Source organism: Oryctolagus cuniculus, chromosome 15, assembly GCF_964237555.1.
Source record: "Oryctolagus cuniculus chromosome 15, mOryCun1.1, whole genome shotgun sequence".
Taxonomy (NCBI): domain Eukaryota; kingdom Metazoa; phylum Chordata; class Mammalia; order Lagomorpha; family Leporidae; genus Oryctolagus; species Oryctolagus cuniculus.
This window is the reverse complement of record NC_091446.1, coordinates 39127676-39416033: the sequence shown is the minus strand read 5'-3', so window position 1 is coordinate 39416033 and position 288358 is coordinate 39127676. Positions and strand designations below refer to the sequence as shown.

At 44.5% G+C, this 288358-nt stretch overlaps 2 protein-coding genes, 1 long non-coding RNA gene and 1 pseudogene across 6 annotated transcripts; 2 read left to right on the top strand and 2 right to left on the bottom strand.

The window, feature by feature from the left end:
* Positions 1–69174: 69174 nt before the first annotated feature.
* LOC103351367 (uncharacterized) lies at positions 69175–80579 on the bottom strand. Of its 2 annotated transcripts, none has more exons than XR_007910919.2 (3): positions 80372–80579; positions 74234–74397; positions 69175–69853 (listed from the first exon to the last, which is right to left on the bottom strand). It is a non-coding gene; the product is annotated as an uncharacterized lncRNA (long non-coding RNA). The 2 variants fall into 2 exon arrangements; XR_007910918.2 differs by lacking the exon at positions 80372–80579 and adding an exon at positions 75847–75973.
* Positions 80580–150493: 69914 nt separating this feature from the next.
* On the bottom strand, positions 150494–151753 carry LOC108178399 (ADP-ribose pyrophosphatase, mitochondrial pseudogene; annotated as a pseudogene).
* A 10742-nt stretch (positions 151754–162495) lies between these two features.
* On the top strand, positions 162496–219261 carry LOC138845286 (tRNA (guanine-N(7)-)-methyltransferase-like). The gene is made up of 4 exons (XM_070057143.1): positions 162496–162594; positions 162857–163398; positions 165089–165205; positions 219059–219261. Exons 1-3 carry the CDS (start codon positions 162496–162498, stop codon positions 165174–165176), a joined length of 729 nt encoding a protein of 242 aa, XP_069913244.1. The 3' UTR covers positions 165177–165205; positions 219059–219261.
* PCGF5 (polycomb group ring finger 5) lies at positions 219169–285877 on the top strand. Of its 3 annotated transcripts, none has more exons than XM_070057630.1 (9): positions 219169–219355; positions 237945–238041; positions 243733–243788; positions 243898–243957; positions 247045–247193; positions 259867–259965; positions 263505–263594; positions 272752–272811; positions 280292–285877. In XM_070057630.1, the coding sequence occupies exons 1-9, from the start codon at positions 219244–219246 to the stop codon at positions 280337–280339; spliced, it is 771 nt and encodes a 256-aa protein (XP_069913731.1). In that variant the 5' UTR covers positions 219169–219243; the 3' UTR covers positions 280340–285877. The 3 variants fall into 3 exon arrangements, with proteins under 3 accessions (XP_069913731.1, XP_069913732.1, XP_051679367.1); XM_070057631.1 differs by lacking the exon at positions 280292–285877 and adding an exon at positions 276189–277185; XM_051823407.2 differs by lacking the exon at positions 272752–272811.
* The last annotated feature ends 2481 nt before the right edge of the window (positions 285878–288358 follow it).

Genomic DNA, 288358 nt, shown 5'->3' with positions numbered 1-288358 from the left:
GTCAAAATGGTCAACTGTTCAAAAATCCATATTGTTAAACACAGTTTCCCTAGCCGACCTGGCTTTCTTTCATTTTCCTGATGGTCTATCAACTGATACTAGGTCTCTTTCTTTCCTACACATTTTAGCATTTTTGGCATTTGGATGTATCTCACAATCATGTGTCTTTGATATAGTTGCAATTCTTTCCCTTTTTCCTTCTGAGCACCCAGGTTCTCGTAACCCCACTGTCCCCCTTTTGTCCCAGCATCCTCAGGGTAAGTTAGATTACCTCAACCTGGAGGGTAACAACGTCTTCCCACAAGTGTTCATAGGTAGTTTGCCTCCACTTCCAGCCTTACAACGTATGTGAGATAATCCCCTGTATTAAATCTCTTCTGTGTGAAATACCTCGCATGGTTTCTATTTTCCTGACTATGATGCCTGTTGCACACAACAATTTTATTTGTTCATCTGTTTTTAATGATATAATGGCCAGGACTAGACCAGGCAGAGGCCAGTAGTTTCACGCAGGTCTCCCAAATGAGTGTTGGGGCCCAAGCACTTGGATCATCCTCCACTGCTTTTCCCAGGCCATTAGCAGGGAGATGGGTTGGAAGTGGAGCAGCCAGGACACAAACAGGCACCCATATGGGATGCCAGTGTCTTAGGCAGTGGTTTTACCCACTATGCCACAATACTAGCCACTGCACACATTAATTTTAAAAGGATCTCTTCAAATACAAATCAGAAGGTTAAGCATTCACATAGTCCTGTGAATTGTTTCTATCTGATTGCTTCCCCTTTATTGTGATAATTTTACTTATCTGACATTTATTGAGTTCCTGTATGCATCAGAGCCTGTATGCCTACCAGGTTCAAAAGATGAATAAGAAATTGCTGGGGCTGGCGCTGTGGTGCAGCAGGTTAAAGCCCCAGCCTGGAGAGCCTGCATCCCATATGGGCACTGGTTTGGGTCCTGGCTGCTTCATTTCTGGTCCAGCTCCCTGCTAATGAGCCTGGAAAAGCAGCTGAGAATGACCCAAGTCCTTGGACCCCATCTCCCTTGTGGGAGACCCAGAGGAAGCTACTGGCTTCTGGCTTTGGATCGGCTCAGCTCCAACCATTGTGGCCATTTGGGGAGTGAACCAGAGGATGGAAGACCTCTCTCTCTCTCTCTCTGTCTCTACCTCTCTCTGTAACTCTATCTTTCAAATAAATAAAATAAATCTTTTTTAAAAAAAAGAAATTGGAAAGGCATCAAATAAATTATCTAACAGTACATCTCAAGGACCTAGAAAAATAGGAACAAACCAAATTCAAAGTTAGTAGTAGGAAAGAAATAATAAAAAAAATTAGAGAAGAAATAAGCAAAACTAAAATAGGGGAAAAAATTCCTTATGCTAGAGGAGCTTAGAGTCTAAGTAGGAATTGAAAAGAGGGACCTGATCAACCTTATAGTTAGGAAGATTGTGCTGGCTGAAAAGAAAGACAACTGATTTTCTAGAACGTACTAGATTACTGACTGACTAGTAACATGAGTTAAGGTATTGATTGATTCCCGCTGTAATTCATTAACCACTTAGTGGACACCCACTTTATATCAGACCCTGTGATTCGTTCTGGAGATGTACAAGTAAATGAGTTTCACAACATCAAAGGGCTCCCAGTCTGATGGAGGAGAAAGACTCCTCGATAAGAGCTGTAAATATTATAGAAATACAAGGGCTCTTAAAAAACTTCATGATAAATGTATTATGAAATAAAAAAACCCTTGGATTTATTTTATTTTTTGGACAAAAGTAAACATATTTTGATTCGCTTTTCCCACGAGCATTTTGAAGTACCCTCCTGCAGAAGAGGGAGCGACCAAGTAGAAGAAAATGGAAGATCACACGGAGGTCTATTGCCTTAGACCTTGAATGATGAGTATGAGTGTGCTAGGTAAAACAGCAAGAACACAACATCTCAACTAAGAGAAGCATCAGGCCCAGCGTTGGGACCAATAGTTAGGATACTGGTTGGGATGCCTGCAGGCCTATCAGCACCTGGCTCAAGTTCTGGGGCTGCTTCTCATTCCATTTTCCTGCTAATGGGTGCTCTGAAAGGCAGTAGGGAGTGGCTTACGTAGTTGAGTCCTTTCTACACATATGGGAGACCTGGATTGGGTTTCTAGCTCCCAACTTCAGTGTTGGAGCTTGATCCCTCCCCTCCCCTCCCCTCCCCTCCCCTCCCCTCCCCTCTCTTCCTCTTTCCTTCCCCCTCCTCTCTTCCTCTTTCCTTCCCCCTCCTCTCTTCTCTCTCTCTCTCCTCTATCGCTTTCTCTGCCTCTCAAATAAATAAAATGTTTTAAAAGGAGCATCATTTGCAGCAACAGAGGGAAAAAACAGGAGTAACTTAGATGCTGATGTACCTGGGTCATAAAGTATAGGGAATGATGGGAAATGAAACCAGGAGGCTCAGTTGTCAGGGAAAAACCGAAGGTTTTTAAGAGGGGGAGAGAGTTGATGAAATAAAATTCATACTTTAGAAAATTATGTCTGGGGCCAGCATTGCAGCATGCTGGGTTATGCTGGTGTTGTGTATTAGAGTGCTGGTTCAAGTCCCAAGTCTAGCTCCCTGCTAATGTTCCTGGGGAGGCAGTGGAAGATGGCTCAAGTACTTGGGTCCCTGCCAACCATATGCAAGACCCAGATGGAGTTCCTGGCTCCTGGCTTCAGCCTTGTCCAGCCATGGCTCTTGTGGTTATTTGGGGAATGAACGAAAGGATAGGAGATTCATTCTCTCTCTCTCTCTCTCTCTCTCTCTCTCTCTTTTTCTCTACCCCTCTCTGTTTCTCTGCCATTCAAATAAATAAACCTTTTATTTTTTAAAAAAAGTTTATTTATTTATTTGAAAGGTGGAGTTACAGAGAGGGAGTGAGGCAGAGGGAGAGAAGTCTCCATCTGCTGATTCACTCCCCAAATAACCTCAATGGCAAGGCTGGGCCAGGCCAAAGCCAGGAGCCAGGAGCTTCTTCTGGGTCTCCCACATGGTTGGCAGAGGCCCAAGGACTTGCGCCATCTTCTGCTGCTTTCCCAGGTGCATTTAGCAGGGAGCTGGTTCGGAATTGAAGCAGCCAGGACATGAACTGGAGCACACATGGGGTGCCAGTGCTGCAGGTAGCAGCTTAACCCACTATGCCACAGCACCAGGCTTAATAAACCTTTTTAAAAAAAAGAAAATTACATCTGGAAGACAAGTGTTGTACAAGCGAGCCCAGCAGCATGGCAAATAGTTACGTGAGCAAAGTGATGGCTCAGGTGGAAGCTGACATGGATTTGGACTGAGAGAGAGAAGCGGTAGGAGAGAGACGAGAAAGCAAACCCTGGCTACTTCTTCTGTGTCCTCAAAGTCATGTTCATGCTAAAGCATGCATCAGGTCCTGAGGGAAGCTTGCAGAAGGCGAGTTGATTGGTTTCCCCCTGAATGTCCTTCAGGTCTGCCTAGCCGTGTTCTCGCCTCTACACCCTGTGGAGCAGACTCGTCTCATTCCATGCTCCTTTGGAAGGCAGCCTAAGGAGCAGGCTGCATGGCTAAGGGGAAAGCCGAAAGGAGAAACCAAAGGACATGATGCAACCCCCGAGTAGACACCCTGTGGGATGCAGGAAGGAGTTTTCAAAGAGAAAAGGCAGGCAGGCTGGAGTGGAGACGTGGAAATGACGGAGTCAGCCCTTGAGGAGGACGTGGAGGGAACCTGGAAGCCAAGGGCAGGGGTTCCAATAGCGAACGCCTCCAGGAGCCAGGCAGGTGACAGGAACAAGAAGCAGGCTGGAGCTAAGAACGCGGAAATCTGTGGTTTCTGAAAGGGGCAGATACGCACAAGTTCCAGCCAACTATTGTCATGTGGAAATGCAGCATCGCCAGACCTTGTGATTCTTCCAGGGAAGCCAGAAAGCTAGATATTCCTGTAAAATCGCCCACTGCCTTTCATGTGGTCAGTGAATGCAGTTTTTTTTTTTTTTCCACACACCATGCTGGCCAAATCAAACACATTGCAGCTGCATTTGGCCCTTGGGTGGCAATCCGTAACTTCTGATCTGGTGGGAATGGTAGTGCTGCTCACTGAATTAATCCCACTGATGGGCTGGTGCTGTGGCGCAGTAGGTTAATCCTCCACCTGCGGTTCCAGCATCCCATATGGGCACTGGTTCAAATCACGGCTGCTCCTCTTCTGATCCGGCTCTCTGCTATGGCCTGGGAAAGCAGTGGAGGGTGGTTCAAGTCCTTGGAGACCCAGAAGAAGCTCCTGGCTTCTAGGCCAGGAGGGAACGATTGTGGCCATTTGGGGAGTGAACCAGCAGATGGAAGACCTTTCTCTCCATCTCTCTGTCTCTGTCTGTAACTCTGCTTCTCAAATTAAAAAAAAAAAAAATCCCACCATCCATGGCAAATATGCGACATACTTCTGCAAGAACATAAGCAAGTCACAGGAGTACACTATTTCAAATGACTGAATCCACCAACTGAGTTTGGACAGATGACACAGAACATACTGATGTGGAAGTCTGGTCTTGCTTTGGTGGAAAAATTTTTATAAAGTCGAGATGAAAGGAAAGTGCTCTTATCTGAAGTAGTCTCTGTGTCTATAAAGATTGAGAAGAATGACACTTTGGAAAGCATCATGATCTAAAGTCTTTTTCAGGAGCTAGCTCTGGCAATCAAAGTCAATTATGTCAGCATACAAATAGTACTCATATGTAAAGAGTTCCCAAGAATCAATAATATGGACAAAGAACATGCAGTTGGCAGAAAAGGAGATTTTATAAGCATTTTACCTATAAAAATGTTTGCTTTCATTTACCATGTACAAAATCCAAATTAAAAATAGTTTTTACCTCTAATATTGGAAAAAGTGAAGAAATTTAGATAGCATACTGTGTAGATAAAAGTATAAATTGGCCAGCGCTGCAGCACCCTAGGCTAATCCTCTACCTGTGGTGTCGGCACCCCGGGTTCCACCTGGTGGTGGAACTTTTTAATTGATGTGATTGACAAGATCAGCACATTGGCAAGACCCATCCAAATAAAAATTATGCATATGTTTTTCCCCTGACCCAGAAATTTCTTAATCTAAAAATTAATTACATTGAGGCTGGCACTGTGCATAGTAGGTTAATCCTCCACCTGTGGTGATGGCATCCCATATGGGCACTGGTTCTAGTCCCAGCTGCCCCTCTTCCAATGCAGCTTCCTGCTATGGCTAGAGAAAGAGTAGAAGATGGCCCAAGTCCTTGGGCCCCTGCACCCTCATGGGAGACTGTGAGGAAACTCCTGCCTCCTGGCTTCGGATTGGCACAGCTTTGGCTGTTGTGGCCATCTGGGGAGTGAACCAATGGAAGGAAGACCTTTCTCTCTGTCTCCCCTCTCACTGTCAGTAACTCTACCTCTCAAATAAATAAATAAAATCTTTTAAAAAATTAATTACATGGCTTTACTCACATGTTTATAGATATATATGTGTGTGTGAATATTCATTATAGCATCACTTTTTTTTTTTTACACATGAAATGCAGTCTACTGTATTTTTACTTAATATAAAAGTACATTTCCTCGGTCAACAATTTCTTTAGAACAGTTTTGACTGTATGGTATTCCACTTTATAAATGAATATAATTTGTACAATACAGCTTTGCAGCACAGCTTTGTACATAAATACATAAAAATACATATACGTAAATATTTTTCTGAATTTTCTTCAGGGAAAACCGCTAGGAATGGAACTACTATTTAGCAGATGAACATTTTTTTCACATCAAATTGTTCTCCAGGAAGATGGCCTATAGCACTCTTCTACCAGCAGTACATGGAATCCATTCCAGAAGCAATGGTAATTTCAGCAGGATTTTAAATGTAAAATATTAAGCAGAAATCTTTGATCTGGAAAACTTCAAATTATTTAGAAATGTTAGAAATACAAATTGTTTCAGAAATGTGAAGACATAAATACATCTAAGAATCATCACAAAAATGTTACTTCAAATGAATATATAGATTTAGGAAAACTGCATATTTGGAAAGAATTTTTTTTTAACTTTTATTTAATGAATATAAATTTCCAAAGTACGACTTATGTGTTACAATGGCTTCCCCCCCCATACAGTTCCTCCCACCCACAACCCTCCCCTTTCCCACTCCCTCTCCCCTTCCATTCACATCAAGATTCATTTTCAATTATCTTAATATACAGAAGATCAGCTTAGTATACATTAAGTAAGGATTTCAACAGTTTGCTCCCACACAGAAACATAAAGTGAAAAATAATAGATGATTTTTTTAAATGATGATGAAATCAGATCAGACCTATTGTCATGTTTAATCCCAGTGAGAGTCAAGTTGGGAATTGATAATTTCTTTCTTTTTCTTTCTTTTTTTTTTTTTTTTTTTTTACAGAAGATCAGTTTAGTATGCATTAAGTAAAGATTTCAACAGTTTGCACCCCCATAGAAACACAAAGTGAAATATATTGTTTGAGTACTCATTATAGCATTAAATCTCAATGTACAGCACATTAAGGACAGAGATCCTACATGAGGAGTAAGTGCACAGTGACTCCTGTTGTTGACTTTACAAATTGACACTCCTGTCTATGGCATCAGTAATCTCCCTGTGCTCCAGTCATGAGTTTCCAAGGCTATGGAAGCCCTCTGAGTTCTCCGACTCTTATCTTGTTTAGACAAGGTCATAGTCAAAGTGGAGGTTCTCTCCTCCCTTCAGAGAAAGGTACCTCCTTCTTTGAAGACCTGTTCTTTCCACTGGGATCTCACTCACAGAGATCTTTTTGCCAGAGTGTCTTGGCTTTCCATGCCTGAAATACTCTCATGGGCTTTTCAGCCAGATCTGAATGGCTTTAGGGCTGATTCTGAGGCCAGAGTGCTATTTAGGACATCTGCCATTCTATGAGTCTGCTGAGTATCTCACTTCCCATGTTGGATCACTCTCCCCTTTATTTATTCTATCGGTTAGTGTTAGCAGGTACTAGACTTGTTTATGTTATAGCATCACTTCTAATAACAAATTATTTGAAATAAACTATCTATATAGAAATATAGTACAAACAATGAAGTACACTGAAGCTGTTAGAAAAAAGCAGCTCTACATGTACTTAAATGGATACATTTCTCTATCTACTAAATGAAGAAGCCAGATTAAGAAGCAGAAATTGTATAAGTTGGCACCATGGCTACTTGGCTAATCCTCTGCCTGTGGCGCTGGAACCCCGAGTTCTAGTCCCAGTTGGGGCACCGGATTCTGTCATGGTTGCTCCTCTTCCAGTCCAGCTCTCTGCTGTGGCCCGGGAAGGCAGTGGAGGATGGCCCAAGTGCTTGGACCCTGCAGCCGCATAGGAGACCAGGAGGAAGCACCTGGCTCCTGGTTTTGGATTGGCGCAGCACATCGGCCATAGCAGCCATTTGGGGAGTGAACCAGCAGAAGGGAGACCTTTCTCCCTCTCTCTCTCTCTCTCTCTCTCTCACTGTCTATAACTCTCTCTCAGTCTCTCTCTCACTGTCTAACTCTGCCTGTCAAAAAAAAAGAAAAGAAATTATATAACAACATTTGCAATTATACAAATATATCCTTCATATATATAGTATATCTCTAGAAGGCTTAAAAGGCGTCTTTTGAAAATGGGCTGTTGGGCAGGCATTTGGCTTAGTGGTTGGACCGCTGGTTAGGATGCCTGTGTCCCACATTGGAACATGTGGGTTCAGTCCCTGGCTTCAGCTCCTGGCTCTAGTGTCCGACTACTGTGTACCCTGGGGAGCAGCAGTTATGTCCTGGGTGACTGAGTCCCTGCAGCCCAAATGGAGGACCTGGCCTGACTTCCCAGCTCCCAGTCCCGATAGGCTGCTGCGTGAGCATCTGAGGAGTGCACTGGTGGGTAGAGTGCGGTTTCTCTCCCCCCCCCCTCTTTCTCTCTCTCTTTCATAAATAATAATAATAATTTTTAAAAAAGGATCCCCTGGGGGACTGCTTTCTGGGAGAAAGAGATGGGAAGGAAGTAACTTTTTGCTTCATACCTTTTGTTTAAGTTGGATTTTATATATACTTTTATTTTTATTTTTATTTATTTGACAGGTAGAGTTACAGACAATGAGAGAGACAGAGAGAAAGTCTTCCTTCTGTTGGCTCACCCTGCAAATGGCCACAACAGCCAGAGCTGCGCCGATATGAAGCCAGGAGCCAGGAGCTTCTTCTGGGTCTCCTACACGGGTGCAGGATCCCAAGTACTTGGGCCATCTTCTACTGCTTTCCCAGGCTATTGCAGAGAACTGGACTGGAAGAGGAACAACTGGGACTAGAACCGGCACCCATAAGGGATGCCGGCGCTGCAGGTTCGGGATTAACCTAGTGTGCCACGGCACCGGCCCCTTATATATAATTTTAAATGCAATTTATATAATTCTATGTAAACAGAACATTATATACTGCATAATAAATATAATACAATGATACAATATATCATTTATATGTGTATTATCCATGAAAACAATTCAGGAAGAAGTCCCATTAGCTAAAAAAGAAAAAAGAAAAGAAAAGAAAATCATTCACTCACTGTCAGCCCTCTCCAAGAATTTCCTTTTACTTTTGAATGTCAAGGTCAAACTTTGGCTTCAAATGGCTAGCATCTCCACCACAATGTTGGCTATTGGACTAATTACAGTTATTTTTCTTTTGCTATCTCAGACTCAGAGACAAACCATTAGCTTTTGTTTCCAACATGCTGGTAAAAGTACATCCAAACCCACAGATGTCAAGGGAAAAATTAGCCCTAGAAGTTCCATTCATCTGCCTGAAAGTTCTGAGTCAGTTCCTTTTCAGGGAGTCCAGACGGGTCCTGAGCTGTCCTCTGACTAATTTTTCTGAGTAAAACAGAATGATAAGACAGACATTTCAATGACAGCAAGCAAATCCTGGGTCTGGCATCCTAGATGTGAAGAATTCTGTGAACTTCTTCTGTTCTCATTGTGCACATGTATAGACTATCTTGCTCAGACAGACACGGAAGCACACAGAAGACTTGGAAATTCCATTAGTTTCAGAGTCTACACTCAATAAGAACAGGAAGTAAGGTTATTTATTTGTTTTACTGCCTTCTAAAGACCATAGAGAGAAACTCTTTGAAGCATTTGGATCAGTAAGTGACTAAAACATTCATGATGACTTAGCAAATCCCCAAATATTTTCTGAGTACCTACTAAGTACCAGAGTATCAAGTGAGACACCAAAGTAGGCTGTTTTTATAAATGATGGGTCAGGTATTTAGAGCCGAATTTTGTGCTTCCCAGAGTCTCCTTTGAGGAGCACTAAATTCTGGGAAATATTACTATTGTTACATGACAAAAAAAAGTCTTAGTGATTAGCGATCAGAAAATAACTCAGCAAGGTTGTATTAGTACAGGACTTTTCAGTTATTTTAATACAATGCTGTGCAATGCAAATCCTCTAGAGAGAGGTGTGTTATGTCCCCTTTCCCCAAATTATTTGAACACAATTCAATTTTTGGTTTGAGCAGCTGGAGGCATCTAATGTCTATACTGCATATGTTAGGGGAGCAATAGCCTTAATGGAGAGAGTAACACAAAAACTTATGTGAGAAGTCGAATAGCAAAGCAAAATTGTCATAAAGCCAGCTGGGGTTCACTGCCAAATGTTTGGCGTGCATGCAATAAACAGCTTGCTTTCGGAAAGGGGAAAGGTAGTACTGGCCTGGAGCCAGGCCAGCTGGGCAGAGCAGAAAGGTCTGGTGCTAAGCCTGGAGAGGAAGGAGGTGTCTGGCATGGAGGAGAAGCCACCAACATGGGACAGAACTGTTCAGAAGATGAAGGAGGCTGGATAATCGAGGTGGGAGGTTCATGATGTTGGAAGGGAAGGTGTGGAGTCTCATTTGATCTGGTAGGAGCAGAATGCCAAGGGCTGTGCTTAGTAGGGTCAGAAGTCTGAACGTTTCCTTTCAAAGCTCTAAGCAAGACACTGAAAAGCTGTAAGGGCTCTGCTCAGAAAAGTACCCTGCAGCTCATTTGCAGCAAAGTCTGAGGGTGTGCTGGGGGAGTTTGGGAAAGAAAGGAGTCGTAGGCCAGAAGCCAACTATGAGATAATGTTCTGGAGTAGTTGTAAGTGCCCAGACTAGGAGAGGCATTTGAATGAAGAACTGACCACACGAAGACTGAATGTGAGAACTGCATGAACAGGTATCAGTGAATGCCCTGGGGACTGGGATCTGGATGATGGGGAAATGGTACCATTTGCATGGGGAGGATAGTTACAGAGATGGCAATTTGCATTTTGCTCTGAGTGGTTCCTAACTACCTTCCCCACCTCCGACCCCACCTAATTCCACAAAACAGGCCTTTCTTCTTTCTTTGCTTGAAAGATATTCACCTGAAGAGCTGACAGCTCTCCTTGCCCTTTTTAAAGCCAAAATTCATAAAAGGATGACGTTAGATATCCCAGGATGATGAACAAGCACAGCAGAGCGAGGAGTTCTTCCCAGGCCGGGGGGAGAAAGGACAGTTGAGGGGAGTTCCAAGACACAGGAAAAGTTCTTGTGGCACCTGGCTCAGCTGCTGGCCGCCCTCCAGGATGATCTCTGGCTCCAGAGAGGACTCTGCATGGAGCACCTGCAGAAACCGGAGGTGAGACGCTCCCAAGGAGAGCTGAGGATTCCTGTACCTCACCCTTGAAACTACAGCAGAACCAAGTGTGGGTAAAGATAGGAGCATCAGGAAAGCTAATTTCTGTGTGCGTATAACCCACTTTGGAGAGCAATGGGGCAATAGCTCCCAGGATATACTCTAGAAATGTCCCCACATATAAGCCCAGGAAACAGGACAAGAACTATGAAGGTGAAGGGAAACATTGTTGGTGAGAGTGAAAAATTGGAAACAGTTTACAACCCAAGAGCAGTTTAAATACACAGCATATACTCACAAAGTGGACCACCAAGTGAATGAAATGCAGCAACTTGGATAGGTCTCAAGAAACACCACGTCAAACATACAAAAGAGGTTCCAAGAGGAAATTGTCATTTATATAAACATTTCCAATATGGAAACCATGCAGACAGAAGTTTACTATGGATTATTTGTGGGGAACAACTCACAAAGCTACACGGTAAAGCCAAAAAGAGATCCACAATCATTGAAGTCAGGATAATGGTTGCATCTGGGGCAAGAGCAGAAGGAAACTGGATTAGGAAGGGGCCGTAGAAACTTCAGCTGTCTTTAATGACTTTGGTTTTTAAAAATGAAGGAATTGGCCGGCGCCGCAGCTCACTAGGCTAGTCCTCCACCTGCGGCACCGGCATTCTAGGTTCTAGTGCCAGTCGGGGCGCCAGACTCTGTCCTGGTTGCTCCTCTTCCAGGCCATCTCTCTGCTGTGGCCCGGGAAGGCAGTGGAGGATGGCCCAAGTGCTTGGGCCCTGCACCCACACGGGAGACCAGGAGAAGCACCTGGCTCCTGGCTTCGGATCGGCGCAGCGTGCCTGCTGTAGCGGCCATTTGGAGGGTGAAGCAACGGAAGGATGACCTTTTTCTCTGTCTCTCTCTCACTGTCTAACTCTCCCGGTCAAAAATAAAATAAAATAAAGGAATTATAGAAAAATATTAAACTCTGTCAAAATGTGGGTGATTACACAGATGTTTGTTATATTGTCTTTCATTTGTATGAAGTTTTGAAATATTTCGTGAAAGTTATTTTCAAATTATTTGACTCTATTGTGATATAATTGGCTGCATGTTTGAATTGAATGATTTGATGAATTTTCACACATTCACACACACACACACACACACACACACATCCGTAAAGCTATCATGGTAATAAAGATAATGAACATATCTGGCATTCCCCACATTTCCCTCACGCTCTTTGTTACCCTCCTCCTCCCAGCCCCACTCTGAGTTAACCAGTCATCTGCTTTTTGTCCCTATAAATGCATTTGCACTTTATAGAAGTGTGTATAAATAGAATCATATAGCACCAATTCTTTTCTGATCACATAATTATATTCACATACATTGATGCATTGATGGCTCATTCATTTTTATTACTGTGTAATACTCTATTGTATGGATGTTTCACAATTTGTTTATGTATTTACCTGTTGGTGGACTTTTGGATTGAGACTTGAAAATTCTTTATAAATTCTGAACAGAAATCTTTATCATATACATGATTCTTGCCTTAATCTGTGGTTTCTATTCTCAGTTCTTAACATCTTTCATAAAGAGCAGTTCTTAATTCTGATGAGTCCAATTTATCAATTTTTTCTTTTGAGGAATGTGTTTTTAGTTTTGTAACTCAGAAATCATAGCCTAACTTGAGCTCAAAGATTTTCTTTTTTTTGGGGGGGGGGGGTTTGTTTTCTTTAGTTTTAGGTTTTATATTTGGATCTATGATCATTTTTGAGTCAATTTTTTATTTGATGTATAAGCTATAGATTGAACAGTTTGCTTTTTTATTTGTTTTGGTTTGGCATATAAATATTCAATTGTCCTAGCATTTATTACACATTTGTTGAATATCAATTATCACTTTTGTGTACATTTATTTCTGGGTTTTTCTATTATGTCTCATTTTTTAAAATTTGTCTACCATTGTGTTGCTATCACACTATCTTGATTCCTGTAGCTTTAAAATAAGTCTTGAGGCCAGGTAGCGTAAGTCATCCAAAATTATTACTCTTCTTCTCCTCAAGGTTATGGAAATTCTAGGTATTTGTCATTTTTCTATGAATTTTGGAATCAACTTGTCAGTTTCTACACAGGAAAAGCCAACTGTGATAGCAGCTACCTTGATGTTGTGGATGACTTTGGGGAGAACTGACATCTTAGTAACATCACCTTCTGATCCAGGATCTGACCCACGATCCCATCACTTAGCCCCTCTGCAGATTTTTTTTCAGCCAGGCTTTGTAGTTGTCAGTGTAGATGTCTTGAATGTCTTTTGTCAAATTTACCCTTAAATATTTCACAATTGTGATGCTGTTTGAAATGACTTTTTTTGGAATTTCAAGTTCCAATCGCTCATGCAACCTTACTAGGCTCACTTAGTATTTCTGGCAGCCTTTTAGTAGGAGTCTCCACATAGACCCTCTTAAGTCATCTGTGAATATTTACTTCTTCCTTCCTTCTGGCTGAATTCCCCAGTACAGTGTTTACTAGAAATAGTGAGAATAGATGGCCCTTTCCTTAGTCCTAATCTGATGGGAGAAGAATTTAGTCTTTTACCTCCAAGTCTAAAATCATCTGTAGCTTTTGGTTGCTTCCCTTTTGACACTTCAGGCTTCCATCCCCTTCTGTTGCTAGTTTACTGGGAAGCCTTGATTAGTTTTAGGGCAGATTGGTATTTCACAGCCAAGATCTAAGCACCATAGTTGCTCACTGCTGTTGGGATGTGTCTGCCTCCTGACCCTGCCCATGAACAGAGTGGAAATCTTTGTCCACGCATATAAAATCACGAGGTCATCCTGATGCCCTGATTGCAACCCAATACTTCCGAGGCACTGTAGTTTTTGGCTCCTAATCCTGTTCGGACTCTGACGCCTTGGGTCTCCCTGTCATGTGACTACCTTAAGCCTCTTGCACTCTGACTTTGGGCTTCATCCTCTGTAGGTGCCCTTGTCCTCCTCCTTCACCTCTGATACCTTTCCCTGGGCTACGATGGCCCCCGTCTCCATCCCACTGAGCATGGACACCAATCTTGGTCTGCCCTATATAAATGCCTTTAGGATAGAATTACTCAGAAATGGAAGTGGAGGAAGATTAAGAGGAAGAGCTAAAAATATATTTTTAATAATAATAATAAAATCCTGGACCTCAAATGTGACACGGAAGTGAGAAAGTGGTTAGATCTTAAGCTGCCAGCAAGCATCTTAGTGGTAGCCTGGAGCTGCCTTAATGCTTTGGCACTGCTTAAGGAACTGAGGGATATCCTGGCGTAACCTTCAAAGAATAAGGCTTAGCCCATATAATGAGTGAGATTGAACTTCCTGCCAGAGAGGGGACGCCACAGTCTGATTCATATTAACTGAAAGAAAAATAAGAAATATAATATTCTGTGAACACTGTGAGTTCATGATTAAAAATTTTTATTTGCCACAAACAGAAATAGAGAAAATGGGTGCAAGGAAAAGTCTGGAAGTAACAGTGGCAGAAGGGAGCAGGAAAGAGAACACGGAGGCTAAGGCTACAAAGAGGTCAACACTGGACATGGCGAATTTGCTGAACAAGTTGCCTGTGCAAACAGTTAGAGCCATGTGGATGGATGAGCTCCCCAGGAGACCCGGCATAGTCAGATAACAGCCCTGGCTGGCAAAGTCCCTGCCTTGGAGTGAGCAGTTGAGGTGAGTGTAGGGAAAAAAGGCCAGCAAAGATGTAGACAGGATAAAATGGGGACAAATCAACACACCCCAACCATCAGGAAGCCATGGGAGGAGAGCGTGAGGCTGGCAGTGTTGCACGCTTCAGAGAAGGAAAGCAAAACAAGGCTCTGCAACCATTAGACCCAGCATCAGACACCTTGCAGATAACCTTAAACGCAATCTCAGTAAAACCGAGAAAACCTAGTTCTGCTCTGGACACTCTAGAAGATGGGGAGTGAGATGTCTCTGTCTGAATAGCGATAGATCGTTCTAAGAATTTGGCTGTAAAAAGTCGAGACAGGAGCAGTGGTTTCAGGGGTGAACATAAATAGAAGGGTTTACTGAGAGGAAAGACAAGGGAGTATGTTTAGGATAACCATTTTCTCAACCTCAGAGACTTCTATTGTAAAACATTTGTTACAATTCCAAAACTCTATTTTTAGAGAGCTAATTCACCCACCTAGTATAAAAATATAGAAATTTGCATTTAAAATGTAAATGGTATAAGCAATAAAGGTTGTTTTCAAATCCTTTATGCAAGTAGAAAAATTATGATTTTTTTTTCCAATTCAGGGGTTCTTGGTTCCTTGGTACCTAGCCGTTGCTAACGGAAGGCAGGAGGACGGTCAGGGCATTAGGCAGGAGAGCTTTGCAGGAGTAAGTATGTGAGCTCAGCACAGCCAGTGGCATGGTGCCTGGGAATGGGACCTCTCTGCTGCTAACCTCCGGGGACTTCAGCTGCCAGCTCTGCCGCCACCATGCTAGGAGCTAGCAGACTGCTTGTTATCAATCGTGTGCAGTTCACCGTTCTCTGTGTAATGCAACATACCTTGTGCACAGGATATTTTCAATATCATCCTAAGAAAACGATAGAAAGAAAATGGTGGCAACCGGTGCCTGGGCTTGCCACAACCCCCTTGCAGATCTTCACCAATCTTGAAACTGATTTGGAGAAACCAAATTGGCTGGAGGCAGGAAGATAGGCTGTTTTTCTGCTCCTGTGTTTAAAGGAAAATGAGACTATCAGAGCCGGAGAGGGTGCAGTTGGACATAGAAGAGAGTTATGATGTATTCTTGCATAAAACCCTGCTACTCAGAGTGTGGCCCATGAACCAGCAGCTCCAGCGTCACCTGAGAGCTTGACAGGAAAGTGGAATCTCTGATTATACGCTGCACTCACCAGCTGGGAATGGGCTTTCCCAGGCAATTTGCACGTCGAAGTTTGAGAGCGTCTGTTCAGGAACTCTGAGATGATCACTGTGTTAAGAAGTTCTCGGGGCCGGCACCGTGGCTCACGTGGTTAATCCTCCGCCTGCGGCGCCGGCATCCCATATGGGCACCGGATTCTAGTCCCGGTTGCTGATCTTCCAGTCCAGCTCTCTGCTGTGGCCCGGGAGTGCAGTGTAGGATGGCCCAGGTGCTTGGGCCCTGCACCCCATGGGAGACCAGGATAAGTACCTGGCTCCTGGCTTCAGATAGGTGCAGTGCGCCAGCCATAGCAGCCATTTGGGGGATGAACCAACGGAAGGAAGACCTTCCTCTCTGTCTCTCTCTCTTTCTCACTGTCTAACTCTGCCTGTCAAATAAAAAAAGAAGGAGGAGGAGGAGAAGTTCTCCAGGAATCAGGCAGCTGAGAAACAAAACTTGGAAGGAGTCATCAGTGTGTTATTACTGAAATATCAATCAGGGATTAATTGGCAAGGGTTTGAGAGTGGATCTAAGTGAAAACAGGAAGCCAGCTGCTAGGGAAACTGAGTTAAAGGCTGACTCTAAGAACCAGGCATAGTCTTGATTTTTTCACACTAGTAGAATCGGGGGTGGGTAAGGAAAGATCAAGTTTATCCATGACTGAAAGACTGGACCCAGAGCAATAAAGAATTTAGCTTAAGCCAAGCCCTGGAAATGCCATGAGGACCTAAATGAAGACAGTGTGATCAAGGAACAGAGGTAGAGAGGACAGCAGTGCCCAGAGGATGTGCTTGACTTGAGAAGTGAGCCATAGTCCCATATCCTGTAGCCTTCCCTTTCATACTGAGGACCTCTCCTTAGGGTTGGAGTTGTTTGCTCCCTTGTTAAACTGGCTGCTTCTAAACAAAATCAGGACAGACCAGACTATAGCTTTCGAGGGCACGGTCTTCACCAGAAACCCTCTGTCCTCATTGGTGATTGCAGGAGACACCCAGCCAGGTTAAAGGGTGCTGGGAACTTGGTTGGCACCCTCTGGGGACCTTACTGGCAGGAACCTCTGCTGGTGACAGTTTGCATTGAGTCGTCTCAGGTTGGCCGGCATCCACATTAGGGGCCCTGGGTTACTCACGCCCACAACCTCTCCCCACTTTACTTTTTTCCTTCTTAGGTTTTATTTACTTGCACTTGGCCCATCATAATTGTACACATTTATGGGATGCAATGTGGTGTTTTCATACATGTAGACATTGTGTGATGACCACGGCAGGGTAATTGGCACACACCCCCACCTCAAACATGTATCATTTCTTCCCGAAGAAACGTGTGAACTCCTTTCTTCCAGCTATTTTGACATTTATGATGCAGTGTGATATGGACAGTGGCCACCCTACTGTGCAGTGCAACACCATAACTCATCATTGCATGACTGCACCATATGCTGCAGCTTCTAGAACCTGCCCTAACTGCCCCCACCCCCACCCCCAGCCATAACCCTCCATCCTCCTGGTGTTCAAATGTTTCATACCATCAGGAGTACCTGGGAACTCTGGTTTGAAATGCTGACCCCCGACGTCCCACCCCCAGGGCCCTGAGGGATCCTCGTGAAGGAGGCCTGGGGTGGGATCCAGAAGGTACATGTGTCATAAGCACCATGAAGCAATTTGGCTGCAGAGGTTCCCAGGATGCATTGCTTCACCCCCTCCTTCTGTGTCATGCCTTCACTGCTAACAGTCATACCAATCGGAGAGGCGGCAGCGGTGAGGAGGCGGGCACTGTCAGAGGAGGGCTGGGTCCTCACCGATGTCTGTTTCCTCTTCCACTCTTCCCGTTGCAGCCTCTGTGTTGTTGTCCTCTGCTACACCCTCACTCCTCCCCATCATTCCTTCTCTCTGCCCTTGCTACCTTCTAATATCCTTCAAACAGGTTTGGGCCACCCACTTATAAATCTTCAGGCCTCAGCAACTCTCACCCAACTCTAAATTCCCTCCAGCATGTTCACTTTCTGGCTATCTCCAGTTCCCCTTTCAGAATTCTCTCAACTCCAGCCAGCTCTTATCTTCTTTAGCTTTTCTGCATCTCCAGTTACCTCTTCAAGTACACATTCGAAAGTCATTTTATACCCTTCCTCCTTGGCTTGCATCTGCCCCTGCCAATCACCCTGTTCTCTGGGCCCTCTGGCACTGCGGGGTGGCCATGCTCCAGGCTACATCACACTTTGCCTCTCCGTGGCCTCGACAAGCTGAGCTCCTCCAGTGTAGACAGATCTCAGGACTTAGCGGTGATCCTACTTGTCACTGTGTCACATGCCTTCTGTCATCCCTTGAGAATCAGGATTACCCTAGAGGGAGCCTAAATGATGGACTGCCTTTCACAGTCGGTTGTCTTAGTTGGGAATGCCCAAAGCTCTGCTCCTGTAGTTGGGCCCGGCTGCATGATTTTCAGGGTCCAGTGCAAACCAAAAATGAGGGTCCCTTGTTTAAAATAGATCAAGAAATTTCCCAAGAACCTGACTCTCAGAAGCGTGGAACCTGTGCAGCTGTGTAGGTTGCGTGCTCAGCGAGCTGGTCTTGGGTACATTTGCCCCAGCCTGTTAGCTTCGTGACTATGAGGACCAGATAGCTCAGTGGGAACGTGGTGAGAATTCTGATCAAACCAGAGCCCCCAGTCCCTCGTTCTCAGCTGGCTTTCCCAGGGAAACACCCTGGTTATGGTCTCAGTCATAGTGATTGTCTTCACATCTCCCCTCTGCCCGCTCTAACCCGGGCCTTGTGGCCGCAAGGGAGGGGCAGCGTGTGACTGACACAGCACAGCCCTCATCAAGCTGACCGGGAGAAGACAGCACGATGGGACAGGGCCGAAGCCGCCGCCTCCTCACCGCTTTACTCATTGGAGTGGGATCGCCTGGGTCTAATCGGGGCTGCTGAGCTCTCCCCCATTTTGAGCCCGGAAGCCCCAGGAGACGCCCCAGGAGACGAGGCTAAAGATAGAAACTGGGATCAGAGCAGCAGGCCTCCCTGCTTACTTTGGGGCAGAGCCAAAAAGAGATAAAGAAAGTGTTGTATTAGGCAGCAGTAAACAGGCCAGGGACAAGCAGGCCTTGAATAAAACAGACCTTTATTGGGGCTAACGTGGCCCTGGGGTGACCCCACCCTAAATCCTGGCAGTGTCCAATGACAGGGATTCAGAGGAACAAAAACCCAGCCCTTGCCTGCTGCATCCGATGCATACATAACACAGAGCGTGGCAGAAACCCACAAGCGAGGAATACATAAATACCATTATCCGGCATTTCAGCCCAAACTGATTTTTCAGTCTGGAAGACTGTGCTGTGCTGCCTTCCCCGCCCCAAATCTCTGCCCTGCGATTCGGGGGTGAGGGGGGGGTGGGGGGGGTGGAGCCCTTGGGGCCAATGAAGCGTCCCAAAGCCCTCAAGTGGGCTCTTCTCCCTCCCTCCAGCATCATGGTGGGCTTCCAGGGCATTCGTCTCTCCCTGCTCTCACCAGGCGTGAATGATAATACCGCCCGGGCTGAAGAACTCAGCTCTGTCACTGGTAAATATAAATAAGGTTCGTCGGGAGAGGAGCGGGCCAGAATTTCATTGATTAACGTCCCGTGCTGCAGCCTCCCTTGGAAATTAAAAACACTTTCAATGACACTGAACAGGAAAGACATTGCAGGCAAAATATTTCTAAGACGAGGTTGTCATTTAAGACTGCCCAAAATAGAACTGTTTTTATTTAACAGTCTTCACTGCTCCCTCCTCCCCCACCCCACCCCCCAGCAGCCTCCGCAGGCGGTGAGCCTGAATGCAGTTAAATCAGAGGAATTACACAAAGTCCTTCCATCCATTTGAATGTTAGAAGCTTCAAGAGCAGTTCCATGGATAATGCTTCATGCGTCCCCCCATCCCCCCACCCCCAGCAAGTGATAATTAAGGAAGTGAGGCTGCCAGACTTAAACTCCAGCTGTTTAGGAATCCATGGGAGACTTCACCAGTTTCTGAATGAGACATCATATTCTGCCCCACTGTCCATCTGTCTCACCATCCCCCCTCCCCTGTCTCCTCCTGGTTCTCCTCACCTCCAGCTTTGTGCCCCTGCTTCATGGGGGTGCCACTGCCTGGCAGGATTTGAAAACTGCTCCTTGGGAGCAAGACTCAGTGGCAGACTTCTTTGACTTTGCAAGCACAGGGGTTTGTTTGGTTTGGTTTCATTCTGGGGGTGTGAATGCCCTTGAATGAGGTCTGTATGCTTGCTGCACCGCATCCTCTGTGGGCTCTCTCCGTCTTAACTCAAGATCTGCCACCGTGTGACCCCATCCCACTCCCATTTCTGTGTCTCACCGTTCTCTTAGCCTCTCCTGCTCTCTGGGCTCTCCTGCCAGACTCGTGGCCCCTCAGCACTGGGCCAGGGCTGCTCTTCACCTCCCCAAGCCTCCAGTCCCCTGCTCTGCCTGACAACCTGCCTCATCTTGCAAGGTCGGGCTGAAATCCCAACTTCTCCAGGAAGTGTTTGCTATTCTCTGCAGTCCATCTAGAAAGAAAGGGGGCTGATGTCCGCCAGACCTGAGTTCAAATCCTGGCTCTTGCTTACCAGATTTGCAAATGTAGCAATTGTCCCAATGTCTTTGAGGCTCCATTTGCTGATTTGCAAAACGAGAATGATTTATGCTGCTATGCTATATATCGCTTGTTTTGAATATCAGAAAAAAAAAGAATGCCTGTTAAAGCACGTATATAATTTGTGGCACAAGTACCTGTTATTATGACTGTGATATTCTGCTTTCATAAACCACATTGCAGGGCTTTCTACTTTTGTCTGTTAATGAAGATATTTCTGCATTTGTCTTTCACCCCTACTGAATAATCACAGAGCAGGAGCCTCATCTGTTACAAGACCACATTCTCCACAGCACTTTGCGTGAGCGAACCTCAGCATCCAGTAGACATTTATTAAATGTGCACTTCTTCAAACTGTCTGCTTTGCTTTAACGAATCGGACAATCACTCCTATGGCTAATATCCCTTGGGAGAAACGGGGCTAAAATCCTGGTCAGCTCACACAGTGTTTAGATTGCTTTCCTCATTTTTAGGTTTTTGCCCCTGATTTATTTAGATTTTATTTTCTCAAGTGGTAGCACAGTGATAATAACTCATTACTTGCACATGTGTTTGTGTAGCTGTTTATTATAGTTATATAGGGCTTCCTAGGTGCCAGGAACAAGTCTTAAGGGTGTCGCATACACTCCTTAGGTCTCCTCACAATGAACCTAGAAGGTTGGTAACAATTTAATCCCCGTTTTACAGATGAAGAAACTGAGACCAAGTAGCTCACCAGGGTCTTACAGCTACTATGTGGTGCACCTGGACCCAGGCTCAGGGAAGTTGGCAGCAGCGACAAGGTCTTCACCAGCAGCAGTCCAGCCTGTACCACCGGACAAATCACAAAGCAAAAATGGGATTGTTCCAGGCGGTTCCTGTTTCCACAAACAATGTGGCCTGATGCAACGGATGTTTTGATTGGCTCGACTTGCTGTCCATGTGTGGGTTTATGTGTGATTGAAAGTGACTGACAGATGTTTGGTCTACCCAGCTGTTCCTCCAGCCGGTGGCAGACAGCATTGAGTCTCCTGGAGTTCCCTTCTCACCTCGTTGGTAGGTCCAGGTGTAACTTGCCAAGAAAAGCAGTGCTAGGATGCAGGGGTGCCCAGCAGCAGGGAGACCCAGGTCTCTAAGCAGCAGGGAGGAGGGTCTGTCTGCTGCCGGCTCTCGGCTCCATCCATGACACCTGAGAAGGCCTGGCCTTGAAAAGGACTCAGAGCTTAGAGCTAAAATTAGTGGAGGGGTCACGGAGGTGATAAGCAGTAGCCCCGTTGCTGTGGGGCAACCCCATCCTTGCTCCTGTGCTCCGGGGCCTCCAGGCAAGGCTCACAGACAGTGTATTGCTGTGTGTTCCGAGACACCATTTCTACCATGCGTCCCAAACTACTGTGCAGACGAATCCCCTGGAGGTCTTGTTCACACGCAGATTCTGACTCGGCAGGTCCTGGCATTTCTAACAAGCTGCTGGGTGACGATGCTTACCCTCGTCCACAGACAATGCTCTGAGGGTCTTTGGAATTCTTGCCTCAGGAGAGCAGTCCCTTAAAGATGTCAGGCTTCTTTCTAGAGGACCTTTTAGGTAATGTGTAATGTGTGATGGTGCATCAGGAGTCTTTAAGGGTTTTTAATATACAGAGTTTCTAGGATTAATTTGCCCAAGTAACACCATGAGTAGAGCAACTATTAACATCTCCATTAATTAAGACTGTGGTTCTATTTTGAGAAGCAAAACATCCAGACTAACAGTGAAAGTTTTCTTTTCCCTGTAACAGAAATCGTAGTAGTCTAGGCTTGGCACAGTTCCTAACAGCCCCAAGGACCTAGGCTCCTGCTACTGTGTTGTTCTATCTTCCTCAGCGTGCAGCTTCCACATCAATGACCAAGATGCAGCCACCACACACACACACACACACACACACATACATACCTAAAACCAGAGGCAAGAAGGTAGAGTGGTAGGATGTACACACTCTGCTTTAGGATGGTTCTTCCAAGAAGCAGCACATCCTAGCCATGCTCTGATGCCATTGGTCAGAACCTCATCACGTGGCAAAGGTCCAAGAAAGACTGTACAACCTGATCTTTATTTTTAGCAGTCAAAGTCACAATCAAAACTCAAGGGTGCCAAGAAGGAGAGAGTGGATGGTGGTGAACGACAGGCTCTTTCCATCACAGCCCCTTACGGAACTTTGGGAGACGATGCTCTGGTCTGATCTCTTCTTTCTGTTTGGATTGCTGGGTAAGCTAGGGCAAGTGTCTGCATCTCTTGGCTCTCATGCCAGGTCTTGCTCAGTCACTCTGTGGTTCCTCTTCCAATGGCATCCTTCCTATCCCTGGTGGCAGAGGCCCCAGAGAGTCCTTATCTTGGTTGATGGAATTGTGGCCCCGTTAGGAGCACCTGGTGTGTGGACTCCTCTGCCCAGCTCCCACTTGTCGCTCCCCCTCTTCGTGGAGGAACGACATTAAACCCTGCGTTGTTCTTTTGTCTGCTCGGCCCTTCCCGGGTTTGCTGCTGGTCCTTCCCGGGTTGGCTGCCGATCCTTTCACCTCCGTGGAAGGGCGGCTCCCCCTGCCACTTTCCCCACTTCCGCGGGGGAGCGGCACACCGCCCGCCGGCTCTCTTGGGGGCTGCTCAGATGTTATCCGGATGTTCCCTTTAGATGTTCCTGGTGCATGTTGTCTCTCTCCTCCTTTATAGTCCTATTCCACCAATCCCAACTCTACTACCCACACGCCGAGCACGCTGCTCTCCTCCAATCAGGAGCAGGATCAGCTCCTGCAGCTCATCAAATTGGCGAGAGGCAGCTGCGTAGAAGTTGTTTGGTCTCTTTCTCTCAGCACCATATTGTGGGAGAGCAGATGCATAGAATAAGTCTTAATTCCAGTAACTTAGTCTTGTCCAAGTTGCTCCCCATACCACTGGGCTCGGAAAATGCATTAGAGTCAGGGAACAGAGGCAGGCACACTGGAGAACGAGACCAAGGATCATTTTTTGGCCACTGGACACATCTGCACTAGCAGGCAGAGAGCAGCCTCCAAAGTTCTATTACGCATGCATATTTTAGAGTGAACCCAGTCTGCGTGAAGGCGTCTATGTGGGGTTCTCAACACTTCATCCTTACTGGGCTGTTTTTAACTCTTGATCATCAGCTGTGGGAGGCAACAAGGCTCATTCTCTACCACTGGGCCATCGAGCAAAGTCAGTTACCTGTGAAAGCTGAGATTCCTGTACTGAAAAAGCAAGGAACAGAATGGGAGCTGGGGAGAGGCAAGTGGAACATTTGTTGACTGCCTACTGTGTGTTTCTAAACCAGGCTAGATGCTTCTGTACTCGTTCATGCTCTTCATAGCTTATGGCACAGAGCAGCCATGGCTACAGGAGCTGAGTGAGATAGCTATGCCTCCAAGCCCCGTCTCCTCTATCAGCACAGGGAGCAAAGTCTTGGGAGCGGCTCACTTTCTTTGTCGGCCTCATCACCACTTACCCTCCTACAGTCCTTCACACCTTGACTTTCTGTCCATCTTTCCCCAGTAATTAGTAAATTATAACCCTCACACCTCAAATTCGTGACATTCACTCGCTGGTTCTCAGTAATCCTTTCCATTTGAATTTGCCTGGAGAATGCAGCCCAGCGCTCACTCCTGTGGCCGCGCTCCCTCGCCCGGCCGGGGCTCTTCCCCTCATCTATCACATGGCATGGCTGGTCCTCAGGTCTGACAGGCAATTCAGGCTTTCTGAATGCAATTCAGACGTGATTTCATCTATAAAGCTTTAGCGTCCTGGGCCCTGCTACCATGGAAATGAAATCACTTCTTGGATACTTTTCTGCATGCTACTGCTAACTGTTCTGCAATGAAGCCTTTCCCTATGGCTGATGTGACAAAGACCCAGTGTGAACAGCTCTCACCATCATGGTTAAGCTGGAAGAGAAATCCCAAACAAGGACAGCTACGCCGAGCCTACTCCCATCCATAGCCCTCACACGGAACTCAAGGATAGTACCTGGTTAAAAAAAAATCCATTTTAAGATACAGACAAGATGAGCAAGGCACTTTGTTTTGCAAACCAGAAATCTTGAATCCTGAATGGGACACTGGGGGCCAGGAAGTCGATGGAGAAGCGTGAGGTTTAGGCTTTGATGCATCATCTGATTTTCTCCTGCGTGGGGCAAGTTGGCAGCAGGCAAATGTTTCTAAGATCTATGCTTTGTCAGGGTAGAGACAGGGAGAGTGAAAGCTTGGTGCCTACACTAAGTGTGCAGTGGCAAGAAATGAGCCACCAAGCCCCGAACAGACGTGGAAGACTCTCGGATGCAGAGTCCTAAGTGGAAGAAACCAATCTGAAAAGGCTATGTATTGTGTGATTCCAGTAATACAAAACTGACATTCTGGAGAGTGCCAAGCTAGGGAGAGAGTCAGATCAGTGGTTTGCAGGGGGTGAATGGGAGGGGGCACTGAACAGGCACAGAGCATTTTTAGGGCAGTGAAACTACTCGACATGCTATTCCGCTGGTAGACACCGGTTAGTGTATATTTGTCCAACTCAGAATGCACCACCACACTGGGAGAGAACCCTAATGTAAATTGTGCACTGGGAGTGAGAACCTTGTGTCGGCATGGGTTCATCAGTTGTGATAAGTAGAACAGTCTGATGTAGGATGTTGATAACAGGCGAGGCTGTGTGGATGTAGGAATAAGGTGGAGGGTAGGTGGAAAGAAATCGCTGTACCTTCCACTCACTTTTGCTGTGAACCTAAAACTATTCTACAAACTACAATCTTTTGTAAAGAGGCTGGAGAAGCAGTGTTGTGGCGGGCAGCATGCCCAGGGAATATGACACCAGCTTTGTTCCAACCGGCCACGGAGGCTGGGAAAGCGGGGAGGAAGACGGATCTGTAAAGGGGATTTAAATGCTCTCCACCACAGTTCTGCCTCCATTCTCTTCACCAGAAGGTTCTGGCTGTCTGCCCTTACTGCTCACGTGGCATTCATTCCAAAATGCAATTCCTTGTTTCAGCGTTTTACATTCCAATGACATTGGCATGGGCGAAAGAATGTGACAAAGCAGTTGACATGTTGACATCTATCCCTAAAAGGATAGAGCTTTAAGTTTTTAAAAAATAAGAATGTGTCCAAAAGGAAGAAATGGGTAAAAGCAGAAATAGAAAAAGATGAACTTGAGGCATTTTCAGGTAGGAAATGACAGTTGGGTCAACTCACATAACTTTCTTTTTCTGTTAAAGAAGCCTTTTAGACCATGACTCATTATGTAGAGAGCTGGATGCAACATGGCTTTAATTGGGTCTTGAAATGTATAAAACGTTCAGTAGCACATGTAACTCAGCAGGCAGGGGCCAGTCCCAATTCCTGTGAGCTGTGAAGGATGTAACCTCAGCAATGGTTTTTCAGGAGCCTCTACCTGCTCTTTTCCATTTCTCCAGGTCTGTTTAGGAGGCGAAAATTCTACAAGCACTGAGAACTACAAGTTTAACATCCTCCGTGTTCTCATCAGGGCTTGGTTCCAGCCAAGTCAGATCAGGCTGGAAGATGTTAACTGACATCGGATGGCATCAGTTCAGGTAAATACATGCCTTTTTCCAAACTACAAATTGTGGCTCAGCGTGTATCATATCAAAACCACCGTGCAGTTAAGCCGATTCCATTAAGAATCCCTCATGGCCGTTCTTAGAACATAAATACAGACTGCCTTTTTTTTTAAAGATTTATTTATTTATTTATTTATTTGAAAGGCAGAGTTACAGAGAGGCAGAGGCAGAGAGAGAAAGAGAGAAAGAAAGATCTTCCATCCGCTGGTTCACTCACCAAATGGCCACATGGCCAGAGTTAGGACAATCCAAAGCCAGGAGCCTGGAGCTTCTTCCAGGTCTTCTATGTGAGTGCAGGGACCCAAGGACTTGGGCCATCTTCCCCTGCTTTCTCCAGCCATAGCAGAGAGCTGTATCAGAAGTGGAGCAGCCAGGACTTGAACTGGCACCCATATAGGATGCCAGCACTGCAGGCAGCTGCTTTACCTGCTACGCCACAGCACTAGCCCCCAGACTGCTTTTTTTAACTTTCTACATGTGAATTGTGTGGCCTTCAATCTTATCTAGGAGCAAACAGTAAGCAGGAAAGGTGAACTTCACTTATGAACTTGATTTATATTTGGCCAATTCCAAGCCAGCTTCTTGTAACAACCAAGCTGCGGGGACAAGGAGGGGAAGTGAAGAATTGGAAAAAATCAGATGAGCATGGAATGAAGATCTGACCACGCATGAGCACCACCACTATGATTTCTTGCTTATAGGGGGCATTGGTGCCTGTCACCTCTACCCCAGGTTCTCTCCTGTTGGAAAGCAAGCACAGGAGACCCTTGTCTGTGCTCAGAGGGTAGATGGGCAGTTTGCATGCACTGTATTGGGTGCACTAGTAACCAGATGCCACCAACCCCATCATGGAGAGGCGAAGACAGGAACTCCTTGGGGATTTTAATCATTGGGACCCATTGTCCCTTCTCTGTTTGACTGGTACTTATGTGAGGTCCCTCTTATCCCTCCATTCAATTCTCATTTTTCCCCCTTAGCTAATTAGCATTAGGTTCCTATCGCTTGCAGCCGATTTGACACAGTGGCGAATTTTCTCATCCTGACAGCTGGCTTGTGACATAATTAGATGACCCTTCCTGTATTTTTTATTTTGACATAATTAGATGACAAAGCATCCATTTGTCCCCTTTCCTCCAGGATGTCTGTGAGTCACCACCTGCTGCATCGGCCACCAGGTGCTTACGGTTTCTCTGGTTGCTCCTGTGAACAGCGGTGTTCCTCTCTTGCTGCAGGCTGTGTCGCTGCGTTCTCTCCATGGGATCCTGTGACTCTTGGCTCGGGTCCTTCCCACCCTTCTATTACCTCCCCTTTTTGGCTGCAGGGGATTCCTGGCAGATGATAGTGCAAGACTGGGCCAGAAGGCCCCTTCTGCATTCAGAGCTGTAGACTTTCCCATCCCGGGAATTTTCGCCAGTGTCCTTTCTTGCTCCTTTGTCTTTCCTCTTTGAACCTTGGGCTCAAACCCATGGACAATTAAAAATTATCTCCTCTATTTAAAAAAATCTCAGAGGTCTGATTTAAGGCTTTATTTTGGAACATTTGACCTTGATTTCAATACACATTTAGAGATCTGATTTCTAAAGACTATATATAGAGGCCCTTGGCATTCTCAAATTTAATACTCACCACCTCCCCATGTAGCAGATTTTTTAGGCTGCAGAGCATTTGAATTTCCTCCCTATGTGAAATTGGTGGGAGCCAGAACTTGATTTCTGTAAGCAAAGAGCTAATACTTACTCTTCTAACCTTGTTTGCCTCCAGGGCCTAAGCACCTAAAAGGCACTTGGCCCATCAGATGCACACATGGGAACTGAGAATCACAAGCTAATTAGGCAAAGAAGTTCGTGGGTAACCCATCTGTCAGTGGCAGCAAAAGCAGCAGCCACATCCAGTCTGTAGGTCCGTCATGGCTGTCGATCCGATGCCCACTAGCGGGAGCTGCAGTGTCTGAATTGAGCAGGTTCTGTAGCATTGATCTTGGTTGGGGTCTGGCTGCCCAGTGCCACTTTGTGCCTTATCATCTCCTACAGCTGGTTCTGTTCAGCCTTCTCCAAGGATTCTGTAACATTCTCCAGGGGCCATTTCATTTAAGTTGCTCATAGCAAGAAACCTTGAATTACACACCCTCCTAGGGTTCACTAAGGGTAGTCACTTATTTTTTTTTTTTTCTGACAGCCCAGATTCCAAATTGGCTGACACATAAGAGCTTGCACCATCACTAGTGGGTAAGCCTAGCAGAACCTCAGTTCTACCACTGGATGAAAGACAACTTGTTTCTTTTTGGTAAGTGGGTGGGAAGCCACCCAACTTGTTGCTCAGTTGGAGCCATGATAGAAGTGCAAAGGAAGAGATGGTGCTTATCCAGAAAATAGCTGGGTAAATGACCCGAATCCTACGTGTAAAATATCATCAAAGGTGTAATGGGATCATTTCAGGTGTGCATCTCTCACTTTATGGGGCAAATTGTATTCCTTGGTGGTCATGTGACAATTTGCTCTGTCCACTAAACCACAGTGATATTGAAAGGGGATGCTACTAATGGGAACCTGGAGATAACAGGCACGACCATAATGGTCAACCAAGGCCGTGGAGTGCAGATGTGGAGATTCTAGAAGTCGTAGTGTTCTTCAGGCATTGAGATATCTGTGCTGGAGCCTGTTCCACGGCACTGCTTCCATGTTCCTCAACCACATTCCAGTTCTTTCTCTTCAGGACTAAAGCCAGGGGCAGACAAGTGTCCACATGCCTGCCTCTGACCCACACCCCCCTGTCCATGCAACTGGCAACCCAGTCTACATGTGCGCACGTTCCTACAGAGGCGATTTCCATAGCAACAGTAGGACTGCATTAAAAAGGCACCTGAGTGATGCTTTAAAGATAAATCACCCTGTTTATGAAGTCCTCCATTCTAGGGAATTACAGGCTATCACCACTCCGAATTCTCCAGCTGCTGCTCACATATTTAGATATGTCCATTTCTAACCCCAGCGCACAGTCTTTCAGTTTAATTGCATTTGTTAACTTTCCTTTGTAGCTGTGCTTACAGAACAGCCATGTTGTAAATGCATTATAATAGACTAGGAAGGAAGGAAGGAGGAAACAAAGTTGCATGTCTTGAGTGCCTACCCTACATCAAACGCTTTTATCTAATAGATCAGGTTTTCATAAAAACCCAGGCAGAACACGGGCACCTATCCATAACAGACTGTCTTGTGCAAAACTGATAATTTTTGTGCACAACATCCTACTCCTGTGTCTGGTCACCAAGAAAGCCAGATGGACAGAGAAAAAGGGCTTGGAAGGAGGGGGTTCCTGGAGGGGAAGAGAGTGGGAGCTAGAGGGGTAGGAGGTATGAGCACCAGGTGGGGGAGTGGAAAACCCAGGGTGTGGGGAGCAACTCGGACTAGACTAAGTTACTGGAATTAAGACTTATTCTATGCATCTGCTCTCCCACAATATGGCGCTGAGAAGGGAGTAACAGCTTCTACTCAGCTGCCTCCAGTTCAACCAATAAACTGTAGGACCTGCTCCTGATTGGAGGAGAGCAGCGTACTCGGCGTGTGGGTAGCAGAGTTGGGATTGGTGGAATAGGACTATAAAGGAGGAGAGAGACAACATGCACAAGGAACATCTATCTGAAGGAACACCTGTGCAGCCCCCGAGAGAGCCGGCCGGCGGTGTGCTGCTCCCCCGCGGAAGTGGGGAAAGTGGCCAGGGGGAACCGCCCTTCCACGGAGGTGGAAGGGTCGGTAGCCAACCCGGGAAGAACCAGCAGCAAACCCGGGGAGGGCGGAGCAGATAAAAGAACAGCGCAGGGTCCTATGTTGTTCCTCCACGAAGAGGGGGAGCGACATAATGGTGCCGTGACTCGGATATGAAGCCTAGGCAGGGTTTAGTGTCGTTCCTCCATGAAGAGGGGGAGCGACACCAGGGCTCAGGCCAGCCCTTCTGTTTCTCCACGATTCCTCTCCTCAGAGCAGAGGGGAAGGAAGGAAGAAAGAACGGTATTGATTCAGGTTCTTATCTGAGGACAGTGATGCCTTCAAACAAAGAGGATGAAGTGATGGGGGCTTGCTTCCTCACTGAGCTCCCTTTCAGGTCCAATGACGCCTCCTGCTATCACTTACAGAAATCTGTACACAGTGCTGCATTTTACAATAACACCTTGGTAATGTTTCGGCTCCCTACAAGAATCTTTCCATTTTCCTGGGACTATTTCACCTTTTTAGCTTTGGTTTTTGTGTTTTGGAGAAGACAGGAAAAATGTTTGTCTCACCCATACTTGAAAATTCAATTCATTCATTTATTCACATAAGAAGTGTTATGATCTCCTCCTGCATGCCGATTATGGTGGTTTAGGCTGAAAAAATGCAACTGGGCATGGGCCTTACTCTCTTAGAGCTTGTCATCTAATTGAAAGAAAGACATCAGTCAGCTCACGATGCAACTATAATTATAAGCTGTGATAAGGACAATAAAAATGAAGGTGTGTGATTATGTTTGAAATACTAAGGAGTAGCCCTTGTTCCAGCAATGTCACACTGTTAAGATCTATCCATTAGGGGCCTGTATTGAGGTGCAGGCGGTTAAGCCACCACCTGCATCACCTGCGTCTCATATAAATGCTGGTTCAAGTCCTGGCTACTCCACTTCTGACTCAGCTCCCTCTTAATGCTGGGAAGCACTGGAGGACAGCCCAGGTACTTGGGTCCCTGCCACCCATGTGGGAGACCCAGATGGAATTCCTGGCTCCTGGGTTTAGCCTGGCCCAGCAATGGCTGTTGTGGACATTTGGGCAGAGTGAACCAGCAGATGGAAGATCTCTCTCTCTCTCTCTCTCTATCTCTATCTCTATCTCTCTGTCTCCCTCTCTCCCTCTCTCCCTCCCTCTTTGTGACTCTGCTTTTTTTAAATTTTTTTTGACAGGCAGAGTTAGACAGTAAGAGAGAGAGAGACAGAGAGAAAGGTCTTCCTTTTTCCGTTGGTTCACCCCTCAAGTAGTGCATTGCGGCTGGCGCGCTGCGCCGATCTGAAGCCAGGAGCCAAGTGCTTCCTCCTGGTCTCCCATGCGGGTGCAGGGCCCAAGCATGTGGGCCATCCTCCACTGCCTTCCCAGGCCACAGCAGAGAGCTGGACTGGAAGAGGAGCAACCGGGACAAAATCTGGCGCTCCAACCGGGACTAGAACCCAGGGTGCTGGCGCCACAGGCGGAGGATTAGCCTAGTGAGCTGCGGCGCCGGCCTGTGACTCTGCTTTTCAAATAAAAAGAAAAGCCCTATCAATAGGAAGGATGGACATGATAATCTATAAGGCATTCAACCAATAGCATGAATAAGCTTCAATCCCAAGAAGACTCATGGGATCATTGCTCTGGGCAAATGGAAGGATTTATGGAAATGATGGAGAGTAAAGGAGCAGTTGGGGAACACTGGACATTGTTTGAAAAAAAGACCTGGGCAGGGGGCTGTGTGAACTCTGTTTGCAGCAAGAAAGCACCGGGTGCCAGAGAGAGACATGCACAAGGACAGAGAACAAGGGGCTGAGGGCACAGGAAACAGACGTGTCCTAAGGAGGATCTCACTCAACACTGCACCCAGAGAAAGGATGACTACAAGGTTAGGATGTGATCTTAAATGCACTTGTTGTTAGTAGCCCAAGGATTCAAAGCCAATTTTCAATAGCTTCATGATTGATGCAGACACAGGAGGTTGGCATTCTCACTGGAATGGAGAGGCATCTTTCTTAGTAGAGGTGTTCCAGATGGCTGTGTCCAGCGCTGCCAGCTGCACCAGCTGGCCAGGGTCACCTCACCTGGACCAGAGCTGCACTTCCTTGCAGTTGTTCCCTGTCTGGCTTGGCCTCCTGAATGAGATAACACGGGAAATGGTTGAGTGCAATGAACACTCTTTATTCCTGGTTGTGGGTTAGATCTGTTTACATCCTTAATCTCTCTCTGCCCCCTGAGTGAACTAGATCAAACAGCACACTGAGTCTATGTCTCTCCCTCACCTTCCTCTATTTTAGGCTGAAGCTTAAGCCAGAGCTTGGTGTAAGAAGCCAGCCTTTGATTTGCTTTTCTGTGGGCTCCCACGTGGGCCCGCCTTTGCTGTGGATAAGAGCAGGTCCTCAAATGAAGGCTCAGCCAGTGCCCTTTGGCGCTCCTAGAGGCAGAAGTGAATGAAAGAGTTCCCCGTGGCCATTTGTGCTCCACTCACTCTTGGTGTGTGAGTCTCTGTCAGTAAGTCCTGAATGAGGGGATGTGGACCTTCAGAGTTTAGAGTTGAGGGAAGAGAGTGTGCACAGGCCACTTGACTTGAGACAAGAGGGGTCAGTCCCTGCAAGTTTCCTCCATAAACACATGAAGCAGGCTTCCTCTAGTATTCCCCTTCTCTGAAACAAGATTCTGAATGTTCTCTTCATGTCTGAGCCACACTGCGATTTAGCTTTATGTTGATTGTAATTCAATTTCACTTTAATTAAACAAGTGTCAAGGAGCTCCCTCGATGTTCCTGGGTTGAGTCATCCTGGGACTGGGGGATGTGTTGCTGACAGTCTTAGCCTAGAAGTTAATCAGTCCTTCAATAAAAGGCAACTTCTCTGCCTGCTGGGAGTTTATAATCTGGTGAGGCAGAGAGAGAGAGAGATGAGGCCGTGTGGTGCAATGGGGAATGAAGAGACCATGAGCCAGGGGCGTTCCTGCTATCTACAGATGTTGACTCAACCTCCCTTCACTTCTCTGAACCCCAGTTTCCTCCACTGTAATGTGAGGGTGTCGGACCATGAAACTTAAGAAGACTTGCTGGAGACTCTACCTACAGACCATCTTTAAAATCTATTCTTTCACCTCCATCTTACCACTGCTCTCATTCAGACCACCACCATCCTCTCCTCTACAGTTGTGAAGACTCCTGGCATCACTGCTTCCAGGCTGGCCATCTCAGAATTTATTATGATAGCCAAAATGCTCTTCTAAAAACCCAAGTCACAGTTTCTCACAAGCCCCGCCCCTGTACCAATAATCCTCTAAGGGCTCCCAGCTCCCTTGAGACTAAAACATAAGCTTCCCAGCAGACCTTCTGTGCCCCTGGAGCCTGACCCCTGATTATCTCTCTGACTTTACCTTCCTTTGCTCTTCCCCTCACGGGCAGTGTTCTTACCACCTTCTTTGCACAAACCATGCTCAAACTAATTCTGCCTGCTCTTGACAATTGCCTTCTCAATGGACATAGTTCTGGGCTTTGGCTCCAGGCACACATCATTTTCTCAGTATCCCTCAAAGCAGGACAATGGGACCAGTGAGATAAGCAGCAGATGTCAAGATTAGGTTTTGGATGGATCCAGAAATTAAGTGGAAAGTAAACATTAAGGTTTCTAATTTTTTTTTCCATTGGTGGGGAGAGCCCTCCTCTGCTGGTTTACTCCTCAAATGCCTACATAATCCAGGCTGAAGAATGGAGCTCAGAGTTCAATCTGGGTCTGCCATGCAGGAACCCAACTACTTGAGGTATGGCTTGTTGCCTCTCCAGGTGCACATTGACAGGAAACTGGAATTGGTGACAGAGCTGGGACTCATACCTAGGCTCTGTGATGTGGAGTGCAGGCATACCAAGTGGTATCTTAACTGCTGTGCCCTGGTTTCTAATTTGGGACACTAATAAAGGCAGGAACATAGAAGAAGAGCAGGTGTGAGAAGTGGCAAAGGAGTACCTAGTGGACAGTTCACTACTTCTTTGTCCTTTGGGTAGCTTCCCTTGCCCTGGGATACACAGGCTTCGGTTTTTCATGAGGGTGGTAGGTGTAGCTCTGCCTAATCCAGTTGCTGTACTCGCTGTCCGGTCTGACTGCTGTGTGGGAGGCTGATGCAAGTGTTCACATCTCTGAAAGCCTGGCTGCTAGAGTTCTTTCAAGTGCTGTGTCCCTCTTTGAGCCCTCCCCTAATCTAGGCTACAATGTTGTCCTCAAGCATTTGGGGGGCTCCTTGGGGTTCCTAGGGACTCCTAGAGGCAGAAATCCCTGGATTTGAGGGTATGGGGCCATCTAAGAAATTGATCAAACATATTTGAAGACTCTTTAAGTCTTATAGTTCACCAAAGTTTGCGTCATTCTGCCTCCTAAGAAATCTGTATTTGTTTTAATATAAAAACAATGTTTTAAAGCGCCATCAAGTTTGCATTTGGAGAATGGGCCTTGACATGAGAAAGAAGGAATTGGGCCTGCAGTTCTGCCAATCACCAGTTGTACGACCCAGAGCCAGTGCCTGGATGGACATACCACTTCCCGTGTGTCCTGTGCGTGGTGGTTGAGCAAATATTCTGTGGATTTAGCACCCTGAGGCCCAGAGTTTGTTTTGCCCGTCTTTGTGTGTTCTTCACAGAGACTAGTAGGTGGCCTGTCCACTGAAGCCGCTTGGTGTGTGTTCATTCCTCTACATTAGACATAAATGTACCTACGGAGATCCCATTTTTACCACTAGATGGAGAGCACGGATCTCAAAGTTTTAATCCATTAGCGAGTGAGAGAGCAAACGTTTGTCTCTTCGTGTCTTAACCAGTTCAAATTATTTATTTTGACACCATTCAAACTAGCTGTCAACAAAGACAACTGTAAGACAACTTTGAGAATTATTTATTGTTAAAATAACAAAGGCAAGGAAGAAACACTAACTTCAAGATAGTGCTTACCTCTGGGGTGGGGATAAATTGGAACTGGGTGGGAAAAGCAGATCTAAATGTATTTAACAGCTTCTTTCTTTTTTTAAAGCCTACTTATTTGAAAGGCAGAGGGACACACAGGGAGAGGGAGAAACAAAGGGACAGATAGAGAAAAAGAAAGAAAGACAGAGTTCTTCCAGCTTCTGGTTTACCCCACAAATGACCTTGACAGCCAGGGCTGAGCCAGGCTGAAGCCTGGAGCCAGGAACTCCATCCAGGTCTTCCACGTGGGTGGCAGAGGCCCAAGGACTTGTGCCATCCTCTGCCGCCTTCCCAGATACATTAACTGAAAACTGGATCAGAAGCAGAGCAGCAGGGACTTAAACACGTACTCCAATGGGGGACACAGGCATCGAAGAAAGTGGCTTAATCCACTGTTCCACAGTACCCGCACCCGTGACAGCTTATTTCTCAAGTAAAAAGAAATATGAATCAAAAAATGTCAACTTTGGGTGAGTTCTGGATGGTAGGGACAGATATTTAGATGTCTCCTTATTTTCTGTATTTTTCTGTTTCAGTGTTTTCATAGCTGAAATTTTTTAATGGCGAGGAAAAAGTCAAAGGTGAAATTTATGCTTATTGTTTCTACCTCTATACACATGGCCTTCCAAGATCTCTAATGTTGCCCTCAAAGATGCACAGTTTGAAACAGAAAACTACAGTAGAGCAAAAATGGTGTGGTTGCTTTCTCATCCGGAGCTTAAATTTTTCAATGGCCATAGCTTAAACTCACTTGGCTAATCAATTCCTTTTTTTAAAAACAAATTATTTATTTATTTATTTATTTGAGATGCAGAGTTACAGAGGGAGAGACAGAGAGAGGTCTTCCATCTGCTGGTTCACTCCCCAAATGGCTGAAACGACCAGAGCTGGGCTGTTCCAAAGCCAGGAGCCAGGAGCTTCTTCCATGTCTCCCACACAGGTGCAGGGAGCCAAGCAGTTGGGCCATCTTCTATTGCTTTCCCAGGCCATCAGCAGAGGAGCAGCCAGGACATGAACCAGCACCCATATGGGATGTCAGTGCTGCAGTTGGAGGCTTAGCCCACTACGCCACAGCACTGGCTCGGCTAATTAATTCTTGTGTCTGAATTAGGCAGCTGACTAGATGGTTAACTGAATTAGAGGGGTGACTTGAGGGTTGGGGCAAAAAATGTTGGGAAGATCTTCACTCACATGTCTGGTGTTTGGCTCAGGCTATCAACCAGTACCTTGGCTGTGGTTGTCTACTGAATCTTCTACTGGGTACATGAAAATCACTGCTGTTGCCCCAGATCCCAGGGGGCGGGCTGAGACTCCCAGATCAGGATGGGAGGGGTGTCCACCAACTTGCAGGGTTATTTTTAGACCCACAATGAGGGTGGGTCTATTACAACAGAGGCAGGATTGATATATCTGGATCCCACTTGCTCTTGGTTCACTCAAGTAAATGCTTATGAGAGGAGTATTCACTTGTATCCATGAAATTATCTGGGAATGTGTCTGGCCAAGTTAGGGCTGCTCAAGTATAAACTACTATGGTTATTTGTAATATCAGCCCCACTTCTCATGTGACTCTAAAAGCATAAAGGTATGCATAATAAATAATACGCAGTAGCCTTTTCACCACCAATGGATGTTCTCCACCAAGGATACTGTTACCTGTTGCTGCATAATAAATTAGTCTACAACTTAGTAGCCTAAAACAACAACCACTTACTATCTGAGCCTCTGTGGGGCAGGAACTTGTGCACAGCTAGGCTCAGCAGCTAGGCTCAGGGACTCTTTAGGGGGTTGCAGTAGCCCAGGACTGTGCCATCTGATGACCTGGATCCTGCATGGCTCACTTGGTTCACTCATATAGTTGTTGGCTAGAGGTTCCAGCTCCTGACATGGGGGCATCTCTATGGGACCCCTTGGGTGTTCTCATGACGTGACAGCTGGCATCTCCCAGAGTGAGGCAAAGAAGCCTCAGGTACCTTCAATGTGCTAGTCTTTACAAATGACACATTGTCACCTCTGCCTTCTTCATTGCAAGTGAATTACTAAGTCCAACTCACACTGCAGAGGAACCGAATCCAGGTCCACCTGGACGGGAAGCATAGCAAAGTCTTTGTAATTGTATTTTAAGACTACCACAGGGACTTGGAAGAAAGGGTTCTTTTATTCGCTCCTAAAGGGATTTGCTTTTTGGACACCTGTCTTTATTCAAGCAATGAATATAGGGAAACGAATCATTTCCATATGGAAAATTGGGACTCAATTTCCACTGTGCCATTGAGATAGGAAATATACCAGGGGTACTCTCCTCGTTCTGCTCCTCCCTTTATAGGCTAGAGCTCTAATGCTTGCTGATAAAAGGGCTGGGAATGCGGTGGGTGTTTTGTCTTTACACACAATGCTGGTGATGTCATGTATGTGGGTGTTCCTGGTGCCTATTCTTATCACCTCATTGACACCAGGAGAGTGGATTTGGGTCACCCAAGTTGCCTAGACAGGTATAATCTTCCCTAGCCTCTGTTCTATCAAAATTCCTAACTTGAGCAATCAGGATGATGGATGAAGCTGTGCTTCAGGCCTAGGTAGCTACAAGATGCAGAAAAATTGCCATCTTCAAAACGCAAAACCCAATGAGATAAAATGCAATCGTGAGTAACTGTTTCACATCTTTGGTGACGCACAGCAGGCAAGATGCAATCACCCATTTGCCTGGGAAAGGCAAACTTCAGCAGCCCGGGATTCAGGTATATGCAAGGAAGATGAGCGGCCCGTTCCCCTTCTGGAGAAGTGGGGGTCCTTAGGATGGGGGAGCTAGGCCAGGAAGGAAGGTGGGAGTTACTACCTTCAAAGAAAAAGGGTTGAATTGTATCTTGGTTTCTGGATCTAATTCAACTTGACTACTTAGCAGTAAAGATAAATTGAACCCACAGAGAAAATTGAAAATCGCATTTTCCTGGCAAGCCCTTCAATGGGCTCAGTGTGTTTAGATTTATGAGGGGATGAATGACCTTCTCTGCCTCGGTTTTTTCACATTTTCGTTTTTACAGGACCGAGTTTCCATCTGGCCTAACCAGAGCTCAAAGTTGCTGCAGCCAACAGAGCCAACAGGTCTGACTGGAGCTGGCTGAAGCATGCACAGAGCTGAGAATGACAAATTGGCTCCCTTCTGAAAGGCGTAGGGAGCAGGAGTCTGCTCCTCCCTTCTCCCCAGCCACCCCAGATCACGGTCCCGACAGAGAAAACATGCCTTCTTCCAACTCCAGAAACGCCACTGTGATGGAGCCGGGGCAGGCTGGGGGCGTTGCCCTCTGCAGAAGCTGGCTGTGCCAAGAGGCAGGATGGCAGAATTAAGTGCAGGGATGGTATCAGACGTGGAGCGCAGGGTTAGAGGAAGCTGGGGTGGTCGGCTCAACTCAAGCAGCCCCAGAGAAAAGGAAAGTCAGTGCAAAGTTTCCCACACTTGAGGGGAGCTTTAGGGCAGCAGTGTTCGGAGAGACCCAGGCATCTGAGAGTCAGAGCGGGGCTACAGCTCAGGAGAGGCGGCTCTTACTGAAATGCCGTCGTGCAGTCTGCCCCTGGGAAGAGCTACCAGGGGAGATGGAAGATGACAGAGGAGATCCAGAATTAACTGAAATTTAAGATGAGAAGACAGAGAACATGGAGGCTTTCTAGAAATGACCAAGACTGCATGTCATGCCACTATGTACATTAAGTTACACTAGAAAAATGATAGGTATGGGGGCCGGCACTGTGGCACAGTAGGCTAAGATTGTACCTGTGGCACTAGCATCCCATATGGGTACCAGTTCGTGTCCTGGCTGCTCCTCTTACGATCCAGCTCTCTGCTATGGCCTGGGAAATCAGTAGAAAATGACTCACGTCCTTGGGTCCCTGCACCCACATGGGAGACCTGGAGGAACATCCTGGCTCCTGGCTTTGACCTGGCCCAACCCCAGCCATTGTGGCCATTTGGGGAGTAAACCAGCAGATAGAAGACCTCTCCCTCTCTCTCTATCTCCCTCCCCCCCCCCCCATAGCTCTACCTCTCAAATAAATAGAATCTTTTTAAAAAGCTAGATATGAATGTTCAAGTCAGTGGCATAAGAATGTTTGAACCTGCTTTCAGATGAACCATCTGCTATTGTTCTTACGCCTTTTCCTATACTTCATGTCAGGTAGAGAGAAGTGGCTGTTTGGGATTAGTGCACATCTCTGCAATTCAGGAGATGGCTACAACCACACAGTGCAGAGTATCAGAACAAGAGAATCTTCTGGAACAGAAATCAGAAAATATTTTCTTTACAGGATTATATTGTAAGTATTTCAACTCTGCCATTGTAGCACAAAAGCAACCAGAGATAACACATAAGTGAACAGGCCAGGCTATGTTCCAATAGCATTTTATTTATGGGAACTAAAATCTGAATTTCATATAATTTTCCTGTTTCACAAAATATTATTCTTCTTTTGTTTTTTTTTTTTTCAGACATTTAAAAATATAACTTGTAGGCCATGCAAGCATAGGCAATAGACTGGATTTGGCGATGGGCATTAGTTTTCCAACTCTTATCTTAATGAATTTATTTATTGGAGAGGCAGAGAAACAGAGAAAGAGAGAGAGGGCATTCGAATGCACTGGATCACTCCCCAGATGCGCACAAGAGCTCCTGGAGCTGGGGCTGAAGCTGGGAGCTAGGAACTCAACCCAGGTCTCCCAGGTGGGTGTCAGGGACTCAATTACTCCAGTCGATTTGCCACTGCTTCCCAGGGACAACATTAGCATAAAGCTGGAATCAGGAGCCAGAACTGGGGATGAAACCCGGGCAATCCAATGTGAGACAGGTGTCTTAATCACCAGGCTAAACACCAGGCCAGTGATCACCGCACCATGGAATGGACTAGTTGATTCAAGTTCACAGCCCAGAGTTAAAAGGTACAAGTACTTATGAAAGTGCCCAGGAGATAATAGGTCTTTGGAAAGTGCTGAATCTTTTCTCATTTCTACATTTTTCCTCCTCTGTTTTTCTGTGACTTTTCACATGGCTTCAGGGCATGTGATCAGCTTGATACCTGATTGGAAAAGCCAAAACTCACATTCAAACGATAATATGTAGCAGAGTTTCCCTTGCACTATATAAGAGAATTTCCAAAAGTTCATGAAAAAATGAATTTGTAGCTACATTTATTTTTGGTTCAAAATGTTTTAAAATATGTGCATTGTTTTTCCATAATACACATTTAACAATATTTACATATTTTTATTTATTTGAAAGGCAGAGTGACAGAGAGGGAGTGGGGTGGGGGGAGGAATTTTCCATCTGCTGCTTCACTCTCCAAATGCTTGCAGGAGCCAGGAACTCCATCGGGGTCTTTCAGGTAGGTGTCAGGGGCACAATCACTGAGCCATCATCTGCTGCCTCCCAGGGAGTGCATGAGCAGGAAACTGGATAGGAAGTGGAGGCAGAACTTGAACCCAGGCACTCCAACATGGGATACGGGCAATTCAAGCAGCAGTTTAACCTGCTGTATCCAATACTTGCCCCCAGTAATAGGCATTATTTTTTTTAGAAAAAGTTATTTATTTTATTTGAAAGGCAGAGTTACAGACAGGCAGAAGCAGAGAGAGAGACAGAGAGAGAGAGAGAGAGAGGTCTTCTATCTGCTGGTTCACTCCCCAAACGGCCATAATGGTTAGAGCTGCACCACTCCGAAGCCAGGAGCCAGGAGCTTCCTCTGGGTCTCCCACGTGGGTTCAGGGGCCCAAGGACTTGGGCTATCTTTTACTGCTTTCCCAGGCCACAGCAGAGAGCCGGGTTGAAAGTGGAGCAGCCGGGAGTTGAACCGGTGCCCTTATGGGATTCCGGCACTGCAGGCGGCGGCTTCACCCACTACGCCACAGTACCAGCCCCTTTCATGAACATTTTGAAGGACCCCCCCCCCCTTCCATGCATGAGTTTCAGATATCAGAGATTATTCTTGGTGAAGAAGGAGGCGCCTATGTTTTCCTCCTGACATCGATTTCGAGACTTCAGCCTGGTATAAGGAAGCTGTTGCTGCAATTTGTCCCTGACATGAAAAAGTTACCTGAGTAACAAAAGTCTTGGAAACTCACCCCAGACCCACCCACGGCATGGGAGGGCTCAGTGCTGCCAGTCCTTCTGCCATCCTCCAAACCGGCAGCTTCTCCCCCTCACTGAGCCACACAGTGTCCAGGCAGAACAGAGCAAACTCCGAACCACACAGCTCTGGGCTGCCTTCACTTAGCGTTTTATCTGAATAAGCATCCTAACGTTCCTTTTAAAGTTTTCTTTTCCTTTCTAAAACAAGTGCATTTGCAAAGGGAGGCATAAGAGTGCGGAGGAATCTGGGATGATGACTAGTGTGCGGTACCAAGAGGAGGCAAAAGGAAAAGATCAAAGATTAGTTTCTCTAAGCTGGGTGGCACCTTGGCACCAAACCCTGGGAACAGATGCTGGCTGATTTGAATTAAAAAAGAGCAGAAGTAACCAAAGATAAGAAATAATTGGCCGAAAGCGACAGAACCATACTCCTGGCTGGGGACAACAAAGTTTTCTGAGCAGATGTTAGGATAACTGACTTTTGAAAACCCACCTCGAGAGAAACTGGGAAAAGAGATGCATTGCTAAATATTTTCCCCTCGGTTGGGAATTAAGACATGGTTAGAGGAGAAGAAACCCTTTCCAAAGCCTCAGCAGGATAAATCAATCTTGTGGAGGGCTTTGTGTTCCTGGAGAATGATGTCAGAACCCATCCCAGGAAGAAGAAAGAAGTGTTTGCACTAAAGGTCAGTTGAGAACTTTAAAGAGAAGTGCTATTTGTGATGACTTAGAAAGGCTCCCTGGATGGAGAGGGGTCAACTCACTGTTTTGGGATCAATGGGAAAAAAAAAGTTCTCTTGGTTAAAAACATCCAGAGAGTCATTTAGACATTTCAGAAAGTCCATGGAACTTTGAAGTGAAAGAATCCAAAATCAGGATTATGGAAAAATGATAATATGTTGCTTGACAGTTAAAAGCATGTTGTCCATTTTGCTCATTTATGGATGCGATGGTCGTAAAAATTATCAAAAAGGCTTCTGACAGTGAGAAGAGAGCAGGCACTAATGGTCCCTCTACCCTGCTTACTACTAGACCCCGGAAATGCTTAGGCTAATCAGATATTTGTGGCTCAGGGATGGAAATAAGGATGTGGAAGGAAAACCATTGGCCTGTGGGGCAGAACACTTGAGGGCAGGAGGTCGGGCTTCGGTTCCATCACTGCCAACACCGAGAACTGCTACACATCATTTCCTCTCACAGCACCTTAGTCTCCTGCTCAGTGAAGCAAAGACGATCGACTGGTGTGCCTTGTGGGACTGTTGTGACGTGAAGTCCCTATGTAGGGGGAATCCATGGCAGGTGCTCAACAGAAATAGATTTGAATCTGCTGCACTTAAATTAACCTAGTAGTTAATCACATTGTGCTTTTTGCACACTCCTTTTGGACTTCCGAACAGTCTGATGACCGTGAGTACTGTCCCCTTTAGACAAAGAAACCAAGGCACAGAGAGCTTAGGAGTCTTCCTCCTGGTATACATGGTGAGTGGTTAAGCAAAGCTGCCAGGTTCCAAGTCCTTGCTCTCACCTGACCAAATGTGAGGAGAAAGGGGGAGTGACTGGGCTTATCTGATCCTCTTCCTCTTATTTCTGTTATGACACAGGGGAAAAGGTGAGATTTTTCTCTGTCCCTAGCCTAAACAGTCCAATAATGACCTTAATTACAAAAGATACAGTAGTAACTAATACCTTCTGGTCCAGGAATGTTGTAGGTGTTCTATTATGTGGCTTTATAACTGTCTCAACAACCTTGATGCCACCACCATCCTCTCCATCTTCAGGAGCCTCTATGTTAACAGGTGGAGCCATTGTGGGTCTCAAGACCTCTGACCACCATTGAACTACACAACAGTCCCTTGGGATCCACAGGGGACTGGCCCAAGACTCCCTGCCCAATGAAAGTCCTTGAATGCTTGAGGACATTATATAAAATGGCATGTTTGCATCCTCCCATATACTCGTGCTCTAAATCATTTCTAGATCACTTACAATACCTAACATAAGGCACACACTACATGAAGAGTTATGCTGCACGGTTTAGGGAACAGTGATAAGAAATGTCTTTCTTTCAGTGAAGATGCATATTTCTGTCAGGTATTTTCTGTCTGTGATGGGTTGAATCTGCGCACATGCAACCCCTTGGCTGTGGAGGGCCAACTGCACAGTCTCATGGCTTCCCGCTGTCAGAGGTCAGTGGACAAGCAATTGTTGGTGCTGCCCGGGTGAGGGTCTGAGGGTGTGAGGAGAATGGCCAGCCGTGTGGCTTCAGGGAAAACTGTAAATTAAAGATGGAAGAAAAGTAACATTTATTGATTATGTATACTTTAAACAGTAGATACTAAGATATTAAGTTAATAATATCCTAACTGGGATTCTGAATCCTTGGACTTTGGCAAAGATAATAGTGTCCGTGAACTATTTTTAATATTTCAAAATGCCTATTGGTATGCCACTAATCATATAAAACTAGTCTTTGGATATAGTGACAAAGCCTTAAAGAAGACAACTTTTAGGGAATAATTTCATTCCTAAACTTGAGCAAGGTTTCAAGGACTCCTAATTCTGAAAACAAGGGCATTTTTGTCCTGCTAGAATTGAAATACTCCTTATCGATGCCAAATTTCCCCTAATAGAGAAGATAGCCCATTATCAAAGAGAGCTCTACAGGACTCAAAGACTTCAGGAAAGAAGTTGTCGGCAGACATGAAAGCCAGTGTGAGCCATTTACTGGGAACTGCCAGTCACCGTAGGAGCAGCAGAGGCATTTTGCTGCCAACTGGTTGAAGCCTGTGCCAGAAGGATCCTGCTGTTTCTTAATTGTCCTAAAAGCCTGTAGCCAGTAATTTCCCTGCCAAGCCTGACCTCACTTTCATGTTTTTTATAATATGCAGATCACGAAGTGTCCCATTCAGAACGGGAAAAATGAGAAATTACTTCCTTGCCCTTACTCTCTTTGGAAACTCACCACAAAAATCTGTGTCATATTTCCCTGTAAATAATATAGCAGTGGCTAGCTCAAAACTTTCAGTGCTATTTTTTCTTACTACAATTATCATTGAGTACCTTTCAACATATGATTAGTCCCTGTGCAAACATGGAAAACCAGGAACAGCAGTTTTGCTCTCATGGATGACAGAATTGTGAGTGATGGATGTGGTGTATTAAGTCGCAAGTCACAGAGTGAAATACAGAGTTTGCTCTTGCTTTTGTCATGTAACTGTGCATGTGCGTGCACACTTGTGCACACATGTATGAAGGTGGAGTGCCAAAACATGGCAGAAGACACTTGCAGGCTACAATCTTGTGTCACTAATGGTTATCCCAAGAGTGGGAGTGAATAAAAGTGCTGTCGCATTTTTATGGCTGTGTACCTTGGTATTGTTTCAATGTTAATAATAAACACATATCATTTTAATAACTCTAAAAGAGAATTTCAAAAAAATAATTGTTTAAAGGAGATGATAAATGTCCCCAAACGATGGACAGCCTTGCCTGGTTTATTCCATTGGATTCAGAATTTTAGGGCAATTTTAAAGAAACGGGAAAGGCAGGCAGTGAGGCTCACTTGGCTAATCCTCCACCTGCAGCGCCAGCACCCCAGGTTCTAGTCCCAGTCGGGGCGCCGGATTCTGTCCCGGTTGCCCCTCTTCCAGGCCAGCTCTCTGCTGTGGCCCGGGAGTGCAGTGGAGGATGGCCCAGGTGCTTGGGCCCTGCACCCGCATGGGAGACCAGGAGAAGCACCTGGCTCCTGCCATCGGATCAGCGCAGCGCACCCGCCGTAGCGGACATTTGAGGGGTGAACCAACAGAGGGAAGGCCTTTCTCTCTGTCTCTCTCACTGTCTAACTCTGCCTGTCGCAAAAAAAAAAAAAAAAGAAAAGAAAAGAAAAAGAAAAAAAGAAAAAAAAAAGAAATGGGAAAAATCCTTTTTCAACACTGGAAGAAGATAGTTGTTTGACACCGGAGTCCTGTGAAAAAGCAACCTTCTTCCCAGCCTGTCTTGGAGGCCATTGCTCCGGAACAGAATGGAGGCTGAGCCGAGGTGGCCACAGATTCCCACCGCATCTCTTTGACTTCACAAAAATAAAGATGTCAAAGAGGGGAATATAATGCTCATAACTTCTTTAAAATTTTTAAAAGATTTATTTATTTATTTGAAAGAGTTCCACAGAGAGAGAAGGAGAGGCAGAAAGAGAGAGAGACAGAGACAGAGACAGAGAGACAGAGAGAGGTCTTTCATCCACTGGTTCACTCCTCAGTTGGCTGCAACAGCCAGAGCTGAGATGATCCAAAGCCAGGGGCCAGAAACTTCTTCCGGGTCTCCCACGTGGGTGCAGGGGCCCAAGGGCCTGGGCCATCCTCTGCTGCTTTCCCAGGCCACAGCAGAGAGTTGGATCAGAAGTGGAGCTGCCAGGACTCGCACTGGCGCCCATATGGGATGCTGGAACTGCATGTGGTGGCTTTACCTGCTATGCCACAGTGCGGGTCCCTTCTTTCAAATTTTGTGTAAGCCAGCAATAGGCTTCCATAATAAAGATAATTTGAGAATGACATAGCAAAGTCCATCTAACCCACTAGGAATGTTCCTAGGGGACTGTGGTACAGTAGAAAAAGCAAAAAATATGAACTTTGACAGACTTGAATTCAAATCCTAACTGCTTTTTGAGAGTTGTTTGGGCTCAGAGAATCTGCTTCATCTCTCTGAAACTTGATTTCCTCCACCATAAAATGGAGCAGTAGGGTGCTGAGATGACGTGGAATGGGCCTCTCAGAATACCTGCCTCACAGCAGGTGGGCAAGAATCCTTCAACTAATACAAATAAAAGTAGAAGTGAGTTTTAATCTAAGTACTGATACTTCTAGAGGATGAAAAAGCAATCTTAGAAATGTGGATGATTGACAGGGAATGGTGATGCTTCTGTCCTTGTTCTAGTCACCCCATTTTGTTTCCTATCTGTCTGGATCATTCCATCACACACATAACAACTGCTTAGAATATGTGTCTTACTAAGGAGCAGCAAGGAGTGTCAACCTTGCATATGAAACAACCAACATGCAAAAACTAGAAAGTGAGCCATTTGTAGACTTACTTGCAACTGTATGTGCTTGCAATTGGAGATGTTTACTCTGCCATTCTCTCAAATATTCAGATCAAACACAGGACATAATCTGTTAAATTTCTCACAGACGTTTCTCTGATGACTAGACCTGGCCTTGGAGGGTGACAGCCAGCCAAAGGAAAACCTCCTGATAAATAGTGGATGAGAGGCAAACTGGTAACTGAGGAGTTCCAATGTGGCAAATCCAAAGAAAGTATTGGGAAAAATTCAACTGTATTTGTAGGATGACAGGTTTTTCGTTCTCCAACATAATATAGAAATATATCTGGGTATCTTTCATTCACGTCATGTTTGTGAGCAAGATGAAACATAAGGTGCATGGAAGAATCCAGGATGGACTTACAGGAATCCTACTCTCTTGAGAGTTGTGGCATAATGAGTTAAGCTGCCATTGGCAATGCCACCATCACATATGGACACCAGTTCCTGTCCTGGCTGCTCCACTTCCAATCCAGCTCCCTGATAATTCACTTGGGAAGGCAGTGGAAGATGGCCTTAGTGCTTGGGTCCCTGCCACCCACGTGGGAGACCTAGAAGAAGCTCCTGGCTCCTGAATTCTTCCTGGCCTAGCCCTGGCTGTTGCCGTCATTTGGGGAGCGAACCAGTGGATGGAAGATTCTGTGTGTGTGTGTGTGGGTGTGTGTGTGTCTGTCTCTGTCTCTCTCTCTCTCACTCTGTAACTCTGCCTTTCAAATGAGTAAATAAATAAATCTTCTAAAAAATTGCAGATGATGACTCGCTGGGTATCTAAGAGTCAAATGCACTGATTCTTATCATCATTAAATAGCTCCCCTACAGGATGTTGCCTGTGATGCTGCTTCCATTGATTATTGATTGCTATGGAGTGCCTTCACGTGGACGAGAGCCCCGTCTTGTGACAAGAAGATCCAGAAGAGGCTCAGGAAGACCCTCTGTGGGAACGAGAGCCTGGGCTGCAGCTCTGGCTTCATTTTATTTTTTGCATTTTTTTATTTAGTAAATATAAATTTCCAAAGTACAGTTTATGGATTACAATGGCTTCCCCCCCATAATTTCCCTCCCACTCACACCCCTCCCATTTCCCGCTCCCTCTCCCCTTCCATTCACATCAAGATTCATTTTCAATTATCTTTATATACAGAAGATCAATTTAGTATATATTAAGTAAAATTTTATCAGTTTGCACCCACACAGACCATAAAGTGTAAAATACTGTTTCAGTACTAGTTATAGCATTACTTCACATTGAACAACACATTAAGGACAGATCCCACATGAGAAGTAAGTACACAGTGACTCCTGTTGTTGACTGAACAATTTGACACTCTTGTTTATGGTGTCAGTAATCTCCCTAGGCTCTAGTCATGAGTTGCCAAGGCTATGGAAGCCTTTTGAGTTCGCCGGCTTCGATCTTATTCTGACAGGGTCATAGTCAAAGTGGAAGTTCTCTCCTCCCTACAGAGAAAGGTACCTCCTTCTTTGATGGCCCCGTTCTTTCCACTGGGATCTCACTCACAGAGATCTTTCATTTAGGTCTTCTTCTTCTTCTTCTTCTTCTTCTTTTTTTTTTTTTTTTTTTTCCCCAGAGTGTCTTGGCTTTCCATGCCTAAAATACTCTCATTCCATTGTCCTTCCTACAAATCACCAAGGTGACCACTAGAGGCACCATACCCAGGTTATTGATTTGGAGAAGGCTGGACTTTGACAAGAGCGTAAGAAGTCTTGGAACACATTTCACGGAGGCCTGTTTTCAGATGAAGGTAAGTTTTGGAGTCTAACTACTTTCTAGCCTAGACCATCTTCCTTCTGACTTCCAGCCTGAATTCTTCTTCCCCAAACCACTTACTGCCATATCTCCAAATGCTGAGACTCTCCCTCTGCTGTCTCTCTGCCCTAGGGCAGGAAGACCTTCTAATCTGTCCTACCAAGAATCCTCCCCAAAGATCCCAGGTCCTATGGTGACTTGCTAGTTGGATGTTGGTACCTCCTTGACAACATACCCCAAATTTCCTTCTGAAGTGGCTCCTGGCCAGTGTCATCTTCCGTACTTACTGTAGCTTTTCATAATTCTTTCTCCTTCAGTGGCTGCTAGCACCTAAAGCCTCATTCCATTTCAAAGCCTTTGCTTGGCCAGCTTGAGACTCCAATACAAGCTACAGTTCATTTATATAGATTGTTCATCATGTAGGTTACATTTTTGTGCTGTCTCTGTGGTCATAGGTGAACCACTTCACCTCTCCAGGCAATAAGTGACTGGGTGGGGAAACTCGCTGGGCACTCATAGAAACACACACATCCACATGTATTTTCACAATGGCTTATGAAGGAGTTGGGATTTTCAGCTTCATCTTTGACTAACATGTACAATATTGGGCAGGTGCATTCCTTGAGCCTCAGTTACCTCATCTGAGAAGTGGAGAAAATGTTCAATGAGGAGTGAATGAAGTCATCATACAGGCAAACAATTTGAGATTAATACCAGGCTTGGAGAAAAGATAATTCACAGATATTAATTGTGAATAAACATATAAAATAGTTGTCATTGTTCATAGTCAAAGTGGAAGAAAGAAAAAGGATGTGGGGTGGAAAAATAATAATCACAAGTAGCCCAAATGGATCAGAACAGGCAATTGGCTAAATTCGGGTACACCAGAACATCTTGCAAATTTTTGTTTGGAAACCACGAAAGGAGGATTTACTAAATGCTAGTGCCTTTATTTCATTCATTGCTAAGATCTTCCAAATGCCACACACTCTCCTAAGTTCCTTCCTTCCTTCCTTTCCTTCCTTCTTTTCTATCTTCTTAACTAAATGTTTCTTTAAATTTTGCTTCTTTTTCTCTATTTGCACCCAAAGTGGCAGAGGACTGAAAAGAGAGTGGATTTTTGTCCTTTAAATGAGCCAACTCACGCTAAGGAATTACAGTGGCTGCACCTGGGCAGAAAAGACAATATGATTAAACTCTAGAACTGATCCTGAGATTAACCAAGGCTGGCCTAACAATTTAAATCATAACTTCATGAGCATTTTATTGCTGTCACATAATATTCTTGAAAGAAAAAGCCAATAGCATTATTAGGTGACTTCCTAAGAATATTTTCTCAAACTTTTTTCTTTTGAGAAAATTATACTACAGGAAATGTACATAATTTTAATATCCCTTTTATTTATTTTGTCTCAAAATGTTATTTCACTTTCTTTTTTTAAAACTTTTATTTAACAAATATACATTTCCAAAGTACAGCTTATGGATTACAGTGGCTTTTAATTTCACTTTCCTGATGATATATATATTTGAGAAAATTGGAAATTATAGGAAAATACTTAGTGAAAATGAAAATCATCCATAATTTGCCACCAAAAAATAAATATGGTTACTTTTGGGGTATTTTATCCTTTTAAAAATGCCCTTATTTTATAAACTTAAGAACATATTTGCATGTATAGTTTTGTGTACTCATTTCCTGATGTGAACATTTTATGATGCCAACAATTTTTTTTTACAAACAGAAAATTTCAAGGTATTCCACTGTATCAAGAGATTGAACCAATTGCCTATGGTAAGCCATTTTAATTATCTAACATTCTGTTGATTTTTGTCTATCCTGAATCGCTTCTTCCTCTTTGATTATTAGTGATGCTAAATATTATTTAGTTTATGCAAATTAATGTTTGTGAATTATCTGTCATATTGTTTTGTGATTGCAGTGGTCATGGTCACTGTCTTCATCATGGTACTTGGGACCAAGAAGAGTCAAGGCCGGTTAGTACAGAGATTTGTGTAGAGTGGAAAACTGCAGATTAGAGCAAAATTTATCATATTCCCAGCATTTATCTTCAGGCTAGCATTCCATAGGGCCAGGAGTGTTGAGAAGAATTAGTCTTTTAAAAAAGTTTTATTTATTTGAAAGGCAGAGTTACAGAAGAGAGAGAGAGAGGAAGAGAGAGCCAAATCTTCCATCCACTGGTCACTCCCCTAAATTTCCCATGACAGCTGGGGCTGGACCAAGCTGAAGTCAAGAGCCTGGAACTCCATCAAGGTCTCCCTCCCAGGTGGCAGGGGCCCAAGGACTTCAGCCATCTTCAGTTGCTTTTCCAGGCATTAGCTGGATGGGAAGTGGAGCAGCCACAACTCGAACTGGCATTCCAATGGGATATTGGCATCACAGGTGGCAGCCTGTTATACCACAATGCTGGTCCCAAAAGAATTATTCCTGATGCTTCAAAATCTATTTGAAAGTGGATTTCCAAGCACATCCAGACCTAATGCATGGCCTGCAGCTGAACAGAAAGCTACTAAGTCATGAGCTTTCTCAAGATAGCTTTAGACTCAATGGAAAAATTAATTTTCTCCTAAATAATTTCCTTTTGTCTGAAGGGCTCAGTTCAACTCTCTGCATGGAAATCTCCAGAAGACATGAATAGGAAATAAATGCCATCCTCCAAATTTGAGATTTTACACCAACTAGGACATTTCCACGGCCCTCTTCCTACCACACTCCACTGATACACAGATTGGCCAAGTCAGGGAATGCAATTATAACTTGGAGGGCAAATCAAAATGTAGGTTCTTTTTCCAAGTATATAAACCAGCTGTTTTACCTGGCACACTAGAAAGACTTCGACATATTTCCTAGACTTGATGCTTGATGAAATCCACAACATTTGCACCCAGAAATCCACTTAGTGTCGTCCATGAGGATGGAGCACTCTTGAAGTCAAAGGGGCAATCTTCAGCTTCTTTGGAACTTGCACTGCACAAAAACTGCCCAAAGTTGTCACCTGGGCAGTCACTAGAAGGTGCATTGCTTTGCTGGCTGTCAGGCACCTGAAGGCTAGTTGTCCTGGACTGAAGAGGAAGAGGTGGGCTGTGGCAGTCAGTAGCTGTGGATGCCATTCAGCATAAATAAGCTCACTTTGCCTACTCAACACCTTCTTTTACTTCAGCCCCTTTGAGCAGAAACCAGTGTTCTCACCATGGCCTTCAAGGCCCTCCCTGATCTGGGCCACAAATCCCCCCTTACCGCTCTATTCTCCCATTTCTCCTCCTACTTGCTCTACCCTAGGCACAACTACTTAGAGGGAGGACAATGCTACTCCCCTGTGTAGAAGTGCGTGGCCTTAACCTGAAAGCTGAGACCAATCCAAAGAGCCAGACAAGTAGATGTCATCATGCAACCATACTTCTTGTAGCTGAATGACAAATTCTTTCTTGAAGGAAAATATAGGCAATTTACTTTCAATTCTGCCACTTCCCTAACAGTAACTTTTCCCTAGAGACTTTCCCTATCAACCCCCTCCCCGAACCTGCCAATACTGTCTTGGCTGCACCACCCAACTAAGTCTCTTATAGCATCCTCTTCTACCCCATTACTGCACACTCATGTTAATATCCATTGTTCATTTGCTTGCCTCTGCCTCCACTAAACTGAGAACAGGAACTGCATAATCTTATTCTCCACCGTGTCCCCAAGACTAACCAGGACCTAGCACATAGATGACATTCAGCAGATGGCTATGGAATGGAAATCTAAATAAATGAATGAATCCCAGCTGCCCCCATTGCCTGACCTCATTGCAGAACTGATAAACTGATCTTGAACCTAGTGTATATGTAAAAATAAAAGTGTCATCAAGGGCCATCAACCAGCTCCTCTGTACTGGTTGCTACATTCTGCTTGCCGATTTATGCTAATATTTACCATCACTTTTATCTTAGATTTGGATGTAAAAGTAGAGTGCTACATGCGGGAAGGGTTCCAGATTTCTTTTATTAAAATGTTTGTTTTCTTCTTCATCTACTTGAAAGGCAGAGCAAGAAAAGGAAAGAGGGGAGAACTTTCACTCACTCATTCAACTCCTAAATGCCCAAAACAGCCAGGGCTGGGTCCGGCCAAATCTAGGAGCACATCTGTGTCTCCTGAGTGGGCAGCAGGGGCCCAATCACTCAAATCATCCTCTGCTTCCTTCCAGGACACATTAGCAGGAAGCTGGATCAGAAGTGGACTAGCAGGGACTCAAACCTGGCACTCCAATATGGGATGCTGGTGTCCAAAGGGGCAGCTCAACCCACTGTGTCACAGCACCCATGCTGAGCCTCCTAAATTTGTAAATGTAGGGAGCCCTGCTAAGTACATGGGACTTCCAAGGGCTCATAAGAAATTTGTCACACACACACACACACACACACACACCCCTACCTCATACAGCACTTGGTAACGTCTAGCAGACCACACCTAGCACAAAGATCCCCAAAAGAAAATTTTATCTAAAACAATCAACTTCAGACTTTCCATTCCATGAATGAGCCAAAGGCATGCTGTGAGGAAGAGAGGGAGGGGCAGGAATTTGGCCTATTGGTAAAGCTTCTGGTTTGTCCTCTGAGTGCCTGGGTTCAAGTCGCAGCTCCCCTCCTGGGTCTGGCTTTCTGCTAATGTACACTCTGGGAGGCAGCAGATGAGGCTCTCGTGGTTGGATCCCTGGGACCCATGTGGGAGACCTGGGTTGGATTTCAGGCCCCCTGATAGAGCCCCAGCCATTGCAGGTATCAGGGGAGTGAACCGATGGATGGAAGCTCTGTCTTTCAAATAAATAAAATAAATAATAAATTTTTGGAGCCAGGAGCTTCATCAAAATCTCCCACATGGGGGCAAGGTCCCAAACACTTTGGTCATCCTCCGCTGCCTTCCAAGGTCATTAGCAGGAAGCTGGATTGGAAGTGGAGCAACTGGGACATGAACCTGCACCCGTAAGTACTGTTGGCACTGCAGGTGGCAGCTTAACCTGCTATGCCACAACGCCAGCCCCTATAATAAATAACTTTTTATAAAGATGTATTTATTTATTTGAAAGTCAGAGTTACACAGAGAGAGAAGGAAAGGCAGAGAGAGAGGTCTTCCATCCACTGATTCACTCTCCAGTTGGCTGCAATGGCTGGAGCTGCACCAATCCGAAGCCAGAAGCCAGGATCCAGGAGCTCCTTCCAGATCTACCACATGGGTGCAGGGGCCGAAGCACTTGGGCCATCATCTACTGCTTTCCCAGGCCAAAGCAGAGAGTGGGAGTGGATGTGGAGCAGCCGGGACTCGAACCGGTGCCCACATGGAATGCCATCTCTGCAGGCAGCAGCTTTACCTGCTACGCCACAGTGCCAGCTCCAATAAATAAATTTTTAAAACCTGAAGGAAAATATTATAGAAGGACTCATGGTTTCCCTCTAGACCTGAGTGTTTCTAAACCTCATCTATGCAACAGAATCACCTGGTGGGCTTTTAAAAATGCCAATGTTCAGACCACACCAGAGACCAGCCACATCTGAATTTCTGGGGCAGAAATCCAGAGAGCAACATTTTTTCCAGTGCCCTGGGTGCCTCCAGTGTGCAGCCAGGGCTGAGAACTGCTCCGAGTTCCTTCCTTGAACTCTCTCACTGACCCACTGTGTGCCAGGCATTGAATGAGGCGCTGTATTTCCTTTAATTTATTAATATACAATTCCATCTCATCCATTTTACATGAACTGGCCTGCACCCTGGAAGGAGACCAATTTGATAAGCCCTCATTATTTACTCTCTGTGGTTGGGGCACTGGGAAAACAAGAAAAATGTTTTTGCATGCACTTGCTTAAGCCAGCCCCTTAATACCTTCAGAAAATCCTTTACCTTGGTTCTTTATAAGAACATTGGCAATCAGGCTAATTGGGAACTGAAGCCACTCCATAGATGCATTCTATAGAGTTTAATTTATACACTTCAGTTTATACATGATGCAATAGAAGCTATTTACTTTGGGGGGTTCACAGCATTCTCACACCACTTTTGCCTATTAAGTTTCTTATTCTTCCCTCATTTTTTATGAAACAAAGGGGGAAATTTCACTCTTGTGAGAAAGGCAATCAATATAGAGTACAACCCTTAATCTTCAGGCTGCTTTGTGGAGCTGGGGATGTGACTCATTCGGAATCTGTGTAGACTTCTGCACGGCATGGAGAGGAGAAGGGGCCAAGAGGCCATGGTGGCAGAGACAAGGAAGAATAAGCAGAAGCCCAAGAAACTTAGGGATGCTATAGAGGAAGAGGACAAGAGATCTGAATGAGTTTCTGGGGACTAAATTTTTGAATCCGCATAAATGTTGGCGACAGTCAAGTGTAAAGACTACAACCTCTATTTGGGCTGTGCTGTGACGTCCCCCTTGGACAGGACTGCAAGGACCATACCTTTTTGTGACTTAACATGAATATGCTGGAGTGAGGAGAGGCTGGTAAGGCTCACAACTTCAGCACTTGTGGCTAGTGCAACTGGGATATTGAGGGTTTTTGTTGTTGTTGTTTATTTTCTTTCATTTAAAGAAGGAAATATGTCCAGTGGGTACTCATATTGGACAGTGCAGCCCTACAGGATATGTATATACCTATTCATTTGCTTGGAAGTAAATGAACACTTATAAATAAGTGATTATATACCCTAATACCTCAAGAACATACGTATAAATGCAACTAGACACAATTGCATGAATTCCTAGTCTGGTGGAAGAATGTTCCATAAAAATTGAAATAGGAAATAGTATATGGGTCAGTTGGAAGAAGGATATGGGTGGGTTAGACAACAAAATGACTTTAAGGAAATACTTTTTATCTTAAAAAATAAAATAAAAGGAAAGAAAATCCAATGAGACCACCAGTGGTTTGGGAAACTAAGTATTATTTTCCTTGATCTTTTAATCTTTCAGGAAAAGACTTTTATAAATGATACACATTCTTCCAAAGTAGACTCGAACTGTTAGGGAATCTAACAATTGGGGAGAACTCCAAGGGGCATACATAGGAAAAGCAATTCCTAATGAGGATGGCTGAATTCTTTAATTGATATTCATTCACCAAGGACATTTTAGGCATTGTGGTTTGCAGGAGAAGAATTTATCTCAAAGTCACGAAAATTGTATGAAATGGAATAGATGAAGTCGCAGCCATCAGCATTATTAGTTTGTCTATAAGCTTCCCCACCCCGTGGGCCAGAGTGTTAACTTTCCCCTCACTGAACTCAGTTCCACTCTGTGAACTATACAGTGACTCCACCATCCAGAAAGCAGTGTCCTTGTGTATGGCTAGAGTTGCTTTCTGTGCTCATCTTATCCATCTCAGTCTCTTGATGTACACCCTTGACCGATGTTAGCCTTGCCGTTCTTGAAGTGAGCTACACTGCTGCCTGCCTCTGAGCCTTTGCAAATGCTGTTCCCTTGTCATGAAACACTCTTCTCAAACTCTTTCCAATTATCTTGTGCGCTTCCTTGTGCGTGTGGTTTCCAAAATACCCCACCTATCCTAGATTACATCGTTCTTTCTGTTTGATGTTTTCATAGTACCCTGTACTCTTTCATGCCACTTTCCAGTTATAATTACTGTATTTTTGTGTAACTATTGTTTAAGTTGATCACATACTCTGGATTGGTAGCTTCATGGGACAGATATCACAATTTGCCTTGTTCATCAGTGCACTGTATCCCCAGAGTTTAGTACAATACCCAGCAGAGAGTAGATGCTCATCAAATATTAATCAAATGTTCAATAAATGAATGCATGCATTAAAAATTTCCACTTTAACCTTATTTGTCTTATCCCTTCCTTCCATTTTGGTACATCATATACAGCACTATTTTTAAAGAGATTTTTAAAAATTAATTAATTTAATTTATTTATTTGTGAGGCAGAGATTGACAGAGCAGGAGTAAGCCCTCATATGTTGGCCCCTCCCAGGAACTCAATCCAGCCCTCCCATGTGGGTAGCAGAGACCCAAAAACTTGAGCCATCACCTGCTGCCTCTCAGTTTGCCCAATAGTTGGACGCTGAAATCAGGAGCAGAGCCCATCCTGAACCCAGACATTTCAATATGGGATGGAGGCATCAGAAAAAGGGTCTTCAATGCTGTGCCAAATGCTTACCCCTACACTCTATTACTATCTAGTTTTGTACAATGGCAAAGCAACTCAAAAGAAGCTCTAAGTTCTGCACATAGTTGATCAAGTATAATATTTCTTGTTCAGTTCCCACTAAGATCTAAAAGAGCATCCAGTGGTGAATCATTAAACCATAGCAGCTATAAACCACAGCAGTGTGAACCTGGTCTGACATCTAACCAGGCTTCTGACTGTCACAGAAACGCCTCCATTCATTTCAGAAATGTGCTTACCACAGAAAGTTGATGCTCAGCTTGCCGTATTTATGAGACAGTGAATTTTCCAGATGCCTTCAATCAATAGAAAAATAGCCATTATATTCTTGCCTGAAGGCAACACTGATAGGACTAGTCGTGAACTTGTGAGTAAGGGAAATGCGATGGCTCTTGGAGATTTATTTTAATACAGAAATGTGCTAACTCACTAGGGGGAGAATGGCGCACTGAACAATTCGACTTGGTTACAATGAGAACTATGGAACGTCTTAAAGTATGAGTTGGTCACAAGGGGTACTGATCAGCAAGGGAGACCCAGAAAGGAAGAAGTAAACTCCAGCGAGAAGGTCACAGACAATAGAACTTAGGAACCATGGTGACACTGGCTAGACATTTGCTCCCTGGTTAGAGAGCTGATCAAGCTACCCATACCCTTCTAATTCTTTGTTCTATCTCCATGTTCACCAAGCTGCCATTGGATATAATCTGGTTTCTCACCCAAGTCACAGAAGATTGTCTACAAGGAGAGAGTGTGTTAATCATCTCACATGCTTCGGGTGTAACGGCTCTGTTTCTCATTGGAGACACCGGCTTTGGGCACATCAGTGCTGGACACCTGGTTAACCTGATTCCAACCCTGAGAGTGTCCTCCCCTAGGCAGGCAGTGAGAAGCAGGTGTCAGAGCCTGTGTGGCTGAGGTCAACCAGAAGCCTGATGCAGCCACGACAGAAGGCCTGCCCTGGCAAGCTCTCAAGGGAATCACTTGCCCTCCAGCAAATCCCAACTTTGCTCTATGCTTTCCTTCCAAATTTAACACGAAGACTAAGGAACGGAAAATCTCCATTAGAACCAGCCACGCCCTCCTGGAGATCCTTTGGAAGATTTCAGGGGAGACTTGCTATCCAAGTCACACTTCTGGGATGAAAACTGACAACTCTGAAAGACAATGAGACTTGGGAGGGGGCATGAAGGAGGAAGGCAGGAGGAAGGGGTCCTGGCCAGACATCCTCATCTCAGAAGCTGGGGTACAGTAGACACCGGGTCACAATCAGGCAAACGCAGCTGGCCGAACAGAACTAAGTTGTAAATGTAATGGATCTTTACCAGTCTAAAAATATTCACTACATGGGGAAGATGAAGAAAGTGTGAATGAATCAAAGCCAGCTCCATCGCAGCAAGGCAGAGATAATGCTAACAGTCAGTCAATGGCGAAATGTCGGTAGACACGTGTTCTTCAGAGACATGGTGGGGCACTGCTGAAGTTCTGAGTGCTTGCCTCCAGAAATGCGACTGAGTAAGAAGCCTTAGGACAAAGGAGGTGTTTATGTTTCTAATATAAATTCTTGATTATTATTCTTCTGCCATTTGATTTACATATTAACATATCTGTATTAAGGACCAACTGTGGGCAAGACAGAAGCTAGGCACTGGAAATATAGCACGAAACATAAGTTAAAAATGTAGTAGAGGAAACAGAAAATATCCAAGTAAAACATACGCTGGGTCAGACAGCATTGGACTTTTTTATGTTGAACTGGGGGGAGGAGTGTTTCCCGCAGAGGTGACAAGCTGGTGCAGACAGAGGTCCACCCGGGGAGGAAGGGCCTGGGGAGGCAAAGGAGAACAAGGGGCTGACGTGGCTGAAAGAAGTGAGTGAGAAGACACTCTGGGAGAGGAGGAGGTGGCAGGCAGGACATGCATAGGGTGCAGGGCAGGGCACGCGACATAAGGCTTTGCCGCCATAGCTGGATTTGGACCTTTCAACTGAGGCAGGAAGGCCAAAGAAATACCATCTGACGTGTGTGTTGAACTTTCTGACTTTTTTTCAGAACAGATCTTTCTGAGAGAGACATGGGAGGGAACACAGGGACCAATAAGGATAAATACTAGAAGATAGGAATTTTTAAAATTAGAAATCAAGCTTTAAAAATGCATCTCCTCATAATTTATCACTAAATAAAAGGACATGTTTTCTTGTTTCAGTGTATACATATCTAGGTGTTAACCGTTGTCTTAATGCAATAGGATGGCTCTCTCCATCCTTGGAGATTCTTTAAACGTCATCATTCTCAGTGACAATCCATCCTCCATGTGCAGCTAAGGGTGGGGCTTGAGAATCAGGAGACTTGAGCAGCTCCTTGGAGGTCCCAGGCTCCTTCCTTGATTTTGAGTCTTGGGTATTTCTGTCCTGGTTCCCTTGTCAGTGGTTCCCAAGCTGGCCAGTTGCCCATCAGAATCCCATGGAAGAATATTTTACACGAATAGACCTCTGAGCCCCACTTTGGCTCAAGATGGGATCTAAGCAACAGTGTGCCAGGGCAGAGTGGTGGGCGCAGTGTGTCAGGTATAGGCCATGAGTGTGCACATTGTCTTTGAGAACCTGAACAGCAATATTAGAACCAACTGAAAGTCTGCATGTCTTGTTACCTCCATGTGCTGACGGTCTATACAATGTCAATGAGAAAGCACTTCTCCCCCCTGAAATTTTTGGTTTTTTGGTCTAACTTCTAAGCAGTTATCATTGAGTTTAAATAAATACATGTGGGGCCAGCACAGTGGCTTAGTGGGTAAAAGCCTCCACCTACAGTGTCAGCATTCCATCTGGGCACTAGTTCGAGTCCCAGCTGCTCTACTTCTGATTCAGCTCCCTGCTAACGCATCTGGGAAAGTAATGGAGGATGGCCCCTGCACCCATGTGGGAGACCCAGAGGAAGCTCTGGGCTCTGGGCTTCCTCCTGGCCTAGCCCTGGGTGTTGTAGTCATTTGGAGAGTGAATTAGCAGATGGAAGACCCCGCCTCTCTTTCTCTTCCCCCCTCTCTCTGTAACTCTGCCTTTCAAGTAAATAAAAAAAATCTTATAAAAAATCTTATAAAAATAAATAAATAAATAACGTACATGCAAGCTGCACATTCCACAATGTTATTATCCTTTAACAAACACTGTACTCTACATGAAAGTAGAATCTGGACAGTGCTCAGACAGCCAGCCTGCAACACACGGTCTCACCTAATGGTCATTTGAAGAGAAAATTTTTACTAGTTGGGGGTTTTTAGTTTACTTTGTGCTTAATTAGTGTCCTCAACACCCATGGTGCTACATTTCCCTACATTTAAAGAGTTGATTCTTTTTTTTTAAGATTTATTTATTTATTTGAAAGAATTACACAGAGAGAGGAGAAGCAGAGAGAGATTGTGCAAGTGTTTAGCACCCTGGGTTGAGTTCTGGACTCGTGGCCTTGGTCTTGCCCAGCCCAGGGTGTTGGAGACATTTGGGGAGTGAACCAGTACTTTCTTTCTCTTTCTATGTCTCTGTTTCTGCCTTTCAAATAAACATATATATTTTTTAAAGCTTTAAAGAGCTATACTTTTCTTTAGCTGTTATTTATTCGTTAAAATGAGTCTATAAAATAATGTTAGTGATATATAAAACTGTTACATAATATATACACTACTATATTTATAGACATTATACATTATATAATTTATATTTGTATTAGAAAATGCACATATCCTATAATCCTATTTTCCATGAGAATTTTAAGACCCTCACATTTTTACATAATATAATCAGTTATTGTTCATTGTTGCATAATCACTCTTAAATAATTTTGTGTCATAGAAGAGGAAGCTATCTATCTGTTCCAAGTGTTGAATGTCCTAAGCACCCCACTGGATCTAAAATCTTCATCTTTTCAAAAGTTCTGCAGGTAATTCTCCCACAGAGCCAGATGTGGGAGGCACAGTGGGAAGCCTCTCTCTCTCTACCCCCATCTTCCTCCTGGACCCCCACTCTATCCAGCTTTCATCATATTCAAGGTCCCTGGGGTAGGTGAAGGGGTGCTAATTAAAACCCTCGTTACCTCCAGGCAGTGGAGTGCTTGGAAATGCTTAACAACTGGCTCTCTGGGAGACTTAAAGCAGTTGCTGATTTCCAATGTAAATACTTCCAACGTGCTAATTTCAAATCACCAGTGTAAGCCAACCTGTTTGGGAAATTCCTGACAATTTAACAATTAGCTCTCCCAAGCTGGCACGCGTCAGCTGAGCACCCCACTGCTCCCAGGGGTTCCCAAGAAATTCTGCTAGGAGGCTAATGGATTCCCAAGGAAGATTTTTGCTCATTTTTTAGAAACAAAAATTCAGTTTTCTAGATTATTTCTTTAATTTTCCGTTCATCTTTAAAACTGAGATCACTCCAAGATGGCTGTTTGGTACTGGGATTAACGTGCCACTTGGGATGCCTGCATCCATACCCCAGTGTCTGGACTCCAATTCTGTCTCCACTTCCATGTCCAGCTTTCTGCCCATGTGTACCCAGCAGCAGGTGATGGCTCAAGCACTGAGCCCCTGCCACCCATGTAGGTGAGTTCCTGGCTCCTAGTTTCACCCTGGCCTAGCCCAGGCTCTTACAGATGTTTGAATGAGCCAGCAGATGGAAGATCTTGTCTTCTTTATCTCTGACTGCCTTTCAGATCAAAAAACAAAAAAATGCAAAAAAAAACTAGATCACTTTGACATACATTTTCCCAACTAGTGTCATGAATAACGGCCCTCCTCTGCATTTCTTTATCTACTTTGTATAACACACCCCAGCCCTGTGTCCAGGAATGGTTTTGAATGGAAGTTGACTTTCTGGCAATTGTGTGTAATACACGCTTGCAAAGTCTTCCTTCTCCCCTTAAGTGTGTAGATGGAATGTATCTAAGAGAATGGATGCTGCTTCCTGTCCCCAGCTAACCTGTTCCCCTTACAAACCCACTTGTCTTTATTCATCCTTTCGTCTAAGAAGGAGCTGCTAAGGAGTAGGGATGTCTCCATCCCGACTTTGGTACCAGGCCTGCTGGTTAGAAGAATGAGCTGAAACCAGACAGACCTGGGGTCAAGTTCCAGTTCTACCCACTTACAGGATGCCAGCTCATCTACTCCCTCTGAGCCAGCAGTAGATGCTACTTCAGAGGGCTGATGAGAGGTTTAAGTGAGCTAATACTTGCAAATTGTACTGCCTGTACCCAAAACAGGGTGAGCCTCATTGGTGTATGTTGTTATCGTTCTAATTACTCTGATAAGTATTAATGTTATAACTCCCCTAGAATTTCCAGTTACCATGGAAATGAATAGCCAAGGTGCTGATAGTCAGCGAGATGCGTCCACCACTGAGCTGAAAACCATTGAAGGCCCTTTTCCTACCACTCACTCCTCGCTGTGCTGATAATGACTTGCAAAGCATTGTTGAGAAGCAAGTCGACTGTAAAATTTCTCTGTATTCCTTTGTATAAACAAAGTCTCAATTCTTAATTCCATCTTACTATTGAACTGTTTACTCAGCCTGCTTTGTTTTCTTAATTGTTTTGGGAAAACACAGGACCCACGTCTTATTCATCAGTGAGCTCCTCAACAGTGCTTAGCAGAGTTCCTGCAATGAAGTGAGTTTTCCATAAACATTTGATTGACTCCGTTGCTGTTTGCACTTCCGCGTGCTGCCTTCATGCTGGACATCCGTAATACCTCCCATATTCTTGATCCAAGGACTAAGGACTGTGGAAAAGCAAAGCACCTCCTGCCCCCACAAGCAGACACGTCCACTATTTACATTCATACAAAGCGTATGTGGACGAGGCCGGTGTTGTGATATAGCGGGCAAGGCCACAGCTGTGACACAGGCATCCCATGTGGGCACCAGTTCCTGTCCTGGCAGCTCTACTTCCAATCCAGCTTCCTGCTAGCAGCCTGGGAAAGCAGCAGAAGATGGCCCAAGTGTTTGGGCACCCACATGAGAAACCTGGAAGAAATTCCTGGCTCCTTGCTTTGGCCCTGCCCATTGTGGCCATCTTGGGAATGAACCAGTGGATGGAAAATCTCTCTCTCTTTCTCTCTAACTTTCAAATAAATAAATCTTAAAGTCTACGTGGATATATCCAGTTGAACAAAGGTGATTGATGACAATTCCTAGGCCATGCTCTGGGATAAAATGCTAATAATAGCATGTTCAGGGTCCTCAGACCTGTTGCATTCTCTTTGTTAGAAAGTGCCCTCAAGGGACACTTTGGGGGCTGATCTGGGTGACTGTTCAACACCTGTTTGCCTCCAGAAAGATCCTCCCAAGTTGTTCTTGCAACAGAACCAGGGAGCAGGCAGTCTACAGAAACGCTCAGCCTTTGTATAGCACTTGCTGCCAGCTGTAAAGGGTGGGAAATGCTGGAGGGAGCAGGTGTCTGGGGCGGATGCCGTCCACCGAGCTGGAAAACAGGCCTAGCAAAGGCCTCAGAGGGAAGCCAATTGTCTGCTTTTGGAGATGTCAAATTCGGGGTGCCCAGAAATACTCCCACACGGGCGGCTGTCAAGGAGGAAACTGGATCTTGGACATAAGACACTGGAACCCTGAAGAGTGTTCTGGGTTGGATGTATAAATTGGCAGGGGCATCAGCTTGAGAACATGGGAGTGGATGAATTCACCCGGGAAGAGAAGTGAGAACCCCCTAGTTAGAGAGAGGATTGAGCCCGCAAAGACACGGAAGCAGGCCAGGCAGAGAAGTGAGCTAGGGACCAAGGGAAAGTGGAGTCACAGCAGGCAAAAGAGGAGCATTTCAAGAGGAAGCTACCTGAAGCTGGTTTCTAAGGTTCCTCCTAAGGGTTCTCCTTGGGTTCAACACGAGCGGGGAGGAAGGGAGGAGGCAGGAATGAGTAGAAAGTGAGGTTGAGCTGCAACGCAGGACCAAAGGCATCTTGTCCCCCTGCCCCCCCCCCCCCCAACTGCTCAGGAGCTAGGACTGCTGCCGGAGCTCCCTCGAGGTGGCCAGGCCCTTCCCCTGCCCCACCATAATCGTGTTGGATGAAGGCCATCTGAGCCGAAGGGCAATTTTAGCTGGCCGGCTGCAGCTGGGGTCAGCCCTGAGCCGGCTTGCAGCGGAAGGCCCCGCCACTCCCCCGGCAGCTGGGACAACAAGCCCGGCGTGGAAGGGGTCTGGGCAGTGCGTCAGAGCTTCCATCCAGAGGGCCAGTGTGAAGCTTCCGGCGAGGCGACAGTGTGAAAACGCATGTTGCCGTCGGTGCTGATTCCGGCTGGTGTGTGTTATGAGTTGGAACCGGGTTTTCGGAGGGTCAGAGAATGACTAGAAGCAGGGAGAGTATGCTGACAAGGCTTGCATTTGAAGGGGAGTGCAAAAATGGGGCAGAGGCTTCAGAATGGGATATGGATAGAAGCTTCTGCATTTTTGATGATTTTAATAAGGAAGACCTTCTCTCTCCCTGGGCCCCAACTGCGTTCCCGTGCTTGGCTTCCATGAGACACACTCGCCGCCTTAAAACACCAGTGAATTACTCTTTATCGGCTCAGGCTTTGTGAGGGTGGCTTCTTATTGCAACCAGAGCATCTCCGTCAGTCAGGATTCGAGCAGAGAAGCAGAGCCCCTGAGCCCTGGAGGCTGAGGGGTTTATCCTAGGATTTAGATCTTATGCACCGATGTGCTCTTGCCTCTGCTTCTGATGTTGGCCCTGCACTGCTACTGATCAGCCGGCCTGGCAGGCGAGAGAGAAAGCTGGGGGAGAGTAAGGGAAAGCGAGCGCCCTGTGCAACAGGTGGAGTTCATGAGGACAAACACCATCCACAAGAGCGAACGACCTGCAATCTTGACAACGCAATTGGCCTGCGGGAGAAGCCAGCGTCTTCATCACGCAGCTCCCCGCACACCTGGCCCAGGCCCCAGAGAAACTGAAGGAGAGTTTGCAGTAGGAGGAGGAGCAGCTGGGAGCCTTGATGCTGCCCCATGCCAATAAGGAAGCCAGCTGCCACTGTGCTGGCATAGGAATGTAGGCTGCTTTGCTGCTGTCTTCCAAATGTCACCCAGATTTCTCTCGTGGCCAGCTCTAATCCCAGATTCTACAGAGAAGTAATCTTTCTTCCCCAAATGTACACAGTAAGAGTCGCCATCGTGCTCCAAATAGCACAAGGCCTTTCATTCCCTGGCAGAATGATCGGAAAGAGCTATGCTAATGCATGCAAATCCCACAGAATGACAGACACATACCTGGCCCTCAACAATGATGGGGAGTGAAAAGGGGGTAATTTTTTTAAAAATGTTAACTTAGTTTCTTTTCTACAGTCCCAACTGTCCTCTGATATCATCTCTTACTTCTAAGTGCAAGATTTCCCTCTAGTGCTCCCTCTCCTTAGAGCCAAGTGTGTGGCCCTGTGAATTAGTGCATCCATGGTTTGGAAAGTGACACAGTGCTTTCAGGGCATCCCCTTACTGACCCTGGGCTGCTTCTCTCTGTCCTTTGTGTGGGCCACAGACATGGAGGCGTCACAGCTGTGGCCACACGGGTGAGGACAACACCCTGGACTGGTGGAAGGAGGAGATGGCAGAAGCTATATTTTAAGTCCTCTTACTTCTAGATCGCTTGATAAAGCAACTTAGCCCAAAGCCTAATTCACACGCTGCTCCCTTATATCTCAGTGTCTCTTCTAAAAGCCTGTGGTTGAGATTTCTTGAAATCTTTCCTAGATTTAAACACCTAAATTTATTGACTAGATGTCCCTGGGAGAAAAGAGAGGCAGAGAGAGAAATGAATTTTGAACAAGAAAAAGGATTGAAGTCTTCAGAATCCGTGAACAGCAGGGACCCTTGCCCCACTCTCGGGCAGAGTTCTAGGAGATGGCAAGTCTTGGAGGGAAGCACTGTGTGGTGTCCCAGGGAAGCTGGGTCCTGGTACACTGGCTCCAAGTCTCATCGTAGAATACCACGGTGGAAGAAGCAGAGAGGCCAGATGTGAAGGGACCACTCAGGCCGGCATAGAGAAGGACGTGGCAGCAGCCAGCCATCAATTGGCCGAGGGCTTGCGCTAATACCATAGGAAGATGCAAGGCCATTTTACCCAATAGCCACCAAAGTGGAGCCTCAGAAATCACCAAGACAGATTTCCACATTAGCCTAGCAGGATGGAGACCAAGACAGATCTAAGAGTTTTTTTTTAAATAGAGAAATGTGACATTTCTGACGCTCCAAAATTTGTGGGTTCAAATTCAGTCCAAGGCTGAGCTGAGCTGCAAGGGGGAAGGTGTTTGGGTCTGCAGGGAGCGGCGAGGGGAAGAAACACCCTCATGCCCAGGAAGAACCACAGCTCCAAGGAGGGGTAGTTTTTCCTTAGTTCTTGTGCCTGTGAATATAAAAGAGAATGTCAACGCCCAAGGAAGCTGAAGGCGGACTTCCAGAGGACTCCTAGGGGAGCTGTCTGCCAGCATTTCCCATTCTCTCTCTCTTTCTCTTTCCCCTCTCTCCCATACACACACACCCACCTTGTCCCCAGCTAGGGAAGGGGTTCAGAGGGGCTGGGGATAACAGAGATTAGAAGCCCATTCCCGGGCATGGAGATCCCCTCCAAGGCTAAATTGCCACGTTTTCCTCATGGCCAGTGCCACCTGGAAACCTTTGAGATGCTTTGTAAATTACAAAGGCCTAATAAATTAGACATGCACCATAAAGGCCTGAGATTTTTATGGCCCCAAAGCAGGTGTAACAAACAGCTGGAGAAGGCAAACAAAGCTGCTTCCCAGCAGGCAGGTGCACTGACCCAGAGAAGTAGGGTGGCCAGCCCAGCTGTCTCAAGCGCTCCCTCCCTCCCTCCACACCCCCTTCTCTCTTTCTCTTCCTTTTTTCCCTTCCTCTTTTCCTTTCCTAACTCAATCCAAAAACATGGGTTGTGGTTCAGGAACCTTGTTTAGATGTTATGGTTACAAAGGCAGCCTTTAGTCCCTGCACTAAAGGATGTTGTACCATTTTTATCCATTACTCATGCATCTATTTTCTCATTCAACACATATTTATGACTTGCTGGGTTAGGGAAAACACAGCCATCTGGGCTTAGTGCTGACACTAATACCTACCCTATTGCAGCTTCCTTCTACCGGGCGTTCAGAGAAATACATGATCCTGCAGACTGGTTACAGAAATCTGCCTTAGCTTTTCCCTATCTCTTTCTCCATTCCTAAACTCCTCTATGACCGTATTCACTAATTTTTCTTCCTAAAAAGGGAAGTTGTTTGCGCCTGAAATTCTAAACTCCTTGATTTCAGACAAGGCCCAGGGTGGTATAAATAAGCACATGAATATTTAGCAAAAATGACTGCTATGCGAAGCTTGAAGCACTGTTGTCATAATGCAGAGCCCACTTTAATCGCAGCCACAGGGAAAGCATTTGTCGCTGCCTTATCACACGGAATGATTTTCCCACTAGCTGTGGCTGCCAGCCAGTTGGCTGTGGAGCCAGCGCCCACTTGGTCCTTCGGGTCACAATACCAGTCGGCACGCTCCACCTCCACCAGGCCTTGACATTTCTATTTGTGCAGGAGGTACCGGGTCAGGAACAGAACGGCAGAATCACGGGCTCAGTCTTATTTACGCTGAACGTGAATCTCATTTTGGCGCAGAAGCCAAACCTGAGTACATCAGGGTGACTTGGAAGCTTGCTGATGGAAGCCGGCTGCTGGCATCTGGAGCTTGTCTGTCCCTTTACATTCCCAAAGCAGGTGGCAGAGGATGTACGGGTGCTTTGAGAGGAAGGCCAGGCATGCTCGCTAGTTGTCTATCCCAGAGGATGCTGCCAAGGGCTCCTTCAGACTTTACCTGGCGAAGTTCATAGCCACTTAGATTCCACAACAGCTGCCGCTTTGAAATATTGTAAAATCAGATGGGTCCTTCTGAGTCTAGCCAGGATGGAGTAATAGTGATCATATTTACTCTCCCATTTTTTTTTAAAGTGAACAAAATATGAAACAACACTTTTCAAGTCACTGACTTTCGGGCAATAAAGAATCCCTGGGAGCTGAGAAGCCAACACCAGGAGCCCGGAAATAGTCTGGAATGCTGATTTGGGAGAGTCCATGGGTTGCCCTTCAGGAGAAAGAAACCCAGGCAGAGGGCCATGGGCTTCCTGCATTGGGCTGGGGCTGAGATGCTGGTATGAGTAGGGCAGATTCTAGAGAGGAGACAGCATTGTGCAGAGGGCACTCTAGAAAGTTCAGAGTGTCCCCCAAGAGTAGTCAGCCAAGTTGTGACCAGTGTCTGTGTGTGACAGAGCTACATGAGTTCGGGAAAGAACCTCCTGGAAGGAGATGTCACAATTCCCATCAACCACATAAACCTGCTCCCACCAACCACACCGGACAACTTCCTGGCACAGGGAGATGGGGGAGAGTCACAGAAGAGACTGACTTGAGTAGTGGGGGAAAATTAGCCCTTCACTAAGTGTGACCCCAGCCCTGATAAGCAGACCTTAAAGCTCAAGACCCAAAGGGATCCAAATATTTCCAAATAATTTAACTGCAACTCAGAATAAAAGCTCAAGAATCATTTCCAGAAGACAAATATCCAGGGCCCAGCAAAGTACAATGCAGTATCTGGCATCCAATCAAAAATTGCCAAGTATACAAAGAAGCAAGAAAACACAACTCATCATTAGGAGGAAAACCAATCAATAAATCTCAACCAGAGCCCTCGTGTGTGTTAGGGATAGGGATATTAAAACAGCTATTACAAATTTATGTTCACAAAGTTAAGCAGAGACACCCCTTTAAAAGTCAGTGGAATTGACTCAGGAGAGTGGATACTAAGTTGGATAAAGGGTCTAGAGGGGTAATGGGGAGAACACAAGGAATGTAGGGGAGAGACCCAGAATGAGGGAGCTCGGACGTCTAGGAAATGGTAAAGCCTTCCCTTCTCTCCCACCTTCGGATCCTAAGTATATAAAAAATGAGAGAGGCCTTGCGTCTTTCCTCATTTCTCCCCTACTTTTGCATTCAATGGATGACTTTTATCTCATACAACATAGAAAAAGATAGCAAATATCGGATGGGCACTCTCTGATCTGTCCAGGAGCAATCATAACAGACGAGTGTATCTCCCTCCAACCACTGCTGCCTGCTCCCTGGTTCAAATGAAAAATTACCCAGCCTCCTCCTCACTGGGGCAGGACTTGCTTCGTCCTTTTGCGCCGGTGTCTCTTCCTCACTACCAGGTCATGCTCTGGAGCAGAGGGCGTGCCGTGCCTTTCCTGTACTCCCAGCTTCCATCCCTGACCACTGCGCCACACCTTCTTCTAACCCCTGCCAGGATGACCCAACTTTGTGGCTAATCTTGCGCCTTGGTGTCCTGCTATGAGCCGCAGTCCTGCCCCATGACCATCAGCAGTTCTAACTGTAACTCTGCACCTTGCCCACATCACGCCACTCACCGTGAATGGAAGAGCTGGGGTCTAACCCCAGGTATTGTAATTGCAAATATTTTCATTATGCCAGAGGGACTGAGGTCACAGCAGTGAGACAGCCTTGGCAGAGCTTTGGCATTCAGACTCCTCTTCAACCTGTGCCCGGTGTGGAGAATTTCTGCAGGGCTGGTTACCTGTAACAATCTGGAGAGTTCTCGGCCCGTCCTGCCATTCTTCTGACCTTGCTCCTCTTCAGAGATTCCCCCTTCAAGTGCGGAAGCGTCCCTGTTTTGTCCTTGACTGTGGGTTATTTTGTTCAGGAATAAGGAAATCCATGTAGACTGAGTTTCTGCAAAATGTTTTAACCTGTTTGATCTTACAAAACAATGACACCAACCTTGTGAGAAGGGACTCAGGACACCATTGTGTGTGTGTGTGTGTGTGTGTACTAGTTGAACAAAGATGTAATTCCTCTAGATACTGAACAGGGAATAGGAAGAGTATAGCAAATTGGAGCAATTACTTAGCCAAATATCAAGATTTATTCATAAGATAAAGTAATCAAAATTGTATGGTATTTTCACAAAAACAGAGTAAACAAACAAACAAAAAAAACCCCTGGAGATCATACAGTGTAAAATTTTGTAAGATTTTATTTAAGCTCTAAGAACAGAAAGCGAAAGGCCATTCTACCACTCTATGATAGAATGATAAATATAATTTTAAACATCAATAATTTCCTAAACTCCTCTATGACTCCTCTATTATTTAAATAAATTTAAATAATCTATTAAAAGATAAGACTTTCAAATTGGTTCTTAAAGAGAGACTCAGTTCTATATTATAAGGCATGATTTATAAAGGAAGCAAAAACTTGAACAAATGGAAAAGGTTGTCATTTTATTGGATAGGAAATCATAGACCATAAAAAGATAAATTCTCCCCAAGTTAACTTATAATTTCAAACACTCTTCAATAAAAGTCACCAAATTATTTGAAACTTGACAGGCTGATTCTAAAGTTCTTTTGAGAAATATATTTAATATAGGCAAAGACATTCTGCAAAAAAACAAAATAAGTACTAATACATATTATAAAGTTATAATAAGTTAAGCAGTGTGGTACATGAATTAGTAAGTGCATTAGAATGGAAAGTCAGATACATATCAAAATAAGAAATTTAATAAATTTTTAGAAGAACATACTATTGAACAAATAATGTTCAAAGTGGTGGCCAGCTAGAAAAAAAAACAAACATCATACACCAAAATAATTTCCAGATAGATCAGATTTGAATGAAAAAATTATTTGTAGGAATACTAAACAAAAAGACTTTGCAAGTTTGACACAAAACCCAGATAGGAATAAAACATTCCTAAATTAGCTATTTAAAAACATATAAGTGCATTTAAATATCGAGGCACTATCATAAAGGCAACATACAAATGGCACAATAGGAGGAAAAAGAAAACATGTAGACAATGGTGTACAGATATAATCTATACAAGTAAGTATAGGGACCAGCACCGCGGCTCAATAGCTAGTCCTCCACCTGCGGTGCCGGCATACCGGGTTCTAGTCCCGGTAGGGGTGCCGGATTCTGTCCTGGTTGCCCCTCTTCCAGGAGTGCAGTGGAGGATGGCCCAAGTTCTTGGGCCCTGCACCCACATGGGAGACCAGGAGAAGCACCTGGCTCCTGCCTTCGGATCAGCGTGGTGCACCAGCCACAGCGCACTGGCCGCGGTGGCCATTGGAGGGTGAACCAATGGCAAAAGGAAGATCTTTCTCTGTCTCTCTCACTGTCCACGCCACCTGTCAAAAAAAAAAAAAAATAGTATAGGTAAAAAAAAGTACCAACAGTAGAAAAATGCACAAAGCTTCATTTTTTGATATATAGTTTAAACTATATATTTAAATCCCCTAATGGAAATGATTTTATTTTCCAGTCTCTCTAGCCATGTCTTTAATACAATTGTCATAATTTATTGATTCTTCATTTACTTTTCCAAATGATATTTCTTCCATGTCTGCTCTGCTCACTCACTTTTCCATCTTCAGATACCATTCAATTAAAAATTCAGTTTAACTTGCACCTTCACTGGCTTCCCTGATAACCCTCCAAGGTCAAGTCTGACCTCGGGCAGCATGTGCCAGCGACCCACCTACTACCAAGGGAGACAGCAGACAGAACCCAGGTCTGTTTCAAAGCTAAACGTAACTAACGGCCTTCTTCTCAGCACTCTGCTCTCCCTGTCAATCAGCGTGTCTGCTGAACACCTGCTTCACATCCCGCTCTCGCTCCTTGGTGGCCACCAGTGCTTGATCTCAACACCCTTTGACATGGAATCCATGCAGACTGAGCTTCACCCTTCTTCGGGACAGAGACTAGAGGCACTTCAAAGAGTAGCGACATTCAGTCTCAACTCAGGTGGACCCACCTGCATGGCATTTACCCTCCCCTCAGTGTTCCAGCCACACAAAGCTAATGTTTCAACCAGTGCCTTAAAGTTCAATACTTTCCCAGTGTTAATGGAAAACAATGAGTAACTTGTTTTTATTTTGCTTTTTTTTCTTCCCTCCTTCTCCCTTTCCTTCTTTCTCCTCCTCCATCTCCTCCTCCTTCCCCAGAGTTGTCCCTAAACTCTTTGGCTTTATAAAGCAGTCCATTTAGGTTTCCATATTTGTAGGTGTTATGTCCTGAACTGAAGTCAGCCTGGATTTATATTAGAAATTTCCTAAAATGTAGAGAAGAGGAAGAGGAAGGGAAAAGGATGTTATTGTTGTTGAATGCCTATCCACTGAGGACAGCAGAAGAACCATTTTGAGTTTTGCCAAAATTAGCATTGCTAGATAAATTGAGAGCCTTATGTCCCTCCAGTTGCCAGGAGAGTATGCCAGCTAATTTTAGCCCACTGTGTAAATATAACCAGCCCTGGTATGCACTGGCCTTTAACATCCACACAGGTCAAGGATGTCCTGAAGCAGCCAGAGAAATGCCTCCACTAGCCCAGTCTTGACCAGGCTTCCTGGGCCCTTAGGCCCTGCCCCTCTTAACATACTGATTTTTTTTCCACTTGGGAACGCTCTTGGCCATCGTTTGGCCCGACCCTATGCATGAGGCGTGACCTCTTCTGCTTCTCTGAGCAGAAAACCTGCCCAGCAAAGCCAGTGACATCTGCAGTCCTTGAGGCAGGTGCTGCTTCTGTCATTTGCTCTCAACAATGTCATTCTCAGAAGAGCTAGAAATGGCATTTTGGAAGGAAATGGTCCTGTGTGTTTTTCTAGAAAATTGCCCTTTTGACTCAACTCTGAAACACCCTCTCCCGGAGTGCAGTGTAACTGCTTTCTAACGTCCTAGCCAGGAGAGGTCACAATAGAGCTGATTGTGTAGGCAGTCCTGTGCATCAGGCCTCCTGCAGAACTGGCAGGGGCAGGGTGCTGGGAGGCCCACACAAAGCAGAAGGAACACAAAAGGTGGGGAGATGCTCCCAAGCCGGCCTACAGCTCGAGTGTGAGGGCCAGCTCCCTGCGTACCTCAGTAGCCTCGTCGTCTACACCAAAGTGCTTACAGTGCCTACCTCTTAGGGCTTCCATGGAGCTTACTTGACTTGATATATGCAAAGACTATGGAAAAGTTCCTGAAAAAGCATGGATGCTCAATAAATAGGAACGACTGGTGTATCGTTGTCATATGGACTGAAATCACAAACCTAAGCCTGGATTTCCTCATCAGTAAAATGAGCCTAGGGAATGGGTTGGAAGTAGAAATTTCCTTGGTTCTGCCCAGGATCTGCGTGTGCCTGCAATGTGGCAGCTCCTTTGCTACTTCTGCAGGCCCTTGGGAATCTTCGCCTGCACCAGTGACACTGACCGACCCCTCGAGTGGCCCCAAAGGCGAGGCACAGTGACCAGAGATGTGTGAGGACACGTGTTTGTGCTCAGTATTGTGTTCTTGAGGGCTACTGAGAATTAAATCATGATCAAGACAAAATGGCTGTTAAATATGTCAAGTGTATAAAATAACTTGAATAGCATTTAACAGAGAGAGAAAATACTTGTGAATTTTTCCCTGTTATCTTCTTGTTTCTGGGTTTTGGCTTTGTGGGCTTTGTTTGGTGGTTTTTACGGCAAAGTTGGTCACAAGAATGAGAGTGTGATGGAGTTATTAGCCCAAGTGGACCAGCTAGGCTGCTATTCTGATTCAAAGATCCTTGGCAAACACTGAGAATAACTGAGACAAATAAAAATGGCTTATCACTGCCCTGTAGACGATGTGAACCTGAGGAATGGGGCTAATATAAGCTGGAGACTAATATCCCACATTTTCCTCATTCGATTAAGGGTGCGTCATGTTATTTGTTTTTAGCAGCCAGTTAATCCTGCTGTGTTTTTGCTTAGACTACTATTAAGGATAGTGTGTATTTCCAGAGGTAGCCAAGCAATTGGGATAAGACAGTGACGTGGGGATGTTAAAAGTGGCAAAGGGACAACTGTAAAGCGAACCATGTGAGAAGAGAGTCGGAGGAAAGTCAGTAGTCAGTGGGGGATATTGCTGCCTATCTTCCTGACATAGGGAAGCAACTCTTGGAGGGAAACCATTTCTCCTACATTTCCCCTCATTTGTAAGTTTCCAAAGACTGACTTCTAGTGCTACCTTATTATTTGTTGTTCTTGGCAAACATCTTTCATTGTAGCTCCTCCCACCCTCCCTGTGGCCCTCAGGAGACTCATGGTTAAGCTTTGCTCTTGTGTAATAAAGGCTGTGACAAGTTGAGAGAAACTGCTCCTCTCCATCTCAAACCCTGTAGGAAAAGGACTTTTCTATTTTAAAATGCATCTAGTAAAAAGAGCACTGGCCCAGAAATCCAACAGACTGAGTTCAATCCCCTATTCTTCAGTTCACAAACAGTGTGACCTGGGACAAGCTATTTAACCACTGTGAACCTTGCAACAGGAACTGGGGTCCACTTGGCCTGGCTTGACTTTAGCTCAGTAAAGGTCAGTGCTTCGCTCTCATGAGTCTGTTTAAGCCCCACAATACCTCTGTGAGGTGGGTGTTATCATTTGTAGTGTTTTCCAGATGAGAAAACCAAAGCTGGTAAGTGTTTCATAAGTCATGCCTCACTACCATAAGGCTTCTTTAGTGCTGCAGGGACTGCCACACGTTGCTTTAGGGTCCCTTACTGAGAGGCCATTGATGTGCATGGGACCTTGCTCACAGATCCTTTGAATTGACTGCACCTGTGCCTATCACTAGTGGGAGTAGAAGGAAGAGGAGGAATGTGGTTTCCCCGCCCTTGTCTTCATGTCAGCCCATCTGTCTCCCTCTCTTTTTCCTACTCCATGTTGATGACAGTTTCTCTCAACTGCAGGTAATTTAGTTGATTAATTCTCTCTCTCTCTCTCTCTCACACACACACACACACGCACACAACTTCTCACCACTCACATCCTGCCATGGCCACAAGGGTGACCCCAAGACCTGACTTTTCTGTGATGCTTAATTGAGTCTGCTGAAGGTCCCAAGTCTAACAACTTGGCATAGGCTTGTCTGTAGGAAAAGACTCAAGGCCAACAAAAAACCCAGAGACTGGTAGAAACAGAAGCTTCACGGAAGGCCACCTACACGGAGTCCTCAATGACACCTCCTAAGGAAAAGGCCAACAACAGATTTCTGACCCTGAGATCTCTGGTGTCTCTGGGCCCTGCCCTTCTGCAGCCTGGTTCTTCTTCTCTTTCTTCCATTCTTTGAACTTCTCAGTGTCCCTCACAGCTACCTGAATCAGTTTGAGAAATTAGATTTGAGTTGGGTCTGACATTTGCCAACAGGGGCTTTCCAGTTTAGTTCACTCAAGTCTTATATCCAGAAGTGGAAGGGAAAGAGAATCCTAAATGTAAATACACTTTTTTCTGAAGATGACTCATTCATCAACAAACTTATTGGACACCTACTGCATGCAAGTGCTGCACTGAGGACTTGGCATTCAAGGGTTAATAAAACATCCCTAAAGGAGCTCTTGCTCTAAAAGAAGATGATAAACACTGAGTAAAAGTGCAGTAAATGCCCCCAGGGCATTGATAAAGCTCACAGGGAACGCTGCAGGCAGGAAGAACGGAGTCAGTTCTTCTGGAAGGTTCAGGAAAGTCACCAAAGATAAGAACCCTTGATGATGTTTGAAAGATGAGCATTACCTGGGTTTTTGCTATTCAGAGTGTTGTCCATGGGCTGGCAGCTTTAGCATCATCAGTTAGAAATACAGCATCCGGGGTCCCTATGCAGATCTAAGGAATCCACAACAAATTTGAACAAAGCGCTCAGGTGATTGATGCCCCATTAAGGTTTGAAAGGTGCTGATCTAGACAACAAAGGGGGAGAGAAAGTGTCATTTCAGGCACAGGGACCAGTTTGAACAACGTTGGCTGAAGTGCTGGATGTGTTCATGTGCTCATGATGTGTTCATGAGACTGTTAGTCTCTGCATAGGCTGAGAGGAAGGATGTGGCACAAATTAAAGCAAGGCCAGACCAGGGAGGGGCTTGTGATCCATGCAAGAGGGCTGGACTTTATCCTATCAGTACTGGGGAACCAGGAAAGTCAGATGTGACATCATCAGAGTGCACATTTTAAAGAGAAGAACTTTCCCGGCAAGCAGAGTAAGGGATGAAGTTTGGACATGAGCTCGAAAGGAGGGGAGGCAAAAGAACAAGTTTTAAAGCTAAATGCCTAACAATGGTATAGAAGATGGATGTGACAGAGGTCAGCAATTGGCATACTCCTATCTCATGGAAGAGATGATGAGGATCAAAAAGACAGAAATGGCCATGGAGATGGGGAAGAAGAGAGGACCAGGAGAGAGAAAATGAGGGGACATCTAGAGAACACACTCAGAGGCTGAAATTGCATTCTGTGGCTGGGTGTTTCTGGCTTAAGTGACAGAGGGGACGTGATGGAAGAGTGAGTATGGAATAGAAGATGAGAGGTTCCATTGGCGGGCCCTGAGTTTGAGTGCTCTCTGGGGCATACATGTGGGAGATAAACAGACACAGATCAGCACCAAATACTGACCTTTGTATACAAGGACAATTTAAAAAGTTCATAGAAAGAGGAATGAAAAGTTTACTTGGGGAAAAATTTTGAAATCCACACATAGGAGGGGTCTCTCAAAATCTCACAAAAATGAATATTATGAAAACTTATCCATAGATTTCCATTTTTTTTGCACCAAAATAAACTTATCTTCTAATTACATTTTTCCATGGAGATTTTGAAATAGCTTGTCCACAGTCTCCTGAAATTCCTCAATTATAACCTAATTTATTTATTTAGATGTAACTAATCCAGTTAGCTCTGATGTAGAATTTAGTGGTCATGAACTAAGACTCGACAGCTTAGAACTGAGCTTCAGCCTGTCACCCGTGCTACCTGTACACCCAATGTGGAAAGCCATAGAAGCATCAGCAGAAATCAGAATGAGATGAGTCAGACAGAAAAAGAGGACTTCTTTCTGTTTTTCCTAAATACCCCCTAGCTCCCTTAAGTGCAATTCAACTTAACAGGTAAAGATTGAGCATCTACCATGAGGCAAGCACTGATAGGCACAGGGGATCCGATAACAAGAAAAAGTTGCCCTTCCCCGGGCGTCCATCTAGCAAGGGAGACAGCTGGAAAGGAATATGGCAGAGGCAGAGATCTTCTGCTCAGTTCTCCCTTCAAGAAAGGACCTGGGGCTCTCAAGTGTGTGGTTGGAGGACAGCCTCTAAGTACTTAGCACCTCCAGTACTTAACAGCCTCTAAGTACTTAGTACCTCCAGTACTTAGCACCACTGGGTCTATCTTGGCTTTCCAGGTAGGGCTCGTTCATCTCGGGTGACTTCAAGCCAGTGGCTACGCAAAGCAGTGGTAACTGCAGGGGTCTTGAGCTGACCCCCAACTACGGTTGTCATATTTAGCAAAAAGAAACACAGCAAAGAATGTTGAGGGGTGGGCATTATGATGTAGTTTAAGCTGCTGCTTGGGAGGCTCCAAACTCAGGTAAGAGGGCTAGCTTGACTTTTGGATAACTGTTTGCAATCCAGCTCCCAACAAGGCAACTGGGAAGGAGCAGATAATGGCTGTAGTACTTGAGTCCCTGCTACCCGTGCAGGAGACTTTGATAGAGCTCCTGGCTTTGTCCTGGCTCAGCCCCAGCTGCTGCAGCCATTCGGAGAAAGAAGCTGCAAATGGAAGGTTTCTTTCTCTAATTCTCTGTCCCCCCTCTCTGTCACTCTGCCTTTCATATAAATAAATAAATACTAATTAAAAAATGTTCTGAGAAATCAGATGATAAGATAAAGGCTGGGGGACTGGATCACTCACTGCTCAGTTGCTGTTAGGAACCCATCCCTGGTGGTACACATGATGGTGTGCAGTCTCTGGCAGGAGATGGGGGTCCAGTTGTTAAAAGTTTCACCAGCCATGGGCTGGGATGGCTTATAGGCAGAGAGGAACACACTGATTCAAGCATTTGAAACATATCTTGGATTTCTAAGTATGAGAATAAAGGAATTTGCTGATTATGACTAAGTTGCATTGGTCTCCCAATGAGAATCTGAGAGCAGTTAAGGAACAACGGAAACTAACTAGCAAAGGAGTCTCCCAGACAGAATCCCTTTTACTTTGGGTGGACAGGAAAAAGCTAAAGATTAAGCACAGGATATAACAGAAGTACTGAACTTCAAAGACAAGCAAATGCTCAATCAACCCTGGCTGTGATGCCAAAGTCAGGTGTTAGATGCCAAAACCAGGGATCCTGACACATGGGATTGGAATGTTTGCATGGATGGTCCCTAGACTCCTCTGAACCTTCTGGGCTTACCAGGGTGGCTTGCCCCTCTGAATTAACAGCGAGCATTTTGTACAGGAAGATCCTTGGGTCATCCCCAAAAGGCAAAAGGTGGCTCCTTTTTCCTCTTTACATCCAGCCCATGTAGAACTAAGTCACAGGACAGCCTAGCCAGGAATATTCTGGCCTTGATAAGGGAGGAAACATCATAACCCAAAGGGGCAGCAGATGGCATCAAGGTATATGAGCAAGAATCACCTTACTTGATCCCTCCAACCAACTGGAGTGTAAGTCTGTGTCAGGGAGACTTGAGGACACTGTGTTGAGATACAGGATTTAACATCCTGGGGATGGATGCAAAGTTGCCACTAGGGTAGCTCCTAGAAGCCTGGAGAAAGCACTAGTCCCAGCTAGGAGGCTGATTGACATGGAAAGTGGGAAATTAGAAGTTCCAGAGAAGTAGACTTGCAAAAATCAGTGCCTTGTGTAAGGTCAACCAGAAGACACACAAGACACACCCACCATTCACCAAGGCCATCCAGAATGTGCCAGCGAGAGAAGCATAGCCAGCACCACCAGGGACTCAGTGGTGCCGCCTCTCTGGGTCCAGGGCTGACAAGGGAACACTCCACTCCAGAACTCAGCTCACGATGCCAGTGGGATGTGGCCCCCACCCCACTTCCAAAGTAACTGAAGTTGGCTGGTGATACCTATCACTGAAAGGATGGTGTTTGTCATTGTCATGACAACCAATGGGAACAGGTTGGTGGCCAAGAGGACATAATCCAAAGATCATCATGGAGGGGGTGACTAGAACTCACCCTTCCTGGGAATAATGTGAAGAGCCAGCTAGCAAGGGTCTTGTTTAACATACGGAACAAAAAGGGAGGAAGAACAGATGCCCAGGAGGCCAAAGGAAATTGTCCCAGTGAAGTGTTGCAATAACATGGCCAGGTTTCTAGACTGGTTTTCAGGTTCAAAATCTGTTGACTGAAAAGGAGACTAGGTCCACAGGGGCGAGGATCCCACAATACCATGGCAAGTTCAGGATCCCCTAAGTCTTTCCCAAAGGAAGTTGTTGTCATCTCCTTGACTGTACATTGAGGGAAAAAAAATGTCCAGACTGCTCAATGACTGCTGGACACAGGATCCAGATTGCCATGGACACATCAAGAATTGACGCGTCGTCATGTGCCCTGATTACAAGCCAGGAACATGGGACTCAGCCTAGAAATGGAGTCCTGGCCAGAGCATGGTTTGTAGTGTGCCCGCTGGTGCATGGACCCACATGGCAGTCACTTTTTCTGCTCAAAAATGTTTCAGCAGCATTATTAGACTGGACAGTTGATGTAACTCCCACCACCGGGTCCTTGGCCTCAGATAAGAGCTGGAGTAGCGGAGAAGGTTAAGTCAATGCCTCAGAAATTCCTGGCTACAGTTAGTAAACAAAAAACAGTTCTGTATCCTGGGAGGAATAGTGGAGATTAAAGATCTAAGGATGCAGAAATAGTGGCCTTGTCATATCTTCACTTAGTTCCCTAAGTCTCACTGCTGCAGCAACTGAATGGCTCCTGGAGGATTACTGTAGACTACAGCAAGTCCAGTGAAGTAGTGGCTCTGATTATATCTCCTGTGCCAGACATGGCACCATTGCTGGAATAGATAGACATGGCTTTGGGTTTATAGTATGCAACCACTGATTGAGCAACTGCAGGCTTTTTAGTCCCAAACAGACGAGGCCATCAGCAATGGTTCACATTCTAAAGGAATTCAGCAGAATTCCACACTTAACAATTTTGCTTCAGGGCTGTTGTTAACTGTCCTGCCTTCTGCCATAACATACCCTAAGGAGATTTGGACTGTCTGGATGGTGCAGAGGACATCAGCTTGGCCCATTGAATTGACGATGTGCTGGGGAAGAAGTGACTGTCACACTGGAAGCCTTAGGAAGAACACGGATTCATTCAGAGGGCGACAGTAAATCCTAGACGATTCAGAGACCTGACCCTTCAGTAAAACTCAGGGGCCCTAGGTTCGGGCTACATTAGATATTCTGTCCAAAGTGAAAGGCAGATGTGATTTTTCTTGTGTTCTTATTAAAAACAGGGGAGTACAATGCTGATAGGCCTTGTCATGGCCTGGGGGCTACATACTCTACACCTAGAAGTGTTGCCTGAGCCCAGGGCAGTGGGCCTGTGACTGTGGGATTCACTGGGTGTATCCCGTACCCACCACACAGCCTGCTGAAGGTACCGCCAGAGCACCAGCCCAGCGGCCTAGCCTACTGGAATAGCGTGCCTTCCTCCAGCATGCTGCCACATGCACTTTAAAGTGGAGGTCTCTGGAGGCATGCTCTTGGAAAATAACTCTCATGAGAAGATTGGTTATAAGAACCTGCGTCAGGCCCAGCCATTCTCCCTGTTCCCGGAATCCCCACAGAATCTTTCTTCTTGCCCACGTTCTCTCTTGTCCTGCGATTATCTGTGCCACCTGGGCCTCTGCCAGCAAGGGCACCATCCCCAGATGCTGAACCAATGGGGTCACCCCATCCTGGACTGAGGACTTCCAAGCCTTCATAAGTTAGCTCTCTCTGGTATTTCATCGTAGTAACAAAGAGTTGATTCACAGGATGAGGATTAATATGATCACAGAGGGAGAGTCTGGAGTGACACAGCCGTGGCTAAGCAGTGCCTGGAGCCACCAGAACCTGGGATGGGAAAGGAACAGATTCTCCCTTGGAGCCCATAAAGGAAGCATGGCCCTGCTGACCCCTTGACTTTAGACTTCCGACTCCTGAACTGTGGGAGAATGCATTTCTGTTGTCTGAAACCACCGTGTTTGGGGTAATTTATTATGGCAACCTCAGACACATTGCTTTTCCAAGACATCCCCCCTCAAGCTGCTGTACTCATAAACACAACTCTGCACCTGCTGCTTGGAGCAGCTAGACCTGCAAAAGCGGGCTATGAGACAGTGAAGTGTGCGGTTGGATGGCAGCGGGGAGGGCACCCAGTGCAGCTGGAGTGGAGAGGTGGGAGAGAGAGGACAGAGGACAGTCTGCACGAGGTGGTACCTCAAGTGCCTGGGCATGGTAGGAGCCAGCCACGTCAGCAGACAGCAAACAGAAAGTGGATCCCACTGGAGGAACTAGCAAGTACTCAGTACAGAGGAAATGAGTGGTGGTGATGTAAGGGTAGTGAGGCAAGCAAAGGCCAGTTCAAACTGGGCTTTGGAAGCGATCTTGTGACTTTGTACTTAATCCTGCAAGATTTTAAACAGAGGGTGCCCTGGCCAGCATTCCACTAATAAAGATGAATTCATTTGACTTAAAAGGATTGGGAGAACACAGCTATTCCTGAGAAAAACAGCACAATAAAAACCTCGCTATTGATGTCTTGGTGGAAACAGCTGTGTCCAATCCTGTGCTAAGAACGCGTTCACTGGGGAGAAGGCGACATCGTGACGGCCTTGGGCAGCTCTCTCTTCGGAGTTTGATAAGGACAACTTACATGCAGGCTTCTTTCCATCTGTACATAAGGCGTGTTGCAAAAGCAGCTTCAAACCCCTCTTCCAACCAACCAGCTTCCTTCCATTCAGGGATGGTCAACCCCAAATCTCTTCTACACAGCAACTCTGGTGCTGCCTGTAGCCGTGTGTACTTTCAGCACAGGAAGGGTTTCTCAAGCGGGGAGGAGTAGAAGTGATGCAGAAAGTGGCCTAAGCATCTGCAGCCGTGGCTCCTCCCTGGGGGCAGCCTGGGCCAGCGTGGGGTCCTTATCTCACCAGAGCAGCTGGGGGACGTGACCAAGCCCTGTGAGCCAGAGAGTCTTAGGCACCCTAGGAAGGCCCAGCCTACTCAGGAAATTGTTATCTTACCTCCCTTTGGGAACAAAGGGGAAGCTTTGTTTGATGCAGACTTCAAAAAGGAGTGGCCTTCAGGCCACATCTGGTGTATTTTCTGTGGTTCTGCTCTTGTTGCTTTTAATTGAACCAACATTCAGATATGGGAAGGGGTCACGTGACAGTCCAGACTTCCAGGTTCCCCTGTCAATTCAGGAGCCTTCCTACAGGGATCAGAGCCCAGCAGAGGCCACCCTGTTCTTGTGGGGCAAGTCCTCCCCTCTACCCAGAGCCACGCCCTGGGAGGAGCTTCTCCCGCTCACAGAGGCCAAGAGTTTTGCCTCTTTCTAAGATGAGCACAAGAAAGACCTAGCTGTACTGATAATCTCACCAAAAGTGGGAAAATGAATGCTGCAATGAGAGGACCAGCATTTCTGTAGAATAGGAAGATGTTGGCCAGCGCCGTGGCTCACTAGGCTAATCCTCCACCTGTGGCACCGGCATCCCGGATTCTAGTCCCAGTTGGGGCACCGGATTCTGCCCCGCTTGCCCCTCTTCCAGGCCAGCTCTCCGCTGTGGCCAGGGAGTGCAGTGGAGGATGGCCCAAGTGCTTGGGCCCTGCACCCGCATGGGAGACCAGGAGAAAGCACCTGGCTCCTGGCTTCGGATTGGCATTTGGGGGGTGAACCAATGGAAAAGGAAGACCTTTCTCTCTGTTTCTCTCTCTCTCACTGTCTAACGCTGCCTGTCAGAAAAAAAAAAAAAAAAAAAAAAAAAAAAAACAAAGAATAGGAAGATGTCAGAGTAGTTCTCCTCTTACACTAGCCAGGTTCATTCACTGAATTTATGTGACTGAGTTTGCTGTCAAGGCCCCAGGCCCCCTGGCGCAGTTCATCTTGTAGCCTCCAGCACCCGCTGCCTTTCTGCTAGCCTGAGCCTTCAGATGTGGTTTCATCCTGGTGGCTGAATGTCACCCTCCCCCAGCAGGTGCCTCTGGGAGACCATTCCCAAGAAGCTGGGGAACTCCAGACATCCGAGAAGAAAGGCTTTGATCAAAAAGGAGATTAAAAAATACATTAAACTGAGTCATACTTGTATAAGGCACTTCCAAAAGTTCATAGAAGACAGAATTAAAAGATAAGTTTATGTTGATGCCAAAAATTTTGAAATTTATATGTATGAGGGGTTTTCAAGAGGTTCATGGAAAATGCATGTTATGAAAACACTATGCAATCTTCCAATTTTTTGCACAAAAATACACTTATCTTTTACTTCTGTTTTTCCACAGACTTTCTGTAAAATTATGTACCATGTGTAATGGTCAAATCAAGATTATTGGTTTTTCTTAAATATTTATCATTTCTTTGTGTTGGAAAACTTCCAACTCTCTCTTCTGATTCTTGATGAAGTATATGATGATCACTTACTGTGAACCATGGTCATCCTCTGTGCTGTGGGCCATTAGAACCCACTCCTCCTGGCTCACTATGATTTTGGTGCCCGTTGTCCAACCTGTCACTATCCTCCCCAGTCTTTCTCATGATCACCATTCTTCTCTCGTTTTCTACAAGGTCAACTTTTTAGCTTCCACAAATGAGTGAGAACACAGAGTATTTGTCTTCCTGTGCCTGACTATTTCACTTCATAGAACGTCCTCCATTAAAGGAGATCTGATTATTTCGCTTCTGGTGCACCTGCACACCTAGCTTAGGCCACACCTCACTATTAAACCTACCAGGAGTGGAATTGGAGTCTGCTCATGAATCACTCTTCTTCCTTGTTCAAGATCATTTGGAGTAAATGAACAGGCAGCCAGAGGAGCTCTGCAGTGCTGGCCTTGTGAGGGAGAGGGGTGCTGTTTCCTTTGTTTAGGAAGCAGCAGCCCACATAAGGTAGAGATGAGGATCCAGCAATGGCTGTGTCCTTCCCTCAGTATGGGCCAGAGTGTACTACAGGGTGGGTGGGGGACAGGCAGTGGGAGTGGGGCAGATCACCTTAGCATGGAAGAGTATTTTATGATTGACATAGTTTAGAATTGCCAACACAACTCTGTTATTGTTTTTTTTTTTTTTGACAGGCAGAGTGGACAGTGAGAGAGAAAGACAGAGAGAAAGGTCTTCCTTTGCCGTTGGTTCACCCTCCAATGGCCACTGCACCGTGCTGATCTGATGGTAGGAGCCAGGTACTTCTCCTGGTCTCCCATGGGGTGCAGGGCCCAAGCACTTGGGCCATCCTCCACTGCACTCCTGGGCCACAGCAGAGAGCTGGCCTGGAAGAGGGGCAATTGGGACAGAATCTGGCACCCCGACTGGGACTAGAACCCGGTGTGCCGGCGCCACAAGGTGGAGGATTAGCCTAGTGAGCCGCGTCGCTGGCCTCTGTTATTGTTTTTAATTCTTCACAGAAAGGGCATCCTCTTATTTCCTGCAGCCAGGGCAGCCATGCCTGTGGCCCATCCCTCCTGATGTGCCCTCTGCGCTCCCCACTCTCTACTGTGACCCCATTAGCTTTTAAGCACGCTGGCCAGCCTAGAGTCCCACAGGTGATCCTGTTAACCTGGCCTCACCAACTTACACTTCTGCCCCCACGGAATCATCTCAACAGCTCTGGAGATTTGTGGATTCACACTCACTTACCAGAAGAGGAATAAGGCTTGGGAAGTGAGGAGACCTGGCCAAGGTCACACCAGGAAGTGACAAAGCACAGAGAAGTCTAGGTTCGCCTGTCTTCTTGTCCAATGCTTCACTAAGCTGCCCACGCACCATGATTCTTTCTGACCGGGTTTCCAGTCTTCTCAGCTGCTGGCCTGGGCCAGCAGCACCTGTTGCATCTTTGATTCACCTCCTCGAATGCGACACCGGTGCTCCTTTTCCCTGACTCAGACCTTGGCCCCTCTGATGACCCATACTTAGGATTCTCCATCTTTCCATGCTGTTGCTAGAAGACCCACCCACCTCGTCCAGACTGGCCTGCAGGAAGTCCTCCAATCTTGCTAGGTTTGCCCTGTCTATGGAGCAGATCTGAAGCACGGGGAAATGCAATTGTGTGTTAGTGTGCACACATGGGCGTGAGGAAGTCTGGAGGAGTGCAGAGGCATGGGGGCTCGCAGGATGGGGTGCCCAGTCCTGTTGGGACCAAGTCGCTAAGTAAAGATACAGGGAGAAAATCTAGGAGTGTCGGAGCCTGACCCACCGCCCCGATGCATGCCTTCCTGATAGCTTTCCTGCCTGGACAACTGGAAGAGCGTTCTCTGGACCAGCAGCTCCTCTTCCTGCCTCCTGCACTCAGGAATACTTCCCAGTGCTGACCCCAGCAACTCAGTCGCCCCCACATGCAGAAGAAAGAGGGCACTCTTTACTGGTCCTGCACTGTGTCCTCTCCGACTTGGTCCTTCTGACCAAGGACCTCAGGACACAGGCTTGGCCACCTGCTCCTCCTGTGCCACCGTGCAAGGGAGGCTGGCTTCCCAGTCACCAGGTATGCCAATGTTCTAATGTGAATGAAGAAGCCAAATTAAAGGTGCATTTTAAGCTAACAATACCATTTAAGTGCTACCAAGTAGTTTTAAGAAATGGATTTTAATTTCTTTTTTTTTTTTTTTTTTTTTTTTTTTTTTTTTGACAGGCAGAGTGGACAGTGAGAGAGAGAGAGAGAGAGAAAGGTCTTCCTTTGCCGTTGGTTCACCCTCCAATGGCCGCCGCGGCCGGCGCACCGCGCTGATCCGATGGCAGGAGCCAGGAGCCAGGTGCTTTTCCTGGTCTCCCATGGGGTGCAGGGCCCAAGCACCTGGGCCATCCTCCACTGCACTCCCTGGCCACAGCAGAGAGCTGGCCTGGAAGAGGGGCAACCGGGACAGAATCCGGCGCCCCGACCGGGACTAGAACCCGGTGTGCCGGCGCCGCTAGGCGGAGGATTAGCCTAGTGAGCCGCGGCGCCGGCCTGGATTTTAATTTCATAGGGAAAGTGTACTTACTGAAGAAGAAAAATCAGAAAATCTTTGCAAAAAGTTAAAACCTCATCACACATAGGGAGAAATTTTGAGAACTTCTCCAAGGCTTTTCCCATCAATATGAATGAGTGTGTGTGTGTGTGTATATGCATGTGTTTTTATAAAAAGTATGAGAAGTACACATAGTTTTCTAGCCTACTTTTCTAAGGAACTGATTATTATGGGTTTGGTTTAGTTCAACAATTTTTCAGAAATCTAGGTTTCCATATATTATACTCTCTTAATTTTCTTGTAATTCAGTATATTATACACTGAATAGCTGACAAAGGTTGGGCCAGAATCAATTTTTTATCAATTATGCTTCTGACCCAAGGTCAACCTGTTATGTGCTGGAAGCTTGTACATGCATTATCTCATTGAATCCTTACATCAACCTGATCTTATCACTCATTGTCAAGGCAAGGAAACCTTTGAGAGGTTAATTAACCCACCCAAGGTCACATAGCTGAGAAGCAACAGATCCACCCTCATCTCTCTGACGTCAAAGCTCTTTCCAACTTGCCAGTCCGTCAGTGAAATAAAACTTGGCTTGGGGCAGTCAGGAGAAGTGTGTAGCAATACTGATAGCGTGATTTCTTTTTAAGATTTATTTATTTGAAAGGCAGAGATTTATAGAGAGAAAGAGAGACGTTCTATCTGCTGGTTCACTCCTGGATGGCCACAATGACTGGAGCTAGGCCAATCCTAAGCCCAGAGCTAGGAGCTTTTTCTGGGTCTCCTACATGGGTGCAGGGGCCCAAGCACTTGGGTCATCTTCTACTGCTTTCCCAGGCCACAGCAGAGAGCTGGATCAGAAGAGGAGCAGCTGGGACCTGAACCGGCACTGCTATGGGATGCTGGCACTGCAGGCAGAGGCTTAACCTTCTAAGCCAAAGCGCTGGCCCCTGACAATGTGATTTAAATGACAGAAGTAGGTGTCCACCGTAACCATGGCGCCCATCTCCAGCATTTGGTTACATGTTCCTCATAGAGGCCCATGCAGGGGATCAACCTCAGTCTCTACCTGCAACAGGACTATTCTCAGAACAAGAAGTAAAGTAGGGAAACTGAGGCAGCTGAATGGACTCATTGAGAGGCAGAGCTATGCTTGCCCTCTTGTATATGAGAAAATAGACGCTGTGTTAACAGCAGCCAACCCTGCTGGCTGAAGCTGACTGGCAACAAGCAATGCCCTACAGTGGGCTCTAAGGAACCCCAGGTAAGCACCCGCAGGCTGTAGTAAATTAACTTCTCTTTTGGAAAAAGGTCCCTTCTGTTGTAAAACTTCAGGATGAAATAGGTGAATCTCACCGTGGTCGCTCATGGACCTTGGCTGACCACAATTCGGAAAGAACAGGAAAAACGGTTGCTCTACATCAGGGATCCTTTTTTCTTCTGGGGATGAAACCTGAGAATAAAGGTGCCCACTTGCAGATTTCGGAATTTCTGCTGTGAGAGTAGGAGGATTAGCACTCCATAACTTCACCCTCGGCTTGAAAGAGCAGTGGTTATTTGCTGGTACAACAGTCATTCATTTCCTTCAGTGCTACAGTCATAACTTTAAACTATTTTAACGTCTTTGAAGAGAATTAATTAGCTCTTCTGTTGATACTTCTAAAGCACTTTAATGCAGGTCTGGTTTTTACTCGGCCTTTAAAAGAATTTCCATGGAAGCCATTTAACAGATAACAGATTTTTCAGGAAATGCCCAATGCTCTGTAGCATTTGAAAAGAATTGTGTTTGATAGACATTTGTGCAATCAAAAATATAATTACTCATTAAAAAAAGTGTGCTCTTGATGAAAATTCTTTTAAAAAATGAAGGGTATGTCTTATAATTGATTTTTTTCTTGCCTGGAAAATAATACCATGGCCAATTTGTTTAATTATAAGAAAACTTTAAAGTATGGGGTAGTACTTAATGTCTAGAAAATCACACATTATTTTATATCTCCAGAGTAAAAGTCATTATTTTCCTGGTGGCACATCCCTATGTCTGACAGACATTTTCACTCCAAATACTCAACTCCATTTATCCTCAAATCAGAATTGCAGAAATTTTTGAACACCTGCTGTGTGCCAGGTTAATTTGGCAATCATTATTTTAAGTAATTCTCAAACTCAATTATTTTTTGTAAAAAGATTTATTTATTTTATTTGAAAGGCAGAGTTACAGAGAGGAAGGGAAGGAGAGACAGAGAAAGAATTCTTCCATCCACTGGTTCACTCCCCCCAAATGGCCCCAATGGCTGGAACTGGGCTGATCCAAAGCCTGGAGCTTCTTCCTGGTCTCTCACCAAGGTGCAGGGGTCCAAGCATTCCGACCATCTTCTGCTGCTTTCCCAGCTGCATTAGCAGGGAGCTGGATTGGAAGTGGAGCTGCCAGAACTTGAACTGGCACCCATGTGGGATGCCGGCATCGCAGGCAGCAGTTTAAGAAGCTACGCCACAGTACCAGCCTCCATCCAACTCAATCTACACCATAGGTAATAGTTAAGTAGCAAAACAGCCTCATTTTCCAAATGATAAACTAGAGTTTTGAATAAAGGGGCAGAACCAGGCCTTCAGACTCCAGTGCCCAAAGACAACTTGCTCCCTGAGGGGCAGCTGTGGAAATGTCTCCAGCTTCCAGGCAACATGCACTCTTGTCCCATCTCTCTTCCCTGCCTCTGGGTCAGGGATCATGGGCAAGGTCCCACACCTATAGATCAGAATCCTTGATGGGCTCTTGGCATCTGTAATTTTAAAGATTCCCAAGCACTTACACATAAAAAGAGTTGAAAAACCTGTGTAAAACCTTTGAATCCAATTCCTTTGGCCTCTGCTCATAAATCTCATTTTCTGCAAGCCATCTTCATTTTGCTGTTCCTCCCTCTGGGATTCATCCTTCATAATTAACGTGGAGTGGCTCTGTAAAGACTGCCAGCTCTAGGAGACAGAATGATAGAATGGTGGCTTCCTTCCTTCCTGTTGAACCTCTTCAATATTGTCTCTCTGATTTAATGTCTAGGTACAAGGTTCAGCGGCTCTTTCCCTAAAGCTAAGAGAAGCCTGTAGGTATAACTGTGGAGACAAAAAAAACATTGGTACAATGAAAAGAACATGAAAAGTTCGACAAAGTTTTATTCAAATCCTTGTGATGCGATTTTGGTTAAGCCATTTAAGCCCTCAGAATGTGTAACATAGGGGTAACCATAGATGCTTCATTGAGCTGGTGGAATATCAGTCTCAAACAAAAGTGGGCCCTTTTGCTTCCATCCTGTCTAGCCAGGTTGTTGCACTCAGGAATCAGACGTCAATTGCAAAATACCTTGAGAAGCAGTGTGTGTATATGGAAGTCTCTTTAAAGATAACAAGCAAGGCTTAGAAATGACAGTATATGCATGACTAAGCCAAAGAATGAACAGCTAGATGCCTGGGTTCAAATCCTGACTCTTCTACTTACTGGTTGCACGCCCTTGAGCAGATTCATGGGGTCTTTGCTACAGCTCAGTCTCTTGCTCACAGTAGCACTGAACTCATAGAACTGGAAACTACAAGAGGTGGAAGAGCCAAGACAGAGTGAGAGCTTTTCAGATTGGCTGCCCTGTTTCCTGGAGACCTGTTTGATTTCAGGTAGCCTACAGCTTGCAGAATTTAGCTTCAGGAGCTGTTTTTTTGGTTTGTTTGTTTGTTTGTTTTCCTTTTTCCTTCCTACCACTCTCACCTCTGCTCTAGCATCCATTTCCAATCAGACTGCACCCCAGGGACTCAGCTCCAATAGCTGAGGCTACAGACTCAGAATTAAATATATTATTATGTGTAAAGTAGGGTGCCTGGGACATAGTACGGAAATGTGCTTGCTGGGATCATCATTATTGCCATAAAAGCACAAAGCAAAATATCCTTAAGACCTTGAACATAATCAAGCCCTAGAAGTCCCATGCTGGGTGACAACTGCCGCAGTCTCTCATCCTTTTCTCTTCCTAACACCCCTACCTCCTTGGCTAATGCCCTGCACCTGCCCATAAGATATTGTCCCACCCCCTAGCCCCCATAAGCTCAAGTTTGTCCAGGCATACTGTGGTGTACCCCTTTCCTTAAGTCTCCTGTTTTTTCAGTCTCATATCCCTAACCTTTGCTCCTATCAACCTAACAGGATGTTGAGAGCTGGCTGGGCAGAAGGCAGCAGTGTTTGTGTCACACACACAATTTTATGATGCCTGGCACTGGTGAGTGCTCAATCATAGAAGTCTCTGTCTCACGTTAATATCAATTATAGAACACCAAGGGCAAAGCCACCCATTCAGATATTTATGGAAAGTCTGACGCTGCCAACTCCTTCTCATTCACAGCCTGCTAATTCTCTAGCCGATGACTCTGGAGCTGAAAATCAAGAACACAAACTCACCCATAGCTTTGGGTCCTGTGGAGTCTGAGATCTAGAGTTGCATGGTACTCACTGGCCATGTCAGCCTATTGAATTGAAATGAAATAGTATGTAAGTGGTGATTTCCTCACCCATACTAGCTGCGTTTCAAGGGCTCAGTAGCCATATGTGACTCCTGGCTGTGACGCCGGAGAGCACAGAAGTGGAACATTTTTGACACAGCAGGAGGTTCCCAGAGGACAGCACCAGTCCCCAGAGAGATCCCCAGTCCTTCCTGAGCCTGCAGACCTCAGCTGCAGGAGAAACCGAGCCCCTGAGGTCCAGGCCCCTTGAAACTGGATGCTACTGCAGAGCTGAGGGTGGCAGACAGGATGCTAGGAAGGAGAATGGGGACAGACTGCGGCCTTGCATCTCAATATCACAAGTTTGGCTACCGGTGCTCAAGCTGGGTCTTCCAGGAAACAGGGCAGCATGCCTCTAAAAGGCTCCTGCTGTCTCCGCTATCCCATCTCCTGCAGTAGACCACTTGGAAAAGGAACGCAGAGGTTATCTCTCACCTTTTGAAGTGCAGTGGAAATTGGGAGAACTTATCAGGGCAATTCAAAGAGGAAAATGTCTAACGTAAGTGATCTGCAAGGTTGAAGCGGAAGTCAAGGTTTCTGTCCTGAATTATTTGGGTGGTTGCTTTGATTCTTGTGAAGACAGAGTCAGAATGTGTTGCCCACCCTTGCTTGTGATGTCTTTACACTGTGAAGTGAAAATCAGAGGAGGCAGGAATGGCTAAGACAACATGGAAGATGCGCCAACATACGGGTACCACACAGGTAGCTGAATACGGTGGAAGAAACTCTTGGTTCTCAGCTGGTGCAGAGACCCTGGCTCTCACAAGTGCTCCTTCCTCTCCTGGATCTCCTGCCTGTGCCATTCTTGCCAGTGTCTCTTGGAAGTTTAGAGACACAGAACTAATGAGTGGGGATTTCCATTCTTTTTCTACAAGGTGTTTTTACATGTTTTGTTTTTTTTTTTTTTTTTTTTCATTTTGTTTAAAAGGCAGAAAGACAGAGACAGAGAGCTTTTATCTACTGGTTCTTGCGCCAAATGCCTGCAACAGGTGAGGCTGGGTCACAACAAAGCCATGAGCCAGGAACTCCATCCAGATCTCCCACATGGGTGGCAGGGACCCAAGTATTTGGACCATCACCCTGCTGCCTCCCAGGGCGTACATAAGTAAGAAGCTGGAATTCAGAGCAGAATCAGGACTCAAACCCAGGCACTCTCACATGAGATGTGAGCAGCCTACACAGCATGTTAACCACTGTGGAAAATGCCATCCCCATGAGATGTTTAATTTAAAGCTTCTACTCAGGGTGGATCCAAGTTCATGTTTGATGGACATGGATGACATCTCAGGGTCCTACTAAGTCAGGATAACAGCTGTCCAGAGTAATCATGTGTTTGAGGGAGGGTGAGGCGAGGGTATGGTCCCCACAATCTCTGTGGAGTAGGACTTTCCTCTCCAGGCAAAGACTGTGTGTGCACACAGAGGCCAGCAGCCTGTTTGCACTTGGCCCCTCAAGGAAACTTCTGAAGCCTCCGTTGTTCTCCTTCTCCTACTTCTCCACAGGACCAAGACAGAGACAGACCCAGATGCTTATACAATTTGTGAAACAATCCTTAGGACAAGGGACAAAAGGAATTGAGTTCAAATTAGGTGCAAAAGTGAATACTAATTTAGACTTCAAATTCCTGGGATCTTAGAAATCCAGGGCCATTCCTCTGAGATCTCTGAGGGGTGAGATCAGAAACCTCTCTAAGTAACAAAATCATGAGTACATGGAATTGCTTCCCGGCAGCAATGTGAGTTTTCCTCTCACCTAGAACATTCTACAGCTCCCCTGCCCCACCCCCACAACAGCCAGCCTTCAAAGGAGCTGTGCAAGTGAGGGACTCCCAAGCTCCAGCTCTGTTAGCACCACAGTGAATCCACCTCTGACCGCAGATCATGGTGCTGGGGAATGGAGCAGGAGGGTGATTTGGGTACCGTAGCCCTCTGTTTGTTGTCGTCATTGTTGTTGCTAGTTTTACAACTAAGAAAATGAACCCAGCAAAGCAAAGCCATTCCCTCCTTAGTCCCACAGGTTTTAACATTAGGAACGAGAATCCAAGTCTCCTGCCTGCAGCTCTTCGTCTCTGCACCACTTCGTCTGATGCGAGGTAACATCACAAACGGGTCATAGACCTAAGCATGGTCAGGAGATTGGATTGAAAAAACTCTTGATTTGCATCTTAGCAGCAGTGGGAGATGGCACAGGTCCCACAGTTTTCTTGAATCTTAGGTCCTTGGTCTAAAACTGGAGAGTATCTTCCAGGCCTTATGGGTTTGTTGCGTGCAGTAAGTGAAATGATTTATGTGATGATGTATAGAACGTAATAGGTGTTTAATAAACACCTGTTGCCTCCTAGTCTCTAATGCCATCCCTTGAACTATGGATTTCTACAGGAGGGTAGTGTTTGGGGCAACAGAATTGAATTGAAGTAATGTAGCTAACATTTCTTACACTGTTTTCTGAAAGTCTAAAAGAGAAGGGACCACATGTCCTTGTCATTTCTGCAATTTAAACAACCCAGGTGTTGGGCCCTCACAATTACAAAGGACTACGAAATTAGCTCTAACTATCTAGGAAAATAAAGTACAGAAGTGACTTACAATTAACACATTCTGCTTTCTGCTTATGACACCTTCATGGTTCGTTTTGTGGATTTAAGGATCTGAATTCAAACCAATATTTAGAATACGGGGTATTGATTCTATTTCCTGTTTTGCCTTATGCCAGAAGAGATTTCATGCTGTCATATACACATTCAAGCAGAAAGGCCATTTTGCTTTTTCCATTTGTTTTCATTACACACTTTTTCCCCCTATATTTGTTCTTTGACACTGTTTGTATTGAAGCCAGGGTTTGCCTCCTTTTCACTTTCTCTCTCCATGGCAACAGATAGATTGCAACGCCACACACAAAAATGCAGAATTACAACCTCCCTGCCAGATCAAGCAGAAAGAACTGTATATAGTGTAACCAGTCGTGGAAACTTGCGATAGTTAATGAATAAGCCAAACCTTTCCTTTTCAGACAGAATATAAATCACAATTCCTTTGTGCATCTCCTCTTTTCTTCCTAGGAAAGACCCTTAGCAGGCACGCAATAACAATTTATAGAAAGAAGGACTGATTAAGTATTACCACTTCCTTCCCTAAGTGCCCACCCATCAGCTGAATAATAACATATTTGAGAAATTGTTACTATAATTATCACAGCTTATTGAATGCTTTCGTTCAGCTGTGTACTACACTGACTGCATTACATGTATGAATCCATTGCACCGTCATCTATAGCACATGTAGAACCTAAGGCTTGGAGAGGTAAAATCGTGTGTCCCAGCTGGCAGTGCATGGCTAGGAACAAGAAGAGCTAAAAACATCTCCCTTAAAGTCTGACGCTAAAGCTTGTGTTCCTAGCCACTCTGCTGGCATACTAGTGTAGACTTCTGCAGGGAGATCAACGTCAATTATAATGATTTATTGTTTTCATAAGCTACTCCCCCATCTCTTTTGAAAATGGGGTTGCATTTGCTCATCCCTCATGTGTTCCTCAGCCTTTCACAGAAGTTTCTGACAGTGGCTGTACATTACAACTCCAATCTCCTTCAGGGTCTAGAATTTGTCTCAATCCAGAGATAAGCTCATCTGAAGTAGTTACATGTCCCTCGCTTTATAATACTTGCTATAGTCCTTTCAGTATCGAGTCCAAGTTCTTTGCTGAAGATTATTCTCTTTGATCATCCATTCTCCTTAGAAGCATTTAAAGATATTGCTTTGGGTTTGTGGTGCTGAATCTTGTGTGCTTGGTTGGATTTCTGTTGAGCTTCTATTTTCTTCTTCTGTAAATTAGGAATGTAGGCTTACGGTATCAATTTCTTGGTATTCTTAGGTGCCCAACAGCACCTTCTTTGAACAGAAAACAAGAGATCAGGCTCATCTGTTTGGTATTTCATCTTAAAAATCAATGAAACAGGTTTCACCAAACTACTTGCTCTAAAAAGAAACCCTTCTCCTTATTATTCTCTATTAGCCATACACTGTTTTCTTGTTAGCACTTATCTGAAATTTAGATCTAAATTTTCTTTCTTCCTTGTTGGGCTAAGTCTTGTGATGATAGGAAGAAAACATTTGATTCTGCACCGCATAGTCACCACCCAGCACAGTGATGCCACATGGTGTTTGCCCAGGAAATCCTTGATGAATGGATTTAAGGAGTAATGAGTGACTGTTCTAGATTTCCCATCAGTTCTTGATCAAAGTCAACATAGAGTGCCACTGGGCTCCTAAGTTGCCAACTCAAAACAGGCATTGTCTTTGCTCTTCCTTTAGTATTTACTCTGTTGACTTTTTCTGCAATCTGTTTCAGACCTGATCTTTCTGTCCCAGTTCTGTAGCCTTTGTTGAGTTGAGACACTTTTATGACACCCTTAAATTATTGCTATAGCCTCTTGAACACCTTCTCTTGAAGATCTCTAGCACTCAGTTCTCCTGTGAAAGTCTTCGGGATTCTTTTGCTTAGAAATTTGCAGCAGCTTTATGTCTTTTCAGGGATAGGCTGGAAATCTCTTTACTGGGTCAAGCACTTTGCTCAGAGGTTATAATGTCGCTTGAGATCCCATCATCCTATATCAGAGTACTTGGTTCAAGTTCCAACTCCGCTTCTGATTCAGCTTCTTGCTAATGTACACCCTGAGAGGTAACATGTAATGGTTCAAGAATTTGCATTCTCAGGGCCAGCACTGTGGCTTGGTGGGTGAAGCTGCCACCTGCAGTGCTAGCATCCCATATGGGAGCTGGTTCAAGTCCCAGCTACTCCACTTCCAATCCAGCTCTCTGCTGTGGCCTGGGAAAGCAGTAGAAGATGGCCCAAGTCCTTGGGCCCCTGCACCCACATGGGAGATTAGGAAGAAGCTCCTGTCTCTTGGCTTCAGCTCCGGCCATTGCGCCCAATTGGGGAGTGGAACAACAGATGGAAGATCTCTCTCTCTCTGTCTCTCTCTCTCTCTGCCTCTCCTTCTCTCTCTGTGTAACTCAAATAAATAAATGAATATTTAAAAAAAAAGAACTTGTATTCTTAACATTTTTGTGGGAGACCCAGATTAGGTTCCAGGCTCCTGGGCTTTAGCCTGTCCCAGTTCAAGCAGTTACAGGCATTTGAGTAGTAATCAGTGAATGAAAAATCTGTGTGTGTGTGTGTGTGTGTATCTCTTTCTTTTCCTTTCTAGTAAATTTAAAATTAATTTTTAAAGGTTTATTTATTTGAAAGTCAGAGTTACACAGAGAGGAGAGGCAGAGAGAGAGAGAAGTCTTCCATCCGATGGTTCACTCCCCAAATGTCTGCAATGCCTGGAGCTGCACTGATCCGAAACCAGGAACTAGGAGCTTCTTCCAGGTCTCCTATGAGGGTGCAGGGGCCCAAGGACTTGGGCCATCTTCTTCTGCTTTCCCAGGCCATAACAAAGGGCTGGATGGGAAGTGGAACAGCTGGGTCTCAAACCGGTGCCCATATGGGATGCTGGCACTTCAGACCAGGGTGTTAACTTGCTGCACCACAGCACCAGCCCCTGAAAATTAATTTTTAAAATCTATTTACTAGCATTGTAGTAGCTGTTTTTCTCTTCTTTCCAGGTCTAGACCTATCAGAACAGGTCTCTAATGTAGAGCTTACTGATTTTTACCCTAAACTTTTTCTTGTATCATCCTCCCAACTGAAATCCCCTCTCTATTCCCTTCTGTCTCTAGTTGGAAATTTACTCTTCATAACTTACCCAATGGCTCTCTTAGCTCTAAAACTAACTGTTTTGGAATCGTGGATAAGCCTTGGAGCCAGACACTAAAGTAAGGTTTCAGGTGGGTAAGGGACATGTCTTCCCTTTGTAAAACAGGAAAATGACTATTATGACAAGCCACTTTTCAAGCAGGTCAAATGTAATGACAATCATGTGGAAGTTGAATATCTGGAAATTGATTCTCTTCACTATCCATGCTAAAATATCCCTGAAAAAAACTTCCCATTCACCTTGAAATGCAAATGCTCCAGTTTGACAGTCACTGGATTGGAAGACACTTGAAGCTCTTTCCAGTTTAAGATTTATATGATTCTCTTTTAAGCTACTAGTTGAGCATTCTGTGAAGTGTGCATTCTGGAGCCAGTCAGTCTGTATTCAGATCCCAGTATATTCTACCAATGATCAGTTTTGTGATCTTGGAAATGTTACATATCTACTCCTTGACTAAATGGCGGTAATAACACAGGTTGTGTATCCTTTTTTATCCAAAATGCTTGGGAGCAGAACTGTTTTTGCATTTCAGATTTTTTTCAGATACTGAAATACTTGCATATACATAATGAGACACCTTGGGGATGAGACATAAGTCTAAACATGAAATTCACTTATGTTCCATGTACCCCCTGTACACATTGCCTGAAGCTAATTTTATGCAATATTTTCATTGTGCCTGTGTTTTGACTGTGACCTATCCCAGGAAGTCAGGTATGGAATTTTCCACTTGTGGCATCATGTCAATGCACAAATTTTTTGGATTTTGGAGCATTTTGGATTTCAGATTTTTCAGATTAAAGATGCCCAACCAATAGCACCCTTCTCCCTTCTCGTAAGGATATTATGTGGAGTACATGAGTTAATGCAAGTAAAACAATTACATTGAGTGTTTAATAAGTATTCACTGTTACCATTAATGCTGCTGCTTCTATTAACATAACTAGAGATGGCCCTGGCAAGAGTTTGGAACGTCAGTCATACTGGTGCGGTTGAAAAGGTTTCTGCACACAAGTGGTAATGGGCAGTGGGATCCACGGCTAAGCATTTATCAGGCTCTTCCCCTACATGAAAGAAATCAAGGTGGAGGCACAAAGGTGTGCAGGGAAGCAGGGTTTATTTAAAACAAAGGAAAAGTGCACACTCAAGAAATCTGTATGCAAGCCTGAGACAGAAAGAACAAAAAGCCCCCAGCAGGTTTGGGCATCCTTTTATACTACGGGGGACATAGGGGGTGATATCAGGGACAGGGCTTCATTGAATATTCAAAATGGGTGGAGTTTGGATGGTTTTGACTGTCGTTCAGTTCCATGCTCCTCCCTACTCCTTTCTGAAATAGCCAGTGTCAGGTGCACGATGGAAGTGGAAGTACAGCCATGGTAATTATAATACTAGGTTGACATTAAAACAAACTGAAGGTCATTGTGGGGCACATCCTGCAACTGTATAAGATATTTCCTGTTGGCACTGGGGCTGTTTACGACATTGTGAAATTTGCAGTTTGTGTCACATAGAAATTCGGTAGGGGGTGGTTGGCGGTGCATGGAGGGCAGGTTTGGTGGTACACAGAAAAGGAGATTGGGTAGTGCAGACAAGGCTATGACATGGGCTGTCATAGCTGCTCCATAGGCCAGCTGGAGTCATCCTGTGGCAGGCTGTCAAACCACGACCTGCACTGCCACCTGGGTTGGCTGGGACATCAAACCTCAGCTGCTCTTGCTAACACTGCCTGCCTGCCCATACCACACTGCTCCTAAGGAAATCTCTCATTGAACAAATGCCAATTTAGCACCAACCAGTTCTTTGCTAGCCCTTGAAGGCCAAATAGGTCAAAACCCTTGCCCTCTAGGAACTACTCCCCGGCACCCCACTCCCACCCCCACCCCCACCCCCACCCCAGGAGCTGACAGTTCAGGAGGGGAAGTTGAGGCAGCACATGCTGTCATGCAATTAAGGGACAAATGTAGGCCAGACTTGCCGCAGGAGGTCCGAAGGAGCCAGGGAAGAGGAAGGGCTGAGGCTTAGGAAGCCAGCTATGCTCTCCAGGTGGGTGTAATCTGGGTAGATGTGGAAGTGGCTGAACACGGGGAACTTTTCAGATTTTGCCCGCAGCCAGAAAGGAAAGATAGGAGCCCAGTGTGCTCCTACATCAACCAACATTTAGTCTTAGTGAGGAAAGGCTAATGCCCCAAGCCAGCAAGATGGCAGTGGATAGGGATGACTGCTAAGTCCTGTTCTCATGTACCAGGTATCCCCTGTGCAGCTTCAGAGCAGCAACCCTAAACTCACAGGAGTTCAGATGAAGGAAAAGTCAAGAAGGGGCAAATTAGGAACAAGCTGATTGCAAGTTTGCGAGGAATAAGAGTTTCAAGGTCTGGGCTAAAATTATTAAGCCAGACTAGAAGGCTAGCAACACAATTGGGAAAATCATTGGTCAGTGAGAGGGGTTTTTGTTTGTTTGTTTTTTGGTGCCCCAGAGGTGATTTTTAAAAGATTCCTTAGGGGCCAGCGCCGCGGCTCACTAGGCTAATCCTCCGCCTAGCGGCGCCGGCACACCAGGTTCTAGTCCCGGTTGGGGCGCCGGATTCTGTCCCGGTTGCCCCTCTTCCAGGCCAGCTCTCTGCTGTGGCCAGGGAGTGCAGTGGAGGATGGCCCAGGTGCTTGGGCCCTGCACCCCATGGGAGACCAGGAAAAGCATCTGGCTCCTGGCTCCTGCCATCGGATCAGCGCGGTGCGCCGGCCGCAGCGCGCCGGCAGCGGTGGCCATTGGAGGGTGAACCAACAGCAAAGGAAGACCTTTCTCTCTGTCTCTCTCTCTCACTGTCCACTCTGCCTGTCAAAAAATTAAAAAAATAAATAAATAAAATAAAAATAAATAATAAATAAATAAATAAAAAGATTCCTTAGGGGATTTACTTTGGTTTTATATTTTAATACACAATGCTTTAAGAGATATAGTGTTTAGGGTTGGTGCCATGGCTCACTTAGTTAATCCTCCGCCTGCAGCGCCGGCATCCCATATGGGCGCGGGGTTCTAGTCCCGGTGGCTCCTCTTTCAGGCCAGCTCTCTGCTGTGGCCTGGGAGGGCAGTGGAGGATGGCCCAAGTGCTTGGGCCCTGCACCCCATGGGAGACCAGGAAAAGCACCTGGCTCCTGCCATCGGATCAGTGCGGTGCGCCGGCTGCAGTGTGCCAGCCTCGGCCATTAGAGGGTGAACCAACGGCAAAGGAAGACCTTTCTCTCTGTCTTTCTCTCTCACTGTCCACTCTGCCTGTCAAAATAAAAAATATATATATTTTTCTTATCGGGGCAGGTGTCAGTCACAGTGGTTGTGATGTCACTTGGGAAGCTCACATTCCATATCAGAGTGCCCAGGTTCAAGTCCTAGCTTGGCTTCCTGTTCTAGCCTCCTGCTAATGTGCTCTCTGGGAGGCAGCAGTAACAGCTTAAATACTTGGGTTCCTGCCTCCCACGTGGGAGATCTGGATTGAGTTCCTAACTCCTGACCCTGGGGTGGCCCAGCTCTGGTTATTGCCGGCATTTGGGGAAGTAAACTAGTAAAAAGGCGATCTCTCTGTATTTGTCTTTCAACTAAATAAACATCATATGCCTAAACAGCCATTGGCTCAAAGAAGAAATCACAAAGGAAATTTTAAAAATAGCTTGAAATAAATGAAAAAATAGAAATTGTTTTGTTATTTTGAATATACAAAACCCTAAATAAGTGTCAATCCCTTGATATAAAAATATTAATATCCTCAGTTCAATTTCTCGCTTTTTAACTTTATTTGAGACATGGTGACATATAAAGACCTTCCATCCACTGGTTCACTCTCCAAATACCACAACCTCTGGGACTGAGCCATGCTGAAATCAGGACCCAGGAATTCAATCTGGGTCTCCCCAAGGCTGTCAAGGATCCAACTATTTGAGTCACCGCCCACTGCCTCCCAGGATGTACACTAGCTGGAAGCTGAAACTGGGGAGGAGCCAGGACTCAAACCTAAGCACTCCAGCACAGGATACAGATGTCTCAAGCAACATCTTAACTGCTATGCCAAATGCCTGCCTCCTTGATTTCCCTTTTTTTTTTTTTTTTAAAGATTTTATTTATTTATTTGAGAGAAGATTTACAGACAGTAAGAGGGAGAGACAGAAAGAAAGGTCTTCCATCTGCTGGTTCACTCCCATAATGGCCGTGATGGCCGGAGCTGAGCCAACCCGAAACCAGGAGCCAGGAGCCTCCTCTGGGTCTCCCACACAGGTGCAGGGGCCTGAGCACTTGGGCCATCTTCTACTGCCTTCCCATACCATAGCAGAGAGCTGGATCAGAAGTAGAGCAGCCAGGACTAGAGCTGGTGCCAAACAAGTTGCTGGCGTCGCAGATGGAAGATTAACCTATTTTGCCATAGCACCAGTCCCTCCTTGATTTTCTTAAAACATCTGTATAATTATAAATCTCCTAAGTTTAGAAAGCGTTTAGCCTTTGAATTAATTGTTATCCTGGGACCAGTGTTGTGGCATAGCAGGTAAAGCCACCAGCTGCGACATCACCATCTCATATGGACTCCTGTCCATGTGCCAGCTGCTGCACTTTGGATCCAGCCCCCAACCATTTTCTACCTGCTGGTTCACTTCCCAACTGGCTGCAGTGACTGGACCAGGACCAGTCAGAGGCCAGGAGCCAGGAGCTCCCATATCCGTACAGGGACCCAAGCACTTGGGCCATCCTCTGCTGCTTTCCAAGGCATATTAGCTGTAAGCTGGATTGGAAGTGGAGCAACCAGGAATCAAATCAACACCCATCTGGGATGCCAGCACTGCAGGCGGTAGCTTAATCTGTTATGCCACAGCTCCAGTGCCAGAATACGTCAATTTTTTTTTTTATGTTTTTTGACAGGCAGAGTGGACAGTGAGAGAGAGAGAGAGAGGGAAAGGTCTTCCTTTGCCGTTGGTTCACCCTCCAGTGGCCGCCGCAGCCGGCGCACCGCGCTGATCCGATGGCAGGAGCCAGGTACTTATCCTGGCCTCCCATGGGGTGCAGGGCCCAAGTACTTGGGCCATCCTCTACTGCACTCCCTGGCCACAGCAGAGAGCTGGCCTGGAAGAGGGGCAACCAGGACAGAATCCGGCGCCCCGACCGGGACTAGAACCCGGTGTGCCGGCACCGCAAGGCGGAGGATTAGCCTAGTGAGCCGCGGCGCCAGCCAGAATACGTCAATTTTTTCATATCTTTATACTTGCTTTAGAATAACTCAATTCCTACAAAGAAGCTTTAAGAAATACAATTAAAATATGGGTATTTCTCAAGGCGTTGCCTTACTTTTTATCCCATCCTTCAGTCACTCTCCTCTGCTCATAGTCTATGTGCATGGGCAGACCATGCCAGCTGTTTTCTGTCCAGCACTGTTCCAGGTGCCTTAAAAGTGATTGTGACAATGCAGTGGACACCTTAGAGTTCACTGCCATCTGGACTGCATGGAGCACTGGACCCAAACGTCCATGTGGAAGGGTGGAAGGCTGGAGGGGAGGGTTTGGGGGACGTGATGTCAACCTGCAAATATGTGAAAGCCTATCCTATGGAAGAAGGAGGAGAATGCTTTCATGTGACTCTTGAGACCACAGTATAGATACAACAGAGGAGCAAAATCAGTTCAGCATAAAGAAGAACTTTCTAATGAGTGACTTTCTCACAAGGAAATAGAGTACCTAAGTAAAAAAGTGAGTTCCTGAAATTATTATTAAGCTATACAATAATTAGTGTTAAGATATACTTCACTAGAAGTATCCAAATGAAGGTGGGTGGTCCTCTGTTGAGGAAGAGTTCGTAACAGTTGTCATGAGGTTGACTTAAATGATTTATAAACTCCCTTAAGAATCTCTGATTATGGGGCCAGTGCTGTGGCATAGGGGGTTAAGCCTCTGCCTGCAGCACCAGCATCCCATATGGGTGCTGGTTCTAGTCCTGGCTGCTCCTCTTCTGATCCAGCTCTCTGCTATGCCCTGGGAAAACAGTAGAAGATGGCCCAAGTCCTTGGGCTCTGCACCCACATGGGAGACCTGGAAGAAGCTCCTGGCTTCAACCTGGCTCAGCTCCGGCCGTTGCGGCCATTTGGGGAGTGAAACAGTGGACAGAAGACTTTTCTCTCTGTTTCTCCCTCTATCTGTAAGACTACCACTCGAATAAATAAAATCTTAAAAACAAAGAAGTTCTAAAAAGAACTCTGATTACATAAAACAGAGCTCCCAGAGCTAGATGGCTCATAAAAAGCATCTACATGTCAAACACTTCATGGTGTCACTATTGCCCCACTTACTGGAGCATGAGTGTGTCCAACCTCCCAATGCCGAGAGCCTTCTTTCTTCCCAGGGATGGAAAACCCTGGGAGTTTTATGGCAAGATCAGCACGGGAGATGGATCAGGGAAGCGAGGCAAAGAGGGAAGGCAGGGAAGGCGCAGTAGTGACAGCTGGAAGAAATTAGAGCCACAGTAGAAATCAAAAGGAGCAGATACCCTGATGGACAGAGAAACCATGACCACTCTGCTCTTGAACAAGAGAAATAATGGGGAGAGCTTTGTCTCAAGACTTTAACCCTTGAAGATAGAGGAGTGTGTGTGTGTGTGTGTGTGTGTGTGTGTGAGAGAGAGAGAGAGAGAGAGAGAGAGAGAGAGAAAAGCAAGCAATGATGATGTGACCTGAAGACACACCATTAAATATGTTTTGTCAGGCTGGGGACAAAGTAAGTCGTTTGGACACTTCATTATTAGTCATTATATTTTCATAATAATGTTGGCTCACATGTCCTGAGCCCAGTGACAGGAGCCACCCCATGTGTTTCCCACACTTTACAGGAAGCAGAGGTAGGGCGGCCTAAAGAACGCTGCAGAGAGAGCTCTGCACTTCCACATTCTCTACCCAGACACCCTGGCCTTCAAACGCAGCTCTCCTGTTTACCAGCTATGGAAAACTTCTTAGGATCTCAGCTTCCCTGCATGTACAATGTATGCATATGCTATACTCCCTCTTTCACAGGGAGAGATGTGAAAAGTCAGTAAGAAAGCGCATGGAGAGTGACTACTGGGTACCTGGAACACAGTAGGTGCTCAATAAGTGGTTGCTGCTCTTCATCGGTAGGAGCAGCAAACTGTGTCTGGAAAGGGCCAGATAATGAACTTGTCTGCTTTGTGGGCCCTACATGCCCCATTGCAGCAACTCGACTGCCCAGCTAGTCTGTGGACCCTGAAATTTGAATGTGACCAAACCTTTCACATATCACAAAATACTGTCCTTTGTTTATTTTTTCAATGATTTAAAAATACAAACACCATCCTTTGCTCTGTGGGTTGTAGTTTGCTGACCCATGTGGCAGCTTACAGAGAACTTTTGCCTCCACTCCACGTTAGCCACGGGCAAAGCCCCTCAGGCCAGGGACCTTGTCCCCGGAAAAGTACTCATTCCTCTCCAGTGTCTCATCCCTGCCCCCTCCTCAGCTACATAATGAAAAAAAAATCTGCTAAGTGTCCCCTCTGCCCTAACGGTTGCCTGTGGGCACTTCCTGTTGTCTTCTCCCACATCCTGACTCCCTCCCTACCAGGGCGCTTTCAGGCTTCTTGGCTTCCTTCTGAGAACAGGAGGCTCCCTCCCCAGCCTGGATTCCACAGCTGTCACTGAGGCTTACCTTCTAAGGCACCTTGGGCTCCGTTAACATTTCTTAGAGTGGGGCCAGTGTGGTGCAGTGGGTGAGGCTGCTGCTTGTGATGCCAGCATCCCATATCAGAGCAGCTGTTAGAGATCCAGCTGCTCTGCTTCAGATCTAGCTCCCCGCTAATAAGCCTGGGAAGCAGCAGATGATGGCTCAAGTACTGGCCCCTACCACCTATGTCGGAAGACCAGGATGGAGTTACAGGCTCCTGGCTTTGGCTAATGTAATCATTTGGGGAAGACCAGTGGAGGCAAGATCTCATATTCATTCTCTCTCTCTACCCCACCCTCTACCACTGTGCTTTCAAATAAATAAATGTTAAAAAGCATTTCTTTTAAATGTAAGCTGATCAATATAGGGAAATACACAGCCTGCCTAAGTCTCTTTTGTGGCCTTTTATTAGCACCTTTGTATCAGGACTGTATAAATGGATAGCCTCTCAAATAAATGAGCATGTCCCTCCTGATGCAAATTGAAAAAGGGATGCCAGCCAGGCATTTCATAGTCCATGAAGAGGTGCATCCTATAACTTTCCTGGAGAGTGACTTGGCAACAAACATCAAGGTTTTCAATGTTGCCAATGCTTTTGACTAGGTAACTGATCATCCAGGAGGGTGCCCTGAGGAAATAATGAGACACAGGAATTTATGAGCAAGTTGTTCCTCACAGACTGTGTCCTTCAGGCTAAGATCTTAGGTGAGCTGATGGGCAGGGTTGCACCTGTTGCTTTTTGTTCCATGTCAGGTGCATTCCTCTGACCCACACACAGGGTTGGGAGGTAATTGGAGTGGTCCCTTGCAGAGACTGTGCATAGGGAGGCAATATTTTCCACCCAGTAGTGGATGACACAAGAAAACAATCACAATAGCATAGCAAGTGAAAAGAATAGGACATAAACTGTACGTATGCGAGATCTTAATTTTGAAGATCCAAAGTTATTAAAAAGAAATGAATATTTGCAAAAGTGAAGTTTTCAGTAACATACGTGAACGTACAATCAAAAGCTATTTTAAAAGAAACCCTCAAAGTTATTTCTCATCCTTTTTTTAAAAAAATTTATTTGAAAGGCAAAAATACAAAGCGGTGGGGAGGGGGTGGAGAGAGAGATAGTCCATCTGCTGGTTCACTCCCCAAATGACCACAATGGCCCGGGTCCAGGCCAGGCCGAAGTCAGGAACCTCCTCCAGGTTTCCCACGTGGGTGCAGGAGCTCAATCACCTGGGCCATCCTCCACTGCCCTCCCAGGTTTGTTTGCAGGAAGCTGGATCAAAAGCAGGGTAGCAGGGACTCAAACCAGCGCCCATATGGGATGCAGGCGCTGCAGGTGGAAACCCACCCCCTATGCCATAGTGCCGACCCCTATTTCTCCATTCTTACAAATGTGTAATACATGCCTCTCACGCCACACTGTGTCCATCAGCTCTCCAGTCTAATCTGTCCTAGTTTATCACTACTGACAGTTCAAGCAACAGTTGGGATTGGTTCCTTCCTTTCCTTAAGGCCACAAAGAAAAGATGGTACAAGCATAAGATCTTTGACACATACCCATGAGTAGATGTTGCACAGTAAAGTTAATTCTGTAGTGTGTTCAATTGTTTTTTTTTAAAATTAACCTGTGGATATATGTCATAAACACACCATGTCCACCTTTGCACAGGTACTTAGATACATATTAAAATACCCTGGGGAGGAGGGCACCAAAAGGTGATGATGGCTGGGTGATGGGACACCATTGGGTTTTGTCTCCTTCTTTGTATTTTTGCATCTTTTGTAGACTAGTTGCATCAACAAATGAGCATGTGTTTATTTTACAATGATGAACAGTAAACATTTTTCTTTTTACTTTTTTACATTTATTCAAGAGGCAGAGAGAGAGAGAGAGCTTTCCCATCTGCTGGTTCACTCCCCCAATACCCACACTGGCCAGGACAGGGCCAGAATAAATCCAGGACCTGGGAACCAATCCAGGTGTCTCACAGGAATGGAAGGGACCCAAGTACTTGAGAAGTCGCTGCTGCCTCCCAGGGCCTGCACTGGCAGGAAGCTGGAATCAGGAGCTGAGCAGGGTATTAAACCTGGACACTCCCACAGGGAATCTTCACTGCTAGGCTAACATCCTCCATGAGTCAACATCTTTTTCAAGACACAAGTAGTAGTATTCTTGGACATATCAACCATACCAGGTCTGATTCCCGAGTCACCACCCACTGCTCTCTGCCCCTTTCCTTCCCTAAGTTCTTTTGTGTGGGAGGCAGAAGGTCACTGTTGGAGGAAGACAGGAAGCCACGTGGATGGGTCTTGAACTCTGTGTGGGTATCTCCTCGTTACTTCTCCAGATCCATGCTGTCTTCACTTCACTCGGTGCCCCACGGATCAATCAGTAGTCTGCATTAACCAGGTTCCTTCACCTTCCAGTATCAGTGGGTTTGGAGGAAGGAGGGGTAGGTACCAGCAGGGTCTGCCAACAGCCACGGCCTGGGACAGCTCCCAGCAGGCCACTCTCTCTGTGTCTCTCCTTGTGTCCTGGGGACTGATATCGCCCCTGGCCCCTTCATGCCTGCTAGTGATAGAGTCTCCCTGTTATCACTGCTCCGGGGTTCTGCACCACTCCTAGTCATATTTCCTAAGCCCTGGCCACACCTGGAAACCAACCATTCACTAAACTCACCTTATGCCTGACTTGCGTGAGCCGTGTGAGTCACTGACAGGCAGCTCCTTGTGTTGCTGTGCAGAGCCTGGTCCTGTGCGTCCACCCCGCTGGCTCTCCGGGGCTCTTCCACAATGGTGCCACTCCCCCACAGGCATAGCTGGCTCCAGAGGCCTTGCCAGACTGACTTCCCCTCTCCCCGCAGGCCTCTGCCCCTAAGAAAAGGGTGTCCAGAGGACGAAGTTTCTCACAGCCTCATGAAAACGAACCTTCTGAACAGTCTCTTTCTGCCCTAGCACAGGCCCACTGCCCAGCCTGTAGTGAAACCCCAGCTGTTACATCACTGTGCCTTTTCCTTTCCATTTCATACAGTCTTTTTTTTTTTTTGACAGGCAGGCCGTTGGTTCACCCTCCAATGGCCGCCACGGTTGGCGCACTGAGGCCAGCGCACCGCGCTGATCCGATGGCAGGAGCCAGGTACTTATCCTGGTCTCCCATGGGGTGCAGGGCCCAAGCACCTGGGCCATCCTCCACTGCACTCCCTGGCCACAGCAGAGAGCTGGCCTGGAAGAGGGGCAACCGGGACTAGAACCCGGTGTGCCGGCGCTGCAAAAGGAGTATTAGCCTAGTGAGCCGCAGCACCGGCCATCCATTTCATACAGTCTTATTCACTCTAACCTTTGGCAACCATCAGTTTCCTGAATTAAGGAAAATGCCCTCCTCGTCAATAGCACAGCTCAGAAGCAGTGCAGTCCTGTGTTCCCAGGTTCTCCACTCAGTTCAGAGGTCGCTCTAATGTCCTGCTTCCCAACACGGTGTCTGCTAAGGTTCCAGCTGAGATCCTGAAGGGGAGGGGGAAGTGGGAAGAAGAGAAATCGAAGGATAATCCTAGCCCCACATGTGGTGTAAGAATGTGAATTTCCCATGACATGCACATGTAAGAAATATCACAGCTCTGAGTTTGTCTAAATTAAATGAAATCTGACTTCCAGTCTACAAATCCTGAGGTTAGCAGTGTCTATTATGAGTGAGTGGTGCTCACCCACACTTGGTAGGGACGTATAAGACCCCTTGGGTTCACACAACACCTGGAAAAGGGAGGCAGCACTTAGATCTAATTCCAGGTAATTGCTGTCATCATCATTTGCCCATCAGTAATGTGATGCCTCTGTCCAGCACTGATTCTCCAGTGTCGCGCTGGCACTGGGTACTTCTCTGGGTAGGCTATTTTCATGTTCTCTTTTTAAGAAACTTCTCTACCAATCTTAGGGTCTGCTATGAGGACTGTCTCCATTTTCTTGCTGTTTAAGAAACCCACCCCAAAATTAGTAGTTTAAGACCCCAAAGGTTTATTATGTTTTATGATTGGAGGTTGGCTGGGTAGTTCTTCCACTGGTCTTGCTTGGGCTTGCTTGCGGCTGTTTTCAGCAGGTGCACTGTTGGGGAGGGGCTCAGATGAGACAAGCTGGATGACTGGGCCTCTCTTCCATGTGGTCTTCCTCCTGGATTTCTTAATGGCATGGTGGTCTCAGGATGCCAAGAGGGTGAGAACAGGGCTGCGTGTCTACTTGAAGCCACAGAATTTGCCCAGTGTCATTTCCACCACATCCTGTTGGTCCAAACAAGCTCCCCATAATCCAGGGGAAAATAATAGACTCCACCTCTTGAAGTGGAGGAGGGAGGAGTGGCAAAGTCATATCATAAAAAGGTGGAAGGAACCAGGCCAACTTTGGAGATGATCTGCCAGAGAGGATGGGAAATAAAAGTTCATCATAATCCCTTAGCAAAGGAAAAACAATACTGTCACTTTATCAACAAGGTTATGTTTCTGGATTATAATTGTATCATAATGAAGAGTATATATAATGTCAGAATAATAATAATTTTTTTTTGGACAGGCAGAGTGGACAGTGAGAGAGAGAGACAGAGAGAAAGGTCTTCCTTTTGCCGTTGGTTTACCCTCCAATGGCCGCCGCGGCTGGTGTGCTGCGGCTGGTATGCTGCGGCTGGCACACAGCGCTGATCCGAAGGCAGGAGCCAGCTGCTTCTCCTGGTATCCCATGGGGTGCAAGGCAAGAGGGGCAACTGGGACAGAATCCGGCACCCCGACCGGGACTAGAACCCGGTGTGTCGGCGCTGCAGGTGGAGGATTAGCCTAGTGAGCCACAGCGCCGGCCGAAGAAGAATTTTAAAACGTGTAATCTTAGCTTCTTTGTCTTCCTCTCTGAAATCGCATCAACTCTCTGTGAACCTAAGCTTTTTCAGGTAGTAACATGGGGATTGCCATCTGGGTGGAAGACATGGTGTGGGCACCACAGAACATGCAAAGCTTTGAAAGAGAACTTTCTAGCTAGTTAGAAAACAGAAACAAATAACAGAGCTTAAAAATAATTCATAGTTCAGGGCCGGCACTGTGGTGCAGTAGGTTAATCCTTTGCCTGCGGTGCCGGCATCCCATGTGGGCGCTGGTTCTAGTCCCAGCTGCTCCCGGCTGCTCTTCTTCTGATCAGGCTCTCTGCTGTGGCCTGGGAAAACAGTGGAAGATGGCTCAAGTCCTTGGGCCCCTGCACCCGTATGAGAGACCAGAGGAAGCTCCTAGCTCCTGGCTTCGGATCGGCACAGCTCTGGGCATTGCAAACATTTGGGGAGTGAATCACTGGACGGAAGACCTTTCTCTCTGTCTCTCCCTCTCACTGTCTGTAACTCTAACTCAAATAAATAAATAAAATCTTTAAAAATAGTAATTCATAGTTCAAAAGGTAGGTTGTGGCAGAGCAGGCTAAGCCACCAGATGGGATGCCTACATCTCATATCTGAGTGCCTGGATTCAAGTCCCATTTCCACTCCCAATCCCAGCTGCTCATTAATGCACACCCTGGGAGGCGGCATGTGATGGCTCCCTGTCACTTATATAAGAGGCCTCGATTGAGTTCCTGGCTCATGGTTTCCATCTGGCCCAGCCCTTGCTGTTGTGGGCATTCGGGGAATGAACCAGCAGATGGAAGTTCTTATTTTGCTTCTCGAATAAAAATGAATAAATGAAAGTTTTAAACTGAGACACTTCTAGAATTTCTGCAGGGCTCTCTTCAGGCAGAGCCGATGGTTGGTGGTTGCCCCATAAATGTTAGTTCGAGGTGGCCTCCGTCACTGTCGTGCCACCCCTCCGCCCACCCCCAGGGCTCTGCCACAAGGACTTCAGCCCTGTCCCCATCTCAGGAGTGACTTCCCTCTGCTGCCTGGGCTTCTCCCTCCCCACATGTGCCACATAGCAAAATCCTCTCAGTTTACATGGTCACACGTTCAGAAAAGCAAGGAAAAGAGGGCAGCCTCACACGGCTTCTGCAGATAGTCCTGCAAGCACTCCAGAGGCCAAGACCATCAAAGAAAACTGAGCCGGAACAGGTACTTGTTAAGGGCTCCATACGTGGGCCTGCCAGGACAGAGCTTCTGGCCAGCTAGTCCGCGAGCTCACTGGCAGCAGGGAGGGATGGCAGGGGGTTGGAGGAGGCTTTCAGCAGTAGATCAGGGGCCAGACGAGGGTGTAAGATTCTCCACGACGGCACAGCCCTACCGTTGTGTGACTCATTGGGCTTCGCATCACATGTAGCCTCTCAGCAGATTCTAATACTGTCTTATGTCTCCATCTAGTCCTTGAGTGCTCATTTCCCATGCCAGCCCCACTCCAGTCCTTATAAGAGCCTAGGTCCAGATATGCACCTCCTTAGATAACACACAGAACTCTACAGGTGCTTAGAAATTCCAATCAAATAAAATCAGAACTTTAAAAAAAAGATTAATTTTATTTATTTATTTGAAAGAGTCACACAAAGAGGTAGAGTCAGAGAGAGAGATGTCTTCTATCTGCTGGTTCACTCCCCAAATGGCTGCAACAACCGGAGCTGAGCCAATCTGAAGCCAAGAGCCAGAAGCTTCCTCCGGGTCTCCCATGTGCATTCAGAGGCCCAAGGACTTGGACCATCTTCTGTTGCTTTCTCAGGTACATTAGCAAGGAGCTGGATCAGAAGTGGAGTAGCAGGGACTCGAACCGGTGCCCATGTGGGATGCCAGCATTGCAGCCTGGGGTTTTAACCCACTGTGACACTGTGCCAGCCCTGAAATCAGGACTTTGAAAAATCCTCAGTCTTTCCAAAGTAAAAATCCCATTTTCACTTTTCTTTTATAGGTTAGTTTCTCAAACCCAGAGTAATTATGATTACTATTCGCCAAATAATCTTCTTGACGTATGAAGAAGGTATTTCAGCTACAGAACAGTCATGGTTTTAGAGAAGCAGATATTCTGTGTTTTTTCCTGAAATATTTTGCTTGTAATTTCTGACACCAAGCTAATGAGATAGCATTTTTGGCTAGGATGCAGCAATATATTCAAGAGTCAGCCTAAGCCGTATATTCAGGGATCAAAGTGGGATCTGAAATCTTTGAGGTCCCTGAGACCTCGGAGAGGGTCCACAAAGTGAAACCTATTTGCATAACAATATTAAGAAATCATCTGTGTCTCTTACTGTCTTGGATTAGCACTGATGGTGCAAAAGCAATGGTGGATACACCTGCTGGCACCTGAACACCAATTGTCATTGTGATCTCCACCGTCATGAACTCCCATTTGAGAAAAAAAATCAATTTCACTTAAGCATTCCTTGATGAAGCAGTATGGACCATTTTATTAAGTGCTAGCCTTTGAGAAGACACATTTTCAGATCCTGGTTGACAAAATGAGAACTACACCTGAATCACTTGTGCTGCCTGGTAAAGTTTGTCTGGAGGAAAGGCACTAGTGCAAGCGAATCTTTTTTTTTTTAAGATTGATTTATTTATTTGAAAGTCAGAGTTACACACAGAGAAAGAGGGAGGGGGGTCTTCCATCTTATGGTTCACTCCCCAGTTAGCCGCAATGGCTGGAGCTGTGCCGATCTGAAGCCAGGAGCCAGGAGCTTTTTTCGGGTCTCCCACGTGTGTGCAGGGGCCCAAGGACTTGGGCCATCCTCCACTGCTTTCCCAGGCCATAACAGAGAGCTGGATTGGAAGTGGAGCAGCTGGGACTAGAACCGGTGCCCATATGGGATGCCAGTGCTTCAGGCCAGGGCTTTAACCCGCTGTGCCACATAGCCGGCCCCGCAAGCAAATCTTGAGCCACGCTTGCTGCCTTTGTCATGTAGCACTAGCTTGACTTGAAAGAATGACTGACAGACAAAAGATGGCTATAAGATATGGCAGATGTTTTCTCCAAAATGAATGAAGTGAGCCTGTCACTTCAAGAAGTGAAACTGACACCAAGTGTTGCCAATGATACAGTGCTACTTTCCAAGCAAAAATTAGATTTTTTGAAAACTTGTCTTTCTCATTGAGAATTGGAGAGTTTCTGAATGCAGGAAGAGTTTTCTGATGAGATCCATGGTGATGTTACCAAGTGCTTTTTAGAGATTTATTTATTTACTTGAAAGGCAGAGAGAGAGAGAGAGAGATTTTTCATCTGCTGGTTGACTCCCCCAGATAGCTGCAATGATCAGAGCTGGGCCAGGCCAAAGCCAGGATCCAGGAGCTTCTTCCAGGTCTCCCACGTGGGTGCAGGGGCCCAAGCACTTGGGTCATCTTCTACTGCTTTCCCAAGCCATAGCAGAAAGCTGGATGGGAAGTGGAGCCCATATGGGATGCAATGTCCCAAGTGGTGGCTTTATTGGCTACACCACAGTGCCAGCACCACAAGTGCATTTTTTGATAATGTTACACAGGGTGGGGAACATCCAGCCCACGGGTTGTAATAAGGCCCATGAAATCATCGTGCCTGGCTCTATCAAGGCAGCCACAGGTGGGACTCAAAATTCACTAAATCTAGAGCAGGCTACTTTTTAAGTTGACAATTTTGTAAGGCCCACAAATGATACTATAAATATCCAAATGGCCTTCAGCAGAAAAAAGTTCCCCACCCCTGTACATAGAATGAAAGATATCAAAATCAGGAACAGCCACAGAACTCAGTTAACATATCATTTAATTAGAATGAGTAATTACTATGTTACACAAATTGTTTCTGTTAATTTTTAAACTCTTTAAAGTATAAGACATTATAATATATTTTAATAGAACATGAAAAGTGAATTAGTGTGGTTTCAGATTCTACCTTACAACTAGTTTCTTTTTATTTTTTAATTAATTTATTTGAAAGGCAGAATTACAGAGAAAGAGGGCGAGAGAGGGAGAGATACAGAGATCTTCCATCCACTGATTCACTTCCCAAATGGCCACAGCTTCCAGGGCTGCGCTAGGCTGAAACCAGGAGCTAGGAGCTTCATCTGGGTCTCCCACATGGGTTGCAAGGGCTCAAGCACTTGGGCCATCTTCTGCTACTTTCCCAGGTGCTTTAGCAGGGAGCTGGATAGAAAGTAGAACAACTGGGACTTGAACTGGCGCCCATAAGGGATGCCGGCACTGCAGGAGGAAGCTTAACCTCGTACACCACAGCACTACCCAAAACTAGCTTATAAAGAATTACTGCTGTTGAGTTTTGGTATAGTACCAAAGAAGAATATTCACAACTATTTAAAAAGATTGAGAAGATACACTCCATTTCCAACTGCATGTCTGTATGAGGCCAGATTGTTTCCATTCACTCCCACTGAGACGGAATAGCCCGATAGCATGAATGCAGAAGCAAATGCAGTTACACAATGCTTTTATACTCTCATATGTTAAAGAGATTTGCAAAATTCTAAAATGATGCCATTCCTCTGTCTTTTGCATTTGGAAAATAACTTATCGGAAATTGTTTTTATATAAGAATTAACATGGGATGGGTTTCTTTTGATTTAAAAATGAACTATCATGTAACTTTCTGGAGTCCACAATGAATTTTGACTTTTTGGTGCTGTGACCAAGAAGCATGAAAACCTGTGGTCTAGGATAACTTAACTTGTAGGTCTCTTCCCCTGAGCATAACTCACTGGTGGGGAATAGCATCTTGAAAGGATGAGTCCAACCAGACCAGTTGCCCCTGTGCCTGGGCTAACCCTTGCTAGCCCTGAGGCTCCGGTGGTGTGTACATGGTGGTTCACATGCTACATTGAGGAATATTCTGTATTTCACTTTCATAGGTGGGCTGAGTGTTATTTGAAAACTTGGAGGGCTTGCTTTTCCAGGTCATTCTTAAAGATGCTGGGTAGGATTGCCCTCCTTGTTTATAACCCTGAAAGGTATCCATTTAGCTTTGTGCTTTCTGTCTCAAAGGCACCCATCTCCCCTCAACTACACGTTGTCCTCAGGTTTAAGAAATCTCAACATAGGAATGTAGTGTGCAATCTACCCCAAGGCTGATAATAGTCAAAATCTACTACATCCACACCTTCCCTTCTCTATGAATATATGAAACTCCTTGAGGATCCTTGAGGGGTTTTCAACCATGATTTCTCCTTACAATTTCCCCAAACATTTGATGCTTGATCTTGATCTTGCAGTCTGAGTGACATATTCCGTAGGGTCCTTGGTACCCTCAGATATTTCTTATGAAAATGGCATTCCCTGCTCCACCAATCCTGTAATTTAGAGAAGGCATATGCTTTCTTGTTTCTGTCATTTGTGGCATCTTTCCTTTCTACTATGTAACCCTTCTACCTCTAGTGAACTCTTTTACTGTCCAGTGAACAACACACAAATTTTCCTCCAAGATCTAATTTATAAAATTGGTGGCATTCATTTTTCATGAAAGAACATTTAAAATCTTCTGTATCCCTTTGTATTATTTTGAAAATGTAACTACAGGTATTTACTTCAATCTTAAAGTTTAATCTTTTTTCCTTTTTAAAATTAAGCATCTTGATAGATTCTCCTCTTATTTCCCTCTGTCTGTTGATTCTGAATTCAAGCACATTGTCCCTCTTAGGCAACAGCTCACCCCCAGCTACTTTTTGTAGCTATTCCTGATCACCACTTGGGACAAAATACAACATATTTGTTTCCCTATAGATTTAAAAACTAACTTTATTCAGAAATAATTTCTATTATCCCAGACTTCTTATTTCTGTAAGAGATCTTGATTCAAGAATTGCTACAACTGGTATAAATCCTTTGAGAGTTAAGTCCCCAGTTCTTACCAAATGGTCTAATTTTGTAATTTCCTTCCTTATTGTAACATGCTGCCATCATTGGGGCTCATCGCTGAATTAAGTAAACACTGGAATAAATGCCACTGAAGACATGGATATGGAAGAACATACCCTGGCCTCTGGCTTCCAGTACAGTCTAAGGGGGAAGACAATGGGTGACATGAACAACCCCAAATAGCACAAACATAGTGCTTTGAGAGAGGACACAGAAACCCCTGCTAACAGCTGCATTCATTTTTTAAAAAGTCTTCTAATTTATTTTCATTTTTTTGAAAAGGAGAGAGAGAGAAAGAGGCAGAGAAAGATCGCCCATATCCTTGTTCATTTCTCAGATGCCTGCAATAGCCAGGACTGGGCTAGGCTGAATCCAAGAGTGCAGAACTCAAACTCAGCCTCACGCAAGGTTGGCAGAGACCCAACTACTTGAGGTCTCACCTCTCCCTTTCCCTTTTCCTCTCCTTTTCCCTCTGTTACTCAGCCTTTCAAATAAGTAAATAAATAATTAAATCTTTAAAGAGAGAGAGAGAGAGAGAGGATGTTAGGTTGGTCTAGGAGCCAGGCTATGGAGTTAGGGAAAATTATTGTGGGAAATTCTTTTCCCTATCCTTGGAAGATCTAGAACCATCTCAGAATCAGGGAAGATTTAAGATGTGGTAGACTATTTGCAAAAAAGTCCACTATGATTCCTAGTCTTTGTATTATACTCCTATGTCTTTGGCCTTGGCCACGTAGCTTGGCTGTGGCTAGTGAGATAATAGCAGAGACTTGAAATTGTTTGAATACTTGGGTTTGTTTTCCCTTATGCTATTGGAACCCCTAAGACTACCTGTGAGAAAGCTATAATTTGGTTATGTGTGGTTTAGAGACCACATGGAGTGGAGACAAGGCTTTCAGCTGAACCCTCCCAAATCAGCCATCCTACAAGCACAACACACACCCAAGCTGTGGTCAGGCTGACCTGACTGAGGGGTCTGAAAAACCACCCACAGCTGACACTGAATCTTATGAAATAATAAATTCTTACATTTTAAGCAACTAAGTTTTTTTAAATAGATTTGAAAGGCAAAGTTACAGAAGCAGAGGCAGAGAGAAGTCTTCCATCTGCTGGTTCACTCCCCAGATGGCCGCAAAGGCCGGAGCTAGGCTGATCTGTATCCAGGAGCCAGGAGCTTCTTCTAGGTCTCCCATGTGGGTGCAGGGGCCCAAGGACTTTGGCCATCTTCTAGTGCTTTACCAGGCCACAGCAGAGAGCTAGACCATAAGTGGAGCAGCTGGGACTTGAACTAGTGCCAATATGGGATGCTGGCACTTCAGGCAGTGGCTTTACCCACTGTGCCACAGTGCTGGCCCTGAAACTAAGTTTTTAAGTATTTTTGTGCAGCAAAAGCTAACTGATACGCACTAATTTACTGGAAAATAACAGCAGAAGAATAAACAATTTAGGTTAACTTTACACCTTAACAAAAATGTAAAAACCATAAATAAAATATTAGCAAACTGATCAACAATACACACACACACACACACACAACTTCATGAAAAACTTTATTAACAGAAAAAAGAGAAATATTTCTAATGGGTATGGAAAATTGCTCAATAAAGTTCAAAAAGAATTTCTAATTTAAAAAAACATAGCAAATGAAGAATGTAAGAATACTTAAACCTTTTAATGGTTTTCTTCCCCAAATCTGACATCAAATGTCATTGTTAATGATAAAACTTAGAGCTTTCCCTTAAAAGAAGGAATAAGAAAGGAGGAGCCAAGTTGGCGGACTAGTGAGGGCATGCACCGATAGTCAGGGAAAAGATAGTTTAATAAAAGTGGAGTTACTGTAGCCTCAGGAAAAGGCTCAGGAAAAAATTGCAGAGGAAACTCTTCCGGATCTAGTGGATGTGACTCGGAGGACCTACGGGGAGAGCAAGGTCGCCCACCGTGTGGAAGCCCAGCCGCAGAGTCTGTGCGCCAGCGCTGGAAGGGGAGGTGAGACAAAAACCTCAGTAACCTGAGACATTGGCGGGGAAAGGCAGAAAGAGCCTAGAGGGGACGAGGCCTGAAGCCCCACTGGGGAAAGTTCACCAGGCTGACTGGAGGAGAGAAAAAAATGAATAAATAAGGGGAACTGGCACAGACATTAGGACACTAGTCTCTCTCTACACTCACCTTACAAAGCTGAGCAAGACAAAGAGCAGGCGCCATTTTACATATGTAAAGTGGTGCCCACCATTAGCCAAGCAGAAAAACCTGACTCTGGTGGGGAGAAGTAACAGGAGGTTAGGACCTAGTGAAAGTGTGGAGCTAACGAACTGAGGCTGTGAAAATCTGAGGGGGAGGTGAGAGAACTCACTGAGTACACAAACTCGGTAACCTTGGCAACCCGGTGAGAGACTGCAGAGAAATTTGAGACTACACTGAGGGCTGCATAAACTCTCTGTGTGGTCCCAGGGGTAGAGCAGATTAATACCCACAGGGGCCAGATTTCATACATCAACTACCCTCAATTCCACTCAGCTGTACGGAATTACTTCCCAACTGAGTCAAAAAAAAAAAAAAGAGAGAGAGAGAGAGAGAGAGAGTGCAAGCCCGAGGGTGAGTCACCTTTGGCACACCCTTAACCCTGAAGAACTAAACAGAGCTCTCTGGCCACACCCATCACAGCCTCTAAGGATCCATCAAAAGCAGACAGTCCACAAACCTAGAGTCATAGTATAACGAGAAAAAGTACCACAGCAAAGAAACCAAAGAATATCTCCACAATGTCAAACAAATGCAGAAACTGAGGTAACAAGAAAAAGGAAGACACTATGATGCCCCCAAATGAAAAAGACACCCCAATTCAAGATTATGAAGATGATGAGATAGAAGAAATGCAAGAAGCAGATCTCAAAAAATTGATAAGAACATTAAGAAGTTCTCAAAAACAAATTCTTGAACTACAGAAATCCTTAATGGACAAGATAGAAAATCTTTCTCATGAAAATGAAATATTAAGGAGGAATCAAAATGAAATAAAACAACTAGTAGAACATGAAACTGTGATAGTGATGAGAAATCATAATGAAATGAAAGATTCAATAGATCAAATGACAAACACATTAGAGAACCTTAAAAACAGAATGGGTGAAGCAGAAGAGAGAATATCAGACTTAGAAGACAGAGAACAGGAAAGTATACAGTCAAACCAAAGAAAAGAAGAGGAAATTAGAAATCTAAAAAATATTGTCGGGAATCTGCAGGATACTATTAAGAAACCCAACATTCGGGTTCTAAGAGTTCCTGAAGGCATGGAGAGGGAGAAAGGATTAGAAGGCCTTTTTAGTGAGATACTAGCAGAAAATTTCCCAGGTTTGAAGAAGGATAGAGACATCCTAGTACAGGAAGCTCATAGAACCCCTAATAAACATGACCAAAAGAGATCCTCACCACGACCCGTTGTAATTAAACTCACCTCAGTGAAACATAAAGAAAAGATCCTAAAATGTGCAAGAGAGAAACGTCAGATTACTCTCAGAGGATCTCCAATTAGACTCACAGCTGACTTCTTATCAGAAACCCTACAAGCTAGGAGGGAATGGCGAGATATAGCCCAGGTACTAAGAAAGAAAAACTGCCAGCCCAGAATATTATATCCTGCTAAGCTTTCATTTGCGAATGAAGGTGAAATAAAGACCTTTCATAGCAAACAGAAATTGAAAGAATTTGTCGCCACTCGTCCAGCCCTGCAAAAGATGCTTAAAGATGTGTTACACACAGAAACACAGAAACACGGTCATCAATATGAAAGAAGGTAAAGGAAGGAAACCTCACAGCAAAAGATCACAGGGAATTCAAAGCATATATTAGAAAATATCTTTGGGAAATGGCAGGGCAAAGTTACTACTTATCATTAGTCACATTGAACGTGAATGGCCTGAACTGTCCAGTTAAAAGACACCGATTGGCTGATTGGGTTAAGGAACAAAACCCATCTATTTGCTGCTTACAAGAAACACATCTTTCCAACAAAGATACATACAGACTGAAAGTGAAAGGCTTGAAAAGATATACCATGCCAACAGAAATGAAAAAAGAGCAGGTGTAGCCATCTTAATATCAGACAACATAAACTTTAATACAAAAACTGTTAAGAGAGACAAAGAGGGGCACTATATAATGATTAAGGGATCAATTCAACAGGAAGATATAATGATTATCAATGTATATGCACCTAATTACAGGGCACTGGTTTATTTAAAAGATTTGTTAAGGGACTTAAAGGGAGACTTAGACCCCAATTCAAAAGTACTGGGGGACTTCAATACTCCACTCTCAGATCAACAGGACAGAAGATCAACAAGGAGACAGTAGATTTAAATGACACTATAGCCCAAATGGATCTAACAGATATCTACAGAACTTTTATCCTACATATAAAGCATTTACATTCTTCTCAGCAGTACATGGAACCTTCTCTAGGATTGACCACATACTAGGCCATAAAGCAAGTCTCAGCAAATTCAAAAGAATTAGAATCATACCATGCAGCTTCTCAGACCATAAAGGAATGAAGTTGGAAATTAGCAACTCAGGAATCCCTAGAGCATAAGCAAACACATGGAGATTGAACAACATGCTCCTGAATGAACAATGGGTCATAGAAGAAATCAAAAGAGAAATCAAAAACTTTCTGGAAGTAAATGAGGATAACAGCACAACATACCAAAACTTATGGGATACAGCAAAAGCAGTGTTAAGAGGAAAGTTTATAGCAATAGGTGCCTACATCAAGAAATTGGAAAGGCACCAAATAGATGAGCTTTCAATTCATCTCAAGGATCTAGAAAATCTGCAGCAAACCAGACCCAAATCTAGTAGGAGAAGAGAAATAATTAAAATCAGAGAAGAAATCAACAGGATTGAATCCAAAAAAACATTACAAAAATCAGCCAAACAAGGAGCTGGTTTTTTGAAAAAATAAACAAAACTGACACCCCATTGGCCCAACTAACTAAAAAAAGAAAAGACCCAAATCAATAAAATCAGAGATGAAAAAGGAAACATAACAACAGACACCACAGAAAGAAAAAGAATCACCAGAAATTACTACAAGGACTTGTATGCCAGCAAACAGGGAAACCTATCAGAAATGGATAGATTCCTGGACACATGCAACCTACAAAATTGAACCAGGAAGACATAGAAAATCTAAACAGGCCCATAACTGAGACAGAAATTGAAACAGTAATAAAGGCCCTCCCAACATAGAAAAGCCCAGGACCAGATGGATTCACTGCTGAATTCTACCAGACATTTAAAGAAGAACTAACTCCAATTCTTCTCAAACTATTCAGAAAAATTGAAAAAGAGGGAATCCTCTCAAATTCTTTCTATGAAGCCAGCATCACCTTAATTCCTAAGCCAGAAAAAGATGCAGCATTGAAAGAGAATTACAGACCAATATCCCTGATGAACATAGATGCAAAAATCCTCGATAAAATTCTGGCCAATAGAATGTAACAACACATCAGAAAGATCATCCACCCAGACCAAGTGGGATTTATCCCTGGTATACATGGATGGTTCAGTGTTCACAAAACAATCAATGTGATACACCACATTAACAGACTGCAGAAGAAAAACCATATGATTATCTCAATAGATGCAGAGAAAGCATTTGACAAAATACAACACCCTTTCATGATGAAAACTCTAAGCAAACTGGGTTTTGAAGGAACATTCCTCAATACAATCAAAGCAATTTATGAAAAACCCACAGCCAACATCCTATTGAATGGGGAAAAGTTGGAAGCATTTCCACTGAGATCTGGTACCAGACAGGAATGCCCACTCTCACCACTGCTATTCAATATAGTTCTGGAAGATTTAGCCAGAGCTATTAGGCAAGAAAAAGAAATGAAAGGAATACAAATTGGGAAGGAAGAACTCAAAACTATCCCTCTTTGCAAATGATATGATTCTTTATTTAGGGGACCCAAAGAACTCTACTAAGAGACTATTGGAACTCATAGAAGAGTTTGGCAAAGTAGCAGGATATAAAATCAATGCACAAAAATCAACAGCCTTTGTATACACAGGCAATGCCATGGCTGAGGAAAAACTTCTAAGATCAATCCCATTCACAATAGCTACAAAAACAATCAAATACCTTGGAATAAACTTAACCAAGGACGTTAAATATCTCTATGATGAAAATTACAAAACCTTAAAGAAAGAAATAGAAGAGGATACCAAAAAATGAAAAAATCTTCCATGCTCATGGATTAGAAGAATCAATATCATCAAAATGTCCATTCTCCCAAAAGCAATTTATACATTCAATAAAATACCAATCAAGATACCAAAGACCTTCTTCTCAGAACTGGAAAAAATGATGCTGAAATTCATATGGAGACACAGGAGACCTCAAATAGCTAAAGCAATCTTGTACAACAAAAACAAAGCCGAAGGCATCACAATACCAGATTTCAGGACATTCTACAGGGCAGTTGTTATCAAAACAGCATGGTACTGGTACAGAAACAGATGGATAGACCAATGGAACAGAATAGAAACACCAGAAATCAATCCAAACATCTACAGCCAACTTATATTTGATCATGGATCCAAAACCAATCCCTGGAGTAAGGACAGTCTATTCAATAAATGGTGCTGGGAAAATTAGATTTCCACGTGCAGAAGCATGAAACAAGACCCCTACCTTTCACCTTACACAAAAATTCACTCAACATGTATTAAAGACTTAAATCTACGACCTGACACCATCCAATTATTAGAGAACATTGGAGAAACCCTGCAAGATATAGGTACTGGCAAAGACTTCTTGGAAAAGACCCCAGAAGCACAGGCAGTCAAAGCCAAAATTAACATTTGGGATTGCATCAAATTGAGAAGTTTCTGTACTTCAAAAGATACAGATAGGAAAGTGAAGAGGCAACCGACAGAATGGGAAAAAATATTTGTAAACTATGCAATAGATAAAGGGTTGATAACCAGAATCTACAAAGAAACCAAGAAACTCCAAAACATCAAAATAAACAACCCACTTAAGAGATGGGCCAAGGACCTCAATAGACATTTTTCAAAAGAGGAAATCCAAATGGCCAACAGACACATGAAAAAATGTTCAAGATCACTAGCAATCAGGGAAATGCAAATCAAAACCACAATGAGGTTTCACCTCACCCCGGTTAGAATGGCTCACATTCAGAAATCTACCAACAATAGATGCTGGAGAGGATGTGGGGAAAAAGGGACACTAACCCACTGTTGGTGGGAATGCAAACTGGTTAAGCCACTATAGAATCCAGTCTGGAGATTCCTTAGGAACCTGAATATAACCCTACCATTCAACCCAGCCATCCCACTCCTTGGAATTTACCCAAAAAAAATTAAATTGGCAAACAAAAAAGCTGTCTGCACATTAATGTTTATTGTGGCTCAGTTCACAATAGGTAAGACCTGGAACCAACCCAAATGCCCATCAACAGTAGACTGGATAAAGAAATTATGGGAAATGTACTCTATAGAATACTATACAGCAGTCAAAAACAATGAAACCTGGTCATTTGCAACAAGATGGAGGAATCTGGAAAACATTATGCTGAGTGAATTAAGCCAGTTCCAAAGGGACAAATATCATATGTTCTCCCTGATCGGCGACAACTAACTGAGCACCAAAGGTGAAACCTGTTGAAGTGAAACGGACACTATGAGAAACAGTGACTTGATCAGCTCTTGTCCTGACGGTTGATGTACAATGTAATACTTTATCCATTTTAGTATTTTTTGTTCTAGTACTATTGGTTGAACTCTGTAATTAACACACATTTATTTTTAGGTGTTTAAATTTTAACTGAAAAGTGATCCCTGTTAAATATAAGAGTGGGAATAAGAGAGGGAGGAGATGTACAATTTGGGACATGCTCAATCAGACTGGCCCCAAATGGTGGAGTTAGAAACGTGCCAGGGGATTCCAATAAATCCCGTTAAGGTGGCACGTACTAGTGCCATCTCACTAGTCCAATTGATCAATTTCAGTTCACCATTGATCATACTGATAGGTCTAAGAGTCAAAGGGATCACACAAACAAGACTAGTGTCTGTGAATACTAACTGATAGAATAAAAAAGGGAGAGAACGATCCAACATGGGAAGCTGGATACACAGCAGACTCATAGAATGGCAGATGTCCTAAACAGCACTCTGGCCTCAGAATCAGCCCTCAAGGCATTCGGATGTGGCTGAAGAGCCCATGAGAGTATTTTAGGCATGGAAAGCCAAGACACTCTGGGGAAAAAAAAAGAAGACCTAAATGAAAGATCTCTGTGAGTGAGATCCCAGTGTTAAGAACGGGGCCATCAAAGAAGGAGGTACCTTTCTCTGAAGGGAGGAGAGAACTTCCACTTTGACTATGACCCTGTCAGAATAAGATCAAAGTTGGTGAACCCAAAAGGCTTCCATAGCCTTGGCAACTCATGACTAGAGCCTAGGGAGATTACTGACACCATAAACAAGAGTGTCAGATTAAGTCAACAACAGGAGTCACTGTGTACTTACTTCTCATGTGGGATCTGTCCTTAATGTGTTGTCCAATGTAAAGTAATGCTATAACTAGTACTGAAGCAGTATTTTATACTTCGTGTTTCTGTGTGGGTGCAAACTGACAAAATCTTTATTTAATCTTTACTGAATCAATCTTCTGTATACAAAGATAATTGAAAATGAATCTTGATGTGAATGGAATGGGAGAGGGAGCAGGAGATGGGAGGGGTGCGAGTAGGAGGGAAATTATGGGGGGGGGGGGAAGCCATTGTAATCCATAAACTGTACTTTGGAAATTTATATTTACTAAATAAAAAATTTTCAAAAAAAGAAGGAATAAGATTAAGATATCTACTATCACTATAATTCTGTTCAATTATATTCTGGAATTCCTAGTGCAATAAAACAAGAAAAATAATATATAAGCTAATTTGAATAAAATACAATTTGTCATTTGCAAATAGTACTGTTGTGTAAAACAAATAAATACGGAGCATGTGAATCACTACAGGTTTAACAGATTTTAACATGTTAACAGGATATGAAACCAACATGGAGAACTCCATAGGATCTTTCTGAATAACAGAAAAAAAACTATTAGACATTTTTTAAAAACGCATTTACTTATGTATTTGAAAGTCAGAGTTGCAGAGAAAGAGGGAAAGATAAGCAAGAGAGAGGGAGGGAGGGAGGGATAGAGAGAAAGAGAGAAAGACCGAGAGACCGCTTCCATCTGCTGGTTCACTCCCCAAATGGCTGCAATGGGCAGGGCTGGTCCAGACTCAAACCAGGATCCAGGAGCTTAATCTTGGTTTCCTCGGACAGTGACAGAGAGCTAAGCACTTGGTCCATCTTCCATTGTATTTCCTAGGCCATTAGCAGGAAACTGGATTGAAAATGGAGCAGCCAGGACACAAACCAGTGCCCTTACAGGATGCCGATGTCATGGGTAGCAACTTTACCTGCAATACCATAACACTGACCCCTTAAAAAAAATGTTAAATGACAAGCACTACATAAAGGCCAGTTTAACTCTGGGCTGCTTACTTATCTTGTTCATATTTCCATGTGAAGTAGATGGGTTAGTTGTATACATTTAAGTTGGACATGGGTAATGACAATATCTGATTTGCCCACCACTGTGCCTCTAATGTTTGGTGCATATTGGGCACTCGATAAGTACTTTTCACTGACAAACCTAATATGACTAATTGTCCTATTTTCCTTTGTACTGAGGACTTTCCTAGGACACAAAACTTTCAGGACTAAAACTAGGACAGTCCTGAGCAAACCAGGACAATTGGTTTCCCTACCTGTTCAATAAAACCCAAGTGAAAGGGAAAATCTGGGTGTCCATGAGTAACTAAGGAATAAGTTCTAGCTTTCAGGGTTAAAGGAGAAAGTGAATGAATTTTCACAAGGTTGTTTAGTGAGTTATTAACCATGTCAAGCTGAAGTTAAAGGACAAGGTATGAACCACTGCTTCTTCATTGTAAACAGGTGTGTGATATTTTGGGACCTATGACACCATTAGAGCCACCAAGATTATGTAGAACTTACGATTCTTCCTAAACCCTGCTGACACAAACTAACAGCATCCCAAAGCATGAAGCCATAAAAGAATGTTCTTTATTAAATTACAAGTCTCTTTTCTCCCGAAGGCAACATGAGAAAATCATAAGGCCCTGTTACACCAGAAATGATGTTGAAAAACTACCATCTGATGAGCCAACTGCTTCTGAGCAGCAATGTAAGTAATTAATTTGCATTCACTACTTGGAAGTTCATTTTTTCTAAGATACTCTCAAGAGACTTTCTATTTCCAAATAATATGCAACACATCCAAAATGAGAGAGGGGAATAGTGGCATGTATTAGTTAATAAATAGATAAATATCTGCTATGATTGAATATATGTATTCCTCCAAAATTCATACCCAGGATGAAAGTATTAAGAAGGAGGGTCTTTGGAAGGTGGTTAGGCCAGGGAAGACTAATCTCACCTTGGTGACTGGGCTTCATCCTCTTACAAATGAAGCTTCAGAGAGCTATCTTGCCCTTCTATCATTCTGCCACAAAGCCCATCCCATTGTCTCTTTGGCCCTGTTAGGATACAACAACAAGGCACCATCTTGGAAACAGAGAGGGAGCTTTCGCCAGACCCTGCAGCCACCAGTGCCGAGGTCTTAGACTTCTTGGTTTCCAGAACCATGAGACATGAATTTCTACTGCCCGTAAATTACACCGGCTAAGGTGTTTTCCAAAGCAGCAGGAACAGACTCAGACAGAAACTGGTACCAAGAAGTAGAGAGCCGCTGTGATAAATACCTAAAAATGTAGAAGCAGTTTTAGAAGTGGGTGATGGGTGGAGACTGGAAGAGTTTGGAGGAGCAGGCTAGAAACAGGTGACATGGCCATGAATGGACTGACCCTACAGGGTGTTTCTGGTGAGGGCTCAGAAGAAGAGATCTGTACAGAGAGTCTCAATCATCTTGGAGGTTATTTAAGTGATCGTGATATGCATAGATTTAGAGTACTTCATATACACTTAGGGTAGTAAGTGATAGGATGTGTGTAGTTATATGAATACTAGACAGCATTCTGATGTGTTCCTAGATGGAAATGAGAGAGGTACTATTGGAAACTGAAGGAAACATCATCCTTGTTATAAAGGGGCGGGGAATGTGGCTGAAGTGTGTCTGTATCCTTGCACTTTGTGGGAGGTAGAACTGAAGAGCAATGAAATAGCATGTTTGGCAGAAGACATCTCTAAGCAAAGTTTTAGAAGAGCTGCCTGCAGGCCAGCATTGTGACACAGTGGGTTAGGTCACTGCCTGTGACGCCAGCATCCCATATGGGCACCAGTTCGAGTACCGGTTGATCCACTTCTGATTGAGCTCCCTGCTAATGTGCCTGGGAAAGGAACAGATGATGGCCGAATGCTTGGGCCCCTGTACCCATGTGGAGACCCGGAAGAAGCACCTGGATCCTGGCTTCGTATGGGCTTAGCTCCAGCCATTACAGCCATTTGGAAAGTAAACCAGCTAGAAGATTTCTCTCTCTCTCAACTCTGCCTTTCAAATAAATAAATAAATCTTTAAAAAGAAAAAGGGGACCTGACTTCTCTTGATCGCTGAGAGTAAAACATGAGAAAAGGAAACAAATGAAACATGGAATTTATGATCATGAGAAAAGCAGACTTAACGATTTGGAAAACTCTGTCCATGAAAAGAATAAAGGAGCAGGTTTGGAAGAGAACACCAAGTGTGGCCAAGTGAACATTTGAGAAGGAAGTTAGTATGGCTAGAAGGAAGTTAGATTCAATTCATCAAGACAATGGAACAATGCCACTAAAAGCATTTTGAAAATAGTCAAGGATGCCATGGCCATAGACTGAAAATGCAGGAACTTGAGAGCAGAACAACTCCAGAGGAGGAGTCTAGGGTACCTGGGGCTCTAGAGCTCACTGCTCAGAGCCACATCCAGCGTCTGTTCCACAAGTTCTGGCACAGCACTTTCCAGCCACACTGTGTCTCAGGTGGGGCCAGGTGTGGCTTAGGCTGTTGCTCCAAAAGGAACAGATGGTAAACCTTGGCAGCATCTACACACAGCTTCGGCCGGCGCCGTGGCTCAATAGGCTAATCCTCCGCCTGCGGCGCTGGCACACCGGGTTCTAGTCCTGGTTGGGGCACTGGATTCTATCCTGGTTGCCCCGCTTCCAGGCCAGCTCTCTGCTATGGCCCAGGAGTACAGTGGAGGATGGCCCAAGTCCTTGGGTCCTGCACCCGCGTGGGAGACCAGGAGAAGTACCTGGCTCCTGGCTTCGGATCAGCGCTGTGCGCTGGCCGCAGTGCACCGGCCGCAGCAGCCATTAGAGGGTGAACCAATGGCAAAAGGAAGACCTTTCTCTCTGTCTCTCTCTCTCTCTCTCTCTCCACTCTGCCTGTCAAAAAAAATAAAAATACTGTCAAAAAAAAAATACACAGAGCTTCATCTGCAGGTACGCAGATTTTAAAGAATTCCCCAGAGAGCTTCAGGGCCCAAATAGAGAGTGCCCAGGGAGACCCCACTAGCTCAATGCCTACGGCCAAGTTGGATCTTACCCCCTGTAAAACCCATCCTGGTAGACCCACCAACATGCAACTCCAACCTGGGAGACCTTCAGGCATGAGTCCAACAAGCAGAGTTGCTTCATGGACTATGCCTAGCAGAGCTGTGGGGATAGAGCTATCATGAGCCTCAGAGGCCCAATCCTCCCACCTTCACCCCACCTGTGCCCCAGTAGGCTTAGGAGTCAAAGATTATTCTCCAGCCTTAAGATTAAATTCATTAGCCTTGTCGGGTTTGGGACTTACTTGAGACCCCTTTCTTCTGTCTTGTTACCTGCTTTTGGAATAGGGAAGTCTGTCCTATGCCTATCCCACTATGGTGTTTTGGGAGAAAAATCTGTTTGATATCCAAGGCTTACATCTCAGGATGAATCAATACCTGACTCTCAACCACATCTGATTTAGGTGATACTTAGGTGAGACTTTAGATTTATAGTTCAAAGTTCAGTCTAGGGGCCAGTGTTGTGGCTTAGCAGGTAAAGCCACTGCCTGTAGTGCCGACATCCCATATGGGTGCCTGTTCAAGACCTGGCTGCTCCACTTCCAATCCAGCTCTCTGCTGTGGCCTGGGAGAGCAGTAGAAGATAGTCCAAATCCTTGGGCCCCTGCACTCCCATGGGAAACCTGGAAGAAGCTCCTGGCTCCTGGCTTCAGATCGGCACAGCTCCAGTTATTGCCATCTGGGGAGTGAACCAGTGGATGGAAGACCTCTCTCTCTCTCTGCATCTCCTTCTCTCTGTATGTAATTGTGACTTTCAAGTATAATAAATAAATATTTTAAAAAAAAACCAAAGTTCAGAAAGTTCAGTCTAGTATAACTTAAGCCATTTGGGTTTATTGGAATGGAATAAATATATTTCATATATGAGAATATGAATTTTAGAGGACCAAGGGCAATATGTTATGATTTGAATGTATGTTTCCCTCCAAAACCCCAAAGCTGATGGAGTTAAGAGGTAGGGTCCTGAGATAGTGCATTGGCATAGCAAGTTAAGCTTCCACTTGAGATGCCCCTGTCTCTTATTAGAGTACAAGTTCAAGTCCTGGCTATTTTGCTTTCTATCTGACCTCCTTCTGAGGAGGGCCCCTGCTACTCATGTGAGAAACATGGATGAAGTTCCTGACTCCTGGCTTCAGTTTGGTCTAGCCCCAGCATTTGGGGAGTGAACCAGTAGATAAAAGATCCTTTTTCTTCCTCTCTCTCTCTCTCTCTCTCTCTCTCTCTCTGTGTGTGTGTGTTTCAAGTGAATAAGTCTTTAAAAAAAAAAAAAGAGAGGTGAGGCCTTTGGAAGGTAATACAGCAAGGAGCAATCAGTTCCACTGTTATGAATGGGGCTAGTGCTCTTACAGAAGCAGCTCTGAAGAGCTGTCTAGCCTTTCCATCTTTTCCAGCATGTGACGATGCAGCAGTCACTCTATCGTGTGGGGACCCAGCAACAAAGGAGAACAAGCCTCCACCAGACACTGGATGTGCCAGGGCTTTAATCCTGAACTCTAAGCTTTAGAACTGTGAGAATTCTATTTCTATTGCCCATAAATTATGCAGCATTAAGTATTTTATTATAGCAGCAGGAATGGATTAAGACAATATCATTTACCAAAAAAGTCCTGTTACTTTCTGTGACTTACCTACTCACAAATAAATACTAATTCCTTCTGCATTTGTGATGTTGTGCAATCCATATTTTGTCTTCATCCATGTCTCCTAAAATACCTCCTGAAACCTTTGAAATCTCTAAAGTGATGAGTGTCTTTTTTTTCTATGTGATTTAACTTTTATTTAGTTTTAAAGATTTACTTATTTAAAAGGCAGAGTGACCAGGAGAGACAGAGAGATAGACAGAAAGCTCATCTGTCTACTGGCATACTCCCCAGACGGCTGCAACAGGCCCAAGCCAGGAGCCAGGAACTCCCTGCAGCAGGGGCCCAAGCAGTTGGGCCAACATCCACTGCTTTCCCAGGCACATTAGCAGGAAGCTAGATCAGAAGCAGAACAAGTAAGGCTCCAACTGTCACTCTGATACAGGATGCTGGCAATGAGCAGACAGCACCCCTAATGTGTCTTTTGTATGCCAACGTGATGACTGGTGCTAGGGGCAAATTCAGGTTAGGGGCAATCACAGGAAAGAATAAGGCCTTTCAGCTCTACCTCTCCAACCACCAGGGAAGGAGAGAAGCTGAATGTTGAGTTGATTTGCCATGGCCAGTGATACAATCAGTCAAGCCTACATACTGAACTTCCATAATACAAGAGGCTCAGATGAACTTCCAGACAGCTGAACACATGAAAGTTCCCGGACGGTGGATTTTCTGGAAAGTGCATGGAAGCTCCATCTCTCATGATCTGTGCATCTTTTCCATCTGGCTGGTCATCTGTCTCCCTTGTAACATCCTTTATAATACATACACCAGCATAAGTAGAGTGTTTCCCCAAGTCCTGAAGGTCACTCTAGCAAATGAACCAAACACCAAGGAGAGGCTCATGAGAACACCGATGATAGCCAGTCTAATCAGAAGTCAGGTCACAGCCTGGAATTTGTGATTGGCCTCTGAAGTCAGCCACAGTCTTGTGGCCTGAATCCTCAGCCCCTGGGCTCTGACGTTATGTCATGGTACATAGTGCCCAGACTGGACTGAACTACAGGACAGCCAGCGGGTGTCCACTGCAGTTGATTGGTCCCACACATCTGGTCACTGAAGAGTTCTGTGTTGAATATTATATGAGTGAGTGTGTAAGAGAACAGGAAAACTGTTTGTTTGTTCCTACCACTCCTTGGTTGCTGGGTGTATGGGGAAACATCTCCACATTCACTTTGGTGTCAGAAATGCTGAGTGGTTTATGAGGGTAGGAAAAGTATTCTGAGTTTTCTTTTATCTTTGCAGCATTCCTATGTGACTTATCACTGCCAGCTAACATCTTTATCTCCTGTGCAGCTTATGTTTCATTCTTCCTCTGTGTTAGGTAAGTCTTAGTGATTCTGCCTCTAGGATATTTTTCTAATTCTTTTCTTTTGTTAAGTTGATCCTAGGTCTAATGGGACTAGAAATAGAAAGCAGATAAATTTAGGCTACTTTTCAATGGGTTATCCAGGCATTGATAAAAAAGGGAAAAAAATAACACTGATTACCTCCAGTGTACCATTAAATAAGTTGTCTCAAATAGGCATTAAAATAACTCCAAGGTAGTTACTGTTATCCCTGTTTACTTACAAGGAAACTGAAGCTCAGTGGGTTTATAGGTATCGGGCAAGGTTACTCCTCTACTAAGTAACAAAGTTCAGTTTCAATTCTGGGGGGCAATGGGTTAAGCTGCCACTTGTGATGCCAGCATCCCATTGGCAGTGCCTGTTCAAGTCCTAGCTGCTCCACTCCAATCTAGCTTCCTGCTAATGTGCCTTGGAAGGCATCAGTGCTTGGGCCCCTGTTATCCATGTGGGAGACCAGGAAGGAGGTCCTGACTGCTGGCTTCAGCCTGGCCCAGACCTGGCTGTTACAGTCATTTGAGGAGGAAACCAGCGGATAAAAGACTCCCTCCCCCTCCCCTCCCCCTCCCCTCCCTTCCCCCTCCCCCACTCCCGTCATTGATGCACTGCCTTTCAAATAAATAAATAAATTTTAAAACAAGACAAAGGTTCACTTTCAGCCAGTGCACCTGCACAGGCTGTGTGTGCCCTCTGACTGGATCTCTCCTGAGTGAACTCATCCAGAAGGTTTGGGACATCCATGATAAGTGAATGATTTGAAAACTGCTCACTAAAAACTGAGCACTTTTAGTTTTAACTAATAAGAAATATAGGAAATTAACTTACATACATGTATAATCCTAAATGTAAATTTTATTATGGACATAATTTTATAACTTCAGATTGTGAGTAAGCACAATCAGTATGTTAATATAAAAACAAATTCTGCCTATCCCTCTCTAAAAATAGCAGAAACTCGCCACTTTGTAGATAAACTTTGTGGGGAGCAACTGGGAGCAACTCGGACTAGACTAAGTTACTGGAATTAAGACTTATTCTATGCATCTGCTCTCCCACAATATGGCGCTGGGAGAGAAGGAAACAGCTTCTACACAGCTGCCTCCAGTTCAACCAATAAACTGTAGGACCTGCTCCTGATTGGAGGAGAGCAGCGTACTCGGCGTGTGGGTAGCAGAGTTGGGATTGGTGGAAGAGGACTATAAAGGAGGAGAGAGACAACATGCACGAGGAACATCTATCTGAAGGAACACCTGTGCAGCCCCCGAGAGAGCCGGCCGGCGGTGTGCCGCTCCCCCGCGGAAGTGGGGAAAGTGGCAGGGGGCCCGCCCCTCCACGGAGGTGGAGGGACGGCAGCCAACCCAGGAAGAACCAGCAGCAAACCCGGGGAGGGCCGAGCAGACAAAAGAACAGCGCAGGGTCCTGTGTCGTTCCTCCGCGAAGAGAGGGAGCGACAAACTTGTTCTTTTATTCTAGCTTCAATTTATGTTAGTAGTGTAAGTTGGAATTTTTTTCTAATATTTATTTATTTATTTGAAAGGCAGAGTTTACAGAGAGGCAGAGGCAGAGAGAGAGAGAGAGAGGCCTTCCATCTGATGGTTCACTCCCCAAATGGCCACAGTGGTCGGAGCTGGGCCAATCTGAAGCCAGGAGCTTCTTCCAAGTCTCCCACTCAAGTGCAGGGGCCAAACTTGGGCCATCTTCTACTGCCTTCTCAGGCTACAGCAGAGAGCTGTATCAGAAGTGGAGCAGCTGAGACTCAAATTGGCACCCATATGGGATGCTGGCACTGCAGGCGGTGCCTTTACCTGCTATGCCACAGCACTGGCCCCAGTTGGTATTTTATATTTTTTTGAGATTTATTTATTTATTTAAAAGTCAGAATTACACAGAGAGAGGAGAGACAGAGACAGAGACAGAGAGAGCTCTTCCATCTGCTGGTTCACTCCCCAGATGGCCGCAACAACCAGAATTGAGCCAATCAAGCCAGGAGCCAGGAGCTTCTTCCAGGTCTCCCACTCAGGTACAGGGGCTCAAGGACTTCTGCCATCTTCTACTGCTTTCCCAGGCCACAGCAGAGAGCTGGGTCGGAAGTGAAGCAGCTGGGTCTCAAACCAGCACCCATATGGGATGCCGGCACTTCAGGCCAGGGCGTTAACCCGCTGCACCACAGCACTGGCCCTGGGATTTTATATTATTTTAAAATGTGAATGAACTTAGTATATGTTGATTTGGGTCAAATTACTTGGTACCTGATACACTGGCTAAGCCACATGCCTGTAGTTGCTAAATGATATTTCTTGGATTCAAAAATTTCATAGTAACTTTGCTACAAATCCTTGTCTTTATTAAAACTTAGTTTATCCTATGCAAGTGATACTGATAGTACTACTTTGATTATTTAATAAATGCTGATTTAACTTACTTAAAATTGCTTTTATATTATGAAAAACTCCATGTCATTGTAAGAAGTCAAAAAAGGAAGTTGTATATAAAGACATGAATTGTGGAGTTTTAAAGTTATTGTTTGAAAAATAGAAATAGGAAGAGAGAGCTCCTACTTTCTGATTCATTCCCCAAATTCTGGAAACAGCCAAGGGGCCAAAACTTGGAGCAAGGAATTCAATTCAGTTCTCCCAGTTGGATGCCTGGGATCCAATTACTTGAGATATCACTGCTGCCGTCAAGGGTCTGCCTTTGCAGGAACCTGGAATTAGGAATCAAAGTTGTGAATCAAACTTAAGCACTCCTATGTGGGATATGAGCATGTTAATCACTATATCAAATATCCACCCCTAAATGTAATAGATGAGGTTAGAAAAATAGATAAGTATCAATTTATAATCAGATCCTAAAGGTCAAATAATGGCATCTGGACTTGACTAACTTCTGGTGGGAGGCCAAGGAGGACAGGGAACAGCGAAAACGGGATCTGATGTATGTTTTCAGACCAAGCATTCAGGCTGCTTTTGGAAGAGTGGATGTTTTAAAAGATTATTTATTTATTTATTTATTTATTTATTTATTTGAAAAGGAGAGTGAGTGTGAGAGAGAAAGAGAGAGGGATAGAGGGAAATATCATCCATCCACTGGTTCATACCCCAGATAGCCACAATGGCCAGGTATGGTCCAGTCCAAAGTCAGGAGTTCCATCCAGGTCTCCTACTCAGGTGGCAAAGGTCCAAACATATGGGTCGTCTGTTGCCTTCCCAGGCACATTAGAAGGGAGCTGGATTGGAAGCTGAGCAAACCAGTGCTTCCATATGGGCTGCCAGCTTTACAAGTGGAAGCTTAGCTCACTGTGCTGCTATACTGGCCTGGAAGAGTGGATTGTTAGAGAAAACAAGTGGTATCCAGGAGGCCAGCTGTGAGATGCATTCAGTGTGTAGGGGAAAGACAGTGCTGTCTCAGAGTGGTGAGAAAGAGTGGAAATGTAAACCATTATCCATTGTGTTGTTGGATTAGATTGGGAATAGAATGAGAGATCAAGCAAAGAGCTCGAGTTATCTCCTAGATTTGAGGCCTGAGCCATGATTGGCAGCATTTGCTGAAATGGAGAGTAAGAGAGAGGCAAGGGACTGGAGCTGTGGCATAGCGGGTAAGGCCGCCACCTGCAGTGCCAGCATCCCATATGGGTGCTGGTTCGAGTCCCGGCTGCTCCACTTCTGATCCAGCTCTCTGCTGTGGCCTGGGATAACAGAAGATGGCCCAAGTCCCTGGACCCCTGCACCCACATAGGAGACCCAGAGGAAGCTCCTGGCTCCTGGCTTTGGATTGGTGCAGCTCCACCCATTGAGGCCAATTGGGGAATGAACCAGCGGATGGAAGACTCTCTCTCTCTCCCTCTCCCTCTCCCTCTCCCTCTCCCTCTCCCTCTCCCTCTCCCTCTCCCTCTCCCTCTCCCTCTCCCTCTGCCTCTGCCTCTGCCTCTCCCTCTCCCTCTCATCTCATCTCTCTCTGTGTAACTCTGACTTTCAAATAAATAAAAAATCTTGAGAGAGAGAGAGAGAAAGAGAAAGGGGGGAGGCAAGGTGTTTCCTTGGTTGCAAAGGCTTTCCTGTGTGCAGGTTGGGGGGATGGTATGCTTCCTAGGATTTTGTTACTCCACTGCTCACATAGATTTTATAGTTTTCTAATTGTGACAGATAACTCCCAACTTCCTGGGGTTCATGTCTTGTGGGATCCCTTCCCCCTGAGTAAGGATGGGACCTGTGACTTCCTTCTAACCAATGGAATATGGCAAAAGCACGGGCTATACATGAAAACATGCACGTGATTGCATTCTGTAACATGAGAACCCATTTTGGTAGAAGATTCTCTCCTTTGTTGACTTTGAAAAAGGAAGCTGCCATGCTGTGAGCTGGCCCATGAAGAGGGCCGCATAGCAGCGACCAAAGCCAGCCTCCAGTTCCTAGCCAGCAGGAAACAGAGGCCCTCGGGACAACAATCTCCAAGGAACTGAATGTTACCACAACCACATGAAGTTGGAGGCAGGTGGTTCCCCAGTTGAGACCCAGGTGAGAAAGCAGCTCCTGCCAGCACCTTGATAGAACCCTTTTGACATCCTGAAACAGCTAAGAAATCCATGCCCAGATTCCTGATCCACAGAAACTGAGAGAGAGTAAATGTACTATACAATTGTGATAATGCTTCTAGGAAGCAGTATATAACTAATGCACCAATTTTGTTGAAAGATTTTCTTAAAAGAAATTACAGTCATGATAGGTTTCAGATTACTGACATACATAAATCCTTATTCCTGTTTTGAAAAGATGGACTTTGGGGTTGGACATTAAGATGGCAGAATAGGGAGGGAGCTTGCTGCTCTAGTCTAGGAGAAGATAGTTTTTAAAAAGTGGAGAGAGTGCAGTCTCAGGGAAGAGTTAGGAGAAAACAGCAGAGGAAACTCTACATAAATTGGAGGGACAGAGTGGACCTACATGGAGGGTGTGGACATGTACAGCTCAGGACCCCGGTAACCAAGAGCATCCACACCAGCATTGGAGAATAATGTGAGACCAGACTGCAGCCCAAGTCAATGGCAACAAAGCTGCAGGAAGAGCCTGGAGGAATCCAGCTTGGAGCTCCATGAGGGATAGTGTACCTGCCAAACTACAGGAGAAAAAACAAAGGGGAGGCACATTTTTTTCTCTCCCCGATCATCTACAACTGCATCCTGTAACAAGCTGATAGACAGCAGGTGACATTTTGGACATACATAACAGCTGCACCATGCCCAGCACCCAGCCAAGTGGAGAATCCTGAGTCTGGGAGAACTGACAAGGGGCTGGGTGCTCTTGACTGTGGGAGATGGGACTGTGGACTGATGCTGGGAGGGTGGAAACACTGAGGCTGCATGGGAAGACTCAGGGTGTGGCTGGGACTTTGGGCAGTCATTGTGGGAGGCTCCACACAATCAGGCTTTGCTGGTTACCTATGAGGGACATTGCTGGGGAATCTGGGCTTACACTGAGGACTGCACAGATCCTTTGAGTGGTCCTTGTGTCAGAGTGAACAAATAATGTACCCATTGGGGTTAGCACCCAGGCACTGGTCTCCTTTGAGGAGAGGAGTTCAGCTGAGTCTATGCCAACAGACAAGAACAAACCTCCCCTCTGATAAAAGAAAAAGAGGAGATTTACCACGCCAAACCTGGGTGTGTCACTTCAGAAATGCCCTTTATCCTAGAGCACTGAACAGAGCTCCTTGGCCACACCTACCAAATGCCTCTAGATGTTCTCTGAAAGCAGATACTCCACTAATCCACACAGACATAGTCCAAAGATAAAAACCACCACAGCAAAAAAATAAAGAAGAAACCAAAGAGTATCTCCACAAATACCGAATACCCTGCAAAACATGCTTAAGGGTGTGCTGCACACAGATACAAAGAAATATGGTCATCACTACAAAAGAAAGTAAAGGAAGTAAATCTTCCAGTAAAAGTACAAAAGAAATCCAAAGTAAAAAATAAGGGTATTTATGGAAAAATGGCAAGGCAAATTCAGTACTTTACAATAGTAACACTGAATATAAATATAAATGACCTTTATTCTCCAGTTAAAAGACACAGATTGGATGAATGGATTCAAAAACAAAACCCATCTATTTGCTGTCTATAAGCAAAACATCTCACCAACAAAGATGCACTCAGACTGAAAGTGAAAGGGTGGAAAAAGATATTCCATGCTAACAGAAACCAAAAAAGAGCTGGTGTAGCCATGCTAATATCAGTCAAAACAGACTTTAACACAAAACTGTTAGACAAAGAACAGCACTGTGTAATGATTAAGGGATCAATTCAACAGGAAGATGTAACTATTATAAATGTTTATGCACCTAAATACAGGGCACCTGGCTATTTAAAAGAAATGCTAACAGATCTCCAGGAAGATGTAGCTCAAATACAGTTGTAATGGGGGATTTCAGTACCCCACTTTCAGCAATTGACAGATCAACTGGACAGAAAGTCAGGAAGGAAACAGCACAGTTAATTGACACTATAGACCAAATGGACCTAACAGATATCTACAGAACTTTTCATCCTAGAGTTGCAGAATACACCTTCTTCCCAGCAGTGCATGGAACTTTTGCTAGGATTTACCACATGCTATGCCATAAAGCAAGTCTCAGTAAATTCAAAAAAAAAATTGAAATCATACCATGCATCTTCTCAGACCACAATGGAATGAGACTGGAAATCAACAACTCAGGAATCTCTAGAACATATGCAAACACATGGAGAATGAACAACACGCTCCTGAATGAACAGTGGGTCATAGAAGAAATCAAAAGGGAAACCAAAAAACTTTTGGAAACAAAGGAAGATGACAATGCAATATAACAAAACTTATGGGATATAGCAAAAGCAGTGTTAAGAGGAAAGTTTATAGCAATTGGTGCCTACATCAAGAAATTGGAAAGGCACCAAATAATTGAGCTATCAATGCATCTCAAGGATCTAGAAAAACAACAGTAAACCAAACTTAAAACTAGAGGGGGGAAGAAATAATTAGAGAAGAAATAAACAAAACCCCCCCAAAAAACAAAAGGTCAGCAAAACAAAAAGCTGTTTAAAAAAATAAACAAAATTGACACATAATTGGCCCAAGTAATCAAAAAAAAGGATAGAGAAGACCCAAATCAATAAAATTGGAAATGAAAAAGGAAAGGTAACAACAGACACCACAGAAATAAAAAGAATAGTCGGAAATTATTACAAAGAGCTGTATGCCAACAAACTGGGAAACCTAGAAGAAATGCATAGATTCCTGGACACATACAATCTACTTTAATGAGCCATGAAGACGTAGAAAACCTAAACAGACCCATTACCAAGATAGAAATTGAATAAAGACCCTTCCAACAAAGAAAAGCCCAGGACTAGATGGCTTAACTGCTGAATTCTACCAGACATTTAAAGAAGAACTAACTCCAATACTTCTCAAGTTATTCAAAACAATTGAAAGGGTAATAATAATTGATAGAATTAAAAAGGAGACTGTGGCCCGGGAGTGCAGTGGAGGATGGCCCAGGTGCTTGGGCCCTGCACCCCATGGGAGACCAGGAAAAGCACCTGGCTCCTGGCTCCTGCCATCGGATCGGTGCGGTGCGCCGGCCGCAGCGCGCCGGCCGCGGCGGCCATTGGAGGGTGAACCAACGGCAAAGGAAGACCTTTCTCTCTGTCTCTCTCTCTCACTGTCCACTCTGCCTGTCAAAAAAAAAAAAAAAAAGAATTAAAAAGGAGAGAACGTTCCAACATGGGAAGCAGTCCATACAGCAGAGCCATAGAATGACGATCGCTTTAAACAGCACTCTGACCTCAGAATCAGCCCTTAAGACATTCTTGTCTGGCTGAAAAGCCCATGAGGGCATTTCAGGCTGGAAAGCCAAGACACTGTGGAAAACAATATCCTACATGAAGGATCTCTGTGAGACCCCAGTGGAAAGAAGGGGCCATCAAAGAAGAATGTACTTTTCTCTGAAGGGGGGAGAAAACTACTTTTCTTATGGCCTTGTCTAAATACTAATGGAGATCGTGGATTCAAAAGGCTTCCATAGCCTTCGAAGCTCATATCAAGAGCCTCAGGTGATCATGGGCATCATACATAAGAGTGTTAATTGTTAAATTAACAATAGGAGTCACTATGCACTAACTTCCCCTGCAGGACCTCTGTCCTCAATGAGTTATATTATGAGAATTAACTGTAAAACTTGTTCTCAGTTTGTGTGTATGTGTGTGTGTGTGTGTACAAATTGTTGAAATCTCTACTTAGCATAGAGTTGATCTTCTGTATATAAAGTTAATTGAAAATTAATCTTAATGGAGAATGAGAATGGGAGAGGGAGAAGGTGGTGGGGTGGGAATGGGGATGGGAGGGCAGGTATTGTGGGAAGAATTAGTATATTCTTAAAGTTGTACTTATTAAATTAGTATTTATTAAATATAAAATTTATTTAGGAAAAAAATGATCCCTAATGGATGCAGAATTAATTACTCAATAAAGAAAAACAAAAGAACATTATGGTCCTTGCCCTGAAGGAACTTATCAGGCAAACAGGTAAAACAGATATGACAACTGTCAGAGAAGAAAAACTAACAAATAAGCAAGTTCAGATTAACTCACAAAAAAAAAAGAGAAAAGATGTGATTTTGGAAATATATAATATTTATAAAACTTTAAGCTGTACTCTCACCAACCACAAATGCATGAAAGTACAGCTGTCAATTTAACACTCACAGAATTACAAGTAACAAGGGAACTGGGATGGGTGAAGCAAGTTGCTCAAATTCCTACAGTTGGTTAGTTGCAAATCCAGAAGCAAAACTTACCACATTGAAATGTGATTTTAGCATTCATGTGACATATAACTATGAGGAAAGTCTTTACAATCTTCCATTTTTTTGAAGTGTATACCATCAAAACCTTTCAAGAACTTCTAAAAGGCAGATTTTTTTCATCATGAAAGCATACTGCCATATGTAATCTTTATCATTATAAAACTCAGCTGAATCAAATGATTTTTATTTGTATTTCACTCATTAACTCACTCTAAATTACTTAATGACGAAGGCAAAAATGGTTTCTTGTTGTTTTCTATGTTGTTCAGATTTGTATTAAATATGTACCCAGCCATAGTAGATACTGAAAAAGAGATAAGCATAGCCTTGGGATCACAATGCTGCCAGTTTGAAGTGGCAGAGCTAGACTTCCCTTGGCTTAACAAAGGGCCACCCTAAAAATGTTTCATTTAGGGGCAGGCATTTGACATAGTAGTTGAGATGCTGCTTGGGTCTCCCCAAGATGCTGCTTGGGTTCACGTCAAAGTTGTGCTTATGAGTCCAACTTTCTGCTAATGAATAACCTGGGAGGTGCAGATACTCAAATAGTTGGGTCCCTGCCACCCACATAGAAAACCTGGATTGAATTCCCAACTCCTGGTTTCAGCCTGACCCAGCCCTGGCTATTTCAGGCATTTAGAGAATAAAGCAGCAGACAGGAGAGCGGTCTCTCTCTCTCTCTCTCTCTCTCTCTCTCTATCTCTTTATCTCTTTCTTTCTCTCTCTCCCACCCTCCCATCTTCCCCTCCTTCCTTCTTTCCCATAAATAAAATAGCATGTTTTAAATTATTTCATTTGGTCTTAAGAAAGCATTCTGAATAATGCACACATAATGCCTGCCACAAGGTACATGCGTTTGTTACCATCATCATTAGACAGAAAAGGGGGCTGCTTAAGGATAACATGAGGCCGGCGCCGTGGCTCACTTGGCTAATCCTCCACATGCGGCACCAGCACCCCGGGTTCTAGTCCCGGTTGGGGCGCCGGATTCTGTCCCGGTTGCTCCTCTTCCAGTCCAGCTCTCTGCTGTGGCCCGGGAGTGCAGTGGAGGATGGCCCAAGTCCTTGGGCCCTGCACCCACATGGGAGACCAGGAGAAGCACCTGGCTCCTGGCTTTGGATCAGCGCAGCGTGCCAGCCGCAGCTTGCCGGCCACAGTGGCCATTGTGGGGTGAACCAATGGAAAAGGAAGACCTTTCTCTCTGTCTCTCTCTCACTCTCACTGTCCACTCTGCCTACCCCCCCACACCAAAAAAAAAAAAAAAGGATAACATGAAACTTCAAGTGGGTGATAGAGCAAACCACACCACTCTATTACCTTATGGCTCCCCCTCATTCCAGTTGTATCAATTTTCTTCTATAAAGACCCTGACAAACAGAAAGGACCACGTTCAGCGACGTGCTAGGAGTGACTGGGAATGATTCATCAAAAGGAAGAGTTGGCCAGCCATTGGCAGGTGTGCAGGGTGGAAGGAAGCTGCACTAGTACCAACAAATACCTTGGGGCTTGTGCTACAAGTCTGAGAAACGTTAATAAATAGCAGTAATAGTTAGGCAAAACCCGACGTCTCTTCTGTTCTGATGGCAGTCATTTGTAGAGCATCTGCTGTGGATCAGATGCTGTGCTGAGCACTGAGAAGGTAAAAATGAGAAAGACACAGTCTTTGACTTTAATAAAAGTCAGTTAGAAGAGATTTCTGCAACAGAAAACTATATAAGGCCAAACCATAGCAGTTAGAAAAAGGCTTCTCAGAGATGTCAGAGTTAAGTTTTATTGGACAAATAGGAAGAAAATCAAGGAAAAACTATGGGATGATCACATAAGACATCAGAATGGATGCTTCGGGGCCGGCGCCGTGGCTCACTTGGTTAATCCTCCACCTGCGGCGCCAGCATCCCATATGGGTGCCAGGTTCTAGTCCTGGTTGCTCCTCTTCCAGTCCAGCTCTCTGCTGTGGCTCGGGAGTGTGGTGGAGGATGGCCCAAGTGCTTGGGCTCCTGCACCTACATGGGAGACCAGGAAGAAGCACCTGGCTTCTGGCTTTGGATTGGTGCAGCGCCGGCTGTAGCGGCCATTTGGGGGGTGAACCAACAGAAAGGGAAGACCTTTCTCTCTCTCTCTCTCTCTCTCTCTCTCTATATATATATATATATATATACCTGTCAAATAAATTTTTTTTAAAAAAAAGCGCTCAGGCTCTATTTAAAAAAAAAAAAAAAAGGAATGGATGCTTCCTGATTTTAAAACTTAAAGCCACACAGTGTGGTGGACCACACTGCAGGCATAAGAACAGACACTGAGATAAATGGAATAGAATTGAGGGTCCAGAAATAAGCACTCAGATTTACAGTCAACTGATTTTTTACTAGGATATCAAGACAATTCAACGACAATGAATAATCTTTTCAAGAAATAGCTCTGGGGACAACCAAATAGCCACATGAAAAAGAATGAATTAACACATACTTAATATCACATAGAAAACCAATTCAAAATGGATCAAAGAAGTAAAATGTGAGAGTTAAAACTGCACCCGCATGGGAGACCAGGAGGAAGCACCTGGCTCCTAGTTTCAGTGCCACGCGCTTCGGCGGCCACTTGGGGGGTGCACCAACGGAAAAAGGAAGACCTTTCTCTCTCTCTTTCTCTCTCTCACTGTCTGACTCTGCCTGTCAAAAAAAAAAAAAAAAAAACTGGACAGTTCTCAGAATAAAACATAGGAGTAACTTTGTGTGACTGTAGATTAGGTAAATCCTTCCGTAAGGTGACACCAACAGCCTAAGTGGTAAAATTAGAAAAAATGGATTTCATCAAAATTAAAAACAGTTATGCTTCATAGGACACATGATTAAGAAAGTGAAGACAGCCCACAGATGGGAGAAAATGTTTGCAAATCATTAAGAGATGAAAAGACAGCTCACACGATGGGAGAAAATGTTTGCAAATCAAATATTTAATAAAAGGCTTGATCTAGAATATATTAAATGATTAGAACCCATCTGCTCCACTTTCAATCCATCTCCCTGCTAATAGCCTGGGAAAATAGCTGAAGATGGCTTAAGTACTTGGGCCCCTGCCACCTATGTGAGAGACCCCGATGAAGATCATGGTTCCTGGCATCAGCCTGGATCACCTCTGGCCATTGCAGTTATTTGCGGAGTGAACCAGCAGATGTAAGATTCCTCTCTCTCTGTCTCTCCCTCTCTCTCTCCGTCTCTCCCTCTCTCTCTGTCTCTCCCTCTCTCTCTGTAACTGACTTTCAGAATAAATAAATATTTTTATTAAAAAAGACCTTAAAAATTTAAGACAACCATTGAAAATGGGCAAATGATCTGAATAGACATTTCTCCCAAGAAGATATACAAATGGCAGTGAGCACTTGAGAAGAGGCTCAACATCACTAGTCATCTGGGAATAGAGACCAGACCACAATGAGATACTTCTTCACATTCGCTGGCCTAAAATAATAATAATAATAACAGATGATAGCAAGTGTTGGCAAGGGTGTGTATATTGAAACTCTCACATACTACTGATGAGACTATAAATGGCACACTTCATAAAAACAGTTCAGCAATTTCTCAATATCATATATAGAGCTACCATATGACCCAAAAATTCCACTCCTAGCTATAGAGCTGATAGAAATGACAGCATATATTTGACACAAAAACTTTACATCAATGTTCCTATCAGCATTACTCACGAAAGCCAAAGAGTGGAAGCAACCCAAATGTCCAAGAACTATAGAATAGATGAAGAAATGTGGTCTCTCCATACACTGAAATATTACTTAGCAATGAAAAGGAATGGAGGACTGATTCCTGCTATAGCAAGGATCAACCTTGAGAACATACTACTTAAAAGAAGCCAGCAACAAAAGACGATATGAAGGTAATTTAACATGCTTCTGAAAAAAATAAAAGCTTATTTGGGTGCAGAAATTTTTGACATCTGGGATGGCCATTTGGCATAGAGATATTACTTGGGACATCCACATTCCATAACAGAGTGCCTTGGTTCACGTCCCAGCTCCACTTCCAATACCAGCCTCCTGCTCAAGTGCACCCCCAGGAAGCAGATGATGGCTCAGGTACTTGGGTCCCTGCCACCCATGTGGGAGATCTGGACTGAGTTCCCAGCTCCTGGCTTCAGCTGTGGCAAATGAGGTGGCTCGACATTTTCAGAATATAGCACTGGGTGTATGAACCTACACAGGTGATAAAATTATAGAAAACTTAGGCCGGCGCCGTGGCTCACTAGGCTAATCCTCTGCCTAGCGGCGCCGGCACACCGGGTTCTAGTCCCAGTTGGGGCGCCGGATTCTGTCCCAGTTGCCCCTCTTCCAGGCCAGCTCTCTGCTGTGGCCAGGGAGTGCAGTGGAGGATGGCCCAAGTGCTTGGGCCCTGCACCCCATGGGAGACCAGGAAAAGCACCTGGCTCCTGGCTCCTGTCATCGGATCAGCGCAGTGCGCCGGCCGCAGCGCGCCGGCCGCGGCGGCCATTGGAGGGTGAACCAACGGCAAAAGGAAGACCTTTCTCTCTATCTCTCTCTCTCACTGTCCACTCTGCCTGTCAAAAAAAAAAAAAAAGAAAACTTAATACACAGAGTATAGGTGAAACTGAGGAAAGTGGAATAATATCAGTTTACTGTATGTCAATATTCTAATTGTGATTTTTTTTTTTAACAGGCAGAGTGGACAGTGAGAGAGACAGAGAGAAAGGTCTTCCTTTTCCGTTGGTTCACCCCGCAATGGCCGCCGTGGCCGGCGCACTGCGCTGATCCGATGGCAGGAGCCAGGTGCTTCTGGTCTCCCATTCGGGTGCAGGGCCCAAGGACTTGGGCCATCCTCCACTGCCTTCCCGGGCCACAGCAGAGAGCTGGCCTAGAAGAGGGGCAACCGGGACAGAATCCAGTGCCCCGACTGGGACTAGAACCCGGGGTGCCGGCACCGCAAGGTGGAGGATTAGCCTATTGAGCCATGGCGCCAGCCCTAATTGTGATCTTATACTATAGTTTTGTTACTGTTTGGGGAAGTTAGCAAAGTGCCAGTGAGTCTCTCTGAATTGTTTCTTGCATGTGAACATATAATCACCTCTAATTTTTATTAAAGAAAAATGTTATTTACTATCAGAAGAGACTAAAATGAAAAATGTAACTTAATTTTTCAAAATGGAAGTTTAGCTGATATCACACCTGTGGTATTCTTTCTTTTTTTAAATATTTAGTTAATTTGAAGTGGAAAGGGAGAGGGAGTTATGGAAGAGGCAGAGGGAGAGGAGCGACAGAGTTATCTTCCATCCGCTGGCTTACTTACTAAAAGCCCACAACAACTGGGCCAGGCCAGGCTGGAGCTGGGGGCCTGAAACTCCATCAGATTCTCCCACATGAGTGGCAGAGACCCACATATTTGAGTCGTCGGCTGCTTCCTCCCAGGATGTGCATTAGTAGAAAGCTGGGATCAGGAACAATACTGGGACTCACACCCAGGCATTCCAATGTGGCACAGGTATCTCAAGCAGTGTCTTAACCGCTCTGCCAAATGCCATCCCCCCATCAGTGGTATTCTTGCCAACACTGCAAATATCACAGGATCTAAGCTGTGGGACATGCTACTAAAAAACTGTCCAGTACCCTCAAAAGTGTCAAGATAAAGGACAAAAAAGGACTCGGGAACTTTCCCGGATTGAAGGAAATGAAGACCCAACAGTGAGCTGAAATGCAGATCCTTGAGTTCTGGAATTAAAAGGACATTAGTGGAACAGTCATAAAATCCTGAATCATATCTTTTTTTTTTAACTTTTATTTAATGAATATAAATTTCCAAAGTACAGCTTATGGATTACAATGGCTTCCCCCCCATAACGTCCCTCCCACCCGCAACCCTCCCCTTTCCCACTCCCTTTCCCCTTCCATTCACATCAAGATTCATTTTTGATTCTCTTTATATACAGAAGATCAGTTTAGCATACATTAAGTTAAGACTGAATCATATTTTAACATTAATAGTAAAGAGTGTTCAGTAGCCAGCGCCACGGCTCACTAGGCTAATCCTCCGCCTTGCAGCACCAGCACACCGGGTTCTAGTCCTGGTCGGGGCGCCGCATTCTGTCCTGGTTGCCCCTCTTCCAGGCCAGCTCTCTGCTGTGGCCCAGGAGTGCAGTGGAGGATGGCCCAAGTGCTTGGGCCCTGCACCCCATGGGAGACCAGGATAAGCACCTGGCTCCTGCCATCGGATCAGCGCGGTGCGCCGGCCGCAGCACGCCGGCCGTGGCGGCCATTGGAGGGTGAACCAATGGCAAAGGAAGACCTTTCTCTCTGTCTCTCTCTCTCACTGTCCACTCTGCCTGTCAAAAAAAAAAAAAAGTGTTCAGTGTGAATTTTCTGGTTTCATTCATTGTGCAATCAATAAATAAGGTGTTAATATGTGTGGAAGTGGGGTGAAGGATTACACAGGAACTCTATGGCCTATTTTTGTAACTCTTAAGTCTAAAGTTATTTTGAAATCAAAAGTTTTAAAAATATTAGGCAAAATTTAATGTGATCATGTTTATAATTTTCTATGAACAAGAAGTAAGGACATGGAGAAACTGACAGGAACAGTTATTTTCCAAAAATAATTTGTTGCCGTACCAGACACTGTTCTGGTTCTGGGGTCACAGCAGTCAACCAGATAGAAAAACCCCAGGTCTTACAGAATAAGGCAGACAGAATATAATCTATGGAGTAATTTTCACTGGTGAGACAAACTGGGGCAGGGTCATGTGCAGCTGGTTAAGACAGCCTGTATCCCACACCAGAGTGCCAGCTCTTCCATTTCTGATCCGTCCTCCTGCTGATGCACAGCCAAGGAGGCAGTAGATGTCGGCTCAAGTACTAGGGTCCCTGCCACCCACACAGGGAGACCCAGGCGGAGTTCTGCTCCTGGCTTTGGTCTGGCCCAGCCCAAGCTGTTGCCAGCTCTGGGGGAATGAACCAGCCGATGGAAGATATAAATAATATACATATACAAAATGGAGAGGAGTTACTTTAGATTAGACAGTCAAGAAAACTCGTGTTTTTTTCAAAAGATATTTATTTGAGAAGTAGAGTTACAGTCAGAGAGAGGGAGAAACAGAGAGAGATCTTCTATCCACTGGTTCACACCCCAAATGGCCACAATGGCCAGAGCTAAGCCAATCCAAAGCCAGAATCCATGAGCCAGGAGCTTCTTGTGAGTCTCCCATGTGGGTGCAGGGGCCCAAGCATTTAGGCCATCTTCCACTGCTTTCCCAAGCCATAAGCAGAGAGCCAGATTGGAAGATGAGCAGCCAGGACATGAACCATTGCCCATATGAGATGTCGGTGCTTCAGGCAGAGGCTTAGCCTACTAGGACACAGCACCGGCCCCAAGAAAACTCTCTTTGAGGAAGTATAACTCAAATCAGACTTGAGTAACCTAAGGAGTCAACTTTGTGAAGAAAAGGGATTTTTAGGCAGCAGAAAGCAAAGCAAAGGCCCTGAGACAGAAGCTACTACTCGGTATACCAAGAAGAGAACAGCCAGCCTAACCCTGGGGGAATGTTACCAGGATAGATAGAAGCACCAGGCATCGTTGAGGACAGGAAGGCCCAGGAAGGCCAGGATAAGGAGGTTGTGCTATATAAGGAGTTCATGATTTACTCTGTGTCCTAAAGGAAATTATTAGAGGATTTCTAGAGGGGTAAGGCATGATGGGACTCACATTCTTAAATCTGTCATTTCCTTATTTTTGTAGAAAATGACCCACTGGAGGATGAGAGTGGCAGGAGGGGGACTGTTAGGTGGCAATTGCAGTGGTATAGAAGAGGGGCAATGGGTGATTAGCTTGGTCAGCGGAGGTGGAAAGCAGTGGATGCTTCCGGACATACCGTATGGGAGGCAAGCTGTCTCACTTTTGCAGATGGGCTGTATTAGGGGGTGAGAGGAAGCAAGAGAGCTAAGATAATGCTGATTTCTTATATAACTTGAGTTACTTTGGGTACCATTTTCCATAGAAAACTGAAAGAACAATTTTCTGTGGGAGGGATCAAGATTTCTGCTCAATATATTAAATTTGAGACAGTTTATAGACCTTTAGTACTTCATGTCTTTGCAATGATTGTGTAATACATACACACACACACACAAATGTAGATTTTTAGGAGCTTATATTTTAAAATTTAATGAAGTCATTACTGGAACATTGAAAAAATGTTAGGCCAGGAGCAGGTGCTTGGCTGGGTGGTTAAGATGTGTCCCACAGATACACAACTGACTCATAGAATGCAAGATGCCTTAAACAGCACTCTGACCTCAGAATCAGCCCTTAAGGCATTCGGATCTGGCTAAAAAGCCCATGAGAGTTTCTCAAGCATGGAAAGCCAAGACACTGTGGCAAAAAATGACCTAAATGAAAGATCTCTGTGAGTGAGATCCCAGTGGAAAAAACAGGCCATCAAAGAAGGAGGTACCTTTCTCTGAAGGTAGGAGAGAACTTCCACTTTGATTATAGCCTTGTCTAAATAAGGTCAGAGTTTGTGAACTCAAGAGGCTTCCATAGCCTTAGCAGCTCATGACAAGAGCCTCGGGTGATTACTGATGTCATAAATAAGAGTGTTAATTGTTAAATCAACAATGGGAGTGCACTTACTCCCCATTTAGGATCTCTGTCCTTAATGTGTTGTACTATGTGAATTAATGGTCAAACTAGTATTCAAACAGTACTGTGTGGGTGCAAACTGTTGAAATCTTTACTTAGTATATACTAAGTTGATCTTCTGCATATAAAGATAATTAAAAATGAATCTTAGGGGCCATCGTCGTGGCGCAGTAGGTTAATCCTCTGCCTGTGGCACCAGCATCCCATATGGGCACTGGTTAGTCCCGGCTGCTCCACTTCCAATCTAGCTCTCTGCTATGGCCTGGGTGAGCAGTGGAAGATGGCCCAAATCCTTGGGCCTCTGCACCCATGTGGGAGACCCGGAGGAAGCTCCTCATTCCTGGCTTCAGATTGGCACAGTTCCAGCTGTTGCGGCCATTTGGAGAGTGAATCAACAGAAGGAAGACCTTTCTCTCTGTCTCTCCCTCTCACTGTCTGTAACTCTACCTCTCAAATAAAATAAAATCTTTTTTTAAAAAAAAATCTTAATGAAGAATGGGATGGGAGAGGGAGTAGGAGATGGGATGGTTTGCGAGTGGGAGGGAGGTCATTGGGGGAAAAACCGCTATAATCCAAAAGTTGTACTTTTGAAATTTATATTTATTAAATAAAAGTTTAAAAAAAAGATGTGTCCCACATCAGAGTGCATGGGTTCAATATATGCCTTCAGATTCAAGTGTGCTCTAATGTACAGCCTGGGAGCCAACAGGTAATTGCTCAAGTACTTGAGTCCCTGCCACCCACATGGAAGACTTGGATAGAGTTCCCCATTTCTGGCTCTGGCTGTAACTTAGCCTCAACTGTTGCAGGCATCTGGGTAGTGAGCCTATAGATGGGAGCTCTGTGTCTGCCTTTCTCTTGAATAATAAATAAGTTTCTAACATGAGTACAGGTATTTTGCATAATGGTTAAGACACTGGTTGGGATGCCAGGATCCCTTATTGGAATGCCTGAGTTTCAGTCCTGGCTCCACTCCCTATTCTAGTTTCCTGCTAGTGCACACCCTGGGAGGCAGCCAGTGATGGCTCAAGTATTTAGGTCCTTGCCATCCATATAGGAGACCTAGAATAAGTTGTCAGCTCCAGGCTTCTGCCAAGTCCTGCCCTGTTTGTTGCAGGCATTTGAGGAGTGAGCCAGAAGAATAGAACATATTCTCTCTCTCTCTCACTCTCTCTCTCTCTCTCTCCCTCCTTCCCTCCCTCTTTCCCTCCCTCTCCCTCTCCCTCTCCCTCTCCCTCTCCCTCTCCCTCTCCCTCTCCCTCTCCCTCTCTCTCACACACACAAATGCACATAGTGTGTCCACTCTTTGCATTTCAAATACATAGATTAAAAGGACTTTGAAAAAACAAAACGGGCATTTAAAACTTGTTGGGGTAACCAGCTACTTCAGTTATTCAGATAAAGACAGGGGTCATCTCTCACATGGAAAAGTTACTAAGACTAATGTACCAGACAAGGCTCCATCCTAAAAACAGGCAGTTGTAAAATTCACAAGTAAAAAAATGTGTGAAATTTGTTCCTGAGCACGAACAATGATGGGCACCACGGGCAAACTTTTAGTAATTGTCATCGCCCACGAGAAATACATTTTTCAGGAGAAAAACAAATGAGATCATGCACTGCTTCCGTCAGGTTTAGTAAAAGGAACAGATGTGCATGCAGGAAGAGATATAATGGTCATTTTTCTTTTCTTTTAAAGGAACAGTGCGCAGGGTAGCTGGAGACTTCTGGGGGGCAATTATTGGATTGTGATATAGCGGCCATGAGTGTGGACTGTGGAGCACTATAGCTTGAGTTCTAGTCTCACTCCGCTGCCTACTGGTTGTATAACTTTTTCCAAGTTCAGAAACTCCTCTGTTCCTGAAGTATGGCATCCCTGACACGGGGTAATAAGTAGGAGATGATGAGATGCTGCTTTCACACCCCTTCCCCACAGTCTCCTGGGAATATTACCAGAAGACCCTTTGCTCCCAGCCTTCTTTGGGGATGTGCTTGCCTGAGGAACTTGATTCCCAAGCTCATGCCTCCTCCTAGGGCAGCCCATATAATCAACAGAGCATGTAGAGCCCTGACCCTGTTGCTCTTTTGTAGGGCAGCTCTAAAGGCCTTCGCAGCCGGAACTGGCCGAGGCCTTCCTCGTGCCTGCATCCCAGCTCAACCTCTCTGCCCAATCTTGTTTTCTTCCCCTTCCTTTCCCCAGATGTTGACACCAAGACCACTCCTTAACATTCTTCATGCTACTCTCCCTCTTGGAGTCCACTTTCCACCCTGTAACACAATGGTACCCTCCTCTTAGGATGATCCTTATTAAATAAGTCACTCTACCTAAGGTACTCATGGTGCTTGCAAAGAGTAAGTGGAATATTTGTGTTAGCTGTTAACAAAGTCATCTGGTTATGAGGCTACCAACTCCTGTAATAGTTTTTGTTTTCTTTTCCCTAGCAATGGAAAGTTCATGGTAGTGGTTTGAGTTAACTTCTCATATGCTGTAAATAAAGTTAACTGCTTTGTTATTTTTAAGATTTATTTATTTATTTGAAAGCATTATGCAGAGAGAGGAGAGGCAAAGAGAGAGAGAGAGAGGTCTTCCATACGATGGTTCACTCCCTAGATGGCCGCAATGGCCGGAGCTGCACTGATCCGAAACCAGGAGCCAGGAGCTTCTTCTGGGTCTCCCAAGTGGGTGCAGGGACCCAAGGACTTGGGTCATCTTCTACTGCTTTCTCAGGCCACAGCAGAGAGCTGGATTGGAAGTGGAGCTGCTGGGTCTTGAACCGGTGGCCATATGGGATGCTGGTGCTTCAGGCCAGGGCATTAACCCACTGCACCACAGCACCGGCCCCTAACTGCCTTGTTTTAGGAGACGAGGAAGAAAATTTTTTCTGTCCTGCTGGTTACTATTGGAATCCCCTCATTCTTGGTTGTCATAGGGCCATCTCTATTTAAAATCTGGCTATAAATATCTTCTCTGTTTGCATATTGGTATTGAGAAAAGGGTAGATGTGGGTTATATTTTCACTAGGCATGGACTGTACACTTCCCCTGTTCAAAGATTTTTTCATGACAGGAATCACAATTGTAGGATCGTCTTCTGAGATGAGAAGAAATCAAAGTCTTGAGCTTAGTGCATTCTGCTCAGAAACAGGTCTGGTAACTAGATGGCTGGACTTGGAGCTCATTTTGTCACTGCATTTTAAAAATTTGAGAGGCAAAGAGACAGGGAGCTCCCATCAGCTGATTCACTCCCCAAATGTCCCCAACAGTTAGTAAAGGCAGGAGCAAAGCTGGCAGGAACCCAATTATTTGATCCATCACCTGTTGCCTCCCTGGATCTGCACTGATAAAAAAAAAAAAAAAAAAAAAAAACTGGAGTCAGGAGGTGGAGCCAGGAACCAAACCCAGGCGCTCAGATGTGAGACGTGGCTAAATGTCCACTCCATGTCACTGCATTTTTTTTTCCAATCTGGCTTTTAAATACTTGATCTTTATGGACCAAAATAGAAATTGAGCTTTTTCCCATTAAAACTGAAGCCTCTTAAAACAAGAATAACCAGAGAGTGTCTGTTCTCAAAAGCAATGAACAGTAGCCCATGGGAAGCTAAATTTGACAAACATGTCACTCAAAAAGCCAGATTATATATTAGATTAGACCACATTCTAACACTTCAGGAGAAGAATTGCCAAATGTGAGAATTGACAAAGGCTGACAAGTTGAGGCTGTGGTTCGTAGGCTATCTTTGTCTCACCCACAATCCTGCAGAGCATGAGTTATATAATTTGGTTTAAACCATGAATATAACACATGCACAAGTCACTATATTCCTCTTCTTTTAAATAGGAAGACAAAAAGTTTGTAATTCCATTCCCCACATTTGTCTAGTACCATTCCTTAATACAGAGCTTTCATATTGTGCCCAGTTTGGGAAATAATCACCCAAGAGGTGGCCCATTCTGTCCTGTTCAGTGGGAATCTGGTACTTTTTGCTTCTTACTTCCTTGTGTTCATTAGAAGGCCTCTAGCTCACTTGGCACCCCAAGTCTCTATTCACAGTAGCCAAGGTTACAGGTCCTCAGCCCAGTGGGCAAAACATGAATACACTGGGAGTGGCTGGCATGCAACTTGGGTCTATCACTTATGTCCACCCAGTTCACTCCCGCAGCGTCATCGCCAGCTTCCACAGGAAGATGCTCCGTTATTTCCCCTGTGTCATCGTGGTAGCTCACAGCCTGCGTCTCCCTCCATGCATTGTCTGTGTTGCGAGGACCATCCACATAGTCCTTACAGACCTCAAACTGTTTCTGGCTGAAGAGCAGGTGCAATTGTTCCTCCAACTCCTGCCTTTCTGCCCCGGATTTCTGTAAGGAGTTCCTGGCTTCCCCGCCAAACTCTCTCTTCAGAGCAGCAGTCATCTTCTCTGCTGGATCCCTCACCCTACCTGGGATGGCCCATTCTCCACAATTCTTCCTTTTGATGTCTACAACTTGCAGGGTGTTTTTTTTTTTCCCAGAAATAGGATGAGTAATGTGATTTCCCTTGCTATCCTTTCTCCAGCTGGTTAGGATAGGATCAGCAACATGATTGGGGTCCCAGTGCTCCTAGAGCCCAGGGCCAACTGGGCCTGACCAACCTGCTATTCTGAACCTCATACAGACCATTCTGCCTCCCTCTCTCCACTGGCCCATCCTTTGCATTGAACCTGGGGGAGAAGTCCCCTTCCCCAACCTGGGGGTCTGCCCACAGGGGCACAGCCAGCACAGAGCCAGCAGTGTACGCCACCGGATTGTACTCCAGCTACTCCACCTGCCAGCTCACTTTCTTGTCGGGGATGTGGCTTCATCCCACCCCAGAGTCAGGGTATGGAGAAGTCCAGGCCTTCTGGTGGGGGAATGCAGCAGTACCCTTGGAAACAGATGTGATGAGGTGTGGAGGGATCCCACATGAGAGAAGGAGGCTCCATCTGGCCAGGATGCTGGAGCAGCTACTGGGCCTGCATGCCACAGAGGCCAAGATCAAGGAGAGAGATGTTAATGCTAAAGCCTTCTTGGGGAGGCTTGCCACCATCCATGATGCAATGGCCAGCACAGGTTTCCAATTGCACATGGAGGGCCATTGAAGAGGTGGTGGCAATGGGTTGAAGGTTGGAGTATGGATGGGGGTAGAGAGTAGCCCCGTTTATCTCACAAACATCCTCTGATGGCCAGGCCTTCCTAAAAGACTAGGGAACTCTTCTACCTGCCATGTGCAGGCTCCAGGACATCATGTGGGGCTAACAGCAGCTGGGGCAGGGCACCTCGACTCCAGCCCCATGTGCCCTCATGGCCATAGTGGTGTTTTCACTTGAAACTGAGAGGCCCCCAGCAAACATCCTCCTAGGATACTGAAAAAATTAGCCAAAAACAACAGCACAAGCGCTTTCTTGCTTACCAGGTTATTAGCCGTTTAAAGTTAAATTGAGTTCTTAGGTCTAGGATTGCAATCTGTATAGGGGAGGGCAGAATGACTGTGGGGTGCAGGTGGGCAAAAACTCCCTGTGCGGGATGCTCAGAAGAGAGTGAGACTGACCTGAAAGGAGAGGGAGAATTCAACATGGTGCACTGAGCATGGTCCTGAAGAGGAATCCTCGAGATGCGATGTGTGGGGATGGGAGATATAAAACTTGGGTCCATCATTTCCTACCTGGATAGTTTGGACAAATTGCTTAATCTCATTTTCATATGAGCATTGGCTGCAGGTGCTGTGCCAAGTACAGAAGAGTTGCTGAAGGCTGGATCACACGACTCCTGTTCATAAAAAATGTCCTGGTTGAGGAGGCAGCATATATATTTTTTGAAAACTAAAACTAACACTGGAAGAGAAGTGCCAGGTTGTTAATAGTTGTACACAGTCAGGGTCAAATCCCAGCTCCAGTTCCTCCACCAAGCCTTGCTCTGGAACCTTCCTGGGAAATTTACTTAACGTGTCTTCAGGTTCCTTATTGTAAAATGAAACTACTAATAGCTTCTTCACAGAGTTATGGTGACAATAAAGTAGCCTGTGACATGTAAGGCTGTGAGCACAACGTCTCATCTACAAATGCATTCAGTGAACACTAGTTGTCTTTATGATAGTTATGAATATTTTTGACTCTGTCCCTTGGAAACTAGTTTAGAACAGGGCAGCAGAGGTGACTACGGAAATCTACAGTTCATAGGTGAGGTCAGAATTCAACAGTCTATGATTTTTCTATCTGGAGAAATTCAGACCGAGAGAGAACAGGACCTGTGTCTTGAAAAGATGAGCAAGGAGAAGAGGCACAAGGTTGTTCATTAGGCAGCTGAAAGCAAACCCAGGGAAAGGCATTGTATCAGTAGGAGTGGAGTTTTAGAATGAATGAAGTGCAGATTGTATGCTATAAGACCCAAAGAACCTGAGTACTTCAACAGTTCCCAAAGTTTGTTCCATGCTACACCAGTTCCACTAGAAAGATGGTCAATGAATAAATGATTTTATGGTCAGATAGGTTTGGGGAATTCTACATATTTTATACTCCCACCTTTTAGAAATAGATGCATATCAGTGTTTTAAAGATACTGAGAATTTCCATAAAAACAAAACAAATCAACCCTAAAGTGGCTGACTTCGTTTTATCTAGTATTTCTCAAACTCTCTGATCAGAATTCTGCCTTTATGCAATAGTTTTGTAATGTTATGTAATGTTTTAGGAACACGCTCATCCAAGCTTAGAAAGGTTTCAAAATACACCTACATTATTGGGGGTAGCACTCAAATCTTTTGAAGGTATCACTATCTCCATTACTGTGGAAGACAGCTATCAAATACCCAGCCAATGCCCTCACAAAGAACTCCAAACCGGAAGAACCAGGCTTCCAGGAGCCTTGATACCCAGAAGTACCCAGCACTATGAAGAACAACAACAACAAGAAAAGCAGAGAAACATGAGGATTGGTCATCATTAGCTATCCTTGTCATCAATATAGTTGAGAAAGTACTGTGTTCCAGGGAAAGAAACATGATTATTAGAGGACACAGTTCCAGTTCTGTAAATCTTTTCTTCCTATGCCTGATTTTTTTTTCAGTCATGAAATTACTATTCCTCTATGCCCACTGGAAATGTATTAAGAATCATTGAAGGGGCTGGTGTTATAGTGTAGGGAGTTAAACCATCACCTGCAGGGCCAGCGTCCCATATGGGCACTGTTCCAATTCCTGATTGCTCCATTTCCAATCCAGCTCTCTGCTAATGTGCCTGGGAAGGCAGTGGAGGATGGCCCAAGTCCTTGAGCCCCTGTACCCACATGGGAGAACCGGATGCAGCTCCTGGCTCCTGGCATTTTCCTGACCCAGCCCCAGGCGCTGCAGCCATTGGGGAGAGTGAGCCAGCAGCTGAAAGACCTCTCTGTCTCTCTCTGAAACTGTATCAAATAAACAAAATAAATCTTTTTTAAAAGTACTGAAATAAAAACTTAAAATCTTTTGGGAGAAAACACTTGGGAGTTCTTTATATTATTATTTCCAGATATCCTTAATCCAAATCATAAGAAACAAATGAAGCAGAAGTCTTGGGTTTAGTTCTAGTTTCCTCCTGTCACAAGCTGTGTAGCTTTGCATCTGACCCATAGCTTCACTGGGTCTTGGTTCCTCACTATGAAAGGAATCCATTGGCCTCTGATACCCACGAAAGTCCTTCTGGCTTTAACATTTTATGATTCTGAGATATATGGAAATCTCACTATAAGAAGACTAAGGTCCATTTTTGCTGTAAATCAAAAAGACCAGATGTTCAAACATAAATGACCAGATGCTCAGGGAGAAACACACACTTGAAGGAAGCAGGAGCGCAAGGAAGGTGTGGGTGTCACGAACGAAGCAGATAGAATGGGCTCGAGAATTCATGGGACACCTGGAAGTGGACTTCAAACCAGTAATAGGGTGTTTTGTCTTATTTTTGGCATCATTAAAGGGCAGAAGACAGTTAAATTAGACCATTGGATGATCATGGTACAAAATATGCCCTAAGGGAAGTTAAATGAAGACCTGTAGTAGAAACCAAATGATTTACTTGCTGGGAAGCCACTGGGAAGGCTTCTTTTCCTAAATTATCATCTGAGGCAGAAATATCCAAGGTAGAAGAACAAACAGAGCTAAACACACAGACTCTTCTGGTTTCATTCATGAGAAAGCCCTAAAAGAACTATTAGGGGCTGATTAGAGAGCAAATCTTTGGCTTGTCACTAGGAACGGTGGCTAGGTCAGAAATTACCAGTGTGATTTCCATTTTAGTAAGAATATTATGGGTCGGCGCCACGGCTCAATAGGCTAATCCTCCGCCTTGCGGCGCCGGCACACCAGGTTCTAGTCCCGGTCGGGGCGCCGGATTCTGTCCCAGTTGCCTCTCTTCCAGGCCAGCTTTCTGCTGTGGCCAGGGAGTGCAGTGGAGGATGGCCCAAGTGCTTGGGCCCTGCACCCCGTGGGAGACCAGGAGAAGCACCTGGCTCCTGCCTTCGGATCAGCGCAGTGCGCTGGCCGCAGCACACCGGCCGCGGCAGCCATTGGAGGGTGAACCGATGGAAAAGGAAGATCTTTCTCTCTGTCTCTCTCTCACTGTCCACTCTGCCTGTCAAAAAAAAAAAAAAAAAGAATATTATGGAGGGCAGAGTGAGGATGGGGAGAACCAGGGTCGAGACAGTACAAGAACCCCAAACTGTCCTTCCTGCCTCTTTTGGAGAAGTATGAACAGCTGGTACCCAACACATTGAATTCTCCCAAATTAGCCATCTCTTCCTAAAACCATGCTGAGGATCAACTTCAGAAAGAAATCTGAAAGGAAAGCAAAGATCTTCTCCTTTCTTTAAGATGGTAACACTGGTGATAAATACAGCAATAACATAACTGCAGCTTGATAAGTTCTTCCTGGGTGTCAGACTGTAGTGCACACATTCACCCAGTCTGACTGCCTAGTTTTGAATCCTGATTCAGCCACTTTTTAGCTGGTTGATGTTATTCAAGTTTCCTAACTTCTCTTGCCCTCAGTTTTCTTGTCTCAGAATAATAATGGGTACATTATTATAGTATTTATATGAGATAATTCATTTAAAGAGCTTAGAATAACGCTTGGTCCATAGTAAGACCTCAACAAATATTAGCTATCACATCACAACTGTTTTTTTTTTAATTTTTCAAAATTTTTATTTATTTGAAAGGCAGAGTTACACAGAGGCAGAGGCAAAGAGAGAGAGAGAATCTTCCAACCACTGGTTCACTCCCTAAATGGACACAATGGCTGGAGCTGGGCTAATCCAAAGCCAGGAACCAGGAGCTTCTTCCGGGTCTCCGACCTGGATGCAGGGGCCCAAGAACTTGGGCCATCTTCTACAGCTTTCCCAGACCATTGCAGAGAGCTGGATCAGAAGTGGAGCAGCCAGGAGTCAAACTGGCACCCATATGGGATGCCGGCACTGCAGGCAATGGCTTTACCCACTACGCCACAGCGCCAGCCCCTAAACACATTTATTATCAGAGTTAATTCTCAAACAACCCTATGAGTTAGGCATATATACTAATATCACCATTTAGCCAGAAAACATTGCAGTTCATAGAACTTAAATGTGCTAGTTACTTCAGAACTGTATTTCAGAATTGGAAAGACTTGACAACAATAAACTTATTTTTTACTGATGGTCTACATGCATGTTGAATTTAATTTTTATGGCAAAATGAAACTGTTTTATTATAACTATGAAAGTTGAGTTTTATTAAACCGATTCTGTTAGATTCACTCTTTTTTTTTTTATTTTATTTTATTGTTTTGACAGGCAGAGTTAGACAGAGAGAGAGAGAGACAGAGAGAAAGGTCTTTCTTTTTCCGTTGGTTCACCCCACAAGTGGCCGCTATGGCCAGCGCCATGTGGTGATCCGAAGCCAGGAGCCAGGTGCTTCCTCCTGGTCTCCCATGCAGGTGCAGGGCCCAAGCACTTGGGCCATCCTCCACTGCCTTCCCAGGCCACAGCAGAGAGCTGGACTGGAAGAGGAGCAGCCAGGACAGAATCTGGCGCCCCAACTGAGACTAGAACCCCAGAGTGCCGGCGCCACGGGCGGAGGATTAGCCAAGAGAGCCGCGGCACCAGCCAGATTCACTCTTAGAAAAGAGGTTGGAGAGAGTGAAACCATTAGCTAGCTTTTGTAGCAAAACAGTTGTAAAGAAAAAGTACCCTGAATTATAAGCCTGTTCAGACTAAAAGACATGGCAGAGAGATATCCCCAAGTGGAAGTGGAGGCCTACAGAAAATGAGGAGTCAAAAAGGCCCCCCCATTTAAAGATAATTAAAAATAATGAATCTTAATGAAGAATGAGATGAGAGAGGGAGTGGGAGATGCAATGGTTTGTGGTGGAAGGGAGGTTATGGGGGAAAAACCACTATAATTCAAAAGTACTTTTGAAATTTATACTTATAAAATAAAAGTGTAAAAAATAAATAAAATAATAAAAAGGTCCATGTGTAGTGGTGACAGGCAGAGTGTCAGGTATTGGCCATGGGGATTCACTTCTAGGAGTGTTTCAAGGACACTTGGTGAGTGGACAGAGCATGGGACAAGTGCATTGGAAACTTGTGACTCTGCCAGTAATATTTCTGTGCCTCAGTTTCCTCCTTTACAAAATGAAGAACTGATCTAGAACCAATCCTTTAGATTCCTTCCAACTCCCTAGAGAACCATGAAAATGAATTAGAGGAAGCAGCAAGCATACTTACGCAGATTTTTGGATTGAGGTGGTAGGGTTAGTGATTAGGGAATTGGGTCATTAGTTGATTTTGGAGTAAAAGAGAAAATGGGACAATTATTGACTTTTTTAAGAAGAAGGAAAATTGTGCCTTTTAAGAAATGACTTAGGCAAGATAATGAATACAGCTATATGTAGAATAGAGGCAGTTTACAGATTAACCAAAGAAATCTCAATTAAAATTTGTAACAATGAAAGTCAAATAGCCTTTATTCATGTGAGAGAGAAGCCTCCGTTTGTATGCTGCAATGTGTAGGTGTTTAGGAAGTCCAGCGGCTCAGAAACAGTCCTCCTGGCCATCTTAAAATACTGCCTGGATTTATGCCATTAAAACAAACCCTTCCGAATGTACTTCACATTGTAAAATTCGCACTTATTTCACATCCAGCTGTTGTCACGCTTTCTGAAGAATTGGTAGCAGAATGACAACTAGCTACACACAATGAACTGAGCAGACACAGATCTGAAGAGGGGAGGAAGGGATTCCTTTGTATGTGTGGCATTGCTTAAGGCAGTCTGTTCAACGATATGCAAGGACCTGTTACACACAGGTACTGACATACAAAGGTAAGGAAGTTGTGGTGCATTGCTTCTAGATGCCTACAGTCCAGAGAGAGTACACTGCACAAAGATCACGGGGCAGGCGCAGTTTTGAAAAGTGGTGCCAGAAGGGTGGGTGCTGTGGTCTAGTGGGTGAGGCTGCTGCCTGTGATGTTGCCATCCCCTATGAGTTCTAGTCCCAGCTGCTCCATTTCCTATCAACTTCCCCGCTAATGCACCTAGGAAAGCAGCAGAGGAGGACCCAAATGCTTGGGCCCCTGCACCCATATGGGAGACCCAGAAGAAGCGCCTGGCTCCTGAATTGGGATCTGCTCAGCTCTGGCCATTGCGGCCAGTTAGGGAGCGAACCACTGGATGGAAGACCTCATCTCATCTCATCTCATCTCATCTCATCTCATCTCATCTCATCTCTCTCTCCCCTCACCCCATAACTCTGCCTTTCAAAAAAATAAATCTTGAAAAAATAAAGAAAAGAAATGTCAGAGACCAAAAAGGAAAGGCAGAGAAACAAAAAAAAATATTGCTCTCTTCCATCATAATTTTGCTGAAGGAGTAGGCAACTGCAATTTAAGAAAGACTTTTTCTTGGTCCTAGTGAGTCCTCCTAAAGAGCCATTAAAATTTAAGCAGATAGAACTGACACTCTATGGACTGAGGAATAATGGATAATTCAAGTATTCAAATCTCTTTAGTTTGATGATTTCTTGGTCCTTTACCATTTACAATAATAAGATTTTACTATGTCAGAAATTGTAAACTGCAGTTGACTATGAAATACAAGTCCTTCGCTGGCTAATTTTTCATGCTTCTCTCCTCTCTGGAACTTGACAGCAAGCCAGGCCAGCTGAGGCTGTGAGGTGGGAGAAACCAGGAGCAGGAAGCAGAAAACAGAGGAACTGGAGCTAGAGAGATAATATAAAACTTCTTCAAACAGCAGATTAGAGGAGCACATATTTTCAGAGATGACATTAAACAGGCACCATTAGAGATACCATCAAGAAATACAGACAATATTCAATTTGAAAAAAAAAAAAAAAACAACAACAACAACCTTGGAGGACCAGTTCCAGTTCTTGTGTTGCCTAGCTGGATAACCCTGGGAAATCATAGCCACATTCTCTTGTATTTATAGAGGACTGATTCTATACCAGCCAGGTACTGTGCTACATGTTTATAATGGACTGAATGTTCATGTCTGCAGCCCTCCATTCATATGTTGAAATCCTAACACCTAGTGTAATGATTTTGGGAAGCGGGGCCTTTGGGAGGTGATTAAGACTTGAGGATCCTGTCTTCATGAATGGGGTAAGCGTCCTTATAAAAGGGACCCCACAGAGTTCTCTCACTTGCTGTCTTTTCCTGTGGGAGATGATGACAACTCAGCAGTTTACACTCTAGAAGAGGAAGAAGGACCTCACAAGAATCCTAGTCATGCAGGTACTCTGGTGTCAGATTCCCAGCCACCAGAACTCTGAGACACAAACTTGTTTAAGCCACTCAGTCTATACTAGCTGGGTCCAGCAGCCCAAACTGAGAGAGTGGTTTACATGCAACAGTATTTAATTCTCACAACAACCCTCTGAGGGAGAGTGTCACTTTCTCTATTTTATGGATGAGGAAGCTTAACCATAGATAAGTTCAAAGTCATATAAGCTAACATTTTTCAAAGCAGGAATTTGGATGCTTATTTCCAAACTCCATGATTTTCTGGAGACCTAAGTCTTTGAGGCCTCAATTCTCTCACTTATAAATGGACACATTGCACCAGGCAATGTTGAGATTACTTCTGGTGTTAAAATGCTATGGTTCTAGTTATTGAACTACACCTACATTTAATATATTTCTACTTAATCCTTGTTTCTGAGTAGTCTGTGTCAGAGAACTGAGATCTAAAGACAAAATTCAGAAACATGGTCTCATTTCCTAGGCTGCCCGTGTGTTTCAATCAAATTAGACCACACTTTTTCCTCTTCCACTGAGAATGCTCTTCCTCAGTTCCTATCTATTGAAATCCTAGCCATCCTTTAAGTCAGCTGAAGGGCCACTTCCTCCAGTAACCATTCTCAGTATTTGGAGATTTAGAGTGGGAGTTACTAGACCACTGGGGTTTGGGATGTGGGGGAGGTATCCGTGCTAAAAACAAAAAGGAAAAGACATAAGAAGAAGGTGGAAGTGAAAGATAAGAAAAGATAAGAGAAGAATCTTGTGACCAGCAGTACAGATGGCTCCAAATTATATTCAACAGTAGGAGTGAATATTAAATGAGATAATGTCTGGAAAATAGATAGCACAGTATCTAGATGGGCAACTACATGGCAGTTCCCACTCTTACTACCTGTAAGAACCTGGGCATCTCTATCCTGCTGAAAAACGCTGCCATCCTGCCCTGGAGAAGTAGGATAAGCAAAGCAAGAAAACACTCAGCAGTGAAGACACTTCAAGGAGACAGAGGGGAACACAGAGAAAATGGAAGAGTGATGGAGTCATGCAGGAGCAGACAGGGAGAGGAGGGAAATGGAAATAAAGGAGCAAAAAGTCCTGGCCCTTGGGAAAAAGTTTGCGCTGCACTGCAGAATCCAATCTAGAGCAAGAGTTCTAGAGGCGTGCAGGTGCAGCAGCCAAGGCTGGGGTGCCAGTCACCTTGCCACTGTGCCTTCACATCCATCGTCCTTTCCCTGCTCTGCCTTCCGTCGTCTTCTGGTTTTTGCTTTTTAATCACTGGAGGGTGGGTGGAAAGGGAAAGCTAGGGGATTTCTTCCCTGCCCTACTTTGGCAGGCGTTTCCAACAGTTTCACTTCCTTCAGGTCTCCAGTTCTGTTATGGTTTGAGCGGGATTTGTCTAGCCATACTCATGCAGCCATTTAACCCCTTAAGTCTTACATGAACAGTTAATAGATTAGTGCTGACAGTTGATGGATTAAGGTGGAGGCTTGATAAGGTTATGGTGTCTGAGATGGGGCCGTTGGAAAGGGACAGGATTGGATTAGGTTGCTAGGGTGGAGCCAACTGTGGATGGAATCATGATGGCTTTGAGACCACATACAGGGTGGAGAAAGCGTGTCCTCCTTGTCTCTCTGCTTCCTGGCTCACCAGGCGATCTTTCCTTCCCCCAGATACTCCACCACTGCCAGCCTCCACCAGACACCAAATTCTTGGACTGGGAACCTCTAAGCTGCAGACCAAAATCAATCTTCCCTCCAGGTATCTAGTTGGTATCTAATGGCCCCTCTGAAGTATCTAGTTGAAATACTCAAAAGCTGAGACAAACTCCCAGCAGGGAAGCCCTTGTCTCTCTGTCTCTCCAGTTCCAGGGGAGAAGGTGCATCCAGGACTCACTAATCTCAGGAGTGCCTCACCTTTCCCTCATAATGCTTCTGGTCCCTTCAACAGCTTTGTAACTCATTTGCTACATTTAATGATCACTATTGCGTTATCTGGGAAAGAACACTTAACTTTCACTTGGGTTCATCCCCAGAGTTGCAAGGCAGCTTTTTCAGCGGGACTGTATGTGGCTCATCTAGAGAGAGAAATCCAGGTTTCCCAGGAGTCCAGCTGTGCCAGGGATTCATCAGACAGCAACAGATCCACACTAGCTGTCAGAGTTGAGGGCTCTTAGCCTAAGAATTATTCGTAACATGATGAGGTTCATGTGTGTTCATATCTGCTCCTTCGTGTTTTTTTTTTTCCTTACTCACTGTGATCTCTATAAGCCTTGGCTTAAAGACCATGACTGTAGATTTCAACTGTATTCCTCCAAGGATGAAGCACCCATGGTGAGTATGGAGGGCACATGGGTCGCTGTGGTGGGGAGGAGATACAGAGGTACAGGAAAAACGGGGCGGGGGAGTGCAGGGTCAGTTTTTGGAAGTGCTTGGTTTTGTTTTTTGCAAGATGAGGTTTGTCAGGAAACCCACTTGATGGAGACTCGAATGTCTCCAGTCCCAGCTACAGACACTCAGAGACAGTATTATTCCTACAGCTGCTCTCTTTTCTTTTTCTTCTCCTTCTCCTCCTCCTCTTTCTTCTTTACACGATTTTATGTACTTCTTTGAAAGGCAGAGTTACAGAAAGAGAGAAAGGGAGAGACAGAGAGAGATCTTCCATCTGCTGGTTCATTCCCCAAATGGCCTCAGTGGCCAGAGCTGCACAGATCAGAAGCCAGGAGCTTCTTCCAGGTCTCCCACGTGGGTGCAGGGACCCAGGCACTTGGGCCATGTTCTGCTGCTTCCCCAGGCACATTAGCAGGGAGCTGGATCAGAAGCCGAGCAGCCAGGACTCCAACAGGTGCCCATATGGGATGGCGGTATCGCAGACAGAGGCTTTCCCTGCCACGCCACAAAACCTAGCCCCTATTCCTACAGCTTTCATTTCTCCCATCACCAGAGCCTCATTAAAACCACAGCCGTGTGTGCTTTTGTGGCAGGGGAGCGGGGGTGGGCAACACAGGCACCCGACTGATCTCCAAGTCACATTCATGGCAGCCCCAAAGGGCGATTCTGCTTGGAGTCAAGAAGGCTGCCCAGACAGAGATGGTCAGGGATGGCAAAGGAGCTCAGCAGGAGCAGGGGTTGACAGGTGGAGGGAGCTCTGGGGTTTTCAAGCAGACAACAGAGCAGCGTCAAAATGCAAGGGACCGAACAGGGGTTTGGGGGTGATGGTCGAGCCGTGGCGAGGAGGCTGGCGGCCCAGCTGTGGGGGTCTCTGACACGAAGGCACTGGAGCGTAAGGCCATGGGGCGTCAGAGGGTCTTGCCATCAGACGGGCAAGGTCACTTTGGGGAGGGCCACTCTCAGGGCTTACAAGCAGGACAGCCGCAGGCAAGGGAAAGAACTGCGAGCTCCTTCAGCTCCCATGTGAAGCTTCGACGTTACCTTCGCCAAAGGGGCACGAGAAATTCCAGCCGCTTTTCTAGGGCTTGAAGGACCAGCATCCTCCGTCTGTGGGGTGGTAAAAAGCGCCCCTTCTGCGGCTGGGTGCCACCAAGTCCGCATCTTCAGAAGTTTCGAGCGTCTGCTCGCCAGGGTCGAGCCACTACAGGTGGGCGACAGCGATCCGCGGGGCAGACGTGGGCTCCTCGCTCGTGCTGCGCAGCCGCCGCGGCTCGCCCCCTCCAGGCCCGGGCACCGCTGTGGGCCGTGCCCGGCAGGGCTCTCCCGGAGCTGCGCGGCAGCGGCGTGAGGAGGCCTGGCGGGCGGCGAGAGGCTGTGCCCCAGTTTGTGTCCAATCAGGGAGTGCGGGCTGTGCCCCGAGCCGGGCAGCAATGCGTAAACAAACCCACGGCAACTCCTCCGCCCCCTCGGCGCGCTCGCCCCGCGCCCGCCGCCGCCGCCGCCGCTGCCGCCGCCGAGGGCTTGCTCTCCTCGCGCCCGCCCGCCGGGCCGGCCCAGCCCCCGCCCCGCGCCGCCCGCACCCCGCCCCGCCCCCGCTGGCGCGGGCGCCTCACCTACCGCCCCACGCGCGCGCGCGCCCGCGCACCACGCGCCCCGCGCCGCCCGCCCGCCCGGATCGTGGCCTCTCGAGAGCAAGGTAAGGGCGATGCGCGGGGACGCAGGCAGCTTCCTCGCCCGACGCGGGCCGGGGAAGTTTCTGGCGTGGCTGTTTTCCGCCGGGCCGGGGTTGGCGGCGGCGGGGAGGCCCCCCGGCGCCGGGAGAGCCTGGCGGGCGGGATGGGGCCGCCCGGCGCCCCGGGTCACAAGTTGCCCAACCTGACATTGGTGCGGGCTGCGCGCGGAGAAGGCTGGAGGCGCGGCGGGGCCGGGCGCCGTGCGGGCGAGGGGAGGGCCCCGAGGAACTTTCTCCTCCCCGGAGGGGCGCCTTGCAGCCCCTGGCTGCGGCCCCCGCGGCGCGAGCGGCGGCTCCGGAGCTGGAGGGAGACCATGAAATGTGTTTGAAGGAGCTGACGCAGTTAGTGACGCTCGCGGCTTCCTGACGGGGACCGGCCACAGCAGCGCCCTCGCCCTGGAGGGACGAGCTGAGCCGGCGCGCGGGCCCTTCCTCAGCCGGGAGCCGCGCGCCCCGGCGCCTAGTTCGAGGGCCCGTGGGCTCGGGGCGCGAGCATCTGCTGTGGGCCGGGGGGCCAGGCCCGGCAGCGCGCGTCGCTTCCGTTTTGATCGGGTTATTATATAAGATGTCACGGCGAGGAGAGGGGCGAGCGAGCGGCGCGCGGGCGAGGGTGCGGTGGCCTCGGCGAGGGGCGGGCGGTGGGGCCGGGCGCGGACCCACCTGTGCGCCCTCCGCGCCTCTGCGGGCGCCGCCCGCGCGCGTGCCGGCGGGGCCTGGGGGTGGGGGACAGCCGTGCCCGCCGAGCCCTCCCCGCCCCGGGAACACTGGCAACGGCCGCAACGTGCAGTTTCCTCTCCGCCGCCGCGCCTGGGTCCCCACGTTTCTGGCTGCAGGCGTTTGTACTTTGAAACATTTGTTCAATATTAAGGAAGCTGCGTGTGCGGCCGTCAGAGGACGGCCGGAACGTGCGGCGGGGGATGAATCATCGCCCCGCGGAGCGGGCCCCGATGATTCACGCGGGGCCCGCGGGCGCGCGTCCTCGCCGGGTGCTTTTGAGCCGAGCAGGGCGGCTGCCGGCCGCCGAGCCTTTTCCCCACTTCCCCCGACAAGTTTGGGGGTGTCAGGTGCCCCACCTTGTCCGGGGCTTGTTTCAAGGTCCTGGAAGGGTCAGGAGACCCCATCCACCTGGCCGCGTTAAATGAGTCGGTGGAGGTGCGCTGATTCGCCTTATTCAGATTCTGTTTGGTGTCCAGGGAGGGAGGTATCCGACTCTGGAGGAATCCTTTTGGTCCTTGCGTCTGCCTGAGTAGCTATAAAGTAATTAGCCAAAATGTAAAAAAAGTTCTTGGGTCTTCCAAGAAACATCAGTGGCTCCGTTGGGAGAGATCCCTAAACTTTGGGTTGGTGGTGGGGTGGGGGCTTTAAAAAGCAAATCCTAAAGGGAACCTCAGTGGGCCATTCGTGAATACAGCATTTTCCCCATCGTGATCACTTTTAAAGACTAACCTGACTGCTTTGCGCCTCCTGGCACACTTGTAGGATTGAAAGTTTTCTCATCATTCAGGATTCGCTTTAGATGACAGCTACATCAGGGCGGCCCTCGCGATCGCCCTAATGAGCTCTTGAGTCCTCCTCCCTCCAGAACTCCACCCCCAGCCGTCCGGTTTTATTTTCTTTATCATGCTTAGTCTCTCTTTGACATTATTTTGTTTAGGAGTTCTTTGTCTCCGCTCCTCCAGCTAGAATGGAAGCGCCACTGGAGCAGGGGGTTTTGCCCATTGCGTCCCCTGCTCTCCCGCTAGCATCTAGAACACTGCCTGACATACATGAGGTACCCAGTTTTTGTTGGCTGACTTCTTGTTCTGACTTCTTGATAGGGCTATCTTCGACGATTGAAATTCAGTGCGTTTTGTGGGCAAGTGTCCAAGATGGAGCAGTTCTAATTTTCTTGGGATTGATTTATTTTTCTCCTCTGTGCTGTTAACTTACAGCCCAAGATGGGTTTGCGCCTCATATCCCAAGATGCTTAGTGTGGAGAAAAATGAGGCATATAGAGCCTGTGTAAGTTCAGGGGTGATTGCAAATATTATCTGTGTTAGTTGGGATAAAAAGTGCAGGATATTGAAATGGGATCAGCAAAGTTAAGTTCCCAGAGTCCAATATATTTCCACTCGTTTGAAAATCTGCTGTCTCTCTACCTCTCTAGCCCCACTTTCCGAAAGCGAACTTCAGACTTAGCTGCAGTTTAGGAAAGTCCGAGGTAGCTAGCAGCTGATATGAAGCATTAGCTACATGAAGACAAGATTTCTTCTGCAGAGGCCTGAAGTCTAATTTGTTGTTGATGATGATTCATGTCGGTACTTTACACAGAGTAGACAAAAGGAGTTAATAAAAGTAACATTTTTAAAAGTCTTAAATAAGTTGTAAGGAAAGCTGGAATATGTCAATGATATAGTGAGAGAAAGGTTTATTTATACTGTTTCACAATGTGGCTAAGCATGGACAAACTTTAAATGATTATAAATAATAAGCTTTGGAAGCTTGTTAATTAGCTTCAACCTTGTAGCAGTACTTTCAGAACCCAGCACCTGTGAAGTCTTTGCTGAACAAGGGTGGATACCTAGCAGTTTCCTTTCTATGAAAGTAGCTGTGATTGCTTTCAGAAGAATGCAGGTTCAAGAGTGAGCCCAGAGGCAGGATTTTAGAGCTCAGAGACTTGAAATGACTTGGCACCTGTCACTTTTACAGAGGAAACTAAGGCGTTGTGAGATGATTTGCCCAAATGTAAGGCCGGAATTTTCTTGATTCCTACCCTTGGACTTCAGTTGTTGGAAGCCCTTTTGGCAGCCAGAGCTCCCACAGGTGGGGAGTAGTGCTTGCTACAGTTGGTTAAAGGTCTGGGAGGTAAAAGCATGTCTTCCTCAGCCTTATACCATCCCATGTGCCTTGGACTGCTAGGGACTCGACAAGTAGTTAGTTGTTGAACATGTTTGAACAAATGATTTTAACTTGAAATGTACTCAGGAAGGTAAAAGCAAGAAAATACATCTCTTTGTCCAGATTAAAGATATTTTCTGACAACAGAATAAAAATATTGGTAGTAAGTAACCTTAAAATTTTTATGCTAATGCAGTTAGTTGAGTTTTCATACCTCTGAAATTTCAAAAGGTTAAAACTTAAGTGTTGGCCGGCGCCGTGGCTCACTAGGCTAATCCTCCGCCTTGCGGCGCCGGCACACTGGGTTCTAGTCCCGGTCGGGGCACCGGATTCTGTCCCGGTTGCCCCTCTTCCAGGCCAGCTCTCTGCTGTGGCCCAGGAGTGCAGTGGAGGATGGCCCAAGTGCTTGGGCCCTGCACCCCATGGGAGACCAGGATAAGTACCTGGCTCCTGCCATTGGATCAGTGCGTGCCGCAGCGCGCCGGCTGTGGCGGCCATTGGAGAGTGAACCAATGGCAAAAGGAAGACCTTTCTCTCTGTCTCTCTCTCTCACTATCCACTCTGCCTGACCAAAAAAAAAAAAAAAAAAAAAAAAAAAAAAAAAAAAAACTTAAGTGTGTGTGTTTGCTTACTTGTCATAATTATTCATTGGAGAAATATCAAAAAACAAGAGTCATCTGGTATGTCTTGCCTCTGCTACAGTATCCAGTAGAAAAAGCCGCACATGTGAAAGGTGGGGGGGGGATTGATTTTCCATCTGCTGTTTCATCCCCTAAATGACTGAAATTCCTAGAGCTGGACCAAGCCAGAGGCAGGAGCCAGGAACTCCATCTGGGTCTTCTACATGGGTGTCAGAGGCCCAGGCATCTTCCACTGCCTTCCCTGGGCACATTAGCAGGGAGCTGGATTGAAAGTGGAGCAGTGGGTACTTGAGCCAATGCTTCAATATGGAATGTAGGCATCATAGGCAGCACCTTAACCCAATGCACGACAATGCTGGTGCCAATAATGTTTTCAAACATTCCTTCATCTCTAAAGTGGGGATAATACCATCTACCTCGGCATATTGATATGAGATTAGGATAATGGATGCTAATAGTTTGGTGGCTAATATCCTGTTATATACAAAGTCCTTAATAAATGATAACTGATATAATTACTCATTTATGTGGCCATGAAGGTAGTTTAATTTCTCAAAGTTTCAGTTTTCTCAGCTGGAGAATTAGTGGTTGAGATGGGGAATTGAAAGATCTCCATGATCTTGTCCAATTCTGTGATGGTTTTGGGAATGAATAAAGAATGTACAGTTCTTTGATTTTAGTTTAAATATAAGGATTCATGTAGCCTTGACTGAACAAGAGGAACTACAAATGGTTACTTTCCTAGGCCTTCCTAAGGATTTGTCTTTTTTTTTTTTTTTAAGATTTTTATTTATTTGAGAGGTAGAGTCATAGACAGTGAGAGGGAGAGAGAGAGAAAGGTCTTCCATCCCTGGTTCACTCCCCAAAAGGCTGCCATGGACGGAGCTGAGCCAATCTGAAGCCAGGAGCCAGGAGCTTCTTCCAGGTCTCCTACACGTGTACAGGGGCCCAAATATTTGGGCCATCTTATACTGCTTTCCAGGCCATAGCAGAGACCTGGATTGGAAGAGAAGCAGCCAGGACTTGAGCCAGCACCATATGGGATGCCAACACTGCAGGCAGCGGCTTTACCTGCTACACCACAGCGCTGACCCCAAGGATTTGTCTTCATTAAGTTTCATGATACTAAGTACCTTTTCATTACTTTATAGGATTTGTGATGGATAAAAGTGAACCTTAATGCTTCCACCTCTCCTTACCTTACTTTATATGAAGCTGTATAAGGAATGTGCCCATTCATTAATGCCTCATTAGGCATAGACACTTTTTCTTTGAGACTTAAGAATCATCAGTGAGCATAAGACAGGTAACAAAATGCTGTGTTGTCGAGACCTGTTAAGCATACAGAAGATAATTTGTGAATTCAGAGAAGGAAACAATTTTTAATAAATATAAATTTATTTATATTTAATAAATATAAATTTCCAAAGTACAACTTTTGGATTATAGCAGCTTTTTCCCCCATAACCTCCCTCCCACCCACAACCATCCCATCTCCCACTCCCTCTCCCATCCCATTCACATCAAGATTCATTTTCAATTGTCTTTATATACAGAAGATCAATTTAGTATATGCTAAGTAAAGATTTCAACAGTTTGCACCCACACACAGAAACACAAAGTGTAAAGTACTGTTTGAGTAGTAGTTATTACCGTTAATATGCTTTAAGAAGATGAATCTTCATCAGTGGAACCACGGGGAGTCCCACTTAGGATGCCATTAAAATAATCTCCAGAAGAGAAGTAATGAGAACCTAAATTAGGGATGGGACAGGTGAGTTGGGTGAGACACTGGAGAAATAAATGCAGCAGAGTTGGTGGTCTTGAGGTGTGTGGGAGTTGTGGGAGAAGTCAAAGAAGCAAAGTCACTCAGGATGACTTGGGCAGGGACTGAAATAGGCACTCAGGAAGGGCCGCTAGGGAAGCACCTGCTAATAGAGCACGCACAGTCAGTAAACATTTGTCTGATTAATGGAGGTGGTTGTGTGTTTGCATTTGGATATGGTAACTTTTTTATATCTGTGGATTATCCACATAGATGAGAACCATTTATAGAGGAATATTTGGGGGCCATTCTCGTGGAGAGGGGGAGGTGGACCTAGTAGGATGGCTCAGAGTATAGGTGAAGAGAACAGGGCAGGGAAGGATGTTGGGAAAGCCAACACGTGTGGACTTGGAAAGAGATGGAAGGAAGCAGAAAGAATGAGGAAGAGACAGGATAAAAACAGATGGGGAGGGAGAATTTGAAAGTCCTGATAAGACAGAGTCACTGAGGTTGAAGACTGGAGAAAGTTCTTTAGTCAGTAAGATCATTGTGAGTAATTTTTGAAGCGCAGGATCGGTTGAGCAATAGAGACAGAAGTCAGCTAGGTGCTTGAGGGGCACCTGAATGGCGAGGAAATGCAAGGAGTGAGTGTGAACCGGGACTGAACTGTGAAATTCGGGGGACAAAAACTGAGGCAGTGAGTGTCAGTGATTGATCCTTCCTCCCTCCCACCTTCCCTCCCACCTTCCCTCCCTCCCTCCCTTCCTTCCTTCCTTCCAATTTGAAGGCAGTTACAGAGAGAGAGAGAGAGAGAGAGAGAGAGAGAGAGAGAGATTTTTCCATCTGCTGGTTCACTCCCCAAATGAACAAAATGGCCAGGGCTGGACCAAGCTGGGGCCAGAAGCCTGGAACTTCTTCCGGGTCTCCCACATGGGTACAGGAGCCCATACACTTGGGCCATCTTCCTCTGCTTTCCCAGGCACATCAGCAGGGAGCTGGATGGGAAGTGCAGGAAACAGGACTTGAACCTGCACCCATATAGGATGCCAGCATAATAGACAAAGGCTTAACCTGCTATGCCACAGCGCTGGCCCCTAGTGAATCTTTCTTAAAAACAAAACTGTAAAGAAGGCCTGAGCCAGTGCCGTGGCTCACTTGGCTAGTCCTCCGCCTGTGGCGCTGGCACCCCGGGTTCTAGTCCTGGTTGGGGTGCCGGATTCTGTCCCAGTTGCTCCTCTTCCAGTCCAGCTCTCTGCTGTGGCTCGGGAAAGCAGTGGAGGATGGCCCAAGTGCTTGGGCCCTGCACCCGCATGGGAGACCAAGAGGAATCACCTGGCTCCTAGCTTCAGATCGGCGCAGTGTGCTGGCCGTAGCAGCCATTTGGGGGGGTGACCCAAAACAGAAGGAAGACCTTTATCTCTCTCTCTCAGTCTAACTCTGCCTGTTAAAAAAAAAAAAAAAAAAAAAAGGCCTGAGAGTATGGGTGGGGTGGCTGCCAATGCAGAGGAAGAGGCTGAAGATCAAAGGAGGGAGTGGATACTCTTCAGATACAAGGTATAGAATCAAAACAGGGTGTTCCTACATGGGATTTCTCAGAACAATCTCAGTTTACCTTTTCATGACAGTTTATTTATGGGATAATAATTGGACACCTAGTTCCCATTGTTACACTAAAAGCCTTTTTGAAATAACAGATATTTGACCATCTGATTATGACACAGATGAAGTTATTTGTGTTGGGACAGGTCCTGCGGCATAGCAGGTAAAGCCGCCACCATAGGGGTACCAGTTCAAGTCCCAGCTGTTATACTTCCGATCCAGCTTTCTGCTATGGCCTGGGAAAGTAGTGGAAGATGGCCCAGAGTCAGAGTTGCACAGAGAGGAGAGGCAGAGAGAGAGAGAGGTCTTCCATCTGCTGGTTCACTTCCCAATTGGCTGGAGCTGTACTGATCCGAAGCCAGGAGCCAGGAGCTTCCTCCAGGTCTTCCCACATAGGTGCAGGGGCCCAAGGACTTGGAACATCTTCTACTGCTTTCCCAGGCCATAGCAGAACACTGGATTGGAAGTGGAGCAGCCGGGATTAGAACCGGCACCCACATAGGGTGCTGGCACTGCAGGTAGTGACTTTACCAGCTACACCACAGCGCCGGTCCTGAAAAATATATACTTTAAAAAGGGTGCTCCACATCATATGTCATCAGGAAAATGCAAAAAAACACCAGTCGTATACCACTTCGCAATGGCCCAGTTCCGGAACACTGACACTTTCAAATCCTGACAAGAATGTAGAGCAACAGGAACTGTCATTCATTGCTGGTGGGAGTGTCAAATGATAAAGCCACTTTGGAAGACAGTTTGTTGGTTTCTCACCACGTACTCCAGCAGTTCCCTTCTTTGGTATTCCTCCCTCCTCCCCGTGGAGTTGAAAACTTACGTCCACACGGAAACCTGCATACTGATAGTTACAGCAACTTTATTCACCATTTTCAAAACTTGGAAGCAACCAAGATGCTCTTCAGGATAAGTAAACTGTGGTACATCCCAACAATGGAATATTACTCAGAGGTAAGAAGAAGTGAGCTATCAAAACATGAAAAGACATGGTGGAAACTTAAACATATACTGGTAAATGAAAGAAGCCAATCTGAAAGGATTACATACACTGTGATTCCAATGATATGACATTCTGGAAAAGGAAAAACTGTGGAGACAGAAAAATCAGTGGCTGCCAGGAGTTAGGGTAGAAAGAGGGATGATTAGGCAGAGAGTAGTTGATTTTTAGGGCAGTGCAGATACTCTGTATGATGCTAGGATGGAGTATACATGTACATTTATTCAAAGCCATAGAATGTAACAACAAAGTGATCTATGATGCTGAGGGGGAGATGGAGTTAGATGAAGCCAAAGAGAAATTCTGAGTTTTAGAGAGGAAGGTTGATAACTGAGAGGTGGCTGGATTTGAAGTGAATGGCTGCTCTCTGTTTCCTTGCTGTAATTTCGGATGAGGTGTTAAAGGTGAGATGGAGGAGAGTGGGAAAGGTTTGGGAAGTTGTAGATCTGCGCACCACTGGGAGTCAGAGGTGAAAAGACCTTGACAAGTTTCTTGAAGGCCTTAGCCTTGTTATGGGATGAGTCATTCCTGAATTCATGACTCTCTCCAGCAACGCTCAGAAAATTGGAAGTGGTGATGGTGTAAGTATCACTGAAACTGCCAAGTCCATATGGGTCCTGGGTTGAGTAGGAAGGCAAGTGAAACTAGAGTGTTGATGGGCTGGGAGAATGTGCAGGGGATGTAAGATTAGAATGTGTAATGTCAGGTTTAGCAAGAAAGACGGAAAGGGAGAAATGAGAAGGGGGCAGGGAATTTCTGAGGGAATTGTTGAAGGGCCTGAGCAACTTCCAGGGGATCAGCTCTGAGTGATGACGAAAATTCCGAGTGGCTGAGCCTGACGACAGCAAAGTGGGCCAGGCCATTGCAGATAGAAAAGCATTGGTGTTTAAGAACAACGAATAGGTCAGAGTATTAAAGTGATTATAGATCGATGCCGATGTCTGCTTTAAAAATTATGGAGTATTCTTACGAAAGCCTTTCTGAGCATTTAGTCCAGAAAGTTGGATAGTACCTTAACATGAGGAAGTTTTCCCTTCATTAAAAGATGAGGATGGTTTAAAACACTCTTTCAGAAATAGGAGACTTGGCCAGAGGTGGCTCTGGAAACAACTGGGATATCTCTATCTTGGTATTTCCCTTGAGGGCAGGAGAAATAATTATCCTCTGAACAAAATCTTCCTCCACGTACAGGTTGTCCACTGCTTTGGGAACCCCGGTGTCTGTGGGCACAAAAATCCATGAGAGCTGTGGGATAGAGTCCCTGTGCTCTGACTTAACTGAAGGGTGATGGCATCTTTGAGGAGAACCCCCCAAAACCACCAGGTTTCCCCCCATCAATGAAAAAACAAGAACCAGTGTCTACACAAAAGATGAACTCACTGATGAAGGCTAGATTGGAAGACATGGCTTGGTGTAAAGCCCAAAACGGTCTTGTTAGAACCTCCCCCCTCTCCCCAGCTTCCCACCCTCCAGGATCTAGACATCAGAAGAGCCTACCAGATGGAACATTTAAGGTTACAGAGCAGAAGTACTTAGGTTTCTGCCTTTTATTGACCAGTCAGAAAGAGGCCAAAAATCCTGTGGTTAATATCTTTGGTAGAAAAACTTCATCCATCTGAGACCTGAGAAACAGATTCATGGCTGTTACACACCAACCGAATAAATAGTTTTAGCTCCAAGGGAAAGAGTATGGGAAAGAGTATGGTGTAGGCTGAGAAGCCAGGAGTGGGTAGGGGATATCCCTCCTTTAGAAATCTTGAGTGGAAAGAGCTATTGGTTCTGGTTGAATGGTTCCTGTTGAAGGTAAAGTTGTTGAATACTTACAACTTTCTTGTTTGCATTTGAGTTCAGCGAAGCTCATAGACATCAGGTACATTGCTAGCCAGTTAGGAGTGAGTGATGACCAGGAGTGGTTTGAGCATAGGTCTCAGTCCATCAGTTTTTTTTGTTTTGTTTTGTTTTGTTTTTGACAGGCAGAGTGGACAGTGAGAGAGAGAGACAGAGAGAAAGGTCTTCCTTTGTCGTTGGTTCACCCTCCAGTGGCCACCGCAGCCGGCGCGCTGCGACCGGCGCACCGCACTGATCCGATGGCGGGTGCCAGGTGCTTCCCCTGGTCTCCCATGGGGTGCAGAGCCCAAGCACTTGGGCCATCCTCCACTGCACTCCTGGGCCACAGCAGAGAGCTGGCCTGGAAGAGGGGCAACCGGGACAGAATCCAGCGCCCCGACCGGGACTAGAACCCGGTGTGCCGGCGCCGCTAGGCGGAGGATTAACCTAGTGAGCCACGGCGCCGGCCAGTCCATCAGTTTTACAGCCATGCATTATGCTTCTTTCCTTTCTTGCTGGGACTCTCAGGACGCTCACAGATGCCACAGCAGAGACCACCAGCTTTGAGGTCTTATCATGGAACGCAGAACTGTGGGAAAGTAGAGTTCTTTTTCCTCAAAAAATGTTAGATGTATGACTCTTGAAATGAGTGCTGATTCTGTTGGTGTTAGTGATTTTTAAGTGCCTCAGTTTCTTGTTCTGTAGCATTGGAGAAAATAATATTTGCTGTGTTTCCTTGGTATTTGATGTGAAAGGTCTTTGCAAACAAGTAGTGTTAAGCAAATGTAAGGTATCACTATTACCATATGGGATGCAGGGTAAACTGTGAAGTTTAAGAATTTTCATTTTAAATAAAGTGTTCCGAATAAAACATGGCTATTGAAATATGGTAGGACATTCGTTTAGGTGCCTAAAGTAAATCATGAGAACTTTTTACCTTTTATCCATGCCAGAGTGTATATTAATTCTGGCCAAGGGAGATGAAGGCCGTGTGTTTTGTGACAAGTGGTATTTCTGACTTTTTATCTATTTCTCCTTTAACTTTTAAAAAAGTACTTTACCTGTAAGATATATACAGAAAACTTTTGAATTGTAGATGTATGATTCAGTGAATGTTAAAAAGTGAGCATCCATTGGCCGGCGCCATGGCTCAATAGGCTAATCCTCTGCCTTGCGGCGCCGGCACACCAGGTTCTAGTCCCGGTCAGGGTGCCAGATTCTGTCCCGGTTGCCCCTCTTCCAGGCCAGCTCTCTGCTGTGGCCCAGGAGTGCAGTGGAGGATGGCCCAAGTGCTTGGGCCCTGCACCCCATGGGAGACCAGGAGAAGTACCTGGCTCCTGCCATCAGATCAGCGCGGTGCGCCGGCTGCAGTGTACCGGCCATTGCAGGGTGAATCAATGGTAAAGGAAGGCCTTTCTCTCTGTCTCTCTCTCACTATCCACTCTGCCTGTCAAAAAAAAAAAAAAAAAAAAAGTGAGCATCCATGTAACAAAGAACCTGACCAAGGTGATTCCCCGCCCCTCCCCCAAAATCTTTTTTTTTTTTTCCCTTTAGGTTACATAGTTTGTAGTTTTGTATTTTTTTCAGGGAAGTCGTGAATAATAGCAGGAGGCAGTAAGTTTTTGCAGGTCCAAAATATGTGCCCCCTTCAAGTGGAAGTAGATCAAAAGTATAATATCAGTATTTTATTCTGCAATTACTCTTGTAATTTACTTATCATTTCTACAGGTGTTGTTAGGAGTTGAGTGCTTATGACAAGTGCTGGATTTTCAGCCTTAAAAATTAAAATCTTCAAGCTGAATTTCTTTAGATTTGTGTCCTTTGGTAGTGAAAAGATTGTGCTCCTTGGGATGTACGTAAAATCCTCATTCTCTTTTTATTTTTCTTTTAAGTTCTGATTGTCCCTTCTTTAGCAGCAAAACAGCTAAGACTCCAGTGTTGATGATGGCTTCCTTGTCAGCCAAAGGTCTTCTGGGAAAGTGCTTGACAGTTATCAATGCAAATACTTTTCCGCTGAGGTCACCATAAGTTGGCTCTGCAGGGGTAAGAAAAAGTCAGTGAAAAAACTTTATTGCATGGAAACTCTATTGTTTTTGTTGTTGTTAGCTGTAATTTAGTGTTACAATATCCTACCATGTTGTAAGGCTAAATCAATGACCCAACAGATTAAAAGTCTTTTGTGGTCTATAGTAAATTATGGTGAAAAAGAAAATGACAGTAAATATTAAAATAATTAGGCAAGTATCTTCGGCAGTCAGGTGTGCCTATACAAACAGAAAGGCTAGTTGAGTTCAAAGAAATTGGTAAATATTCATATTTGGTGGGAGTTTCTATGGTCGTAAGATGTAGTTTATGGGATTCAGATTAGAAATCAGTAGATTGAACATGTGTGTTTCTGTCCCTTCTGAAACACCACTATGAAAGTGGTAAACATTAGAAGAGGCAACACAGTAGAGGGAAGGAACCAGCACATTTTTGGAGAATGAAAAGCAAATACACCTGTGGCAACTGCTAGGCGAAAGCTGATATCTCTGCACTGTTAAGGGAGCTTGGGAGTGGACACAAGGAAGAAGCAGCCAATTTATCACCCGGAATCCCAAGAAGGCTGTGGAATTAGAGGTGTTGGAGCACAGCATAGGCCTGGGAGAGAAAAAAAGGATTGGTTGAAATCCTGTAAAAGGAACTACATCAGGCTGGTTTCGCGGTTCACTAGGCTAATCCTCCACCTGCGGCACCGGTACCCCGGGTTCTAGTCCCGGTTGGGGCACCGGATTCTGTCCCGGTTGCTCCTCTTCCAGTCCAGCTCTCTGCTGTGGCCTGGGAAGGCAGTGGAGGATGGCCCAAGTGCTTGGGCCCTGCACCTGCATGGGAGACCAGGAGGTGGCGCCTGGCTCCTGACTTTGGATTGGCGTAGCAGCCATTTGTGGGGTGAACCAACAGAAAGGGAAGACCTTTCTCTCAGTCTCTATCTCTTTCTCTTGCTAACTGAAAAAAAAAAAAAAAAAGGCGCTACATCATAAGTTCACTTCCCCTATTCCGTGCAGCAAGATGAAACAATTGCTGGAGACTGGAGATTGTTTTCTCTGGAGAAATGGAAGTACCTTTGAGGTTCTGGATTTAGGGATGCCAGGCAAAAATCAGGGGCATGGGATTTAGTAGAATTCTGCATACTGAACAGGGAAACACCATACTACCCCAACCCTAAGATAGGCAGTTATTCAGGCAGGATATTTGAAGGACTCTTCTCTGGGTAAAATGAAAAACCTTAGAAAAAAGATCTCCAGGGGCCGGTGCTGTGGAGCAGCGGGTTAACGCCCTGGCCTGAAGCGCCGGCATCCCATATGGGCGCTGGTTCTAGTCCCGTCTGCCCCACTTCCGATCCAGCTCTCTGCTATGGTCTGGGATAGCAGTAGAAGATGGCACAAGTCCTTGGGCCCCTGCACCCACGTGGGAGACCCAGAAGAAGCTCCTGACTCCTGGCTTTGGATTGGTGCAGTTCTGGCCATTGTGGCCAATGGGGGAGTAAACCAATGGATGGAAGACCTCTCCTCTCTCTAACTCTGTCAAGAAAAATAAATAAATAAATCTTTTTCTTAAAAAAAAAAAAAAAGGAAAAGGAAAAAAGACTCCAGCTACTGAAATTTGAAGTTCCATGATGGGGGGGGGGGGGGACTTCAGCCCATTCTTCTACAGTGAATCCATCCATCAGTAACCCTGCTGCTCTACCTCCCACCAACCCATGAATACAGAAATTGCAGTCAGCTTTTCAGTACCTTGTTCTTAAATATAAACAGTCAATAAATGTGAGACTTTTGCAGAAAGCCTTCAACAAAATAGGCAGAATCCAAAGAAGGGGTTGGGAGAATAATACAGAAACAAGTATGTAAAGAGATAAGATATGGCTTCCAGAAAACAAGAATAGAGACTTAAAAAGTTGTAAAGAATAAGAAATAAATAAGAATAGTAAATAAGTTCAAGACATTTTCGAGGCTGGCATTGTGGCATAGTGGGTAAGCTACCAGCTTCAAGGCTAGCATCCCATATGGGCACCAATTCAAGTCCTGGCTGTTCCACTTCCAATCCAGCACTCTGTTAATGTGCCTGGGAAAGCAGAAGATGGCCCAAATCCTTGGGTCTCTGCACCCGCGTGGGAGACCTGGAAGAAGCTCCTGGCTTTGGATCAGCTCAGCTCTGGCCATTGCAGTCATTTGGGGAGTGAATCAGCAGATGGAAGACCTCTCTATCTCTCCCTTTCTCTCTAACTCTGCCTTTCAAAAAAATAAAATAAAGCCGGCGCCGTGGCTCAATAAGCTAATCCTCCACCTTGCGGCGCCGGCACACCGGGTTCTAGTCCCGGTTGGGGCGCCGGATTCTGTCCCGGTTGCCCCTCTTCCAGGCAGCTCTCTGCTATGGCCAGGGAGTGCAGTGGAGGATGGCCCAGGTGCTTGGGCCCTGCACCCCATGGGAGACCAGGAAAAGCACCTGGCTCCTGGCTCCTGCCATCGGATCAGCGCGGTGCGCCGGCTGCAGCGGCGGCCATTGGAGGGTGAACCAACGGCAAAGGAAGACCTTTCTCTCTCTGTCTCTCTCTCTCACTGTCCACTCTGCCTGTCAAAAATAAAAAATAAAAAAATAAATAAAAATAAAATAAAATAAAATAAATCTTAAGAAAATTTCCCACAACTGCAGTATAAACATTTGTAGATTATCTAGGAGAATGAGTGATAAAAGATGATAGAAGACAAACAACATATACAACATGTCATTGTAAACACCAAGGAAAATGGAGATATCCTAAACCCTTAAGGGCAAAAGCAGGTCACAGGCAGAAAGACTGGGAAATGGAATGATTAGATTCTTAGCAGCACCCACTAGGCTCTAGAGGACGTTGAGTTAATGTCTTCAGAATCCTGGGGGGAATTATTTTTGATGTGGAACTTTGAGCACAATCAGATTGCTGAGAGAGAGAATATAAACATTTTGAGGGCTTGAAAGATCTCCAGAATTTCACAGGAAGCTACTGGATGTGATGTTTTATTAAAATGTGGGCATAAACTAAAAAGGAATAATCTATGGAATTCCAAAATCAGTGAAACATAGAAGAAGAACAAAAGGAAATTTGTGGGTGACAGTAGTGCAGGAGTCCTAGACAGTATCCGGTTAGAGTGGGGCGATGACTTGCAGGAGTTTCCAAGTAAAAACAAAAAACTGACTTATGGTTGGACATATTTCACCAAGAATCATATATTCTTCAGAGGGGTTTCTACCTCCTGTGGAGCATTTGGATTGAAAATATATATATATATATATATATAAAAATATAGTCAAAACAGTAATATTCATATATATTTATATGTGAATATATACTTCATATATATTATATATATAATATAAAGAGTATTACTGTTTTGAAGTTAGACTCCTGCCCCAAACAAGCATGATTCCTGCACTTACCATGTCTCAGAATCTTTTGGGGAAAGCTTTTAGAAAGTTCACTTGGTTCCCTTACCACAAGATTCTGACTTACTTGGCTTTGGGTGGGTCCCAGGGAATCAGTGATTTTTAAAAGCTTCCCGACTGCTGGTGATGTACAGTTCCAGCTAACACTTTTAGTCTAGTACTTTAAATGTCTTTGCTTCTGCTTCCTAAACATCTTTTTTTAAAATGTTACTCTGAAAGGCAGAGTAACAGAGAGAGACAGAAATACCTTGTAACCCCTGGTTTATTCCCCAAATGCCCACAACAGCCAGGGCTGAAACAAGCCAAAGCCGGAAGCTTGGAACTCCATCCGGGTCTCCCACGTAGGTGGCAGGGACTTGAGTCCTTGGGCCATACTCTGCTGCCTCCCAGGACAGGTTAGCAGGAAGCTGCATCAGTACAGCGACTGTGATGTGGGTGTCCTGAGTGACAGCTTTAAGCTGCACCACAACACCTGCCCCCTAATGTGTTTTGTGCTCTTTCCATCCTATATTCTTGTACTGCTTCTGTGTTAGCGCCCGTCTTCTGTATTCTCAGATCTGAATTGGAGTGGTCTCTTTGAGGTCACAAGAGGAGGGTGAAAGAAAGGAAGAGACATGGGGGCAGTCATTTAGATGGCCCAGGAATAGTGAGAACTGCAGTCACAGGACCAATATTTATTTCTTTTTGTTTTGCAGAAGCTACTCAAATCGATGACCTTATCTTACATTTCCTATGGAGTAACTTTAGACACGAAGTTCAACTGAATTTGAACTTCATAGCAGTTTGCTATTCCTTTGCACTTGGGGCTAGGTCAGCTGTGCCCTCAGGTTGCCCTCAAGTTCTTTTCTCTCCCCAGGGTTTTGCCCCTCGCCCGCCCAGGCCTTCACCAGTGGCAGAGTTCCCAGTTTGCAGCCTTGCTCACCAGCAGTTTCATAGCTCACTCGGTTTCTGTGAGGGAATTCTTAGGCGATCAAGCAAGACCCGTTAGCAGAGCTCATTGCGTGGGACTTTCAGCCAAAGAGATTTTGTATATATCTGAAAGAAGAAATGTTAGTTGTGTGGATGACTATTTTAGGTATCAGTGAAAATCTTCCTTTTTTTGGCAAAAAATCTAATCATAGATTTTTTAAAAGTGGAGAGTTGGAGCAAAGGCCTCCACTTTGATTTGAGTATGTCCCCCAGGGGTTCATGTGTCAGAAGCCTGGTCCCCAGTGTCTGGTGACATTGACAGGTGGTGGAGCTTTAAGAAGTCAGGCCTAGTGGAGGTGCTTAGGTGGCTGAGAGTGCTGCCCTTGGAAGAGACCAAGGTAGTCCCCGTGGGACCCGGAGGAATTTCTCTCAAGAGCGAGTTGTTCAGAAAGCAAACATGACCCCTGACTCTCTCGCTGACTTCCCGTCCCTCTCACATGTGCTCCTGCCATGATCCCATCACCAGGAGGTGACATAGCCAGGGGGTCCTCGCCAGAGCTGACTCCTTGCTGTTTGCAATTTCTGTCTCCAAAGCTATGAGCTAAATGAATGCCCTTTCTTTATAAAGCACTCAGCTTCAAATATCTCATTACAGTAACATAGTTTGCTTATCTTTCCCCAGTTGCATTGCCTGCTTCCCTAGATGTGGCTGCTCCTGTGAAAGAGATGTGGAACTAGTTCCCATCAACCCAATGCCCTGCTCCATATACTGGAAAGATTTGCCTCTTATATTCTGCGTGCATACATGGAGCTGACCTGGGAGATTACATTTCTTTATATTGATACTTCTGGGCCAAGGTGTGAGTTCTAAGGGTTGATTCATCCCATCAACAAGTCTTTAGGGCTTGCCCACTTGGTACAAGAATCTTCCAGACCGCTGCTTCTCACATGATTGTGCACACAAGTTGCTGGCAAATGACCTCACATTGCACATTCTGATGCAGTCAGTCTCAGGCGGGGCCTATGATTCTGTATTTTTTTTTAAGGTTTATTTATTTTATTTGAAAGTCAGAGTTACACAGAGAGAGAAGCAGAAGCAGAGAGAGAGAAAGGTCTTCTATCCGCTGGTTCACTCTTCAAATGGCCAAAATGGCCAGAGCTGTGCCGATTTGAAGCCAGGATCCAGGAGCCTCTTCCTGGTCTCTCACATGGGTGCAGGGGCCCAAGGACTTGGGCCATCTTCTGCTGCTTTCCCAGGCCATAGCAGAGAGCTGGATCAGAAGTGGAACAGCCGGGACTCAAACCAGCACCCCTACGGAATGCTGGCACTGCAGGCAGCAACTTTACTCACTATGTGCCTGTGCAGGCCCCAGATTCTGCATTTCTGACAGGCTCCCACGGGCTGGTCTGGTCTGTAGGTCACAACTTTGAAAGCAAGATTCTGGCTACTGGTTCTCAACCCTGGTTGTGTATTAGAATGATCTGAGGGCTTTTAAAACCACCTGCTACATGGGACCTCTCCATAGTGTTTCTGCTTTTCGAATTGGTCTTGGTTAGGGCCTGGGCATGATATACAAGTTTGATATATAGGTCTACTGGATAAGATTTGATGCTGATGTGCAGATAGGGTTGAAAACCACTATTAGAGCTTTGCACACCTCTGCCCTGGCTCACAAATGAAGATCTGCCTGTATGGATTCTGTGGAAATCTAGAAGGCTTGTATGCAAAGATGGGGAACTTAAGGGCTGATTCTGAGGCCAGAGTGCCTTTTAGGACATCTGCCATTCTATGAGTCTGCTGTGTATCCCACTTCCCATGTTGGACCATTCTCTCCCTTTTTGATTCTATCAGTTAGTATTAGCAGACACTAGTCTTGTTTGTGTGATCCCTTTGACTCTTAGACCTATCAGTATGATCAATTGTGAACTGAAATTGATCACTTGGACTAGTGCAATGGCATTGGTACATGCAACCTTGGGGAACTGTTGTTCTGCCAAGGCCATTTGGATATTCATAACAGCATCCACGGGCCATATGGCATTATCAGCTTGAAGATTAGCCTGCTGTTGATTTATTGAATTTTGGGTCCCACCTGTGGTTGCCTTAGCAAGACCAGGCCAAATGATTTCACTGGCCTTATATGGCCCATGGGCCAGACATTCCCTACCCTTGATATATAGTCTTCATGATGCACATACACCTGCTTTGTGGGTATTATCCATGGAGAAGGGAACCTTCTTGATAGCTAGGTTCCCAGAGATGAGGTGGAGGTGGTTTTTGGGGTATACACGTAAGAAGAAAACATGGTTTCTTCATAAAGAACCAGAACTCAGCTTACAGAGGCAGGAGGTTTGAAGTGATGAGTGAATGCGAAGTTGGTACCCTCATTCAGGGATCCTTCTGTTTTCTGCATTTTCAGTAAGAGATTATGGGGAACATATCTTATAAACAAAACTTTGATGCCTTATGTTGTCTTCAGGGAAGTTATGTATTTATTGTCTCTGTGAGTTCACATGTAAATATGTGTACTTGCAAAGTTACTACATAAGCAAGAGTCTAGTATTTACATGATTCCTTTGCCAGTTTCTTAGAAAAACTTATTTTCTATATATTTACTTGTTCTAAAAAATTGAGAGACTTAGCATCCTGATAAAAGGTCGGGAGCTTCCAATGCTAATGGCAGGTTGAAAATTTGATTTGCTAAAAAAATCGTAGATCTTAATCCAAATTTGTTTTATTGTTATTGTTATAAGGTAATCCTAGAAGCAGAGGATATAACTTAATATATGTTATAATTACGTTCATTACAACTTTTTGCAGACAATAAACCTTAAAACCAGTGGATTAAAATTAAATACATTTATGTTGCTCAGAAATTGGAATTCTCTCTTCCACCTCCCCACTATTCAGTCATAAAATAGGGCTATAATATTATTTGCTTAATATCATTGTATCTACTTTATGGCCATTGCCTCCAGTCAGATTCTCATTAATTTCCTCGCTGACCCTGTGGACCTCCTGCCTTGCCCTTAGACGCCTTCTACCAGGGTCATCTCGTGTAGAGGTGAATCCACGGCCCCTCTGTGTCAAGCAGTGAAGTCCTAATTCCCAGTAGAGTCTACTGGCCTCGCCCTACCTGTTCCCTACCCTCATCACCTGTCACTTCTCTAGATAGCAGCTTATTTACTCCTGGGTTGAGATTGAGGATTGGGGAGGAAATACTGGAGGCTTGAAGAGAAAGGTGAAGAGACACGAAAGAGTGGTCTGGGAGAACAGGAGAGTAGCTAGCACTGGGGAGTGAAGTGTGGTGTCTGCGCAGCTTTGAAGGTCTGCTGAGGCAGATGATGGTGGAAGTTAGTGAGGCCAGCAAGCAGGTGGCTTCAGGGGTACAGCGGTGCAGGAGGTGCAGCCTTGCCTTCTGCCCGTGCCTGCCTGTGCCAAGCTACCTCTCCTTTCTGCTTTTGAACATGCTGAGACCTCTCTCTCAAACACTTTTCCTCTTTGCCTGGAAGTATCTCTCTCTCTCTCTCTCTCTCTCTCTCTCTCTCTCTCTCTTGACAGGCAGAGTGGACAGTGAGAGAGAGAGAGACAGAGAGAAAGGTCTTCCTTTGTCATTGGTTCACCCTCCAATGGCCGCTGTGGCCGGCGCGCTGCGGCCGGCGCACCGCACTGATCTGATGGCAGGAGCCAGGTACTTATCCTGGTCTCCCATGGGGTGTAGGGCCCAAGCACTTGGGCCATCCTCCACTGCACTCCCTGGCCACAGCAGAGAGCTAGCCTGGAAGAGGGGCAACTGGGACAGAATCCGGCGCCCCAACCGGGACTGGAACCCCGTGTGCCGGTGCTGCAAGGCGGAGGATTAACCTAGTGAGCCGCGGCGCCGGCCCTCTCTCTCTCTTTTTAAGACTCTGATTAATCATTTCCTACTCTTTGCAGACATTCTTCTTCCCCCTCTGCTATCTGATCATCCCCCTGCATTCTGTCCCTGTTGTTGTTACCCTGCCCTGTTGCTGCACTGACCATGCCAGGACGAGTATCTGTTCACACCTTGCTCCACTGGTGAACTCACCAAGGGCGGGGATGTGATCTCTTGGAATCCCAGTTCATAACACAGTGTCTGGTGCATAGTAGGCACTTGTAATAAATGCTGGGTAAATGAATGGAATGTCTCCCTGAAGGATATTGAGAAACAGCTTTGTTGGGTTGAGATTCAAAATGAATTCTGCTTAGTAACACATGACATAAAAATTAATATTGTTGGGATGGGCATTTGACATGGCAGTTAAAATAACATTTGGGATGGCTGCCTCTTACATAGAGTGCTTGGGTTTGAGTCCCAACACCACCCCCTATTCTAGCTTCCTGCTAATGCACAGCAGAGGATAACAGGTACCTGGACTGAGTTCCTGGTTCCTGGCTTTGACCTGGCCCAGCCCCTAGCCATTGGAAGGCATTTAGGGAGTAAACCAGTAGGTGATAAAACTGTGTGTGTGTGTGTCTTTTTCTATCTGCCTTTGTGAATAAATAAATATAAAAATTAAATACCAAATATCCAAGTTAACAGTATTTCTAAATAAGGGGGCTGGCGCTGTGGTGTAGTGGGTAAAGCCTGCAGTGCCAGCATCCCATATGGGCACCAGTTCAAGTCCTGGCTGCTCCACTTCTGATCCAGCTCTCTGCTATGACCTGAGAAAGCAGTAGAAGATGGCCCAAGTCCTTGGGCCCCTCCACCTGCATGGGAGACTTGGAGGAAGCTCCTGGCTCCTGGCTTCAGATCAGCGCAGCTCCGGCTGTTGCAGCCAATTGAGGAGTGAACCAGCAGAGAGAAGATAATTCACTCACTCTCTCTCTCTCTCTGCCTCTCCTTCTCTCTCTGCATAACTCTTTCAAATAAATAAATCTTAAAAAAAAAAGAAACAAGTTACAGGTGCTTACTATGATCTTTTAAAAAATAAATATATACATATGTGTATGTGTATGCATCTACAGACAGACATATAACTACATGAAGGTGGAGGAAAGTTAAAAAGATCAATAAATATGAATAAATATTAAATATCTTGTATGGCAAACTTCATAGATACCTGCACAGAACTTGTTATATCTGTTGCCTTTCATATGGACCTCCTTGGATAGTAGGAAACTGGTTTAAAAACTGCAAAACACGTGAGCCAGTATTGAATACATCTGTGTTTTCATAGCCTATTGAAGTTATAATATAAAAATATAGTTTTGGAAGTTTTTCTTAATGATGTGGAAGTATAGATTTTGCTGAAGAAATATCATAGCTTACTAATAAATAAAAGAGCCAGGCAGAAATTAAGGTGTGACCTTTTGTCCTAAAGGAAGATCTTAGTCCACTTGGGCTGCTGTAAGAAGATGCGATAGACTGGTGCCGCGGCTCATTAGGCTGATCCTCTGCCTGCAGCGCCGGCACTCTGGGTTCTAGTCCCTGTTGAGGCGCAGGTTCTGTCCCGGTTGCTTCTTTTCCAGTTCAGCTCTCTGCTGTGGCCCGGGAGTGCAGTGGAGGATGGCCCAAGTGCTTAGGCCCTGCACCTGCATGGGCGACAGGAGAAGCACCTGGCTCCTGGCTTCGGATCGGCACAGCGAGCCGGCCGTAGCAGCCATTTGCGGGGTGAACCAACGGAAGGAAGACCTTTTTCTCTGTCTCTCTCACTGCCTAACTCTGCCTGTCATACATACATAAATAAATAAATAAATAGAAGATGCCATAAACAGGAATTTATTTCTCACCGTTCTAGAGGCTGGCCAGTCCATGACCAAGGTGCAGATAGGTTGATGTCTGGTGTGAGATGCTTCCTGGTTTCTAGATGTGTCTCCTTGCTGTGGCCTCATGCAGAAGAGGGCGCTAGCTAGCTCTCTGCGGTATTTTTCATAAGGGCATCCATCTTTGAGTTGCAGCTGGCGTTGTGGCACAGCAGGTAAGCTGATGCGTGTGATTGTCAGCATCCCTTAGGAGGGCACCAGCTTGAGTCCATGCTACTCGGCTTCTCCAGCTCCCTGCTGATGCACCAAGCAAGGCTGCGGGTGATGACTCAAGTTCTTGGGCCCCAGCTACCCGTGTGGGAGACCAGAACGGAGTTCTGGGCTCTTGGCTTCAGTCTGGCCCAGATCTGGCTGTTGTGGCTATTTGGAGTGGGAATCAGTGGATACAGATTTCAGTCTCTCTCTCCTTCTCTTTTGCTCTTTCAAATAATCAAATAAATATATCTTTAAAACAAAAATCTTGACCACAAGATCTCATCACTTCCCAAAAGTCTTATCTCCTAATACCATCTCCTTAGGGGTTAGGATTTGAACCTCAATCTTGAGAGGGATACCAACATTCAGACCATATCGGGTAGTGATTCACATTTTCCCTTAGGGGTGAGGAGTCTTGGTTGTGATGTGCCATTAAATGCCTGTGGTGTCGGGCAGTCTGCCCCACCTCTCGCTGATCTAAAGTACGAGATTTGGTCTAAGTTATTACCAAGGTCATTTTGAATCATCTGTGAATCTGGAGAGTTACGAAACAGACTGTAACCATGGTGAGGGAAGTTGATTGGTGGCTCCAAAAATAGACTTATTTTCTCCTTCTGTGTAACATTGATGCTCTCCCATTGAGTAAGTCACTCTGTGTATATTGCTTTAATTAGGCACTTTATTTTTTTTCTCCTTAATACTGACTGCTCAGAAGTGAGTGGAAGATTGTCTTTAAGACATACCGAACAAATGAGCTCTTGCCTCTTGTTTAAATATAGGTCTGAATTATTGTGCTGCTTTTCATTCCTGTTGTAGGTTTTCAAAAAGCAGAAGGTGGTGATTTGGTAAATTTAGAAACTATTTCACATCAGTCCCTGCTGTCTTTTGTGTTTGTGTGAGAACCCCATTCAACATACACCTTATTTATTCTTCCCTTAAATATGCTCTCCTTCATTTTTGCCTAGCCACTGGCAACAGTCCCTATCTGTAAATACGGATTCTGTGGGCATCCTTATGTTGACAGTTATTTTTCTCTGTTAACCTGTAGGTAATTTAGTTAGATAGCAGTATGTTTTACCCCCTGAAACTCTGTGATTCTTGCTGTTTGCATCCTCAGTTTGTCCTTGTTGCTGTGGTGTCCTAAGCACTCTCTGAGAAACATTCAGAGGTTGCAGGCTCTGTGGCCATGCTCTTGGGGATGGTCCTGTGTCCAGAACAGCCTGCCTGACCTGGCTGGGAGGAGGACACTGTGAGTGGGGAAAGTTTCCTGTCAGTGAGCATCTCCAACTCTTTGAAGTAGAGAATCACCTAGAACTTCCTAAGTGCCTAAAGAAATAATGTAAATTTAACGTTCCCTGTCTTTCTCTATCCTGTAATAATCTGTATCCAAGACACCTGGGCCTCTAGGGCATGCCCCTCTCTGCAGGTGACCTCTCGGTGACATGTAATTTTCCGAAGCTGGCCACATCAGTATATGTCTTTGGAAAACAAAATCTCCACCAGCAGTGTTATCATCTCAGTGACTACTGACATTTATGGAGAGATTACTGTGGTACAGGCACTGTGCTAAGTGTTATGCATGTATTGTGCTATTTAAACCCTGGCAGGCGTCACTTGTAGAATAGCTCCCTTCTTTAAAATAGTGTATCAGCAGAGGCCTGATGCGGTTAAATGACTGATGTAAGCTGACAAAGAATTTTTGAGTTTGGTGGAGAAAGGGCTAATGGTGACGGAGGGGGCAGAGAGAGCCCTGTTTCTAGCTGGGGCATGGAACCATGTATTCCTTCACTGACTCCTGTGTCAGCAGGTACTGGACAGTCCCCCTCCCTGCTCCAGCCAACACACACAGCCTCCACTTTTCTTCCCTCTAGTATCAATTTATTTTCATTTTGCTTAAATTTCAGTGAAGTTTTGAACATACGTCATGGAAGTTATGTTGTAAGTCTGTGGATTGATCTGGAAACATAGTGTCATGAAAAAGCATCCAAACTGATACTAAAAAAAACTTTCTGGATCATAAACTGTTGGTCTGTTGGAAAAGTTAACATAGAAAAAAGAACACATTTCCCTCTAGCAGTCAATCCCAGACTTTTTGGCTACCAGAGGCACCCCTGAGGATCGCCCAGGTCAGTGACAGTCCAAGGGGAGGCTTCGCCCTGAGAGGGAGTGCGGGAGTGTGTCTCATCGTTCCTCTCTTGTGGCCACTCCTTCCCTCTTGCCATGACAGTGGCCAGCCTGTGCACCCAGGAAAGCAGTAGCTATGAATCTTGTTCATTTGAACTTCAGTGCTCAGTGTCTCCCAGCTACTCTTGACTCAATATGTGTTTAATGAATGAATTCCATCAGTGTAAAACTCTGAAATTGCTGAAGTCTCTAAAACTGCAGCTTCCTCCTGATCCTTGGTTTCCAGGGTTTAGAGTTTACCAACATTCAGTTCCAGGGCTTCTATGAAATGCCTAGAACAGATAATAAAGAAGCATTTGTTGTTTGAGCCTCACAGCACTGATTTAAACACAGACCTGCAAAAAAGTGGAAACATTGCTCTCCTGTCTGAATTCATATTGCCACTTTGGAAATTGTTCTCCAGATGATCCATCTATCTGTCCATCCATCCATCCATCCATCCAATAAATGTTTATTATTTACTAAGTACCAGACCCTGGAGAAGTGAAGCTCACTAGCAAATGCAATAGACAGAAAAAAAAAATCTCTCATGGAGTGCACATTCTAGGAGCTTGAGAGAGTGAGTGTATAACATGTGTGATTTCTCAGAAGGCCACATGTATGATAGAGAACTAAATCCAGAGAAGGGGATTAGAAGTGTCAGATGATGTTCTACCTAGTCCTGTTCCCATGGCTTCCCATCTTCTCCCAGTTGAAGGCAGAGTTATTACCATGGCCCCGGAGGCCTCCGTCATCATGCCCCATCTCCCTGACTGCAGCCCCTTCCACTCAGTCTCTGCCATACCAGCCTCCTTGCTGGGGAGACCCTGGGCACTAGTGTGGCCCCTGCTCATGGTGCTTTCCTTTCTATGTGGCTGTTCCTCCTGCAGATACCTAGAAGACTAACTCCTTCACCTCTGTTTGTTTTTTTTTTTTAAGATTTATTTCTTTGAAAGGCATTTTTGTGTGTGTATGTGAGAGAGAGAGAGAGAGAGAGAGAGAGAGAGAGAGAGAGAGAGACAGCCTCGCAAGAGCGCTTCTATCTGCTGGTTCACTCCCCAAATGACTGAAACATCTAGAGCTGGTCCAGGCCAAGGTAGGAGCCAGGAGCTTTATCTGGGTCTGCCATGTGGGTGCAAGGGCCCAAGGACTTGAGCCATCATCCTCTGCCTTCCTAGGCACGTTAGCAGGAAGCTGGATCAGAAGTGCAGCAGCCAGGACTCGAACTGATGCCCGTGGGGGGATGCCGTCGCTGCAGTCGTCCACTTTACCCAGTGTGCCACAGCACTGGCTGCTCACCTCCTTTTGATCTTGGCCCAGATGCCGTCTTCTCAGTTATGCCTTTCCTGACCATTTTATTTTAAATTTCAGTTTCCATTCTCCCTGAACCCTAGCACTCCTGCTTTCTAGGAGGTCCCAGCCCAACAGACAAGGTGACAACACGAGGCAGGTCTGCCTGACATTGGGGAGCCCACACCCAGCTTTGCCCTTCAGAACTATTGGGAAAGTCCTCAGGAAAGACCCTGCCTGGTGGCAGTGCCATGGGGCTCTCCGTGACCCCTTTAGAAGAGGATCCAACCCAGAGCTTCATTGGTGGAAATTCCCATGATGACATTTGCCCTTGTCACAGCACAGGGCCATATCTCTTAGGGGTGAGACGTGGTTTCTGGAAATCGATGGGCCTCCTGCAGATGGGTGGTGTCTGCCCCGTGGCTGCTGATGGAGTGTGGTTGGTGGGTTTAGTCTGTTTCTCCTCCTCGACACGGCCATGCTCGCTCTCCTTCTCCCTTCTTTCACCCTCTGCGACCGCCTCATCTGAGTTCTCAGCTTTCAGTTTCACTGGCTGCACTGACCTTTTCCGTATTTCTTGTTTTTGTGCAGAAACTGAAACTGCATCACGTACATAACTGGGTTGTATCTGCCTCATTCCCATTGTATTAAAACCTTAGCTTCTTTCTTCTTGTCTCCACCACTTCCTGGCTTTACAGCATGAAAAAGCAACGTCCCTGCTTCCATAGGCAAAGTTCCACAGTGTGATTTTTGCGATAGTAATAAACAAGATTTAAAATGTGCTTGCCACAGGTTGGGTTCCCCAGGAAGCAAACCCAGAGGTGGAGTTTTATGTGCAGATGTTCATAAAGGAGTACTCTTTGAAGGATGGGGAGGAAGTGAGGGGACAGAGGAAAAGTCAGGCCATGGTGCCAGCCCCACTGGGAGACCTGGAGTTCAGAGGGCTCTTTACCATGATTGTGACTTGGACCAAGGTGACCAGGCCTTTATATACCAGCGTCCCTCGTTTGTTGCATTCTGATCACCTTAGACAAAGGAGCTCTCTGCAGCTGGAACCACCCCTGTAGAAGCCAGTGGAGGCCCTGGCAAGTGCAGCAGGAAGGTTCCCTGAAGAGGGGTCTGGGCTGCACCTCCCAGTGTCTCCCGCATTCACACACAGGAAATTCAGCTTCCGCTCTGAGACATGACACAGTGCATTCGTTCAGAAAGAGCCTCCACTGTCAGTTTTGGCTTGATGATGAAATTCAGTTGATTTCATGAAACAGTGCACGGTAGAGCCTGAAGAAGCCACAGAGATCCTCTCGTCAACCCTCTTGTCTGACAGGTGGAGAAATGGAGCATTAAAGAAGGGAGAGGAGGCCGGCGCAACGGCTCACTAGGCTAATCCTCTGCCTTGTGGCGCCGGCACACCGGGTTCTAGTCCTGGACGGGGCGCCGGATTCTGTCCCGGTTGCCCCTCTTCCAGGCCAGCTCTCTGCTGTGGCCAGGGAGTGCAATGGAGGATGGCCCAAGTGCTCCGGCCCTGCACCCCATGGGAGACCAGGAGAAGTACCTGGCTCCTGCCATCGGATCAGCGCGGTGCACCAGCCGCAGCGCACGGCCGTGGCCGCCATTGGAGGTTGAACCAACGGCAAAGGAAGACCTTTCTCTCTGTCTCTCACTGTCCACTCTGCCTGTCAAAAAAAAATAAAAAATAAAAAAAAAAAAGGGAGAGGCGATCTCTGTGTGGCTCCCAAGAAGCAGGCTCCGAGACAAGAATATGAGAGCCAACGGCTCCCCTCAGAAATGCCAGCAGGGAAGTAGAAATATGGAGCAGGAAAGAGAAGGATGCCAGTAAAGGGTGCACTGTCGGGAGAATTGCTGCTCTGGGCAGCTGGAGCTCGGTCCTGTAGGGAACTGCAGGAAGCAGTGGCTTCAGGGCCGGGGATGGCCGGGAATGTTTGGCCCTCCACTGCCGTCGGCTCTTGGCTTAGGGCTGTTTCCTGGAGGCACTGACTTCTCTGCATTGTCACCTGGCTCTGTGAGCAGGCCCAGCCTGCTGCAGAGCTGGAGTGAAAGCCACAGGTGTTCCAGAAGGCTGTAGAGGTGAGCACTGGAGAGGCAGACAGGGACAGGGACAACCTGAACTGGAGTGGAACTTGGGTATCCCATCAGCAAGTGCTCTTCACACTGACTATTGAACAGCCTTCTGCTCTGTACTCAGAACTGCTCTAAGTCATCCTAGTGAGCAGAGACTGAGGATGGAAGAAGGAGCAGGGCACGCTGCCCCTTGGAAGGCACATGCACGTGCACCAGGTGCACATCTGTGCCTGAATGAGCAGGAGGCGATTTTATGCGCATTCACATTCAGTACAGTGATGCCCTACTGAAAGCCGTGCATTGCATTTCTCAGTGTTGATGCACTGCTCTACTGGGCTGCTTCAGATGGAATGATTTTTTTTCTTCTGTTTTTTTCTTTTTACGATATTGAGTCTTACTGGGAATTCGAACATGATTGACATGGACTGAGAGCAGATAGACACAGATGAAGACCGGGGGTCTTGGTTGTGGGCTAGCCAGTTTTTCAGCCAACGTCCTTCACTTAGTGACTTTTGAACACTAAGCAGACACAGCCTTGGTAAACCCCTCCATAAAATGGGGCCGTAATTCATATGGAGTCCTGCGAAAATTCAGTGAGGTAATAGCTGTAAAAACAATTAACTCAGAGCTTCCTGGGTAGGAGTTTGATAACATTAGCTGTAGTCGGAGTAATGTTGACCGGGCAGAGTGGAAGGAGGGACAGGTGGGAGAGGGGCTGGGGCTTAGGTGAGCAGTGAGCATGAGATCCAAGAAGCAGGAGGAGGAATGCTGTGAAGTACACCTCCCGAGATGCTGGGGAAGGCATGGGGAAGGCGTCATAAACTTGAGAAGGGCTGCCCACTGGGACCACATTCTCATGGGAGCCCAGGTCCCTTCAGAGTGAAAGCTTATGGGGAAACCCAGTATGTAAAAAAATGTAAACAGAGTTACTCATTTAAAGGCAGTGGCGAACCAGGGTCCTGTCTAGTCCATTCCCCCTTCAGCCACCCACAGCCCCTGAGGGAATTGTGAGAAACCCCAAGGCTGCAAGAAAAACAATTTCTATAGAAGGGCTTTTACTGTAATACCTCACTTGTTCTGTATTGAGTTATTTTTCTAGAAAAACACTCTTTTTTTCGTAGAAACTCATCTTACATGAAGTTTTTGCTTAAAGTCTGTTGCTTTTCTGCCTTCTTAATGAGGCTGAATGAAAACCATTTCATCTGTCCTTGATGATTTTTGATTATAGTAATGAGCATTTAGTTATGAGTCTGTGCTTTAATGTGGTGCTTTCCAGCCTCAGAGGTTCTGAAGTTAGGACCCTTTGCTTGCACTGTGCTTTTGCAGGTGTCACAAGCAGCAGCATGGTGTGAGGAAAGATTCTGGTCTTGGGAGCCAGACTATCTGGGATTGTATCCTAGCCTTGGATCTTATTTACATTGTGACTTCAGGAAAATGCTCAGCCTCTCCTTGCCCCAATTTCTTCTATAAATTGGGAATAATAATTGTACTTATGCCATAAAGTTATTGGGCAAGAAAATATGCATTTTTATATGTTCATTGCTTAGAAAACCTGCATATAAAAAGTGCTGCATAAGTGCTATAACTGTGTTGGTGATGATTGGTGCATTTGTATGGTTCTTCTGCATTCTCCTTTGATGTAGTACAGGGGTTAAGCCTATGGACTCTGAAAGTAACTAGCTGAATTTGAGTCTCACCCCCATTGTGATTTTGGGAAAGTTAATTTAGTTATCCATGAGTTAGTTTATTCACCTGAAAAATGGGGCTAATAATACAAACTAGTTCACAGGACTGTTGTGAGGACTCAGTGGGCTAACATTTGTGAAGTCATTAGCACATGAGGAGAGTGCACTAGCCATCATTATTGTTAATTATTAAGAGTCTGAATGAGGGATACTGTAATGGAATATAGAGCCAGAAGTTTTTACTCTATTTGATCCCTTAGAAACCTTTGCAAGGTTTCTTCTTGTTACTTAATTGGTTTCAGTTAGTAGAGGTTAAGAACTTATTGATTTTAAATATCAAATGTTTTCAGTGTGCTTCTTAACGTTAGGACTGGGAGTAGGTAGGTGGAGGAATTAGCCATTTATGCTGTATAATAAAATGTTTATTTTCAAAATATGACTCAGGAATTTTGGATGCAGTTATACTGAAGTAGTTAAATAGTCTGCTGAAAAGGTCAATGTGATTAGTATTCATATGAGGGGATATTTTCAAACCAGGGAAAATGATAAAGAAATGTGTCAATGGAAGTGACCAGAAACAACACACAGCAGATTTTCTGATGTGTGAGAGAAGAGGCCAAGCATCATGAAAAGCAAGCAAAAAATAGTTATTTTGCAGCCTTTGTGGTGGTGTGGAATGGTCAGCCATGGTCTGCCAGGGCACCCTTTGGTACTAAGCATTTTAAGGACTAATGTTGGTCATTAGAGCATGCCACTATGGAGACTAGCCCATTCATGAGGGTTTTTGCATAGTGTGGGTTTTATTGTATATGAAAATGTATGCAGTAATTGGGAAGAAGGTACAGGATGGTGGCATGTTCTTTCTGTGTCACACTGGGGCATTGTAGGATGTACCCAACCAAGGATCACATCATTCTCTAGGGAAATATACTATTGTTTAACTTACTATTTACTGTTTCTTAGGACCTAGATTCTGTGAAGATAGTGTTGATTCACAGACTGGTAACTGGCAAATGATTAGAGAAGGTAACCCCAAAGGTTATGATTTTTTTTACACATAACTTGTTTTATATGTAAATAAGCAATCCTATTTTTTAAAAAATTATTTATTTGAAAGGCAGAGATACAAAGAGCAGAGGCAGAGAGAGAGAGAGAGAGGTCTTCCATCCGCTGGTTCACTCCCCAGATGGCCGCAACTGCCAGAGCTACACTGATCCGAAGCCAGGAGCTTCTTCCAGGTCTCCCACGTGGATGCAGGGGCCCAAGGACTTGAGCCATCTTCTACTGCTTTCCCAGGCCATAGCAGAGAGCTGGATCGGAAGTGGAGCATCTGGGACTTGAACTGGCACCCATATGGGATGCTGGCACTGCAGGCAATGGCTTTGCCCGCTATGCCACAGTGTCGGCCCAGCAATTCTGTTTCAATAGCCTGTCTTGTATCAAGTGTCTTAGATTCAATATTTACCATACTCCATTGAACCAGATGCATTGCCTTGCTGATTTCCTCATTACTGAGTTAAACAAATTTTGACACATACACACACACACACACTCACAATATATTTGTATATGAGTCATGTTTTTAATTTCTTGAAAACTGCATTGTAAAGCACCAACTACCTATTAATTGGAAATTTCTTAATGTTTTCTACTTTATCTTATTTTTGTGTGCTTTCCATTGCAGTTTTAAAATTGAAATTTCTTATAGTTTTTTATTTCAATGTAGGCATTCTGTGAACAACAGAAACAAGTATAGGTAGTTAAAAGTTTTAAATCTGATTGTTTTAGGTTGTTTATGTTTTGTGAACATAATGATTTCAGTAAGACTCATGTTTCTTTAATGATTGGTATATCAGTGTGAACCAAACTCTTTTATGTACTTTCCATAATGTGATTGTACAACTGGCTGCATGTATTGTTGATTGAGTTTGTGGAGCACAGCACTGCAAGTTAGTAAAAATGTCCCAATTCATGTAACTACAACTACAAATGAGGTAGTGATAGAGCTTAGCATGTTATTTGCTTCTATAGAGATAAAATTTGTTACAATTACAAATATATTGGATTTGTGCAAATATTTCTGCCCATTCTTTACTCGTTTTGAAATATTCCGACAAGCCTTACAATGGGAGGAGGGCCTTATGTTGGTGACATCTCAGATAGGATCCCAGCAGTGGATAATAAATTGAACTTTTTTTTAAGTTTTATTTATTTGTTTATTTTGGAAGTCAGAGTTACTGAGAGAGAGGGAGAGACAAGGGAGATCTTCCATCTGCTGGTTCCCTTCCCAGAGGCCACAACAGCCAGGGCTGTGCCAGGCTGAAGCAAGGAGTTCCGTCCAGGTCCCTCCTGTGGATGGCAGGGGCCCAAGCACTTCAGCCATCTTTTGCTGCTTTCCCAGAGCATTAGTGGGGAGATGGATCAGAAGAGGAGCAGCCGGACTTGTACTGGAACCCATATGCAATGCTGGCATCACAGGTGGCAGCTTTACCCGCTACACCACAGCACCAGCCCCGTAAATTGAACTGTTAACCTTGAAGGTAATTCAGATTGCTAAAGTTCAAGGTTTTCACGGACAACTTTATATTAGTCTGTCTTCTTTTTGTTAGAAGTTTACACTCAAGTAACTGTTGTAGATTCACTTAATATTTACCTAGTAGACATTAATATAATGTAATGTAATTTAGCTCCTTGAGAGCAGGGCCATATTTGTCATTTCCCCATGTGTACCTGGCACAGTAGCCAGCTGGTAGTAGGAACTCAATATATTTGTACATGCCCAGCTCTCCTCCGTTACAAAGCGAGGAACACATTCAGGATTCCATACCAGTTGCACAATTTCAAAGGCTGTCAATGCGTGGCATAGTTTACTCTGGAGCTTTGCCAAACTTTGAGCATGGTAGAAACATAACCTATCCTCTAGTTCTCTTATTGGTCATCTGCATCAAACTCTTCAGTTCTCGGCAGCATTTTAAAAAGACATTAGCCTGTATGGCAATTACCAGAACAGGGAATAAATGAACATGAAAAGGTAGCACCATTTCTGTCCAGACAAGCCTTTGGTTCTTAATAGCCTTGGAAGATGACAAACCCAAGAATCCAGGAAATGCTGGAAGAATGGAAATGAAGTGCACCTAGCAGAAATCCCCACTGCCGATTCACTGTGGCCATGTCCACTTTCTTCTACATACTCCTCTCCCCTTCAGCTTCCTAAGTTTCTTTTCTGGAAACAAGTACTTTGGTATTGATTTGATACTGTGTAGGTTACCAAGTTCAAGAAAATAATACATGCCTTTATCTGAACACAGTATTGAAAAGTTTAACTGATAGAGCCAGTGTTGTGGTGTAGCAGGTTAAACCTCTGCCTGCAATGCTGGCATCCCATATGGATGCTGGTTCAAGACTGCTGCTCCACTTCTGATCCTGCTCCCTGCTAATGCACCTGGGAAAGCAGCAGAAGATGGCCCAGGTCCTTGGACCTGCATCCAAGTGGGAAACCCAAAAGAAGCTCCAGGCTCCTAGCTTTGGCATGGCCCGATTGGGCCTTCGCAGCCATTTGGGAAGTGAAGCAGCAGGTGGAAGATCTCTCTCTCTCTCTCCCTCCCTCCCTCTCCCTCTCCCTCTCCTTGTCTCTCTCCTTGTCTCTCTCTCTCTCTCTCTCTCTCCTTGTCTCTCTCTCTCTCTCTCCTTGACTCTCTCCTTATCTCTCTTCCTCTCTATCTATAACTCTTTCAAATAAATTTTTAAAAATCCTTTAAAAAAGTTTCACTGATGCTCAAGTTTTAGCTTCTTTCTCATAAAACTCTGGAAATGAACATTTTTCTTAAAATTCAGACTATGTAAGGTATATTTAAATCAAAAATATATAAACTGGTAAATTTTTAAGATTTATCTACATAGACAATTTTTTTTTTTAAGATTTGTTGATTTACTTGAAAGTTATTTACACAGAGAGAGAAGGAGAGACAGAGAAAGAGAGAAGTCTTCTGTCTGCTGGTTCACTCCCCAGTTGACCACAATGGTCAGAGCTATACCGATCCGAAGCCAGGAGCCAGGAGCTTCTTCCAGGCCTCCCACGTGGATGCAGGGGCCCAAGCACTTGGGCCATCTTCCATTGCTTTCCCAGGCCATAGCAGAGAGCTGGATCGGAAGTGGAGCAGCTGAGACTCGAACCTGTGCCCATATAGGATGCTAGCACTACAGGAGGTGGCTTTAACCACTATGCCACAGCCCCAGCCCCCATAGACAAGTTTTAAAATTTTTTGAGTTACATGTAATGTGGGTTTAGAGTCCTACTCCTTACAGTCCAGTTGGGGTAGATGTGTAAATATTATTTTTAAAGCATCAAATGTATTTCTCTCTCTTACTAGGGTCATTGTCTTGGGTGAAACCTTTATTTCTTTGATCCTCCATTTCATCCAGCCTTGAATGTAGCTACTCCCAAATATTCTGACAGGAAATTATGAAATGATTTTCTTGTTCTCGTGGGTTTCCAGATTACTAGAGATTTTTTAATACATATGACTGTGTGTTTGGCTCCACTAACAGGGAGGAAGTATCTGCTGCCCCAGCCCCAAGTCATCCATGGCTCTCCAAATCCTTCACCATCCATGAATAAAAACATACTCACAGTGCTAGATACCCATATGACAAGTGACAAGGCAGCATTCCAGAATTCATTAATAACTAATTGTTTAAGCCAAGCTCCAAGTGTAGTTTTCCTCCAGAAACAATGTTATAAATGATGGTTTTTTCAGGCCAGCTCTTCCAAGTCCTGTCTGCTCTGTGGTTGGCTATGTTACTATCCCTCCATCCAGCTAACATCTCAAGGAGTCATACTGTGTGCCTGGCTCCATGCTTGCCTCATACCACATCTCGATCATTGGTGGTGTGTTTATGGTTCATACAGCTGAAGACAGTGTGCCAATATTTTGGAAACTCCTGCCAGCTTAATGAGAAATTTACTTTTTAGTCTTTTATCTAAAAACATTCCCACAAATATTTATCAAAGAACAACTATGTGCCTGTCTCTGTGCTTGTTACTAGAAATAAAAAACAGTGAATGGGATAGCCCCTGCCTCGGAGAACGGAGAGGTAGGTACAGATGTAACAGCTGGGAAGGATGATTACTTCTGGGAAAACAAGCACTGGAGGTTGTCATTGCACTTCTTAAGCTTATCAGCCATAATGCAACACCTAAGAAGACTTCCTAAACCAAAGGGGAGGATTTGGAGCCCTTTGAATCAGGGTGAGAAGAGGGTGACAGGAGAGCAGACTTAGGCAGAGTGTGTGCTTAAGCATGAGGAAGATACCACCTGAGAGAAAGCCAGCAGAGGGGGACACCTGTGTGGAGCAAACTTGGCGACATTTCCCCACCACAGTCTTCATTCATGGCCTGCCTGGTTGGCTTTTGGAAGCAAGCAGGATGTTGAGTAGATGAAAAAGGTGGGAAGCAGCAATGCAGTCATCAGCAGTGGCCTCTGAGGGGTTGCATGATTGCTGACCTCGCCTCCTACATTCTCCCCACACCAACTCCACTCCAGCCTGAGGACTGTCCTGCCCCGTGCCTTTGCACATGCTGTGGCTTCTGCCTGGCTGCATCTTCCATTTACCTGCACAATGTAATTGCTCACCTCATTCACACCTTTGCAAAATGTCACCTGACTAGAGTCCTTCTCTAACCTTCCTGTTTAAATAGCACTGCCCCAAAGTCCCACTCACCTTTATTTTCCTGTGTAGCCCTTATTCCTTCTTGTATTACTTGTTTTTTGTCTGGTTCCTTCTACTAGAAGGAAATGTAAGGTTCTTCTACAAGAACGAAAGCAGAAACAGGGTTCAGGTCACTGCTGTTTTACTGTGGTGAAAACATGGCCTGGCACATTGTAGAAGAAATTAAGAAATGCATTTCCAAGGAAGGAACTTTTATCCCAGAAAGTGCCATTTCCTGAAAATCATGTCAAGAGGGACTTTTGTAGCCTTTCGTTGACTTGTCATCAATTTCAAGACCACTTTGTTATAGGGGTGGGGTGGGGTGCATCTGGTGACAATATTCTTCTACTAGCAGGTTGTGGGATGGGGGCTATTTGTCACTGCATTACTTTTTGATCTTTCACTTTTTTTATTGTACTTTCAACTTTATATTATGACAGATCGAAAACCTACAAGAAAATTGTCAGAATATTTCAATTAGCATCCATACTGCTCTGCTGGTCCTTTAGATTCACCATTTGTCAACATTTTGCCACACTTGCTTTCTCTCTTTTCTATACACATTGTTACAGTTTTCACTGAACTGTTTAAGAATAAGTTGCAGATATGACCCTTTACCTCTAAGTACTTGAGTTTGTATCATGCAAAACAAGGAGACACAATTTCCGTATCCAAGAAATGTAACACTGATAAAATAGTGTTAGTTAAGTGCAGACCTGTCTCAGTGTTGTCCTTTATAAGCAGCCCAGGGAGGCTGGCAGTGTGGTGTAGCTGGAAAAATTCATGTCCCCACTGCTGCACTTCTCATTAGCTCCCTGCTAATGGCCTGGGAATGCAATGGAGGATGGCCCAAGTGCTTGTGCCCCTGCACCTATGTTGGAGAATTGGAAGAAACTCCTGACTCCTGGTTTCCGCCTTGTCCATCCCTGGCCATTGCAGCCATTTGGGGAGTGAACCAGCAGATATAAGACCTCTCTGTCTCTCCTTCTTGCTCTGTAACTCTAACTTTCAAATCAATCAATCAATCAATCTTTTTTTTTTTTTTTTAAAGGCACAAGAACAATGGAGTGCCACTCTAGAAAACCATCCAGGGCCATGGATGACATTGGATTTCTTCAGTCTTTCTCATTGCTCTTTGTGTTTTGTGATATGAACATTTTTGAGAACCACAGGCCATTTGTTTCATAATGTGGTCCTTCACATGGGCTTGTTTTATGTGTATTTGTGATTGGAGACAGGTTAGACCTTTTCAGCAAAACCATCACATAGATGATACTGTATTTGTCCAAGTGCATCAGCTCAGCAAGTACATGTCCAGTTGTGCCATTACCAGTGCCATTGAAGTCCATCACTTGGTTTAGGTAGTGTCCAACAGATTCATGGTGTAAAGGTAGCCTTTTCCCTTTGTAATTCATACGTGTACAGAATAAACTTTAGTTACATGGAAGTACAGTGTCTCTGTAGACAGATACTGTAAAAATGGTGTAAGCATCCTGCTGCCAGCAACTTGCATCTGCTGGTTTTAGTACCTCCAAAGATCCTTGCCTGAGTCAATTAACAGCATGGTTGGGAAATGCAGATTTTGCAACTCTTTATTATTTAAGTTAGCATTCTATTGTAAAGAGCTTTCCTTTTCTCCACTTGTTTATTTGCGTGTTTTCTTATTAAAAATATGGGTTCATGGATTCTTTTCTTTGAATTCAGTGAATCCCTTAGTGTCATTCACAGACTGTCCTGGAGGTGGTCTAACTGGCATGATCCCTAGCATCTGGGGAGAGAAATACCGAATCCCAGGAGTAAGAAATATTTTTATCCCATTCACAGTGCATGTGTTGGTTTGAATTGTGCACAGATCACCTGGGGCCCAGAGTCTGCATTCCTAACAAGCTCCCTCAAGATGCCGGTGCTGGTGGTGTGTGGACTACAGTGGAAGTAGCAAAGCTATAAGGAATCTGTAGGCTGATGTTGAAGAGTTAGAATTCTTGTATTAACTATGTATTGCACTGCTTATATTGCAGTGAAGAATTTGCCTCCTGAACATGGACTAGAACTACATTTTGCAGAGTTGTCTCTGCCGTGGTTCCCAGAAAGCATGATAATGATAATGAGGATGAGGATGGCTGTTTTCCCCACTTGCATGCTTGCTTTTGCTTTTCTCTTGGCATCCTCACCTTTCAGAGAACTAGCTTCAGCTCCTGGTTTCTCAGTCTCAGTGGTGGTTGTCTCCTTACTGGTGTTCTCCATTAGAGAACTATATCGATACCAACGGAAGTTGGGTAGTTCAAGATCTCCTCAAAAAATAAATGTTTGGTTTTTTTTTTTTTTTCACTCTGCGGGAGTATGAGCTTTCTGCTGTTGGCAGATTTTAGTGGCTTCTGGTCAACTAATTTTCTTTTTCCTTTTAGAAGTCATTTCTAGACAGATTATTCTTGGCACCCTGGCCGTTTGTAGTTTGTGACCATTACATTCATAAAAATTCCAAATACACATGGTATTTTATTTTGCTTAGTTACACTGTTTGTTTATGTTTTTACTGTATCCCCCTTTTTCTGACGCAATCTGATTTCCCCATCTGTCATCTGACTTCTATTTCCCCCTCCTTCATTCTCTTAAGAATTGAAGGGTTCTTAAGAAGAGAACTGTACGAGTGAGTGATGCACCAGATATGAGCGGGCACCAGCTGATGCAACAGTTAGACTCATCCTAGTTTAGCAGCTGCCTGTGAGCATTGGGGGGTGAGTGGAGCACGGTGTGCCCATATTAATCCAATCAACAAAATCTGGAAGATTTCCAAAGCGCCTGTTTTGGATTTTGTTGTTTGTTTTATTCTCTACCATTTGTGCCTTTTTGCTGTTTATGGCATTTAGATAGATAGTTGATAATAACATTGGATTTCTGTAAAGCTTGGGCAGTTCCTGTCATAGGAATGATTCACAACTTTGTATATCCCACTATGCTCTCTTAGCTCCCCCTTCTTGCCAGGAGTCCACCTGCTGCTGGAGGTCCCTGACCTGCCAGCAAGTGCTGCAGCTCTTCTGGTCTGCCTCTTGACCACAGCACAGTCTTTTGTGCCCACTGGACAATATGGAGCTAGTTTTACTCTCCCTCTTTCAGTAATGAATGTGTTACAGAGGTGATGAATATAGCCACACTATGAAAACATTACCCCTAGGCTAACCTGGAAATCTCCTGCTGAGATATGTAAGCAAGCCAGTTAGAGGACACCACCCGAAGATTTCTAATAACCACCGGTGTAGTTGGCTTAGTCTGGTCAGGCATCACTGTCCCACAGAGGCTGCATGGTTCCTACAGGAGCTCAGCTCCAACACGACCTGTGGGCTGCGCAGGTGCTGTCACGGGTTTTGGGGGCTAGTTCATGGCTGGATGCCAAGGCCCCATGGAGAAAAGAAAGGCTGTTTCAGGGCCTCGAGTGCCAGACACCTGGTACCAATTAGACCCACACCTGCTTACCGCTGTTTGGTCTCTCCCTTTCTCCCATGAACTACACTTTAAGAAAAAAAGAATCACTGACTGAGAGTCAGAAATATTTCAGATTCTGGTCCAGATCTGTGTGGATCTTTGTAACTTCCCAAAAATGTGTGTGAATTCTGGGGATGGTAGTAAGTAGGAGAGCACATTTTGCCTGTTCTCTCATTTTGGTGTAGGATACCTCATTCCTTCTGACACTGTAAAATTCTCAGAAGAGCTGCTGCACTAAAGAACCCAGGAGGACTATGCATATCCTTCAGTGCCCAAAACAGTAAACACACAGTTGTGCTAGGGAGTGTTCATGAAAAAAAATGACCCATAGTGAAAAAGGAAGGCAGCTGAGTATGCCTTATTCCCATTTCCCATCTTATCAGCTTTTTCCAAGCATTATTTGACATCAGCAAACTTAAACTTCTCTTAATATTTCCATTGCTGTTTTTGAACACTGTTTCTATGTCAATCCCTGGCTGATTTATGCACATAGATGCATAAACTGACTTGCTGTATGCAAGCACAGGATTGCATATTGATATGATTAGCTGCGCTAATTGATTATTTGGTTGTAGAATACTCTGGAAAGTGAGTTGGTACCTTTGATTTTACCCAAAAAGTCTTGAGATGATTTCTTTTAAAAAAATTATTCATTTGAAAGTCAGAGTTAGATATCTTCCATCCATTAGTTCACTTCCTACGTGGCTGAAACACCCAAGGAGGAGTTTCATTGAGGTTTCCAGTGTGAATGGCAGGGGCCCAAATACTGGGGGCATCTTCTGCTGCTTTTCCCAGGCCATTAGCAGGGAGCTGGATGGGAAATGGAGCAGCTGGGACATGAACCCACATCCATATGGAATACCGGCATCACAGGTAGTGGCTTAATCTGCTGTGTCATAACACTGGCACCTTGGGATAATTTCTTAAGCGTGTTACTCCATGACAGTGAGTAACTTACCATATTGCTATGTAGCTTATTGTAAATGTGGCCAGCCTGCTAGGTTTACTGGCCTCTGCTGGGTGCTGCCTATCCCTGTCTTTGGGCTGTTTCCCATCAGATCTGATCCACATGAACATGAAACATCAATACCGATTCAATACTGGTTCAAAACCAATTAAATATCAGTTGTTAGAACAGAGAGACTTCTGTGAGGTGGAAAGGCTAAAAGAAGGAATGGTTTAAGAGGATGCAGGATTGTCCTTGGCCTTCTTGGATGGTGAAGAGGAGTAGGAGGGAGATCAACAGTTAGTGGGGTACAGTATAAGTGGAGGCTAAAGATTGACATGCATGTTGCGTTTGAGGGAGAGAGAGAAATGCGGGCTCATTTTTGAAGTAGAGATTTTACATTGGAAAGAGTGGATCTAAGGACCTAAAGCTCCTCTCATGCCATGCCCCAAAGACACTTGCTGTTGCAGGGCAAGGTGCTCTACTGGGTGGTTGAGCAGCACCAGACTAGTGTTGGAGTTGCACCATGCGGTTCCACTCCTGCTCTCTTGTGTCACAAGCCTTGTGATCCTGATTGTTGTAAAAACTTCTGTCTGTGGCTTCCTTATTTATAAAATGAGGACAATGATTGTGTCTGAGAGTTGTTTCACATAATAAAGAAGTGGTAATCATGTAAAATACATTCCACTGTAGTGAGCACCTGTTGCTGGTGGAGCTTGTTCCATTGTACAGCTCTTAGGCAACAGAGAGAAGTAGCAGAAGCTGTGCTTTGGAAGGCAGACTTTGATGGAAACTTAAGGGGATTTTGTGGAGTTGCCTCTCAATTGCATGGAGTTAAAGATAGGGTTTTCAAGCTATTGCCATGATTTCCAGCCTCTGGGTGTGGGGGAGCACAGGAATAAATATGAGGTAACCTGTTGAAAGAGACCATTCTGTTTGCACTACATCTCCATGTCACAGATTTGAGGAATGATCATGCTTGAAAGCCTTTCAGAAACAGTTTGTCAGAGTTACTGGGAATACCTCTTCATAGCCATGGAGAACGCATGCTGATCAGTTAGAGGAAGTAAATTACTCAGTGAGAAGGAACTGGAAGGTTGTTGGCTTGGTTTTTAAAAAAAATCTCAGTTAATATTTTATACTGTGTATTATAATGCTACTGTGCTGATAGGATTGTGATAGACAGTTGACTTGGAATAAATTTAAAGGAAAATGAATATCTGTAGATAAATTGCAGTCCTTAACTTTAGTAACTCATGCATGCTGATTCTGCCTGTTGTTGCAGTTTTGGGGGATAAGAAAATGGAAAGTCACTCCTAAAAATGGGAATTCTGCTTTAATGATTATTCTTGAAGCTCTTGTGTCTTTAGTCAGTGGAAAGTAAGAAGTAGAAAGTTTGAAGTTTGACTAAACAAGTTGTCTTCTGTTTTTGTAAATATATGAATAAGTCATGTGTCAGTTCCGTATTCATGGTGGAAATGTCAGGAAAATTTTACAACCTGTGCATTATGCTGATGAAGAAATAAGATAATATTACAAACCACTCATGCTTTTGTTTATCACAAGACATTTTTACTTGCAAAGTGCTGCTTTTCTGTATTTTGAATCTGAATATCATAGATGTTTCCATATCTGGTACAATGAGTGTTCTTATATGCATTTAAGTGTTTTCAAGGGTGAAGGCTTATGAATGCTAATAGTGACTGTCCTAGCACTCCACATATAATGCCATGCATTAGCTGGCATCAATGGTTGTTAATTCATCTTAATATTTGTGCCTTAGAAAATGTAATACAGGTGAATCATTGAATAGGGTGATTGTGTGAAAGGTCTTCAAAACATTCATGGAAAAGCATGTTATGAAAAAATTGTGCATGATTTCAAATATTTTTGCATCAAAACAACTTTTTAATTCCCTTCTCCATGAACATTCTGAAGTGCTCTTTTATGTGTGTCAAGTAATCTCAGTAACTATTGGGCTATATGTAGTGCAAATTAGTTCTGTGCCAGCTACAAGAATTCATCTGTTCAAGATTCTTTTGAACCAATACAAAACAGTATCTAGAATTACATACAGTATAAATTTATTTTAAAATAACCATATTGTGGCTTGTGCCCTTAGGAATTACATAACTATAAGTGAAGATTTGGTACAACTTCCTTTGTTTAGTTCAGCCAACCCCTCTCTGGATCCATTTCCTTCCTTGTCTCCTTCAGATCTGATGCAGTCATCCTTAACTTTCTCGCGATTCTTACACCATACTTTAACTGTCCATTAGCTTTTTAGCTAGAATGTTCATCCATTGTCCTGTTCCTCTTCCAATGATTGTCTGAAAATCAGTACTGCTAGAATAAGCTATCCAGTTCCCCTGGATTTTCAGTGCTGTTTGGTTTCATAAAAAAAAAGTTCCTGTATGTGCTCAAATCCGCCCCCCCCCCCATTTTCCATGTTCCTAAGCCTGATCAGTTTTCTTCAGTTCTCTCCTAGAGGGGTTGTGTTCCTTCTTGGTATTGAAACATCCCTGGAACTGGAGAAATCTCAACCCCCATCCCCAGCAGACACAAGGTGCAGCAGTGGTGTTGTTGCTGCAGTCTCCCCCTGTTGGCCCCTGGCCCCCTTTTCTCTGTGGGTCCATGACTTCACCTGGCATTTCCTTGTCTACCTGCCTCCCTTCTTCTTATAAGGACACTAGCCCTATTGAATTACAAGCCCAGCTATTTCAGTGTAACCTCATCTTAACCCGATCACATCTTCAAAGACCCTATTTCCAAATAAGCTCACATTCGTGGGTACCAGTGGCCAGAACTTCAACATTTCTTTTTGGGGAACACAATTCAATCCACAGTAGGCACTTGGCTCTTAATGTGGCAGACTAAAATCATGAAGTTAACATACAGAAACATGAAATGTTTTTACTGTTGTCAAGTATGGATATCATAAATGCTGACTTTAAAAATTTTTTTAAAGATTTATTTGTTGACTTGAAAGAGTTACAGAGGTAGAAGAAGAGAAAGATGAAGAGAGAGATTCTATTCACTGATACACTTCCCAGATGACTGCAATGGCAAGGGCTAGGCTTGGCTGAAGCCAAGAGCCAGAAGCTTTATCCCTGTCTCCCACTTGGGTGTTAGGGGCCCAAACACTTGGACCATCGTCTACTGCATTTCCCAGGCCAGTAGCAGGGAGCTAGATTAGAAGTAGAGCAGCAGAGACTTGAACAAGTGCCCAGATATGAAATGCCAGCATTGCAGGCTCTGGTTTTACCCATAATGCCACAACCTTGGCCCCATAAATGCTGACTTCTTTTTTTAAGGCTTATTTATTTGAAAGGCAGAATTACAGACAGAAACAGAGGGAGAGACAGGACAAAGAGGTCTTCCATCCACTGGTTCACTCCTCAAATGGCCACAATGGCTGGAGCTGGGCTGATCCAAAGCCAGGAGCCAGGGGCTTCCTCCAGGTCTCCCACATGGTGCAGGGGCCCAAGCACATGGGCCATATTCTGCTGCCTTCCCAGGCCATCAGCAGGGAGATGGATTGGAAGAGGAACAGCCAAGACTCAAATTGGTGCTGATATGGAATGCCAGAGCCACAGGCAGAGGCTTAACCTACTATGCCACAGCTCTGCCCCCAAATGCTGACTATTAAAACCAAAATTCTATTTATCTGATTTTGCTAAAGGCTACTTTATTGTTGACTACTTTTAAAGTGAACTATCTTCACTGTTTTAAAGACTTCATATGTGTACTCATGGTTGCATGAGTTCAGTTTCTATTTACAGCAAGTCTTCCCTCTGCTCCACTTAACACTTCAGACTTCATTGGTAAAAAGTTTAAATAATAAACAAAGAAGTACTATAAAGAAAATGTGACCGAATAATTATAGTCATCAAGTTCCAACTGACTTCTCCATAGGCATCTGTGGTGAGCTTCATTCTTCTAACCCTTTTAGGAAGTGAAGGATCATCGTGAAGGTCAAATCACAAGCAACAGTTCTTGATGAAACTTGCTTTTCAGAAGCATAAGTGAATAGGCTCCATGTAATCACTTCCTGGAGTTTTTGGTAGTTTCCTCAATTTAGTATATTAAAATGGCAGAATCCAAATGGTCTGAAATTGGTGCCTCCTCTTTTGTAATTCAAGGAGAAATATGGGTAGGTAGTAAGTAGATCTCAGGCTTGGTGACTTCTGCAAAAAGTTCTTGGAAACTCACTTTTTCTGTTTATTGATTCTTTTTGATCTGCATACAGTAGGCATCCAAAGAGCTAGGAAGAGAGAATGTTGCCCACACCACGTGTGGCCGTGTAAAAATAAAAGCATCCCCTACTCCGTAGGCTTTCAGTCCAGACCTAGTCCCCACAGCTGCAGCATCTGTGTTTTCAAATGTGCCCTCTCTTGTTGCAGCAGCTGCCTCTCAGAGAAGGATGCTGGAGTCTCACCATGCCATCCTCCAGAGCTTCATTCCGGATCAGGATCTGGGCTGCCAAAGCTGGCCATGGCAAGGCTGGAGTTGACAGATAACACACTCCAGAGTGACTTCCCAAGGGCAGGCCAGCTTGCAGCACTCTCTGCAAGTATGTAAGCAGATAGCTTACTGCTTGAAACTCTGTTTTCTCCTAGGTCAGCACCTCCAAATCCTGGGTGGGATGGGAAAATAGCTTCCCGTTGACATCACCAAGACCACTGAGTGTGTTGAGGTGGGAAGTGTGAGGCTGAGCATGTTCTTTGGCACACAGGAGAGAATGTTCTTTTTTAGTATTCACTTTCCCTCTGTTGATCGACTTTGTCCATTGTGACACGGGGGAAAGCTCAAATTAGAGCAGAACTTTATGAAGTAGAATCAAACAGAGCTGTCTGATGGTGGTGACGATGATGACGCAATTCTGGGTAAGATCCTGTGTTCTACATGTTGCCTTGGAATGAGAAATCATGAAATTAAAATAACACATTGCACAAAAATGTCCTGGTTTGAAACTGTCATCAAGTGTGTGTCAAAATTACAGAACTTATCATGGGGCACAGGCAACTTTAATTGCTACCATTTACACATTTTCACAGAAGTTATTCTCTAGATTTGTAGTAGTTACCAAACTATTACCCAAGGGTGAAATCTGACTTGCTGCTATTTTTTTTAAATAGGGACCACAGCTACATCCATTTACATATGTATTATTTTAGCCCTACGTGAGCAGAGTTGGATAGTTAGAAGCCTTCAAAACCTACACTGTTTACTTGTCTATCCCTTTGCAGATAAAATTTGCTAACCGCTGCTCTAGATAACACTTTCAAGTTGCACAAGCATATCATCGGACAACTGGAAGTATCCTTAGAGATTGTGTGTCCCAGCTCTAAAACGTAACAGATGGGAGATCAAAGCTCATGAAGTGACTTGTCACCTCACTTACACCTGGCTGCTGATTTTCTTGACCAGTTTGGAGAAGGAATATTTTTCATTGACAAGGGAATATAGTCACAAAATATTGGCTTTGAAGTTCAGGGCATTTGCTCCCAGTATTTACAGGTAGGAAGAAGGGAGAGGAAATTCACACTCAGAGGTAATTTTGTGGACACTGGAGTGGGAGAATGATAATTTCAGTGTAGTAACTCCTCCCGGACAGCATCAGAACACACTTCTCTGGGGAAGTTCAGTGTTTGCCACACTGTCCCCCTGTGCTATGAACTGTGGCCCCATACTGGAATGTCTTGCCCTCACCACTGCCTCTGTGTGTGTGTGTGTGTGCGCGTGTGCATGCACACACACATGCGTGCACATGTGAAAGAGAGTGTGTGTGCTTCTTGCTGATGATTCTTTTTCTATTATGTAAACTTTATTCAGGCAGACTAGAATATAATTGGTTATGTTTGATTTACTAAATATGTCACCTATTGGCTAGGCCTGCCTCCCTAAGACTGTATATACCCAGGACACTCAATTTTGAATGCTTGTAAAACCCTTTGATCTCTGTATCCATCCCGTCCCTTGATTTCATCTGGAGATGACTCGTTTAAGCCATGGTTTTCATATCTTATTTATTGATCTCTTAGAGAGTACCCTTATTTTCATTTTTTTTTTGTAGGGGGAAAAGAGAGACCTGGCAGAGAAGTTAAGTAACTAAGTTCTGCCACTGTGTACATCCTAAAAGCCAGTAACTTGCACTTGGGCATTTGTTCTAAGTAATTGTCATCAGGCCTTGAATTATATCCTCATGTTTCATCATCATTGTGTCTAGATAGCATGGAACAATTGAAACATAAAATTATTAAAATTAATGCAGCAGGCATTTGTTTGCATTCCATATACTGAGTCTGTTAGTTGTAACATCTCATACAATCCTCATAAATACTCCTGTGTGATGTTTTCTTTTCTTGGGGCCTTTTAAGGGATGTAAAAACTGAGGCAGAGAGTGGTTGTTTGCTTAGGACATAAGGACAAGTAGGGGTTGTGCCAGGATTTAAACATGGGCAGTAAGACGTTAGTGCTGTGCTTGTTCATTCATCCATCCATTCCTCCATTCATTTATTTAACAAATATTTAATCAGAACAAATTGTGTTTAAGATGAGGTTCTAGGGATGCAGCAGGGGTGAACATAGCCTTGCCTCCAGAGAAATTATTATGCTGCTTGTGTGCTGGAATCCTGTGACCTCATGTGTTATCAAATTTAAGATGCTTCCATGCTGGTGCTTTTTCTAGCTTCTCATTAAGATGGTTCAGAAATTTGGTAGCAGGAAGGGCCTTTTCAAGTCATCTAAGATAGCCCCTTTCAACAGAAGCGGCCATTCAAGACAGAGAGTGTTTCTTTCCTCTTGAGCTATCAGGGACAAGTTATCACCGCTTCTAGGACCGTTGTAGGGTTTATCACTCTGAAGAGTAAGACGTAAGAGTTTTTGTCTTGTAGGCAGTGTCTTGTAGCCAGCTTGAATTAAGGCCAGTTTTCTCTTGGGTTTTCTGCAGACCAAGACAAAAATTTATCAGTATCTTAGGTGTTGAGTGAACAGTTGCAAACAGTACCAGCACATTGCTTCAAGAGGTCTTGGGGTTTGGTGGTCATGGTGGTGGTGGCTGTCAGAGTGCTCAGTCCAGGTGGAACTATGAGGAGGAGGGGATAGGGGTCCTGGCCATCTTTGGTGCAATGCCATCTCCTTTTCCCATCATGCTTCCCTTGCTCCTGCTCCCTCCCCACCCTCCCAGGCAGTAAAGTGTTACTGTGAATATGCTTGCTTAACTGTTAACTTAACTAAAGCCTTGCCTCCTTCCTTGGCCTTTCTTCCTTTGGACTAAGGAATCTGCTCACCTTGGCCAAAACGGGAATAGATAACTGAAGATATGGCTTATAAGAGCTTCCTTGTGACCCAACCTGGAGAATTTGCATTTTAATGGAAGAGATTTCTGCTGTTTCCTTACCCCCTCCTCATGTTGAGGGAAATAAAGACTAAAAATATTTTTTTTTTGAAGAGAGACAGAAAGAGCTCCAGTAGTTCACTCCTCAAATGGGTGCAATGGCTGGGGCTGGAGTCAGGAGCTGGGCATGCAGTCGACTGGAGTGGCAGAAACCCAGTTACTGGAGCCCAGGGTCTGCATCGGCAGGAAGCTAGAGTCAGGAATTGAACTCAGGCGCTCCCATGAGGGGCACCCATGTCTTAATCACTAGGCTAAATGCTTGCTGTAGGAGTAGAGTCGTAACATGTCTCTTGAAATGTTGAACTAGCCCCAATTATTACAATTTTATAAGAACTATAGTTTCTCTTGCACAACCTTGAATTATTTAGTGAAATATTAAGGTTTACCTATCTTATTTTAAAATTCTTGATGTGATTAATGTTGAGTTCACAGAAAGGAGTACTTTTTGACCATTGTAGTCTTACTTTACATTCTTCAAAGTCCTTGCCTGGCATGATTTTTTCACTACATCTCAGTATCAGAACATTTACTGGGTGATTCAGCATTGCTAGATACTATTGAACTGCTGGTGGCCCACAAAATTACTATTTATGCCATACATGTTTTTAAGTACCTATATAGTTTAAAAATTTTTTTAAAGATTTTATTTATTTCTTTGAGAGATAAGAGTTACAGACAGTGAGAGGAGAAACAGAGAGGAAGATCTTACATCCCTGGTTCACTCCCCAAATGGTTGCAACGGCTGGAGCTGCGTCGATCTGAAGCCAGAAGCCAGGAACTTCTTCCAGGTCTCCCACTGGAGAACAGGGGCCCAAGGACTTGGGCCATCTTCTACTGCTTTCCCAGGCCATAGCAGAGAGCTGATCAGAAGAGGAGCAGCTGGGACTCGAACCAGCACCCATATGGGATGCCAGCACTGCAGTTAGAGGTTTAACCTACTGAGCCACAGCGCCGGCCGCTATAGTTTATAATTTACTATTTCTCACCTATCTTCTCATTTAATTGGCCACATGGTCATTAAGACAACACATGAATATGTCAAGAAAATCTTGCCTGTAGACAGTGATTAAAATGAAAATATAATATCCCTTTTCATAGAAAAGAATGAACGTGATAGAAGTGAAGAGATTTGTCCTGGCTAAAAACCAGGTTTTCTTAACTTTGGGTCTGGTGTTCTTTCTTCCAAGCCACAGCTGCCTGTAAACTTAGGACTTTTTCTTCAATTCTTGTGCCTGATCTCCTCTGATACTTGATAATCCAGGTTACTACTGTTTTGCAAAAACTCCTAATTTAGAATAGTAGACATTCAGAATTGACGATCATTCTTAGTTTCTGCATTTAAATATTTGTCCATTTATGATCTTCAGGAACATAACCTTCTCAAATAACACCCATTGTTCTGGAAAGATGTTATAAAATACCATGGTCTTGATGACTAGAGTCAATGCAATTTTTGCTTGCAGTTTGTCCCTACTTTGATTTTATTTTCTATTCTTCCAGTGTGACTGGAAGTTGCTCCAGCTCACTGTTGACTGCACAGTAAGCAAAGCATAGCTAGTTTTTTTCTCCCTCCAACAGGGAAAAAATTGTTGGTTCCTCTTTTTAGAATAATACAGTTAGAGTACTTCAAACTATGTATCTAGTTTCATAGTTTTTCTCAGACTCACCTTGTTCTATACCTATTGCTGCTCTTCTCTACTCATTTTTAGAATATTAGTTTCCCTTTTTTCCCACTCTTTCCCATTCGTCATTCACATTTATAGCGATCAGGATTGTGCCTGGTTGTGGTTGTAACCGGCAGGGCCAGCATGGAGGATTAATTTCTTGACCACCCTGAGGACTCCTTTTTTCAATTGGAGCTTTTGTGACTTGATCATGTTCCACTTAACACTTTATTAATAAATTTGGTATGTTGCTCCGTAATTGTTTCTTGTGGGTAAGTCTTTACTCCCTGTTGTGCTGTTAATTAATAGTCCTAGAGGGCAAGTATTATGCCTTGACACATCCTTTGTAAAGAACTCTTCAATAAGAAACACAAGAAAGGATACATAGGATTTTAGAATGTGTGCAGTTAATCAGATACGTATTTAGTTGAGTACCTACTGTTTGCCACCTACTCTGCTAGGGATGTACAGTCAAGTGGCAGATCCACTGGGCTTACACTCTAACAGAAAGGTCAAACTAGTAAGCCAGATAATCTGAGACAGTGTGATAAGAGATTTGAGAGAATGAATATGAGTTGTTATGAACATATATGGTCTGTGTCTATAGACATGTGGGAAGGTGGCCTTTGAAATCAGCTGACACCTAAAGGATACATAAGGACTGTCTAATACAGCAGGGGTGATGAAAGATGAGATTAAGACCTGGTGCTCTTTTGGAAGGCAATTCCTCTGTCTAATTAGAGGGTAAAGAGACCATGGCAGGAACATGGAGTTCAAGTAAGAAGCTATAGATGTGCCAGGGATGTGGGACAGCCTTATTAAGTGTTGGCTTTTTCCTAAGAGTAAGCATTGTTTGTTTTGTTTTCCTGAACCAAGGAGCAGCATGATCAGATGCGCAGTTAGAGTCCTTTGTGCTGTGCTGTGGAGGATGGTTGGTTAGAGGAGATCTGTAGGGAGACTACTTAATAGTTCCTTGAGTAATAGAGTCTGAGATGATAATGATCTCAACAGGCTAAGTTATGTGGAGGGATTCAGCGGATATTTAGCAGAGGGTCCTTGAGAATTACTGGATTTGGAGGGCAGGAACAGTGAGAGAGAGAGAGAGAGTGTGTGTTAAGGGCGATGAGAAACCCTTCAGTTCTTGGATCCCTCCTATTCCTCCATTATTGATTTTAGGCAGTCATTGATTTTGAGCTATATTATTCATGACCTTAAAATAAATACATGTAATCCCAATAGGATACCCCTGTTAAAATTTCATATTTCCTATGATCTATTCAGGAAGATTTTTAGATTACAGAGAGTAGTTTATGTGTTGGTGATGCTTTATGTTCAAAGATTAAACATACTTAAACATACTAACTAAGCATACTTAGTTAAATAAAAATTATAATTAAAATAGTCTTATTTAATATTTCAGAGAAATATTAATATATGAAATAAAATGAACTATTTTTCAGATCCTTCATCCCATTAAAAGCCAATTAAGTAATGGTAAATTTATTAGGGAAGAAAGGAATGTGAACTTGTCACTACAGAATTACCCATCCATTGCCCAGCTTTAACAGAAATAAAGATCTAGACATAAAATATAAAGTAATGAAATCATTTTTTTAGATACACAGATAGCTCAGCTCAGAATAGTTCCAAAGATTGTCAAGAGCCATTTGTCATCACCTGGAAGAGTCTAGGTGAGGAATCAAAGGATCCTGGCAGTATGGCATGGAGTGGGAGCCTGCAGTCCATATTGGAGTGCTGATTTGAATCCTGGCTCCTCTGCTTCTGATCCAGCTAACTGCTAAGGCACCTGGGAGCAGGCAGATGACTCAAGTTCTTGAGACTCTGCCACCCACGTGGTAGACCTGGATGGAGTTCCTGGCTTCTTCCTGGTTTAGCCCCAGCTGTTATGGCCAATGGGGAGTGAACCAGAGAAGATCTCTCTCTCTCCCCCTCCCTCCCTCCCTCCTTCCCTCTCCCCCATCCCTTGCCTTTCAAGTAAATCAACAAATTATTGTTAAAAATGAAACCACTGGGGCCAGTGCTGTGGCTCTCGAGTTAAGCTGCTGCCTACGGGTGTGGCATCCCATATGGGCACTGGTTCAAGTCCTGTCTGCTCCACTCTGCATCCAGCTCTTTACTATGGCTTGGGAAAGCAGTGGAAGATGGCCCAAGTCCTTGGGTCCCTGCACACCCGTGTGAGAGACCTGGAAGAAGCTCCTGGCTTCAGATCAGCCCAACTCTGGTCTGTCTGTCTGTCTGTCTCTCTTCCTCTCTATGACTCTGCTTTTCAAATAAATAATTTTTTTTTAAATGAAACCACAGCTAGGGAATCATTAGTGGACTTTCACTCCTAAATGACATTAAGGGAGCGATTTCCCTTCCCTCCTCCTTCCTTTTTTTTTTTTTTCTTAAGTTAATTTGTTTCTTACCAAACCTCTTTTAAGTTCTTGGATTTGAGCATTTCTCTTAAGTGGTGTAAATAAAACTAAACTGTCACCTTTGTTTTGATCTTGGCTGCATCAAAACAAGCTTTGTAATTAACAGTTTGCCTCCTCTTAGCACCTTGGCTTGTACACCTGTAAAATGAGAAGGTGGGAGTGGATTACTGCTAAGGGGACTCTCCACCATGATTTCTTTTATCCTGCCTTGTCTTTTCACTAGTTCTGTGTGTCCAGCTGTTCCAGGCCGTGGTTGACTTGAGGGTCCCACTTGTCTTTGAGATCTGTTTTCAGAGCCACCCCCACATGGTGAGGCTGTTAAGAGGCAGGACCAAGGGGCTAGAAGATAACCAAATAGCAGCCCTTAGGGAAGAGAGAGGGGGCAGTGGAGTTCCCCAAGATTTCAAGTTTAAATACTCAGAATCTACACATAGCCCAGGAAAGCTGCTCCTTTATTACATTCCCTCTTGCCATTGTTTTTGTTACTTGTGGTGTTTTTCCCACCAAACAAATGCTTGCCTCATTAATTTGTGGTGTTTTCTTTCTGTGTGTGCACATTTGGGGGCCAGAGGAGGTGGAGTGGTTCTGAACCGGGCAGAGAGAAGCCACAGAACCTGTGCTACAAACCTTTGCTGCCTCTGGGGTCACAAAGCACAGATTTCCTTACAAAGTTGGTCCCTCCCTTTGCAGGGTCCTTCAGGGCCACCCCATCTCCATCGCCACCTCCTCCTCGGACACTGCCCTGTAGCACGGGTGTGGTTGCCCTCCATTGCTGATGTGTGTCCTCCTGCTGCCCATTCCCAAGCTCATGTCCTCTGGGGATACTGACTAACCTCACTCAGCCTTGGACTTCTTTAAAGACATTTAAAATGCATTCAGACACAAAACAGAAACACAGCAAGTTATTGTGTGATGTTGTAGTTTATGTATTAATATCTTTCATTTCATATTTAAAATATCTTAGAAATTGGGTGACTTTCTACATATTAACCTGTTTAGTCTTTGAGATGAAAGATGCAAACAGTAATCCCTTGGCTGTTAAATAATTTGACTTTTTTCCATGCTTTTTGTGATTGCTGGGTCTTACTGAGCAGATCCTAGCTTAGAAACTGGCATGTATAGTTTTGCAAAATGGCTATTAAAAGGACTGCAAAAATGTGACCATTTAAATAGCTATTTCAGGAAGCAAAAAGTTCTCCTGTGATATTAAGAATGGCAGTTTGTTTTGCTTATGTTTCCTCTACATATATTTAATTATAAAGTGGACAGTTTTAAAAACCACCTTGTTCTTTAAATTTGCAATGGATCTTTGAATATCTGGGTGGTGGCTGGACCAGAGGTGGTTGGTTCTGTTGGTTTCTACCACTGTCATCTCCTCAATCTACTACTGTAGTAAGATGGTGACTGCTTTCAGCTTGAGGTAAAGCAAATACTTTGCATTAACACCCGACCCCCAAACACACACACCTTACTACTGTCAGTCCTTTTAGCCAGCTACCCTGGCTGCTACAAAAAGGAAGGTGTCCTAATTGCAACAGCTTCTTGCCTTTCTGATACACACAATTCAGATTTGCCGGTTGATGACTCCCTTTGGGATGTTGGTTTTAACTTCTGTTTCCCTGGTGAAGACCGCACTGCTTTGCCGGCTATGCCAGGAAGACTGGATTGCAGTCCTCCAGGCAGCAAAGGATCAGATCTCATTTATGCTTTACAGAACTCCGTCGTAGAAACTTGTGAGTTTGTGGAATGCAGAATGAGGATTGAATGAGGAGTGCTTTAATGCAGGCTGTTGAATGGATGTTTTTGCAATGAATGGTCTCTTGTCAATCTGAAAGTCCACTAGAAAGAGTCCTGGGGTTTTTTGTTTGTTTTGAACGTTGCAAAACAGTCGTAATTCTTCACGGTTCATCCCTTCCCCACCCCCGGAGACCCCCACACTCCCACAGCAGCCCCCTCTAACTCAGTTATCAGCGGCCGTGGTTTCTGGGCCCGCCCTGCCACACATGTTCGCTGGTGATTCTGAAAGTGTAAATCAAGGGGTCACTTCGTCCCCACTGCGGCACAGGTGTGAAAGACTCTGCTAAAAAGACAAATTTCTCAGCGTGACTCACTCTCAACACTGACCGTTGCTCTTAACCTGGCCAGGAAAGATGTACCCGTCAGTGTTACGATGAAAACAACCAGGAGGGGGCTGGTGGCGAGGATGCAAGCACTGAGATAAAATTTGGACAAAGCTGTGTGTCTGGGCGCACAGGAGCCGCGACGCGGGCGGCTCGGGCAGCGCAGGCGGGCGGAGCGGCCGCGGCACCTGCGAGAAGCTCGGGCGGGGCCGGAGGACGGGGCGGGTCCCGAGGGCGTGGCCCGCGCGGGGGCGGGGCCTTCGGGGGGCGGGTGCAGCCGCGAGCCGGGCGGTGCCGGCGGTTGGAAGGGGGTGGAGTTGCCCTTGGAGGCGGCACCGGCCCTGGGCCCCGAGGCCCGCCGCGCCCTATCGGGCCCGAGCGAGTGGCCCCGCGGAGCCGGCGCGCTCCCGCCTGCAGGGGGAGGGCGGACAGGGCGCGGGGACCGGCCAGGCCGCGGCGGGCGTTGTTTCTCTTTCACTTTCCTTCGCTCGGAGGCCGGCGCGCTGGCGGGCAGGCGGCGGCGGCGGCGGCGGCCGCTCGGTAGGTATCGGACGGGCTTGCGAGGGGCCGGGGCGCCGCCCGCGCCTGCGCCCGCGCACTCCGCCCAAGTTTGCGCCCCGGACGGACGCGAGCGGCACCTCGGGACACCTGCCGCGGCCGGCCCGTCTGGAGCCGGGAGAGCCGCGGGGGCGGGGGCGGCCAGCTGAAATCCGGGGGCCTGGAACCGTGCCCTCCCCTCGGGGGCGGAGAGGGCGGCCGACTGCTGGCGCCCGGACCGGGAGAGAAGGCTCACGCTCCGCGGCTCAGCCCCGGGCCGGCCCGAGCTGCGCGGTGGCGGCGCCTGGGCCCGCGCACCTGCCGATCGCGCGGGCGTGGGCTCCAACCACTGAGCACAGGGCCCGCCGGGCGCTGCCCGAGGACGCGAAAAGTTCCCTCCTGCGCCATCACCGCGAGGAGTTGCTTCCTTGAAGCTTCTTGGTGGCAGGGTCGTGTGTGACTTAGGATCTGAGCACACCCCGCATCGGAGCCGTGCTTTTGCTCTGTCCGAGGACTTTTCTCTGAGTCCGGAGCGTGGTGGCACAGCCGTGGGAAATGCAAGGCGGTTAATCCCAGGGTACGGAGCAGGAAGCCGAGACGCGGAATCGGCTGTTAAACACTTGGCCGAAGGTCAGCAGGGCCCAGGGCCAGGACCCTGGCCTCCCCATTGGCTGCGCTGGCTGTCTGTGACACCCCCAGCACGATTTCCCTGAGCGGATGGGAAGGTTACAGACAGCCCCTCTTCCCTGAGGGGTTCCAAGAGGGTCTGTGGTGTTGACGACGCCTGTTACCATTCGGGTTGCTTAATCCTTGCCTGTGAGTTAGCTACGGTGGGGGAAAGTTCCTGTTCGTGGAATGAACTCAGGAAAATCAGCTGCTGCTTTCATGTTGTGTTATTCTGAGAAGACACATTTCTTGTAAGAAAGCTTTCAAACTTTTTTTTTTTTGGTAACCTAACTTTATTTACAAGCTGACTGTGCTAGATGTTTCTAGAACTGTCGATGACAATTAGTTTTTATTGAGTGTTAGCATTACATATATTGTCTCTTTGGATCCTCAGCAGTCTAGGAGGCTGGCATTCTTATTTGCATTTTTATTGTTCTTTAAAAACATCGAGATCCACAGAGGAAAGTAATGTTGCCCAGATTATATACCTGTGCTAAAATATGATCGCTTCTATTGAAGTTAAATCAGTCTAATAGAAGAGAGAAGGGGTAACTGTAAATCAGAATAAAAGTAACTGGTGTCAGGAGAGAAGTCAGCATTCAAAACCGGGGAGGAATGGCATTGGAGAAGGATTTGAGGGATGAGTAGGATGCAGAGGGGAGGAAGGGCTCATTGGATAGAGGAGCCCAGCCCATTGGATAGAGGGCACAGAGCCTGCAGAGGGAGCAGGGGGAGGAGCAATCCCTTCCGTTTGCCTGCAGGAACAGAGGTGTTGAAAGATTTGTTAAGGTCAGCCTGTGGAGGTCTTATGTGACAGGAAAGTTTTAAGAAACTTAAAACTTTTTTGTTTGTGAAGAGGAGACACTGCCTTTAAGAAGCTTCAAATGTGATAGAATAAAATAAACCTTGGTGGCAGAATATAAAGTGGACCCCAGCTGGAGCAGTCCTATGCAGGTTGGACCAGGCAAGTGTGCAGAATGGGCAGGGACACCAACTTGATCTGACTGACTTCTGCTGCTGTATTATAAAGTGCAGACAGAAGTAGGCAGCATTCTGACTGAGATGATACTGGCTTCAGCTTGAACCTTGTAACTTGTGTTGGCAAGAACTAGGATCCTAGAAGGGCACTCGAGCAGATGATGAAAATGCGTTACTGAAGAGGTGAAGATATCAACTGGTGTTCCTAGCTTTGGGTGTCATTCGTGTAGAGGCCCGTTTTCTATCATTCTGAATTAAGTTCTAGCAGATTACAGGTTAATGGTACAATGAAGAATATATGCTGTTCACCCAGTTTGGAGCATGAATATATTGCTACTAATATGTTACGAGGAATTTGACACCACTTTCTCTCATCTTTTAAAAATGGTTTTGGAAGCAGACATGGGAAGGCAGAACCACCAAAAGGAGTGATGACCAGCGATCTCACAGTACATCTGGCTGTTAGTTCTCATGCTTCGGACACCTTGCTGGGGACGCCACACCAGCTCCTGGGATCGGACTCTCATCCACTTAGTGCCCCTCTTTGTCTGAACTACTAAAGCCAGTCTCAGCTGACCACGAATGGCTACCCAAAGGAAACACCTGGTGAAAGACTTCAACCCTTACATTACATGCTATATCTGTAAAGGGTATCTGATCAAGCCAACTACGGTGACAGAATGCCTCCATACTTGTGAGTATTCTCTTATACTGGAAGCTACACCTGCATTTGTTCCATTAAAACTGCCATCTTTTGTTTTAACTTTTTAAAAAGAGAGTAGTATTCCAAGCATTATCTTTGAATTAATTTTCTTACTTGTTCATGAGATACCAGTGGCATGAGGTTTTCCTTCTGTTAGTGAATTCTCAATACATTTGATTTTTTTCTTCGTGCTGTAAAATGTTCCAAGAGTCATGGCACACATTTTTGGTTATGGTGTTTTAAAAAGTAGACTATTTCAGGATTTTTTTAATCTTTAAAAGTATACCACAGGGATTAATGTGCTCAGAGGTTTTGTTTGGATACACATACTGTAACTCACTGGTTGTTAAAGTATGATTTCTAGACCAGCAGCTTCATTGTCAGGGCCCTCTGGGAACGTGTTAGAAATGCAGATTTCCAGGCTCCCACCCTGGATTTACTGAATAAGAAACTGTGGGAGTGGGCCCAGCAATCTGTGTTTGAAAAGTGCTCTCCATGCCTCTGAAGAATCAGTTGTCCTAGCATCGCATCTGAGGACCTCCTATCAAATTTCACTGTCACCTGTCTCATCAGACAAGGAAGGGACATTTTTATAGCCACTTATGTCAGGATTATAAGTGCTTTTTGTGTCTCTGCCAATATGAGTTTCTTATGTCAATGAAACTAATTCTAGTAAGTTCTAGGTTAATGTTTATTATGTGCACCAGAGTAGATACTTTATAATACTCGACTCCATGATAGCTTTAGAATAACGTTGTAACATTTTGGAGTGGATATGGAGGAAGAGAGGGTGGAAACTAAGAGTTAAGTAACTTTCCCACTCTCACAGCTAATGAGTGATGGGCCTGTATTCAGTTCCAAGGCTCATGCTTTTTCTAAAATAACATGATGTGATTTTTAGGGGGTAAACTTTTCCTTTTAACTCTTCTCCCTGTGCTGAATAGACATAATATTAAGCCAGTAGTTTTAAACAAGGGTGCAAAATAGAATCACCTGGAAATGGTTAAAGTGACAAATTTTATATTACATATATTTTGACACAATTAAAAAGAATAAAATCGCCTAGGGAGCAGTTTAAACATATACATGCTCAAGATCAAGACCCTACCTGAATAGAGTTGGCAGATCTGTGGTAAGTTCTGGGCACAAATGTTTTGGCAGAGTTCTCCTGGTGAAGCTGATATTTGTTACTTTTGGGGTATCCTATGCTATTAGCAACTAACCACGGACTATCTCGTATGATCAGTTTGCTATTTCCCTATATCACTATTTAACTTGAACAGCTAATAGTTAACTATCATTTATCATACATTTATTGATTAGCTACTGTGTGTCAGCACTGTCCTAAGCACATAGGATACAGTAATGCACAAGGTAATAACAATGTCTCTGCTCAAGAAGTTCACATTCTGATAGGGCAGGGGTGGGAACAGCTGGTCTGCAGGCTGTGTGAGGCCTGCAGAATCATCTGGACTGGCTCTGCCTATGCAGCCACAGACAGGACTTGAAATTCAATAAATGTGTAGCAGGCTAATTTTTAACTTGGTGATTCTGTATACTCGCAGATTACATTATAAATATCCAAATGGCCCTTGGCAGAAAAAAGTTCCCCCTCTCCCCATAACTGGAGAAACTAACTATGTGCCGTGTTACTGATAAATACTATAAAGAGGAAGAAAAGACCATAGATATGAGAGATGAGGCTAGTTTATATAAATAAAGAGAGATAAGACATTTGAATAGAAACCAAAGGGATTGAACTTGGTGGATACAAGTGGGAAGAGCTCGCTAGGCAGAAGGAAGATTAAGTACACAGGCCTGGAGGTGGTAATATGCTTATCGTATTCAAAGAATAGCGAGTCAATTAGAAAACTGTAGCTGTAGCTCTTTTGAAAGATGCTGGGGCCTTCACCCAAGGTGGTAAGATGTGAAATAGGGGTGGTGACCAGTGGTTGAATTGTAGATGTATTTTAGAGGAAGAGCCAATGAGATGTGGCTACTCTAGGTTGAAGACTTGACTTCCACATTTCCCATTGCACCAAGAATGGCACCTGGACATGGTCTGCAGTCTGGTTCTGCTTCTTTTAATACTTGCACATTGATGTATTTTTAAGATATTTATTTGAAAGGCAGAGTTACAGAGAGAGTCGACAGAGACAGATAAATCTTTTTTCTGCTGGTTCACTCCCCAAATGACCATAACCACTGGAGCTGGGCCGATTCAAAGTCAGGAGCCAGGAGCTTCTTCTGGGTCTCCCATACAGGTGCAAGGGCCCAAACACTTGGGCCATCCTCCACTGCTTTCCAAAGCTCATTAGCAGAGAGCTAGATTGGAATGAGGCAACCGGGACTCAAATCAGCAGCCATTTGGCTTTACTTACCATGCCACAATGCTGGCCCCTGTACATTGGGAGACAGCTCCCGTCCACACAGCTGGGGGCCAAAGATGGGAACTGAGAACTCAGTTCACATCTTCCAGATGGGTGGCAGGATCCCCGATACCTGTGCCATCACCTCTGCCTCCCACACTCCACATAAGAAGGAAGCTGGAATTACCAGCTGCAGCCAGGCTTGAGCCAAGTACTCCGGCGTGTTCCATGGCTGTCCTAACCAGCAGCTTAACTGCTAGGCCAAACGCTGGCTGCCGCCCCCAACCCTCTGGACTTCTGAGTATCACTGGTTTGTGTTTATGTGGTTCGCAGTGTCTCCTTATTTCTAAGGATAATATAAATGCTACTACAAGGCAGTGTTCCGCAGTCACTGGTTGTGTCTTTGATATGTGGTGATATTCTGAGTTTCCTCTCTTTTACCATGTGTACTCAGACAGATATACTAGTATTATAATTTAGGATAAGTACAAATTAAATAAAATGATTGAATGGGAAAGGTAGAAAGTGAGAGTTATCAAGTGACATTATGACACCCTATAGTATTTTTAGAACCTAGGCATATCAAATGAACATCTTATTAAAATAACTTTGCACAAAGACTATAATTTCTTAATTTCTCTGAGTAAACATTTGTTCTCATTCAAACTCATAAGAAAATGCAAGGATTTTTGTCTTAACTATTCAAGGTGTCTATTTTTCAAATAAAATGAAATTTTTAAAAAGTGTGAAACTAAGTTGTATTATTGGTGAGCAAAGTCATACATAGAATGTGCTACTCTGACTGGTCAAGTGAAGAATGAATAGTCAAGAAATGTTATAAAATAAATTCAGATGTTGATAAGTGCAATGCAGACAATTTAGCGGTGATAAAATCAGCAGGTGTGTGTCATGGTACTGAAGCAGAAAGGAAAGTACAAAAAGGAACTGAAATGTTTTCTGAAATTCCCAAAGCCGTAGTGCCCAGGCCTTGTCAAATAGGGAGAGCAGCCCTAGGGGCAGCCCAGGAGCAAGGGAGAGGGCTGCGCTGCGGTGGCATGGAGGGATCCTGTCCTGGGTCCGTGAAGTGACGTCAGCGTTCTTGCAGATTGCCCCACGGACACACGGTAACTCTCACTCTGCCTCAGACCAGTTAGGCTGCTGCTCCCTACTTTCCCCTAGAGAAGTTCCGGAGCTCACACTGCCTGGCTGGCCTGTCATTGTGGAAGGAAGGGCCCAGCCAGGGGACAGGATTTCTGCCGGAGCACCCAGTTGTGCGGAGCGGGAGGCAGGGAGGCCGAGACTGTGGCCATCCTGTCTCGATGGCTTCTGGACAGAGGCTGCAAAGGAAGGGTGGGGGTCGTGAAAGCCACATGTCGAAGCCGACTCATGTTGATACCACTTCTCAGAAGTAGGCAGGAGATGGAGACGCACTTTCAGGATGAGTTAAATTTTCAAACAAAAATGAGTTTTAGCTTTAAATGATCACAGAATTAGCTAGATGAACTAAATCCACATTGACCATCATTGTTATATGTCTGTGAGATTATTTTCATAACCAGACAAACCTAAGGAAATAAACATGGTCACACAAATACTTACTGAATTATTTTAAACATTACTGTCAGGCGCTTTGCTAGCCACAGGGGGAGAGTGGTAAATAGAATAGATTTGGAACATAGACTTCTCTATCAAGCAGATTTCCCAATAACCAAAAGAAATGTCTAACACATGTTATTTGGATGCATCCTGTTCTTTCCTGTACAAACTCATCTACTCTGAGACTTCAGCTGATGTCCTGCATCTCTGTTTTCTGGCTTAGGCTTCTCACAGCTTTACAGTCTCACTGGATGTCCACTTGGATGTCCTAAAGTCACCTGAACTCAACGTATCTAGGGATGCCCAAATGGGACGCCAGCATGTCATTCTCTCAGCCAGAGGTGTGCTCTGCACTGGACCCTCTTCAGCTTCACAGACCTGTGACACAGTCCTGCTGATGTCTCGCTGATAGTTCTCACATCATCCCTATAGTGCCTTCCCCGTTCGGGCATCATTCCTTTTCCCCAGAGCCACTGCAGGGCATTCTTAACCTGTGCCACAGCGGCCATCATTCAAACCAGCTTACTGTCTTCAGCACTGTCACCCTGTAGCCTACCCCACAATTTCCTAGGGGTATCGATCACCTCAGGATAACTTAAAGCTACTTAGCTGTGGCTAGCTTCTGCCTGTCTCTTCCACCACGACCACCTACCACACTTGCAGGTGCTCGGGTCAACTGTTGGCTCTACTTGGAATGAGCTGCTTCTGTGTGCCCAGTTAGCAGTTACCCATCCTTTAACTCTCCTGCCACCCGCCTGCTCCCATAGGCTGATTGGAGTTAAGAGGCTCCTGAACTAAAGCTTAATTACTGACTAATAAGTTGATTTTATTGTGCATTTTCCCTTTTGAAAATTCAGATGCAGGGATGGGTATAACTTGGAAGGCATGTTGACCATGTTGTTTAGGAATTACAAATTTAGAAAAACTGTCTTCCAGAATCTTTATGGGTATCTTGCGAGTCTCAGCTAGGGACGGGGAGAGACTGAGTTGGGGACCTATAGAGATGGATGGTCTAGACTGAAGGATGCTCTGGGTTTTGCACCAGGGTCCTGAGAAACTTTCTGAAGCTGCTTATGGCGTATTCGCTGGTGGTTGTATAGGTTGTTGACTTAAAATGAAAGACTTTTCACTTAAACTAAGGACAAAGGAGCTTTGTTCCAGCAGCTCAAATGTGATGAATGCAGTGCGCTGGTTCTTAACCCTTTTATGGTCAGAGGTCTCTAAGAATCTGATGATTCTTTCCTCAGGAAAAAAAGGATGTTTACAGACATGACATTCTAGTCCAGGAACAGGAAATTTTCTTCCTTCTTGAGACATTTGGGAGAGTGTGACAAAAATACCTTAACTAAAAATCAGTTCTTTGGAAAAACACATTGTTGTACAGATTTTTAAACTTATACAAAAAAGAAGGGTTAATTGATAATGTAGTTGATGTGATGACTGAGAAATTTGATTTTATTTGGCAACATGTAAGAATGAAGGAATAATTTCATCACACAATGGCAGTAGTTAAGAACTACTAGCCATTTATCGGCTTTGAGCAAGTATCATGAATATGAGTACTTGATTAAGATACAGAATGTTCAGTATTTATAAATCTTATACTACAAGTATGTGCTACTCAGAGTACAGTCTCCAGACCAGCAGTCAGCAACAGCAGTGTCTCCTGAGAACGTACTGGAAGGGCAGATTCCTGGGCTTCACCTGAGAGCGACTGAATTACAGTCACAGCAAGCCCTCCAGGTGCCTGATGCACATGGAAGTTTGAGGAGCACTGCTCTGAACCACATATGTATAATCCTAGCATCTCTTAAACTGGGCTGCATATAGTTATTAAAATGCTAATAAAAGATTAAAGTCGTAGCTTCTTACTGAATGTCATACTGGAGCGGCAGTCATGAGCTTTACATCAATTGCTTTATTTAATCAGGAGCTCAAGAACCCTCCTGGGTACGCTGTATTAATCATTCAGCAACTGTGTGTAGCACCCACATATGCCAGTCACTGTTCTGCCATCTCCTGGGAGCACAGCAAGCAGCTGACAGGCATGATCTGTGCCCTCTGGAACGGATGTCCCTATAGGAGAGACACATAATAGGGAAACCAGGATAAGTACCTGGCTCCTGCCATCGGATCAGCGCGGTGCACCGGCCGCAGCGCGCCGGCCACGGCAGCCATTGGAGGGTGAACCAATGGCAAAGGAAGACCTTTCTCTCTGTCTCTCTCTCTCTCACTGTCCACTCTGCCTGTCCAAAAAAAAAAAAAAAAATAGGCAAGTACAGAAAGTAGTTTCAGGTGCTAAATGTAACAAATGCCCTATGGAAAAATAAAAGAGAAAGGTCTTTCTTGGAAGTTGCCATTTGAAAATGAAGAGACCAAAATGATGGGAAGGAGAAAGCTATGAAAATGTGTAAAGGAAAGGCGTTTCAGATTCCTGTTCCAGTCAGCCTGCCCCCACCCCACCTTCCCCAAAACAAGACTGCGAAAGCTTAAGTGACATACTCAGTAGCTGCCTGAACTGGGTTCTGAGTCCTGGGTATGCAACTCAGGCACATGTGGACATTATTACATTTCCCTAATCTTAATTTTTTTTCTTCTTTTTGTTTAGCTTTATTTTCCTTTCTAAATTTTTTAAAAATTCTTTTTTTTTTTTTTTTTTTTTTTTTGGAAAGGTAGAAAGAGAGAACTTGCTGTGTGCTGGTTCACTCCTGAAATGCCTGCAACAGCCAGGGCCAGGCTAGGTTGAAGCTAGGAGCCCAGAGCTGTGTTCGGTTCTCCCACATGCTTAGCAGGGATCCAACTACTTGTGTGTGCAGTTATCTGCTGCCCCCCAGGGTGTGCCTTAGCAGGAGGCTGGGTTGGAAGCAGAGTAATCAGGACTTGAACTGGGTACTCTGATAAGGAATATATCTGTCCCAAGCGGCGCTTTCACTGCTCTGCCGAACACCCGCCCTTTTGAACTTTTTTTTCTAAAATTTCTTTACTAATATATTGATTTATGTATTTATATATGTATGTGTATACACACACACACACACACACACACACGGCCTAAATTGTGATTCAGCAGGTTAAGCTGCCACCTGGGACACCAGCATCCCAGATGGGTGCCAGTTCAAGTCCTAGTTGTTCCAGTTCCTATCTAGCTTCTTGCTAATGTGCCTGGGAAAGCAACTGAAGTATCCATGTGGGAGGACCTGTATGGAGTCCCAGGCTTCCTGGCTTATAGCAGCAGAGTGAACCAACAGATAGAAAATAGATCTCTCCCTCTCTCCCTCCCCCTCTTTCCCTCTTCCTCTCTCCACCCCCCATCTCCCTCTCTCCCTTTCTCTCCCCCTCTTTCTCCCTGCTGCCCCCCTTCCCTGTCCACTCCCCACTCTACTTCTGTCTTTCTAATAAAATAAATCTTGTTAAATAAAAATATATAGAGATACACACATACATGCATACATGTGTATATAAATAAACTATACTTTCATGATGTATAACTATGATTTTATACCTAAAGTTTATTAATTCTGAATGAATGGCTATTACAGTAAAGAAAAAAAGATATAAATTGAACTTTCCAATAATGTGTTCCATATAAAGTTTTATTTTTAGAGTACAAAATACTTTTAGAATAAAAATCAAAGATCTAAATAGAAATTATATTTACAGTCTCTGAAGGTACACATATAATGCCTAGGTGGCACTAGAAGTGAGATCACCAGTATACTGATGCTATGTGTTTCAAGCAGTATTTTGGTAGAAACTAGACATTCATTCTTAAAGGTGACTGTAGTGTTCATTTTGATGATTTTTCTTAATTATGAAAGAATAAGTATAGGTATTAATCTAGGATGCTACTATTATTAGTAATAACATAAAAGAATATATTGAATGTATGGTTCCTTTAGCTTTTGAAACTATTAGCTCATAAAAGATGTTTAAACAATTAAGCAAAACATCACAACAGGTACTTCAGGACAAAAATAGGAGATAACAGAAAGTTAAAAAATGAAATTATCTTCTATGTTGACTCCTAAAAATAAATTATAGCCAGGTCCATATGAGTTGCAACTGATGTCACTGTTGGGTTGAGAAAAACATATAACCTAAAATATATCCCTGTTCAGAGCTAGAACTCATGTCCAGTGTACAGGCCTCTAGCACAAAGGTTGTGAAAGCATTATGAACAGGACAGTCTAATCTTGTAGAAGAGACTAAAAAAATCGTATGTGGATACTTTGAAGACTTTTCACAAACACTGGTATTTTATATACATACTTTTTTTTTTACCAAACTATCGTGTCAAAAATTTTAAAACCATTGAACAAAGCTGTTATTTTCTTTTTGTTTAAAGATATATTTATTTATATGAAAGAGTTACACCAAGAGAGGAGAGGCAGAGAGAGAGAGCAGTCTTCCATCAGATGGTTCACTCCCCAGTTGGCCGCAACAGCCAGAGCTGTGCCGATCCGATGCCAGGAGCTTCTTCTGGGTCTCCCATGCAGGTGCAGGGGCCCAAGAACTTGGGCCATCTTCCACTGCAAAGCTGTTATTTTCTACGAATATTCTTCCACTCATTTTCCTTTAGTCAATTAATGGAAAACTATCAGTGTTAGAATCTTAAGTTTATATTAATTTAAACCGTTTAAACTTTCAAAAAAATAGTATACTTAGAATCTCTTCCCTCACTGTAGTTGAAAGTATAGGCTGCTGTCCATTTTGACTACAGTAGTACATTGTAGGCCCGGGATCTTTGCTCCCTTTAGTCTTCCTGACCTGGTGTCCTTATGTATTTCAAAAATACTTACTGAGCACTTCTTCTAGGTACTGCTCTAGGCACTGGACACATCTGGCAATATAGTAAGCAATAAGTAGATCACATTACTTATATTAGAAGGTAATAAATGCTATAGAAAGAGGGAAAGCCAAACTAGGTAAGGGGAGTTGGGCAGTCAATGAGATCTTACAAATCTTACCATTTAAAATAAGCCTGGGGACCGGCACTGTAGTGTAGTGGGTAAAGCCGCTGCCTGCAGTGCTGGCATTCCATATGGGCGCCAGTTCGAGTCCTAGCTGCTCCACTTCTGACACAGCTCTCTGCTATGGCCTGAAAAAGCAGTAGAAGATGGCCCAAGTCCTTGGGCCCCTGTACGCCACTGTGGGAGACCTGGAAGAAGCTCCTGGCTCCTGGCTTCAGATAGGTCCAGCTGCGGCCATCTGGGGAGTGAACCAGCGGATGGAAGACCTCTCTCTCTTTCTCTCTTTCTCTTTCTCTCTCTTTCTCTTTCTCTCTCTTTCTCTTTCTCTCTCTCTCTCTCTCTCTCTCTCTCTCTCTCTCTTTCTCTCTCTGCTTCTGCCTCTCTGTATCTCTGCCTTTCAAATAAATAAATCTTTAAAAAAATAAAATAAACCTGTGTTCAGGATAGTCCTCATTTAAAAAGTGACGTTTGAACAGAGACTTGATGTAAAGGAGTTAACCAACCCAGATGTCTGAGAGAATGTTAGAGGAACAGAAAGAGCAAAGGCTCTGAGGTAAGCAGTGTGCCCAGTTTGTTGAGAAATGGCCAGAAGGGCAGTGTAGCTGCACAGCAGCCAGGGAAGGAGAATTCATGCAGGTGTTGAGGCTATGGGCACAGTCCACAGTTCTTACAGGGCCGTGCAAAGGATTTTGACTTTGAGAGAACTGAGTGCTGATTTCAGATAGGTTTTTCAGTAGGAGAAAGCCATGATGTGATTTATGTTTGAAAGAATCCTTCAAAATTCTGTTGAAAATAGACCTGTTGGGGGGGAGGGAGCCAATGTAATCCATAAGCTATACTTTGGAAATCTATATTCATTAAATAAAAGTAAAAAAAAAAAGAAAAGAAAAGAAAATAGACCTGTTAGGGCTACTGCAATCATCTAGGAAAGAGATGATAGTGGCTGTAGCACCACCATGGTGCTGATGGTGGAGATAAAAAGTGGTCAGGTTTTGAAGGTAGGTCCATATTTGGAAACGAATTCGGTCATACAAAGGAAATGGAGACTAGGACATCTGTATGATGTTTGGCTGAAGAAACCAGAAGGATAAAGACATCATCAGGTGATACAAAAAACTCTGAGGGTAGAAGATGATGAGATTAATTTTGGGGAATTGAATGTGAGCTGTGAGATATCCAAGTGAAGATGTCCATTTGGGAGTTGGACAGGGGAGTCTGGAGATCTTCAGCGTGTGGATCATATGGAAACAGTCGAGGACCAAGAACTGAGCCTGGGCTCTGCAGGAGCCATCGGAGGAAGAGGCGGAGCCAGTGAGATAGGAGGAAAATGAAAGGAGCTGGGTCCTGGGAGGCTGAGTAAGCATGCAGTGTTGAGGAGGAGGAGACAAGGTCATCCGTGGCAAAGTGTTGGATAAGACAGGACTGAGAACATGCAGTGTGCAGGTCATGGGTGATCTTGTCGAGCATTTTCCATGGGAGTGGTAGGAGTGAAAATCTGGAGGGGTGTGAAAGGAAGGACACTTTTGGATTTTTTTTTTTTTTTTAAAGATTGGTTAATTTGAAAGAGTAGCAGCAAGGGGAGGAGGGAAGGGAGGGGTATCCCTTTCCATCACCCAATTCACTCCTCCAATGGCTGCAATGGCCAGGGCTGGGCCAGGCTGAAGCCAGGAGCCTGGAACTGCATCTCGGTCTCCTGAATGGCTGTCAGGGACCCAAGTGCTTGGGCCACCTTCTGCTGCCTTCCAAGGTGCTTTAGCAGGAAGCTGGATTGGAAGTTGGGTAGCTTCTTGTTTGAGTTGGACTCACATAGGACCCTGATGAGGGGTGCCTGCCTCTCAAGTGGCAGGTTATCCCATTGCGCCACAACATCGGCCCCTGGAAACATTTTAATTTCCTGGTTGTGATCATTGTGCTATGAATATGTGATTATTTATTCTTAATAAAAATGAAGAGTGGTGAAAAAAAGAGAGGATGAGAGAGGAAGTAAAAAATAGGTAACTGTTTTGAGTTTTCCTGCTGACAGCTGACAAGGGAAGAAGGGTCAGCAGAAGTGTTTTTTATTTGTTTATTTTTAATCAGGGAAATGATATGTATGAATGTGAGTGAGACTCTTTGGTCAATGGCCAAAGATTGATACACATGAAAGAGGAGAATGAGCAGAGCAGTGTTGTTAGGTCCTTGAAGAGGTCTAGGGCACAGGGCAGAGACCAGCTTCAGATGGGTACACGGACATGCTGGAAGCAGGCAGGAGCACAGAGTACAGACGCAAGCAGGTGTGCTGGTGCACGCTCTTTGACTCAGTTCTTTCTTTTTCCCTTTGTAAAATAGGAAGTGAGGTCTGCAGTGGAGAGTAAGGAAGGAGGATATGTTGGGGGTGTGAGGACAGAGGAGAAGGTGTGAAGTACTGGCAAGGAGCATAATGGACTTGAGGCACTGAGTATGGCTGCCTGGCAGATGAAGAACCCTCTTGGGGTTCATGGTCATGAATTTGAGGTGAGAGATTGATCAGCATGGTTGCGTGTTTTCTCTCACAATGTTCAGCTATAATTGTGTAACCCAGAGAATGCAGAGAGTTGGATTTAACCAGAATTCTAGTTTAGCTGAGCAAGTATGACCAAAGAAGAGAGGGGTGGAGAAGTTAGAAAGGAACAGAACTCTCCAGGCTATGTGTGATCATGGTATTTATATTGGTAAGGAGGGGGAATGATGGTGTCACATGACTGACTGAGCTCTACCAGACTCTACCCAGAACTTGCAGTGTCCTACTTGTCTCCATAAGCCACTGGGTAACCTGTCCTTCTCCCGAGACTTCTCAGAGTCTCAGTGTAAGATCCCTCAGACCAGGCTGAACTCCCAGCTCTGTCCTGAGCCTGTTGAATGAGCTCTGCTTTGCTGCCCGTTCCTTTGTACTAGCAAAAGAGGGTGGGAGGATCATTGTGCTCAGTAGGAAGTGATGCTATCCTTAGCATTCTCCGTGGAATTGCAGCTCATGTAGGCTTTTGAAAGAAATGTATAACATGTAAAAGAAATACAGGTGTTCATTAGTTCCCCACGCAAGTAAAACCAGGGGATGCTGTGTGATGGAAGTCACGTACATGTGTTCTGGAATGTCTTTAAAGATCAGTGTCAGATTCCCGGATAAGAATTTTTATCAAAAATTGTTCTCTTTGCACATGACCACAGTTTACCTATAAACTGTTAGCAGATGATAAAGTTTTTAAGACCAAAACTGTGTATAAAATGAAGGTTATCAAGAAGGGCACATTAAGAAAGTGAGACGCTTAAGGACAGAGGGAAAAACATGCATCCAAGCTGGAATTTAAGACCAACAAACTCAGATGATTTTAACAAAAGGAATCAGCCTTTAGTCTGTTTTAATAAACAGGGAATTACTAATGAATGGCAGTGCCGCAGACATGAGGGAAAACATGGCTGTTATTGTTTTATTATCAGTGATCCCAGAGTTAGTACTCAAAAGGAGAAGTTTGTGTAGATTATTTTGTGCCATCAAAGCTGGGAAGCTCACCCTCCGTGAAGCATAGGAGATGTGGGTGGGCCATTCATCCAGGGTGGCAACCACAAATGACCTTGTATTGTTGTGGACATGCCTCCAAGGCTTTGAAAATAGGGAAGTGAGATAACTCTTTGATAGTTCAACTGTGAAATCAACATATAATATTGCATCCAAGTACGTGTATGCAAAGTTCTGTTCCAGAAAGAGACAGAGCAAAATCATTTCTAGACCAGTGGTGCTGTGCTGGAACTGGATTAAATGTCAAGTTAGGAGAAGCATGCATAATGGAAAAGTGCTGGTAGTCCCCCTCCACGTGCCCACCCTACAGGAGGTGCTCTGCACACAGAGCGAGGCCGTTGGTTCCCCTTCAGGTGAAACAGCGTGTCTCAAGCATTACATGGGAGTTGCAAGACTGTCCCCAGAGTGGAAATGCCTACAGGAAAATTGTTATCAATAAATGAGAGGCATTTCAAATTCCATTAGCAAGACTGTTTTTAAGCTAGGTGCCTCAGACTACAATACTCTGATGTGTATTCTCTTTGTTATAGATGTACGCTCATCCAGTAATCTAATTCATGGTAATAGTTCACACTTAATATGTGTACCAGACACTGTAAATCAGTAAGCTTTACATATATTATTTTGTTCAGTCCTCAGAAGAATCCCGTGTGATAGGTAACTGTTATCTCCTTCGTTACACAGAGACACACAGCATGTGATTTGCCTAATGGCTGAACTTGGGTTCAAATTATCTGGAACAACTATGCTGTGCTAACCTTGACTTCTCACGTAGATCTGCACTGTAGGGAGAGAATACATTAGTCTTGCGTTCTTTTGATTACAGTTTATTCTATGATAGTGATTTCTTAGTGGTGATAAGTAATTTCTGCTTATGGTTTAAGAATGAGACAAATTCTGGAATGGGGCAACCTGATAGAGATGGTAGCTAATAAGGATTTTTGTGAGCAGCCTCTGGCCTCCTTTGGGAAGTGTTCCCCAGTTATCTTTTGGCTGTGTTAGTGAGTGCTTTGCAGAATTCTATCCCGGTGCTAATCTCTCACATATTCTGATTTAATTGGTCTGGGATGGGACCTGCAAATCAGTTCTGTAGAAATCTCATCAGTAATTATAATGCCCAGCTACATTTGAAAATAACTGCTTTAGATTACACAATTTCTCAATTTTTACAACAGCCTAGTTCAAATCTAAGAAATGATAAAAGGAATTCACTTAGTAAGCTTTAGGCAGAAGCTCAGTGGTGTTTGTGATGAGCTAAACATAAAGATCAGTTAAAGGTATGAAATCTTGATCCCAGGGACCAAATGTTATTCAAACATGCATTGCACAGAGAGTAGGCCTAGAGCTGCCCAGCCCAGGGGTGCATGCCATTGCTTCTACACAGCTGGGCAGCTGTGGGCAGCTTGTTCCAGCCCTCCAATCCTGTGTCCTCATTTGCAGTAACTGTCCATACCGTAATCCATACAAAGCCCTGACACCGGAGCCTGGTATTTGGTTAGTGCTCAGTAAATGTTAACACGTGTTATTTTCAGAGCTTCTCCAAGTGAGGGTATCTTTGGAGAGCCCAACTCCCTCTCTGACCCTGGTGTCCACGTGGCCTCGTAGCATCTGTAGTGTGGCTAGTGAAAATAAAGTCTTGAGTTGGTTTCATTGTGGTCTTAAATAGAGACTAGGGCCTTTTCACATCATTCTGGGGTCTAAGTGAGTTAGCAGTTGAAGAGCTGGAGAGCTTGCCATTAAATCTTCAAGATATTTTTGAAATGTGCTATACCACTTGTACAGATTTCAAATTGTAAAGAACCAAGGATCCATTTTGTGGTGGTAAGAAATTTTTTAAGCATCAAGGGAACCAAATCCTCATTTTACTTGTTCAGTTTCACTGAACTTCTGGCCTGGATTTCCTCAGGTTCTAATTTATGTAAGGTTGTGCTTTATTTAACAACATTTAAAAACCATGTGGGAGATATATTTTCTAGAGTTTTTTTTTTTTTTTTAAGGAATAAGCTAATTAAAAGGCTATTTTGTGCAAAATATTCAGTTTAAAAGGAGTTCCAATTTGATGGGTGGACATACTTAAGGCTCCAAAATTAAGGGGTGAGGCATTATTTTTCTCTGTATTGCAGATCTGTAGAAATAAAACTAGAAAAAAATGTATCATAAAGATAGGCCTTGGTTAAGAAAATGGATTCTGGCTTCAAATCCTGGCTTTAACCACCTGCTAGCTAGCTTCATAATTTTAGGCAATTTGCTGAAGTTCTCCATTCCTCCTCTTCATCTTTACATGACCTACTGCTACCTAATTAATTGAGTTGTAGTGATTATTAAATTTATCAAATCATGATGAAAGAAATATGTTGATTAGGATGTGTGTGTAGGTTGGATATGTGTATATACATATTTAGGACATAAACTCTAACTGCTGTGATGATAACCACCACCAAATCATCTGAACAAAATAGAAAATGAGGCTAAAAGTATTACATTGTTCAATATTTAAAATTTTGCTTTTTCAGAGTTTTTAATGAAAGCCACTTTTGGTCTAGCTGCTGAGAAAAATAATTTAATTCACATCAGCAACCCTAGATTAAGTCTCTGTGCTGCCATTCACAAAACTAGGCAGGTGACCTCGCCTGTTGAAATGTCTCCTCCTTTATCTGCCAAAGTGGAATCAACCACTGCATCTCAAAAGTTAGTATGAAAAATAAATTTACCTCTTAATAGGGTTTCTATATCCATCTAGAATAATGCTCTTCAGCAGAACTAAAATGTGAGCCATATGTGGAATTTAAAATTTTTCTAGTAGCCACTTGAAGAAAAGTGAAATACTATAAATATATTTTATTGAATATATTTAATATTATATTTAACCCAGTGTGCATAAAACATACATTTACCATACAGTATAAATTGATGACATTTATTTTGTGTCAAATCTAGTGTGTTTTACAATTATAGCAGCATCTCACCTTGAGCTGGCCACATTTCAAGTGCTCAGTGGCCACACGTAGCTGGGGGCTACCATGCTGCATAGTCACGGTCTAGATTACAGGTTAGTATTCCCTGTCAGTGCCACTAGGGGCGGGTCCTTGACCTCACGTGCAGGGCTGGGCAGCCTTTTTTCTGCCAAGGGCCACTGGAATATTTATCACATCATTTGCAAACCACACGAAATTATCAACTAAAAATATTCGCCTGCTATAGATTTAGTGAATTTTGAGTTCCACCTGCAGTTGCCTTGGCAGAGCCAGACCAAATGATTACACAAGCATTATACAGCCTGTGGGCCGATGGTCCCCACCCTGCTAGAGAATTAACATAGCCTTCTTCTTCTTCTTTTTTTTTTTAATTTGACAGGCAGAGTTAGAGAGACAGAGAGAGAGTTACAGACAGTGAGAGAGAGACAGAGAGAAAGGTCTTCCTTCTGTTGGTTCACTCCCCTAATGGCCCCTATGGCCAGAGCTGTGCCGATCCGAAGCCAGGAGCTGGGTGCTTCCTCCCGGTCTCCCATGCAGGTGCAGGGACCCAAGCACCTGGGCCATCCTCTGTTGCCCTCCTGGGCCACAGCAGAGAGCTGGACTGGAAGAGGAGCAACCGGGACTAGTACCCAGCACCCCAACCGGGACTAGAACCCGGGGTGCCGGCGCCGCAGGCGGAGGATTAGCCAAGTGAGCCATGGCACCAGCCAACATGGCCTTATTCTTAAAAATGTGCTCTCCCTTAGATCCCTGAGCCTTACATCTCATCAGCAATCTGGATTAGGATTCTCTGCCCCCTGGAAAGAGAAAGTCCTACCTGTAGCTTTTTGGGCATGTCAAGTGCCTCCATATTTGATGAAGGCAGGTAGACAGCCAGGAACTGCTGAGTTTGTTGAACATGACACATCTTTTGAACGATCCAGGTCAAAATCAGTCTTTAAAACCTTCTCACTCTTGTTTCTTATCTGTTCTTTTATTGCCTCTTTCCCAAATTTCAGAGGCTTACCTAATGTCCCTGGGAAAAGAGCAAATACCAGCAGTCTAAAGGAATTCAGCTTCTCTGTCTTCCAATTCCACGTGGCTTAACAAAGCAACCCTTCCCTGAGATTATTTTGACTTTTAAAAAGACATTTAGGGTCCAACATTGTGGTGCCTCAGATTAAGCCGCCGCCACCTGCTGCAATGCCAGCATCCCATATGAGTACTGATTCAAGTCTCCAGTCCTCTACTTCGAGTCCACTCCCTGCAAATAGAAGACAGCAGAAGATAGCCCAAGTGCATAGTCCCTGCCACCCAGGTGGGACCCCTGGACAAAGCTCCTGGCTTTAGCCTGGCCCAGCCCCAGCAATTGTGGCCATCTGGGAGTGAACCAGTGGACAGAAGCTTTCTCTCTCTCTCCTTCTCTCTGTAACTCTCTACCTTTCAAATGAAAAATCTTTTTTGAAAAAGGCACTTTGAAACTTTTGGGTGTCCATGAGGTTTGTAGGGGGAGTGGAGGTGTTCAGTTCTACCTAACACTAGGCTAACTGTTCCTATCTAAGCTTTTCCAGAGTTTTTCTGTTACTGTCTCTCGCCCATATTTTGGGGAAATCACAGTGACTGTGCATTATCCTAATGGCTTTACATAATGGTGAAAGTAGGTAGTATGGGATTTCAGGCATATTTACCCAACAAAAAAATCTTTGGGGACCAGTATTATGGTGCAGCAGGTGAAGTGGCATCACTCCCTTACTGGAGTGCCAGTTTGAATACTGGCTGCTCTGCTTCCTCTCCAGCTCCCTGCTGATGCGGGTGGGAAAGCAGCATAAGATGGCCCGAGTGCTTGGGCCTCTGCCACCCACATGGGAGATTCAGATGGGGTTCCTGGCTCCTGGCTTTGGCTGTTGTGGCACATGGAAGGTATCTTTTTCTCCCTCTCTTTCTCTCCCCCTCCCTCCCCGACACACAGCATTTCAAATAAGTCTTTTCAAAAAATGTCTCAGATGTCACTTTCTTAGGGAGTCCCACCCTGCTCATGAGCACAGTAGCTGCCAGCCCCTGGCACTCTGTCTCTACATTTGGCAGGGCTGGGGGCAAAGGGGTGAGGGGTGGTTTCCTTCCTAAAAGGAATCTAAGTCCCACAAAGATGTGGACTGTGTTGTTTTCTCCTGCATCGCCCAACTCTAGTACAATGTCTCATAGTCAGTAAAGGCCTCTTGAACCAATGAATAATTAAGTGAAAGGAAATGCTGAGATAAATTTCCCATGTGTACTAAATACATTTAAAATTAGATCCTTGGTAGAGTTCTTCCCTGACCATCACTTCTCTGGCATCTGTGTGATAATGTTTGAACTTTCAGACCTAATCTCAGTGGTGGGAATCCTAGGGTTTGCTCTTGACCAGTCATTTAGATAAACTTCCGCTCCTTTTAGATTGCTGCATGTGAAGAGACAGTTGTAAAAGATGAGAGAGATTCATAGCCAGAGAGAGAAGCTTATGGGCAGAAATCCACAAATTATATTTCCATTGTCTCTATTTAGAATCCCCATGGGGAATGTTAGTTCTCTCCATCAGTTCTCAGCCATTCTGCCAGTTTACCTCTTGTGCCAGCCTATGTACCAGCTTGGTGCTGCTCCCCACACCTCGCTCTGCGCGGAGTGAGGACCCCTGTGAGCACAAAGTTGTCATGCTCCTAAAAGACCAGCAGTTCCTCAGTAGCTCAGTTCCCAGGAGATTCCCGCCTGTGAGAGTGATCCAAACCTGTTGAAAACTTTCAAGTTTTAGTAAGAATTGTTCATGTTGCATTCAAATAAGTTTTGAACAAAACAAGTAAATGGATGTACTGTTTTTTTAAAATTTGTCCTCTTAAAAAAAAAGAAATTTCTATGTAAATGCATCAACATTTTTAGAGTAATATGAATATTGTGTACTTGGTTTGTGAACTATTTAAGAAAATCAATGAATGTTGTGTCAGTCAGCTAACATTTCATTTGGTTTTATTACAGTGCCACAGTTTTAAGGTTTTATAAAGGTTTGGTTAAGTGATAATACTCTGCCTGTAGTGGTAGTTTTCAAGAACTATTTGTAATTACATTTAGTTCAATTTTGAATGATAGTTCAAATGATGCATTTTAACCTAACATCTTCTTTCTCCTTAGTCTGTAAGACTTGTATTGTCCAGCACTTTGAAGACAGCAATGATTGTCCAAGATGTGGCAACCAAGTTCACGAGACAAATCCATTAGAAATGTTGAGGTAAGAAAGGTCCACTTAATTCAAATCAGCCTATAAGCTCTTTGGTTTTATTATACATCATATTTCTTGGTGTCGGCTCAGTTAACTTATGTCTTACAAACTCTGTGATTTCTGTTTTTCTATTTGAAAGGCAGAGTCACAGAGAAAGAGGGACATACAGAGAAAAAGAGATCATCCATCTGCTGGTTCACACCACAAACGGTGGCAACCTAGGAGCCTGGAATTCCATTCAGGTCTCCCATGTGGATGGCAGGGGCACAGGCACTTGGGCCTTCTTCCATTGCTTTCCCAGGCACATTAGCAGGGAGCTGGATTGGAAGCAGAGCAGCCAGGACTCGAACCAGCACTCATATGGGATATCAGCATCACACCTGCTGCACCACAGTGCTGGTCCCATGAGTTTTATTTAACAGTATTTTGTTAGGAAGAGTTAAAAAATAAGGCTATATACCTTAAATATTTTTTTAAATTTCAATTGAAATCTTAACTTTTGGGGTAAGCACTTGGCCGAGGGCTAAAGATGCCAGTTGGGGTGCCTGTGTCTGACACTGGAGTCCGTGGGTTCCAGCTCCTGATTCCAGCTTTCCACTAATGCAGACCCTCAGACGCGGTGCTGATAGCCCAAGCAGCTGGGTCTTCGTCACCTACATGTGAGACCTGAGTTGAGTTCTTGGCTCCTGGTTGTGACCCCAGGCTTTGGGGACATTTAGGGCGTGAACTAACCAATGGAAATATTCTCTTTCTCTTTTAAAGAATGTTTAAAATTGGACTTTTCTCTTAGGCTCTAAAGTGACTGTAGTTGCAGTTATTTTCACTATTTTAATACTCTATTTTTTTTTAGCTACATGGCAGTAGAAAGACTAATAGACTAATTTTTAATTTATTAATTTCTCATGTATTCGAACAACATCTATGTAAAACTTAAAGAATTTTTAGAAAAGAGTACCGTGTACTTACCAATCAATTTAGGCAGTATAATGTTTTTAAAACCATATATAGTCTACAAGATCATAATCTAAGATCTTTTATTTCTGGTTAGGAAATTGAAATTATCACATGACTTACCTAAGGTCTCACTGCACAGCTCAAATGTCACTTTCCAGCTACAGTCCGGGTGCCCTCACTGCTCAAGTGTGTGTGTGTGTGTGTGTGTGTGTGTGTGTGTGTGTGTTTAAGATTTATTTATTTATTTGAAAGGCAGAGTTAGAGGCAGAGAGAGAGAATTTTCCACCACTAGTTCACTCCCCAAATGGCCATGACAGCCAGAGCTGGGCTGATCCAAAGCCAGGAGCCAGAAGCTTCTTCCAGGTCTCCCACGTGGGTACAGGGACCTAAGGACTTGGACCATCTGTTACTGCTTTCCCAGGCCATTAGCAGGGAGCTAGATCAGAAGTGGAGCAGTCAGGGCTTGAACTGGGGCCCAGAATGGGATGTTGGCACTGCAGGCTGCAGCTCAACCCTCTATGCCACAGCACCGGCCCCTAGAGTTGTTTTCTTCTCAGTGTTCCTGTTACAGCTCTAACACATCAACTGTGTGATCTTAGGGAGTTACACATCTGAAAACACAGCTAGATATTCTGTGAAACCTTTGATAGCTCTCTTACCTACCTGTATGATATTGGCCATCATTCCCTAAGACTGGATTTGGAATTCTTGGATTTCAAACTTCCTCTCCCCGAATTTAGTTGGACTGCTTGTCTACAGGTAAATGTGTCTCTCTGTAGTTTCTTCAAAAACTCAGTTCTGAAACCAATAGTATCTTGTTAGAAATGATGGCTCTAGGACCCTGCTCAATCAGAAACTCTAGGACTGGGGGCTGGCGCTGTGGTGCAGCGGGTTAACACCCTGGCCTAAAGCACCGGTATCCCATATGGGTGCTGGTTCGAGACCCAGCTGCTCCTCTTCCAATCCAGCTCTCTGCTATGACCTGGGAAAGCAGCAGAAGATGGCCCAAGTCCTTGGCCCCTGCACCACGTGGGAGACCCAGAAGAAGCTCCTGGCTCCTGGCTTCGGATCAGCACAGCTCCAGCCGTTGCAGCCATCTGGAGAGTGAACCATTGGATGGAAGATCTCTCTCTCTGTCTCTGTCTGTCTGTCTGTCTCTCTCTGCCTCTCCTTCTCTCTGTGTGTAACTCTGACTTTCAAATATATAAATAAATCTTTGGGAAAAAAAAAAGAAAGAAACTCTAGGGCTGGCACCCACTTAGTTTATCAAGTCCTCTCAGTTGACCCTAGGACGCACTAACGTCTGAGAAGTCCTGGGCTGCTGTGATCTGTGGTTCTGAGCAAGGCTTCTACTGATTGGATTTATATCCGTTCTTCTTAACCAGGGGTAGATTTGCCCCCAGGATACATTTAGCAACATCCAGAGATACTTTGTCAGTTCTGGGTAGGAGCCCCTGGCAGCCTGCAATGCGCAGGGTAGCCTCCTTCACAACAAACAGCCAGCCCCAAATGTCAGTCGTGCTGAGGTAAGGAGACTCAGAGAACAAAGGGAATAAATAGTTCCCAGTTTTGAAAATCAGAAACTGTCCTGTGACTGCCAGGGGAACGTGGGGGGGCATGGAATCCAACAGCCTAAGAGGAGAGGTAGCCGCCGTCTGAGGGCAGCTGCAGGTGAGCACCCTGGGCCTGGGTGCAGGCACTGTGGGTGGATGTCTGTGCTCACTGAGGAGGAAGTACTTCTCAGCCGAGAGCGGCGATGGGAGACAAGGATGCAGAGGTCTGAGGAGAGGAAAAACACTGGGTGTTCCCCTGGGCCCTGGGAGAATATATGGCCGGGGAAGCACAGTGCAGTGTGAAGGAATGTGGTTTCTTTCCCCAGCCGTGGGTGCGGGAGCAGGTGCAGGGAGGGCAGAGGGTGGGCTTTCCCTAGAGTTGTGGTCATAGCAATAATCTTGGGTGGGGAAGCCAGGGCACCTGCAGAGGGTGATCTTGTGACTGCCATGTGTCCATCTCTCCTGACCCGGGTTAGGGCAGCGAGGACATCAGAAGGGTGAGGAATGCCTCCGAGGAAACAGCAATGAACTGGTGGTTCCTGGTCTGTTATTAAAGTGAGAAGGGCTACCTTTCAGGAATTTGGGAACAGGCACGTAGGAAATGAGAAGGAAGCAGTCACGAATGCCAGGCTTAGAAAGAAAAAAGGTGGATGAGGGGACTCTCTTATTCAGAGAACACTGTGCATGTTTATACAGTCCTAACCATGTAAACTCTGGTTATTAAACACAGCCATAACTGTACTGGATAAATATATCAGTAATAAACTACATGGAAAAGAGAGTAAGGAGAAGTATACATCGGGAGGAGAAGAGGTGAGGGGACAGTGTACTTCTAAATCCTATCTTCTGTAAGTGGATGTCAGGAAAAGCATGGCTCTTACTTAAAGGCAGAAGCTGCTAGAAGGAAGAATGTGGGTGTGAAAGTGGTTGCCCGTGGGGTTGTAGGGGTCAGGAACGGAGAGGATGGAGCATGAGAATAGCGGGTTTTCATTCAGGCTGTAGAGGGAACTTTGACCTTTAAATTCAGTACATATATTTCACATGTTAAGAAAAAAAGAAGCAGTATTTTATGCACTGCTATTACATAACTTGGAACACTTTGTGAGCAAGTCAGTGTTTGAGGTAAGGCTTCAGAATAAGGTAACACTGGTGTGGTTGAAGAGCTGGAAGGCAGTGTTGGAGTCAGGATGGAGGGAGAAAGCCAGACCGGAGAGATGGGGAATCCTGGGTGCCTGAAGCACTCGGTTGGTTAGGGAGGAAAGAGGTAAGGGTAGTACACATTCAGGCTGGAGGTCCACCTGCAGTGTTGGGCAGGGAAATAGTGAGCAAATTAGTCCTTAGGAAGACTCATCACAAGGACATCAGGTTAGAGAAGGGAGGTCTGTCTCCACCACACGAAAGGAGGAGGTGGGGGGGAAAGCGCGGGTGGGACAAATACTGAGAAGGAGCTGTGAGCGCTTGGTTCGGGAGAGAAAGAGTTCAGGCGGTTCTTTCATTTTGAGCCTGCTTGGGAGAGTTATGGTATTATTGAAAATCTAATTCATAAAAAGGGAGACAGTATTTACTGGAAGAAGCTAGATGAGACAGTTGACCAAGTTGGACAAAAGGGGGCGCCCGAGCTGTTTGGCATCTGTTGGCAATACGTAGCATGAACTCGGGAGAGATGCAGCACACAGTTTTGAAGCCACAAAAGAAGAGACCCCCCCCTCCACCCACGGAAGACAGCCTGTAGAAAAGGTGGGAGTGGGGCTGGCGCTGTGGCTCACTTGGTTAATCCTCCGCCTGTGTCACCAGCAGCCCATATGGGCGCCGGGTTCTAGTCCCGGCCACTCCTCTTCCAGTACAGCTCTCTGCTGTGGCCCGGGAGGGCAGTGGAGGATGGCCCAAGTGCTTGGGCTCTGCACCTGCATGGGAGACCAGGAGGAAGCACTTGGCTCCTGGCTTCGGATCCGTGCAGTTCCAGCCATTGCGGCCAATTGGAGAGTGAACCAATGGAAGGAAGACCTCTCTCTCTCCCTCTGCCTTTCTTCTCTCTGTGTAACTCTGACTTTCAAATAAATAAATAAAATCTTAAAAACAAAAAAAGTGGGAGTGCAGAGTAGAGGGCGCTGGAGAAAAGAAGGCACAGAGAAACAGAGGAAGGACAGACGGGAGAAAAGGACAGAAGAGAGCAGAAAGGCCACTCCAGGGAGGCAGTACTAGACAGCGCCGTCATCCACTGCCGAGCAGTGCTGGCGAAGAATCCATTTTAAAAACAGTGAACTTTCTAAAAGCTTAATTCTAACACTAATTGAACCCGTTCAGCACGAACGTTCAGGACGGTTTGGAGAGTTTAGTGGAGTCTGAAGTGAACAGAGCATGTGACAGCTTATGCTTGCACGTTTTCCCAGTCAGAAGAGTGAGCAGCCGAATACCAGCTTGAAAGGACAATGCGTTTTGTGGAAGCTTTTGTTTTATGTTAGATGTGGGGACCCTCTGCATCCTGGCAGTTAGACAAGAACGATGCTGTCACACGGATGACGGAGGTGATGGGGGAGCAAGAGGAGGGGAGTGACAGCGTGAAAGCCACAAAAAAGGAATGCAGTTTGGATGGCAGGAAAGAACAGAAAGATGTCAAGATAATACTGGAAGGGAGATGGAGCCTGTTTCTTTTCCAGGAACGAGCCAGGATTGTGGTGGAGGATTCGGGAGTGGGGGTGTCAGCTTTGGCTGCACGGCAGCCCCTGTCCGACAGACGCCCTGCAGATTTGGTCTTGAAACAATCAGTGGCTCTCAGTCCCCTGTTGGCCATCAGCAGGGCTGCTCGGTTCCTCCACCTGGCGCCTGCCCCTCCAGAGGAGACGAGAGTGAGCAGAAGCGTGGGGTGCCCCTTGGGGCTCAGCTCCAAACTCAGCACTGTCACCTGTACCACACACTGTTGGCCTGACTGGGTTCCTGGCTCACCCACATGCTCAGGGTGGGACGGCCAGCAGACTCCACCCTTTCCCCTGGGTGGGGAGCGGAGGGTCACCTCAGAGGGTTTGATGGAGAGGGAGAGCTGGGGACTGGAACCGTTTGCAGTCGCGTGCAGTGGGCATTCTGTTCTGTACTTGGTAATACAAACGAGGTGCTGCTCTCGCTTCTTTACTCGCCTGCTGGATTTGGACGTCTTCATCGTTAGCGTGTTCTTTTTCTCTCTCCCTCCCCTTCAAAGGTTGGATAATACATTAGAGGAAATTATATTTAAGCTGGTCCCCGGACTCCGAGAACGTAAGTTACCTTTATATGTTGTGGACTTTCGTGTTTTGTGACATCAGTATTTCTATTAAGGATTTCATGATTTTCCTATGGTTTCTATACTGTTTATTTTTTCTTTTAGAAGAACTTGAGCGGGAATCTGAATTTTGGAAGAAAAATAAGCCTCAAGAAAATGGACAAGGTGATTTGTTTTATGTCTGACTCTAACAGAATTTCCCAAATTGGTCAGTGTTTGTAGCTTTGGTAAACCAACCTCTCCAAGCTCAACCTTCTACACAAAATTCGTGTATCCCTTAGTTAACTTAGTTACACTTAGTTATCCCCTGCTTCTCTTTGGGAAATTTTATACAAATGTGTGTAAATCTGGTGTCACTCCAGTTGAGGGTAACTGGGAAGAGAAAAGGTGGATAAAACAGAACACTAAATTATTATAGGAATCATTTCTGGAGAGCTAAAGGAAGAAATAGCCATAGTTTGCAATTAAGTAGTGAGGGTTTTTTTTGTTTTGTTTTGTTTTTTTCCTGTATTTATCTGGGTGTTTGGTTTAAAAGGAGAGGGAACTGAGCCCTGGCTGAGAGCCAGATCCGGAGATGTTGCTGTACTGATGCTCTGGAGTGAAGTTGTCCCAGCAGGGGCTCATATGATACTCACATGTATGTCCTGGCTGTAAAGACTGTGGTTTCACTGCTTATGTGGGAAGCTTTCCTATCTCCTTGGCTAAGTGTCTAAATCTGAGTCCCCAGGAGACTAAGCAATTGCTGATTTTTTTTTTAATAAATAATCTCAACAGTGATGAACATTACTGGGCAGAGAAAAAGCTTTTTGTATGTGTATGAGCCACACAAAGGATGTCTAAAATTATAAGACAGTATCCTTCCCATTTTTTTAACATGAGATTTTATTGAAGGGGTATTAAAAGACATTGAAATCTGTAAAGAATGTATATACGTCTTTATAGGCTCACTTATGGAAGCCAAAGCTGAGATCGTCAGTTATACAGCACTAAGGGGGATAAGGAAATGCCGTCTTCTTTCGTCTGTAAAGTGAAGATCATGGTTTTACTGGTTCAGCTACACTGTGCAGGGCTGTTTTCCTATGGCAGTGGAGGTTTGATGGTTGGAATAAGGTAGCAACGGACTGCTGTTCATCCATCACAGCCAACAGCGAGGAAGAAGCTAAGCCTAACAAAAAAATGACTTAACTGAGGGTTTGTTTGGCCCAAGTGTATACTTCAATTAGACAGTAGTGCTACTGTAAAAACACAGATAATGAAATGTTCCTGGTTTTGACTGCCTGTTGAAGAGACCAGGAGCTGAGGGCTGTCATGACAAGTTACGTGGTAGTAGGTTCAGTCTGCGACTCTATCACGGGTGGACTTGTGAAGGGCTGTAGCCTGCTTTGTCCATTTTAACTCTTTTCCCATTGTTTCTCCCTTTCTGAGGCATTTATGATGTTTAGCACTTAGTTTGGGTAGAGAGTTTGGGTCTTGTCTTGGGGTTGAGAGTTTGCTCCATAAAAAGCAGTTCTTATCTGTGTGATTTCTCTGTGACATGCAGAAGAGAACCCACCTTCCCCTAGGGCACATCTGTAATACTTGTTTTTTCAAAGATTTATGTATTTTTTCTATTTAAAAGCTAGAGTTAGAGTGCACACTTCCATCTGCTAGTTCACTCCCCAAGTGGCCATGACAGCCAGGGCAGGGCTAGGTCAAAGCCAGGAGCATGGAACCTCATCTGATTCTCCCGTGTCGGTGGCAAGGGCCCAAGCACTTGGACCATCTTCTGCTGCTTTCCCATGCACATTAGCAGGGAGCTGGATCGGAAGTGGAGCAGCTGGGGCCTACACTGGCACTCATATGGGATGTGGGCATCGCAGGGGCCACCTTGACTCTGTGCACTACAGGGCTGACCCTGAACATCTATAGTGCTTTTATTATAGTCATTGAGGAGGAGCTGACCTGTCATTTTGGGGGCTGCAGATTTTTCTAAGTGTAATGCCTGACTGGCTAATTTTTTTCAAGTTTTGGCTTAAAAGTATTTCATCTGAAATCTTCCATGAATCTTTGCCTCACCACCAAAGTTTAGATTAGTTTCCTCTTTTATATGCAGCCATGTAGCAAGCCCATTTTTCCTGTCCCGTCTTGCAGTTGTTGACTTTGACCTGCGTTCCTTCCTGTGCCCTGACCACTATGCCCGTGCAGGTGATAACACTCTAGTTTGGTCTGGTTCCCCCAGGTCTAGCACAGTACTTGCCTAACATCCAGTTAAAGGTACTCAATAAATAAATTGATCAGTTAACATATGTAATAGGTTAAATATGAGCTTACTTTAAAAAGTCTGTGGAGGCACCAGCGCTGTGGCACAGTGAGTCGACGCCCTGGCCTGAAGTGCTGGCATCCCATATGAGCGCCGGTTTGAGACCCAGCTGCTCCACATCCGATCCCGCTCACTGTTATGGCCTGGGAAAGCAGTGGAAGATGGCCCAAGTCCTTGGGCTCCTGCACCCACGTGGGAGATTCAGATGAAGCTCCTGGCTCCTGGCTTCAGACTGGTGCAGCTCCAGCCGTTGTGGCCAGTTGGAGAGTGAACCAGCAGATGGAAGACCTCTGTCTGTCTGTCTGTCTCTCTCTCTCTCTCTACCTCTCTCTGTGTAACTCTGACTTTCAAAAAAAATGAATAAAATCTTAAAAAAAAAAAAAGTCTGTGGAAAAATTAAATTAAAAGACAAAAACTCTGGAAATTCTTCCATAGTTTTTTTCATGGTAGGCATTTTCCACCAACTTTTTGAAGAACCTTCATATATTGGTATATAATACAAAATGTGCCACTCAGATTTCCTTAAGGGAGTTTTATGTGTATGTATATTATTTTCACTTTCTGATTTTATGAATATCTAATGTGAAAATTTAAGAACTTAAAATATTTTGTAGTTTTCAAAATACATGTTTTTGGTTTGAATATATTATCTCATATGTACACATAGAATTGGAAGTGTTTTTTTATGTCTTATCTACTTGAGATCATCATTAATTGCAGTAATTTGTGTGACCCAGTACACTTTTGTGGCTCTTTCATTTGGATTCCCCCATGGGCTTGGAAATCTTAAGCTAGGTTACAAAGTTTCTCAAAAATGCTTCCATTGTTGAGTTGGTTGGAACGTTTTCAATATATTGGAAAACATTTCCTAAAGGTGACTTTTGTTCAGATGATTAATGTGTTGTTGCTTAACTTGTAAAGCATCCTTGAGTTCTATATCTTAAATTTTACAGATGATACTTCAAAAGTTGACAAACCTAAAGTAGATGAAGAAGGTGATGAAAATCAAGATGATAAAGACTATCACAGAAGCGACCCCCAAATTGCCATATGTCTAGATTGTTTACGAAATAACGGACAGTCGGGAGACAATGTGGTAAAGGTGAGTGGGCGGGGACAGCTGCGTCTTCTTACGGGTTTACAATAAACCTTTGACCGTTTGTTGCTTAAAAATGCTCACTTTTGAAGTTTTAATTAACAGAATCAATGGACTTCCTGTCTCTGACAGTCGAAGCAGTTGATTGTTTACTCCAGACACCTTTTTCAGTCTTGCCAACTGAACCATCCTGTCAATGCCAATGCCACCACCTAGTGGTTGGTACAAAGAATCACACCTCAATTTCTGCTTCCCTCCTTTTTGTACTTTTGTTTGAGTTTCTATACTTTCTTACCCCACCCCTCCTTATTTTAAGTGTTAAAGTAACCATAGATAATTTCATGCCAAGCAATGACCCTTTTATTCCTTGTGTTATGACTTTCTTTGTTCTCTGTTTTCCTATTTTAATTTATAAATCAACAAAGCTTTCCTTGTCATGATTAATACATTTTATGAAAAATATATTTATTTGGTTTTGAAGTAAAATTAAATGCTGTAAAGTGCCTGCAAACTTTTAAAGTCCTGGAAGGTTCTCAGTTATTTCCTATGGAATCTCTGATCCTGTTTCCTTCTGTGTCTGCTAAACAAGCCTTTTCATGAAGGATCTTTATAGAAAGTCTTTTGTTTCTTAAACCCTGCTCCTCTTTTTGATTTTCTTTAGTCTTTATATGATGTTGCTTAAATAATGTTTTCTGCTTTTTTTTTCATTGCAAGCAGCCTTACTTTTCATTATAAATGTTTGCTACTTTATCTTGTAAATAGGATTTTTTTTATCACTTTGTCCTATCAAATGTCAGCCACTGAGAATGGTGTTTCTCTATTTTTATTCTGTTTTCTTTCAAAAGCCTATGTCCATTGTCTCTAGAATTTTCTTTGACTTCCTCTCAGTCTGTAAGACAGTGGGCTGAATATTTTTTATTAATACTTTTTAAAAGATTTATTTATTTGAAAGACAAAGTGAGAGAGAGAGAGAGAGATGCAGATCTTCTATCCACTGATTTGCCCACAACAGGAATTCTGTCCAGGTCTTCCATATGGATGGCAGAAACCTAAGTTCCTGGGCTGTCATCCACTGCCTCCCAGGCACCTTGGCAGGCAGCTGGATTGGGGCTCAAACCAGATCTGTGATATGGGATGTACAGCTTAACCTGCTGCACACAGTGCCTGCCCTTTTAATAAGACATTTAATGATATTTCCCTATTAGGAAATGAGAAACCTAATTTTTCAACTCTGATTAAGTTTTCCAAGCATCTTGCAACAATGAATATAGATGAGCACAATAATTCAGGGGATATTATAAGAAAAAAAATCTTTCAGCCAGCAAACTTGGTTAGTTATAAGATAAAGGAGCTTTGCTTGGGTCAGGCATGTCAAAATGGGCAGCAGTCGCTAGGGAACTGGCCCCATACCTGGTCCTTCCGGTGTTCCGTGCTGCCTGAGTGTCGGTGCAGCAGCTCTCGTACGCCTTCTCATCAGTGTCCGTCGGCATGCTTGTGTCTTTTCTGCCAGTCGTTTCTGTAATCCCCTTGGGAAAGGTTCTTCATAGACACTGTGGTCATCCTGTAGCTAGCTCTGTGGTAGGAGTGATTATCTCATGGAGCTGAATACTTTTCATAAGGAAGCATGAAGCCATCTTCGCTGCATGACTCCAGTGTGAAAAACACTGAGGGAAATTCACCTGAGAAGCTACCCACCTCGATTCTTTTGACATCTTTGATGTTTCACACCACTCAGTTGACCTTTTTTCACCTTCATTCTTTACCCTTATTCTTAAAACAACTTTCTTTCCTTACGAATGACGTACTGTGCTACTTAATTTTCACCTTTTTCTCTCAGACCATCTGCACATTGTCTCCCTCTGATGTGGGCTCGTGCCTTCTACTTGACAGATGTGGGTGTGTCCTGGTAGTACTTTCTCTGTATTCATTCTGCAAAGTCTCTTCCATGTTTTATGGATTCAGCTATGTAAGCACTTTAAAATCTCCATTTTCAATTCTGCCATGTTTTCCAAATTGAAGAATGATGAGGGTACTTCAGAAAGTTCATGGAAATGGAAATAAGAGATTTGGGTACAAAAAAAAGGTTTTGAAATCCATGCATATTGTTCCCCTGATACACGTTTCCCATGTACTTCTTGAAGACCCTTGGTACTTCCACGGAACACCAGCCAGTCATGCGAGTTGAAAACCTTCAGCCATCTTTGATCTTTTTTCCTTCAAAAACTTTCCCTAGTTTAGTGCTGCTCACCTTTACATCTCAATTTTTTTTTAATTAGTTTGTGTTTCCTATACCTGTAATTTCTCCTTTATTATCTGAGGCCAGGGCCACTTGCCCGAGTGTGAGCGGGACAGGTGAGGTTCAGAGTCAGACGGGTGACTACTTGAGGGTTTGTGGGCCACGAGGTCAGTGTTGGAACCCCTCCCTGTTGGAACCCCTCCCGTTGTTAACGGCTGCACCAGAGCAGCCATAGACAATAGTGAATGAATGGGCATTGTTGTGTTCCAATAAAACGACGTAGGAAAATTGGTCATCAGCCCGATTTCGCCTGAGGGCCTGGCCATAGTTGGTCTTCTCCTGGCCCATAGAATCAAGTCTTAACTCCTTATGTTAGCATTCAGTGTCCTTCTCTAACAGCTCCTCTCTGGTTGAGTTTATGTCCATTAGAGCCATCAGCAAAGCCTCCTCTCAAGACAGATGATTGGAGCTCTGCCCACGAGTGCCACATGCATTTTGGAAAGTATGGATCTAGAACTCACGAAGGCTTGTGTTGTGACCACGGAAGTGCCTGCAGAGCCTTGAGCATCCCTTCCTCTGTGCCACAGTCCTGTCTCTCACCGTTGTCCTCCTGTGCTTCTGTCAAGGCCCCAGCACAGAACTGTCTTCTCTGCGATGCTGTTTCCAGCCTTGTGAAGAAGGCCATTGGCAGGGGCAGCCGCAACACCAGCCCCTCTGCTCTGAAATTCCGCGGGGCTCCTATTTATCACTCAGTTAGGACTTGGTCCACTCTCTGTTAAGGATGCGAGGTGCTGATACTGTCTTCACCTTTCTCGATGTAGGTCTTAGCTTGAAACCAGGCTGAGAAGCCCTTTGAGGCAGAGACACAACGCCTGTTGCTTTGTAGCCTTCTCAGCTGTCTCACTCCCCTGCAGCAGGGTACGGGTCTCAAATACACTCATGGAGTATCAAGTTTGTACTGACTTTAAAAAAAATTTTTTTAATTGCTACTTAATTTTATTGGAGAGGCAGATCTTCCATTTGCTAGTTCACTGTTTAAATGCCATCATTTGAGCCAGGCCAAATCCATGACACTAGAACTCAGCTCTGGATTCCCACATGGGTGGCAGGGACCCAAGTACTAAACACTGAGCAACACCAAAGCTAGTCCTAACAGACATGAACACTGCACCCTGCGATGACAGAATATACCAGGGCACTCAGTGTTTGTGGGAAACAGAATTAAATTTATTTGCTGCAAAAATTTTTGAAGTGCATACATAAGTTGTTTACTATATGTATTTGAACTTTTCAGTGACTTTTTTTCAGGGTAGAACATATGTTAGGCTACAAAGCGAATTTCAATAAATATAAAAGACTTTCAATTGCAGTTATACCAAGTATATTCTCTAACCACAAGAGAATGAAATTAGAAATAAATCATAGTCAGAAACATGCACAGTTCACAAGTATGTGGAAGTTGAACAGCATATTCTTAACCAAGAATCAAAGAAGAAATCACAAGGAAGATTAGAAGATGTCTTTAAATGAATGATAGCAGAAGCATAGCATACTCAAAGTTATGGGATGCAGCAAAAGCAGTGCCCACAGAGAAATCTGTAGCTGTAAACTCATTACGAAAGGAAGAAAATCAGGGTGGGTGTTATAGCACAACAGGCTCTAAGCCACCACCAGGGACACCCACATCCCATGTCAGCAGAGTGCCTGGATGCTGTCGTCCTTCCTCCCAACCTTCCTAGGAAGCAGCAGCTGATGGCCGAGTACTTGAACCCTTGCCACCCACAGGGCAGACCTGAACAGAGTTCCAGCCCTGGATATTTCAGGCATTTGGAGAGTGGACCAGTGGATAGGGGATCTCTGTCTCCTTCCTGTGTCACTCTGACTTTGAAATAAATACTATTTTTAGAAAATTAATAACCTAATCTTCCAACTTAAGGACCTAGGAAAAAGGGCAGACTAAAATCAAGCAAATGAAGGAAATGGTAAAGGTTATATTAGAAAAAAAGGCCGGCGCCACGGCTCACTTGGCTAATCCTCCGCCTGCAGCGCCAGCACCCCGGATTCTAGTCTCGGTTGGGGCGTTGGATTCTGTCCCAGTTGCTCCTCTTCCAGTCCAGCTCTCTGCTGTGGCCTGGGAAGGCAGTGGAGGATGGCCCAGGTGCTTGGGCCCTGCACCCGCATGGGAGACCAGGAGAAGCACCTGGCTCCTGGCTTCAGATCAGTGCAGTGCGCCGACCATAGCAGCCATTTGGGGGGGGGGGGGTGAACCAATGGAAGGAAGACCTTTCTCACCAATGGAAGGAAGACCTTTCTCTCTGTCTCTCTCTCTCACTGTCCACTCTGCCTGTCAAAAAAAAAAAAAAAAAAAAGGTTATATTAGAAAAAAAATCAAATAGAACAGAAAAATAGAGAAAGCTTTAAAGTTTATTCTTTGAGATCGACAAAATTGATAAACTTTTTGCTAAGCAGACAAAGAGAAAACCTCTAAGATCAGAAATGATCTTGGTATTACTACCAAGTGTATAGCAAGAGAAGTGATTGTAAAGCAATCCTATGAATGATTGTATGCCAACATTGTATTACCAAAACTGACTCATGAAGAAATAGGACATCTGAGTGAATCTATAAGTAAAGAGATAAAAGTGGTTGTAAAATAACTAAATAAAACTTCCCATAGCAATCCAAACATTTACAGAAGAAGAGACACCAAGCTAAAACTCTTCCAAAAGATAGAGAAGTGGAGGGACTACTTCCCAACTCACTCTGTGAGGCCAATATTATCCTGATAGCAAAACCAAAGACATCACAGTGTGAGAGAACTGGGACAATTTCATGCATCAAAGGACACAGGCAACCTATGGAATGGGGGAAGATACTGCAAATCATGTATCTGATAACCACTTAAAACCCACAATATATATAAAGAACTCTGGGAACCAGTGGTGTGGCACAGTGGGCAAAGCTGCTGCCTGCAGTGCTGGCATCCTGTCTGGCAACCAGTCACTCTACTTCAATCCAGTTTCCTGCTAATGTGCCTGGGAAAAGCAGCCATCCATGTGGAAGACCCAGAAAGAGCTCATGGCTTCGGCTTGGCCCAGTCCTGGGTGTTGTGGCCATTTGGGGAGTGAACCAGTGGATGGAAGATCTCTCTGTGTCTCTCTCTCTGTCTCTGTAACTCTGCCTTTCAAATAAGTAAATGCAATTAAAAAAAAAAGTACCCAGGAATAAATTTTAAAAAAATAGACATTTCTCCCAATATTTTATTTTTTTTTTAAACTTTTATTTAGTAAGTATAATTTTCCAAAGTACAGTTTATGGATTACAATGGCTTTTCCCCCCCATAACTTCCCTCCCACCCGCAACTCTCCCATCTCCCTCTCCCTCTTCCATTCCATTCACATCAAGATTCATTTTCAGTTATCTTTATATACAGAAGATCAATTTAGTAAATATTAAGTAAAGATTTCATCAGTTTGCACCCACACAGACCATAAAGTGTAAAATACTGTTTCAGTACTAGTTATAGCATTACTTCACATTGAACAACACATTAAGGACAGAGATCCTACATAAGGAGTAAGTACACAGTGACTCCTGTTGTTGACTTAACAAATTAACACTCTTGTTTATGGTGTCAGTAATTTCCCTAGGCTCTACTCATGAGTTGCCAAGGCTATGGAAGCCTTTTGAGTTTGCCAACTTCAGTCTTATTTAGACAAGGTCATAGTCAAAGTGGAAGTTCTCTCCTCCCTTCAGAGAAAGGTACCTCCTTCTCTGATGGCCCGTTCTTTCCGCTGGGATCTCACTCACAGAGATCTTTCATATTTAGGTTTTTGGTGTGTGTTTTTTTGTTTGTTTTTTGTTTTGTTTTGGGTTTGTTTTTGTTTTTGTTTTTTGTTTTGTTTTGGTTTTTGGTTTTTTTTGCCAGAGTGTCTTGGCTTTCCATGCCTAAAATACTCTCGTGGGCTCTTCAGCCAGATCCGAATGCCTTAAGGGCTGATTCTGAGGCCAGAGTGCTGTTTAGGACATCTGCCATTCTATGAGTCTGCTGTGTATCCCACATCCCATGTTGGATCATTCTCTCCCTTTTTGATTCTATCAGTTAGTATTAGCAGACACTAGTCTTGCTTATGTGATCCCTTTGACTCTTAGACCTATCAGTGTGATCAATTGTGAACTGAAATTGATCACTTGGACTAGTGAGATGGTATTGGTACATGCAACCTTGATGGGATTGTATTGGAATCCCCTGGCACATTTCTAACTCCACCATTTGGGGCAAGTCTGATTGAGCATGTCCCAAATTGTACATCTCCTCTCTCTCTCATTCCCACTCTTATATTTAATAGGGATTACTTTTCAGTTAAATTTAAACACCTCAGAATAATTGTGTGTTAATTACAGAGTTCAACCAATAGTATTAAGTAGAACAAAAAAATACTAAAAGGGATAAAATATTACATTGTACATCAACAGTCAGGACAAGGGCTGATAAACTTCTAAAGTACAACTTTTGGATTATAGCAGTTTTTCTCCCCACAACCACCCTCCCACCCACAAACCATCCATCTCCTACTCCCTCTCCCATCCCATTCTTAATTAAGATTCATTTTTAATTATCTTTATATACAGAAGATCAACTTAGTATATACTAAGTAAAGATTTCAACAGTTTGCACCCACACAGACACACAAAGTATAAAGTGCTGTTTGAATACTAGTTTGATCATTAATTCACATAGTACAACACATTAAGGGCAGAAATCCTACATGGGGAGTAAGTGCACGGTGACTCCCATAGTTGATTTAAAATGCACACTCTTATTTATGACGTCAGTAATCACCTGAGGCTCTTGTCATGAGCTGCCAAGGCTATGGAAGCCTCTTGAGTTCACAAACTCTGACCTTATTTAGATAAGCCCATAATCAAAGTGGAAGATCTCTCCTCCCTTCAGAGAAAGGTACCTCCTTCTTTGATGGCCCATTCTTTCTGCTGGGATCTCACTCACAGAGATCTTTCATTTAGGTCATTTTTTGCCACGGTGTCTTGGCTTTCCATGCTTGAGAAACTCTCATGGGCTTTTTAGCCAGATCCGAATGCCTTAAAGGCCGATTCTGAGGCCCAAGTGCTGTTTAGGGTATCTGCCATTCTGTGAGTCTGCTGTGTATCCCGCTTCCCATGTTGGATCATTCTCTCCTTTTTAATTCTATCAGTTATTATTAGCAGACACTGGTCTTGTTTATGTGATCCCTTTGACACGTAATCCTATCTTTATGATCAATTATTAACTTAAACTGATCACTTTGACTAATAAGATGGTATTGGTACATGCCAACTTAATGGGATTTGGAATTCCATGGCAAGTTTCTAGCTCTCCCATTAGGGGTAAGTCCGAGTGAGCGTGTGCCGAACTATACATCTTCTCCCTCTCTTATTCACGCTCTTATATTTAACAGGGATCAATTTTCAGTTAAATTTAAACACCTAAGCATAATTATATGTTAATTAAAGAGTTCAACCAATGGTATTAAGTAGAACAAGAAAATACTAAAAAGAATAAAATAGTAAGCTGTTCCTTGACAGGACAAGGGCTGATCAAGTCATTGTTTCTCAAAGTATCCATTTCACTTCTACAGGTTTCCTTTTAGGTGCTCAGTTAGTTGTCACAGATCAGGGAGAACATATGATATTTGTCCCTTTGGGACTGGCTTATTTCACTCAGCATCATGTTTTCCAGATTCCTCCATTTTGTAGCAAATGACCAGATTTTATTTTTTTTTTTAACCGCCGTGTAGTATCCCATAATTTCTTTATCCACTCTACTGTTGATGGGCATTTAGGTTGATTCCATGTCTTAGCTATTGTGAATTGAACTGCAATAAACTTTGAGGTGCAGACAGCTCTTTTATTTGCCAATTTAATTTCCTTTGGGTAAATTCCAAGGAGTGGGATGGCTGGGTTGCATGGTAGGGCTATATTCAGGTTTCTGAGAAATCTCCAAACTGTCTTCCATAGTGGCTTTACCAGTTTGCATTTCCCCCAACAGTGGGTTAGTGTGCCTTTTTCCCCATATCTTCACCATCATCTGTTGTTGGTAGATTTCTGTATGTGAGCCATTCTAACTGGGGTGAGGTGAAACCTCATTGTGGTTTTGATTTGCATTTCACTGATTGCTAGTGATCCTGAACATTTTTTCATGTGTCTGTTGGCTGTTTGGATTTCCTCTTTTGAAAAATGTCTATTGAAGTCCTTGGCCCATCTCTGAAGTGGGTTGTTTGTTCTGTTGTTGTGGAGTTTCTTGATTTCTTTGTAGATTCTGGTCATTAATCCTTTATCTGTTGCATAATTTACAAATATTTTTTCCCATTCTATCGGTTGCCTCTTCACTTTCCTGACTGTTTCTTTTGCAGTACAGAAACTTCTCAATTTGATGTAATCGCAATTGTTAATTCTGGCCTTGACTGCTTGTGGCTCTGGGATCTTTTTCCAATGATGGTGTCGGGTCATAGATTTAGATCTTTAATCCATGTTGAGTGGATTTTTGTGTAAGGTGTAAAGTATGGGTTTTGCTTCATACTTCTGCACGTGGAAATCCAGTTTCCCCAGCACCATTTGTTGAATAGACTGTCCTTGCTCCAGGAGTTGGTTTTAGCTCCTTGATAAAATATAAGTTGGCTGTAGATGTTTGGACTGATTTCTGGTGTTTCTGTTCTGTCCCATTGGTCTATCCATCTGTTTCTGTACCAGTACCATGCTATTTTGACTATAACTGCCCTATAGTATGTCTTGAAATCTAGCATTGTGATGCCTCCGGCTTTGTTTTTGTTGTACAAGATTGCTTTAGCTATTCAAGGACTCCTGTGTCTCCATATGAATTTGAGCATCATTTTATCCAGATCTGAGAAGAAGGTCTTTGGTATTTTTATTGATATCACATTGAAATTATAAATTGCTTTTGGGAGAATGGACATTTTGATGATATTGATTCTTCTAACCATGAACATGGAAGATTTTTTCATTTTTTGGTATCCTCTTCTATTTAAGATTTTATAATTCTCATAATATAGATCTTTGACATCCTTGGTTAAGTTTATTCCAAGGTATTTGATTGTTTTTGTAGTTATTGTGAATGGGATTGATCTTAGAAGTTCTTTCTCAGCGATGGCATTGTCTGTGTATACAAAGGCTGTTGATTTTTGTGCATTGATTTTATATCCTGCTACTTTGCCAAACTCTTCTATGAGTTCCAGTAGTCTTAGTGGAGTTCTTTGGATCCCTTAAATAAAGAATCATATCATCTGCAAAGAGGGATAGTTTGACTTCTTCCTTCCCAATTTGTATCCCTTTAATTTCTTTTTCTTGCCTAATGGCTTTGGCTAAAACTTCCAGAACTATGTTGAATAGCAGTGGTGAGAGTGGGCATTCCTGTCTGGTACCAGATCTCAGTGGAAATGCTTCCAACTTTTCCCCATTCAATAGGATGCTGGCCGTGGGTTCTTCATAAATTGCTTTGATTGTATTGAGGAATGTTCCTTCTATACCCAGTTTGCTTAGAGTTTTCATCATGAAAGGTGCTGTGTTTTATCCAATGCTTTCTCTGCGTCTATTGAGATAATCATACGGTTTTTCTTCTGCAGTTTGTTAATGTGGTGTATCACATTGAGTGATTTGCAAACGTTGAACCATCCCTGCATACCAGGGATAAATCCCAAATTGGTCTGGGTGGATGATCTTACCGGTGTGTTGTTGAATTCTATTGGCCAGAATTTTATTGAGGATTTTTGCGTCTATGCTCAGCAGTCTCCCCAGATGTTATACACTGACTACCAGCAATGTGGACAGATGCTCAGGAGCAGGGGTTTGACGTAGCAGTTATGACAGGTTAAGACCCCACTGGTCCTCCATGTTGGGGCGGCTTCATCTGATACCTGGCTTCAGCTCTTGAATCAGTCTTTCTGCTAATTCAGACTCTGGGAAGCAGTGGTGTTTGTTCAAGTGTTTGGGTCCCTGCCACCCACTTGGGAGAACTGGATTCATTTCCTATCTCCCAGCTTTGACCCCAGCTAAGCCCTGACTATTGTAGGCATTTGGGGAGTGAACCAGTAGATGGGAGTTTTCTTTCTTTCTCTCTCTTTCTCTGTCATAAATAAATAAATTACCAGGACGCTCAACATCACTAATCCTTAGAGAAATGCAAATCAAAAAACATTTATATATTATCTTATACCCACTGAATGGCTAGTTTCATAAAAACAACAGGAAATAGCAGGTATTGGTGAAAGTCTAGAGAAATTGGAACCCTTTTGCACTGTTGGTGGGATTCTGAAATGGTGCCACCATCACAGGAAACAATATAGAGGTTGCTCAAAAAATTAAAAATGCAACCACCATATATATGATCTGCCAATCCCACTTCCAGATTTATAGCCCAAAGAGTTGGAAGCAGGATCTTAAAGAGATAACTGAGCACACATTTCATAGCAGCATGACTGACAGTAGCTGACTGGTAGACAAAACCCATGTCCATCAATGGATGAGTTGATAAAATGGATTATTATTCAACCTTGACAAGGAAGGAAATCCTATCATATCCTACACCAGAGATGAACCTGAAGGGCCTTATGCTAATGAGATAACCCAGTCACAAAAAGACAAATACCAAATGTTTCCACTTACATGAGGTTTCTGAAGTGCTCCAATTCATGAAAACAGAAGTTAGAATGGTGGTTCCTGGGAGGGAAGGGGTATTGTTTAATGAGAAATGAGAAAGTTCTGGATGGGCAAGACATTTGGTGCAGCAGATCAGACACCACCCGTTAGGCCCGTATCACCTATCAGAGTGCTTAGCATCAAGACCTGGCTATGCCTGATTCCAGCTTCGTGCTAATGCACACCCTGGGAAATAGCAGACGGCGGCGCAGGTGTTTGGGTCCCTGCAACCCGCGTGGAAGACCTCAGTTGAGTTGTAGGCTCCTGGCTTTCTTTGGCCTGGCCCAGCCCTGGCTGCTGTGGGCATTAGGGAGTGAACTAGCAGATGGAAGATCACTTTGTGTCTATTTCTTTGTCTGTTAGTCAGCTACTGTCAGTCATGCTGCTATGAAATGTGTGCTCAGTTATTTCTTTCAAGTAAATAAAATAAGTACAAGTTTTTTAAAAAAATGAATTGTGAAGACATCCTATTTAGAGGTTGGAAGACTTAGTGTATATTCTCGAGGTGGCAGCACTACAGAAACTGCCCTACAGACTCAGTGAAAATATAGCAAAAGTCTAACTGCCTTTTTTGCAAGAATTGACAAGCTGATGCTAAAAGTCATATAAAAATCCAAGGTTTGTTTTTACTTTTGGTAACTTGAAGTTGTGGAATGTCTTTTTTTTTCATATATCGGTTCATGTGGACCCTGTCTACCACTTCATTTCGCCTCATTTTCGGTTTGATATCCATTCTGGATTGGTTCTTGCATGTTAGTGATGTCGAAGCTTAGAGAGTCAAGTGCCACTTTGCACATTTTACAGATTAAATAGATCCAGGCCCACAGAATGCGGTTTTTCCAGTACAGTACAGTACTGCTACAGCCCACGAGACGCTGACTGCGCCTGACTCTCCCCACCCCACGATCCAGAGCTTAGTGTACACCCTTCAGTTGCTGGAGCTTGTTCTCGTCTGATTGGCCTGTTTGTTCAACTGTGGGTCTCAGAGTCTCATTTAAAATTGTTCCTTTTGTCAGAATTATTTAGAAGTTATGAGGCCATGTTTTTTTGGTTTGTTTTTGTTTTTTTTTTTTTTTTTTTTTTAAGATTTATTTATTTGAAAGACAGAGTTGCAAAGAGAGGTAGAGACAGAGAGAGAGGTCTTCCATCTGCTGGTTCACTCCCCAGATGGCCACAACGGCCGTAACTGTGCTGATCCAAAGACAGGAGCCAGGAGCTTCTTCCAGTCTCCCATGTGGGTGCAGGGGCCCAAGGAGTTGGGCCATCTTCCATTGGTTTCCCAAGCCGTAGCAGAGAGCTGGATTAGAAGAGGAGCAGCCGGGACTAGAACTGGTGCCTATATGGGATGCTGGCGCTTCAGGCCAGGGTGTTAACCCACTGTGCCACAGCGCCGGCCCTGAGGTCATGTTTTTTAAAAATGTCTCTAATGCTTTCAGATATAATATCCACAATGCTTCTTGTGATCTTTTTTATTTTTCACTTGTGTTTTCTTTTCTAAAACATTTAGAGATGAACAAACTGTCTCTTTGCCAGGATTTTCCTAACACACCATAGTACATTCTCTCAGAAGGTTAGGTCGGTATTCAAGATTCAGGAGCATTTGTACTTAAAACCACTGAAAATTGAAATCTTTTCACAATAAACTTTGAAAGTTCACAAAATGATAGCAGAAATGGTATGCATGGTTTTATTAAAATCTAGGCTGTTCTAATGTGAGATCTTTATTTCCTTTAGGGTTTAATGAAGAAATTCATTCGATGTTCTACACGGGTAACTGTGGGAACTATTAAAAAATTTCTAAGTTTAAAACTAAAACTTCCAAGTTCTTATGAGGTAAGTTAAAAAATATCTAACCTTGATCATTTTGATCATCCTAAAGTAAAATTCTAACAAAATTTGTAAAAAAAAAAAAAATCTTGAAATGAATTTTGTGGAAACTGGTTCTTCTCACATTTGTATGTTCTTTGTGTAGTATACATTTTTCTAATTTAACACATTCTGACTAAAACGTCTGCTGGTGTGGTGTGCTCAGTGTTTTATACTTAGATGAAATATTTAAAGAATTTAACAGTAAATGCCTCCAAAATAAATATTTCTGCTACATGGATTCTTTAATTGCCATGCTTTAGAAAGTGTCAGTTTTTATCTGAAACCTTTGAGAACTCTTAGCCCCAATTCTTTTTTTTTTTTTTTTTTTTTTTTTTTTAATTTTTGACAGGCAGAGTGGACAGTGAGAGAGAGAGACACAGAGAGAAAGGTCTTCCTTTTGCCGTTGGTTCACCCTCCAATGGCTGCAGCCGGCGCACCGTGCTGATCCGAAGGCAGGAGCCAGGATCCAGGTGCTTTTCCTGGTCTCCCATGGGGTGCAGGGCCCAAGCACCTGGGCCATCCTCCACTGCACTCCCTGGCCATAGCAGAGAGCTGGCCTGGAAGAGGGGCAACCGGGACAGAATCCGGCGCCCCAACCGGGACTAGAACCCGGTGTGCCGGCGCCGCAAGGTGGAGGATTAGCCTATTGAGCCACGGCGCCGGCTTAACCCCAATTCTTTTTAGATTTCTTCACAATGTTAAGCATTGTCTTTTTTACAAAAGGGATCTCATGCATGACATTCATGGAGTTCCATGTTATACCAAAGCAAGACCATTTAGCACCAGGCAACCCAAACAGAAACATCTGCATGAGTGCAGTTCGCCTGCCTACTTACGGGAGAGGTAAATTGCTTCCAGTGTGTCACGTGTTCACAGAACATGAATGACCCTAGCCATGTGGCTGTAACATGGGGTGGAAATATGACCCTCACCTTGCTACCTGCGTGGATGGCAGTCTTGCAGCTTCTGTTAGTTTCCTTGTCACCTCCTTGGGGTTCTGATAGGAGCTTCTAGAACACTAAATACCAGACTAGTTTCTCCTATAAGTAAAGATATGAAAAGTAACACAGTTTCCTGACTTAATATCTGCAGTAATACTGTATATTATCATGCACAGGAGAAATAAAGCATGGTAGGGTTTTGAACATGGGCATTGACAGATATTAAGCCTGTGTTTTGAAGAAGTGTCCGATTCTGCATTGGAGAATTTCTCTCAGATGACCAATTAGGCTGTGGATTAGAAATTTTTATTATAGCTTAGTCCTATAAATATTAAAATTCCAGAGATGTTAACTTTTGTATTAGGAAAAATGAAAGCTAAGTATCAAAGCCCAATGTACTTGGTAAAAGATAATAAAAATTTCTACAAACTACAGGGGGAAAATAGTGAAATTGGGTTTGCAAACTTTAGTTTACTTAGGAGCGTGAGGGAACTCCCATCCACTAGCTCATTCCCCAATGCCTGTAGGGGCAGTGAAGGGCAGAGAGCTGAAGCCCAGGAGCTGGGGACTGAATCCAAGTCTCATGTGGATGGCAGAAACGCAAGTACTTAAGCCTACTGCCTCCCAGCATCTGCATTGGCAGGAAGCCTTAAGCCAGAGCTGGGGTCAAACCCAGGCACTCCAGTATGGACACATCGGGCCTGAATGTCATAAGCAGCATCTTAACCATCAGGCCAAATGCCTGCTCCTGAAATCGTTGATTTGGTTTTGCACTTTATTTTCTTCTTGAAAAATATCATGTGTGGTTTTTATTTCCTTTGAAGTCTGATTCACTGGATCACTATTTTCTATTCTAGTTTTCAGGAAGTTGTTAGAGCTGAGAACTAGTGCCCTCGGGGAGTCTTATTTCTGGCTTGTGTATTTGTAGAGAAAGATGAAGTGGAAGAGTCTCAATCCACTAACAGCCCCTTAACCTATCTCAAAGCAAAGGGCCTTTACTGTGATTTTTAGAAATATTTATCAGTCCCCTTTATTCTGCTGCATAGCATGTAGGGGCATGATGTAATGAAATAGTTGATAACTAACGCTTCAGTGACAGCACTGCTAATTGGGAAAGATAGTTTAACAATAACAGTGGAAGCAGTGCACCTGACTAGTAAGTGCATTCTAAATAAGTCACTTCTTTGCTTAATATGTTACAGGCAAGAAAATTATCTACTCTGTCCTTTTAACGTTTAATAAAATAGTACCTGAAAGACATTTCCAAAAGTCAGTGATGTAGCTTCAAGTGTTTAATACAATTGGAGAGCCAGCACCGCGGCTCAATAGGCTAATCCTCCACCTAGCGGCGCCAGCACACCGGGTTCTAATCCCGGTTGGGGCGCTGGATTCTTTCCTGGTTGCCCCTCTTCCAGGCCAGCTCTCTGCTGTGGCCCGGGAAGGCAGTGGAGGATGGCCCAAGTGCTTGGGCTCTGCACCCCATGGGAGACCAGGAGAAGCACCTGGCTCCTGACTTCGGATCAGTGGGGTGCGCCGGCCACAGCGCGCCAGCCGTGGCGGCCATTGGAGGGTGAACCAACGGCAAAAGGAAGACCTTTCTCTCTCTCTCTCTCTCACTGTCCACTCTGCCTGTCAAAAAAAAAAAAAAATACAATTGGAACTATAGTGATGTATTACTTTCATACTTCGAGTTCAAAACCATAGTCTGGCTAGCAAGACACAATTATTTCAAACCCATTCTTTCTCCTCTCTCCACACTTCCAGTGAAATTTCATCAGTTTGGTTTTTCATAGCTAGCAAACTGAAACACTGCTTTATTTATAGGGCTCTTTAGTAAACATTTGTTTCACTGCACTTTGTTATATTAGTCATATCCATAGTTCCTGTGATCTGCACCAGGATCTGAGGGGTAGTTCTTTTCCTGTAATTCAGGGTGAACATGGGCATTAATAAACCCAAACTTCTTTTGAAATTTCATGCAAGGTAGGAGGAGAATCTGTTAAGAATTGTGCAAGTCACCACACAGAGAGCCTCGCTGGTCTAGGAGACACAGATCTGGGGCAGATTCCTGCCTGTTCTGTCAGCTTAGCTGTCAGCAGTTACGGGAATTCACATATACCTGGAAGGCTACATAAATTTCTATATCCACGTTTATTCCTTTCCCTTCTTGGAATCTGAACAAAGGAGAAGAAGGCAACCCCTTCTAATCTTGGGAAGTAAAAAAAAAAAAAAAAAGAAGAAGAAGAAGAAGAAATTTGAGAGTTAACCTCAGAAGCCCAAAGAGCTCTGAGGAGTTGTAAGGTTGTTAAAAGTTCTCCTCATTTAGCAAGGGGGGGAGGGGTCAGAAAATTGTGTGCAGCCTCTGAGGTTGTAGAGAGACCTGGATGAGAGAACATCCATTGCATTTACAAGGTTTGTGTATGAACTTAAGGTATGAGTAGATAGTATCGCCTATTTTGCTATAACTTGGTCTCTTGAAAGTTAGAAAATGTATAAACATTTTTTAAATACTTATGAATTCAAAATTATTTGTTAATCTATCTGTAACTGTTCTTTTTAAAGTTGGATGTGCTGTGCAATGGTGAAATTATGGGGAAGGATCATACTATGGAATTCATCTATATGACCAGATGGCGTCTGAGAGGCGAAAACGTAAATTCTTTTCTATTTACTTACCTTTGTGTCTATTTAGTGTACCGATATGGCACTCAGATTTAAAAGTATTACTTAGGAACTGAAAAACCTAGTTTGAGAAAGAGAAGAAACTGGTTCCACTTCTTATTGTTTCTTCCAGCACTCTGTGAAAATGGGTCCCAAGTATAAGACTGTGTTAAATGTGGTTTTGTTGTATTTAAGGTGAGTTTAAAAACCTTATCTAAATATGTTCAGGATTCTGCTAACTTCAAGACAGAGACTCGGACACTTAACTTAGGGGAGCTTAGAGGTATATGGAGTGGGTGGGGGAGACAGTTCTTCCCTGACTGGTACGATTAGTGGTTGGTGAGAGGGTTGTGGTTGTAGTTGTGGTGGATGGGCAGAGAGTAGGAGCCAGGTCTTTTTTTCAGGTACCTCCTTTGCACTGAAAGTATCAAATCAGACCCCAGGGTAAGTGAACTTGTGGAGGTTTCCGATAGCAGCATTAGACTGTTGTGGAATACGGGAGAATTTATTCAAAGGAGGAAACAAAGAAAATTGTGTTCTGGATTGTAAACTGATTAGTTATGATCCCAGGCTGAAGCATATCTGAATTCCAAGTAACGTGGGACACCAGGGAGATTTGGGACAAGCCGATAGATGAAAGTGAAGAATGCAGCAGTAACACTCTAGGAAATTCTCTTCATGAACCGAGTGCGTGAACAAGCACCAACTGAGAAGGTTGGACTAGGCAACTTAGAGTTATCTTTCAGACACTGAGTCTGTAGTGTATATGATGCAGTATGTCAGACTTTGAAACTCTTTCATCTATTCTGTAAACTAGATTTTATTACCTTTCTTCACAGAATGTAAACCATAAAAAATAACATAGAATTAAGAGATTTAACCTCTAACACATGGACAGATAATACAAAATCTAGTCATCATGAGAGTTCCTTGTTATAATAATTCTAAAGCATACTTGAATAGAAGAACCACTGTAAAACCTCAAAAAAGTCATTTCTTATGCTATTCCCTGGGCATATGTGGCTGTTTTTCAGAAATGTCTTGAAATGATAGGAGCTTCACTTAAAATCGTTTGCTGATGTGAATCTTCCTTGGGTAGAGCCTTTCTGGGAAGCTGACTGCTGTGGTCACTGCAGGAGGAAAAAGTGACATTCTCATCATTTACTTTCTCACCACCTAATCGTGTGCCCTTGAACCCAGCAAACCACTTTAGAGCTTTTTAGAAAAATCTAATCGTCATTATATTTGGTAGCTACTACTTGTGTTTCTGTGACATTTGGTAGTTTTTTAAATGGCTGCACACATGTCACCCTCATGTGACCGTTCGCCCCCAACACGTGTCAAGTAGCAGCTGCAGACTGCAGGAGAGACAGGTTGCTGTCAGCCAGCCAGCAGGGGTAGGGAGCAGATACTGCAGGGCTACACGTGACATTGATATTGCACCGAACCTAGGTGTAGCTTTGATAGTTCAGCGGGCATTCCAATCTGTTTTGGTGCTTGAAATCATCGTGATGAATAGGTTTGCCCTAAAATTAAGAAATCGCTTGTCACCCATAGTGAGACCTCTACTGGTGCTCACTTGTCCTTTATAAGACCCCTTCCCAAAGTCATCCACACTTCCAGATGTTTTAATGTAAAAACATCAAAGAGCTAATCATAGGAAGTTTTACTAATAGAATATCAGTTAAGTCAGTCTAACTATAATTATGTTTTAGATGACATAGCTGCACACAGTTTAATGAAAGCTCAGGAAGTATTTCAATACCTTATGATTTTTTGAGGTGGAAACTAAAGCAGTGAACAGAAAAGATGCTGCCCTCGGCGTGTGTGTGCAGCAGTGAGGTGGAGTTGGCCCACGGCTGTCCCTGCCGCAGCCAGCTGTCTTTCCGTTGTCTCCTCTCAGCCCATCTCTCCCACCGTCGTCACAGTCTCGGACCAAATCCCCCAAGTCAGCCCTGACTACGGTTTCTTTCATCCAGCCTTAGCAGATTCTGAAAACCTCTACTATCAAAATACTAAGATCAGAATGCAGCTGTGCCTCACTGCCTCCCCTCCTACCGCTCTGGTCCACGCCACCACCGCCATTCTCCGGAATGAGAGTCTCCCAGCTGGGCTCCCAGCCACTGCCCTTCCCCAGCATGGAGCCAGAGCAGTGCTCTTACAACAGGTTAGAAGATGCCAGTCCTCTGCTCTGCTTCCTCCCGGAGCACTTCACACCCGTTAAATCAAAGCTGAAGTCCTCCCAGAGACCCCAGACACAGCCCTCACCCGCCGGCTCTCGGCCCTGCCAGCTCCCTTTGCCCCTTCTCTCACCTGAGTGTGTTCCTGTGTCACTTCCTCAGTAAGGCCTCTCCTCTCCCAGTCATATCCTTGGTCCCTTTTTCTGCTTGTTGTTCTGCGCGGTATTCCACCCACCTGATGTGCCTGGCCTCTTGTTTCTAAGTTCATTGCTTGTCCTCCGACAACAGCATCATCTGAAGACAAGGACTTGGGTTCTTCACTGTGAAATCTCCAGCACAAAGCAGTACCCAGCACAGACACTCAGTAAATATTTGTTTGAAGAGTCAATTGGATGGAACTGTGTTTAATAATAAGATGATTGTTACACAAAATCTATCCTGAGGATAATTTCACCCCTTTGACTCTCAGTTTACCGTTTGTTTTATCTGCTCAAGGATAGGTTTTTGCTCAGGGTCAAATTAAGTACAAGTTACATTACCAGTAGATGAATGACATGCACAAATGCAGCAGCAGCAATAAAACAACCTTAAAGTTTATTTATTTATTTGAAAGGCAGAGTCGGAGGGAGGGAGAGAAACCCCCAAATAGCCCCAACAGCTGGGACTGGGGCTAGGGCTGGGCCAAGCCACAGCCAAGAGCCTGGTTTCTCTTCCGCCACTTTCCCAGGCATAGTAGCAAGGAATGGGAGCCCAGTAGAACAGCTGGGACTCAAACAGGTACTCTGCTGTGCGGTGCGGGTGTCGCGTGCTGCAGCTGAGTCAGCTGCGCCACCGTCCCAGCCCCAGTGGTGGTTCCTTCACTGACCCCACGCCTCCCCTCTCGACCATCAGCAGCCAGCAAGGCACCAGGAGGACTGAGGAGTTCCGACTGCTCTCCCTCCTGGCACGCTAACCAGCAGGTTATTTCCTAAACTAGTGGCCACACTGTGAGTCTTCCGTTTGCCTCTAACGCTTTATGTTAAACATTTTCATCCATCTGGGGTTAATTCATATATACACATACGGAGCAAGGTTAAAATTAATTTATTCTTAGTTTTATTGACTACAACATATTGAATACGCCATACCTCACTGTTTTATCACTTCCTATACATATACATGCACACACATAGATGTATATATTCTAGAGTATTTCAGAAAATTTATGCAGAAATGGAATTAAAAATTTGGGGAATTTATTGCAGAGCAGTGGGTTAAGCCACCACCTGCAGTGCCAACATCCCATTTGAGCACCAATTTGAGTCCCAGCTGATCCACTCCTGATTGAACTCCTTGCTGATGTACTTGGGAAAATAGCAGAAGATGGTCCAACTGTTTAGGCCCCTACCACAAGCATCAAAGACCCAGATTGGAGTTCTAGGCTCCTGGCTTCAGCCTGGTCCAGCCTGGCCCAGCCCTGGCCATTGCAGCCATTTGAGGAGTGAGCCAGCAGATGGAAGATCAGTCTCTATCTCTCTGTCTCTTTCGTTTTTCCTTTTTACTAAATTTTTTGAAAAGATTTTATTTACTTGAGAAGTAAAGTTACAGACAGTGAGAGGGAGAGACAGAGAGAAAGGTCTTCCTTTTGTTGGTTCACTCCCCAGATAGCCGCAACAGCCAGAGCTACACTGATCTGAAGCCAGGAGCCAGGTGCTTTTTCCTGGTCTCCCATGCAGGTGCAGGGACCCAAGGACTTGGCCCATCCTCTGCTGCTTTCCCAGGCCACAGCAGAGAGCTGGATTGGAAGAGGGGCAGCCAGGACTAGAACCAGCACCCATATGGGATGCCGGCACCGCAGGCGGAGGATTAACCTACTGCACCACGGCGCCAGCCCCACCTTTTTTACTAAATTTTTAAAGATTTATTTATTTATTTGAAAGGCAGAATTAGAGAGAGGGAGGGAGGGATAAAGATCTTTCATCTGCTGGCTCACTTCCCAAATGGCCGCAATGGCCAGGACTGGACCAGACTAAAACTAGGAGCTAAGAGCTTCTTCTTGTTGTCTCATGTGGGTGCAGGGGCCCGAGTACTTGGGCCATCTTCTGCTGCCTTCCCAAATGCATTAGCAGGGAGCTGGATTGGAAGTGGAGCAGCTGGGACTTGAACCTGCACCCATATGGGATGCCAGTGCTGCAGGCAACAGCTTTACCTGCTACACCACAATGCTGGCCCTCTCCTTTCTTTAAAAAATTATTTGAAAGGCAGAGTTAGTTTATTTTTGTACAAAAAAATAATTCATGCATGACTTCTTATGTACATTTCATGAACTTAAATTTTTTTTTTGTTTTTTATGTGAAAAAAAAAAAATAGTTCACTTCCCAGATGCCAGCAAAAGCCAGGGTTGGGCCTCCCCAGGTCAAAACCAAGAGTGCAAGTACTTGAGCTAGATCAGGAGCCCAGTAGTGGGGCCAGAAACCAGATACTCCAGCATGGGGTACGGGCATCCCAAGCAGCGACTGAAGAGTTTCATGAACTTTTTGAAGACCCTTGTGTGCATGGATTTCAAAATTTTTTGCACCAAAATTAATTTATCTTTAATTCAATTTTCCATAAATTTTTTGAAGTATGCTGCTACGTTCCTGCACATCTTGTTCTTTAGAGCAGGTCTCGTGCCCATGTTACATGTTGAAAAGCTTTTATGAAAATCTGATCACATAACACCCTTGTCTGAAACCCTTCAACTGCTCGTTTCGGGGAGAAAGGGGTCAAGTTTGATTCAAGTCCAAACTAACAAAGCTTATAAGGCAAAGCATTTTTTTTTTTCAAGATTTATTTATTTGAAAGTCAGAATTACACAGAGAGAGGAGAGGCGGAGAGAGGTCTTCCATCTGATGCTTCACTCCCCAATTAGCCGCAATGGCCAGAGCTGCGCCGATCTGAAGCCAGGAGCCAGGAGCTTCTTCCAGGTCTCCCACGCGGGTGCAGGGGCCGAAGGACTTGGGTCGTCTTCTACTGCTCTCCCAGGCCATAGCAGAGAGCTGGATCAAAGTGGAGCAGCCGGGATTAGAACTGGCGCCCATATAGGATGCCAGCGCTTCAGGCCAGGGCTTTAATTTGCTGTGCCACAGTGCCAGCCCCTATAAGGCAAATCTTTGGGCCTTCCAAGCTGTTTGATGTTTTATATCAGAAACCGTTAGGGGAGGAATCACCCACTGATACTCTTCCTATTTGTGCTGTCACATGAGCTTTAGATCGGGTTTGAGATTGGCGCGGAGCTGTATTTCGAGTCGGTTGGGCCGACGCCGACATCTTTGCAGTTTCTTCATTTGGTGTGGCGTGGTGTGGCATGGTGTGGCGTGGTGGGACATCTGCCGGCTGTGCCACACTCTTGTCTGGGAGTCCATCTGTAGTCTTCTTTGCTCTTCATGCTGGACACTACCCCTGAGTCTTTCACCCCAGGGGAGACTGCTGCATATTCTGATCAGCCCTGTCCCGGGTCCCGCTTCTGCCCTCCATGGATGGATCACAGGAACCGTGGTTTTGCCTCCAGTTCTGAAGAGCAGTGGGCTTCTCCTTGCACCAAAGAACTCTGGTGGTCGGGCCTGTGGGCTCAGGCTCAGGCTGGCTTCTTGTGACCTCGCCCTTGCTGGGCCCTTGTCTTCACTGTGGTGCATTCCTGAAAGATTTTTATCTCCAGGCAGTGGAACAACCCTCAGACTTAGCCAGATCTTGAAATTTTTCAATGAATAATAGTGTCACCTCACAATTAATCTTTTGCTTATTAGTGAGTGAAAATATCCTTTAAATGAAATAAAACTGCTTCCCAAGCTGTAATGCAAATACACATCAGCTAGGATCTTGGCAAAACACAGAATCTGACTCTGCAGGTCTGGGTCAGGGCCCAAGATCCTGCACATCTCACAAGCTCTCCGGACATGCCAGTGCATTTGATCTTTGTACCATTCTTTGTGCAGTAGGGAGACGTGGCCTGTGACCATTGACTTGCCCTGTAGCTCCCACACCTACAAATTGAGGGTGTTTTATTACAGAGTTAGAGCCCAGTGCTGAAGAGACTCAGCCATCTAATCTAGTCATCAGTCTGATGCTCAGATCCCCATCCATGCCAGTGATTCCTCTTTTTGGAAACATAAATGGAAACAAAGCATTGTTCTGCAGCTTCTCTCCTTTGATGATACGCCTTGTAGACAGTCAGTGAACTTGGAGACAAAGCTTTAATAGCATTCCATTTGTGTGGCTGTGGCATAATTTGAGTAACACTCTGCTTTGGTGGGCGTTTAGATTTTTTTTTTTTTTCAGTTTTTTGACATTACAAGCAATGCTGTAATCCAGTACATACACCTTTTTGTACATGTGCAAGCATATCCATAGTCTAGACCATGCATGTTTTACATTTTGTTAGATAATAACAAGGTCCTCTTGAAAGGTTTTAGCAATTTGTAATTACATCAACAATAATGTACAAATGCCCATTTTTTTCTCTTTTTAAAAGATTTAGCTATGAATTTGAAAGGCAGTGTCAGAGAGCAAGCAAGCTTCCATCTGCTGGTTCATTCCCTAAGTGACTACAATGGCCAGAGCTAGGCCAGAACAAAGCCAGAAGCTAGGAACTTCTTCCAGTTCTCCCATGTGGGTGGTAGGGGCCCAGGGGCTTGGGCCATTTTCCTCTGCTTACCCAGGCGCATTAGCAGGGAGCTGTATTGGAAGTGGAGCAGCTGGAACACAAACTGGTGTCCATGTGGGATGCTGGCACTGCAGGTGGCAGCTGTATCCGCTATGTCACAGGGCTGGCCCCATAGAGCATGCCCATTTTCTAATATCCTCATCAATGTTGCAGATTGTCAATCTTGTAATTCTTCTGTGAGCATTGTTTTCATATTTGTTGCCATGTTGGGGGGTGGTTCATGTTTGTCTTACTGGCTTCTGGCAGCTCTTTCCATAGTTTGAGTGAATTTTCATACATGTTGCAGCCGCTTCCTCCCAGTTGTGTCCAGCCTCCTGGCTTTACCTGTTTTTTGACTCTTAAAATTTAGGTAATCGTAACTCTTGAAAAGTTTAATGTGAATTAATGAGATATGTATATACTAAGGTGCTTAGAGTGCCTGGCATAATAAATATTAGGTATTTTTTTAAATTAAGAATATTAACTTTCATGACTGTGGTTCTCTCCTGTCCCGCCTTGCGATCTTACCATCAACATCTTTTTCCCTTCAGCTCAGTTTCATCCTAGAGTCATGTTCACCTTTTCTTGGGCAGGTTGAGTACCACTGTTAGTACAGCCCCCTCTTCCCAGATGATCCTTTAGTTTTCTGTCATCCACAAAGCTCTGCCCGTCCAGAACCTAAAATCACTACACGATGCATGTCTTCCTTTGCATTATTTGTAGTATTGAGCAATTAAAGAAAAGCAAACATATCTGTCTTAATTGATAACAAAGAGATTAAAAGGGAAAAAAAAGTATAACCATGAGGTTGCCTCTTAGCACCTTAACTCTCTTTTTAAAATTATTATTATTTTATGTATTTAAAAGGCAAGGGAAAAGAAAGAGAATGAAGGATGTCCTGCCCACTAGTTCACACCCTAAATGCCAGCAATAGCTGGGGCTGGACCAGGCTGGATCTGGGAACTGGGAACTCAATCCAGGTCTCCGACCTGGGTGGCAGGGTCTCGGCAAGCTGAGCTGTCCCCTCATATCTCCCAGGGTACATGCTAGCAAGCAGCCGCAATTAGCAGCGGAGCCGGGACTGACACCCAGGCACTCCGGTATGGGATGCGGGCACCCCAAGCAGCATCCTAACTGATGTGCCAAATGCCCGCCCCAAGTCTCCACTTTGTGCTGGATGCTATTTGAGACTTTCATATATAGGCAAAGTTTGATAGGTCAGAGCTTGGAGAGACTTCAGAGAGAAAAAACTCACCAAAGGAGAACAATTAATTAGCACTGTGCACAAAATTAGAGACCAAATGCTAGAGGAAAAAACTTCTATTTTGAAAAAATACCAAGTTTCCAAAATTTTTCTTAAAAGGTTACTAATAGATTTGTTTTCATCTTTGCTTACCTAATTTTTCAAAGTGTTTTCATTGCTTAGTCCTTCGAAGTATCTTTTAAAAACCTATTCTGAGATGTTGCAGTTAGCCTATTTAATTTATGCTTCACTTTTTTGTGCATTTTTTTCATTAAGCATATGCAGTGCTGATTCATATATACCTAATTTTAAGGTATATATTATGTTTTATAGTGTGATACTATATTTATCTTTAATATCAAGTTTAAGAATGATCAGTTTGAAACTCTTAAAAGGTGTAGTAGGTTTCCAATGGAATCTACTTAAATTTTAAAATATTTTCTCATTTATTCCATCATAAAACACTCCATGATGGATGGCAGCTCTGTGGCTTCACTATTAGGTTTGTAAATAGGAGTGAGAAACAGAAAGTTAAAGAGTTCATAACCTAGTGCTATTAAAATAGGTAGAGACTACAATCATCTGAGCTGTAGAAAGAACATAATATACAACAGAAGACGGCTGAGTGAATTTTGATGCCCCGGTCAGACCCCCAATCTCCTTGAACAGTCTGTGCTACAACCAGGACAGTTGGAGATTTAGGAGAACTGGTCACAGAAGGGATGGAACAAAGAGGGTGCCCCTTGAATACACTCAAGAAGTGAAGTTTTCCCAATAATTTGCATTTGAAAAGGACTGGCTGCCAGTTTGGAATTCACAGAATTTAAACAAAACTCATGCCTAGATGCTAAAATTATTTCAAGCTAAATTCTGCCAGTTACCAATCACTAAGTTAGGAAAATCTATTTTTCCCCCCCAAAAAACTACCTTATTTTTGAGAAGTGTTTATTTAAAATTAATCTTGTTGACTCTTATGCTTTGACATTAAAATATTTTAAATAATCCGTTTTAAATATGTATCCAGTTGTGGATGCCTCTTATCTGATGAGTTCATCTCCTCCGCAGTTTCGGTGTCTGAACTGCTCATCTTCGCAAGTCTGCCCTCAGGATGGCCCCTTGTATCAGGTAAGAGGCACTCAGGACTGTGCATATGCCCATCACAATGCCACGGCAGGGATCGCTCGTCCCAGAGTTACTAAGACATGTAACTGTAAAGCCAGTAGTGACTTGAATTGCAAAAGCTTGATCTTTTCAACACATATATACAAACTTTCCCGTTATTTTAATTCTCCTGAATGATCTATTTAATCTTACTGAACTAAAAATGAAACTAAAAATGTTCAGGCCATTAGTCCTAAGTCAGGTATTTTTAACAATTTCTAGTTTCAACCCCTGAGAATTCTCTGATCCATGTTGAAGTCAGATGTTACATTCTGTAAGATTTTTTAATTTTTAAACAAATCAATCATAAGTGAAAGATGAAATGTCGGGGCCAGCACTGTGGCATAGTGGACTAAGCTACCGCCTGCAGTGCTGGCATCCCATATGGGCACCGGTTCTAGTCCCAGCTGCTCCTCTTCCAGTCCAGCTTTCTGCTGTGGCCCGGGAAGGCAGTGGAGGATGGCCCAACTCCTTGGGCCCCTGCACCCGCATGGGAGCCGGAGGAAACTCCTGGCTCCTGGCTTCGGATCGGTGCAGCTCCGGCCATTGCAGCCACTGGAGAGTGAACCATCAGGTGGAAGACACTCTCTTTCTCTCTCTCTCACTCTGACTTTCAAATAAATAATCTTTAAAAAAAAATGAAATGCCAAATTAGGTGTCAATAAATAACAGCCTCAGCTAAATCTAATCGTGAGCTTGTTTAATAGGCACTTTTCTTGGGTTACCTCTTTTAATAATGAAACAATAGTGAGCTAATTAATAAAAACATGCGGTAAAAACCTGGAGCGGGGCCGTTCTCGTGGCACAGCAGGTTAAGCCACTGCTTGTCCTGCTGGCATTGCATATTGCAGGCCCAGCTTGAGTCACTGTTGCTCAGTTTCTGATCCGGCTTCCTGCCGTAGTGCACCTGGGAAGGCAGTGGAGGATGGCTGCAGTACTTGGGCCCCGGACACTCATGTGGGAGACCGGAATGGAGTTCCTGGGGCCTGGCTTCGACCTGGCCCAGCCCTGACTTTTGTGGCCATCTGGGGAGTGAACCAGTGTATGGGAGAGCTCTCAATTGCTCTGCCAAAAAATAGATTGGTTTTCTGAAATGTCTTAAAAGATTTGTCAGAGACTAAGTGCTGCAGTGTGTGGTGAAGGTGACCGAAGATCAACCTTCAGGTTATCTTCATTTTATTTCTTTGGATCCAAGACCAGAGAATTGCAATTGTAACAAATGTCTCTAGCAAACTTAATTCCTGCATCGCAGTCTTGGGGCTGGGACATATGAATGCATGTTAAATATTGAAAAAAACTACTTCAGAGGCCAGCACTGTGGCATAGTGGACTAAGCCACCGCCTGCAGCGCTGGCATCCCATATAGGCACCAGTTCTAGTCCTGGCTGTTCCACTTCCAATACAGCTTCCCTCCTATGGCCTGGGAATGCAGAAGATGGCCCAAATCCTTGGGCCCCTGCACCTGCGTGGGAGACCCAGAAGAAGTTCCTGGCCCTAGCTTTGGATCAGCCCAACTCCAACCGTTGTAGCCATTTGGGAAGTTAACCAGCAGATGGAAGACCTTCCTCTCTCCCTTTCCCTCTGTCTGTAAATCTGCCCCTCAAATAAATAATCTAAAGGGAAGAAAAGTCCTTAGAAACAGAATTTAAAAAAAAAAAAAAAACACCGTGGCTGGTGCTGTGACACAGTGGATTAAAACCCTGCTCTGAAGTGCTGGCATCCCATATGGGTGCTGTTTCTAGTCCCAGCTGCTCCTCTTCCAATCCAGCTGTCTGCAGTGGCCTGAGATAGCAGAAGTCCTTGGGCCCCTCCACCCACGTCAGAGACCCAGAAGAAGCTCCTGGCTCCAGACTTAAAATCAGCTCCGCTCTAGCCGTTGTGGCCATCTGGGGAGTGTACCGGCAGATGGAAGACCTCTCTCTCTGTCTCTACCTCTCTCTGTAACTCTGTCTTTCAAATAAATAAAATAAATCTTTAAAAAAAAAAAAACACTTAAAATTGCTGATAAAAATTTGTGAATTAGTAGTTCAGAATTTCTCTTCAGTCTTTTGGGCAGTGCTATAATATAGAAGTCCCCATGCCTTCATTAAAACGTGTGCTTTTTGATACACACATTTTTTACATTTATTTGAAAGATAGAGCTCCTATCTGCTGGTTCACTCCCTAGGTGCCTGCAGAAGCTGGGTCTGGGCCAGTCCAGAACCAGGAACCAGAAACTCAATCGGGGTCTTCCACATGGGTAGCAGGGATTCAACTACTTGAGCCATCACCTTCTGCCCCCAGGGTGTGTGTCAGCAGGAAGCCGAAATCAGGTGTGAAGCCAAGATCTGAGCCAATGAATCCAACGCAGGATGTGGGTTGTCCCAAGAGGCATCTTAACCTCTGCGCCAAATGCTTGCCTGGATACATGCTTGTTAAGTTCTAGGTTTTCAGCAATGGAGTAAGTTAATGTAACATCTATAAAGGCCAAGAGAAAAATTATTAAGCAAGAAAAATCCTCCTCATTATGTAAATGATGAAAGTTACAATGTAATTAAGCTGGTGCACTCTATAAATGTATGAAATTTATGAGTGTTTCACCTGCGTTGAGCATCATAGCTTATTTGGGGATGATGAGTTATAGGGATACCTCTAGCCTATAGCTATAACCCAAACATATGTGGTTTTTTGTTATTCTTAGAATTGATGTCTGTTTCCTAAAAAATAATGTTCTTAAACCTCAATCCAAGCTATTAGGCAACTGAAGAGGAAAACAATTTTTTTTCAAGATTTGGGAGGAGAAACAGAGACAGAGATGGGCAAGGATCTTCTATCTACTGGTTTACCTCCTGGTGGCCACAGCAGTTGGGGCTGGCCCAGGCCAAAGCCAGGAGACTGGAAATCCAACTGAGTCTCCCATGTCAGGGGCAGGAACCGCAGTATTTGGGCCCTCTGCCAGTGCTTTCCCAGGAACATGAGCAGGGAGCTGGATCGGAAGCACAACAGCCAGGACTTGGACTGGCGCTCACGCGGGATGCCGACCTCACAGGCAGTAGCTTAACGCACTGCACCACAGTGCTGGCCCTGATAGATTTCCAAATCTACACAGATTTCCTGTCCTTTCTTTCATACTTCATTATGGGTTATATAGTCTTGTAAGAAAATTTAACTTGTAGTTATAGGAGGTACCCTTAGCCAAAATCAGAATGTCTAGGAAAATATCAATGGATCAAAATTTACACAGGAAAGAAAACTTAAATCACTAATTCATGAAATAGATAAAAAAAAAAAAAAAGTAAGGAATTAACTTCCTTAACGGATACCTAAATGGTTTTATGGTCATATTCTCTCAAATTTTTCAGATCATTCCCAGGCCAAATATATGTATTACTTTACATCATTGAAAAAAGTGGAATTCTCCTAGATTCCTTTACAAAAGTAGTGTGACCATGACAAAACAACTGACAGATAACCATAAATAGACGACTCGTACCAGCTGTCATTGAGATGATCACGCACTGAAAGAATGGCAAACCAAGACCTAGCTGAATTTCTATGAGAAATGCAAGAATGGCTTGACATTAGAGGGGTGACATGTATGGATTATAAACGTTTTTTACTTAGTGCCTGTGTAGAAAATCCAGGTCATCAGTAGATACTTCAGAGACATCTGATCAAATTCATATTCTTTACCTAGATTTACAAATTACCAATTCACTCCTGTTTTGGTTTGTGTGTGTGTGTGTGTGTGTGTGTGTGTGTGTAGCCATTTAAAAGTATATCAGGTAGTATGACAACTAGCCATTGAAAACACGAGTGTGTCTTTCCTAAGACGGACCTTCTGTGTATCCGTAACTCCATTTCATACTCAAGAAGTTTAAGTGGTGCACTAAAATTACAGAGATGTCAGTTACCCCCATAATTATGCCATTAAATGTAATTCCACACACACTTGACTCAGATTTTTGTTAAACTTTATAAAGCCTATCATTGTAAAGTTCATCAGGAGATACAAACAGGGGCTGCTGCAGCCACGTTCTAACATGAGTGACGAGGAAACGCGTGTGCAGCCACATGTTAACCGCATCTTAGAGCTGAGCTAATCGGATGCTCATTTGAACACAGACGCAGGATAAGGATAGCTCAGGAACAGGCTCTGGAATGCATCAGACTATCAAGAGTCTCTCACAGGAATGGAGAAAACAGACGTAGTTCACAAATACCCACTGAGCACTTGGCATGCAATGGCAGTCTTCCAGGCTCTGGGGATAAAGGAAGGCAAGTCTTGGTCCTCACAGAAGTTACACTCTAATGATGGTCACAGAACAAATGAGTAAACCAGGGACTGTTCAAAGACAATTTAAAGGAGATAAATAGAATATTTTTGATAAAGGGCCAAGTAAAGTCTTCAAAAATGAAGAATTGAGAGAAGTAGCCGTGAGAATATGGGAGGTAGAATGTAGAACACACAAGGCCAGAGGAGTAGTCTGCCAAGGCCCCGAGAAGGAAGCCTGCGTGGTAGAGAAGCACACGGAGGCCGGCGGGGCTGCGGCCAGACGGGAAGGGCAGGTTGTGTGGTGACAGAGCGCTCAGGGAAGCAGGTGCGGCGGGGCAGGCTTGTTTTCAGCTAACCACACAGGGTGCGGTGGCCGTTCAGTCCATGCCTCACTATTTCCTAATAGTTTTCTTGGTGGTGTAGGTGGCAAACCTTAAAAACTAGTACAGAAGCAATCAAGAAGAAAATAGAGGTTGAGCAACTGATCTCAGACTGGGGACAGCCTTTCCCATTCTATCTTGTTTTTAAAACTATGAATATTGAAAAGCACATAGCAAGAAGCTCGCATCACTAAGAAAGTTTTTGTACAACAGAAAAAGGTTCAACATCCGTAACACAAAGAACTCAAACAACTCTTAAAAATTTTTTTAAAAAAAGGCCTTTCATTTAACAAAAAGGAGCAAAGGATAACACTCATTCTGAGTGAGGTTCTGGGGAAATGGGTACTCATATTTCTTTTGGAAATATAAAAACAGAACACCATTGTAACAGTATTTATAAAAAAAGTTTTTTAAAATACGCATACCGATTGAACGCACAGTTCCACATCAGGGAGTTCCTATCCCCAGGGCGAGAAATAGATGGCTGGATCAAGAGTAACCCATTACAGCAAAGGAAAAAACTTTGCAGCCCCCGAACCATGCAGCAAAGGGAGACTCAGATATGTGTGACTCATTTCTCTATCAGCTAGTCTATAGCTGCCCAAAAGGATCGTATAGGAAGGTATTAAGTCGTTTGGAAATAGGTTTATAGAATTTTAACTGGACAAGATTATTAACCAAACAACGTGTAGCATGATTCAAATTCTGGGAAAAAATGTAGATATGACCAGAAAGATACAATTTTTATGATGATTGCCTTTGGATGGTAGGATTTAAGTAATTCCTCTTTTAAAACCTCTACACATGCTTTTCTGTATTGCTAAATCTACAATAAGACAAATTACTTTCATGATAAAAAAAAATCCTTTAAGGAAAAAAAGTACCTCAACCAGTTTTGTCATTTTCTAAAATTACCACTTTTGAAATGTTTACTTTGAAAGTATCTTTTCCTCACTTCTGTAAAGTGAGGACCAGCACCCGTGAAATGCAGGCCCAGTCAGCGCGGGAGAGGCCGCCTTTCATAATAGTGATGGTGGTACCATTTTTCCTTCAGAACGCAAACTGAAACACAACTGAAGGTACAGCTGAACACTTTTCAGGGTTCTGACACATCTGACATTATTCAACGATGTGTGTTGTCCTAAAACACCAATGGCTACTTCAAAACTGAGAAACTCACTGGGTGACTACCAAGCTCGTTTACTTCCCTGTCTACCTTCATCCCTAGTAGAATGGTGATGGGTACCTCTGTCCATGAGGATTTCATGTGGGGACTTTAAGAAGGTGGTAACATGGAATTGAAATGGGGTCTTGAAATCCATGCAGTTTTTTCATAGTACACACTCTCAATGATCTTTAACATGTCTGGATTTCATAAACTTTTCTACCAAGATAAACTCATCTTGGAATTCCATTTCTCATGAATTTTTGAAGTTCCCTGTGCCTAGTACTGTTGTCTCAGGTTTTTGCAGAAAGCATGATGATTGAATCCAGAATGGGAGGTCGACCCGGATAGAGTGTGGGGAAAGGGCCAGCTGCCGGCCGGGAGAGATGCAATGGCAATCAGTAAGGTTAGCATAGAACATCTCAGTGGTTTCAGAATCTGGCTGAACATCAGAAACAAAGAATCTTCTAAAACACAGATTTCTGTGCCCTCCCCCACATAATCTGATTGTATTTTAAACTTCATTCCGTTTGCTCACAAACAAGTAAAATCAAAAGAATTTCAGAGCACAGAAACCCTGAGGGACTGAGATTTCTGCTCTCAGCCTTTAGAAAGCCACTGCTGGCATCCACTATGCCTCTGCAGCTGGGAGCCCAGGAGCCAGGCAGCGTTTGGATTCCTGCCTTCCAGACCTGTACCCAGCAGGATGGCCCAGCAGCCTGTGACCTTGAGTGTTCTCAGTCACAGCTCCGCGAGGCACCGAGCTGGTCATTTTCAGGACCACTGGCTCCCACTCTGTCCCTTTCATCGGCATGAAGGAACACCAAGCTCTCTGATCTGGATCTTTGCACTCACCTACACTCTGCTGGAAAAATGCTAGTTGGAGGCTATGTTGGCCCTTTTCTTGATTCCACACATTTAGTTTTAAAAGGGTCAGTCACAGCTTTAATGAAACTCCTTGGTTCTCCAGTCACTTTCTGATGTTGTGATGTTTTGCATTTATACGATCTGGTAACAGTAAAAACAGGTGCAAAAGTTAGTGTGGCATATGCCTGTACTGCGAGAAATGCTGGACGTATGATAGCTTTTCTGCATAGAGTAACATCCAGGACGATGTAAGGCCTTCAGTTATGCAAGTATTGTGTAATAGTTAAGTCTATTTCATACTAACAGCTGGCTTTTGAAAGAAGACAGCGACCTAAATATTTATGTAACAGCTACTTATTTTTAGTATTTTATAAAGAATCATTAAACTTAAGTGTTAAGTGCTAAAAATTATCAAGCATGTGAAAAATGTGACTTATGAAGACTACTCCAGTTCCTTACATTCATAGTGGTGGTGGGGGTCTCTGTTAATAAGGGACTCACATGAGTCACATATACACTCTCTGATGTCTATGGGTCTTTGAATGTGGCCTCTGCTGCACGTTAGTGAAAATAACTGATTCTAGTAAAGTGATGGCAGTCAAAAGAGATTATTAGTTTATGGTAACTTTAAGTGGTAGTTTAAATCTTAATGTTATAAATTCCAACACCAGGTAATATTATAAATGATGACCTCAAATTATTAACAATCTCTTGTATATGAACTGTACTGTCTTTATAGAAATCTAGTCTTATTCATCATCTGTTTTTATTTTGTAGTCGTATCCTATGGTATTGCAGTATCGACCAAGAATTGATTTCGGTTAGACCAAGGGGCCTAGATGTCACGGAGATGAATCCTGCACTGTTTGTTTACTCGTCAACAGATTGCACAGAAAATGGTGTGCGGACTAGAGGGAAACAATCAGATTTTCAGCATGCAAATAAGGCCATTGTTCGTCTCAGTTGTCAGTTGCATTCATGTTGTTTCTATTAAAAGCAAACCAAGTGCCATTTTGCTACTGAACCGTCTGCATAAGGTATTTGTGCTGTCTCACAGTGTGCAAGTCATGGTTGAAATCAGGTGTGCAGCCATGAGTCTGACTATTGCTCGCCTCTTCCAAGATCATTCTATTATTTAATTACACTAGCTCAATGGCTCAGTCTTTGTGGTATCGCAGTTTTCACATAGACTATTTTATTAATTCTTGTTCAAATAGAGTACTGTACAAGAAACTAATAATTATATCTTGAAATTATTTTGTATGGAAATATATTTAGAAAAGTGGTTTCTGAACCATCACCCTGTTGTTGGTAAGCTTTTTGTGTAAAAAGTAGTTCATGTGTGTGTGTACAAGTCCTTTTGTGAAGAATTCCAATTATTCTTTAGCATCAGAGCACATCGTAATCGTAGACATCCTCAGTGTCTGTCTTTGTAGTCTACCGATTGCACAAGGAAGGCGCGGCAGCCCTCCCGATGGAGAATCCGTGCGCCATCTGGGACACCTGAAGACAGACTCGCAGCCATTCAACATGGTGGCAGCTGATCACATTTACTAATAAGAAAACTTAGTGTGTAAGTAAAGTCAATATTTGCTAATGCCTTATGCGAAGCAGGTGCTGCTTACTGACACGTCATTGGATAGCCCGTTTTATGTTTGTATCTTTACGTTGTTGCTGTCACTTAATGAGTGCACTGTTTTCTCTGTTTAAGTTGGCCTTAGATGTGTGTCCATGTGGCATGCAGAGGGTTAGGATGACTTTTAATATTAGGATTTTTAGAGCAGATGACATTTGAAATCCATAAAATAGCTAAAGTCTCAAAACAGTCGTAGATCAAAACTGTAAGTTACCTATTGCATTTCCAAACCATACACGTAAAATAGAATAAATGCAACACTGTTGGTCAATAGGCTGATCAGAACTAATGGTTTGAGAGGAATTTTATTTTAGGTCCTGTAGCAGTCAGAGGGAAATGAGATTCTTGCTCTCTACATGAGTTCATTAAGGCCAGAGCTGTGGTAACGTCCTTGATTTTGTGGTTTTGTTCAGTCCTCCCTTCATTTTGGGATTAGTCTGCAGTTCTTGTTACCTTAAATTATATGAGAAACTTCATTTTAAACCTTTCAAAATTCAGTTGTTTTCAGAAAGTTTCTTTGGAAATTGTTTTACTCATTGTTTCAAAACAAAGTTAAACTGGAAAAATTCTTGAAAGTTAGGAAAAACAATTGTTTTAGAAATCTGACATGAGCACAATCTGTGTGTTGAACACATAGTTTTTACTGAATACATGGTACAAATGCTGCATTTCCCAGTAAAATATAAGTTAATGCCTTCTGAATTTTAAAATGCTTCTTAGAAACATTGTGCAGTGCTGAGACATACAAAATGCAGCTCAATCTTTGTGAATGAAACTTCAATTATTTTCTTACATATTTTATTCAAGTCCAAGTCTGTGTTACAGTTTTCTGTTGTTACTGTGACTTTTGTGGGAAAAGGTTATGGCAATATCGCAACTTCATTTTTTTATAATGTGTTCTTGGAAGGACTCACAAGCAGAATTTAGAAAGCAGATTTTCACTAACCCTTTCAGTGGTCGGAAAAAAACCATTACACTCAACCAAAAACTGAATTTACCATCAGGCTACAGAAATTATTTTGCTGTGCCATGAAACCTAGTTCCCAGATATCCCTAAGAAATGTTTTTAATTATTATAAATTTATCACGTCTAGGTCAGTGATTAAGAAGTAGTGCTTTACACATGGAAGTTAATTTAATTAACTCAAAATGGATTAAGAATGCATTTTTAAAACCACAAATGAAATTTGATGTTTTAGCTTCCTGGCAAAAATTTACGGCCAGAAATGAATTTTGTATACAAGATCTCTTTAAATTTGGTCTGTTGCCCAATCCTATGTAATTGTACTATTTTCCTTGGAAATATGTAAGAGACAGTTATGGAATTGAAAATCATTTTATATAAAATTGCTTTCTTTGATGTTAATGTGTTAACATTTTGTTAAAATGCGATGGAGTACATATACGTAAGTGCCAAAACAGGTGAACACCTTCCATTCAGAAGGGCGTCAGTTGCTATTTGAGGCCAAGCACACACATCTGGATGCTCTGAGTCACGTGATACTGCTCCTGAGAGGCACAGGCTGCTGGCGCTGCCCTCTGTGGGTACAGGCCTCTAACTGCTTTCCCATCCAGCAGTTTGTTAGCCCCTAAGTCAGTCTGGAGAATTTTAGGAAAGTATGCAGGCACCCTCGTGGTCAACTTTATAGATTCTGGGTGCTAACAAAGCAAACTATCAGTAACCCATAGGGGTAATCATCAAACTCTGTACAACTGGAGAAGAAAGAAACCTGAAGTTAACTTTTCCTTTCATCTGTTGTTTAAGCAATACATTGAAAAAAACTTACTTCCATAAAAGATTTATCTGTTTTATCTGCCTTAATTATCACTGTAAAAGAATCCAGGAGCCCTAGATGTCAAGAATGCTTGTGGTTTATAAACAGAACTTTATTTGAAGTAATCACAATCAGTTAATAGAGAAGTCAGAATATGGCCCTTTCTCTAGATTAACAAGACAATTTTAAGAAGTTTGGGGAAAAAACCTGAAAGGCTCATTGAGTAGGTGATACTCGGTGGGTCATGTCCTCCAACTGCTTTCATGAGAGTCTGTCATTTCCTCATTCATTGAACAGCTGTCCATTCTCATTGGCCACATTTTATGAAGTTACTGCGTTTTCTCAACTATATTATACACTCAAATATAAGCTAAATTTAAACTGATTCTTAAGGGAAAAAAAGCATTGTATGATATTGTGAACTGTTTAGCTTTATTGAATATCTAAGAGAAAGTGCCTCACTGCTGAAGTGCATTTCTGTTTTAGATTTCTGCATAAATTGAGTTATCTGTACCTGTTTCTTATGAATGGTTTTTCTACTTAAATAGGCGCTTGCAAGTTTCTCTTTTTGAAAGATTTTCTTAAGAACATAGGTATCACCAAAGACATTTTACTGTTAATAACCATATTACAGAAACAGTTTTAACAGTTTGGAAGTTGGAAATTTTTAGTTTGCAATTTAATTTTGTATAGTTAGGCAATAACCTTGATCAATCGCTACAGTATCACCAAAGAAAGGCTTTAAACTGAATTTTCTTGGTGAGCTCAAGCAGATGCAGGTGCTCCCTGCAATAATCAGATCCTACTTCCTTTTATCTGTCATCAGGATGTTAGAAGAGAAAGAGATCACCACAAGAAATAGCCCCCTCTGGGAAAAAAGGGGGAAATACTTTGAAAAGAAAATTGAGATTTTTAAATCATAACTCAAGAAGCTCTTTGTTCCACACAGAGTAGTGTAAATTAAAATTACACTTCTTTAGCTCGTGGGTTCTTAGTCGTGAGAGAACGTTCACTAAAGACACACTTTGGGAAAAGTGCTGACATGCTTACTTGTATAGAACACAATACATTCTATTGGACTTACATAAGTAAGTGCTTTTTCTGTATTCAAAAGCTAAATTTTCATTAGGGCTTATTTTTCCCCCCTGTAAAGCAACTCTATCTCGTTTCTCAGCAGTTACTGTGCTGTTAGTACAATTTAGATACAGCCCAGTTCAGCAGACTGGGTTCCAGAACAAAGAGCACGTGTGCCCAGCTAACGTGGGGAACCGTTGTACCACCTCTCCTTGGGAGCTCACGCTGTGGGCACCTTAGAGGCCACACAGCGTCTTCCCGATGGGTAACTGGGCAAACCTCGCTGCACAGGATAAAGATGGCTGCCCACTCAGAAATACACTCTGCCTGCCATGCGGAATTTCCCAGCAAGCTAAGATTTATGCCAGTGACGTTGGCTGCTCGCAAAAACTCCTCAAGTGACTGACTTTGCCATAACTGATTTCCTGGATGAGAAAGGCAAAAGCGTGAGATGCCACTATTACTTAGTGATAGATAGCCCTAGACTTGAGAGTGACAGAGATTGTAACACAGGCAAGAACTGGTTTGTGAAGAGTAGTGAACACGTGAGAGATGAAGAGGGTAACCAACAGTTACTGGATTTACATTAGAGTGCTGACAGAAACATCGGATTGCAAAGTCATTAAAACCAACAAGCAAATATAAACTACAGGGTTTTCATAGTTGTTTTTTTTTTTTTTAAGCAGTGGCATTTTTCTGGTAATTTAGAAGTGATTCTCTGCCAAGGTCATACGGTTTTCACAAACAGTTTGTTTCCCATCCTTATACTTTCAAGTAGAATTAAAATGCTTGAGCACTACCTTTTCAGAAACCTATACAACTTGCCCAGCCCACTCACAGGTCTCTAAACCAGAAGCACCAGCCCCCCGTGTCTATGAGTCACAAGGCTGCATTTTTCTCATCTTTACATTTAGAATCAAGTAAAGCAGACCACGTGGAGGCTTCAGCAAGTTCATGGAAAACGGCACTCAAAGGTAGCTGCCAATATCCCATGAGCTTGTTCTATCTCCCCTCCCCGTATATTGAATACTGGGTCTGGTGTTCTTCCATCTTGTAGTGCTTCATGAAGAAAGAAACCGGTGTGAGTGCAGGCGGAGTATTTCTGGTGGCAGATAGTGAAGAGATTAACGTACTTATCCCTCCACTTCGCATCAGTCCCCTGGAGTGGGAGCTCCTGCACATCAAAAATGTATGGCATCAGCCTAGCTTTGTCCGGGGTCAGCTTTTTTGCTGTATTTCTTAGAAGGGGAGTGGGGGCTCAAGTGTCCTTACAAAGCTGTGGTCCAGGACAGGAGCTGGGGTGGGAGGGGGTCGGGGAGTGCCAGGGTTCTGCTGCTTTCCTGAATCGGGTCAATACAACAGCAGTACCAGTTTATCATAAAGTAGCCCTCACAATAAGTACAACTATCACAAAGTATATTGTAAAGTTACGTTGCTGTTTTTCCTTTGAGACACGAAATACTTTAAGCTTTTTGTCAAAAGTGGTAACATCTTAATACAAATAAAAACCTTTTTGTGGTTGTAAGATTTAGCTTATAAATCATTCAAATTGAAGTGAAAGATTTACCAGGTCATTGTTAATGACTTAGTCTATTAAGAATATATGTATTTTTGTAATGGAAAAGCACTTGTAGATATTTAATCAGTCCAAGATATATGTGTTTTGCAGAAATAAAATGCTGCTTAGAGATTCTCTTTAAATATTTTTTATTTTTGTGCTCAAATGTATTTTCTGTTGATCTATGGAATGTTCTGTACAAAGCTGTATGATTGTACTGTTGGGCTAGATACATTTTTTTTAAAAAAAATCTGGACTTAGGCAAGTATATTTGACCATGTTAAAATAGTATCTTTGTTATTAAAAATTTGATTGCATAACTTACTGTTGTCATCTTTACTATTATTAGTAGCTGGAGATTACAACCTCCCTTAAAACTGTCTCCGTTACCTACTACTCCTAGGGCAGATTTCACTGAAACTTTATGAGTGTTTGAGATTGTAAGCATTTTCTAAAGATTCTGCAGCTGTTCAGTTTTAAGATGGCAAACTGCCCCTCAAATAATACTTAAGCCAGGAAGGAAGCTGCAAGCGTGGGGTGCTAGCTGCCAGGGGAGCAGGGCCCCAGCATCTACCTGTTAGGGGCTTGCAGTGTGCTGCTCACCTCCCCTAACTGCCACACCTCCCTCCTCCCCATTGGCCTGGACCGGCCATGACCCCCACATCACACAGCACCACCAAGCACTTGGATGCACAGCTGCACCCCGAATCAGTCATGGGTGGGGGCAGCATCAGAGCCGAGGTCCCCATAGCCCCTCCCTGTCATCACTCGCATGGTGTTGACACAAAGCCAGTTTCTCATTTTCCTCTTCTTCACCAGAAATGAGCTCGAAGTCAGCACGTCCCCACTGGACAGTTCCGGCCTGGGGAGCTGGGGCTGCCTGGGGCCGGGCAGGGTCACCCAACGTTTATGGCCAGGGAGCAGGTGGCTGCCTTGCAGCCTCATTGTGAGGCCAGCCGGCTGGCTCACAACCAGACGGCACTGACTGCGGAGCAGAGGGACAATGAGACATAAAGCAGTGCGGCCCAGCGAGGCTCTTGGAGAAAGCAAAACTTAACAGCTCTTTCCTTTCTCTCTCCTCCCTGCACTATTGTGAATTATTCCAATTAGTATTTCATTCCTTCTCCTGAATTATGCCCCTCCCGCTTTGGGCACGTCCCTGTTCAACCACTCTTCCTCGTCCCTCGTCTCGTTTTCCTGGCCTCTGTTCTCATCGGTTGCCACTGCCTTCTTGTCATTCTGCGTCTGCTTGTCCTACGTTCCCCTCACTCTGTTCACTTCCCTTCCATTCCCTTCTCTTCCAGGCCTGCTGCTTCTGAGCTTTGGGTCTTCGGCCCTCCCTCAGGGGTTCCTTCTTTTACCCTGCTGTCCCCTCTGTAAGTCAGAGCCCCACGCGCTCCACACCCCCCAGAGGGAGAGGGGAACGGCCAAGCCCCTGGGGAGCAGCTGGGCCTGGTGCCCCACAGCAGGGACACCCCCAGCCTCGAGGCTGACCTCTCCGATCAGGCCCAGAGGACCTATGTGGTAACTGCTTCTCGCAGACCCCGTAACAAAATACCACAGGCTGGCAGCTCACACCACCCAGAGGGACCCCCCCCCTTCCATTCCAGAGGCTGCCTAGCCAAGATGGAGGTGTTGTGGGCTTGGTGTCCCCCAAGGCGTCTCTCAGATTGTCAGCAGCTGTCTTTCCCCTGTGTGTGCACAGCCTCTCCTCTGGCACAGGAGCCCCTGGGCTGTCTTCCTTTCCTTCGAAGGTCACTGTCAGAGCAGATTAGGCTCCTGCCCTTCTAAGTTCTGTTATCCTTAATTAACCTCTCTGAAGGTCCTATCCCCAAAGAATAGCATGTTCTAAGGGACTAGGACTTGAGCGTGCAGCCTGGGGTAGGACACCCCAGAGACCTGGGTTCAAATGCAGAGCCATTGTGTTGTGCACCTGGACAAGGTATTGAACCTGAACCTCAGTTTCTGCCTATCTAAGGCAGGAATAATCATGATGTGACCCAAAGGCTTGTGGGAAATGAAGCACAAGGCTTGGGCAGAGGGCCGCAGCCATTTGCAGTGTCTGCTCATCTGTAGATTGCAACCTTTGGTCCTGTTGGCGTTCTGTCCTTGGTTTGCTTCCAGAACTGAAACGCTGCCAGGTAACTGAAGTCCTGCTCACGACAGCTCCTCCAATCACGGCTGGTTCAGAAAAGTCATTTCCACTGAGTTTGCCAACAGAAAGGACCTGGCACAGGGTCTAGAACAGACCAAGTCTTCTGCAGACACCTTCCCTTTTCCTCACTCCCATTTCATCAGCAGAGACCGATGAGGTGGGAACTGTTAGCCCGATTCCAAGGACGTGAAAGCAAAGCTGAAAACTCCAATAATCACCTAGCACATACCTGGGAACTTCAAGAATTAAAAGTTGATTTCAGTGCAAAAAACCCTTGGAATCCATGCCCAGTTTTCTCATAACATGCATTTTGTGTGACTTTTGGAATCCCTCAACTTTGGGTCTCCACCAAGGTCTCCTTTTTTCCAAGGGTGGTCCTGCTTTCCAGGGGGCACTGGCTCTTTAGGGCTGAGAACTGTGACAGCCTCAGGAGACTGAACTCAGGCCCTCCTGGCTGTCCCGGATGGATAACAAAGAGCACAGATACTGGGAAGCTAGCCTGGGCCCAAGACGCCATACCACGGATGCCCACGTGGCCAGCCCATGACTTCCAGCACCCACTCCATCCATCCCAGGCACCAGGCTAGGCTGTGGTGATCTGGTGGTACTCAAAACAGATTCCACCTGTCTGTTCATAGGGCTTATA

Coding starts and splice junctions, on each gene's coding strand:
- PCGF5 (XM_070057630.1), top strand. CDS start 219,244: ATGGCTACCCAAAGGAAACACCTGGTGAAAGACTTCAACCCTTACATT. Junction 219,356..237,944: donor GACAGAATGCCTCCATACTT/GTGAGTATTCTC, acceptor CTTTCTCCTTAG/TCTGTAAGACTTGTATTGTC. Junction 272,812..280,291: donor AGGATGGCCCCTTGTATCAG/GTAAGAGGCACT, acceptor TTTATTTTGTAG/TCGTATCCTATGGTATTGCA.
- LOC138845286 (XM_070057143.1), top strand. CDS start 162,496: ATGCAAGGGACCGAACAGGGGTTTGGGGGTGATGGTCGAGCCGTGGCG. Junction 162,595..162,856: donor TGACACGAAGGCACTGGAGC/GTAAGGCCATGG, acceptor GGTGCCACCAAG/TCCGCATCTTCAGAAGTTTC. Junction 163,399..165,088: donor CGTGGCCTCTCGAGAGCAAG/GTAAGGGCGATG, acceptor TATTTTGTTTAG/GAGTTCTTTGTCTCCGCTCC.